Here is a 206,908-nt window from a genome sequence, read left to right as displayed (position 1 = left end):
AAAGCCTTTCTATTTCCCTCTCCAGTATGAGGACTTTTGGAATAGATCCTGATTTTATAACTTCGTAACTTACACTTCCTGCCATGTCAGTTTTAACTGTCTGTGTACACCATCCTCCCCTCCCCTCCCCCACCAACACACACACACACACACATATGTGCCTGATCAGCTGGTGATTGGTCAGTAAGAGCCTTCCTCAGGCTGGACATGGCTTTGATTGTCACAGGATGCTCAAAATGCTTGAAGTAAAATGTGTGAAATTGTTCCCAATCTTGAGGTAATCATACTACGGAACAACAAAAGATAGCTTGATCATGACACTTCCTGACTCTTTGTTATCTTTCTGAATTACTAAAGTGACAGTAGAAAGCTGCAGCTTAATCAGGCCCAGGTCTCAGAAACAAACCAGCAATTAGATGACAGGGAGGAGAATGGGGGGATTTATGTTTTCTCTGTGTTTGCCCTTGCATTCCTACAGTGCACATTCTAGCAATTAATGGCTACATGTGCATTTAATGGAAACATGCTGATAGCCATGGCAGCTTTTTAAGTCTCAGAGCCAATTCATACATTTCAAAGTCCTGTAAATAGACATGATCTTGGAGTTCTAAGGTCAGAACTCAATTCCTGATTTGGATTGGGACTACAGCATGAGATCTTAAGTTTTGTCCTGGAGAACTACTGTTTGGCTCTCCACTCTTTGCCCCGTTGGGGAGATTCAACGTATAGCCCATTAATACATTTAAGTTTTTCCTATGGAGCAATAAGGAAAATAGACTTAAGCCCTCTCTCCCTGCCTGCTGCAGTCCCAATCCAAATCAGGGTTGCACACACTTGGATTTAAGTTCTGAGCATGAACCTTTAAGAGACTGGCTGGTCAAAAGGACCAAGGCAGAATGATATGGGACACAAGAATTGAGTAACATGTGAATTGGCCCTTGGGTCCACATTCAGTTCCTCATCCCATGACTGTAAAATATTTGGCTTGGATCTCATGGTGCCTTTCCTTTAACGGAACATTTCTTTGTGACTTCCTCTGCATCACTGAATCTAACCCTTTTCTCATCTTCAAACATTAGTGTTAAGCTACGAATTATGGGCTATCCTGATAAAATGGGGGCTGCTACATGTGAAACAGCCGTCTGATTAAAGAGTAGAGGTAGGTTTAAGTCCTTTGTAGTGTGGCCCTGTGCATGCTGATTCATAAGTCTCACAGCTCAGTGTGTCTTATTCCTTTGGTAAGTATGCCCAATTTTGTCACAGTAGCTACTTCCCTGGCAATGCAAAAGCCTCTCTCCTACTACAATGTGTATGTTGCAGTTTGGACAGTCATTACCAATATAAAGCCTTATGAACTAAAAAGGCCTTGGCCATGTGTCATGTTAGGATACATTGAATAAACTGGACGTAAATACCAAGGAAATTTAAAAACTTTTATTTTTAAAAAGTCAAGAGCTCCTTGAGGCAATCATGATTGCCCTATGAAATATATAGAACACAGTAAGGAATGCTAATCACACATATTTACACAGTGCCACACAAAATGAAAGTGGTATGATTACACACTGTATGTTACATACATTGAGACAAATTTTCCATCCAATGTAGATAGACTGTTAGTAGACTTTTAAATAGATTTTTTCCACATTGGCATTGTCTTACGAAAACAAGGAAAGGAAGGACAACTTGGGGTACAACTTAATCCACCAAACATATGCAATAAATTAAAATTTTACAGGACAGTCAACCAGCCCCCATGCAAACAGTATGTACAATGTTTTCAAATTCATACTGGGAATCAGACTCTAAATTAGGACTGATGTGTGATAAGAGATTCCCACATACATTTCAGAAATTTGCAGTGTTCTTCCTGAAATAATATAACTTGTTCTAATGTAAGGTTAACTTAAATGTAAACACAACTTATTCTACTTTGCACAGCCCCCATTCTATAGTCACATTTAACACCACACACACACAGTGCTGTAGATTAATCGTAGCTTCCCTTTATAGAACTATCTTATACAATATGTAAATTATGGGTTGGATCAAAAGCTGACAGAAGGTAAAAACTTTCACTGATGTGCCCCTCCTGCTACAGAGTTCCATCCACATCACACCCTGCTCTCTTTCTGGAGGGGAGTTGTCTCTTCACCCTCAGAGACAGTGATTCAGAATTTCAGAGGAAGAAGAGTCATGGGAAATTTCCATTCTGTAAGTGAAGCTCCACTCAAGTTACTCTGAATCCAACCCACAGTATTTAGAATTTGTGCATGTTTTATATCTCCCACTTATAAACATCAATAGCAAAGCAGCAAGAATCTCATAAAAAAGCACCATTGAATTCCATGACTAAGACAAAACACATAAGGCAAAGTTATGTGAATGAAGATTCAAGCATTCAGTAACCACCCATGGAATAATTTTGTTCTGGGAAAATTATATAGCAGTTTCAAGCTTCATTTGTCTTGATTCCATACTAGCTTGAAAATAAGTTCATTTACCTATACACATAAAATGTGTAGATGTAACCAGTATGTTTGCAAACCCCACAGAACTTCAAAGCTGATTCAAAAGCAGTTTAATAAAAATAGAGGGAGATCCTAATACATTCCAGATTAATATTTTTTTATCACGAGACAGGTTTTTTTCTTCAGTTTGATTCCTCAGTTAAGTTGTTTTCAGTGAACTTCTGTCTTGCAAACATTTAAGGGACTGGTTATAGTTGCTTGTTTCATGTTCATACAGTGACAAACATGCATTTACTGCTATATAAGGTATGTAAAAACTAATAGGAACCATGTGGTACCCCTCAAACAACCAGTTTTTTATTTTAGCTTTCTATCATTAGACTTTAAAGTATCAAAATAATCCTTTTTGTTCTTGCTGCAACAGACTAACATGGCTACCCCTCTAGAATAATGTGTGTGATAATATATTACAGTTCTATACAGAGATATCTGGGTGACTTGAATGTATGCAGACTTGATTGAAACAAACTAGTACCTGTACCAGTTGTTCAGATCCATACTGGAGTAGATATATGATGCTTTTAACTTTAAATTTTGGGAAAGTAACACTGATTTTTTTTAAACAAAAAGGTTAATTTACAAACTAGTAAAAGTGGTAAATACAACCATGTATGTACTACTGGCATTATTAGCATTTTTTGCAAATATATTTATGATAAGGGGCAAGTCAAAACACTTGGTTTTGATCCATTCTCGTTTAAATCAAGTGGAATAAATCAGTTTAAGTGCAATTAACTCTGACTTGTCAATTTGACTAAATTGTGTGCATCATATAACCTCTAAATTCTGATCACATCCCTCCAACAGTATTAATATAATGGACTCTTCATTCATCTATGCCTTTAATTAGCACATTATTAAATATAATCTGATATCTTTGTTGTATTTTTAGGATGAAGGAAGTGACCCATTTGCTGCACAGTGTTACACTTGCTAAAGTATGAACAGCAATTTCCAGTGTTTTTGGAAGGGGGGTTGATAGGGATGCATATGCAACCCAGTAGAAGTAAGGATTCCCCCATTGGCCCTCCAATAAGCCTGGGCAAGTCATGTTGTTTAACGTATTTCAAGAAACTGCCAGTGGGGCAAGATTATATTGATTGTTTGAAGATGTTAGGACCTAAAATACTCTTCAAGATTTTATGCTTCTCAACTATCAACAAAACCAGTTTTGACTTTTGCCAGTGTCACTTACAGTCTGTCACTAGACATGGAATCCTTCCAGATTTACAATCTGTAAAGCTGAACGCCTGGTAATTAGTAAAGCTGTAAAGCTGAACACATTGGTAATGGCTACAATGTCACCTTGATTTGTTTTGAGGGTTGTCATCACGCTCTTCAGTGGCTTCTGTCATCCTTTCCCCCCCAATTAAACTGCTAATGTTCTACTCGGTTCCTCATATTTTCCCCTACATTTGGAATTCTCATATCAAAAAAACCTCTAGGCTGAGAAATTGGTATAAAATATATAGGCTTCAAACTGGAATGTTCAGATTTCAAACATGCCAATTTCAAAAAAAGTACAGCCAGTTGTAGCAGTTGTTTGTTTTAATATGGGAACTTGGTCTTTTGTGCACTGTGGGTCTTACATTTTTTCCTGCGTGTTTCTAGAATATGTAGCTTCATTTAATACATGGCCCATTTCTCCCATTTCTGTGCACCCCATACAACAATATATTATATTGATATGGTTCTGATTACATGCTATCCTTGTTCAACATTGTTGGCTTCCATAGTGAATATTGGATAGTTAGATTTGGCAGAGGTTGAGGTGACATCAAAACGATTTCAGTTAGCTGTTTTTTGGCAAACAAGGGTGCAGCCAAGGACAGAAGATGTCAGTTACTCTAAGATTTCAAGTAAATGTAGAGAGAATTCTGATATAATATTTACTATCCATGAGATAACATTTGGAATTATTCTCATGAATGTGTGAATGGAGAAAATTCTTACTGGGATGTGTCATCCTGCAACTTCAAGGCCTTTCTGTGTAACTTCATTTTAACAGGTTTTATCACAGCTCCAGCATAAGCATGGCTAAAATAAATTATGGGTTGTAGTAAAAGTACTTGGTGAATTAGGAAGAAGATGGTAGAAAGTTTTAATTTGTTTTGTTTACAAAGAGACAGCTACCAACAATTAGGCTCCACATTTTGTAATTTTTAATGAATACTTTAAATTTCAGATAGGCCATCCTGCTGTACTACACATGTAAAATAGGAGAAAGTAAAAAAATCCCTATTCTTAACAGTGCATCTGTATTAAGAAATTTAGAGTGCTGCAGCACTTGAGGGGGTCAGTTTCTTAAGAAGTTACTGAGCTAGAGCCAGAATTAGGAATTTTAAAAACTATTAGTACTTTAGAAAAAATTTTCGCAGTGGAAAAGTCTTTTCTAATGTGAAGCATAATTTTTGACAGAGGAGCTGGAAAATCCCAACAGTGATGACTTACAATGCTGTTTAGATTAATAAAGATGGGAAAGCACTTTTTTTAACAGAAGGAAAAACCAAGATGTTCCAAAGCTGCGTCACAAGGTCTGCTAATCAAAACAAGGGAAATCCTTTGAAGGGAAAGGATGTGTAGGATCTGGACTAAATCCAAGGAAAACAAATGAATACCTTTATACTGAACAGGCTTCACAGGAGTCTTGAGAAAAAAAATAACATTCAGTTTGCATGTTAATCCTCAAGTGACAGTGCATAATCCATCACTATGAATAATGGTAGTTTAAGAAGGGTACTTTGACAACAACATCAATCAAGGTCAAACCACATATTTAGGATGAAAATCACAATTAAAAGGACTTATAGGGTACAAACTCCTAATGTAACAATTAGGAATTACCCAGAAAACTTCTAATTGTGACAAAAACATTAGGAAGCAACAATCTTAAAAAAGCAGAAAAGGACTATGGTTAAAACAACAGAAGATACAATTTGAAGTCAGACATTCAGTTTAGTTTCCTCCCTTTTAGAAACTTCTAAATGCTTTACTTTACATGCTTTACTTGCAAAGCATTCTGTTTATGAAAACTCAGTGAAAGGACAGTATAACTTTAATGGCAGTTTAGTTTATATGCCACACTTGACAGTTAAGTGGAGGTTCTGCAGAGTTTTACAGGGCTGAACTAACATTCAAATGTAGCAGGTTTTAAAACAAAGTGCCTGTTGGGTCCACTGTCCTCTGGATTACAGAAAAATAAACAGTTAATTTTTGACACTGTGGAGTTAGGCTGTTTTGTTAACAAGTTACTTAAATTACCGATGTTTACATTGTAAAGATGCACATCCTCATAAGATATTAATTCTGAAAAAGCCTATCAACCTTCCAGATTTGGGGCTTTCCCAGGTGGGCATTTAGATGATTGCCAGGGCTGCCATTGCTGGTTTCCCAGCATGGAGAATAACAAAATGAATGTATTGTTTAGAACAAATATGTTTAATAAAACACTTCATTACAATGTATCTGGGGAAAGGACAATTTGGAGCAAAAAAATTAACATTCCTTTGCCAGCTGCTCTCGTCCTCCACTTTTTCCCCAGGCCTCTTTCTGCCACCACCTCTGGGAATTCCAAATCTGTGTCTGGAACAACAGCCTCAGGGATGGGGAGAAGCAGTATGGGAAGAGGCAAGCATTTCCCCCACCGCAGCACTTCTCTGCTCCAAACTGCCACATCCCTATAATGCTTTAAAGAAAAGACTCACATCATTACGTTTTTTTTTAAGCTGCACTGGCATGCAATATTTAGTTATACCTGAAGTTGCTGGGCAGTTTTGATACTTTGACTAGCAAGTGCACTTTATCTGAGAATGGAGGTTGTTGTAGCATCACAAGCACCTACTGGATGGTGGCTGATGCTACCTGGAGCTTCACTAATTTAGCTGTGCCATTTAAGCTGTACCATTCTAAATACCAACTTAAAAAACCAAGTTCCTTTTTCAAAATTTGCACATTCCCCTGCTTTGACAACCAAAAGCAGATGTCCCCACAATTTAAAATAAGTAATCTTTTCTTCAACTATCTGTGGCGGCAAAGCTCCTCTTTACCCTTCCATTACAGAAGCACTTCCACCAGCAGAGCTCTTCATCTAGAAGTGCTTTAGAAACACAACCCACCAGGAATTTCTCATGTAAGCTTCACTGAAATAAATGGGAAATGCACAACAGGATAGCAGTATGTTGGTTGAATAGGATTCAAGCCAATTAACATAGGCAAATGATGTTATAATTGTCCCCCTAACCAAGATTAAGAAATAAGCAGATGCACTTTCATCTTTAAAAAAACCCTTATACTCCAACACATACACTAGTATAATATTCCATCTGATTACTCCTCATCAGATTTATTGAACTATCGTATACAAGTGGTTCTTTAACATGAAGTTTTATTTTAATACAAATTTCACAGTGATAGCGGTGTTACTGTAGATTTGAGAATATCACCCTGCCATAGCTGGATGTTGGTAGGACAACAACAGTAGTCAACGTCAGAAAAATGCTGACAGGTGAGTTGGTTGATCTGTAGGTAGCTAGGAGGAAGAGAGCACTGAGCTGGAGTGCATTAAAGGGCATGGAAAAAAGAACAAAACCAAAATGGTTGTAAGTTTAAAGCTGGTTGTACTACTCCACTCATTTTGTTTTTTCTATACACGTCATTGCACACCAGAGCCCTTTTCAGGAATTGCCTCTGACTATGTGTATGGTGAGAACGTGCTACACACAATTCTTCTGATACGTGTGATACCATTTTGTCTGAAAGGGGAAATGCACGTACTTCCAGCTATAGTATATGCATACCAGAAGTCGGAACACAATTCTGGTTCACATGCTCCAAAGCTAGAATATATGGATGTTACCACTTTTAGACCAAATGCCATATATTGGAAAGATCATGTGTAGTGCATTCTCCCTGTTCACACAGTCAAAAATAACACTTGAAAAGGGCTTTGGTATGGTCACAATACCCAACACCGCAGGACTACCATTTCTCTTATTCTGCATTTCTGTCAAAATGGTATTCCTTTTAGGCCACAGAGATTTCCCTAAAATGCATGGAAATTTCTTTGATATACAATAGTTTTGACAGATCATCATTCATTCAACACAAGTCAGCCATTTATATATTTTAAGTTCAAAAAATTCAGAAGAGAATATTAACTTAGTTGTAAGGCAAGAACTCTCCAGAAACAGTTAAGCAAGAATACTCGTCAATTCTTGGGCCGACATCAATAATATCCCAAGAAATACCAAAATCCATCACAGATTCTGCTTATTAGATGGTGGTAATTGGGCAATACAAAAAACATAGCTAGTCTTTCCCAAGGTGTTTTGAACTCAGTTTATTATTTGCATATGTTCTATAAAGGGGTGAGAAACTAGTTATTTAAAAGGTGAAATGATGTAATTACCATATATTAGTACATGACTCTCCCAACTAGGACTGTTGTTTCTTATTCTACACCCCTCCTAGAACAGTTGATTAGATTAAGGCAAAAAGATTTACATAAGTAACAAATTTATAACAAATTCAGTTCATTCCATGCAGTGCAACTGATCACCAGCCAGGGAGTGACCTTACATATTCATATTCCAGCCAGAAATTCCTAATCTAGTCGGCACAGTTACACTGCAAAATTAAAGATCTTTGTTTAGAAGTATTTCTTATATTAAAAATAGAAAAGCTCTGGATTTGTAGATTCATCTTGGTATAATCATCTTTTCTATGGCACAGACAATGTGATCCCAGTTTTTGCATAAAATTGCAAGGACAGTCACCGCAGAAAAAGTGCAGATAATATGGAAACGGCTCCTCATCATAGGAGCAATAAACTTTGCTATAGTCGAAACACACACTAGGATGACAGTCATAAAGGCCAAGACTACATTTATACACTTCCCAAGTAGCACTTTGGCATTAACAGTTTCTGACTGCAGGGCTTGCTGTTCTTGTTGATGAATCTCTAGTTTCGAAACACGGGTCTGGCAAGATTCCAAGGCTTCCTATTGACATAAAGGGAGGGGGGGAATAAAGAACAGGATCAAGAATCATCGCTTTTATACACAAAACAGATGTCTATTTTTACATGGTTAGGAGAAATTCTAATGTACAAGAGTCAGTCTCCCTCACTGATAATATTTTTAAAATTAATTCCCAGTAGTTTGATAACTACATTCAAAATTGCAAATATACCAGCAATAATTGTAATTCTTCTAGAATGAGAAAAATGTACAAGAACCAACATTTATGATTTGCATCATGTTCTCTAGTTACTGACTGATAAAAACTTGAATTTGTACAGCATTTTAATGTTCTTCAATATCCTTACATCGTTCATTATCACAGCAGCCATGTGAGAAATATTATATATTTTCCATGGAGAACTGTGTTAGAGAGTCAGTTCATATGTTTACAGGAATAATGTAGTGGTCCCTCCATGAATCCATCTCAAGACACAACTGTTTGGTCAGAACTGGTGGTCAAGATGTGCAAGTTCAGGATGTAGAGATTCTCTAAAGTTGTAGAAGTTATATTTTGGTCCCACTGGAGAATCTCAATAGGAAACATGAAGTATATGTGCTTTTTCCACCTTTGTTTCCAATTTAATTTAATTGGATTTTTATGTTGCTTTTCTCCTCAAAAAGACCCAAAAACATCTTGCAGAAATTTCCAAAATACATAACCAATTTAAGCCATACAATTTAAATATAGGAAACAAACTCACTAGGCCGGCAAATGTGGGTCCCCAGATCCAAAGCTGCTCTTAAATTTAAACCCAGTTCTATTAGCTCCCAAATCCAATGCTCTTCTCCTTGGCTACAGTTATAACTAACAGTCTTTGGAAACAGTAACAAAAGGGATCAATTATTTAAATTTTAAAACTTGATACCTGGACATCTCGTGACCGCTCGTAGGCCTGATATGCTACCTTTTCTTCAATACTAGCTAGCTCTTGTTTCAAGTTGGCTGTTTCATGCTGATGGAGGTCCGTTAGATCGTTCAGCTGGTCTTCTAATCGTTCATACCTTCACAATAGCAAAAGATTTTTATATATATAACTTTGTGAAGACCTTGTGAATATTAAAGAGTATATATTTTATTTGTAAATAGTGTCACCACCTTACTGTATTAGGATAACTAGCTTTTGCCTGAGCTGAGATCCTAAAGGACACCACAATTAGAGATAACCTTTTTTTTGTACATACACTGAACGATATAAACACTTTACAAGTAATTTTGTTATTCATTAACTTTTTTGTATGGAAGCTGCCAGAGGGGCAGCAAGACTGTAATCTCTACATTTGGTTAAGGAAATCAACTTGGACCTTGACAACAAATCTAATTTCTTTCCTTGACTGCACACCAAACTCTGGGAATATGTAAATGCACATGGCTGCTTTACACATTGATGCAATATATGACATGTCTGCCTCTACCAATACAAATGGCAGGGCACTGCATCCTAGACATTGTTACCATTTTATGAGTACATGCAATTTATTTCTGTGAACCTATTTTTTAAAAAGTGTGAAACAGCTCCCAGTATTAGAATTTAGACAAATGCTTGCTGTCCACTGGGACTGACTAACAGTTAGCTATGGAATCATTTTGTCTGAAATCAAGACCCCCGAAGTATTAGCACATCCTCAGACAGTAATCAGAGGAGTACAGGATAACATTCACAACATCAACCTGCACAAAATGGTACACCATGGACGTGTCGCTAGTCTTGACTTCTTCTGGCTCCTTTGCTGCCCTTTCCTGACTACTCCTTGATTCTCTGATTACACATAGGCTCAATTAAGCCTTTGTTGTTTGTGCCCAGAAAAACCCAAACTGAGGCCTGTGAATCCCTGTTAAAAGAATGAGATCAGACACACCAGCTCATCCTTCCCTTTGTTGTATTGTCACTCACCCACATTACCATCAGTCTCACTTACCTGTACAAGGTAATTTCAACAAAATAAAACAAGATACCTGTATCTTTCCTCCTGCAGTGTTTGAGAAATAAAGCCATAGTCTCTTTTGAACTGCACTTTTAAATTCTCTATATCCTCTGCTAATTGGGATTGTGCTTCCTTTATTTGTCCCAGCTCCTCCAAAATCATGGAAAGCTTTCCGTGGCTGATCAGAGCGTTTGTCCCAGCATGACCAAAGGATTGGTTTCCATTACTGTCTGCAGAGCCAGATGTTCCACTTGAGCACTCATCATCACTTGCATATTTTGGCTTGGCCACAATAGTAGCACTGCCACCATATGCCCTAGAATTAGTTTCAGGCCTGAAGTCATCCAAGCTACTCTTTAGGTGAGCAATATTGTCAGCACTACCAAACTTATTCCGGATCAAGTTTGCAAACTCTCTTGATTTGCTGAATACAAACACTGGGGGCGTTAAGGAGACACCTGGAACGCCTGCCTTGCTTTCACTGCTGTGGCCAGTAATACGAGATTTTCCATGAGGATCCTTTAAAGAGTGCTGTATTTCCTTTAGGCTGTCCTTGGAAGTATCCTTGGTACTTTTGGAGGAACCATTTTGTTCAAGGTCCTTGAGCTTTCTGTGATATTGTTCCAGTTTCTTCTGCAGTTGGGCAATGGAGTGGGCAGACTTTTGGTTCTTCTTTTCAAAGACTTGTTTAATTCGCCCCGCTTGCTGCTTGTCTGCACTGTTCACCAGCTTTAAATATTCTGCCACATTCCCATCCCGAGCTGTCTGTTCTATTTTGATCTGTTCTGTGATTTTCAAAATCTTTTGTTTTAAGCTGTCTGCGCTGAGTTTTACTTTTTGAAATTCAAATACACCATCAGGTACATCAAAGTTGAGGTTAGTGTCTGAACCCCCACGCCGAATGTTAAGAGGCAAGCTGAGAGTATTCATGTCATGTCTTTCTACCTATAAAGAAGATGGAAATTCAAAATGGGTGAGAGGTTTCCTTATATACAGAGTTGATTTCCATGAAGTGATTCATAAATAATTCTAAGCAGAATTTAATTTATGACCACAAAGTATGATTAATCTTGTGGTGAATATTCAGCCAATGCAGAAACTGGAGATGGAGGAGTATTCTGCTCATTAAGCTATTGATGGTACAAATGTGCTCAAGTAACAAGAGATGCAACAGATGACTTCACTTGAAATAGTAAATACTAGGTATCAAATGATGGACTATCGCCATAGTCCGTGAACTATGTGTTCAGTCACAAAGTAAAAACTGTGTTAATTTACGCAAAGATATTACATATAAAAACACCATAGGTTTTTTTCTGGTTGTTTGCTAAAAATAATAATAATAAGGATGATAATCTCATTTTCTTAATGATGCTGTAGTGGTTTCAATATATAACTAATTCTGGCTCTCACATAAAGCACAAGTTGTAATTGTTTTTAGAGACCTGATAAACATTACTTCATCCAGCTGGACTCTGCAAAATTGTTCAACATGTTTGCAGTCTTCTGTAAAAATCTCTCGGTTCCTGAGTCAATCATAGATTCCACACCCCCCCCTCTCTTACAAGGTAAATCCAGCTTCCTTCTATTAATGCCTTTAACAGATTTAATAATAATAATATTTGATTTATATACCGCCCTTCAGGACAACTTAATGCCCACTCAGAGCAGTTTACAAAGTATGTCATTATTATCCCTGCAACAAAACACCCTGTGAGATGGGTGGGGCTGAGACAGCTCCAGAGAACTGTGACTAGCCCAAGGTCACCCAGCTGGCTTCAAGCAGAGGAGTGGGGAATCAAAACCGGCTCTCCAGATTAGAGTCCCGTGCTCTTAACCACTACACCAAACTGGCTCTCCAGAATGTCCACCACTGATTGTTTCCACTGTTTTGCCTGAAGCTTGGATAGTGGGGGGCAAAACAGTGGAACCAGACTTTCCCTCTTACATATTACATAGTACTGCTTTTACATTTAAAGCAAAGTTTTTTTCTAAAAACAGACAAAAGCATTTTTAAAAATATTGCAACACTGCTCAGCAGGAGGAAAGGGAAGTTCCCAGCAATATTAGACACCAGCCAATTACTACTGTGCAGCTTCTGCAGTAAACTATAGGAACTGGTTCTCTTGGAGCTCAGTCCTGAAGAGGATTAGGTACATTTGATAACTCAAAAGACAAAAATCAAGAGACGTGCACTTCCCAAGAGCATTTCTACAGCAATTCTTTTTATGAACACAGGCAGTAAACCTGTTTTCCACAAAGCTCTGAGAAACACAAGATTTGTTTGCCATCAGATCTTGGCACAAAAAAAGCAAAGCCTACCATTTCCAAAACTGCTGAAGATATCCAAAGGTTTTCAGACTGGTTGCTGGCAAGTTTAATTATATTTTAATAGCAGCCTGGAAAATGCCTTCAAAACGTAAAATGTCCAAAGTAATATTAGTATTACATGCAAGTTATAACCTGTTAGATACTTTGCACATTGAACTTGATAAGAATTGTCACACTATGTAATAAATGGAGACAAACATTATTAACCCGATACTTGGCTACAGCCATGCAGATTGTTGATAATTGAATATGGTTTGTCTAACCAAGTGGCAATTCACAAAGATACTAAACCTTTCCTTATACAACATTTCAGATTGTGCACAGCACATGCATGCCATAGTCCATGTTATTTTTAAGGACATGCTTACATTCCCTCTGCATGATGCTCATCCCAACAACAAAACCCAATATGGATGGGGACCAACATACCTGAAGGACCACCTATCTGACCACTGCGGTCATTTTCAGAGGCCCTACTTTGGATGCCCCACCTTCCAAAATTAGATGGATGGCAACCAGGAGATGGCATTCTCAGTAGTGGCTCCAAAACCCTGAACTCTCTCCCCAGGGAGATTTGCCTGTCCCTTTCTGTGGCCCTCTTCTGCCAACTGGTGAAGACTTTTTGGCAGTCACTCAATGATCCCTCCTCTCTCCCAAATGTATTTAAACTGTTATTTTTATCATGTGTATTTATTTTAAATTCTGGTTTTAAATAGTTTTTATTATGTATTTATGTGTTGGTTTAAATGGCTTTAAAGACGATATTTAAATTTGTATATTTTAAATTCATTAGCCACCTTGGTGGCCCTGTGAGGGCAGAAAAGTGTGTGTGTGGGGGAAATTGTTAATAAATAATAATAAATACACACAGCTGCCCTGTCAGCTATACAAGTTAGCTCCTAGGAACATGCAGTCAGACTTATATATCCAGGAGACTCAGATAAAACTCAATTAAAACAGTAAAATAGTAAAATAAAAATATACTGAGATAAAAGCCACAGCGCTCCGGATTACGTGTCTGGTCTGGTCGCCATCTTTGATCAATGTCTAATAATAAATACATGGACCATCATCCTCAGCACTCAAGTTACTGTCACTCTTAACTCTCTCACCATAACGGGTTGGAATACAGACAGTGACAGATCATGGTTGTGTGAAACTTCTCTCAAAAGCTTCTACTTTTGAAATTGGGATTGAGAGGCTAAATAGAGCCCCAATGCTGAGTATTTTTTGTTTTAAAAAATAGCTTTGAGGAAGGGGTACTTGAAATGGACCACTGGACATTTACCATGAAGGGTCCTTCTTCTCTGAGAAACAGAGGACATCTTGGGTGATTCGCACCATCCAATCAGGGAGGCAGGAACTCAATTATTTCTTCCTCTTCCTGTTGGTGTGTGGGTCACTCCTTCCTCTCAGTAACTCAACATGAAGAATTTAACTTTAACTTTTAAACTCTGAAATGCAAGAGGAAGAAAGATATCAAAAGGAAGCCTAGAACTTGAGGGAGAAGCAAGGAGAGACCAGCAGACGAAGACCCTGAGAGGACAAGGTGTCCTCCGTTCCTCAGAGGAGAAGGACCCTTCACGGTAAGTGTCCAATGGTCCATTCTCCCTCTGAGGCGGAGGACATCTTGGGTGCTCCCAAAGCAGTCAGTTTCCCTTGGATGGGGAGTGGGCTTCATTCTGGAGCACATGTTGAAGCACTCTTCTCCCAAAGGCGGCATCCACCGAGTCGTATGTATTTAGCCTATAGTGTTTTGCAAATGTTGAGAGTGATTACCATGTGGCAACCTTGCACACTTCTTCAACGAATGCTTGGTTGCTGAACGCCACATTTGTAGCTGCGCTTCTCATAGAGTGCGCCATAATGCCTTCTGGAATCTCTGTTTGATACTCTGTATGCCTCTGTGATGCATGACCTGATACACCATCCTATGGCCACTAAAGACATTTTTCTCCCAACATTAGAAGGGCTGATGTTAATGAAGATGGAATCTGACCTTCTGATGTCCTCTGTCCTATTAGGGTAAGTTTTGAGGGCCCTCCTTACGGCCGGACAGTGCCATTCCTTCTCCTTGGGGTGTCTTGGCGATGGGCAGAAGGAAGGTAGTTTAATCTCTTGACTTCTGTGAAAGATGGAACTTGTCTTTGGGATAAAAGTAGGGCCCATGCGCAGGATCACCTTGTCTTTGTGGAATATGCACAAGTGAGGTTTCAGTGAAAGAACGCTGAATTCCTATATTCTCCTAGCGGAAGTGATAGCAACTAGGAAAATAGCCTTTAATCTCAGCCACTTCAGTGGGATTTTCTTCAGTGGCTCGAACGGTGGTTTGGTCAGAGCTTGGAGAACGATGTTGAGTCTCCAAGTTGGAAATCGATGGACCGTCGGCGGGCTTAGCAAGGTTGCCCCTTTAACAAAGCGCTGAACATGAGGTTGGTTAGACAACTTTTGTCCATCCATAAGTGGCAAGATCGAGTCCAGGGCTGCGATCTGCCTCTTGATAGTGGCCAGCTTTAAGCCTGAGTCCAGGCCGTCTTGTAAGAACGTCAACACCTCACTGAATGATGGGTGTAGAGGGTCTACCTTCTTCCTTCTAGACCACCTGGTGAAGGCCTTCCAAGTGGTGCTATATATTCTTATTGTCGAACCCTTTCTTGAGGCCAGTATAGTACTGACTACTTTTGGTTGGAAGCCTAGGCTAGTTAGGGAGCCCCTCTCAATTTCCAGGCAGTCAGACACAAATCAATCTGGATGAGGGTGCCAGATGGGACTCTTGATGCAGCAGGTCCGGGATTGTCTGAAGTGGTAGAGGAGGCACCTCCTGTAGTGACGAGAACCATGGGCATCTTGGCCACCAAGGAGCTATAACTATGACTTGAGCTCCCTGTTTCTGTATCTTCTGCAGGAGCTTTGGAAGGATGGGTATTGGCGGGAAGGCATACTGTAATCCCTGAGGCCACTGAGAGGTGAGAGCGTCTATGTTCCCTGCGCACGGGTGTTGAAATCTGGACATGAATCACGGCACCTAGTGGTTCAGATGGGATGCGAACAAGTCTGTTATGAGCATTCCAAAATGAGTCATTATTGCCTGATAGGTTTCTCTCTTGAAGGTCCACTCCCCTGGCTGAATAGTTTGTCTGCTCAGCCAATCCGCTTGGATGTTGTCCTGCCCCCTTAAGTGCTCTGCTCGAATTGACTTCAGGTGGGATTCTGCCCAAACCAGGATCTTGTTCGCCTCCTTGAGGAGTGCTGAGGAGCGGGTCTCCCCTTGTCGATTGATGTAAGATTTCGCTGACATATTGTCAGTGCGGATCAGGATGTCTCGGCTTGCAGTCATGTCGGAGAATCTGATTAGGGCTAGCCTGATGGCTCTCAATTCTAGTATGTTGATCAGGAGCCGCAACTCCTCTGGAGACCATTGCCCCTGGGTTGGGATTCCTTCCAAGGATGCTCCTCATCCTGTGAGACTTGCATCCATGAATAACTGGATTACTTGGGGAGTCAGGAAGCTCTTTCCTTCTCTCAGGTTTTGGTCTTTGGTCCACCACAGGAGGCTTTCTTTGACCTTCCAAGGTATGTTTATCGCCATATGCGACTTTGTCATGATGAGAAATTGATAAGGATGTAGTAGCAATATCAGAGCCCGAGAGTGCAGTCATCCCCAATGAATGGCCTCGCAGTTTGCTGTTAATGTGCCCATGAGTTTGGATAGTGTCATCAGGGGTAACAACCTGCTCTGGAGGACTGAGATGATTAGATTCTTGGTCTTCCGTATTTTTTCCTGGGGAAGAAAGAAACCGCACCTTTTCGAGTCGATTATCAAACCCAGGTGTTGGATAGCTTGAGTAGGCTGAAGGGAGCATTTTTCAGGTTTATCAGGAAACCATGATGCTGCAAGAAATGTACTGCTGTCCAGAAGTCCTGTAGCGCGTTTTCTCGGGAGTTGGCTCGGAGGAGGATATTGTCCAGATATGGATGAACATGGACGCCTTTCTCCCTGAGTTAGACTACTGGGTTGATGAGTACCTTGGTGAAGACCCTTGGTGCTGTGTCCAGACTGAATGGCAAGGCACAAAATTGGTAGTGGTTTTGGTTGACATGGAATCGCAAGTAACGGCGATGAGATGCATTGATTGGGATATGAAGGTAAGTTTCCGTCAAGTCTATTGACATCATAAACTCTCCCGGTTGGAGGGCCTGATATTGAATGGAGCGTCTCTATCTGGAATCTTCTTACCCTTAGGAATTTGTTTACGAATTTTAGATCTAATATCGCTCTCCAATCTCCATTCCTCTTTGGAACTGTGAAAAAGATGGAGTAAACTCCTTTGCCTCGTTCCTGGGGAGAGAGAGGTTCTATTGCTTGAATCCTCAGTAGATGGCCGATTGCCTGATGGGGAATATGGTTTCTCTGTGTGTTTTTCCATAGGAGGGATGAGACGAATCTGTCTGGAGGATGGGTTTCAAACTCTATCAAGTAGCCTCTGGAGACAACTTCTAAGGTTCATTCATCTGCTCTACTGGTTCCTGACACGAGTCAGGATTTAGATATTTTGTTCTCAAAGTCCTGTCTGTCCCCTCTGGGTTGGTAAGACCTGTTGGATTTGGTCCCGAAGGGCCCACGCTTGAAGATCTGTTTGGAATTGTTCCAGGACGGACATTTTGCATCCTGTCTTGGCCTAGCCAGGGCAGTAGTTTCGAAAGGACTGTGCCGAACAGGCGTCTGTCAGTTCTGCACAGGGTCCTGGGAAGCGCTTTTTTCTTGTCCTTTGTTTCCACAAGAATCTTGTCTAGGCAGTCCCCGAAGAATTTGTTGCCCTGAAGGAGGTATGCTACAAGGAGGAACTTTGAGCAAATGTCAGCTTGCCAGGCCTGAAGCCAGAGGAGCCTTCTGGCCACCGCAGCCAATGCCAGGGATCATGAAGAAAAAGATATGGTGTCCAAAGTCACGTCTGCGGTGAAGGTGCTTGCCTTGAGAATTCTGTTTGCTCCAGTAAGCGACTATTACCGCTGGGAATTAGTTGCATCAATTTGCGCATCCAAATGACTGATGCCCTTGACACAATGGACGCTGTGGTTGAAGCCTTGATGGTCATTGCCGCCGTCTCATGTGCCCTTCTGAGAAAAATTTCCACTTTTCTATCTAGGCTGTCCTTGACGGAACCTTGACTATCTTCGGATAGAAGTCCTGATGACTGTAGAGCAGCAACTGGTGCGCCTATCCTCAGAACCTGGAATAACTCATATAAGAGGGTAAGGCATATAACTTTTTGGCTGCATTAGAGCACTGTTTGTCGGCAGCAGGCATTTCCCATTCAGCTTTCATTTGTCTTTCAAAATATTCAGGAAATGGGAATACTTTCTCGGCTGTGTTAGCCCTGGGAAAGAATTCACTACACCCTTTGGGCCTAGTCTTGCCTGCTTTAGGGTTCTCATCTCCTCCCCCCACACTCTTTTCCTGCAAGTCCAAAGCTGCTAGAGACTTGGAAAGGAGGTACTGGTAATTCTCCATCTTAAATAGCCCATCAGGCTGTTCTGGAATGGCAACAGCCTCCTCTTCCTCCTCTGACAGGAATTCGCCCTCCTCCCGGTTATCGCTGTCGAAAACCGTTCTCCCCATTGAGACCCCATGATGGCCTGATTACTCAGGGTAACCTTCTGGGTAGCCTTAGTGGCCCAGGAGGCGGGCTTTCTAGGCTTTTCCCTTGAGCTGCCCCGGACAGGGGATGGAGAGGGGGAAGACAGTTCATTGCTGGCCCTGGAAGGTAGCTGGCAAAGTCTTGCAAACTCATCCCTTATAGTCTGCTGGATGAGGGTGAGGAGCTCAGCATAGGGGGAGGGGGAAGTCCCGACATCACTCTGTCACCCCTCTCCATTGCAGCACTCTGCAAGTGCTGGGTTGCACTTGTGGACTCTGAAGTGCCTTCTCCCAGCAGGAGGTTGGCCAGTGCATCTTCCTTGTCCGTTCACGTTTTGGCGTGCTTTCTGCCACTCCTTCCCGCCATTTGAGTTGAGTGCCACAAAGCGCCGCGCTCAGCCTGGAAGCAGAGCTGCACCGATGACTGTGCCTCTGTTGCCTGTTGTCTGGGCTTCTTGGCTGGAATGCACAGCTCCAGAGCCATATCGGTGCTGGGAGCAGGCTCCAGCCACGAAGGCAGGGCTGCACCGGTTAATTGCGAATCGACCGCGGCTGGGACGTTCACAGGGAGGCCAGTTTCCTCTCCGTCTTCCCCCATGAAGCTCACATCAGAATCCATCTCCGATTGGTGGCCAAGCTTGCTCTCGAAGATAGAGTAAGGCAGATAAAAGAGGGGAGATAAGGTAGAAGTAGAAGCAGAAATAGGGTTGAAGAGAAAATGAAAGTGAAAGAAGGATCAGCGAGCACGCTGCAAGCTTCTACTCTCCCTGGAGGCAGGAAAGAACTAAGAGGAGGGGGTGACCCACACACCAACAGGAAGAGGAAGAAATAATTGAGTTCCTGCCTCCCTGATTGGATGGTGGGAATCACCCAAGATGTCCTCTGCCTCAGAGGGAGAAGCAGAGGAGTCGGCAGAAAGACTGTGTATAACCATGTCTGCTCTGCATTTTCTACTCAGTAAATCATGATCCAGGTTGTTTTGACACACACACCCCTTCTGTTTCATTCAGCCTTCAGATAAGTTTCTCCTGCTGTGCTTATTTTAGTGTGACTTCTGATGGAGGTTATGATTTAAGTCAGACCAATATTACCCTGATACTGGGTTTATTATCAATTAATTGGGGGGGGGGGTTGTTGCATATTTTAATTTGATGTAAACTACCTTGAACACTATAGGAAAGCAGAGTATAAATATGGTAATGTCCTATCATGAACAGACTTGCTAAGATCTTGCAAACTGGAGGATGTAGCTTCTTTTATTCAGTCAAGCTATTTCGTTTTGGGCCTTTCTCTTTTCCTACTGCCTTCCACCTTCCCTAGCATTATTGACTTTTCCAAAGAGTCTTGCCTTCACAGGATGTGACCAAAGTACAATAGCCTCAGTTTTGTCATTTTCCTTGTGCAGATTTTTTTTTAATTATTGGATGGTTAACATAACATACATAATGTTATTACATCTTACTTACTGATTATCCCCTATATATATAGTATATGCTCCCCACCCCCTCCCCTCCCCCTTTCCTCTGTTGACTTCCAACAGCACTTCAACCCCCCGTTTCTTGTTACAAATACTATCTCTTAGTTGTCATTTTAAACTTAATGGTAAAGATTTACATTATATCTTATCTTACTTAATAACACTCAAAAGACCATAATTGTCCTTTAACATCCCATCTTTTTTCTAAGAATTTTTTCAATTTCCCCCAATCCTCAAAAAATTCCTTTGGCTCTTGCTCTCTCAGTTTCCTTGTTAATTTGTCCATTTCCATGTGCAGATCTCCGTAACAGTGCTTCATGCTAGATAGTTTGGATGACATTACTAAGAACCTGTTTTCCTTGCCTCCTTCCCAAACTCTTGGATTATCACAGATTGATAGTATCTCCAAAAGAATAGAACATTATCAATGTAGTCAAAAGTAATGTTGGCCACTCACTTCTTCTCAGCATCGGGCAGGCTTTAAGACTTGAGGCAAACAGCTAAATGCTTCAGAAATGATGGAGACATCACTACAGCTAAATTCAGCCTCCACTGAAACAATTCCATTTCAGTGTTATTTAAAGTCAGAAAATGAACAGCTGATAAAAGTTATGAAAAACCTGAAGCTGCACATGAAATATATGACTAAGTAGCATAGGAAGGATCTAGTATCCAGTATGGCACCACTTATGAAATTCAATTTTTAATTCATGTGTATGTGCACACTGACTGTAGTCTAATACCTATTACTGAATATCTGAACAAACCCACTGTAAATGCACAATGACTGATCTGATATTCTACTGTAGGATAGAAGATATTTTCAGAGTCCTGGAAGTTTGAGCTAGAGTAATTAAAATTACAATCCTGACTATACATAGTGACCCGACTGCAAAAGGACAGTGTTCAGATATTCAAGATTTAAGCTCTCTTGCACCCTTTATTTCTGTGCCTTCTAGTATAAAGTGCTCCATTAGGATGGGAGATGGTAAAGTCTTCTGCAGCCACTCGTTTCCTAAAACAGGGCAACTTAATGCAAAATCACATGAATATAAATTGGCACACAATGTTTATGCAAAATCCTGCAAATAATGTTCATCAGGATAAATTGGCTCTCACTCAAACCTCACAATCATGTTTATTTCCTTTAAAAATATTCTAAAAATATATCATAATTGGACCTGAATAGTATTAGAGGTCTCTCTGACATTCCTTTCTCTTGCTCAGAACTAATAGAACCTCCTCCTCTTCTCATAAAAGTAAATTATTCCCTAAACTCTGTGACTTCTCATGACAGTATAAAAACTGTACAAAAGGCAAGTGAGAAAGCAGGTCAAAGTTGAAAAATCATGAAAGTATTAAGTAATCTCATGCAGGAGCTTCACGCTCAGGATGCAAAAGCTGTTATTTTAAGAAGGTGTTTTCTTTTTCCTGAACCACCGAACCAGATTCAATAAAAACTATGGTTAGAGCTTGAGCAGAGTGAATCTATCTTTGCCTTTAACAAGGAAAGACTTTTTAATAAAAAACTTGTTAGACAAATACAGCCGAGATGGAGAAGCACAAGACATCCAAGCATTTGTAAAGGAAATTAAAATCTCATTGGGCTTGTGAAATATCCAGGAAACATCTTGGTTTGTTCCAGCTCTTCATGGACAGCAAGGAGATCCAGCATTTGGGGAAGAAGCCATCTATTACAAAATCACAACTTCAAGCAGGTACACTTTGCTATGGGTATTGACAATGAACATTGTCAATGCTACTTTTATATGACTGAATGATACCAAAGTAAAACACAAAGTGCCTCATAAAGGTGGATCTTCTCCCACCTTCTCCTTCACTCAGCAGACTGATACTGAAAAGCCAATGCTGGAGCTTGAGAGGGGGGACAGCTTCATCAGCAAAAGGGCCACTAGGAATAGCTGCAATGGAGAATAGAACAAAATTACTCCCAATTCCTTCTCCTCCTGATACAGCAAATGCAGCAGAACAGAAGAAAGGCAATTTTATCCAATTGCCCCTCAGTGTAGTTCCTTCAGCCTCGTGGAATTTGCCTATGAAGTCCCACTACCTGAGACTTTTTTCAGTGGCTCCCCTTTTCTTAGTATGTCTAGGGAGTTTTCTCGCTCTCTCAGCACTGCCTTCCAGAATCTGGTGCCAGAAGAAGCTTTTGTTTTTAGCTTTACACACACATGGAGGTACACATGCAAAGAGATGCACTGTATTTATTTTTGTAACACTTTTTCAGTAAAAAGTTAGAAAGCATTTCTGTGTGGAAAGGAAGCAAACATACATGTGGAATGGCATCCAAGTCTTACTACCTGATTTCAGATTATATATATAACATTAGAGCTGTCGTCTCCACCATTTTTGGAATGCACAAATGATTCCATCACACATGGTACTCAAATAAGGGTAATTTCCTTATTAGCAGAAACCTACCCACCCCTTTCCTACCCATTCTTCTGTACAGAGAGGAACACTTCAGTTCAAATGCAAGTTTTGAGTGTAAAAGAGGCTCTAAGGATATACTATTAAACAAAAGGAATAAAACTGCTATACTAATCACCGAAATTATTAAAACCTGCACATGTGAACCATGAGCAAAAGGCCCAGTATTAATTATCAGTGCTCTAACAACCTTAACATTTTTTATTTAGAGTTCTATAATGAAATAATATATTGTTTGTTGTGGACTTAAATTATACAACCATTCTACTTAACCTAGGAAGGCAAAAAAAAATACCGGTCTAATGCAGTAAGGCACAGTTGAAGAAAAGGTAAATGAACTTTACTCCACTGGAATCTTCTGTTGATTTCAATGGGATTGAAGAGAGTATATGGCTGCATTTAGACATCATGCTGCAATCAGGAATAAACACAATAGTACACTCACTCCTTTTGCTTGTGAAGTCAGATGCAAAACTTCCCACTTCTCTGTGGTATCCAAATGCAGCCACCTTGATGAACTGGATTTTTTTTAACTCCCCCAAAATGAATTCTGAACTGCAATTAAATTGAGGTTTAAAATCCCACTGTCTAAACAAACTCCAATTCAGAGAGGTTCCTGCTTTTAGACATCATGGTACATTGAATTTGGAGCAATCTGAGATGTCGTCTATCAAATTCCATGTGCAAAGGAAGAACAGAGGTGGAAGGAGTGAAAGAAATGTGCAGCCATAGCAAGAAGCTATGCTTGTACCAGCTGCAGTTTAACTGTAGCTTGTTGAGGTTTTTTAATGCAGCCTATATATTTTTCCTGGATGTTTTAGTTAAATTCTCAGATAGATATACAAATATTTATGCATGCAAGACTACTTTTATTATTGCCAATTACAGCAGCGTGCATTCATCCAAAGCAGAATGAAAAGTGTGCACACACTATGCATATTGCACATATGTACTCAGGTGATCCACGCAGAATAGCTTATTTACCATGAAGAAGAGAATCAAACCAGGTCACAAAGAACATTTCATCCTAGGCTAATCCTTGCTGTGATGTTGATACAGCTTCTGAGAGCTGCAGAGGAGGAAACAGCACTCACGGTCTGTATTCTAAGTCAACAGTGAGCAAATTAGATTTAAGGATAACAGGCAGCTCCAGATGTGCCATAACAGTTTGGTCAGCACATAGTCTGTTGCTAGTATTCACAGTGCTAGAAATGTAAAAGTCATAATTACATTTTTGTCATGTAGTAGGCTGGGTCTGGATACAAAAAAAGCATTTTTTGGATTACAATACTCATATAAGAGAGCAGATCAGTAAAGCCAGAATGTTACCCAGATCTGGCCTACTACAAGAGACCCAGGGATGGCAACAACAGAACTTACAGCTCACAATTTAAACTGCTCCAATGCATCATCAGTGATCTACAGCCTCTCCTGGATAAAGATGTTTCTCTTTCCCAAGCTTGGGAGAAAGGCTGTTCCTCACTTACAGATAAGCCCGCCCCACCACTTTAAAAAAAAACTGTTTATCAACAACAGTCGACCATCCAACAGAGACACAAACCTTGGAACCGAACCCTGCAGCAGACCTAGATGCCAACTTTGTTCCCATTTACCCTCAGATAATACCATTACAGGATCTAATGGCATCACCTACACCAACTTGGGCTCATCTACTTGCACACCATCCAATTTAATATACACCATCACATGCCAACACTGCCCTTTTACTATCTACATTGGACAAGCGTGGCAGTCCCTAAGAAAGAAAATCAATGAACACAAATTTAACATAAGAAACTGCAATACTCAAAAAACAGTTGGCAAACATTTTAATCTTCATGAACATACTGTTGCAGATCTGAAAGTCACTGTTCTACAGAAAGAACAGCAGGATTTGAGCCTAGTGGCACCTCAGAGACCGCAAGATTTTCAGCATGTAAGCTTTTGAAAGTCAGAGCTCTCTTCTTCAGACACCTTGTTGTCTGAAGAAAGGAGCTCAAACTCTCAAAAGCTTATGCTCTGAAAATCTTGTTGGTCTCTGTGATGCCTCAGGAATCAAATCTGCTGTTCTTCTTCAAGACCAACATGGCAACCCACCGAATCTGTTCTAAAGAAAAGCTTCAAAAGGTATATACGCTATGAAAGGGCTGAATTAGAACTCATAAAAAAAACGAAACACCTGTCACCCTGACTTAAATCGAGACTTGAGATTCCTCACTCATAATCCTAGGACTTTCCTTTTAACAACTCCAACAGACTGTTCCTAACAAGTTGTATCATACTGTAACTCTTTAATGAAAACCCTCATTCTTCAAACTGCCTCTTTGGGTTTGGATCATGCATCTGACGAAGAGAACTTGATTCTCGAAAGCTTATGCTACAATAAAATTGGTTAGTCTTAAAGGTGCTACTGGACTCTTTTTGATTTTGCTACTACAGACTAACACGGCTAACTCCTCTGGATCTTTGGGTTTGTTATTTATCCTACTTTATTGCACTTTTGTTTATCTTCATTGCATGTAAGTGAAGAAACTTTGACCTCTGCAATCATCCATTAAACTACCCAAGTGGTTCAAGTTCCCACACAGGAATTTCACCTGATATATTATACTATTATATTATATACTGCTCAATTCCTTCCTCTTTCCCCTCCCTTTTTGTAATTTTCTGTAAAACTGAGATAATGAGCGAGACAGACAGAGAGATTTTCTACAAGATTCTACTGTAGGAATATTGCTGCTCCCAGTTTAAAGAACAGTATGAAACTGGAAAAAAATTACAATACTTCTCCACAATAGCTCATTCATTTCTATTGTGACTGCTGTGTAGAATATGATTGGCAAATCTTACAGGTCCAAGCTCCAATTTAATATTGTCTGTGACAAGCATGATTTGCAGTACAATCTGTCTCCCCAATGTTTACACTATATTCTTTAAAGAGCATGTAGTCATCACTAACATCAGCATTTATTTAGCCACAGTTTTTTAAATTATGAAACATCAGCAAGAATATCTTTTATAGAAATGTCCAAATATAAAGACCTACAGATTTATTTTACATCTAATTCTTTAGAAGCTCTCAGTTTTCCCTCGATAATTCTAGTGGACATCTAGCTAGATTTTTAAAGGGCTGGGTACAAGACAGCTTACTACCATTGAGCAATACTTTCTCCAAAGCAGTAAGACATACAACCACTTCTGGAAATGATACTCTGCTGTTATTATTTTAGAGGTCTTTTAGGAATATTGCGAAGAGGCAATTTTGAAAGAAACAACATTAGCGTTTGTCCTCCATCTTTATTATTCTAACATTACCCTACTTAATACAAATAGTATCTCCAGGTAGCAATCAAAACGCATTGCTTAACTCAAGAGAGTGCACTGAAATACACAAGTTTATTAAATGGGGGGAAAGTGCACTTTATGGCTACTTCTTCAGCCACCAACAGATGGAGCTGCTGCTTTATTTGTTTCTTATGAGGGAAACAATAAAGGTAAGGAGGCAGCAGAGAGTCCTGGGGTATAAAATGTGGTCTACATTTAATCTCATTCATACTGTAAAAAGGTTATGTCCTTTGTTCCTTTACTGGCAGTCTTGCAATAAAAATCCCTTCTTACTTCCAGATATTGGTGCTCATCAGTGGTAAACCAACAACTGAAGACACAACTCTGACTTCCAAATACAACTGCAGCTTCTCACATTAGAGATTTTATAGTATTCTCTTATGCATCAGAACAATTCTAGATACCTACCAAGATGACTGCTAGACTGCATGCACACAAACTCTATTATCAGCTTTTGTTTCTCTTAAATTTCACACTTTAGTCTGAATAATTTTATGAACACAGACATTGTCCATTTGCATCCACCCATCTACACACCATCAAATACATTTTGGTAGTATACTGGTGATGGTGAATTCCCAGGGATGCAGCCTTAACATTAGATGGCATACTCACTAACTTATGGGGTTGTGAAGTATTTGCCAGGCAAACAGCAGCTGGGTGCATGGGACAAAATTCATCTCATTTTCTTAAAAAGGAAAGTGTCTAACAGTAAAGGACAAAAGACAGGATAATGACTAAATGAACATAATCTTCAGCCTATATCAATCCTGCAAAAATGCTTGTAACTCCTATGATCACAGCCCTATACCTTAAGTATCTTTCCTATAGGTAGCAATGGATTTTATTACTGTCACCATAAATTTATATATTTAAAATATATACATATATATAACATGTACAATGCTTGTTCATTAACAGTTTTTAAAGGGAAAATCTTGTACAACTTTGCAAACTACATAATTTATTGTACTAAACAGAAAACTTGCATGGGCAGATTCGTCAGAGAAAGAGTTTTGTACTAGGCCAGAATGTTTTGTTCATTGTGTGGAACAAGAAGCCTAGTCCAGAGATCCTGGAACCTCAAACCTTATCAACAAAGGTTTGGCAGCTGGCCAATCTGCTAGCCCACCAACCAAGCTTGACTGGAAATGAAATAGTAAGAAAATCTGCAGGACAGTAACCATAATTTGTACCAATGGCTCCAACATTATGAAGAAGGCTGACCACTAGAGATCAGGAGTAGACATGGGCACGACCAGCATAACGAACAGAAAAAATCAACGAACAGCCTAATCTGCTATTCTTGAACAAGGTGTTCATGAGGCCCCATCCTAAATGAACAGGTGGTCGTTAAAAGCCTCATTCGTTGCCTTAGGCAGCCATTCGCAAGCCAGATAGTCTGGCACCTATTTTATCAATCCCCGTGGCAACTGGAGACAGAGAGGGACTGAACTCTGTCTGAACTCCTTCTGGCTTTAACTCTTCAAAGTACTTTCAGCAGAGAGTCCCATTTTTGCCACTGTGAAGAGAAAATGACAGCCAACGGGGAGACCCGTGGATCATGCCTTTCCCGGGGAGCAATCTCTCTGAAACTTGGGGGGTCTTCAGAGGACAGTGAGGACTATGTCCACTGCAAATTTGGTGGGTATTGGACATTGGGAAGGTCAGTTTGTGGGTGTTTAAAGGGCCCGGCCCCTTGCACGTGGCAGGAAAGGGCCCTTTAAACTATCTGCTGGCAGGCGGTAGGGGGGAATCCCCCCCTGCTGCCTGCCAGCTGATAGTTTAAAGGGATCTTTAAAGGGCCAGGTAAGTGGGTTTGAGAGGAGGGGGGCTAAGTGGGGGGGTTGGGGTGAGGGGGTTCTGGCCCCCACGAACAACGAACATGTCCAGGGACAGTTCATGTTCGTCCATGTTCGTTGTTTGTTGTTCGTGGATGGCACTGAACAACGAACAGGTTGTTCAGGGATTTTTTTCTGTTCGTGCCCATGTCTAATCAGGAGTACATGTAGTAATTTTGCCTTTAAAAATAAATTTAACATGGCGATTTTTCTGATAGCTTGACAGTCTTATAGTTGACTGATAATTTGATAGTTGGCTAGGTGCCCACTGAAGTAATTTTTGTGATGCAAATATGTTTTATAGTGACTTACAACATTTTAAGATGTGTTGATTTAAGGCACCTTGGGGTCCCTTTGTAAGAGAAAGGGCAGGGTAAAAGTGGTTAGTAAAATTTAAGTTAATACACACAGCAGAATGAGGTTAAATGATGTAGTAGAATAGGTTGTCCCAGTGTAAACTATGAATCGTTCCTGCTGGTAGAATGAGAACTGCGGATCCGATAAAGCTAGCTATCACCTTTCCATTTTCTATTATACTTTTCTCCTGGCAGGGAGTTTTTTTATATGAGGGGTCATATTAAAATGGCACATCATTCACTGAAGTGGTATAATATACTCCACCATTTTAAAACTTTGCTATCTCATATGCAGACCAGACCTAAATTAGTGGGACAAGTTAGCCATAAGTATTTTTATTTTATTTTGCTTCATTGATCTTACGCCTTTTTTACTGATATTCGAAGTAACATACAAAATTGTATAACAGTGTAATAAAGACCAGCATAATAAACAATGCAACAAAACTGGATTACACGATTAAAGAACAAAAAAAAACCCCACATCATAAAATATCCAGTGAGCAATGCAGTATAGGGGAGAGGGAAAAAACAGTTTAGGATTTTTCATAGACAAAATTAATTCCATATCTCCTTTATTAAAAAGTGTCCCTCTGCACACTTCTGCTTTACCATATCCCTATTCCCTTTGTTAAAAAAACTTGTTATTCCAACATGACTTTTACCATGACTACATCTCTATGGATTAAGATCACTTATACAAGAATTTACACAAACATATAGCTGGTATATATATTTTCAGGATGCTAAATATTATATTATCATCAATATATAAAGTTGTGGAAGACAGGACTCAGTACAAATAGCCAATAACTGGAGGTTCTGCAAAACAGGAAACCCTTACTTTGGAGAAAACTTTAGTTCTTCCCTTCCCCCCAATAAGTGAACAACCAAGCAGACTTTGCAACCAGCAAACCGCTGGAGTTTTTGTTTTGCTCTAAGAACTCAAAATGCTGAACTAAAATTGGTGGTGTTGAGGTGGCAGTTGTCAGGATGAGAATGCAGCAGCTGAGCTGAGCAGGAAGAGAAAGAAAACACAAAGGGGATGGGGAACAGCTGGCACCGGGAGTAAAGAGGAAAGTGGGTTTCCCATTCACTGCAATAGCTTGCAGCTCCAAACTTGTATCCCATATATAAAAACAAATATATAAAAGCAATGATCTACCAGGAAAAAACTTTCTAGCTAATACATTTCTATAATAATGTTAAATCAGTTGATAAAAACAACAAAGGCCTTCAGTGACCCCTTACACACTGCTCCCAATATAAACCTCTCTTCACAGATTCGGGGATACAGGCAGGTAAGGAAGTCACAATTCGTCACTGATATCTCTATTTAACAGGCAGAGAGAGCCCTGGCCCTTTTACAAACACTGGGTCCCTTATTTTCTTGTTCCCAGAGTCATCACCAGACAGTGTAGGCCAGTTCCCTCTATCAACCACCCCTCACCCATCTACTGCACAGGGCTATTGGAGTCAGGGATCTCAGTATTTCTTTCCCTTATATGCTGCCACCATTTAGCCAGAAAGGTTGGTGTATATATGTTGCTTTCTCTGAGACACTAGACATCTAGACAACAAGGTTTAAACTGAGAAAAGAGTTAATTTTTATTTACAACAACAACATAGTGATGAGTCAAACAGAGATTCATTTTTATTAATATTTAGATGTTTCATCCCAGATCATTCTAGCAGTTGATAATTATACAGTATCACTTTTCTGATTTCATCTCTAAATTATGCTGCTTCTTTCACAAGAATCCTCCTCCTCAGACTGATTGCTTTCCCCACTCTAAACTGCTGTTCTTAACTGTTTTCAACTGTCAGTCTTGTTACCAACATTCTGCCACCTCCCATTGGCTGTCTCTGGGAGAGATGGAATTGGACCTGTCCATCACATCTTCCTTTGCTAAACCATCATGTTCTATAACATAACATAAATAAATATATACTATGTTAAGATAAATTACCAATAAACTTGAAGCTGGAGTAATCTTAGGAATTCTACACCAACTGACAGACAATCACAGTAAGAACCAAGTATTCACTTCCTTAATTACTTATATACTTATTTAATGGTATTTAATTATCCAACCATCAGATTCATAGAAGGCCCAGATAATAAGATATACCCAACCATCCATGAAATTCATGATGCAGGATATTCCCACCTCCACCTCCTGCTTCAGCCCACTTAAATTTTGTCCCGGTGTGTGTGTGTGTGTCAATGCACCCTCAGGAACTGCATATGAGGAAAAGCGGGTGACTGTAATAAGTGGCGGGGGGGGGGAGGAAATCAGTGGATAGAAATGGAAATACTGTTCCATTGGAAGAAATGTATGGTTGGATACATTTCAGTATCTTAAATACTCTCATAAACGCTGTGTTGCCATTCATTTTCCATTAAATTAATTAAAAAGTGAAGTCATCTGTTACAAGTTCCAAAAAAATCTGTATGTAATAAATTTTCTTTGATTTTAATATAGAACATTTAATTTAGCAAAGCACTGTAAATGAAAAACTACTTAGGTATGTAATTTAACCACATGACTCAATTTTTTGTTCTAGAAATAAATATCAATTCATCTGGGCTCACATAGTTTTAACACATGTTCTCAAATGTTCTCCTAATCAGTCTTCCAAAACCAAAGAAACTTCCTTGATAACCACCAACCACAACATTAACAATGGGATGATTAATAGTTTACAGCTGGTGGCATGGTGTTCACCTCTAACCCATTCTCTGAGACCAGAAGACTAAAAATAGATGGAAGCCCTTGGAATGCAAATACCCATTTTAAAGAAGTACAGCTTTACATATTTGTAGATTTTACTCAATACTGTCAGCCAGAACAACTTCAGCTGTCACCAACTCACTAGTCTCCCAGGGGAAGGTACCTGTCTTCACTAGAGAAATTCTAATAAGAATTATCTACTTACTCAGGCAGTGCCAAAACCAGACACAGTACCTACCTACCCCTTCCACAGAATGAGACAGCTCCTGAACAGATTAGTAGTTAAAGAAAGTAGTAGTAGTTAAAGAAAACAAATTTAGTAGTAGTAGTTAAAGAAAACAAATTGAGCAAAACGTGGTAATCAAACCTGTAAAAGATTAGACAAAAAGTATGTCAATAGGTTGATTTAAATTTCACTGTCTAGTAACACAAAGGGAATCTGATGAGTATAAATCATAATGTGACAGAAAGAGCAAAAATGAAGAAATTCTGTTAAAACAACAGAACTCAGTATCCAATGACATTGATTGGTTATAAGTTCAAAAGGAAAAAAGCAAATATTTCTTCATATGATGCACAACTAAGGTTATTTCCATCACATCCTATCTGTGAGCACCCCAGAGACAGAAAATTTTGGAGTAGATCAATCTAGAAATGGGATAATTGCATTGTAAAAGCTTGAAACAGCCCACAGATTATCTTCCAAGAAGTTGATGAGTAAAGGGAATGACCACTTCTATGCCATGAATAACTGTTTTAAAAAGATAATCTAACAGTGCAGATTCATTCCTGCATAACAGTCACACCTGTCAAAATTCCCTCTTCAAAACAGGTATTAATATGGGAGAATGCCATATTTTCCCATCTGGCCAGCCAAACTTCTAATAGGATTACTATTTAAGATTGAGACTCCAGATGCTAGCTATATGCCTCCACACTGTTCCTTTCCTGTGCTCTAAAGGACTGGACTCCTTGAGAGTAAGCCAGTTGCTTGGCTGGGCTTAGAAGTGCAGAGCAACAAGGCCTGGAGCTGGACTCTGGAGCACAGAAGACCTGCAAAGCAGTCCTCTCAAGCCACAGCCTAAATAGGCTGAGAGCTCAGCTACAACCTGTGGCAGGTATGGAGGCTGTGGAGGCTATGCTGCACTCTGGCCAGAATCCTGTGAGGACTCATTATTCTCATTACCCTGCTCTGTTTCAGGAAGGTGGCATGCAGACAGCCTGGCACTTTGCCTCTTTTGTGCCACCTCGGCCTGGGCCTTCTGCCGCCAGTGTTCCTGCAGAGTGGCAGGTACATCTCCTGCTTGGTGGAGGCCTAGTAGTTGTCTCAGAGGGCAGTAGTGTGGGCTTACTAGCAAGTTCTGACAGGGGGCTTCTGGTGGCACTGGGCCATGGTCAGCAGGTCCATCTGTGCCATCAAGCCCTCTCCGATCCTGCTGCTTCTCCTGGTTGCCTGGTCCAGAGACTCCTCAGGCCCTGCTTCTGGATTCTCTGAGTCAGAGTCACTGAGCTGGTCAGAGGGAATAATGGCAGTTCTCCTGTGCAGTTCTATTGCATTAACAGAAACCACAGAGGCAAACATGCATTAGCAGTAAACTGCTATTTCTATCAACAAATAAAATTAAACTCAAATCAAAACCATCTGATTTTTTTAAAAACTAAATCAAATTTTACAAGAGAAACAATGAACAATTTAGACAATTAGCTGGTTGACATTTTACAGTCTTTGCATTAATTTCACAGGAAGTGACTAGGAATTCTAAATCTCATATTTAGTTCTCTCAGTGGGCAGATTAAATGTAATGTTCCCCATTAAACCTCAATTTTTTTAAAAAATAGGGCTTCTATGCAATGATCTGAATGACTGATTAGGCCCATTTCCACAAAGCAAGTTAATTGTCCATTCAACTTGTTTTTCACTCTAAAAAATGTTCAAACTACCCTGAATAATGAAGTATGCAAACTTCAAGAATAAACCTATTGCTAGATTTTTCAAAGATCAGAATACTTAATAGAATTGTGAACCAATCCATTTCGTTTTAATGTTACTGGTTAAAAAGATCAGAGCATATTTCGAATTTTTAACTACAGCTAAACACTTACAGCAACAACTGTGAAAAAGTACCTTTTATATTAAACTACAGAATCTGTGACAGAGCAAGGAAGATTCTCTATAAAATTAGTTGATTGTTAAATCCCTGACATCAATGAGGCATCAATTTAGGCAACACCATAGTGGCTAATTCAGTCATGAGACAAATTTATAACAACCAGTCAACAAACTTGCACCAGCGTTTCTGATACTGGCATTTAACCCTAGTATGTAAAGCAGTGCAAGTCAGCAAGTAAGTTTAAGGCACATGCTGCACAACTTCATGAGATACCTAGAAGATTACTAACTAAAGTGGAGGCACAGCCAACTTCCCTTGACATAGCAAACATTATATCCATCTTGCAGTCTTATGTATGCATTAGCTTTCACATGTCCTATTGGTTCTTCAGCCATCTACAATAGCTGGTTATTACTAGCCACAGAAAAGGTCAAACTGAAGCTGCATATTAAGTCAGCCTGCCAATAATAGCTTGGGAGATATAAATATTATTGAGTCACGTGAGTATGAATAAACTGTCTGCTAGCTAATGGAGCTCGTTTTGAGAAGTCAGTAGTTTTTGACACCACAGTACGATCCAGACTTTACAGACTATGCAATGCTAATACCACAACTTACCTGAAACCACATTCCATCTGCTTCCTCCATCCATACCACAGATCAATGATGATGTGCTGCTTCTGACCTAGAGAAGTATGTTTTAGTAAGGAAGTATTAATGAAATACTAGTTATTATGAGCTTCATCACCACGTTCTTGTCTCACTTCTCAGTCTTCAGGTAAATGGTACTTCCTTTTGAACACACATGGGGTGGCTAACTAGCTTTGGCAGATCAACTGTCAGGGATCAACAAGGAGTACCTATTTGGAGCTGGTTAGGTGGTTAGGTTGCAAATCAGCACTCTGCTGGTTCAAATTGCACTACTGCCAAGAACAGCAGTTGGCCTTGAATAAGTCACTCCTCTCAGCTCCAGTTCCCTGGCTATATTGTGGGGATAATAATACCACTAACTTTGTTCACTGCTCTGAGTGGGACACTAATCTGTCTATAAGCACAGTTGTTATTATTAGCAATGCCCACTCATCTGCCAGGAAAGGACCCACTCCCTCCAGGCAGACATGTAGAACTGGATAGGGAAAAGGGGATATGCTTGCCTAAACAGAATTCTTACTCTAGCTCCCACTGGCAGATAACCTGTTCATGGTTTCAGGGAACACGTACTCCAGCAAGGAAATGATGCTTAGCCCCATGCAAGTGCCTCATGACATCCAAGGAAAGCTCATAGGTAACTCCGGCTGAAATGGAGGTGACCTAAAGAGGACTGACAGATGACTGGAAAGATATTTGTGGAAAACTTGTGCTGAATTTCATAGAGCATTCTACAGAACCCATTGGAAGACTTATGAGGCAGCAGTGATTAGCAGCAGAGAAACATTACTTTTCTGAAACCATTGAATCGGCAAAATCAAGTCCATCTCAATTGTTTAAGGTACCTCAACATCTTTTGACCTCTAAATCTGAACCTTCACTGGTTCAAGAACAGAAAATTAGCTCAATTACGATCTGGATGGCACACATAATATAGGTGAGCCAAAAGTAATGCTTAACATATGATCTGGTCCATTTTTTAATCATTTTGACCCAGGAAAAGTTATGGATATTGACAGAATTGTAGCATCTGTGGAGGTCACTACTCGTACTCTGGATCCTTGTCCATCCTGGTTACTAAAATCTTGTGAAGACCACAAAGGAATCCTTGATGTCTATCATAAATCAATCGCTAACTCAAGGAACCTTCCCTCAGCCTCTCCTCTGCCCACTACTTTAAAAAAATCCTTAGATAAAAATGATGTAGCCAGGGCTTTTTTTCTGGGAAGAAGTGGAACTCTCAAGCGGCAAGCCACTTCAGGATTTGGATATTTAAATGCTTTGGTATGCTCCTTAATGACTCAGGAATCTTTACGGAGCACACTGAAGCTCAAAGCAGCACTTTTCTTGCCATTTGCAAACGGCAAGAGAAATGTTGCTTTCAAACATTTTTCAGCTGACAGCAGGGGAATCCCCCTCCTGTCAGCTGAAAAAAGCTGCCAGCTTTGAAAGCTGCAACACTTTTCTTGCAGCAAGAAGTGTTGCTGCTTTCAAATGCCCCTGCTTTTTTCAGCTGAGGGGAGGGGGAGGGGGTCCCTCCTTCCTCTCCTCTCAGCTGAAAAAGCTGCCAGCATTTGAAAGCAGCACTTCTTTTCAACTGAAAAAGCTGCCAGCATTTTAAAAACAGCTATTTTCAGCTGATGGGAGGGGAATCCCCCTATCATCAGCTGAAAAAAAGCTGCCAGCTTTGAAAGCAGCAACACTTGGGCTGAGCGGGGAGGAAACCGGATCAGGGGGGCAAGGCCACCAGACATGTGATTACTTTCAAGAGGTGCTGGAACTCCATTCCACTGCGTTCCCCCTGAAAAAAAGCCCTGGATGTATCCAATTACCACAGTCTCTAATCTGCCCTTTCTGGTTGAGAGAGCAGTAGCTGACCAACTCCAGGCCTGCTTGTACAACTCTGGTGCTTTGGACCCTTTTCAGTGTGGTTTTAGACCAGGCTATGGGTAGGAAATGACTCTGGTGGCTCTAGTGATGAATGTAAACAGAGACCTGAATGTCGACAGAGGCCATGCTTCATTGTTGCTTCTCCTAGATCTATCTGCAGCATTTCACATAGTAGGCCAAGCTATCCTGCAGAGGTATATGGAGGCAGAAGAAGGACTGGTTTAAATAGTTCCTCGTGGGATGAACTCAAAGGGTTACTATTGCAGAACAGCTGTCATTGGTGTGGGAACTACCTTGTGGGGTTCCACAAGGCACAATCTTATCCCTCATGGTATTCAACCTCTATGTAAAGCCTTTAGGAGAATTCATTCATAGCTATGGAACTGAATGCAATCAACATGCAAATGATACCCAGCTCTGTATCTCATTATCCAAATCCTCTGGTGATGTAATAGTCACTAATTCACTGCTTGACAGCTGTTGTCAACTGGCTGAAAGAAAACAAATTGAAATTGAACCCAATCAAAATGGAAGTAATGCTGGTTGGAAAAGTAGAGCTGTTGAAGGGCGTGCTTCCAACCTTTGATGGGGTTCAGTTGACCTGGCTGACTCAGTTAAGAGCCAATGGTTATACTTGATCCAGAATTGCATTGCTGCTAGAGAAGCAAGTAAATGTAGCTGCAAAAAAGGCCTTCACACAAATAAGACTAGCCTGGAAAATGCCCCCTCCCCCACCTTGATAGGTCAATCTAGCCACCTGGATTCATGGCACATTAACATCGAGACTAGACTACTGTAATGCACTCTACACAGGCCTCCCCTCAAAGATGACTCAGAGACCCCACCTGGTGCAGAATGCTACAGTTTGTTTACTTTCAGGAGCTAGGTGGAGCATGCATATCACTCCTATTCTGCAAGCACTCCATTGGCTTCTCATCAGTTACTGGCCTCAATTCAACATCTTGACTATCACATTCAAAGACCTTCATGGCTTCAGCACTTCATATTTGTGTGACCTTCTCTCCTCCTATGTTCAACCACAGCAGCTTCATTCATCTGGACTGGGCTTTCTGCAGACCGCCCTAAATTTGGTTAAAATCAACAGCTGCCCTCACATGTGCTCTCTCTGTGGTGGCCCCCCACCTTATGGAATGGCTCCTCTCCTGACTTTCCACAAACTATACTAGACTGAATTATTCAGGAGGGCTTTCTACCCAGATTAGAGGGCTGTGTCTTAAGAAGTAGCTCAGAGAGATGCTCAGAGATTGGTAGGGACAGGGACTACATCCTACTCTGTTTGGTACTGTCTGCTAATGTAGACATGCACCTACTAAGACTAGGCTAAACATGCCATGTAAATTAGTTATGCTTGGTTTTCAAAGATTTTGTCTCTGTGCTTTGGCGTTATGCTTGTTTTCAAAATGTTTTGCTACCATATCCCATTGCATTTGTTTCTATGAATGCCCTAACTGTTTTTCATTATTGTACTTTGCTCAGTGAATATCCTAGATGTTGATTAAATTGTATTTTCATTTGTACAGTGTAATTCATCTTGGATCTCAGTGAAAAAGGTAGACTGAGGATGAGGATGAGGATGAAAAGAAAGCAGTACATATTGATAGGACTGTATAAACCTGACTTTTATTAGCATTATTAAAGTTAATTGAACTGAATTGTGAAAAATTGTTATCTATAAAATATTTTGCTTTTATAGCGTAACTGTATAATTTTTATATCTAATATCTGGTAACTGTGCATTTTCTATATTATGGTTCAGTGTTTCTGGGTTTTATGCCACAGTAGTATCTTAACATAAATATAACAAAAACATCACTATAAAAGCAACTTGGAACTCAGGGATGAAAAAAAGTTCTACCAATGCGAACAGATGCTGCAATTTTTATTTGAACCAGGGAAAAGAAGCCTTACAGAACCACATTACATTGAAGATTAACACTGAATTAAAGACATTGTTTTTCTTATTTTGCTATTGGGAAAATTAATCACCTCTTTGCACATTTAGGTTACAGTCATAACAATCAATCTCTGGGAAAGAGGCCCTATTTTAATTCAGTGAGACCTACTCCTAAGCTCACATGATTATTCTTAAAAATATTCCTTGCTATGTCACTGTCATGGAGTTTTAAGATAAAGTACATATTACTTCAAGTTCAGGGCCCCGTGGCGCAGAGTGGTAAGCTGCAGTACTGCAGCCCAAGCTCTGCTCACGACCTGAGTTCGATTCTGGCAGAAGCCGGGTTCAGGTAGCTGGCTCGAGGTTGACTCAGCCTTCCATCCTTCTGAGGTCAGTAAAATGAGTACCCAGTTTCCTGGAGGTAAAGTGTAGATGACAGGGGGAAGGCAATGGCAAACCCCTCCGGTAATAAAAAGTCTGCAAAGAAAATGTCACGATGCGACGTCATCCCATGGGTCAGTAACGACTCGTTGTTTGCACAGGGGACTACCTTTACCTTTACTTCAAGTTCAGTAGATGCATTTGTTATTTCTATAGTTTTAAATTTGCAACATACTACCTTGTTCAGGGCTCAACACATTCTCTCATAATCTTCCTCTTCATAGTAAAAATAAATCAAGAAGGCATTTGGCTAGACTTCTAGTACTGAAATATTGTCATTACATTTTCTGTGGCTATTCCATATCTTTTTTAGCTCACTTTTCTCTTCAGAAAGATACCCTGATCCTAAAACGTTTGGCTACAAGAATGCCAAGATTTGATGTTTTGCCATGGCCCACAATATCTAAGTAGCCTAAAACACTTATTTACTGACACCATCTATATCTTCTTTAATATACTAAATTCAAATCCAGTAGAATCTTAAAGACCAACAAAATGTTCCAGACCTGGTGAAGTTTGTGAGCTTTGACTCACAAAACCTCACACCCTGAAAAACTTTGTTAGTCTTTAAGGTGTTTCTGGACTTGAGTTCTGCGCTTCTGCTACCGATTAACCTGAAATATGCTAAGGAATAGTTCACACATACATGTTCATCTCTGGATGAATGCAGAATTAGGCAGCATCTATGTGAAAGACCAAAGGGAGGGAAGTGCCCTGACAACCAGAAAGATGGAAAGGTAAAGTAAGGTGCAGTAGTTATTTAAAAGGCAATACCCAATGCATTTCACCAGCCTTATGATTATCATTATGGTCATATTTATTTAGCATCTAGCTAGGCACACATTAAAGCTCCTTCACACAAGATGTATATAGAGAAGCTGTCTCTGAACACGATTGTGCAAATGAGCCATCACCATAGACGGAACTTAAATCTCACCTTAAACAAAATGTTTTTCAAAACAGTTGCATTCATTTATAGCTGTGACTCATTAAGTATTGAGCAATAAAGAGGTGAGAAATTAGGAAATGTATATAGTCATAGTCTGTCTAGGAAAACTAGCCTGATAATGAACAAAGCAAAAAGGAGAGACTAAGAAAATGCCATTAGGTCATATCAGGGCTGGATCCAAGCTTGTATAGATAAAACAAGCTCATGGAAGGGGATTGTTCCCACTTTACACTAGCAGCCCTCTGTACCCTCCCCGCAAAAGCTACTGCTGAAGACTAGGAGACTTTCAGGACAATATTATACAAGACTGAGAAGAGGAATTTTGGTCAATTTCCCTCTTATTTCTGCACCCTTCTTCATAATGTTACATGGCATATTATTCTGCAGATTCTTCACCTGATCCTCAGTAGTGAGTTTTTCAGGTGCACACTAAGCTTCTTCTCGATTTGCAGGAGCTCTGATCCAACCCACTGCATCACTGCAACGTAATTATTCTTATTTAAATGATTTTAAGATATAGTGCCGATGGCCTAGCATGATCCAGCATCACACAGACCTAGTATTCAGCTGTTGTAATAAGCAGAGATGAGCCTGTGCTTATATGGTGCTTTCTGCCACACTTGATACCTCACATACTGATGGGCTAGGTCTAGCAGTATGATTTTTTTCCAGACTTGCACGAACAGCAGGCTTTTCAAGAGCTTCATGGACAGCATTCTGGTGCAACAGGTGCTCCATTCAGGTATTAACATAAATGGCTACTCTGAAATAAGCCATTGAAAAGTTCTGAGGCATGACCAAGAAATGGTCTACTAACTTCTGAAATGTGTGTAGCCCAAAGTATGACTTTGGATTGGAACAATGCCCCTCTCTCTCCTGGACAAAAGCAACAAGATTTGCCAATAGTCTTTCTTCACATCCCAACAGCAGTACAACATCTGCCTTTAAGCATGAGGTAAGTTTACAATTTGGAAATTTGTTTCCCATCCTCAGAATCCATAAAGAGCCTAAATCCCATTTAACATCAGAAACAATGCCACCCAAGTGGACAGAGTAGCCAAATGTATCAGTGTCACTACTGGGGGAGGGCACTCACTCACAAACACAGCGGTTCTCTAAGCCCTCTTCCTTTACCAGGCTGAATCCGGGTAAGCAGTAAGATGCAGTACAGTCCTCTGCATTATTATTCCATTCTACGTCCACCGATTTAATTGGGCTTAGACTGGAGTAGTTCTGCAGAGGATTGCCCTGTCGGTCCCCCACTGTCTGGACAAGGACGCTATGCTTTACACAACAAAACACGCATAGAAATTTTATTAATACAAGAGGGACATAAAATAATTCCGTGGAGAAACATCAGTACCTCAATGCAGATTTTCTATAAGAAATGCTTTTCAGACAATTTGAGGTTATGCTTTTTTTGTCAGGTCTACAGTTTGCTTTAGCTCTATTCTAAAGAGCCACAATTAAAGTACCTGGTTGTGTGTTCTAGGGGAGGGGGTGTGTGTTTCAGTGCAGAACTGACATCCTTTCCCCACCTTCTGTTAAGCAGAGATGGAGAAACACTTGAAATGCCTTACTTTCCTGCAGACTTCTGTATTGGTAGGGCGATAAATGTTTCTGCCTATTATTCAATTGCTCATAGCAACCAGTTCAAATTATACCATAGATCAGAGTTGTGTGGGAACAGTGTTCATCCCAACAATGCCGGCCGCAGTTTGTTCTACAGCTTGATCATTTGTTCTGACCACACATTTTGTCACAAAGTTACACAAGAACATGCAGGGTTTCAAAACTTGTCTTTCAAGCACATTGCTAGCTCTTTTTGGAACAGCAGGATAGCTGAAATTCTCTTAACTACTGATGTATAGAATAAATGGACTTTCTTATTTAAAAAGAAAAGATAAAATAGAAAAGTTAGGCAGCACGGGGCTGGCCGGCGGCGGCGCTGTGCGCACCGCCACCCTCAGCACCCCCTCCAGCGCCCCCTCCGGCCCCGCAGCACCCGCAGCTCCTGCCTCACGGCCTCAACGGTGGCGCTGGCCCTGGATGGGGTCACAAAGCCCTTTAGCTTCCAGTTATCGCTGCTAAGTAGAGGTGGGCACGGACCGGCATTTTCCCATGGACCGCCGGTCCGGGATTTGTGGGCTTCCACGGACCACGGTCCACGAACTTTTAACGGACCGGGCCCGGTTCGCGAACCGGTCCACGGACCGGTTCGGGTCAGAAAAGGCCTGGTTTTCCCACACTTTTTCACTTCAGGCGACTTTCCCCACCAAAGGTTCTCATGGAACGCTCCTCAATTAGCACTTTTCCAAAGAGACAAACAACAATTGCCCCTCCCCTATTCTGACTGACCCTTACCCGCCCTTGGGGCAAGGAGGGAGACTTGTGCTCCTGTCCAGGAGAGGGGGCTGCACACAAAACCCACCTACATGGGGCTGCATCAACAAGAGATGCCCTTCCTGGGGCATCTCCATGATGGGAAATGAATGGATGGACTTGAGTGAAAGCCAACTCCAAAACAGGAGATCATGCAGCAATTCAAAGGCCCCTTGCTGGAATGGAAGGCACGCGAGGGAGGGAAAGGATGTCTTCCACACCTTGAGGGAAGGAACTCATGCTACCCTGTTCAGAAGGAGCCTCTTAGGGCAGTGGACAATGAGTCCCATTTCAGTGATGTGGTGTGTCAGCTTGCTTGCTTTCAAGCAAGCTGACCTGGGCCACTGTCCTACTTGTCACCGGACTGTGGGGATTGACCCTCAGAGGGGCCCTTGCGCTCACAGGAGCAGGACAGTCGCCGACGAAACCCACTTCACCAAACGTGGCAGTGTTGTCAAAGGAAGGATATGCGGGTTGGGGTTCGAGTGGCTGGCGAGAGGGCGGCCACCATGTGGGAGAGGTGGGTTTCGAAGGCAGCCACCCCCTCCCTGAGGGGGCCCCCTTCACTGGCCCTGATTGGGCTTCGAGTGGCAGGCAAGAGGGGAGCAGGGTGGTATTCCCCACCAGGAAGGAAGGTGTCTGCTGGCAGCGGCTGCTGGGCCTAGCAGGGAGCGGGGGGTCTGGCCGCTCGCCGGCGGCACCCCCCATGTGCCCGGCCGCCGGGCCAAAGGAGAGCGGGGCAGAATGGGCCTGGCAGGCCCGGGGAGGCGGGGCCCAGCCGCCTCCCCTGAGGGGGCGGGGGGTCTGGCCGCTCGCCGGCGGCACCCCCCATGTGCCCGGCCGCCGGGCCAAAGGTGAGCGGGGCGGAATCCCCACAAAGGAAGGGAGGTGGGTGAGGACGGCAGCCGCCGGGCCCGGCAGGCCTGGGGAGGCGGGGCCCAGCCGCCTCCCCTGAGGGGGCGGGGGGTCTGGCCGCTCGCCGGCGGCACCCCCCATGTGCCCGGCCACCGGGCCAAAGGTGAGCGGGGCGGAATCCCCGCAAAGGAAGGGAGGTGGGTGAGGACGGCAGCCGCCGGGCCCGGCAGACCCGGGGAGGCGGGGCCCAGCCGCCTCCCCTGAGGGGGCGGGGGGTCTGGCCGCTTGCCGGCGGCACCCCCCATGTGCCCGGCCGCCGGGCCAAAGGTGAGCGGGGCAGAATCCCCGCAAAGGAAGGGAGGTGGGTGAGGACGGCAGCCGCCGGGCCCGGCAGGCCCGGGGAGGCGGGGCCCAGCCGCCTCCCCTGAGGGGGCGGGGGGTCTGGCCGCTCGCCGGCGGCACCCCCCATGTGCCCGGCCGCCGGGCCAAAGGTGAGCGGGGCGGAATCCCCGCAAAGGAAGGGAGGTGGGTGAGGACGGCAGCCGCCGGGCCCGGCAGACCCGGGGAGGTGGGGCCCAGCCACCTCCCCTGAGGGGGCGGGGGGTCTGGCCGCTCGCCGGCGGCACCCCCCATGTGCCCGGCCGCCGGGCCAAAGGTGAGCGGGGCGGAATCCCCGCAAAGGAAGGGAGGTGGGTGAGGACGGCAGCCGCTGGGCCCGGCAGGCCCGGGGAGGCGGGGCCCAGCCGCCTCCCGAGGGGGCGGGGGGTCTGGCCGCTCGCCGGCGGCACCCCCCATGTGCCCGGCCGCCGGGCCAAAGGTGAGCGGGGCGGAATCCCCGCAAAGGAAGGGAGGTGGGTGAGGACGGCAGCCGCCGGGCCTGGCAGACCCGGGGAGGCGGGGCCCAGCCGCCTCCCCTGAGGGGGCGGGGGGTCTGGCCGCTCGCCGGCGGCACCCCCCATGTGCCCGGCCGCCGGGCCAAAGGTGAGCGGGGCGGAATCCCCGCAAAGGAAGGGAGGTGGGTGAGGACGGCAGCCGCCGGGCCCGGCAGGCCCGGGGAGGCGGGGCCCAGCCACCTCCCCTGAGGGGGCGGGGGGTCTGGCCGCTCGCCGGCGGCACCCCCCCATGTGCCCGGCCACCGGGCCAAAGGTGAGCGGGGCGGAATCCCCGCAAAGGAAGGGAGGTGGGTGAGGACGGCAGCCGCCGGGCCCGGCAGACCCGGGGAGGCGGGGCCCAGCCACCTCCCCTGAGGGGGCGGGGGGTCTGGCCGCTCGCCGGCGGCACCCCCCATGTGCCCGGCCGCCGGGCCAAAGGTGAGCGGGGCGGAATCCCCGCAAAGGAAGGGAGGTGGGTGAGGACGGCAGCCGCCGGGCCCGGCAGACCCGGGGAGGTGGGGCCCAGCCACCTCCCCTGAGGGGGCGGGGGGGTCTGGCCGCTCGCCGGCGGCACCCCCCATGTGCCCGGCCGCCGGGCCAAAGGTGAGCGGGGCGGAATCCCCGCAAAGGAAGGGAGGTGGGTGAGGACGGCAGCCGCCGGGCCCGGCAGGCCCGGGGAGGCGGGGCCCAGCCGCCTCCCGAGGGGGCGGGGGGTCTGGCCGCTCGCCGGCGGCACCCCCCATGTGCCCGGCCGCCGGGCCAAAGGTGAGCGGGGCGGAATCCCCACAAAGGAAGGGAGGTGGGTGAGGACGGCAGCCGCCGGGCCTGGCAGACCCGGGGAGGCGGGGCCCAGCCGCCTCCCCTGAGGGGGCGGGGGGTCTGGCCGCTCGCCGGCGGCACCCCCCATGTGCCCGGCCGCCGGGCCAAAGGTGAGCGGGGCGGAATCCCCGCAAAGGAAGGGAGGTGGGTGAGGACGGCAGCCGCCGGGCCCGGCAGGCCCGGGGAGGCGGGGCCCAGCCACCTCCCCTGAGGGGGCGGGGGGTCTGGCCGCTCGCCGGCGGCACCCCCCCCATGTGCCCGGCCACCGGGCCAAAGGTGAGCGGGGCGGAATCCCCGCAAAGGAAGGGAGGTGGGTGAGGACGGCAGCCGCCGGGCCCGGCAGACCCGGGGAGGCGGGGCCCAGCCGCCTCCCCTGAGGGGGCGGGGGGGTCTGGCCGCTCGCCGGCGGCACCCCCCATGTGCCCGGCCGCCGGGCCAAAGGTGAGCGGGGCGGAATCCCCGCAAAGGAAGGGAGGTGGGTTCGGCCCCTCCCTGCGGGGGCCCCCTTCACTTGCCCCAGTTGGGGTATGAGTGGCCGGCCCAGAGGGGGCGGCCACCACGTCGGAGAGGTGGGTTTCCACGGCGGCTGCCCCTCCCTGCGGGGGCCCCCTTCACTTGCCCCGGTTGGGGTACGAGTGGCCGGCCCAGAGTGCGGCTGCCACGTCGGAGAGGTGGGTTTCGATGGCGGCTGCCCCTCCCTGCAGGGGCCCCCTTCACTGGCCCCGGTTGGGCTTCTAGTGGCCGGTCCAGAGGGCAGCCACCACGTCGGAGAGGTAGGCTGTGACGGCGGCCTCCCGCTCCCTGTGGGGGCCCCATTCACTGGCCCCGGTTGGGCTTCGAGTGGCTGGCCCAGGGGGCGGCCACCACACCGGAGAGGTGTCTTTTGGTGGTGGCCTGGCCTCACCCCTCCTTGCACATGCCCTGCAGTCTGCTGAAACTGGCCTCCGCAATCAGGGGGGCTGCGCTTGCAGGAGCAGGATGGTTGACGATGATACCCACTTCACCGAACGTGGTGCAGTCCACAAAGGCAAATCATGTGCATGCCACCCCCCCTTCCCCACGGTTGGACAGAACCAATGGAACTGCTTCCCCCCAATGGGGGGGGGGGTGACATGCCAGGTACCATGGAAAGCAGTTGAAACCCACTAATGTGGAGGGTGGGAAATCCTGGGCTGCAGTTGCCAGCACAGAACAGCACGAGGGACCCACCTCACAGACTTGGTGGCCGTGACCAAAGCATTCCCCAACTTCCGTTGCCAAGCACTGGAGGGAGGGCCAGAGACAATGAGGGCGTGCCTAGCACAGGGGAATTAGCAGGCAACTTCCTGCAACACATGATTCTCATGGGTAGTGCACCCTTTGAAGGCAGCTTGCCTGGAACCCGCCTCTCCAATGTGGTGTGCCAGTTGGGAAGGTGCCTGCTTGATTGGCGCGGGACCACAGCCTTCATAAAGGTCAACCTCCCGAGAAGTCTGTGTCGCCTCCAGTCAATGGAAAACCCACCTCACCGGCACGGGGAGCAGGAGAAAAGAGGAGATTGAATGGTGACGGAGAGAGCATGAAAAGAAGAGACGGAATAAGATGCTGCCAAAGAGGCTTGCCGAAGACAAAAAATTGGAGAATGTTCTTCAGAAGAAAGTGACAGCTGAGAAAACCCCTCCGCAGGGAGACCCTCTCCCATTAAACTCCAGTTTTATTTTGCCTGGAATAGCCATTTATTTTGGGAAACAAATGGCCCACGGTTGCCACAGCTATCAGGAATCCCACCTCTACAACGTCGTGTCCAGGATGGGAAGGTGCTAGGGTCAACCCCCACCTGCCTTCCCTCACACGTTGGGGGAAGAACAGTTCTAGCGCCCCTCCTTGAAGGACCCTCTCACATCCTCGGGGGAAGGGACAGTCTCACCAACAAAGTGCCTTCCCTTCCACCTGTCATCCAGTCAGCAGCAACACACTTCTACGACGTGACAGCTGCGACAGAATGGAAGAGTGCCCCTGAAAAACACACTTGTAAAGGTTGAGTTGAGGAAAAAAGGGAGGCAATTATCTGGGCCGTCACCAAGAAAAGTCACCACTCCCATGGTGTCTCCTGCACAAGCAAGGGGAAGGACAGCAAGAAGACGCAACCATTTCCCACGACTACAATGTGGTGGCAGCTGCAGCAGAACATCCAGAAAAGGAAGACAGAACCACATGTTGGACATGAGTAATCCCACTTTAACAAGAAGATGCCCCCCCCCCGGTTGAGAGGTAAGTCCACTGTCAGAGTCAGAACCCACCTCTTCAGCGGGCCAGCATCTCTGCAACCCCTCTACAGCTGCTGTTAGTCAGAGATGGCCTACCTACCGCTGGCTGCCTCCCCTTTCTAGGAGCGCTACCTGTTGACAAAGCCCACCTCTTCAATGGGGCAACCGTGATTGGAACCCTCCCTGACGGGAGGGGAGGGCGGTACCGATCCCCGCATGTAGGGTGATTTGGAAGCTGGCCCAACATGTAGATGATGTGGCAGTTGGTGAAAACCTCTCTGAGATGTGTTAGCTTCCACAGGAAGCCTTCCACTTTCCGACCCGTGAGAATTGCTGATAGTGTCCAGGAGGAGGGTTAATTCGCCTGGGGTTCACGCAGCATCCACATTATACAGTCTCTGACAGCTCAAGCCTTCAGGGCCCAGATTGATGCATTTGTCCCCATAGAAAGGCACGTGGTTTAAAGGAGCCATGGAGCGAGTGTGACAGACAGAAGACACCTCGCCAATGTGGTTTCTTGGGTAGGAAGGTGCCTGCATGGTGGGGGCAGGGAAAATACATGTCCTTCCAGAAGCTCAACCTCCCCAGAACACCATGTAGGAACAACAACCCCTCACGCCTATCTTCATCCAACCGAAACACACCTCACTGATGTGGTGGCCACAGGGAAAGTGTGAGTCACCGGTGTCATGCCAAAAACGGCCCTGTCAGAGGAAATAGATCAGGAAGCAGCAAAACAGACTTGCCTAGAAGACTAGGTGGCAGAAATATTCCCTCTGTTAAAGCGGCCTCTCTGCTGGACGAGGGGGCGAAAAGGCAGAAGAAGGAAAGCACAGCCCCGCTCGATGAGAGCATTGCCATCAATGTTGGACAGTGGACCTCAGCCAGAACGCACCTCTCTGACATGGTATGTGTACCGTGGTCCTGAGTCTGCCCAGCCAAAGAACATCCCTCGTGACCAGATGGAGTGGTGACAGGAAAGCTTGCATTTCAGATATCATGTTTCATTGGCACAGCAGCCATCACCCTGACACACAGGGATGTGTGAGGCATGGAACATGGAATGGAGGAGCCTGCCATCCTCAAAGCACCACCAGGACAGTGCTTTCATCGACTGTCCAAACAAATCACCTCCACGACGGAGCAGAAAGGAACAGGGCAGAGGATGGATGAGAAAGTGACAGCCGAATAACCCTTGTCCGATGGGAGTCCACCGGGGAGGCCTTCTCCCATCAAATTCCAGTTTTACTTTGAGAAGCCAAAATGAAAAACCGAGGGGGTGCCACAGGCATCCGGAATCCCACCTCAATGATGTGTTGACCACTATACGAGTATATTTCCCCACAGGGTCTCCGGAAGCGCAAGCCTTCAGACCCCAGACAAGTGCATATTCCTCTGGCCACATGGAAGACCGCCTGCCAAAAAGACCTTCCCCTGCCATGTGGGGACCACCATAGATGGACAGGACTTTGTCATCAGGAGGAGGATACCAGGGACAGGACGTGTTGTCAGGAGGAGGATACCAGGACAGGGCTTGTCGTCAGGAGGAGGATACCAGGGACACAGCTTGTCGTCAGGAGGAGGATACCAGGGACAGGACGTGTTGTCAGGAGGAGGATACCAGGAACAGGACGTGTTGTCAGGAGGAGGATACCAGGGACACAGCTTGTCGTCAGGAGGAGGATACCAGGGACAGGGCTTGTCATCAGGAGGAGGATACCAGGACAGGGCTTGTCAGGAGGAGGATACCAGGGACACGGCTTGTCAGGAGGAGGATATCAGGACAGGACTTTGTCATCAGGAGGAGGATACCAGGGACAGGAAGTGTCGGAGGAGGAGGGGGCAAGTCCCACAGCTACTGTACTGAGTGTCTTCCTTTCCTTAGCCTGGGGTCCCACCTTAGAACAGTGTGGCAGCGGCAGCAGATCCACCTTCCTGCCCTGCCCAAAAGGATTGTTGGGACAAGACATGTCATCATGAGGGGGGGCAGAGGGAGGGGAAAGGTCCCCCAGCAACTGCGTGTCCTCAGCTGAGGCTCCCACTGAGAACCAGTCTGTGACGTTCGCCGGCAGCACCCACCTTCCTGTCTGGCCGGAAAAGGATTTCTGGTACATGACGTGTCATCATGGGGGGGGGAGGGGAAGCTCCCCTACAACCGGCAGGCCAAACTCCATCACATGGTTAAGCCCTGTGTGGGTGGGGGTGGTGGAGGCGGCGAGATTTGCCCCACGGAAGCCTGATCCCACAGCTACCGGGTGTCCTCACCTGAGGCTCCAGCTTCAGAGACAGTCCACGGCTGGCGGCATTACCCACCTTCCTGCCTCGCCAGAAAGGACCAGAGTTGCAGGACACATCCCCACCCAACTGAAAGAGGTCCCGTCCACATTGTCAACCAAATGCCGGCCGCTGTAAAACCAAAGAGAGCAGCACAATATCCAAAAGCACCCAACCGCACCCACCCATCTTCCTGCCTTGCAGCCAGATTCGTCAGTTGCAGCATTACACCATCCCACCCTGCCCTTGTGCTCGCAGGAGCAGGATGGTCGCCGACGAAACCCACTTCACCGAACGTGATGCAGTCAATCAAGGAAGCTCATCATGTGCCTTAGACTGTTAGCGGGGTGTCGTCGGGAGGAGGTGGAGGACCATGAAGTCCCACAGATGCTTAGTGTCCTTAACCGACTGTCCCACAACGTTTTGGCGGTGGCTGCCGACCTCACCCAACTTCCTGCCTCGCCAGAAAGGGGTAGCAGTCGTGCCTTAGACTGTTTCTTCAACATACAAATTCTAATGGAAGTAGTAGAGTTTATAAAGAACAAGAGAAGGTACTTAGAAGGTGCCAGGGACAGGACGTGTCGTCAGGAGGAGGATACCGGGGACAGGACGTGTCGTCAGGAGGAGGATACCGGGGACAGGACGTGTCGTCAGGAGGAGGATACAAGGGACAGGACGTGTTGTCAGGAGGAGGGGGAGAGGGAGCTTCCCCCCCCGTTCCCGACAGGACAAAATGCAGTGTGCTTGTATTTCCACCGAGGGGGGTGGGGGAAGGAGGCCACATTCACCCAGGGGAAACCTGATCCCACACCTACCAGGTGACCACACCTGAAGTTCCGGCTTAGCGTAAACTTGGCGGCAGCGGCCCTCACCCACCTTCCTGCCTCGCCAGAAAGTTTCTTCAACATACAAATTGTAATGGAAGCAGTAGAGTTTATAAAGAACAAGAGGAGGTACTTAGAAGGTGCTAGGGACAGGACGTGTCGTCAGGAGGAGGATACCAGGGACAGGGCTTGTCGTCAGGAGGAGGAGACCAAGAGGTTGCGTATCTCCAATGTTCCCTGGTCCCAGCTGGGCTTGATTGCGCTACCCAACCCGAGAGCATCCCCCACGACCAGGTGCAGCTTATGGGCCAGACAGACAATGCCCTCCAGGGATGCCTCATTCAGGGCCGCCAGCATGTTTCTACCGGCGTCCGTGACCATGTAGCCACGGACAGCAACGCCGGGGGGCAACCAGTCCCTCAGTGAACCCTTCAGCACGGCCCCCCCAAAGCGAGCTGCCGGTCACCAGAGAGTAGGTGTTTCACAGAGGCCAGGAGCAATCTCCCCTTGCACCTCAAAAGCCAGGCTGGAAATGTCCCCCCAAGTCACCCACTGTTGAGGGAGTGAAAAAGGCTTGGAAAGGAGAGAAGCAGACACAGCCCCCCCCAAAGCGAGCTGCCGGTCACCAGAGAGTAGGTGTTTCACAGAGGCCAGGAGCAATCTCCCCTGGCACCTCAAAAGCCAGGCTGGAAATGTCCCCCCAAGTCACCCACTGTTGAGGGAGTGAAAGGCTTGGAAAGGAGAGAAGCAGACACAGCCCCCCCCAAAGCGAGCTGCCGGTCACCAGAGAGTAGGTGTTTCACAGAGGCCAGGAGCAATCTCCCCTTGCACCTCAAAAGCCAGGCTGGAAATGTCCCCCCAAGTCACCCACTGTTGAGGGAGTGAAAGGCTTTGAAAGGAGAGAAGCAGACACAGCCCCCCCCCCCCCAAAGCGAGCTGCCGGTCACCAGAGAGTAGGTGTTTCACAGAGGCCGGTGGCAATCTCCCCTTGCACCTCAAAAGCCAGGCTGGAAATGTCCCCCCAAGTCACCCACTGTTGAGGGAGTGAAAAAGGCTTGGAAAGGAGAGAAGCAGACACAGCCCCCCCCCCCAAAGCGAGCTGCCGGTCACCAGAGAGTAGGTGTTTCACAGAGGCCGGTGGCAATCTCCCCTTGCACCTCAAATGCCAGGCTGGAAATGTCCCCCCAAGTCACCCACTGTTGAGGGAGTGAAAAAGGCTTGGAAAGGAGAGAAGCAGACACAGCCCCCCCCAAAGCGAGCTGCCGGTCACCAGAGAGTAGGTGTTTCACAGAGGCCGGTGGCAATCTCCCCTTGCACCTCAAAAGCCAGGCTGGAAATGTCCCCCCAAGTCACCCACTGTTGAGGGAGTGAAAAAGGCTTGGAAAGGAGAGAAGCAGACACAGCCCCCCCCCCAAAGCGAGCTGCTGGTCACCAGAGAGTAGGTGTTTCACAGAGGCCAGGAGCAATCTCCCCTTGCACCTCAAAAGCCAGGCTGGAAATGTCCCCCCCAAGTCACCCACTGTTGAGGGAGTGAAAAAGGCTTTGAAAGGAGAGAAGCAGACACAGTCCCCCCAAAACGTGCTGCCAGTGCTCCCCAAGAGTAGGTGTTTCACAGAGGCCGGTGGCAATCTCCCCCTGCACCTCAAAAGCCAGGCTGGAAATGTCCCCCCAAGTCACCCACTATTGAGGGAATGAAAGGCTTTGAAAGAAGGGAAGCAGAGAGCCCCCCAAAGCGAGCTGCCGGTCCCCTGAGATTAGGTGTTTCACAGAGCCTAATAGCACTCTCCCTCCACTTCAGCAGCCAAAAAAAAAAGTGGGGGAAAGAAGGCAAGAACTGAAGCAGACAACGCCCAAAGCTGCCTTGCACCCACTGTGGGTCTATGAGTGGGGTGGCGTCACAGCAAAATAGAACCCCCAGCAAACCCAGAAAAAAAGGAAGAGATTTGGGGGGGAGGGGGGATTAAGCCCGAAAAGAACCCAAGGACTCAGAACGCAGAAACAAATCAGCGCGGTAAAAGGATTTTTTTAAAAAGTGCTCTGAATAGAAACGAGGAGAAATGGAGAAAAGAGAAAGCTCTCTTGCAGCTGAAGTCGGAAAGCCCCAAGGCACAAGCGCTCTCTGTCACACACACACACGCACACAAAAATTCCCCACAGCAAGCAGTTGCTGATGCTGAGCATAGAACTAACTCGCGTCCCCGCGCCAGGAGAATGGAGCCGACGCTTTGCGCGCGTTGTCTTTTATGCAGAAAGGGTGGTGATCTCTGTTTGGCTGACACAGCTGCCAATCAAGGTTTCCTGGGCTAGGATTGGTGTGTTCCAAACGGGGAAGGTGTTTCCACCGTTGCCTAGGAAATTGTTTGAGCGGGAATCTTGGCATTAAGGGGCAATGGACACACGGACAGAAAGCCCCAATGTTCGGCACTTTCGTGAGAAAAACACAAGCCCACGGCCCGCGTGTTCGCGAACCACGAACAGGGTAAGTCCGTGGAAAAATTAGGTCCGTAATGCGGTCCGTGCCCATCTCTACTGCTAAGTAAATAAACAATGTGTTTCTGGAGGTAATAGGTTTCTTATAAAAAGCATGCTATAAATAAGAATAATTTTTAAAACGTTTATCTTGTACCAACCCATATGGCAGTCTAATTTAGCTGATCAGTAAATCCTATAAGTTTTTTATGTAACAAGACCATCCATCTGGCTAGAAATAACACGGAAATGACAGTTATCTATCTAATCTCCAATAAGCTTTCCTTTTCTCCCAGCAGCACTACAAACACTCACTGAATAAAGGGAAATTTATTTCCAGGTAAACATGCACAGGACTGCACTGCAAATTCATTCAGTTAAAGCTCCTAGGAGGAGTAATGGAGGAAATTGCAAAGAAGTCTCCTTATTTAAGAATATATTTCCACAAATGCAGATTTTAAAACATCTGTCAAATAAGATAAAGTTTAAAACTGTTCAAAGCTATTACAGGTGACTGACACATCTCTATTTTACCTCCAGACAAAATCTATCATAATTCAACATTTGGGACAGTAATGAAGATTTTTAATACCTGTCCAGGAGGACCCACATTTTAGTTTGAAAGACTGCTATAGTATGGTGGGCTATATTGTGTGTTAGTGGTGCTCAGGGCCGGTGCCACCATTGAGGCGGTGAGGTGGGTGCTGCGGGTGCTGGGATGTCAGAGGGGGCACTGGAGGGGGTGCCGGGGGTGGAGGAGCATACCATGGAGCTGGCGTGCCTAGCCGGCAGTTGCTGCAGCCCCGCACCGCCGCTGCCGCCACACGCTCCCGGCCGGGCACAGCAGCCGTGGGCCAGGCACAGCAGGCGTCCGGGGTAGCATGCGGAGCGCAGGCAGCCTCCGCGCGCCGTCCCAGCCTCCTGCCTGCCAATGGGGCCGGCTTTCCTGTGTGATGACGTCATCACATGGTGACGTCATCATGCAGTCCGGGGTGGCGCGTGCGCATGTAGGGGCAGCCACAGGCACCAGAAACCCTGGTGCCACCCCTGGTGGTGCTGTAGAAAGGTGGCTTGTCACAGTAACATGCTTTACATGGGGCTGTACCTCAAGCCAGTTTGGAAACGATAATTGGTACAAAACAGGTCAACTAGAATCCTTACTAAGACATGCTATGTGATCATTTTAAGCCAGTACTGTGCCATCTACATTGGCTTCTAACTTCTTATTGGGCTCAATACAAGGCACTATTTTTGAACTTTAAAGTTTGGTCTCCAAGTACCTAAAAAAAAGTCTCCATCAGTACTGCCCTACCCAGGACTCGAGAGCAGCTTGAGAACTAGTCTTAATTGAAATTTTGCTGCTGGAACATCAGAGAGGGCTTTTTCTGTGAGCAGTCAACCCTGGCCTCCGCCATGTTTAATACAGCCTTTGATAAAAATCACAGAGCTCCTGAATTAATGCAGCTTGTTCTACATCAGGGAAATTCCAGCCGGCTGAGCAGAGCCTGGCCAAGGCCCCTCCCGGGAGACTGAGTAATCAAGAACAGAATGCAAATGCAAATACTGAGGATAGGGCATGATTAGCTTACTGCCTTCCCACGCTGTGGACGTGCAGCCATGACAAGATTCCCGCTGAGTCACCCCACTTAGCATATTCTGACATCCCCTCCTTCCATGATAGAGTCCTAGCCTGAAATTGAGAACCATCAATCTGCTCTGATAAGTTTCTAATTTCTCTCTGGAAACATGTGATCACAATCTAAATTCATCAATTTAGCTCCGGGGGCGCACATTAGTGCTCTTTGTGAAGCACCAAGAGAAAATATGCATTTCTTTTATCACACCCTGGTAGTATTAATCAAAGGTAATTAAACCTTTGTCGTTCCCAGGAGATGACCTTTCAGGTCTTTGTCCCAATGGCTGAGGGGGCTCCCTAGCCTCAGGACACGTTTTGCCCTATAAGAACCAGGGCTCTTGTCCCATTCAAATTGTGCATGCTTTCCTGGATCCGAGCAGTGTATCCTTAGGGTCACTTTCCCTCAGACACTCCTGGTTGAGAACCCAAGCCATTTGAAACCCTCTTCCTCCATAAACCATTCTGCTCTACTCCCCGGACAGGTAATTATCGCCCTGAAATCCCTCAAACCTATTCTGCTTTCACCACTGCTTTTCTTAGGCATTGTGTGTGTTTGTGAGACATTTCTTGTGTGTATGTGCAGTTTCCTCTTTTAATAAAATTACTCTTTAATTGAAGAACACCAGTTTTGTCAGTCTCCTTGGGGAAGGGACCCCGTAAAAATTGGTGGAGTATCCCAGTTCATTACCCCTCTCATATAGCCTACTCCTTGCCATTAATTCCCTCCTCTTACTTGCAAGGAGTCCCATTCAGGTAACATTTCCACTGCAACTCCCAACTAAGGAATGCCCTTCCCTAGGATCTAAGAAAGACCACACACCTGAGAGCCTTTTGGACTGGTTTAATAACCTACCTGTTCTGGAGGTCCTGCAATTTAGACTGAAGGACTGCTCTGCCATATGTTGGTGATGCTATAGAAAGGTGGCTTGTTTTAAAAGTTCCCGATCTTATATTTTTAAATTGTATTGTGAACATCCTTGGGGACTAGATAAGGTTAAAAGGTGGTCAAAAATCACCAGGGCTTCTAATAATCTTTTCCCTAATATAAAAACTATTAATTGAGTATAGCATATTCCACAAAAAATAAGGCTACTGCTGACAACATACTGTGGGAGTGCCTACCACTGACTGAATACAATTAGAGTTTTATTTGAAAAATAACCCTAAACAGACCAAATCTATCCATGTTTGCTCAAAAGAAGTATACTTAGGCTTACGTTAGACCAAAGTGAACCATAATGCAATCTACCCACTTCCCACCCTGGTGACATGCTGGTGTGCAAATTACATATATGGTTCTCTTTTAGGCATCTTCCATTTTTAAAGTATGTTTGGCTTGATGTTCACTCTATTTTATCAATTGTTTACATCTTATATTGCTTGAGAAAGCAATTTAAAAGGAGGAGCATAAAGATACAATAGCTACAATAATTGTTTCTAGGTACTCATTACAGTTGAGCTGCACATCCAAATGGTAAGAAGTTTTCATGGAAAAGGGGGCTGTTTCCACACATCCTTAATGGGACAGCCTACCAATGGAACTCTGGCGGGTTATCTCACTCATTACACACGTCATCGTTTCCCATGCGTGAGCGAGTCATGATGATCCCGGGTTTTAAGCATTTTTTGTGAGACCTGTTTAGGTTCATGATTATTTTTGATGTAGGTTTTCCACATGATTATTCTGCTCTACCAATGCATGCAGAGGCTTTTTTGCGCTTCAGAAGAGCCATCTCACAAATCTGCAACCCTTCCTCTCACAATTACCCCTCCTTTAAACATCACACATGCATCTGGCTCGCATGTGAAATGGTATAACCCCCCCTTTCTTAAACTTTTTTTAACAGCGCTATTATGATATCTACGTATACAAAAGGAATCATATTGCAATGCTTGCTACATTGGGTCACTCAAAGAACGGAATGCCATTTCTGATTTTATTTTAAATATGGAATCATGCAATTGCACTAATCTATTGTTCACATATTTATTAAACATATTCGTATTTAAAACTTTGAGGGGGAAATCAACGGTACAGAACGGAGTACTACGCATGTGCAGTTTCTACAGAAGCTGAAAGACAGGATAATGGTATAGCACAATCCCGCATGCACTCAAAAAAAAAAATGAAAGTTGGGCAGGAATGCACCAATGTCATTTGTGACGAGGTGCAAATAAAGAACATGTTTACCGTTTTGGGACCTTTTTTCATGACAAACATCCACAAAACATGCATGAGGACAATGCCTTTGAAAGGTGAGTTCTCGAAGCAGATCGGGAAGACATGGCTTTAGGTCAGGGAAACACCCACCCACCCCAAAGTGGAACATGTGGAAGTGGCTGGAGTGCTGCACTAAAGCAAAACGAAAAAAATAAGTCAAATGATGAAAAGGGGAAAGTCTTTAATAATTATATAACCCCTTTACATGTTTCGCACTAGCTTCATCAGGGGGGAATCTTCCAAATTCCTTTTAGTATCATTCCTGTGTATGAACTTTAGCAGAGAACATTTCATAAAATGTTCTCATCATTAGCTGAACAATTTAATGCATCCAGATCAGTTTCCAACTGCTATATATTGGAACAAAGGGCTTACTTATATGGAAACATCCAATATTTAATGTCTATATATGTATCAAGGACAGCAAGTCATTTTATTGATAGTATCAAGGACTCTCCCAAGAAGTTAAAATCACTAAAGCTATTGGACTTTGGTCACACCATGAGAAGAGAAGACCCTTTGGGAAAAAAACTACTGTTAGGAAAAGTTGAAGGCATTAGGAAAAGAAAAAGACCCAAAATGAGATGGCTTGACTCAATAAAGGAAGCCATGTCCTCCAGTTTGCAAGATCTGAGCAAGGCTGTTATTATAGGATGTTTGGAGAATGGAGACTATTAATTCATAAGGTTGCCCTAAACGAGAAGTGACACGTGACATGACACACACATAGGCAAGGGCTTATTCCAAGAAACTTGGAAGACTCATACATCTCTTACAATTTTCCCATTCCATTTCTGTATTTACCAAGCATTGGAGTACTTCTATTCTACCACTCCAATTAGCACAGGTTGAAGCCTTCCGCCAATTTAAGTGGCTCTTCTGATGGAAGAAGGACTGCTTAGGATAGTCTACTTGGAGGCTGGTTGGATCCACTCCACTGTCACGTACGTCATAACATAAACAAGTGAAATTGTACTAGTTTCTTAATGCTAGAGGAAGGCATATGCCCACTCATAAAATAACATGGTATGCCTGAATAGCTTTTTGAAAAGTAACTTCAAACAAATGGCTACTTCAATTATCTGCCCTAGACCTATAATTGATATATTCAATTTATTCAGGTATGGTAAAAGGAAAAGGAACTCTTACCTGAAGAGGCTTAAAATTACTGCAAAAACACTTGAATATCCTGTATAAATTTAGTCACTGAGTATACATGTATCTGTCTAGCCAGCCTATTAGTCATCAGTCACAGCAAAAACATTTGCCTCTAGAAAATGGGATATCGAAGCATTCAGCCTAAAACATCTATAAACTGTCATTTGGACTGCTGACTGTTACAGAAGACATCCTACGTACCTTCATGTTTTGAAGAGATGCAACTCTCCTAATATGTTCATTCACGTGGGATGACAGATAATGGTTAAAACACAAGTAGACTTTTCTTGTTGCATACTTTTTAAAAAAAAATCAAATGTGCCTGCGTAATTATTTTCTCCTTGGAGATACTGACACTATGGATTACTAGCATATTATAATACCACAGGTAATCCCTGGTGTACATCAAACTGGTTTGAGCTTTCCCTTTAAACAACAGCACCTATCCATTAATAGTATCCTCATCTCTTCATGAAGATGATTCAGGTGGCTATTTTAGGGACTGGAAAAGTCTAGAGTTGAAAGCAGAGACCCTTTTACTTGCATTAAATAGTTCTGGGGAAATGTCACTCAAATTCCTGAGCCACTGAATAGTTGGTACATGCACCAAGGACCGAATGTGAAAAGAGGAGGAATAAGATTCTTCCACTACAAGCCTAACCAAAGTCTTCATGTCTTGTTTAGGAATCTGCCTGTGCTCTCAAACTTGTAAAGTAAGAAACTACTCCATGTTCTTCATAAAGGTAGGGCAAAGGAAAGTAGACAAGAAAATAAGAGGTCATGGAAGTATTCAATATTGCACAAATACATGTATTTTAAGCATAAGCATGGCTCAGCTTGAGTAAGAGCATATCTTTTCTCTATTGTGACTGAGCACCTTTAAATACATGCATTCTTCATATTAACTGCAAGATGATTGTCCACATGAGTGCTCTGCCCGCAGCCACTGCACACTTGATCCATTGAGATGGATCAAAGGAGGCTTTCCTCTGAACCAGATCAAAAAAGAAAGCCCTAGATCCCTTCAAGTCATACTCAAAAAATGAGACTCATGTTGAGAAGATATGCCCCTAAACTAGCAGGGCATCCTGTTGTCATTGTGGGAGAACTCCCCATGTGCAAGCAGCCTCTGGAACACTGCCCCAGAACTCACCACATCATGAAGTGGGAAATATACACTAATATTGTTCATTCATGTTTTGGCTGAGTAATAATCAGGGCTTTTTTTCTAGGGAAAGAGGTGGGGGAACTCTCACCCGGGGTAACTCCTGGGAAGAGGTGGTGTGCTTCTCAATACATAAGCGTGTGCGCACACTCCCAGGACAGCATGATGATGTCACTTCCGGGAAGTGATGTCATCACACAGGCGTGGCTACCCCAGGAGCGTGCCAGTGATCATGGGGGGCTTTGATTCGGCCCAGAATGGGCCGCTCCGCCACGGGGGAGCACTCCCCTGCCCGGCAGTGGCCTGAATTGGGCCCAAAATGGCCAAAAGGGGCCCAAAATGGCCAGGATTGGGCTTCTGCCTGGTGGGGGAGTATTCCCCTGCCCAGCAGAGGCCCAGTTTGGGCCGTTTGGGGCCCGATCCTGGCCATTTTGGGCCCTTTTTGGCCATTTTGGTTCAGCCCCAGTCCAGGCTGTTTTGGGCTTCCTTAGGGCCCAAAATGGCCCAGATTGGGGCCAAAACTGCCAGGATCGGGGCTGAAATGGCCAGGATCAGGCAGGTGCCAGATGGGGGAACCCTCCCCCGCCTGGCAGCGGCCCAATCCAGGCTGTTTTGGGCCTGATCCGGGCCCAAAATGGTCAAAATAGGCTGTTTTAAACATACCCACGTTACAATAGTTTCAGGCCCGTTTTGGCCATTTGGGGCCCATTTTGGCCTGAAACAGTCAGGATCAGGCCTGAAAAGTCCAGAATCAGGCTGCTTCCAGGCGGACGAGTGTTCCCCCACCCAGTAGAGGCCCGAACCTGGCCATTTTGGGCCCTAAATGGGCCCAAAATGGCCAAAACAGACCCGAAACTGCCCAGATTAGAATCAAATCAGCCCTGAACGGGCTGCTGCTGGGCAGGGAAACCCTCCTCCGCCTGGCAGCAGCCCGATCTTGGCCATTTTGGGCCTGGATTGGGCTGTTTCGAGCCCAAAATGGCCAGGGCATTTTAAAAATCCCCACATGATGTGGGTATTTTTAGAGGTACTGGATCGCTGTTCTGGGGCGTTCCAGCTCAAAAGAAGCCCTGGTTGTTCCCTAGAAGAAAAACCACTATTCCTAGGAAGTCTGCTTGGAGACAGGGATGATTTGACATGAGCTTTATAAAGCAGTAGCTCTTTCTAAGGCATAAATGTGGATTGTTTGAGAACTATATCCAGGCAACTCGGTTTGTTGTGTTACTATGATGCCTTCTCCATTTTACTACTTTTTTCTGAAAGTGTCAGCTCTCTAATAAACTCAATTCTTATGGACTAAGCATTTGAAGGTTCCTTGCCTCCATCCTTGTACATCTGTTTCTATGAAGGCTGACCTTAAGAGGCTTAGGACAGGAGTCTATATACACCCCATCCATTTCCCTATTCTGATGCATTGGAGGCTCTTTCTGGTTCCTTCTGAAAACTAAAGACATGACATAACTATGACCTTTTTAAGCACAAGTTTAAAATAAAGACTGTCCCAAAGCAGCTTATCTGCCCAGTTTAACCCAATGAATGGCCAGAAGGTCAATTTGCCACTTGGGGGGCAGTAGATCCCTAACTATGGCAGTTTAGTTACTTCAAACAAGGATCTGCACAAAGTAGTTTATTAATGATGCATTAACTATGCTGGTTTACAAACTATGGTTTCACCTTATGTACAAATGCAATATCCTCGCCTATACTGTTTAGTACACGACCATATGACGAATTTAGATATCTAGGCATCATGTTTCAGTCAAATTTATCTTAGTCCAAGCATGTTAAATATCTTAAAACAGAAAAATCATCCTAGCTCTACCGGCTTTAAGGAAGCTTTTCTTTATCCAAGGAGCTTAATATGTGCCAGCACTTTTGAAGGCATACAAGGCTCTTATGATACTGTACGATATGTGTGATACCACACATTATATGGTTCTCAGATCTGGTTCCTGGGCCCAATAGAACAAAGTGATAAACTTCAGCTAACCTTTTTTGGCAAAATACTTGCTTTACCACCAAGTATAGCTTCTGCAGTCATACTACTTGTACTGGGCCTTCCAAAAAATTCAACATTGATTTGGAAAGCCATAGTCAGCTTTAAATACAGACTGCAAAATTCTGAAGACCTCTCAGTTTTTACCAGATCAGCAGCCCATGAGTACTGTTGGTCAAAGTGGAACAGAGAGTGGATATGGAAATAAACAAATTAGGTTCATCAGAATCAAGAAATTTAACTGAAAGGAGACGTTGCTTAAACAGGACTGGGACTCCCTTCAAAAGAATGCTGTGTGAAAATGTTCCCCAGTCCATATGAGAATTAAGTATTCTACCCAGTTTGATCCGCCTCATTTTAATATGCTGGCAGTTCCAAAACTGAGGCGATCATATATGATCGCATCTTGCAATGCGCTGCCAACAGTTCAGATGAAGGGCTGTTTCCTTAAGACACTTTCAGATCAGTGCTTTTGTGACTGTCTTTTGGAAGTGGTTGATTCATTGTCCCATACTTTTTTCTACTATCCAAAACATGCAACAGCCAGAGAGAGTTTTCTTAGGAAATGGCTACTGAAGGTACTCTGCCATTGCTGACTCTTCAAGATTAAGATTATTTCTGAGTAGCCTCTGCAAAAGCTGTATTGTGGATGTGGCAAACTTTTGTTTTACCGTGATTTTTAATTCTTAAATTTTGTTTTTATAGTGTATGACCTATGGGCTGTTAAACTTGAATAAACTTGAACTTGAAACTTGAGCACATGCTCATAATGATAACTCACAGACATAAATTACATATAAAATCTGTCAACAGATACTAACAATTACCAAGAGAAAATGTAAATTACAAATCTGAGATAATGTGCACAAATAGTCACATGGTGTTCCTTCCATTTCAACAGAACACATTGTTTTCAGACATTGCTTCTATAATCAGTTTCTTTAATGACTCAGGTGTTTTCCTAAGACTCTCAGACGAAAATGTGTGGATGATCCAAAAGTGTTGTGTGGAGGTCATGATTACCCCTTGCTGCAGGCTCTGCTTATAGTTTCCTCTGATCTTCTGCACAGAACTTGTGATGTACAAGCATATGTAGCCTCTCTCCACACAATCCATCCCTTTCACGTTGTATAACACAGGCTCTGTGCAAAATATTCATAGAATCATAGGGTTGGAAGGGACCTCTAGGGTCATCTAGTCCAATCCACTGCACAATGCAGGAAATCCACAAGTACACCACCCCCCAAATATGAATGCTTCTCCCCATTGGGGAATTGAACCTCAGTCTCCCGTGTGAAAGGTGGGGATACTTACCACAATACTAATGAGAAGCTGCTACTCAGTGCACAGATATTGGCAACACAGTCAGCAAATAAAATTCCCTCCCCCTTCACTTGATTATTCATTCAGTTTTAGTAATGTGAACTGGAGTGTTGGTGCAGAGATAGCTGAGAGGTTAGACAACACATCAAGATAGGTTGAAAAACAGGAGGCTGTGCCATCAAAGTAAGGCTAGATTTGGCTTGGCAAGCTCTTTGACCAATAAGAATGAAAAACATTTTTGAGAACAAGAGTCAAATCCTGGGACATGTTAAATAAATAAATAAAAGCATGCCTTAGTATGTTCAGAAGATTGTTTTCCTTGTCACTAGGAGTGTGCAAGCCAAAAAATTTCGGCTAAAGCCAAAAGCCGAATCTCTTTTCTTTTTCTGAATCTCTTTCGAATAAGCCGAAAGCCGAAATGGCCAGCCGTTTCGGCTTTCGGCTTTGTTTCGGCTTTCTTTCGGCTTTCGGCTTTTTCAATGGGAAAATGCCTCCGTCTTCCCGGACGTCTGGGGGAGGCATTTTCCCACCGAATCAGCCCCAAATTGGTGGGGACCTTCCTCTAACCCCTCTCTAAACCCCCCCCCCCAAGTTTCAGACCGATTGGACTTTGGGGGGGCCATGTTATGGCCCCCCAAAGCAGGTCCCCCTATCCTCCCATAAGAAAGCGAAGGAGCAGCATATTGTTAGCATGCTGCTGCTCATCTTCTTCATTATTTCCTATGGGGAAAAAATGAAGAAGCAGGCTTCCTTTGCCAGGGGTGGCATTTTGCCCTCAGGGGCCCTTCTCCCACCCTTCCTCCCACCCCCCACCAAGGCACAGCCTGCTCCCACTTGGGGGGGCCATTTCATGGCCTCCCCAAGTAGGTGCTCTGCTCTCATCTCTACCACTGACAGCTGGGGGAGGCTTGTCTTGCCAGGGGTGGCATTTTGCATGCAAAATGCCCCCCAGCCCTCAGGGGCCCTTCTCCCACCCCTCCTCCCACCCCCCACCAAGGCTCAGCCTGCTCCCACTTGGGGGGGGGCATTTCATGGCCTCCCCAAGTAGGTCCTCTCAGCCCCTAAAGTCCACCCCTTACAGCCCCACACAAACCCAATTCCCCCCCCAGCTGCCACACACAGACCCAAATCCCCACATTAGCCCCTCACAGACCCAAATCCACCCCCACCTGCCCCACACCCATAACCCCAGGAACAGGCTGGCAAAGGCCAGCCCTCTCCCTTTGTTCCCTATGCTGGGAACTTCTAAACTCTCTTTCCCTGGGCAATTCTGCACAGCCCAGGGGTGCCACAATGGTGGGCACACTTCTGAGTGCCAGCTGGTCCCTGTGAAAGAGCACCTGAACCACAGACACCCTCCCTCAAATTCCCCCACCACCTACAGAGATGGCTGGCCAGCCAGCCCCATTGTTCCCTATGATGGGAACCAACTGCACAACAAAGAATAAAACACGAACAACACAAAATAAAGTTTTTTAAAAATTATTTTCTCCCTTTCAAAGTACAAGTAGGCAAAGCATTATGACACATTACACCAGCAGTCCCCCACACAGAAAAATTAACACAACTCACTTAACATCAGAGAATCACAAAACACGATTCCTGTCAAAAACACTTTATTTCTTGAACAGCTTTAGGTTACACAGCAGGGGGGCACACCAAAGGGCATGGCAGCAGTATCTTACACAAAAATAACACAACTCACTTAACATCAGAGAATCACAAAAGCACAATTCCTGTCAAAAACACTTTATTTCTTGAACAGCTTTAGGTTACACAGCAGGGGGGGGCGCACCAAAGGGCATGGCAGCAGTATCTTACACAAAAATAACACAACTCACTTAACATCAGAGAATCACCCCAAAATATTGCTGTCAAAAGCACTTTATTTCCTTAACTGCTTTAGGTTACACAGTAGGAAGGCACAACAGGGCATGAAAGCAGTGTACTACATAAAAATAACACAACTCACTTCACATCAGAGAATCACACAAACACAACTGCTGTCAAAAACGGTGAAGTGGGTTGTATTATTTTGTGTAGTACACTTCTATCATGCCCTTTGGTGCGCCCCCCTGCTGTGTATCCTAAAGCTGTTCAAGAAATAAAGTGTTTTTGACAGGAATTGTGCTTTTGTGATTCTCTGATGTTAAGTGAGTTGTGTTATTTTTGTGGGAGAAGGGCCCCAGAGGGTTGGCGGGCATTTTGCATGCAAAATGCCACCCCTGGCAAGACAAGCCTCCCCCAGCTGTCAGTGGTAGAGAAAAGAGCACCTACTTGGGGAGGCCATGAAATGGCCCCCCAAGTGGGAGCAGTCTGAGCCTTGGTGGGGGGTGGGAGGAAGGGTGGGAGAAGGGCCCCAGAGGGTTGGGGGGCATTTTGCATGCAAAATGCCACCCCTGGCAAGACAAGCCTCCCCCAGCTGTCAGTGGTAGAGATGAGAGCAGAGCACCTACTTGGGGAGGCCATGAAATGGCCCCCCCAAGTGGGAGCAGGCTGAGCCTTGGTGGGGGGTGGGAGGAAGGGTGGGAGAAGGGCCCCTGAGGGTAAGGGGGCATTTTGCATGCAAAATGCCACCCCTGGCAAAGGAAGCCTGCTTCTTCATTTTTTCCCCATAGGAAATAATGAAGAAGATGAGCAGCAGCATGCTAACAATATGCTGCTCCTTCGCTTTCTTATGGGAGGATAGGGGGACCTGCTTTGGGGGGCCATAACATGGCTCCCCAAAGTCCAATCGGTCTGAAACTTGGGGGGGGGGGGGGTTTAGAGAGGGGTTAGAGGAAGGTCCCCACCAATTTGGGGCTGATTCGGTGGGAAAATGCCTCCCCCAGACGTCCGGGAAGACGGAGGCATTTTCCCATTGAAAAGCCGAAAGAAAGCCGAAAGAAGCTGAAACGTTTCGGCTTTTTTTCTTTTGTCTAGCCGAAACGTTTCAGCTTTCTCTGAAACGTTTCGGCTAACCCGAAAGAAGCCGAAACACTTTTGTTTCGGCTTTCTTTCGGCATTCAGAAAGCCAAAGCGCACATCCCTACTCGTCACTAACCCTGTCTCCAGGCAGCTATGGATCAGGAACACACCTATTATGGCAAACTATATCTGTTCCAGGTAGGCACACTTTTTAAAACTGAGTTCTTCTCTAACCTGAAATGGAATACAATATATACTAGCCAAATTATGATGACATGAGTTCTTTTACTCTTCACATGTTTTATATAACAGAACTAGTCAATTTCATCTCCAGTGCAACAGAGGAAAAAGTCCCAAGTTTTTCAGCTACACTGCTGCTCCTTCTGAATTTTGCATCATGACCATTATCTTCTACGTTTTCAAGAATATGCTTAGCAACTGTAAAAGCAATGGCATGTTTGTTATCTTATGTCAGAGTATATGATTTTGCTGACAGAAAGGAACAGAGACAGTCACATGAAATATAAGAAACACATACTTTAAAGTACAGTTTAATGAGTCAGCCAGCCAGTTCATATTTAAGTTTAATCACAGCAGAAACTAAATCAATTAAATCCTGCAATGATAAGTTTACCTTATGACTTCTGATTTGTTTTTTACTATATTTAAAGTACAAAGCAAGCCATATACTCATATTAGCTGTTATGATGAAAAGGGGTAGCAAGAAATCCGATTTTCAGTAAATTAAGGCTTTTATTCTAAGCCACATCTACATTACAAAAACAGAACAGTTTAGAACTCTCTTTTGTGCTAAATGCAAAAAACACAGCAGCTCAGAAGTAAAAGGAAGACACAGAAAATAACTATTTGCCATGGTTATTGAAGAAAGGAAAATAAACAATATATTCAAAGGTTGTTGTGGATTTTCCGGGCTGTATAGCGGTGGTCTAGGCGTTGTAGTTCCTGACATTTCGCCAGCAGCTGTGACACTGAGAGATCTCTGTCTTTTGGTGCTACACCTCTGAAGATGCCAGCCACAGCTGCTGGCGAAACGTCAGGAACTACAACGCCAAGACCACGGCTATACAGCCCAGAAAATCCACAACAACCATTGTTCTCCGGCCGTGAAAGCCTTTGACAATACATCAATATATTCAAAGTTCAGCAAATTATACAGTGTGGGAATTTAAGAAAACTATGTACAATTGCCCACAATTTTGTAAAGTCAACTAGATGACCACCCAGGAAAATCATGCTACTGCATGGTTGGATTAGTTAAGTTTCCTGCTAACACTCTAATTCCCAGAAAAGTACCAGGAAAGATGAAACTCTCTAACCTAGCCAAGTCCCAAACTGCTTATGACTTAATGGATAAAACTCTGAGTCTGAATTCTTAATCTGAACAAATGATGGAAATAAATGCTGCAGTGCACACATGTTAGAACGCTTCCTCTGGCCAATATATTTCTTATGTATGCACTGATGTAACAACTGCTGTTCCTACTATGCCCTTCTACAATGAAATTGCATTCTACCTATCTAACACTGTGTTGGATTTTTTACCTTTTGACAGGCCCAATAATTTCAAACAGAAGTAGAATTATACCTTGCAATTTCTACTAATCAGTTAAAGTTATGAAATTCTTTATTTAAAACACATTATACTAAAATGCATGGTTTAAAATTCTAAATGCACCAGAACTGCCTGGAAGCTTTCCTTCAAATTTCCTTGGTATGGATATTGAGACAGAAAAGGCAACAAAAAATGAAACTGGCTATGTACTAATGCCAGAACTGCTTCTCATCTAAACTTTAGTACTGAGTAACAAGTGAGTGTCTGCTCCAAGAAGTGAACCTGACCATTTTTAACACAGAGTCACTGTGCCAGCTGGCATTGCATTTGAACATTCTTCACAGAGACAACAGCAATGACAAATGAGTGAACTAATACTTTTTAGTTGTGTGTTAGGGAAATGCCAAGTTGACAGAAGAACAAGGAACGTCCTTCCCATTTATCTAGAACCGAACCATGAACTCCAACTGAATAGTTAAGAAAAGATACACGCACACATTTGAAAGTGTGACCTATTATGTTTAAACCCAATCCTTCAAATGCACAATAGGCATCAAGCATCTTGCTCCGCAAGGAGGCTATGACAATAATACTGCAAAATTTAGGCAAAACTCAAGCCTAAATGCCTTATGACACTGGTTCATAGATAGGAGTTTTAAAAATTTTCAGTCGATGAAAAGAATTTTCAAAAGCCATGGAGTTCCAAAATTTCATGGAGAACTGAGTCTTCTGCCTACCTATATCTCCCATGCTGAATATGGAAGATTAACTAATGCCTTAAGCGTGGGAAGAGCCCCATCTTCTCTATTTGACTATAGACTAAGTTACACTGAGCACTTTCAGTCTACATGACGATTTAATAGTTGTTTCACCAAAGGCAAGATACAGAAAATAGGCAATACAATAAACAAGAACACTCAAGGACTCCACCCTGAAGGACTCCACCCTGAATAGTTGGTATGACATCAGAAGAATACAATTGTATGTTTCCCAGCAGCTCTTTTTTTGAGCAATATGAAAGCTTTCGTTAAAGTGCAATCCTATACAGAGTAATTCCAGTCTTAGCCCACTGACATCAACAGGCTGACACTTGATTGACTCTGCAAATGATTCTACTGCCTGAGATATGAAGAACAAAGAATGGGGAAAAAATTCACAGGGGACCCCTTCCTCTGAATGGGAAAAACTCAGAAAATGTTGCAGCCAAGCCATTAATATTTATGCTAATTTCAGATCCAAGACAGTAATGTTAGTGACAGTAGTACTGCTACTATGTTTGACTGGATTAGTAGTTAAATGAGTACCCTTTGTGGTATTTGGCAACGCAAAAATATTGCATAACATAAAACATTTTCAAGTATTTGGTGTGGGCAAAATCTGGTAGTATGCTCTTCTCATAACATGGTGGTACAATTCATGCAGCCTCTGGCTTATTTCCCCTTTGCTCAGATTCCTCCATCTTTTGTAAGATGAAACACTTGAATGTTTGATGCTACAGATAAAATTAAAGGAAGAAACTATCACGTGGCATGAGTTTACAAAATATATTTAGATACCTAAATATCTTAGGTTTTGATGAGTCATGGACACCCTGGAATAGGATATCTCAAGATAAGACACTTCTGCCATATCACTGAAAACAAGTTCTCTTTAGAGTGGCCTGGAATTGAAACAGTAATGTCTAACTATTCTCATTGGAGAATTCCAGCAGGAATAACCTGCTGCCTTAAAATTGACATTCAAGGAGACTGACTACAAACAAATAGAAGCAATAAAAGAGGCAAGATAAGAATGCAAAGCAGGAGAAGCAAAAACTAATTTTTATTTAAACTGAGAGAAAAGCCCCAGAATCAGCAGGACTAATTCAGCAGGGTTAGGAGAGAAATGGCAAAGAATGTTGTGAGGATCCTAAACATGAAGACCTGTTTTCTGGAATGTTCCAGAGGACTAAGATCCCCAAATGTGAAGATAAACAACAGCTACACTTCAGCCACAATTCTGATTACCAGAATCAAAACAACCTGGACTTAGTAAACATCCAGCCAACAGCAAACAAGAAAATAATGTTGAGAGTCATAAGGGTAATTTTTGCACTATATAAGTAAATTGCACTATATAGGTAAAAGAGCCCCGTGGCGCAGAGTGGTAAGCTGCAGTACTGCAACCCAAGCTCTGCTCAGACCTGAGTTCGATCCTGGCGGAAGCCAGGTTAAAACAGCCGGCTCAAGGTTGACTCAACCTTCCATCCTTCCAAGATCGGTAAAATGAGTACCCAGTTTCCTGGGGGTAAAGTGTAGATGACTGGGAAAAGCAATGGCAAACCACCCCGTATTAAAAAGTCTGCCAAGAAAACGTGATGCGACATCCCCCCCATGGGTCAGTAATGACTGGGTGCTTGCACAGGGGACATCCTTTACCTATAGATAAATTGACAGATATGTAAACACACACTTAATCCTGTATAAATCACTAAACTACTAAAAAAAAGTAAAGTAAGCATGGGGCATACATGTCTCTGGGTAACCGAAAGAGGATTACTTTACCTTCTTCCAGGCAGACCATCACATCTGAGGCTGATCTGGTTTTCTGCAAAGTGTTGATAAAATCCTTCAACCTTCTACTCTGATTTCCTTTGCAGCTACTCCTGGAACAAGATGTACCCTGACCTAGATAGCCCAGGTGAGCATGATTTCATCAGATCTCAGAACCTGAGCAGGGTCAGCCTTCGTTAGTAATTGGATGGGAGGGCTTCAACAAAAAACAGGGTTGCAATGGCAAATCAACTCTCTTAGTCTCTTGGCAAGAAAACCCCACCAGAGGTCACCATAAGTCAGCTATGACATGGGGGCATTTTCTACCACCAGAACAAGATGTCTGGCTGTGACACATGTGGAGACTTTTTACCCCAATTCAGGATGCTACAGGAGTTGAGGATGAGGCCCCATAATGCTACAGATATAAAATTAACGGAAAAACCTATCACATAGCAAGCAGTGATTCTGCAACAACAGGGGCTTCAGGGCAGTGGGTGGGGCAGCTGGCTGCAAAGCAGTAGGAGATCTCAGTGTTGCCCCACAGCATTGGGCCCAGAGCAGTTGCCCAGGATGCCCTATGGCTAAGCCCACACCCACGCCAACACAAATGATCTTCCCAGTAAGCAACCCAAAATGTTTTAGGCTTCCTTACAGATAAGTAAGGAACCTCCCCCAAAAACCTCCCCAGAAGTTCCGAAATGTTTTTTGTGCCCTTGCAGATAATGAAATAAATTCTATGGATTCATTTATAACATTGAGCAAACAGTCAAGGGAGACAAAAATCAGATTTTAAAAGACTTGCCTAGGTTTGTATCAAGACAGGCATAATATATCTGTTTCTGTCTATTAGCTACAAATACCAGCCTTGCTAGCTAATCCCTAACTGAAGTACAGTATGAATGTACTCTACGACTAAAAATGTCTACTGTCAGTCTAAGAAACCATTAATTATCATAAAAGAATCTTCCAACTGCCTTGTCTTCCCCTCCACAGTCCAACAGACTGTTTTCCACTCCCTCCTCCCATACAGAACTCTGATCATTAAATTAAAAATAAATTACCATAAATCACTTTGCCACATATGTTTTTAGTATGTTTAAAATTATAACTGTAATCTAATAGGTAAATATTGTAACATACGTGTTTGGACTCTGCTTACCTTTGTTGCAATGAGTTGTGGTAATCTTAGAGAGATCTTGACTGGCTGCCCTACGAATCAGTGAACCTTTAGCCTTTCAGTTACAGTATTTTTGAAGGGCTGGCAAAGGGCCCTGAACACCCCTAGTAAATATACAACAGGACTCCAGTGGCACTAAGGTAATAGTAAAAAAAAAACTTCCAGAACACTTCAGGTAGGTTCTGGGAGCCCTTAGTTCTCTGAACTGACAGGAGATCAGTTAATCTACTGTCTTCTCTCTGATTCCAATTATGGGTCTACGAACTGATCCAGAACCATTGTTTCTTTAGGAAACATGTAAGGCAATTTTTAATTTCCCCCTATAATACAGCCCCAGAAAAGTTAGACTGTCAAAAATGCAAGGGCCAAAAGTGGACAGAGCTAAGATTTATTTATTTATTTAGGATTTATTAACTCTTCATTTATATCCCACCTTTCTCCACAATGGGAACCCAAAGGGGCTTACATCATTCTCCTATCCTCCTTTTTTCCTTCACAACAATCCTGTGAGGTAAGTTAGTCTGATAGTTTTTATCGGCTTAAGGTCACCCAGCAAGCTTCCATGGCAGAGTAGGGAATCAGCCTGGGTTGCCCAGACCCTAGTCTGTCACTGTAGCCACTATACCACATTAACTCATGGCTAGCAACCAGAGAGGACGGGATGCTCATCGGCAACACAATGATGTTGCCGGAAACTTATTGATATAATTTCCCATGTGACTGGAAGTGACATCAGTACATCACTGGCAACACGCTAGCAGTCATCCGAAACACCCAGTAAAAGCAACACCTTGTTTAAGCCAGAACATCCAGCCAAACTGAGCTCAGGCTAGTTAGGAATGATTCAGATAAAATAGGATCACACAAAGTATACTATGGTAGTGAGCTTCAGCATGTGCCTACACAAGTAGGCATGTCCCTGATAAAGAACCACCAACATCTGGACAAGGATATACCCGAGAGGCAGCATCAAGGATATAAATCCTCTACAATTTTGTCATGAGATAGCATTAATATTCTTCATGAAAGGATCAGATCAGATATCTTTATTACGGTCATAGACCACACAATAATAGCATCTTCATGAAAGGAAAATATTGTACATGAAGGATATAGTACAAAGAATGCTTAAACCACAGGATCTGAGGGGGAAAGTAGTACCAGGGTAAACTACTTTGAGCTTCAAAGAAAATCAAAATACAAATATCTTAGACAAGAAAACAACAAACAAAACAAAACAAAACAGGGACAACTCAAGAGGCAACTCTAAAGAACAATGAAGAACCTTTTAAGTATACTGGGGTGCCATTTAGTGAAAGCCTCTCATGGAAAGTCCACCTGAACATAACAAAAGCCTCCGTTTCAAAAACCACTGGGGTGATGTTTAAATTTTACACGCTGAAAGGAAGATTTTTAGTTGAGCCGGCTTTGAAACTGTTCCAGTGCAAGGCTATCCTGCAGCTTCTATTCGGTGCAGAGATCTGGGGTTGGAATCTTGGGTTATAAAATTTTGCATGGGGTAAAGAGGGTAGACATAGAGGACATTTTCTCCCTTTCCCATAATACTAGAACTTGAGGGCATCCAATGAAACTGACAGGCATTAGATTCAAGAGAGACGAAAGGAAGGAAATACTGCTTTACGCAATTAAGACGTGGAATTCACTGGCAGAGGAAGCACTGATGACCACAGGCACAGACAGCTTCAAAAGGGGATTAGACAGAGTCATGGAGGATACGTCTATCAGTGATTACTAGCCACGCTGACTAAAGGGAACCTCCACATTCAGAGACAGTAAACCTCTGTACACTGGTGCCAGGAGGCAATATCAGGGGAAGGCCTCAGCCTTCATGCCCTGTTGTTGGCCCTCTGTAGCAACTGGTTGGACACTGTATCAGACAAGATGCTGGACTAAATGAACCTCTGGACTGATCCAGCAGGGCTCTTCTTATGTTCTTATGTTTTTATGAAAAGTGGAGCGGCTTTCAGGGCAGGAACAGAGGAAACACAGCCTTTCTCCTAAGGCTGCCCTGACCTCTACCACTAACATACAGGCTGCATTCTGATGTTACATCAAACCAACAGTTAAGCCTGAATGGAGCTTATCAGGTTTGCACATTCAAATTGTCACTCATCTGTAGTCATGCATCACAAGTACATTTACCTCTCCTTTAAGGATGTGTCAAATAAACCTGATCCTTTGAGACAATACTGTATGTTTGCAAGTTCTTTTGTCTGCAAGTCTGTTTCTCTTAATCTTGAATCCAGGTAAGTTTAGGAGCTTCTATTCCTTCCACACTCCTCCACATTCAGTTCCAAAACACTTCAAAGAACACGTGAGCTGGAGCTTCCAAGCCTGACTAGCATGAAGTTCCCATTGGCTCTGTTTGATAAACTAACAGTACAGTCCTAAAGAGAGATACAGCTTCCTAAGTTCTTCCAAGACAATACCTAGAAGTGCAGAGTGAGTATACAAGATCTCCATATAATGTGAAGTAATTTGATGAAGGGAAAGGAAACCCAATCCTCCATCATAGAAGTCCGCCAATGATAACATGCAATATTATGAACTGAGGCTGTGTCCCAAGAATGCTAGAGCTGGTAGCTATAACCAAGTTACTTTTGCCACTGCTATTGCTCTTAGAGAGACTGGCAGGGAGGACCCAAAGGCAGCTATGGAGGAAGTCAGTGCTGTGGTTGGAGAGCTGGCAGCCCTGGTGGTGGAGGCTATTTCGGACAAGTCAACACCCCCTCAGGAGGAGCAGGCTACTAGCTCAGCCCAGGTGCTACTGGGAAGAGTCTGCCCTGGCATGTGCGTAGGTTCAGATGTGGTGGGTTAGCATTTGATGAGGGCACAGAATTCCCCCTTGGCCTACAGCAGGTGTTAGGTAAGAGGGGTCCAAGACACAGAGGAGGAGCCACCTCTTTTGGAGGTCTTTAAAAACATGGCCCAGAAGAACCTGGAGCTGGATTAAACTGAAGCCAGAGAAGAGGGCAGGGAGTTATGTAACTTCCTAGCTCCAGGTCAGGATGCTACTCCGTAAGTGGGAAAGTATATGATACAGTCTTCAGAGACATTTGTGGGGTGGGCCATGGATAAACACCTACCTCCCAGCATGCTGCACTCACTGGCGCTTACAGAGACTCTTAGCGAAAGCTAGAATTTCTTAAAAAGCAACTTGAAAATTATCTGACAATCAGAAAAGAAGCAAGTCAAAAGTCTGGCCTGTCAAAAAATTATCTTCCAGATCATTCTGGATTCTATTTGCCTACAGTTAAAGAGAGCGTGTGAATCATTAACACAGGATTTGGGGGTCAGGAGGTTTCCCCCCAATGATCATGCTACATTTCTTTTAACTTATGAAATCAAATTGATTTGACTCTATACAAAATTCAGCACTCTCTGTAAATGAGTATCACTTGATTGAAGCCCATATAAATGCTATCTTGACAGTATGCCAACAATTAAAGTCCTAGCAAATGATTATTTATTTTAAGACATTCAATTACGCAAAAACAATCAGAACACACAATGTCATGATTTAATGTGATTGGGGGATCAGAAAAAGAGATTAGAAGTGCAATCCTAAACAGAATTATATCCTTCTAAGTCAACCAAACTCAACAGACATAGAACCATGTAACTCTGCTTAGGTTCACACGAAATGATTTTAAACAGGAAGATTACTTCCTCTTCCTCCACAGATAGATAATCCCAATGCTTCATGCTGTGAATTTCAATTATTTTGAAGCACTAAATATCACATTTTACAAGAAGAAAGAAGAACCATTTTTGCTGGAAGTTGAAACTAGCAAGGACAAATTACAACGTAAATAATTAGAAACAACTTCCTTTGTTTTTACCAGACAAAAATGGCTTCACTCAGAGCTGAGTGGCTGAAACACATCTACAGACTAACTAAAACCTTTGCCCTATTTCTAGTAGTCATATGGAGTAAATGCTGAGCTAGTGTTGCTTGCGCGCACAACCTGTTCTCTTAACATATCAATTTAGTGCAGCCTCAATTACAATCTTTCTACCCATTATATTTTTTCTCATCAGATAGTTCTGCATATGAAAACATGAATGTTCACTATCATATTAAAATGTTTCACATATAAAACCGTGGTCCGATATAACTGCTCATCAAATCTACACACTGGGAAATAAGCATATGTTCATTCTTCATGTATAATGGCATACATTTAATGTTCACATATATTCTCACATTAAAGTAATATATAATTTATTTTTAAAAACACTATATATAAAGCAGCCTTATATAGCTAAAGGAATATAGAAAGCCTATTGTGCAATAAGATAATTTTGAATTTTGTTCCTAATATTACAGAAATCCCTCAGACCCCCACTGTTTATTATTACGTTCTTCTTGGAAGCAAGGTTTCTTATGTACAGGTTTAAGATTTACTTTTTGCTGATGTCACTTATTCCACATATCTTCTCTTTGAAACAATTTACTATGAAACTTTCACATTACCTATCCAATTTGTAAGAGATGAGTCATGGTACACTTGAGATAATCCAAGAGTAAATACCTGGATTGCTTTTAGCTCTTGTTCTACTTACATTTACTTTCTATTTCTGAACTACTCATTTCACCATTCAAGTTGTACTTTTGGTCTTGCACAATCTCAGTTCTGTCAAAGGAACTGAAAGTCAAATTTACTGGCTTTAAAATGGACTGTAAGCAAGTGCAAAATAGACACTGCAAAAGAACTAGGATTCAAACCGTTACCCCTGACACTCTCCTTTCTACTTTTCCCCCAGCATTACATGCCTCCAACATTTTTTCTTTAAAAAGGGCAGCTACGTCATCCAGGAGCCAGACTAACCCTGTCTTCTTTCATAATGTAGGCAGCCAAGATTCCAAACCAGTGATCCTCCACCTATAGGTAAGCAGTACAATTCATTCTACCACTTCAGGTCTGTACAATTTCATCACTTGGGCAGGAGGCCCATAGCAACATCCATCCACTTCAACATACCAAACTGCCCCCTAAACTTCCCAAAAACAAATACCAGAAGAGTGAGGAAGTGCTAACCACTTTTGCTTAGTTTTTGCCACCTCTGTTCAGAGACCAGGTTCAAGTCTACCTGCCTTTCAGCAAAAGCCCCCCTAAAAATTTTCTCCGCTGACTTTGAACAGCTCTTCCAGACCAAGAGCCACAGTGTTTGAAGTCCACCCCGCGCGCTCACGGAGGCGCCAGCTTCCTCTGAACCAGGTGCCGGCACTCCCACCGGCTGTTTCGCGGGCCGGGCGAGTTGAAACCTGACACCTGACACATCACAGAGACACGCGCTGGAGCCCGCTTTGGATGCTAACGTGACAGATGCCTCTGGAAACACCCCGGAGAGAGGAAAGGCGCACTCCCAGAAACCAAACGTTTGCAGCACCCATCGCAGGGGAGTCAGAAAAGGGATCCAGAGTAAAAAAGAATCCCCAAAAACCAGGTGGAAAGTTTTTTGTGACCCTGACTTTCGCCTGGAAACGGGAGCAGCAAGGAGGTGCAGTCCTGGGCGCCGCCAAGAAAAACAGAGAGGGTGAACGTGGAAAGGAAGGGGCGGCAGGGAATTACCCGGGTCTTGAAGCGCCGGTGCCTCTCCGGGTCCGAGTAAGTCCTGTCCACAGCTAGGGCGGTATCGCTGCCCGGCATGATCGCTACTTTATTCTTTGCGCCTCTTGCCACAGAGCGGCCTCGCCGAAGCCCAAGTTGCGCGCCTGCCCAGCTTGCCCCAGAGGCGGCGTTACTTCCACTGGCTGGAAGGAGCTGCCGAGGTTGAAACGGTGCGCGAGGGCAGCAGGCACGCCCACCAGGCGCTTCAAAGCACAACAAACGCCCTTAACCCTTCCGCAGTCTCGCAGCTCCCTTCCTGGAAAGCGCCGCGGAGGAAGCGCGTCCAGACAGGGAAAGGAGGGAGCCTCCGCTGGTGCACCACCTTTCCAGTGACAACTGTCTTGCAAAGCAACCGGGAGAAAGGTGGTTTCCGCGCCACGAAATAACCCTTAGCGCACACTTGCGTTCTCCCTAGTCCCACGCGCACTCCCGAGGGACGCTGCCCGCCCTTTGCGGTCGATTCCTAGGAATCGCCAAGAAAGAGGAGGCTGTGTGGGGCTGAGTATTACCCTCCTGGGTATTCTGGCAAGTGGAAGCGTCTTCGCTAATGCAAGAAGTCCAAGGGAACGACCCAAAACACATGACAGGAAACCCAGCTAACCCTCCACCCAAGACAGCAGCAGGCACGCCATCGGAAACAACCGAAGCATGGCGATAAGCGGATGCCTTCCCTTATCGCTGCCGCCTCACTTCTGAATTTGCGATCATATGTAATGGACAGGGCTGGACTGGCCATTAAGGCAACCGGAGATAAGCGCGCTGGGCCGATGGGGGAGGGATGTCCTCCCCCGCAGCAGCCACCACCCCAGCCGATTCAGCCCGCCTCAACTGGCCGTGCACCAGAGCAGCCTCATCTCACCCCAAACCACCCTAGGGCAGCACCCACCACCCCTCTGAGAGCATGGCCAGGGAGGGAGCACTGGCCCTTTTCCACATTAGTCATCTAAGTTCCTTCCTTAGAACGGTCAGGCATGAAGACCACTAGAGGGGATCCTAGTTGCTAACAGAAGATCTGGTGTAAAATGGAATTATTGGTAAAGTACTTAAGAACAGTGATCACATTGCTGTCAAATTCAACATATATACATAAGTGGAAATTTGCCCAGAAAATCCTAGCATGTCATACTTACTGAGATGACAGCTAATAAACTGAAGCTTTCTGTTCTGGATGGGGATGCAGTCCCCTAAAAGAGTAAGTTCAGAGCTCGGGGGTGCTGCAGTTGGATAAGGAGGTGGTAGCAATGGCCAGGAGTGCCTTTAACCAGCTTTGGTTGGTGAGCCAGCTGTGGTCTTATCTGAGTAAAAAAAAAGAGCTTACCACAATGGTTCTAGATTGGAATATGCAATGCATGTATGTGGGGCTGACCTTGAAGAGTGTCTCAAAGCTACAATTGGTACAGAATGCTGCAGAAAGAATGCTTGATGGTGGGTTGTAGGGGACTTCCAGTTTGCTTCCATGCTCAGTTTAAGGTGCTAGTATTGAGCTTTACAGTCCTATATGGTTTGGAGCCAGCATACCTCAAGGACCACCAATTCCCATGTCTGTACCCAGCTATTACAGTTATCTTCAGAAGCCCTTTTTTAAGTTCTCCAATCATCTGAGGCTAGATGGACGGAAACATGAGAAAAGGCCTTCTCAGTTGTTGCACCACAATTGTGAAATACCCTCCCCAGGTTGATTGAGCTCTCCCTTTCTATCATTCTTTTCTGGCAGTCTGCAAAAACCTTTTTGATTCATATGGCATTTCTTCACTTCCCCCTTCTTATTTAAGTTTGTGAAAAATAATTAAAGACCCAGTAGCCTATCACAAGCATACTGAAGGAAAACATCATTAAAGATAGAAACATTAAGTATATAAATGAGTAAGCCTTGCCAATAAAAGAAAAATAAGCATGGTATGATGTAAGCCCCACTCACTCCTCCACTGAAAGGCAGATTTTCCCTCCAAAACAGTCAAGATTGCTTGCTGTGGTTGGGCAGCCTCTGGTCACTTGTCTCTGGGTATAATCTTAAATTCCTTTTGTCCCACATATATATACTTATGGTTTATATCCCAGCCTAAATATTTGGTAGGGGAGAAGCAAGAGCCCACGTCTTCTTTACATGAAATGGCACTAGAGGCTGAGTAAAGTTCAAAAGGAATATAGTTAGGCAGAGAAAGAAAAGCTGAGGTAAATTTTGATTGTAGAACAGAATACTTAACGAGCATCAGGCACAAGAATCTTAAAGCTTAGTTTCAGTAGTTACAGATCTTAAAAGTGAGAGGTTGGAAGTTTCAGACTTAATTTACTTTAACAAGGTTCCTTCATAGATTTCACTTTACAGCTAGTCTGACTTCAGTACAGCACTCTTTTCCCTTTACACTAGACCTAGGGTCCTCCTCAGAGCCAAAACCCCCTTTTTAGACACTGGGCAGGAATTATTCTGCTCTAAAAGACATAAGCCTAATCACTTGGCTGAAGGAGAGTCTCCTTTCACTACCCACTTCCCCTGCCAACAACACACCCCTAATTCTAACTTGTCTGTGTAAATCAGTGCAAACTTTCCCCCCCCCTCACACAGAGGATTAATAGACTGACCCCTTCAGACTCCAAACTCCAACTCCTCCCAACAATTCTGTCTGCACAGAGAGAGGAGAGCAGCCTGTCAATCATTCTCCCTTCAGGCATTTTTAACCCTTTCCTTTGCACTCTCTGGGTGTTGCACTTAGTAAACCTTTCATTTGCAAGCCCATTTAGTCACACATGGCTTCTGCAAAACTGATCCTGTGCCAGGATCATTCAATAAAACTGATCGGCAGTTGATTCAAAATGAATGAAAGTACTTCTGAAATTAAGCATTGTATAAAGAACTGAGTATCAAATGATAAGACTGTTTTTTAAAAGGATTAGAAAACCATACAAGATTATTTATTTATTTATTTACATCATTTATAGTCTGCCTTTCTCACTGAGACTCAAGGCAGATTACACAGTATGAGGTTAATACAATCAGTATCAAGTACATTTCAGTACAATACCATAAGGTAAACAGATACAGGTTTTTAAAAAATAGCATTAGCAAGGATCCAAGACAGAGTAGAAAAAATACTGGAGCAAAACATCATCAATTCTAGGACTAACATTAGACAACATGGAGTGCTGGTTGTACATAGGAGTACATATTTAAAGCAGCAGATAATATATAAGGCAAAAATAGCGATGAATCTATGATCCCTAACTCGTTAGTAAAGCATCTGAGACCCCATCCCTACAATACAGCCCTCCCATTTGAGTAAAAAGCCTTTTTGAATAGTTCGGTTTTGCATCGTTTATAGAAAGCCAGGAGAGTGGGGGCTCTTCTGACTTCCTCAGGCAGGAGGCAGGTCATTCCACAGGATAGGAGCCACCACAGAGAAAGCCCTTCTACAGGCTGCTGCTGACTTCACCTGTGTGCAGCCTGGGACCTGCAAGATATCCTGTTCAGATGAGCGAAGCTGCCATGGAGGAACATAGGGAGGGAGGCGGTCCAGTAGGTATGCTGGACCAAAGCCGTGAAGAACTTTGTATGTAATAACTAATACCTTGAACTGAGCGTGGTAAATGATGGGTAGCCAGTGGAGCGACTGTAGGATGGGAGTGATGTTCATGCTCCTGCTCACTCCTGATAACAATCGAGCTGCAGCATTTTGCACTAATTGGAGCCTCCTAGTTAACTTAGATTGGAGGCCAATGTATAGAGCATTACAATAGTCAAGCCTTGATGTTACCATAGCATGGATCCAAGTGGCTAGGTCAGCAGTCTCAAGATAAGAAGATATGTCTCTTTAAAAAGAATTATACACCTTCATAAAAGCCACCTAGGACAATGGTCCAATCACCATATTTTTTAAATTGTGAAAACCATCAGGTATTATTCATTAGCTACACATAATCAGACTTGTTCCTTCAAAGTTAAAAAAAAAGATGCTTTCTGGATTTATCCTACAGTGTTATTTTTAGAACACTGAAAATACTGTAATTCATGGGCAAGCAATGCCTAAGGGTGACAAGGTTACATACTTTGTATAAGAAAAACTATTCAGGTAGTCACATATTTTTTGTAGAAGAAACCAAAGACATCTAAATCCCTAATTTCATTTTTTATACAGTAAAAAATAATAATACACAGTAGATTTTCTGCTTTTCTCAAAAATTACTGGACTGTGTGTTTCAATTAGTGTTCATGAAATTGAAAGGTATTGTGCCAGACAGAAATCACACAGGGAAGACTCCCCTCCTGCACCCAATCTTCCTGCTTTTTTCTTTAAAAAGGTACATGAATCTGTATGTGTCCCACAGATATTAATTTAGTCCTTATACAGTTTGAACAGAGAACCATCCAGTGATCATCTGATGTCATCATGGCAGCATACGGCAACATAAGTTGAAAAGCAATTTCAAAAACCTGGGCTGAAGCCTTGTTTCAATACCAAAATCCATGGGGTTCTTAGGAGAACCACAGTTCGGTATTGCAATTTAATGGACTCGAGAAAATCTACTAAATACTGAAAAGGTTCCTAAAATTTCAAGTGGTACAAAAAGATAGTTGGCATCTAATTCCCTGAATTGCCTTTGCAAATTTGTTTATAAAATGTGTATTTGTGCCAGAACAGTAGGGGCAGTCCTAGATATGATCTTAGTTCTCCCCCACCCCCTTTCCTCCATCATGCTGCCTCATTAACCAAGGAGGTGGACTGACCAGACAGTATGCCTTCTATGGTTGCTAAGCAACCTCATCCTGCTTACTGAGGTGAAGGGACACCGGAAGGGCAGTCTACGCAGCTATTTGTTTTATTTTATTTTATTCAGCTTATACCCCATCCTTCCTGCAAGTGAACTTAGGGCGGCTTACAAGAATGTACAATTAAAAGCATCAAAAACCAATTTAACATCTAAAATCCATAAGCCTCTAAACAATACCAGGTTACTGCAAAACTACTATAAAACCACAGGACTGCCATGATAAAGGCCCAGGGTGGTTGCAGGAGGGCATGGTGCTCTGAAAAGGGGACAAGATGCTGGCTCCTAGTCAAAAGCCTGGAGGAACATCTCCATCTTACAGGCCCTGTGGAACTGTAAAAGGTCCCATAGGGTCTGGATCTCAATTGGGAGAGCATTCCATCAGGCTGGGGCCAGGGCAGAAAAGGCCCTGGCCCTAGTTGAAACCAGCTGAATGTCCCTCGGGCTGGGGATCACCAGAAGCTGCTTATCCACAGAGCACAAGGCCCTGCAGGGGATATAATGGGAGAGGCGGTCCCGTAGGTATGCAAGTCCATGAAGGGCTTTAAACACTAGAACAAATACCTTGAACTGGATCTGGAACACAACCAGAAACCAGTGCAGCTGGCACAGCACAGGGTAGATGTGCACCCTAAACAGCATCCCAGTGCCGACACATTCTGAAACAGTTGTAACTTCTAGGTCAAGCCCAAAGGCATCCCAGAGTAGAGTGAGTTACAGTTGTCCAGTCTGGAGATGACTGCTGCATGGATTACCAAGGCCAGGTCCTGGGAAAAGAGATAAGGTGCCAATTGCCTGACCTGCCGAGGATGAAAAAAATGCAGATCTGGCAACAGCTGCAACCTGGGCCTCCACAGAAAGTGCATCATTCAGGAGCACACACAAGTTGATGAAGGCTGTAACCGCACTCCGTTGAGGTTTGGGAACCAGATTCCCAAATCCGTCATCCTACGACCCAGGTACAAAACCTCCAACTTCAGGGTATTCAACTTCAGGTGACTCTGGCACAACCATTCCATCATGGCATCCAGACACCCAGCCAAGGAGTTTGGGGCAGCATCTGACTGGTCATTCATCAACAGGGAAATGCTGGGTGTCATCAGCATACTGGTGACAACCCAGCCCAAAGCTATGAACCACCTGGGCAAGGAGGCGTATGTAGATGTTAAATAACATCAGGGAAAGAATCGCCCTCTGAGGGATGCTGCACACCAAAGAATGGCAAGCGGACATCTGTTCCCCTAGCGCCACCCTCTGACTCCAGTCATGGAGAAAGGAGCTCAGCCATTGCAAGGCTGTCCCACAAATCCCCACAGTGGTGAGGCAGTGAGTCAGAAGATCTGTGTCAACTGTGTCAAATGCAGGAGTAAGGTCCAAAAGTATCAGCAGTGGAGACCCGCCTCGATCCAGATGCCACTGCAGATCATCTGTTAGGGCGACCAGAACCGTCTCCGCACCATGGCTGGGTCGGAAGCTGAACTGGAATGGATCCAGGCTAGAGCAATCATCTAGGAATACCTGTGACTTTTTCGCTACCGTCCTCTTAATTACCTTACAAAATTACCTACAAAAGAGCATCCATTCAACTGAGTTAGACATTTCTGAAGTGTCAGGACTTAACACATCACATTCCTTTACAGAAAAGTAGGTATGACATAGATTTTTATAGGTATCCTCTCTCAGGTGCAAGAGCCAAGGTAGTGCCTTGGTTTACTGAGGTGGCTGATGATGAAAAGGGAGACAACTAAAGCTACAGTGGAGAAAGACTTGGGACGAATCTGATAAGGCATACTCCATGGCAGTGATGGTAGCAAAGAAAGAATATTTCTCTGTCACCATTGCATTTTCATAGTGTAGACCTGCAGAACTTTTCCAGGTAGTCAGGGGCCTATTGGGCTCTGACCAACAAGAGGAGGTGGATTGGTCTGCAGCCCGCTGCAATCATTTTCCTAAGCACTGTGCAGATAAAATCTCATGCATGGCAGGCATTCCAACTTGGACTTTACATTACCAATGACAGAATTGGATGTTCCCAAGGCATTGGTTGGCCCAGTTGTGTGGGATACCTTTCAGCTTGTCCATTCTGAGGCTGTGGACAATTCTTGGAATTTTGAGACCTACCGCATCCTTATACAACCCTTGCTCCTCCTGATTGTTTAAATCTGCTGTGGGGGCTGGTTGACTGGGTCTGGGAGGCAGCAAATGGCTCCCCAAGACACAGTGGTTGCCCCTGCCTTGAAGTGTGCATTAGTGCATCTACTCTTGATTCAGGAGAGCTGAATAATCATCATCCAGTCTTAAATGTACCATTATTGAGCAAGGTGATTGAAAGGGATTCCTCGATGAAGTGGATTGTTTGGATCCATTCCAATCTGGTTTCAGGCCTGCTCAGGGGATTGAAACAGCCTTGGTCACCCTTGTGGATGACCTGTGCCAGAAGATGGACAGAGGGAATGCTACCCTATTAATTCTCCTGGTACTTCTCAACAGCTTTTGAGACTATGGATCATGGTATCCCTTTAGCTCTCTTTTCAGATCTGGGACTGAGAAGCACTGTTCTGTGGTGATTTTGGCCTTACCTCGAAAGTAGGTTTCAGAATGTGATGCTGAGGGACTGCTGCTCCATTGTTTGACCTCAGGCCTACAGAGTCCTGAAAGATGTCATCTCATCCCCCATGCTTTTCATTATCTACGTACAGCTGCTGGGAGAGGTCATCCAGAGCTTTGGGCTGAGTTGACACCAATAATCGGATGACACTCAGCTCTGTCTCATGCTTCCCACAGATCTCAAGGATGCTGTGGAAAATGTCAACACGTACATGGAGGCAATTTCAGAATGGATGAGGGCAACAAACTGAAACTTAATCCCAACAAAACAGAGGTGCTACTGATGGGGGGAAGGTTTGACCCATTAAATAGGATATGTCCTGTTCTGATGGGGTTGCACTCCCTCTAAAGAAGCAAGTTCATAGCTTGGAGGTACTGTTGAACCCAGGGCCTCCTGTTGGATAAACCAGTGGCAGCAGTAAGACAGGGGTGTCTTTTGTCAGCTCTGGCTGGTAAGCCAACTGAGACTCTTCCTGGATGGGAAATATCTTGCCACTGAGGCACATGCCCTCGTAAAATCTAGATTATATTACTGCATTGTGCTCTACATGGGGCTGCCCTTGAAAACTTTCCAGAAGCTATAGTTGATATGAATGCTATGGCCTCAGTGTTGGCTAGAGTACATGGGCTCCCAATTTGCTTCTAGGCTCAACTCAAGGTACTGGTACTGACCTCTAAAACCCTATATGGCTAGAAGCCAGCATACCTTAACAACCTACCCATCCATTCTGGTCACCTCCAGAGGCCCTGCTTCTGGTAGCAACCAGAGAACAGGCCTTCTTAGTCAAGGTACCAAAACTTCTTAACTCCATGGCCCTTCTATTGTTTTCTTCCACCAACAAGTAAAGATATTTGGTTTCATTTGGCATACAACCACAAACTGATTGGACTGCCTTCCTGGTTTGGGTGTCGTGTGGTTATTTTTATTGAATTATTTTATATATTACTTTAAATTCTCTTTTAATGTTAAAACATTTTAATATTTTTATATTTGTCACCCTGGAACCCCTATTTAGGTAGAAAGACAGCATAAAACATTTTACATAAATAAATAATTGTAGCTAAACAAAATGCATTCTGCTATTAATTAATATTTATTTAGCACCAACAAGCTGCTGGCTCACTGTACCAAAGGTGAAAAGGGCATAGTGCCTGCCTAGAAGGTTTCCAGCTAAAAAGTGTGAAGACACCAGGAACTGAAAGTAAATCATGACTAATAGGAGAATCAACAGTGAGTTATTGTGAGACTAGTGTGCTTCAGAAAAGGGTTTTGTTTAAAAAAAACTGAGTCTAGAGCAGAGATTTGGAGGATAAAAGAAAAGCAGCGTGAAGACTTAAGAATGTGAGGAATATAGCAAGAGACAACAGTAAGTCTCAGACACCAACACAAAGATAACTATCAAGAAAGCATAAGGATCATGAAACAGTGCACAAGGAAATATTTATAATTTTTATATCTCACCTTATTTCCTTAAACAGGGTTGAAATGCTTTAAAATTAAGACCTAGAAGCTCATGTAGAATGCATCAAGGAGCCAGCATTAAAGGTGCTAAGAGACATCGCAGTTTATATTTTTCATTCCAGCCTTCCTCCAAGGAATTCAGGATGGCCTATATTATCCTGTCCTCCACAGTACTTATAACAACCCTTGAGAAAGTGACTGAACTAAGACCATCCAGCAAGCTTTGTGGGAGAATTTGAATCTGCTTCTCCTGGTTTTCTGAAACATAGTCAGAAGAGGGCAAGATTGTTTAGCAACAGCATTATGAATGGATTAAGGAAATAAAAAGCAGGAGGAACTCTGATGCAACTTAAATATGAACATATTTCCCTTTTTTTCCTGTAGTGCAATGACAAAGTAGCCAGATTTACTCATAGATATGTTAATACAACCATCTAAACCAGATTCAGGTACTTTGAGGTCGCATTGATAGCAGGAAATTTAGATTTATAAGCAACAGTGAATTTCATTTAACCTTACCAGTTTTCTTGATACATACATGATGGACACACACAGAATTGTAGGTTTTGAAAATATTTGAAGGGCATTTATCCAAATTCACTGTAACAGCCTCTGAACATCACTTGCAAATTAACTTATATAATCTAGGGTATTGTGTACCTCAAGCAGCAAGCGTAACCAAACAAGATGCTCTACACAAATTTGTTTTCAGGCTTCAAACAGCTGCACCCATGAGGTATGCTTTATCAGCGCACCTGCAAATGCCCAAAGGATTTAGTTCCCAGCTTCAAATGTTCCCTTAACTGTATTGTTTACTAATCCTTGTGTGCATATGAAGCATCATAGTCAAAAACTGTACAGCATATGAAATAAGCTATATGGAACCATTGTTAGTATGATAGCCAAAGAAATAAGGCAATTTTTCTAAATTGTGATATAGCTTGCTGCTATATAATTGAGGTGAATACCTAATAGCACATACAAACTTCAGCCTGTCATAAAGGACAGATGAAGAAATAAGCTTTACCAGACACGCTTTGAATGCTTCTCCACAAAGAAACATTTCTTCACAGAGGAAAACTAATGTTCAGAAGGACTAAAATTCTTCTGCCCGGTATCTGGTTTTCTATGGACACAGAATTTTTGTATGGAGAAACACATAAATATGTAAGGATGACATGACAGAGAACTACAACATTATGCATGGCATGGAGAAAGAGGGCAGGAGCAAACTTTTCTCCCTCTCATATTATACCAGGACTTGGGAGACCTCAATAAAATTGCTTTAGGTTTAAGACAGTCAAAGGAAGTACTGTTTCATACAGAGCATGACTTTGGGGAGATGTGATTAATGCCACTGGGTTAGATGGATTTATAAAGAGGTTGGATAGACCTTTGTTGGAAAAGATGTGGACTAATTGGTGGTTATATATACTGCTGATGGGAATGTGACTAACATGTATACATTCTGCCTAGAAGTCAAGAAAATTACTGGTTGTATAATAGCACCAGATTCAGTGATGTTACTAAACAACTTTGATATTGAATTTATTCCAAAGATATGTTTGGAATTAGCATGTTACTGCTGGTTGCGAAATTTTTGATAGTAGTCAGGTGGGAAAAGCCTAGGATCCCCACTCTCAAGCAGTAGTATAAAGAATATGGGAAATGTTGATTTTCATCTCAGCTGAAGAAAGTTGGTAGCCATTATACTCCACAAATTTTCATAGTAGGTAGATCATTTTTCTAAACATTGTACAAAACTCTATAAATGTCACTTGAAAAATAAGTCTATCAATACATCTTATTCTCAACACACCCAAATATGTGGATACTTAAATCCAGAGATTGGAGCCATGAAAAGACAAGACAGATTTTTCTATGAATAACAACAACATAAAGAGGTTTGCAGAAAAGTCTGAAATCTGATATAAAGGGCATTTTAGGGATAACACACACCCCAATCACAGAAGCAGCATCTGTAGCTTAAGAAACTCAGTAGCTTTGTGGTGGCTGTTGGTAGGCATCACAACAGCTTTGGTAAAAGGGGGAGGGCTCCTTCTGGGGCTATTTTGACCTTTTAGGGGAGACTCAGTAGAGCCTGGCCTGGCAGCAACCACTGGCTAACTTGCTGTCATCCAGTCTGCATGATTCACTCAGGCCCAGCAGCTTGCTGCTGTTCAACAGTAGCTATCCCACGGAAGCCAGTGTGATAGAGTGGTTAGAGTGTTAGACTGGAGTCTGGGAGACCAAAATTCAAATCACTATTCTACCATGGGAGCTGACCAGGTGACCTTGGGACAGTGACACACTCTCAGCATAACCTACCTCAAAGGGCTGTTGTGAGGATAAATGGAGGACAAGAAGGAAGAAAGGCAAGTTATAAAATAAATAAAGTACAGCTGAAGATAAGGCAGATAAAAGTAGGTTGGTGGGTTGGAAAGAGAGAATGAAGCAGGGAAAGGAGAGGCTATGGGGGCTTTTAGAGAAAGGATAAATAGTGGGGGAGGGGGAAATGAGAGCCCCTCCCCCACAATTGGGGAGGGAAACTGGAAATTATTCAAAAATAGCTTTTAAAATGGTAGTGGAGAGTGCCCTCAAGTTAGAACTGACTTATGGCAATCCCTGGTGGGGTTTTCATGGCAAGAGACTAACAGAGGTCGTTTTGCTATTGCCTGCCTCTGCAACCCTGGTTTTCGCTGGAAGTCTCCCATCCAATTACTAACCAAGGCCAACCCTGTTTTGCTTCTGAGATCTGATGAGATCAGGCTGCACAAATTTATGGATGATCGGTCTGTTACTGGCTATTAACCATGACAGCTGAAGGCTCAGACACATGTGACTACCAGATGTTGGGAAACAGTCAGGAGGTTACTGCTGTGGTCTGTGGACCCTACATGTAGGCTTTTCTGTGTCATTTGACTGGCCATTTTTGGAAACAGGATGCTGGTGCAGATTTCCCATTGCTCTGACTCTTACGTTCATACCAGCTTCCTATACCATAACGTTTTAGTCTAGTTTGCCATTTAATTTGCTGTGAGAACAGAGCCTTACCCATTGAAGAAAGAAGGGCTCTTTTTCAAAGGCATGTAAAAGTTTTGCTTTTATGTATTTTATAAAAATCAGTATTTACCACGGTAGCCATTGTTTATACCCATAAGATAGCTTTTGGAATTATTTCCATGAAAGTATTAGAAAATGTTACCCTACCATGTCTGCCATACAACTTGCTCAAAGAGGATTTTGTGTGAGCCTGGGTTACTGGATAAATCTAGTACGTAGGATTTTCATTGTGAAGCGTGTGAGGAAGAACTTTCAATTGGAATTGATCACATACATAAAGATTATTTGAAATGAAAAGATTAAAAGAGAGTGCTTACTTAGTTTTTTAAAAATGTGATGTGCTTATGACATATTCTTGTGGGCAAGGGAATATGCTTCAATCATAGGGAAAGGCTAGAGCTTACCCAGGCTATCGAAATGATCAAACCCACATTCTGAAGGACGCAATGTTTTCATTTACTGTATGCCTTTGAAGTCATAGATCTGTTCCCTGTTTATAGATACCACTGCCAAATAATTCTTAGGCAATACAAAGCATACTTCTACAAGTCATGAATTCTGCTATAGATCAACTCAATCTTTGGCTGCCTTTCATATGTGTAACAATTAATAAGTTACAGATGATATTTATGTTATACTTATATATCACCTTTCATCACACACAGCTATAGCCATGAAGCAACAGTTTAGCAGTATAGGCAAAGGTAATACAGAAAAACATACTGATCTGGGTAATAAGAAAATATTAGGGCTGGAAGCTTTAATCAGTTACATTGTATATTACAAGCAACGTGAACATATATATGTAAATTTGTAAAAAAAAACAAAACCCAGTTTGCATACAAAAGGGATAATTTAGCTTTACTGCTTAAACCCAAAGAATCCTCTGCCATGATAAACTGTTGCCACAAGTAATTTTGCTAGGTTTATGTGACTGAGAATCAGAATAATTTGACATATGAGTCAAGTCTCTTTCACTTCCCCAGTTTGAAAATTAACTGAGTTTTGCTTTAAGTTTTGGTCATGATCTGTAAAATGGGGACACATACTTCTCTCCGTTTGCAGCCTATGGTTATGAAGTGTTTGATCATAGCTTAATATTAAATCCATTTTTGTTGTTGACAGAAGAAACAGTTCAGACCTTATCTGTCCAATCTCATAATAGCAAATGTGCAGGAAATCACAAAGAAGAGACTGTCTGTGCTTTCTTCATTTCCCAGTACTTGATTAACTGGAGGCATTGAGGTAACAAAGTAACCATCCAAATGCTATTTGGCCTACCATGTAATAACGATCATCAGCAGAAACCATCGGTGCCAGTTCTAAATCAGTCAGTAAATGAGACACGACTGTGTGACACAGGACATGTTGTCCTTCACAAGAACTCTACCAATGAACACTCCAAGTTTTTGTCATCCTTCCATCCCCTCCAAATGAAATATTCCAACTGCTCAGGCACATGCTGCTGCTTCTTCATAAAGCTTCCATGAAAACACACCAACTGTTTTGATATAATTACAAGCACTTCCTCAGATGGTTAAAATGGCCTAGAATATTGCATAAAAACCAGTTTTTTAATAAAGTGTTACAGATGTGGCCGTTTTGTCTTTTTTTATTGGATCTTTAGTAAACATTGTTCCTCACCTTGAATCCTTGGATATCGGCAGGTGAAAATGCAGTAAATAAAGAAGCAAGTCAGACAGCCTTCTATCTATGTTTGGGTAATTACTTGCAAAACTTTTTTGGTCTCTTGTAATGACTAAGGCAACTACATTTCAAACAAGGTTTTGCACGTTGATCCACAATATATTTGTATAATTGGATTATATTTACTCTCTCTCTCAGATACATATGGAAAGGAATGATTTACAGCCCAGTAAAAGAAGTCCTTCCATCCATATTTCTTGCTCCATGGTGCAGACCAGCCATAGCTTTGGTTCTTATGATTTCTACTGTAGTTGAGTCCTGTCTCAGTGGTGGAACACATGCTTTGCACACAGAAACTCCCAGATACAGACCCTTGCACCCCCTTGTTAAAAGGTATCAGAGACCAAATGTCTCTGCCTGAGACCTGGAAAACCACTGGCAGAGTAGACCATGCTAAGCTCAACCAGTGGCCTGTATTTGCATAAGGCAGCACTATAATGTCTGCACTTAGTTGCTTTATTAACATAGTTATTAGTCAGGGAGTTGCCACTGATTCAATGAATGTAGCTCACTTTGTAAACAGCACACTGAACAGGCTTGTTCTAAGCAGGATGAAATGGTAAGGAAAAAATACATGAAATTGTTCAGAAATCTTGTCTATAAATAATAGTATCTGCAGACATATTTTCTATAAATTGTTACGATATTTTTAAAAACCTAACTGCTACTACCTATACAATATTTTATAACAATTCTTAACAATTATTTGTTATATGTAACAATTTACATAACTGTAGAATTTACAAAACTATTGTACAATCTTACCAATCAATACTCAGATTTAACTTTTTGGACCAGAAATCATAAAAGGGTTTTTCCAATTTTTGAGAAATGTTGGCGTCTTTATTTTTCCTTGCTTTAGCCAGGCAATTTCAGTTACATTAAATAATTTTGCTGTTAACCACACTTTTTGCATCCAAGAGTTAAATATCTAGTATATTTCCAGCTTTTTGCAATCAGCATTTTAACTGCAGTTAGACAATCTAACATTTATGGAACTTGAATAAATTCCAAAATAAACATTCTCATATCTCTTAACAGGCAGTAATTCAACATCCTTCTAATTTCTACTACTGACTTATTCCAATATCCTTCAGTTGGAGGACAAGTCCACATCATATGTTTGCAAGTATTTGAGACATATTTAATTATATTTTATCCAATTAATTTAGATTATATAGAATATGGTCGAATAGTGTTAACTTCTATATAGCAAATGATTCCCAATGTGGAACCCATGTACATCATTGCAAGATATGCCAATGTCTTTACTGGTCTCCCATGCTTGCTTCTTCCCCAAACCAAAAAGCCAATCCTGGCTTTCCTCCATTTTCACCGAGTAAGAGGTGCTTCAGAAGAGCCAAGGAGGCACCCTGTTATGACCTTTACTTTTGGGGGGTAGATTTTTCTTTTAATCTTCCCCTTACACCCTCTGGGTAGTTTGCTGCCACCAGGAATATATTATTCCAAAATGTTTTATTTAAATTTTCCCTTTTGTAACGTGTTTAAGCGTCAGGCTCCTTCGTGGTTCTATGTGGCCCTGAGGATATGAATGGGATATAGCAATGACAGCTACACTGGGCTATAACAAAACAAAATAAATGTTTATTTTTCAAGAAGCGTATTGGTTTCATAAAAGTAGTTCTTAAAGTTACTTCCTATAAACTCATTCACACAGATCCCTTCTAAGGCTTCACACACAGTTAGCCTCCTTCACTAGACTCAATAATTCTCTCACAGAAAACTCCTCAAGCAGCACACAGCTAGCCTCTTTCTCTTATTCACAGAAATATGAAACCTGCTCAGGCAGCACACAGCTGGCCTCTCTTTCCCTGACTGAGTGTCCTTTCACAAACATGCTCAGTTCAGGTTCCACACAGGTTATATTTCTCTCATAAAACACTTCAACATATTCAGGCAGCGCACAGCTAGCCTGCTTTCTTCTGACTGAAAACCTTTCTCTCTCTCTGTCAGTCTAAACTGCATTCACTCCGCCCACACTCTCAGTCATCAACCAATCATATCGCTCACTCATTCCTCCCTTTCACCCCCACTCTTCACCTAGCTCAAACCAAGCATTTAAAGACACATGCACACATTTACTTGGAATCATTACACACCCATTTTGAAATATCTGCCTCCATCACAGCAGGATGCTCGGCTTGGAACTTCCCAACATTTTGTGGAATGTCTCAGTGTTTGGAATTAGAGTTTATGGCAGCCATTTTGTTGTGGTGCCTACTACCTCATTTTAAGGTGCCCACAGTTTCAACAAAATTGGGGACCACTGTTCTATGCAGTGCACATTTGGCAAAAATCTGTAAGCACACAACAGATTGGGGTATCAGGATTGTGACCATCTATCCTGAGCCCACCAATCACTGCTCCAGCCACATCATCCATTAATTTTCTGCAAGGCCTTCAAGATATGTACATGTAGACTCTTCAGTATGTCTGAGATTGTATAATCCTTAACAGAGGCACTTTCCCCTACACACACCAAAGGAGTAGGGGATCAAGATCATGTACATGTATAATTACTCTTCATCTAGAAATTACATCAAATACTTGCAAGTGGAAGATTTTATAAGCTACCCTCCCTAAAAATCCCCCTTTAAAATTAAAGAAACACAATTTGTAATTATGTAATCTGAGCAGATTAATAGGATATTAATGATACATTTAATTTGCTTGTGTAGTAGACCATTTAAAAAGAATAATCAGAAAGGTTAATTTCTGCATGGTCCTCAGTACTTAAATCTCTCAGTCAATGTCCAAAGATGCATTGTGAATGTCTGTTTATATCTCCTGCCACAAAAGCTATGATTGGGTGTTCATTGAATGTATGTCAAGTTCCTTGCCCAAACATTCAATAGACCATTAAATGGAAAACAGTAATTAGCATTTGAGCCTCTCCACATGATGTTTGCCCTGACCTGGATAGCCCACACAAGCCCGAACTAGTCAGATCTTGGAAGCTAAGCAGGATCAGATGTGGTGATGGGAGACTTGCAAAGAAAACGAGGGCTGTAGAAGCGATGGCAAATCACTTTTGTTAGTCTCTTGCCTTGAAAATCCTAGTAGGGGTTGTCATATGTCAGCTATGACTTGAAGGCACTTTCCACCACACATTGTGTTTAAATGACCAGAGGTCATCTTCCATAATGAGCCACTGATTCTCACAGGTACAAAGTCCAAGTCCTATATTTCTATTAGCAAATTAGGGCTAGAGGCTGCTCTATACTGTACTTGCATAAGTATGAACTGCTATAAAGCTACATTTTTGTAACCAAGATGATAATTTGTTTCTTAATTTTCAACAAAATCTATTGATTTCCCATGAGAAGCCTGGTGCTTACAGCATTAATGAATTGCAGAACTGTAGAGAAACCCAGCGGCCTATTTTCTGTTACAGTCTGATAACTGAGAAGTAACTTGCCTATGTACATCAAGTAGAAAATGTTATTAAAAAGCAATGAACAAATCAATTCCATTTTTGTTAATAACAGTATACAACATTGCCACCCCTTCTCTTATGTCTACATGAATAACTTTAAAATAATGTAGTGTTTTAACATGTACTGACATTTGTAATGGAAATATACTGGATTTCTATTTACTACAATGCTTGCTGTCTTTCAAATCAGAACTGGTACATCTAGTACTGGAGTAATTATACTTTAAATCGTCTATACTAAAACATTTCTTTCTTCAACACGCAACAAACCTCAGTATTCTACAGGATTTGATTCAGTCTAATTGTCTTTACAAACTTTAAAAACTTATTTATGAGAAAATTGGTGATTTCCTAAGACCTTTTCTAACATTACAATAGCATGTACCAGGAGACTACTAACTGCAAACGATACAAGTATGTGCTATCCACACATACTCTCAATATGCACGGTAACCATTTTGTATGAACAAAACCAATACATACATTTTATGTACACAGAGCCTTTAAACGCATGAATAAAAATCCTGAATAATCCTATGACCAGTTTGTGCATACTGAGGCTGTACCTGTATAGTAAACACGTGTTGTTCCTGTTCACACAACATGGTGACCATGAATGTCAGGAACAGAATGGATAGCATATGCTCCCATTACACTGGGTTGATGAGTTACTGGTACACATTTATTTTATATCTGAAAAGCCCTATAGTAGTAATTTCCTTCACAATGCATTGTTCAGACTAAAAGCAGGAATCACATAGTTTGCACTTTTTAGAATAAAGAAACACAACATCTTAAAAGTCACTACAATTATATCTACTGAAATAATATGAAATTTCTGCCTCCTGTTTTTATTGTTGTGACAGACAAGACTGACTCCAGCTCTGCCTCTCTGGAAGAAATAACCAATAAGAGCGGGCAGAATGCTGGACCGGTGACAGTTTATTGGAGAGAGGGAGAAGGAGAGGTATTTTGGAGCAGCTGAGAGAAGGCAGTGGAGATATTGCTGACATTTAGAAACTTGTTCTGTTACACTGAAACATTGCCTGGTTAATTCCAGTTTGAAAACATTCACTCCTATGTTACAGCTTGTAAATAAAGTTTATTTTTGTTTTGTTTAACCCTGGCTGGCTTCAAGTCATTGGCTGAAGGAAAATATCACACACAGAGACGTCAAACGCTCTAGTCACATTAAATGTGCCAAGTTTAAGTAAATGGTGGCAGTGTATGTAGGGAAAGTATACTCTAAATTCCCTTTCCCCAATAGCTCTGGGCAGTAGCTGAGTGAGGGGAAATAAATAAAGGGAGTAGGCTGCCTGTCTGGTGGAGCATCTGAGAGAGGAGAGAGGGGCCTTGTGTGTATTTGGGTCAGGGCTTTCTGCCTGATGATAGAGGTGTGGCAAGTGGTAATTGTCTTTTACTGCCTGGGAAGCCCCCACACCTATGAAGGGAAGTTTAGGGTGGGTGGCAGTAGAAAAGGCAGTCGCAAATTGCGATAGTTGATTATTATCTTTCATGTGTTAGGAACACAGAACTGAGAACGACAGCACAGGATCTGGAAGAACTATGTTCAAATCCTCACTATGTCATAAAAAATCACTGAGCATCTGAAATCACTCCACTCTCCAAAATATAAGGACAGATGGACTCACATTCTAGCTGCATCTAAAGAAGTAAGCTGTGACTCATGAAAGCTCATACCCTACCACAAATATTGTTCGTCTTATAGGTGCTACTGGACTCTTGACCTTAGACCAATCATTTTCTCTCTCATTCTAGTCTACCCTCATGGGGTTGTTGCAAGGATAAAATGAGAAAGGATAGAATACAAATGTACAAGGTAGTGTAATAGATTTCTATGTTTCTTCTAGATTTAGGATCCATGGCTCAGCCTGATTTAGAAAAAACTCATCTGGCCTATATCGCTTAATATACTACTTTTACCTGGCCTATGTAATAAATGCATTTCATCACTCTGTAAATAAAGGCTAATATGATTATAGCACATAAAGAAGCTAAAAACCTGCGTGAAACTGAACAAAGCCACCCTACAGTTCAAACGCAGGAGGAAAAGCCATGGAAAAACCTATGTTATCTATTACTTATTTACTGTGTACTTCCCTCACACACAAAGAATGACTGGATTTGGGAAGCTTTGAATCACACTCCAATTCACTGTGATGTCTGGAAAACTTGGAGTTTGTTTCCTCTCTACAAACCATGATTTGAATCCCCAGTTTATAATCCCAATTCACCCAAGTGCCTATATTAGAATATCACAGAGATTAGAGGATGATAGAAGGCTTCTCGAACTCAGACGTTTTCAGTCATGTTCCATGTGTGTGGAGAGAGCAGAAGAAAGAGAGGGAAGCATTTGAGCATGAAAATAAATGTCACCTGTGCCTGTTACAGGCCAACCTCTGTTTGTTATGACATGTGAATGTAGCAAGACCAAGTGACATCGGCTATGATTATTTCTATGTTTTTAATTGTGAGCAAGATAAGGAATTAGGCGAAAGAAAAGGAGATGAGAGGAGTTATATACTATTTATTTATTTTATTTAAAGCATTTAGCTGCCTTTTCTCCACAGGTAGTCAAAGCAGCTTACAAAGTACTATGGTAAAGAGAATTGTGATCTATATAATACCATATCTAGGTCCAAAGAAGTAGATTACAGGAACAGGAAATGTGACCATGTTCCAAATCACATTTAATTTTTTAAGAAATGAAGAATATATAGATCATTGAAATCAGTTACTGTGCTAATTAGTCTGTGGGCCAGACCAAATGTATCAGCTAAGGCAGCAAAATTGCTTTAAGTTTTTCTGAAAGGTGTATGTCTATGTATTATTTTTTGATGTGAGAAATAGTTCGGATTGGTACCTTAAACTTTTTATGACATCATCAAGATAGCCGATGCCAAGTTTTCCTATTTTTTTATCATTTGAGCTATAACTCATCATGAACCAAGTGACCAATTTCAAATTTTAAAGCTAATAATTTCCTCTACAAATAACTAATAGTGCTTCTATCCATTACTGTTTTTGGGATACAAAGCATAAATCCATTCTTTTCTGTATGTTTGTTTATAAGGTTTGAAACAAATGGTGCTTTACCTAATCAAGATAGTTACCTAAGCTATATTAGACAGTGTTCGTTTATTCTTTTGCCTTTCTAAATAATAACATTATCATTTTGATATACCACAATTAGCTATATGAGATCAACATGTTATGTGATTTTTATCCAATGTAACTGAATAATAGGTAACTTTGGGTTACTGCTAAGAAACGCACACACAATCGCCATGTTGTTTGAAAGACACAATATGTGGATTTCCAGCATCAGAGACTAAAAATCCGTGGTATTACTTTTCAGACAAAATGGCCATTGCATGTACTGAGAGTATCACATGCAGCATGGCCTCCCTGTTACATATGGTCCATTGTATCACCTTAAAAGGGGTAAGGTCAGGTAAATATTAGTTACACCTGAACAGCTAAACAATGAGTACAATTTGGTCCCTTTCATTTCATTTTTATTTTATCTTTACATGTTCTAGCTGGCTACTATTTCCCCAGTGTAATGTTCTGCACATTCATGTTAAGAAACGTTTCTGCCATCACTGAAATTAGAAATTAAACAGTACACTGCATTTCTGCAGCCGTGGCTTATTGCTTGTTCACACATGATATTTCTTCAAATTATCCCATTTCAGAGACAGTTAAAAGTGGTTGCATAAGGATAAGAATGTCCAATAATCCAATTCTTCATAGCAAGGAAAAATCTTCCCTACCTAAAACACTTGCCACCTCATAGCTTGTCAAACAAAACATAGCAACCTCATTACCTCTGAAGTGTTTAAAGTAAGACAAATCTACAAATTACTTCAGCAACTAACCATGGTAACAGGTGCACACTACTTCTATGGAGCCAAATATGATCTACATCACCAGAATGTCTTGAAAGAATTCCATTTTCCAAGTCACAATATTTAACTCAAGTTAACGTTAGATAGCCATTGTGGTGTGGTAGTTAAAGTCAGACTAGGGTTTGGGAGGCCCAGATTCAGATCCAAGAAAGCTCATTGGGTGACTTTGTGCCAGTCATACTCTTTCATCCTAACCTACCCCACAGGGTTGTTGGCATGAGAATAAAATGGAGGGGAGAATGATGTTGTAAGATGCTTTTAGTTCCCATTTGGGAGAAAAGCAGGATATAGCTACATAAATAAATGTCTGGAAGAAATATAAAGTGTATATTTAGTTGAGACAGCGTGTGTAGTGGTTAGACTATTGGACAAGAATCTGGGAGATCCAGGTTTGGATCCCTACCCTGCTATAGCAGCTTGCTGGGTGACCTAGTGCCAGTCACACAGTCTCAGCCTAATTTACCTCACAGAGTTGTTATAAGAATAAAATGGAGGAGGGGAGTGTTATGTATTGCTTGAGTAAGAACAAAGGCTCCTGAGGCCTACAAAGCTATTGGTGTTTGGTGCCAGCACGGCCAATCAGAACTGTTGCCTTGTAGTCCAATCGCTGAGCTGCAAAATAGATACTTGTATATAGTTCATGCAAACGAAGGATTCTAGCTGCTTATGTTGTATTGGTTGTTGTTAAGAGTGGGTGTGGTTTCTACAAGTATAAATTGGTTACTGTTGAGCCTGAGTGCTGTCTGCCTGTTTCCAGCTTCCAATAAAGATGTTTACTATAATAAAGAGCTGTTAATCTCAATATATAATAAGGAGGATGCTGTAAGCCACTTTCGGGAGAAAGATGGTGTCTAAATGTAATTGAATAAATGCATGTAGCAGCAAAAAAATTTCTCCATGTAGAGCAACCAGGATGATCAGAGGCATGGAAACCAAGCTCTACAAGAAAAGACTGAGGGACTTGGGGATGTTCAGTTTGGAGAAGAGGAAGTTGAGGGGAGATATTCTTTCTCTCTTTAAGTATTTAAAAGGCTGTCACTTAGAGGAGGGAAGGAAGATGTTCCTATTGAAAACAAGGATAGGACTCGAAACCATGAGTTTAAACTACAGGAGAGAAGGTACCAGCTGGATAGTAGGAACAACTTCTTCACATTTTGAATAATCTAGCAGTGCAATCAGCTGCCTAAGGATGTGGTGGGTATCCCCTCACCGGCAGTCTTCAAGGAGCAGCCGGACAAACACTTGGGAATGCTTTAGGTTGTTCCTTCATTGGACAGGGGGTTGGACTAGATGGTTTGTAAGTTCCCTTCCAACACAATGATTCTATGATTATTACTTTCTCTACCACTATTATTAAAACACTGTGCTTTAAATTACTAGCAATATTAAGCATATTATCTGGTCCTATTCACCTTTTGTGCATGAGAACAATTCTAAACTGGTGTAGTCAGAAGTCAAATTTTATTCGCTGAGAATTATTCCCAAGAAAGTGTTCTTAGGATTAAGAGTATTATGCAGCAATATACTGAGCTGCCTCACTGTGTATACCTGTAAAGATACAACACTTAGGTCACATTGACAATGTTTCACTCCAAATATACTGGCTGAACGCAAAATGGAGGATAGTCTTCTCATTAAATACAACAGCTGGCTCATACCTGCTAAATACATCAGTTAGAAACTGAAAGCCCCCTAAATCAATCACATTGAAGCTAAATATACCAACTGGGTATTCATCTATTTTGCACATAAATGAATTCTAATAGGGGTCAAGGCGTTGTTAATTCTAGCTTATTCATATTACTGTAGATGAAACCATCAAAATGAAACTCCTTCCCTATCAAGCTTTTACCCTTGACCCAAATTTGCATTTCATTTTCAAGAAATCTAGTGTTAACTCATTGGGCTTGAGCCTAGATCTATCCAAATCCACATCTTTATTATCATATGGTGATTAGGATACTTGGGAGCAGGAGCAGATGTGGCATCCCTGCCTTCATTTTACCACAAAATGTTTCAAACAGCATTACTGACATTATTCTGCAATCTCTATATTATATGCAATGTTCACAGATACTTTGAGCATAGGTTAGGATGAAGTCACTGCTCCAAAACAGTCCTTAGCAGAACATTTGTTATTAGTTTATGGGAAGCAGTTTACAGTGCAGGATTTCCTCCCTTTGTATGCACATTCAAAACTGTACAGTGTGTATCTTTATTTTCCACTACGGTTTTCCATTCATTATCTTTGCTATTTTACCTCCTGAACTCACACAGAATCTCAAGTAGTTCATGTTTGCTTGGTACAACGAACTTTTGCCCAGAAGATATTTTGGCACCAGAGAAGAGGGATAAATAATGCTTTCTCAGAGGAAGTTTACACAATCATTTGGGGGGGGGGAAGTCTACAGAACCAGGACACATTTTATAGTCATAGTTCCATTCGGATCAGTTTGGTCTGCTCCAGTTCCTATGAATACCTTCTACCACCTTCAACTGAATTCAACAGCCACGTATCTTTCTGGGAGATAGGCATGTTGCCGTTGTTGTACTGACCTGTTTCTCCAGACTTAAAAAAACTGCAAGGTGCTAAACAAGGCATTCAACAAACAGTATCCAGGTTCTAGACAGCTAAGACTGAGTCACGCAGGATAAGATCTGTGCCACTTCCCCTTGCGAAATCTCAGGAGCAACCAGGGTTTCTTCAAAAAAAAAAAAAAGAGGTCAGAATTCAACTGAATACTTCTAACGGAGAGCCCTGCTGAATGCCTAAGTCCAATAATAGCCACATTAAAACAGGCAGTACTGAGCAGGGGGCCTTCAACAACTGGAAATACAGAGAGCTGTAAATTCAACTTCCTTGATTGAAGAAGACTATGCACCTGTTTAAGAAGAACTCTCAAGTATAGATCATCTTCATCTGGATGGCCATTTGCTTTCCTTCAGATAGGTCCTTAGACTGTCATGAAGCAAAGTCCACGGACCAGCCTTCACAGAGGTTGCTTCAGAATCATAGTCTAAGGCATTTGGAGTCTGGGTCATCCAACACACACACACACACAGGTAATTTCTAGATCAGACTTCTACAGGACACTTTACATGGAACAATCTTTGAAGCTAGTCCAAAAACATCACTCCATCCAGTATGCAGTTACATGATTCTAGCTTATGCTAGGCACTTGGACCACATTATACAATCTGGCAGTGTTTCACTAGTTGCCAATTCATTTATAGGCAGAATTAAGAGTGTTGCCTTTACAGTCAGAGGAACCTTAGAGTGCTTTCTCCCATACCAACTTCCTTGTGTATCACTTTGAGAGACCCTGTTTCTATGGCTGGATACAAGACTGGTATCAGAAATCAGAGAAGTAATGTACCTCTCTGACTTCTGATGCTTAGAAAGACCTTTAGCACAATGCTGTAGCAAGGCTTAGGAGCGGAAAAGCAGGAAGTCCTGACAGAAAAAGGTGAGATAACATCAAGAATCTGATGCTGAAAACACATTCATGTGGTTTCTAATTTAGTTACAGCAAGTCTGGTCAGGTGTCAGCTAATCTCAAAAATATGTACTCTTTATGGTGCATACATTTGTCAATCTGAACAAATAATTGCTGTATAGGGTCAGTCTGGTATTATTCAGTTACAAGTGTCACAGCAAAGCAACCAGAAAGTTAGACATTTTGATTTATAGGTATTGAAATGACTGATGCAATACATTCACATGAAATAGGCCATATAGTCACCACACCTGCTATTCTCTGTCCACAGCAAGGCTGATTCGTCTCTGATTCATACATTACACAATTATGCAGTTAAAGCAGCCAGTAGTTTCAAAGAGAAGTTGGTATCGCTTGACACAGAATTTGCAGGTTTCCCCTTGAAACCTATGTTGGGCCTGTCCAATATAGCCTCACATTATCAAGTGGGATTTTAGCCTTTAAAAGTAAGATGTGAGAGGTAATGGATACTAAAATGGGATGCCAACAGCAAGTATCAGTGTCAACAAATTCTGCTCAGCCCTAATTCCAAAACAACAAGTTACTATTATTAAGGGCTAGTTCATAGCTGGTTGTGGCAGAAACGATTTTAGTTTTACATCGGGAAGTATTTGAAATATTCTGCCACAAGAATACTGCAGAACTTACCATGGCAAGAGAAATCCTGAACCGTTGTATAGATGGTCAGAAACAAGTCATGTGGATACCCATAATTAACCAGGATTAGCAAAGTATTCTGTGTGCATTTGTGTGCCTGCATGTTTGCAGAGTTACTCCAGTCTAAGCCTGTATGGGTGTCAGGCTGCACTTTGGGGGCGTCTGAGCCTGGGGGAGGCGTGCCCTCCAGGTTGGTCCCGTTCTCAGCCGTAGCCCTAAAATGGACCTCAGACTGGAGGAGGAGGGGGTTTACAGCACCCTTGCACCCTCTCTCCTCCGTGGAGTTGCAGGTTGCCCTCCCTCTCCCTAGTGTTGCCAACCATGCCACTCACTCATTCCTCCCCAGCGCTTCTTGTCGGCTGGCCTTTTATAGGGGCTGCCCTGGTTGGTTCGCTGCCCCTCTCCCAGGCTCCAACCCTCTGGTCCTCTCCCCTGTCTGTCCTGTGATCTCCCTTCCTAACCAAGGGCCAAGCACACCTCCTCTCCCTGCCCCCATACCCCTCTTGCCCAATGGGGTTGTGGCTGTCGGGCGGGACTGGCCGGCCACTGCCAGGTCCTGCGCCCTCGAGCAGGTGGCATGAGCTGCACGGGCACCTCCCTTCCTTGTTCCATTTTGAACAGTGTCAGGGCGAGGTCCCTGCAAAATAAGCATTTTGTATCCTGGCAGCTAAAGAATGACAAAATGATAGATCTCACTAAATTTGAACCAATTTTATGGGAAATTTTCTGGTTTTTTAATTGGATAACCAGAAGTCTTATTCAAAAATATGTTATCTGCTGATTGATCAATAATACAGTACATAATAAAAATAGCATGCGATTCTGACCTGAGTTTAGAAAAGTGGAACTTTATATACAAGGTGTTTTGTTTCAAAATGAGAAATCAGTGGCACTTATATCACCACAGAAGTGGCCTAAAATAAGTTTAAATCTGTAAATGTTTTGCTCTGAAAAATGTGGGGTTTTAAAAATCATGTTTGGTGGTGATGCTGTAGGTCAGAAATTTATTGGAAAATGGTCTGAAAGGTAAAATCTGATCCCTATTTTTCTCTTGAATTGCACAGATTTAGTGCAAATCCCATACAGAAAAGTGATATTAAAAAGCATACATGAGTTTGTATTTATTATGTCATTTTAGATATTTATGCCATCTTGTGACTGAATTTATATTCACATTTTAAAATAATATATATTTTTGAAGGGTTTGCATTAGGAGGTCTTTTGTAACAAATGATTTTAAAGTAAAGATCAGGCAGTAACACTGATGAGCACATCCAAGCTACTCAGTTGTAAATTTTACTGTTGTTCTCTTAGCATTTGTACTACATTTTTGATAATGCAAATGTTTGAATGTAGGAATCTTACAAATCAAGATTTCATAAATATTTAACAGACATAGTTTTGAATGTTACAGGCAACCACCTACTCTTTCTACATGGCAAATGATCCCTCAGCTATTCATTAAAAAAAATCTAATTCAAGCCTCAGCTAAGTAAAATGTCCTTTGTCATCTTTCCAGTTACTGAGCTTTTGATATGACTTTGCTCAAATAAGGAGCAGTAATAGTATGAATGGGGCACTCACAGTAATATGTCCAGCCTACAGGTCAGCATCTACTAATGAAATGAGATTTCTGCTTCAGATCAGGTGCCATTTAGATGTTCGTTCATCCACTTATCTCTGAACAGATCTTGTATGACTGGTAATAAGATTTAAATGACTTAACTACGTAGGTGGGCCCTAACCACATGGATCTTTGCCAGAGAACTGGCACCACCCAAGAGAAGGAACGCCACCTCCCACACAATAGAGGGAATGTTTAAGGACAACATGTATGTGGACTATCTTGTAGTCCAATAGGCAAGTCAGAGGTTCCTGCAAGTGACACATACATGTGCATATTTCCCCATATGTCTGAAAACCTGTCTGCAAACGCTCTTTCAGTGAAATTCTAAACTGAGTTAATCCAGATCTGGTGCAAATCCCATTATCCAGAGACAGAGCTGCAGAACTTGCGCCCCCGTCCGCCGGACTTGCCACAGCCCCAGGAGAATGGTGGCAACGATGAGGGAGCCACCCCACACCCCAGCAACCCGGCCAGAAGGCTCTGGCTAAGACCTCCATCTCCAAAATCTCCAGGAATTTCCCAACATGGAGCTGGCAACCCTACTTCTCAGGCAGGTAAAGGCTGGTCACCCACATGCCACCTGTCTAGCCTCTACTATAGCATGCAGAGAGCCCCCCTGACACAATCCTCACAGGGCCCCCCTTTTCTTCTTCCAAAGGCTCCACCAGATAGGTAGTCCATTCCTTGTATTTATCTCCCCCTCATCTAGCTACCACCGAGGGCTATGGGAGAAAAAGGAACTTAGAGGTTACTTTTCCTATATATACATGCTGCTACCGTTTAAACTTGGCCCATTTAATCTGACCAGAGTGTCTGAGGCCTGTTTGTGGGATATTTTCCCTCAGCCAACAATTTCAAGCCAACCAGGGTTAAACAAAATGAAAAAAACCTTTATTTACAAGATAGATGACAGGAGTGAGCAAATTTTAAATTAATAAACAAACTGGAGTTAAACAGAAAATGTTTCGATGTAACAGATTAGCAGCAAGCTATCAGTCTGCTGCCTCCTTTAGCAGCATCTCAAACCCTTCTCCTATAGCCACAGGAGTTAGCCATGTTAGTCTGTAGTTGCAAAATAGTAAAGAGTCCAGTAGCACCTTTAAGACTAACCATCTTTATTGTGGCATAAGCTTTCGAGAACCACAGCTCTCTTCGTCAGATGCATCTGATTTAGTCTTAGACTTAAAGGTGCTACTGGACTCTTTATTATTTTTCTCCTACAACTGCTCCTAAAAGCCTTCTTTCCTTCCAATAGATGCTAACTCTCATTGGCCCAGCATTCCACCCACTCCCATTGGCTGTCACTCAGGAGAAGTGAAGCTGGGGCCTATAATTTCTTGTCAATGTTGGGTCTTTTACACCTTTTGTTATTAATGGTGCTTTATGCATGGCCACTTTACAGCATTTCAGAATCTATTCTGTGTCCCATGTTCTCCCAAGTTCTGCACCTGCAAGAGTGTCATGGAAAGCAGAAACGGGTTTCGTCCATCTTTTCCCCATTTTCCTCCCTGCATACACCCCACAATTTTTTTAAAGCTGCTGCTAGCATGCATTCTGTCCGTAAAGAATCAAATACTCCCGTTCTTCTTCTTCTTCTCTCCTCCCCATCCCGCTTCCTTTCACCAGGAGCTGATTGGTCTTTCTGAGGATAACCACACGCACCCTCCTCAGCTTCCCAAACCCTTTTTCTGCCATTTTTTTGGGTTTAGTAACATTGCAATGTTACAATGCATGCCCAAAAATTTAAAAAATGTAGATTGCAATCCCCCCTGAAAATCCTAAACTACACCGACACTTTCTCTTGCGTCTAAAATGAAAACAAGACACCAAATCGAAGCTGCTTCTGATGGTGCAAAGCGCAGGAGAGCCATGGCTTGTCCACGTCGACTGGAGCGAATGCTCAGAATGACCAGATTGAAGTGACCATGCATAAAACATGAATGTTATGTTAGCCTCTTTCCATGTCTCTGGCATCTTTTCTCCCTCTAATATAGAATTCATTGTATTTTGTAGAGCTCCTATCTATTGGGGGGGGGCGATCACTCCATTCCAATCCTCTATCATAAGATAGATCTGTTAAAGACTCCTTAAGTTTTTTATAAAATCCAGTTTTATCTTCATTTGGGGCATACATTCCCACAACCACAGTCTTAATACCATGTAAAGTAATCTCTCCATGGTCGTCCCTCAGTACCAAACTGGTTTTAAATGTGGTTTAATACATGAGATCATGGAGTCTGTGGCTAAATTTCTTTGCTGTGCATCAAAGAGAAGGATTAAAATACTGGGGTAATGGGTGTGGGTTTTTTCGTATCCTTGCTGACTGTGCATGTCTATGCTGTTATGCCAATAAAGGTATTCAATTCGGGGGGGAAATGTGGTTTAATATACAAAACAACTCCATTCTTTTTTTTTAATATCTGCTGAAATAAATTCTTCACCCAATGCTTTATAACCCATGTATTTTATCTTTTTTTCTAACGTGAGTTTCTTGTAAACAGATAACGTCCTGCTTTAGGTTTTTTAAATAATGTAATACCTTTTCTTCTTTTGAAGGGCATTTGCCCCATTAACATTCCATGTTAAATCTTCATAATCCATACTGAAGTCAAAATTTAAAAATTAAAAAGGAGAAAAAACAAAAATGAAAGAATGACATTTTAAAAATCAATTGATACCTGTGGCACCCAATTCAGCCTCATCCTTGCCCAAATCCTGTTGTTGCTGTAATATTAGTTCTGTTAGACCTTCCACTGGCTTCTTGTCCAGGTCTCTAGATCTTTCTAAGAAATCTCTGGCATTCTGAACTGAATTCAGTCTCAATCTTAGTTTTTTAAATGTAAAGATCAAACCTTCTGGGGTATCCCATTGGAAAGCAATCTTTTGCTGTCTTAATTTTTTCAACCAAAAATGTGTAGTCTTTTCTCTTACAAAGGACTCTGATGGGAATTTCTTTCAAAACAATTATATCTGTATTTTCGATGTTTAATTTTGTATTAAAATGTTGAAGAACCTTCTCCCTCACATTCCTTCTTACAAAGTGCACCAATATATCTCCTGGGACATTTCTTGTTTTGGCAAACCTGGAATGGATTCTATATACTTTATCAGTTTCTGATTCCATATCTTCCTAATCACAATTTAAAAGATTAGCCAAAGCTATAACCACCTTTCTCTCTGATGTCTTCACCAGCCTCCTCTGGAATAGCTCTAAATCTCAAACAAATACTTTTTCTCTCTAAAGCTAGATTATCTAGCTGTCTTTCCATCTCTGTATCAAAAGTGTCCATTTTATTATCTATGACTACTACCATTTTATTATCTAGGGCTACTACCGTTAATTTGGCTTATTTCTCTAGACATTTGCTTCATAGCATTTTCCAATTTTTTAACTGGATCTGTCGTTTCATCTCTTACTTTACAATCCTTTGATCCATTCTTTTTTCAACATATTCCATTTTTTACCACTCCACATCTGTTCCAGATTAGCCCCCTGGTATATAGAGGAGCTGAGACAGAATCCTGCAATTAACAGCAGTCCTTTAGACCGGGGGGGGGGGATTTCATTGATGTATTCGGACAGATGGACCTGCCAATCCTCCACCAGCTCATCTAACGAACCGCCAGGGGGCATCAGATCCTACAGAACATTCTGGAATCCTATTGGATCCATCAGTCTCCGCAGGCGAGCATAAATCAGCTTGCCGCCCATGCAGGGAGGGGGTTGGCATGCTCAGATGAGCCTTCAGTACACCGTGATCTGACCATGGCACTACTTCTATTTCATCCAGATCAACACGAAGCCCCATCCCAAAGATCAAATCCAGCATGTGGCGTGCTTGATGCATGGGAGCTGATACAAATTGGGAAGGTCCCAGTACCGCCATGGAAGACAATAGGTCCATCGCCTGTGAAGAGGTGGGATCATCAGCATGGACATTGAAATCCCCCAGAACCAACAGTCTAGGAAATTCCAAGGTCTACCCCACTACCACCTCCAACAGGCTTGACAGGGTAGCTGCCGGTGAGCTGGGCGGTCAGTACACCAGACAGATCGCCAAACTCTCCTCAGAATTCCACGCTAGGCTCACACAATCAATGTCAGCAATCTTTGGGGCAGGGAGAGGCCTGAAGGAAAAAGAATCTCAAATGAGCACTGCCACCCCTCCCCTCCGACCAGGACTGATGAAGGACCGAGAAACCTTGGGGGGGTCAGCTTGTTCAGGGTGACCGTCTCACCCTCCCCCACCCATGTCTCCATCACGTATACCAGGTCCATATTATTCACTACAATGTAATCATGCAGTGTTCTGGTCTTATTCCTGATGGACCTGGCATTACAGAGTATCAGTGTCGGAGGGGGGATCTCTTTCCTAGCCCCACACCCAGCATGCTGCAGGATGGGATGAAGGTTAGAAGGGCATCAAGCATTTCCATATCTCTGTTGCCTTTGTTTCCATGACCATGTCCCACCACCATACCTTCCTTGTCCCCAGAGGACTGGGATCCCTAGCCCCACACCGGCCTCATCATGCCTGCTTTGCCCCCTCCACCCTTTCCACCCCTTCCACCCTGTCATACAATCATATCAACACCAATAATTGGCGTACCCCCTGCAAATACACAACCCTCAGCTCACAGATAACTCCCCAATCCTCAATTTCCCCTCAGATCCAATAATACAACAGGGACCATATAAACATTCACAGCAGACTGGGTGGCTTGCCAAACAGTCAGCTCCGTACAAACAATTACTATCAAAAACAGAAGGGGAACACAATAAAGGAGAAAACATCGCCAAAATCTACAACACATGGACCAACTCTCACATCCAGTTCCGATCGCATATAGGAGATGGAATTCCTAGGTGGCCCAAGAAAGTTCACAACTAATGGCCATTCCTGCTCTTCAGCCAATCCCACTCAGTTTGCCTCGGCAGCCGAAAGGTGATTGGAAAGTGAATGGCAGGCAGAGGCCGAGGCCCTGACAGGCAGAGCACAGGCAGCTTCAGCAACAGTCCCTGGCAGCAGCTCTGTTCAAAAGCAGCATGTTATACTAGGGAAAACACAAGAAGCTCAGCTCCAGTGAACTCTGTTTTTAAATACAGAATCCTAAGAATCCACTTCACATACCCAGCTTCTTTCCGTGCAGGACTCTTGTGACTATTTACATTTCTATCTAACCAAAGAGTTGCACAACTTATGTCTAATTAGAAAAATTAGGGACCAAAAAGCAGTTTCCTTTATAAACACTAGTCTATTGTCCAATCTCAAAGAAAAAATGTGTTTTTAAAAGCTGTAAATATGGCTGATGGAACAATAATCATTCTAAAACCATAAAAATGCCATTTGCTGTGCTATATTAAATTGATTTTTCAAAATTCCAAATGAAAAAGACTATCACAAACACTGTAAACTAACTTGATAACTTATCTGGAAAAGATACATACATTCTATACCCATTACAACGTAGAGGTCCCATTTCCCTACTAGGGACAGGGAATCCTCTGTTCCCCAGCCTCTCACCTGGCCAACAGGGAGAAAGGTGTGGGAATGGGTTGAAACCACCACCACCACCTCCCGAGTGCGCTCCTGAATGCTTAGGATCACTTCCACATCGCACCATGAATGATGTCATTCCTGGAGGAAGTGCTCTGGAGTGCACATGTGCACAGCACGCGTGCAAGGTAGATTCTCCTGGCAACCCCTCCACACCTTGCTTTGAGTCCTTTGAGCAACCATAATACAACAGAACTGCAGGCTAAAGTTGCCAACGATTGGGTGAAAAAGTGTCCTGCCATTTTAACAGAGGCTTGGTGGGAAATTATTTAGCAGGTGATGTCATTTATCTCCATATCATGAAACCCTTCTGCTGCCCATTTCCACATGCAAGACATTTTGTCCAGGTTGTTGCCAGGCCTATCACTTCTTCAGCACCATTAATTTAAGAAACTGAGAAGAACCATCATGGTGTAGTGATTAGCACGGTGTTTCCCAACTTTTTTTTTCATGGTGAAGTCCCTAAATTAATTTTCAAATGCCGAGGAACCCCTACATATGAAAACATTTACAAGCCAGAAAAAATTGATGGCAATGAGTGCAATTCAATTACTGCTAATTTATTGTCAAGAAAATTTATTTGTAAGGAGCTATCTAAGTCAGCTTATATCACAAGAAAAAAATTAACGATTTTATTGTCTTTTTTGTGTTCTCTAATCTTTTTTTCAAAATATCAAATCAAAATAAAGTTCACTTAAACTTCAAAATACAGTTCACACCCAAAGTAAATTTAAGGTTTACTTTCAGTGTGATATTTGGGCTTGTTTATTTGGAATTTTTCACGGAATTGCAAAATGTTTATTACTTTACTCCATGACTTCTTACAGAATCCTTAATAATGTCCTGTGAATCCCTAGGGTTCTGTGAAAACCTGAGAAACACTAGATTAGCATGTCAGGCTAGGAACTGGGAAACCCATGTCTGAATCCTCAATCTGTCATGGAAGTAGGGTTACCATTCCCCTGCTGGGGGCTAGGGATCCCCAGCCTTCTGCCCCCTGCGCCCACTTACTTGGGTGGTGGGGGGCGCGCGCTCCCCTGAGGCATGCCCCCTGAGCCGCACTGCGCATCCTGAGCCAAGCTGCACCACTCTGTGCTGTGCCCCACGCCACGCTGTGCTGTGTCCCAAGCCATGCTAAGCCATGCACCGTCCGTGGCTCAACTCAGGGCATGCGACACAAGCCAAGCCAAGCCACACGCCCTGAGCTGAGCTGTACTGCTCTCCTCTGCACCCACAATGGACCCATTTTGGAGAGAACGGTGTCCCACAGGGCCCGATCCAGCCCTTGGTTGAGTGCAGGAGCACTCCCGGCCGGCCTTTGACCCCTGCACAATGACGTCACTTCTGGAAGTGATGTCATCGCACAAGCTGGGAGCGTGTGCACACACAGCACACGCATGGAAAAGAAAACCCTCTGAGCAACAAGGTAAGTGCCAGGCTCCCAACCTCCCACCAGGGGAGCAAAGAGCCCTGGCAAACCCCCGGTTTGGGCTCCAGGGGACCTGGCAACCCTACATGGAAGCTTACTGTGTGACCTTGGGCCAGTCACACAAATGCAGCCTAACCTCCCTCACAAGGGTGCTATGATGATAAAACAGAGAAAGGGAGAGCATTGTAGTAATCCACTTTGGGTCTCCAATGGGAAGTGATCTGAAGTTCACTTATATAAAGATACTATTATAGTATAACCTGTTAACAATAAACTGGATGTTAAAAAACAAAACAGGAAGAGGGAAAGTAAAAATAAAAGATCTTTCAATAGTCTTTTTGCCAGTACTTTATGCAGAATACTTTCTATGGACACAGGATATGTTTAGCTCGTATCAGGGGTCACCTTCAGTACACTGGGAATAAGCAGCAAAAATGGAATCTGTCACATTGCAAATATAACAACCAATAGTCGATCAAATGCCTCTCTGATGACAAACAGAATATACACGTCCTTTAAAGGGCTGAGAGCAACAAGTAATACAAGGACATTAAGCCGTAGGCAGGGTACAAGTTTTTTCACTTACATATGGCTGTTTTAAGAAGGTTAAAAAGCACTATAACAGAACTATCATTTCCTGTGCGGTACACAAGCTTCCCCCCTCTTCCAAATCTTACTGAGTTCTAGACAAACAGGTTGCGTTTTTTAAAATACCCAAAATTGCAAAATCTGTTTTGCTCAAGATAACTGCAGCACAAATGGCATGCCATACACAACATCTTCATTACATCACCTTTAGCTTCATAAAACCTGTCTCCAGCCATGTCTTCTTGTAGTTTGCTTTGCTATTGCCTTATTGCCCATAACAAGTTACCTAAATACTGGAGAAACATAGGTGTACCTTACAGAACTCCTTAATTCTAATGAGTAGAAAAGGAAGCACCTGCATAGCATCTGATAAATACATACAGAGATAACATAAATGAAATTATTTTTTCATCCCAGCATGTAGGACAGAACAAATATCACCATTAAGTTACAGTTTTTAATGAATTTCTAGGGAAGACACAGACTAACTAAAATACACTTTAAAATTTCAAAGCAAATATATATACTTACTGATTTTTACTTCAACTCAAAGGTATTTTCTTAAAGTGGCTATAACGTAGTCAGTAAGCTTTCTGAAACCCATTCAAATTGTTCAGACAGAACTGAATTGGTAAAGTGGGTCAGACCAAAACAAGTGCAAGCAAATGCAAAGCATATCTCGATAGGAAAGAATTATTTCCTTTGTATTCATTAGGATGAAAGCAGCTTCTGTCCGTTTTAGACAATGAAACTTTTATAGCAGTAGAGAGATAGTGTGGAAGAAAACAAGGTTATCCCAGAAATAGAACTTGATAGACTGTAAAGTAGCCTACTCTAAAGTAACAGCTATCTTCCTACAGTGTTTCTGCAAGACAGATAAATATGGACCTAGTTTGCAGACACTGAAACTGTTCAAGGTTCATACTTTTAACAACTAGTCTCGAATCTGAAGTCCTAAACACAAATTATGTAAAACACAGACTATTCATAAAGGCTGAATCCAGAACTGCATTCATGTCCCTTGACCTATAATTAGGAGTTAAATCTTCGGAAGAAAGCAAAGATTTATGAGTGGAAGAGGCACTTTCTAACTACCACCCGACACAGCTAACTTTTCCTAAAATGAGATTAAGAGATGCCGTGCTGGCCAACGTTTCAGCAATGCGGCCTGAACAGCTGTCTGAGTTGTATTCTCTCCATGTTTTGTTGCTAGAAAACAAGCACTGGGAATGAAGCCTGCCTAATTCCTGCCCTTACCAACTTGGTTCCCTGTTCCTAATCCTAGATGTATTGTGGCTAACTATGACGAGCCACTTATAGACTTTCTGCACATACACTCTCCTCCTTCACATGTTCCAGAACAGTACAGACTCTTGTGTGATTGCACTTGGCTCTGGTTCCATCATATTTATTTATCTGATTACTAATGACTTTTCTTTAGAAGGGTGTTGGGGGGGGATCTCTTTCTTATGGATTTTAATACAACACTACATAGGCAATAGGTAATGCCCTCCCCTTTTTCTTGTATTCCCATTCTGATAACCAGCACAGCAGATGTTGAAAGTTTCAGGCTGTGCACAGAAAATGTACTCCACATGAAAGAAGGTTCATGATTGAGCAAGGAAGGCCACAGCACTTTCTAAATTATTTCTACCTTCAACCATCTGACTGTACTCTAAAAACAGATGTAGAAAGTTGCAGGCTTTACCTGCACAGATAACTCAGTCCATGTGCACAAAGTCAGGCTGCCAACTACCTCAAGAGAAAAAAAGGCCTGTTCCTTTAATTTAGGGTTGATGGAATGTTATTTACCAGGTGATGCGATTTACCTCCATGCTGTGAAAGCCTGTTTCCACACATTAAGCCTCTAGTAAAGGGACAAGACTTTTTCTCCAGATAGCTGGCAGCTATAATACAAAGTGTATAGTGGTGCAAGGAAGACAGGGGTGCCAGGTTTCCTGTTTTGGAGGCAGATCTCCCACTCAGTACCCCTGGGCCTCCACTGCTGTTCTGTGGAACAGTGGGAGCAAAATGAGGGGTTCTCATTTCTCCCCATCAATATGAACTGTACTGTGTTTCCTTCCAGGTGGAGCTGTATTCAAGAGCTGTCACGAAGAAGCCCACGAAGCCCGACAGACCGTGCCAGCTGAATTCTGCTGTTCCATGTTTACCACATCACCAGCTGCTTCTAGGGATCCCATTCTCCCACACTCCCAGCCCCCTAACAGCTCTCACTTGGCCAACGGTGGGGGGAAGGTGTGGTGTCTGGGGTCAGCACAATGAGGAAGTGCTCCAGACAGCGCTTGAGGTAAGTCCTCCTGGCATGCCCCCCCCAACCCCTCCCCAGTCCCCCTGGTTTTAAGCCCAGGGAACTTGGTAACCCTAGTTGCTTCCTTCCCACCATTCTGTCCTTTAAACCTCAGAATAAATGCACACATAAAATAGAAAATGTAGGAAGAATAAAATAAAACAGTATTTGTAATATATAGGGTTTACAATGGGCTCTCCCATAAACCTCAATGAGATAAAATGAAGATTGTATGACAGGGTGACCATGAACTGAATAGAATATAGCCAGTGTGGTGTAGTGATTAGAGAGTCAGACGACAATCTGGGAGACCTAGGTTTGAAATCTCACTCAATTATGGAAGCTCTCTGGGTGACTTTGGGCCAGTCACATACTCTCAGCCTAACCTATCTCACAAGGCTGTTGTGAGGATAAAATGGCAGAGAGGAGAATCCCCATTGGAGAGAAAGTATGTAAGTAAGTGTGTTTAATATATGTATGTAAATAAAGTATGTAAGTAAATGAATAGATAATTAAGTTATTTTGAGCACAACCATATTAGCTATGCCTTTCAAGAAAACAACATCATCCATTGTTTCAAAAGCTCTGCAGAATTAGACACAGCCGCTTTGGCCAAAAAACTCACATGATTTTTTAAGCATTCTGAAATCTTCTGCTGCTCAAAAACACTTTATGTAGCACATACAGAACATTTCTGGGATTGAAAGTAAGGCTAGCAACAAATACACAGCAATTTTTCAATTCATTTTTAATTAGCACTTTATGTTTTAATGGCAGAAATAAATAGGCTGCAAAAAGAAATAAAAGTTTATGCTGCACCTGGAGTGCCTCCTTGTGTTTGGAAGGCACAATTTTAAAATGGTGTATTCTTCATCTCATTGTTATCACTAATAATGGTCCACATGACTACAACACTTAAATGCCATATAGACTTCCAAGTCATAGAATTTTACCTAATCACACATCTATATTTGAAGCAAAAAGGGGGAATAATACAGATGGGAAAATTAACTAAAATTATATTAAAGAACAAATGCTTTCATAACAGAGGATTTTTAAAAATATCCATGTTTTCTCCTAAGAGAAAAAGATAATTTTTCCTAATAAAAATGCAGTACAGAGAAATATTTATGTGACCTTCAAGAGGAAATGTGAAATTACTGAAGTAGAAGAATTCATCTACAGGATGACATAGTCCCTGTTCTCAGAAGAAGCAGGGACTGCCCCAACTGCTGGAGAAGGAAGGATAATTCAGTCTACGGTGATGCTCCACTGCAGATTTTAAAGAAAAATATTATTTTTACATCATCAAATCTGCAGCAAAGTATCAAACTCACAGAGTCACACTGTTTTTCAGGTTAGACTGTAGAACATCTACAGTAGAGATGGGCACAAAACGAACTACGGAACAAAATTCCGTATGGAACGGCCGGTTTGTAGTCAAAGAACCACGTGTTCCATGGGACCCGCATTTTTCCAAACCAAATGAACTTTTCTTACCGTTCCATTGCCAGTTTGGACGCTTTTGGTGCCAAATACTCCCTTGCCCATGCAACGGTGGCAGTCTTTAGCTTGCCCCCAATCTGAGGCCTCCAGGCTTGATTGGCAGCTGTCCCTGCCAATTAGAGAGCTCCCACTCTGGCCTATCCAGCCAGGAAAGGGGGGGGGTTAGAATCTCCAAGGCAACTGAGGAGATGGGCCTTCAGCAGACATGGTAACACCAATCTCTTCCTTCCAAAACCATGTTAGACAGGTTTTTCTGCCAACCAGAGTGCCCCTGTGTTGTTCAATCTCTTGGCTTTTTCCATAAATAGGGGAAGCAACTTGATTCCTGGTTTCAGTTTCTCTAGAGTGGGAGAGGGAGGAGAGCTTGGTGGCTGGTTGTGGTGTTGGGACTGAGATTGGAACTTGGATCTTTGGCCTGCACTTTTGGCAGTTGGAAAAGGGGCTGAAAAGCCTCTTTTCTTTTCTCTTGTTTTCTTGTTTTTCTTACTGACTGGGGACTGGGGAGGTGTTTGGGAAAATGGTGCTTTTTTCCTTTCTCCCCCCCCCCCCACCATCCTAGTCTTCCCCCCGAACCCCAAACCTCAAACCAGTTCGGAAATTGTGTGAGTTCGTTAAGTTCATGTTCCGTGTTGTGTGGAAATTAATGAACCACGAACCGAGCAGTTCGGTTTTTTCGTTCCATGCCCATCTCCTACAGTATTCCACACTAATCTGTATTCTACTCTATGCTAATTGACAGAAATTTCAGGTAGCTCCACTTTTGGAAATTCTTATTGAATCAATACAGAAAGTGAAACCTATAGTATTTGTATATAAGTATTTGATGTCAGTTAATAAATATGATACACAGAGCCTTAGAAAGGAATGGAATGATGATCTGGAGCATCTAATTTTGCTAAAGCTTTAAGCCATATACCTGTTGCTAGTATGGATCTTAAGTTGTGACTTGTTCAGCAAAAAAATTGTGTTTAGGATATATTGGACACCACAGAGTCTCTTTAGGAAAGGTTTAAGCAGAGTGTCTAATTGCTGGCTGTGTAATTCACAAGATGCATCTCTTAAGCATATGCTTTGCATCTATTTAGCCATTCCACCCTTTGGGGAGAAAGTTATTAGTCAAAAACTCATTTATTTTTGAGAATGTTAATGTACTGTTAAACTACTTGACTGCCTGTTGGACTCTAACTGATGGTCAACAGAAATGGACCCTCCGTGCCCTTACAGTCGCTAAAAGATTTATACTTCAACATTGGACGGCAAAAATCCACCTCCTGTAAATCACTGGACTGAAGACCTTATAAACTTATCAGCCTTTGAATACATTGCATATAGAAGGCAATTGCATATGGACTTATTTTTAGATATTTGGAAATCTTTTATAGGTATCTATGTATAGATTTGCTGATAGTGTTTTTGTAGCCAGCACTGTTTTCCTTTTTCTTTTTTTCTGTTTTGAACCAACAAAATAATTTTTAAATTTTTTGAAAAAAGACATTTCAGGTGGCTGCGTTGATCCAAAGAAAAATCCAAAACCAAAATCCATGTAATACACTTTATTAAGGCCAACAAAAATGACTCATTATAACATGCGAACTTCTAAGGACTACCACATTTCCCTCTGCTCTCCACTTTTCAAGGAAGCCATGTGATCTTTTTGGAGTTAGATGGACATGACATTTAACCAACCACTGAATTTTACATTCACAATGGAGAATGTCATTGTTCTCTGCGTTATTACATCACAGGAGTGACCTCTGGGTAAGTCTCCCGCTAGTTACCAACTTTGTGTGGGCAACCCTAGCTCCTTTGTTTCAGATACTCTGCAAACTATGTAAAACGGAGTTGTTTGGAAGGGCATTTTTATAAAGGTAACAGGGCGATATTATAACAAAATGGTTCAGAAAAGTGCTTTTATAAAGGGAACTGTGTATGTTATATATTATTTATCCTATTTTCACCCCTTTTTTATACTTACATAATACCATTTTCTGCATTAACATATAGGGTCTAATATGCTATGCTTTGTTTCAGACTGTTGTAATCCTAGCCCTCGTACATTGTTTACTAGATGCAGCATCTTATCGACTGAATTGACTTACACTGTGTAATCCACCTTGAATCTCTGTGAGGAGGAGGACTGTAAATAAGATAAATGAATAATTTGAATGGCTAATATAAAAACAAATCCACACACAATGGGAAGAATTTAAAAAATAATCTGGGAGGAGGATCCACCTTTTAAATTACTCTGTACCCTATTTAATATTATTGCCATGCTCACTATAACTACAATAACAGTGTGCTTATATACTGCCCTTCTAGACAGACTGGTGCCTGCTCAGAGCGGTGAACAAAGTCAGTGTCATTATTATCCCCACAATACAGCTGGGGAGCTGGGCTGAGAGCAGCGGCTTACCCAAGCCACCTGCAGAGTTCATGGTGGTAGCAGAAGTTGAACTAGCAGAGTGCTGATTTGCAACCCAGTCACTTTACCATATGCTACAGCAACTGATGCCTTTTGGACAGCATCCCTTAGATCTGTGTCCTGAGAAGCGCAAGCAGAGTCATGCTAGATGAAGCAGAATTTCTCACCTTCTGCCTTACACTGTAACCTTCTGTCTCTCCTAACACTGCATTGTTGCAGGACCCCCAGGAACACAGCAAACTGAGAGTCATCTAGGCTTACCAGCCCACTTCTCAGGGCAGGAGAACCTCCACCCCCACCTGTCATCCACCAGCTTTGCTGGGGGGGGGGGGGAGTGCATGCACGTGCTCCCACAATACCCTGTTGCATCAGCAAATGACTTTATTTTCAGAATGTTGAGGGAGCTGGGGGTCGCATTGAAGCCCAATTCATTAAAAATTGCCTTTCAACAGGTGATTTTTAATGAACTGGGCTTCAGCGCAACCCATAGCTTCCCTGCTGCACCAGAAAATGTTGTCATTTTCCAGCACAATGGGAAAGAGAGAAAGGCAAGTATCCCACTGCCACCCTTTCCCCACCCCCCAGCCCCCTGCACCTCCGCTTTGCCCTCTGGGGGACCCTATAACCCTGGAGTCATCAGTAGGAGGGGATCCGCAAACATCACTCTCCACAAACAGAAGTGTCATTTCGCTAGAAGAACTGACTGTATGGCATTTTTGAATCCAACCCATTTTAGTTGAAAACTAATTTAAACATGAATTGATCTTTTAAAAAAAAACCCTAGGGAAATCTTGTGGTGACAGAGCTAGGCAGATTAAAAGTTGTTAAATGGATCACTAGAAACCACTGTTTTGTTTCATTACCAAAAACATAACAAGCTCTCTTTTTATACGTGGTCACAGTCATGGTAAAATTAACTCTCTTTTTTAAAGTCAAATATAGTTACTTTTATATGTTGATAAGCTAAGTTACTTGCTTATTTTTTTTAAGGGCTCAAACCACACTACTCAATATTGAAGTACATTAGTCAATGAACAATAAATTCGTAATGAGCGATTAGGCACAATTATTATGGCTGTTTTTCTTTCTGCTTACCTGTTCTTTGTCTCAAGGAGGAAGAGCATCGTAATTTGCAGGAAAGAGTACTTAGAAAAGCTCATAACTTAAGAGACTGCAGTAATTAGGAACTTCTAGCACAATTTCCTGTTAAACTTTGATCGAAATATGCTTTATTTATTTTGTTGTTGAAAGGTCATCTGCATTTCAGCTACAGATTAACTACACATTGCCATGTTTTCCTTTCTACGTTTTAGTCATTATGTATACTGTGCCTCATTTGAAACTGAAATGATAATCACCTTTTCTCATTTCTCTGTTTCTCACACATAAATTACCTTTCATTTAAAATACAAAGGTTAGTACGTGCTTTTTACAATAGCCAGATAATTCATGGGATATCTAATATATATCCATTTGGATTTTAGTAAAACTTTAGAGATAACCAGTTCCTTTCAACATCTGACATCCAAAAGTGAGAAGAACCTTCTGATTACATAGAAGAACTGAAACATTTATGCAGAGAAGTTAGCCGTGTTAGTCTGTGGTAGCAAAATCAAAAAGAGTCCAGTAGCACCTTTAAGACTAACCAATTTTATTTTAGCATAAGCTTTCGAGAATCAAGTTCTCTTCGTCAGATGCCTGATACAGAGACTCTGTATCAGTCTCTGTATCAGGCATCTGACGAAGAGAACTTGATTCTCGAAAGCTTATGCTAAAATAAAATTGGTTAGTCTTAAAGGTGCTACTGGACTCTTTTTGATTTTGAAACATTTATGTGGGATTTCTTTCCCCCAAGTTCGTCATCGTCTTTATCAGTACCAGGATGCATTAAAAAATCTATGACTTTAAGAAGTTTCTCTTTTTTAAAAAAAAAACCTAGAACTTAATGCAAACAGCTGATCCCTTAAAACTGAATGTATATGACCCTCTTATGACTGGCTGCTTTTCTCTGTAAAGAAAAACTCGGGTGGAAGAAACCTTACAATAGTTCATGCACCTATATTATGGCTTCATATTGGTGCCATGGACTAGAGTTGTTAGTTCTCTGCTGGAAAACTCCTGGAGATTTTGGGGGTAAAACCTGGGGAGAATGGAGTTTGGGGTGGTAAGGGACCTCAGTAGGGTATATAGAGTTCATCTTTCAAAACAGCCATTTTCTCCTGGGCAACTGATCTCTGTGGTCTGGAGATCAGTTGTATTTCTGGGACATCTCCAGCAAACACCTGGAGGTTGCAACCATGCCATGTACTGACAAATATTCACTAATGTGGATTCCACAGAGATGACCTTTTACTCCTATTTTGTGGTTAGGAATTACTTGATCTGCACATATCAAACAGCATGGACTTTTACCTTCTGTCTCGTAAAGAATAGTTATATGATCAGTAACTACCACCAGCCCTTACTTCTGGCTAAGTTTATTTACTTTTTGTGGGGTCGGACACAGTTGTTATGAAACAGAGGAGAAGCAGACCAACAAAGAAAGTGACATGGTAAAACAACCTTCTAGCATCGACTCCAACAGCACATGTCTACAAAAACCTGTCACAAATGAAGGCAGCAAGAGACACCCTATATGAAGTCATTTGTACTATTTCTAAAATAACCAATGTATTTTATATAATTTTATAAAACAGAAGAATAATACAAATGTTTAAGAAACTTATAATACACCCTCCAAGGTTACATAACGTGTCTGTTCACTTTTAAAATAATCTATTTTAGTTATAGCAATTACACAATTTAGCAAGTGTCTAATAAACAGTTTAATCCACCCATAAATAACAAATAACATTTTTAGAAAATTAAGAATGGAAACTATTGATGACCAAGTTAAATCACCAAGGAAAAAAGGGCAATTCATGTCAACTTGATTTCAGTCAATCTACCCTGACAAGAATACTCCTTTTCATGCATGTGATCTTTCAAAAATTCCCCTTAGATACTATAAATGTAGGGACCACAGGATGTCTTAAAGTGATATGCAGAGAAGTTAGCCGTGTTAGTCTGTGGTAGTAAAATCAAAAAGAGTCCAGTAGCACCTTTAAGACTAACCAATTTTATTTTAGCATAAGCTTTCAAGAATCAAGTTCTCTTTGTCAGATGCCTGATACAGAGACTGTATCAGGCATCTGACGAAGAGAACTTGATTCTCGAAAGCTTATGCTAAAATAAAATTGGTTAGTCTTAAAGGTGCTACTGGACTCTTTTTGATTTTAAAGTGATATGTAAGTTTCTACCCCTTTTAACCATTTTTCTGTACTTGCAATCATGATGGATAAAAGTAGGGCTTTTTTCCCCCAGGGACACTTAAAAGATATATCCCACAAAAACAAGGACAAAGCTCTCCCAACACACAGACAAGCAGTCTCACAAGCAAGCGCACAAAGTCTATTCTTTTTATTTAATTTCCCCCCTGACTTTCAGCACCTCTCAGCAACCCAAATAAGCAAGTACTAGAGATTATGTGGTGCTATTATCAATATATAATTTTGAACCAATCTATGATTGGTATACAGTATCATACAGCCACAAGGACTGTTTGGTAAGCATAACAGTTTGTGTAAATATATTCAATGTTTTTTAAATTTACATCTTTTCAATTACATTAACCATCCCTGCAAGATTTGTGTTTCTCTCAGATTCGAATTATCAATTTAGAGGCCTTCAAGCTTCTTTCTAACTCGTGGTTTTAGTCTTCTGTATGTGGTGGTCCAGACAAAATTTTTGTAAATTTTACTAACTGTACAATCCTTGAAAGAGTTAATTCAGTCTAACCGAAAATAATGGGCTGAGACTAGAATAACTCTTCTTAGGACTGCACTGTAAATAATGTAAAGAAAAATAATACACGCTAATACTATTAAGCTGTTCACAGCAAATTGCAAATCAGATCTCCAAATGACAACTACCATTCTCTCTATTCTACATATGCAATTTTCAAGCACACTGAAATGTCAACCAATTCAGATATAAGTGAAAGTTAACACCAGCAAGAATTGGAAAATTTTAACATTTTAATAAATAATTAAAATCAGAATTTTCAGCTACTTACTCTCAGGTTTATGTAAGTCTGCTGCTCACTTTTTATTCCATCTTCTATCATCCACACTGAATTTGCCATTTAGCTGATCTAAAAAGTATTTAAGGATGTTTTACTTGTTATTGAGGCTGTAGCTTAAAATCAGACTTGTGCTGGCACTACGCCTCTACAAACACACACTTTATAACACAATAGGTAATACCTGTAGAAACTTGCAACACAAACACAGAGCCTGTTCTTATGCAGAGACGTTCATAAATAACATTTCTGGTTGATGGTCAAATAGGCTCGGGTTGCCGCAAGCGGTTGCAGTATCTATTAAATTCATCATGTCTGTCAGTTGACTCAGTCAGCATGTTGCTATGTAATAAAAAGGTGTGGCAAAACATCAGTCCAGCTCTGAATCATGCTGATTAACCTGGATACTTTTTTTCTGCCATTCCCTCATATGCACGCAGCTTCTGTCTATAATACTGTAAAAGTACTGGAAGGGCTCGTTGGAGCAAAATTTTTGCAGGGCATCACAAAGACATTTTGTGCTCTACCAGAGATGTGCTTTCCCACTTTCTAGGAAAAAATGTCACCATACATATTTAAGCCTCGGGGAATTATAATCACTTGGATTCTTCCAAAGCTCCCCACTAGTATTGCCAGGTTATTTGGAATTTATATCAGAAGCTCAGCACTTGTTTTTTGTTCAAACTTTATGCACATAGTAGAAAGTCTAATGCCTCCTGCACCTCTTTCTTCTTGGGTACCACATCCCAAACATGCATTTATCCACATTTTTATCTTTTTGGTCTTCAGCCAGTGTGGGGTAGAAGTTAGTGTGTGTGACTAGGATCTGGGAGACCCAGCTCTGAATCTCCACTCTGCCATGGAAGTTTTCTGGGTGACTTCTCAGCCTAACCAACTTCACAGAGTTGCTGTGAGGATGATGGGGGCAAAGAGGACAATGTAAGCTGCTTTGGGTCCCCAAAGGGGAGAAAGGTAGACATTCAGACCCAAACCTGCTTTTTCCAGCATTTAACCATACCACATCCAGGCATCTATATATCAGCTGTCCTTCATGCTAGTTATAGAATACTCTTTTTGGCCCTCTACCCCTTATTAGTAAATCACTCAGCCTTTTCTACTCCCACTCCAAGCACCACAGTTTGTATTCTGAAAAAAGAAAGAAGACTCTAGCCCACACTCTGCTGTTATATATTGCGAGTCCATCAGAGAGTGGTTACACCATCAAAGCAAAAAGTGGACACAAAAACCTCCCCATTCTCCTACTAACTATCCTGATTTGAGATTTTTCGGCCATACTGTGAACTGCTAAAATGCTGTGCAGGTAAGCATATATAAGTGTGCAAGAATCTCATACACAAGCCCTTTACCTCATAAATGAGAGGCAGAGAGCTTTTAAAAAACATTAGCCTTTTAAAAAGCCATTAAGTTCTGAAAATATTTGATTACCTTAACAAGCCAACAACCTATTAGAACTTTTTTGACTTTGTTCAGTGAAATGGCACAAAATAACCACACATCATCTTACACTGGAATGCCATTGGTAAACAACCCACAGCAGCAAGAAGTTTACCCCTTTGGTTTGGTTCAGAAATTAGCAGCTGCTTCATACAACTGTATACATGCATTGCAAGATGTCAAAAAATAAGACTCCACGATTTACAAAACCAACTTTGCAATAAAAATTCATTTTATAATTTATGAAGATGTTTGCCAGCTATTTCATCTACCCATCCAACTGAAACTCAAACCATCAGCCTTTGGCACCTCTTTGTTCCAAAGGGGGGAGATGGGACAGATAGAAACAGGAAGAACAGCAGCCAGCACCGGCTTGGCTTGGAACTGGGTTGCTGATCATGCCACTGGGCAAATATCCATCACCCATTAGTCCAGGAATGAGACAATTAGGTAGAATGGAACGGATACTAGCCTTCTGTCTATGTGGGGTATAAATAATAAGAGACCCAAACTAGCGAAATAGTGCAGTCTGCATTTTGCCTTTCTTCTACTAATCATTTTTAGCTTGGTCAAGGTAATTATTAACAGAGATGGGCACGAACTGAAATACGAACCAAAGTTCATCACGAACCAGCGGTTTGCAAAGCCCATTTCTGACAAACCACCATGAACTTTACGGCAGTTCGTTTGGTTCGTTTTTTGGTACATCACTGCAGATAGCCTGATGCCAATCAATCAGTTTCCTAGGCAATGGGGGTTGGGCTTTCTGCAGACCTGCTGACCCAGAAGTGACCTTCTGCTGACCCAGAAATGGTAATTTGCTGGCCCGGAAGTGCCATTTTCACGAACCAAAACGAACCATTTTGTGAACTGGGGCAGGTTCATGAAAGTTCGTGGTTCATGAAATGTGACAACCACGAACCACATGTCTCGTTTCTTTTCTGGTGTGCCCCCATTTCTAATTATTAACCTCTTTTGCTATGGACTTCAAATGACAAGGACTACAAAGGAATTTCACACCACCTAACTGGACTACATGAGTAATGGATTTCTATCATAGGTCTACAACACTGATTGAAAGGGCTTGTTCTTTTCATTCCTGTCACAACTGGCACTTGAACATCAGCCATGGGTCATAATTATGGCTTAAGCAGGGGTATTTTCTATGGAAACCCCTCCCTTCCCATGTGGAAACTCGTTATTGTGGGGAGACAGGGCACTGGTTTTGGCTTTCCAATGAGTTCAACAGGACTGTCTTGACTTACATTACTTATTTTCCTGATGTAGCATTTGTGTCGTGGGCCAGGCCGGGCCGGGCCGGGCCGGGCACAGTGAGTGATCACAGTCAGAGCAGAATGCTGACACGTTGCTTCTATGTTCCCTGGTTGTCTGTGGCAGGCTTTAATAGATAGGCTGGGCTTGCAGCCAGCTGCTTGGGAGCTATCCTGTGCTCACTCCTCATAACTCTCAACAAGCAGCTGGCATCTGGCTAGGAGGCATGCACTTTGCCTCCTTGCCTGCAATTCAGTTCTCATCTTCTGTCTGCATCGCTCAAAGGGTGGAGGTGAATCTAGAGGGCTGGGATCGGCTAACTTGGTTTCACCTGCTGGATCAGAGCTAAAGGGCATCGGTCCTGCCTCAGCTGTTGATGGTGCAGGCTGATCAGCAGCTTCTGTTAGCTCCCCTTCCTCTGAGGAGTCCTTAGCTTCCGGCTGTTCAAGGCTGGCTGCATGGGGCTCTTCTTCCCCAGAGGAGTCCTCACTATCGCTCAGCCCTGGCTGACTCACGACAATTTGCTTTTGTCAGGGACAAAATCAAGATTTGAGAACATTTAGGATCCCAAGCCCTGCTCTTCACAAACCCCACTTCCACTCATTTTTAGCCCCTCAATATATCAATTTCATTGTGCATTTATACTGAAATAGAGTCCACAACACCACCATATCATGAAGATATGTCAACATATGGAATTTAGAATCCTAAACCTTTACAGCTGGTTTAACTGGGTCACAGGATTGCACTGTAAATGTGTTAATGTTACCAAAGTGGCTTGATAAGTTTTTAATAAAAGATAAAGAAATTAGTATATGTGATTTCATAAAGTGAGCAGAGAATCTGATGTATATGATAACTACATATTTATTTCTGAATTCCCTAGCACATTTGTAATTTTTCTGTTCCTATTCTGTTTTTCTGTGAATTAAGTGTGTCCAGAGTCTGACACTCAGCCCCAAGACTTACCAGGAAGAGGGGATGGGAGACAGTTGGGGGACAACTACCCAGCCACCCCAACGGACACCCAGGGCCAGCACGGACCAACAATAGAAGGGGGAAAGAGGCACCCCAGCCACAGGAGGGCAGAGCAGCTCTCAAGCCCCAGAGGGTCAGGTGGGGCAGGTGAAAGCCAGCTAGCCCCACCCTCCAGTGGGAGACCAGGGGGCTGGGCAAGGAGAGTGAGGAGGACCGTCAGGAGGGAAATAGACCTGAGAGACAAGGCATAGGGAGCAGGGGCAGCCAGCCAACAAGCCAGCCAGCAACCTTACCAGCAGGGGAGGAAAAGCAGCAGCAAAGACAGCTAAGGACCATGCCCCAGCCTCCAGGCAAGCTAGAGGGGATTAGCCAGGACCAGGAAAAGCTGGGAGCAAAGCCATCCCAGGTGTGGCGACCTGAGGCACTCAGCAGGGAAAGCTTGGCAGCCAGCCAGGAAAGCACAGCAGTGGCTGATCAGGGCACCCAGCAGAGAAAACGCAGGTGTGGCTGCCTGAGACACTGAGAGTGCAGGGGGGGGCGTGGCTGGCAGGTGGAGCTGGGAATAGGGGAAAGGATATAAGGAGAATCCATCCACAGGGCGTGGTGGGTTGTGTAGGAGTGTGGTGGAGAGTGAGCGCGAGCGTGCAACGGAGAAGAGGTAGAGGAAAGAAGGTGAAAGACCAACAACTGGATGGAGACAGTCAGGAAAGGCAGCCGGGACTATGTCAGGTTTAAGGGACCTACAGGTGGACTGAGAGGGTGTGGTATACCCCACCTCCTTCTACAGAGCGGGATCCCGCATATTCCCTGAAGGTCCTTTAAGGCTGAAGTCAGGCATGTCGGCGTCTCACAGGGCGGTGCCTATGGCAGAACCTGACAGTGTGTTTAAATTTAAATATTACTTTTTCTAAATGAATTTTAGTTGTAGACTGAGAGACACTTCTATTGAATAGCCAGGCTTCAATGTGTTTTGGGCTAGGGATGAGACTGAGATATTTCATACTCATCACACAAATTGTGATGGAATCACATATCCACTCTCTAGACTGTTAAAATCAATATTTGAGCACAAGGTGAAAGAGGCAACATACAAGTGGTTGACTCTCCTTCACTCTCCCACCATAATTCAAGCAAAATTAGTTACAAAATACATACATACATACATACATACATACATACATACATACAGGGGGAAAGTTATTAGTTCATTTTCTCTGCCCTCATACTCTGTCCCACCTCAGAAGTGTTTAATCATCTTTCTCTACTGGATGGCCACTTTCAGGGTTCATATATGGGGCATCATATGTACTATTCCACAAGGCTATGGCTTTCCCTAAACCCCTGTGGCCCTGATGTATATGCTGTCAAATATCTACTGAATTTCTAACCTTTTAAGTGGCAAGCATTTGAAATTGATATCACTCTTGCAGGATGAATGCAGTTCTTTATTTAAATGAAAAGCTGCTTGGCTTAAACAATGATGCTGCCAAGAAATCAGAACAAAAATATTTACTAAACTGATTTTTGTATATTTGTTTTTACACTTCAACCCCTTTTCCATAACTAATGAAGTGAGAAACTACTTCAGGATATGAACATATTGCTTACAGTTTCAGGAATACTTGGACAAGTATTTATCATACCAAGCAAAAATGTACTCTGCCTGCTGGTCTTTTTGGTGATTCAATTATAAAACAGAAACCAATAATCAGTGATAAAGTAGATAACATGATACCCTGAAGTTCTATAATGCTTTTCAGATTCTAAGTTCAGTGGTGACAGCTACAAGTGAAATGTTTCTATGGCATTCCATCCCCATTTGCTCCAGCACACTTTTTACTGTCAGTCTTCTATCCATACTAAAACCAGATTTAAACAATGTAGCCTAGTATCAGCTCACTACAGTTTTGCCTTGAGCTGTTGTTTGCAAGTGAATTATCATCAAGGAACATCAAGAAATGTGAATCTTTCCTTTCAAGTTTTTCTAGCAGTATTACTTCTGAAATAAGGCACAGACATTTCTAAGAGCTATGTTCTTAATGGGACTTTTTAATACAGGTAATAGGGCTGTACTGTAATGAAATGGTTCAGAAAGATGCTTTGGTAAAGGGATAGGGACTGGTCTATACTACTGTGTTGTTGTGTGTATGCTCCTACTATGTAATGTCTGCATCATTTAAAGTGTCTGTCCGGCACAGCCGGACTCAGGCCCAGCGCCCGGGCTGCCACCCTCCCACCGGAAGAGTCTGACCCCCACCCCGGGCCCCAACGTAGCTGGCCCCTTACCTGGCAGGAGGAGGGGGAGAAGAGGCGGCAGGCCCACCCGGGAGTCCACCGAGGCGGCAGGGCATGGCCCAGCCGGCCCCAAAGATGCCACTGCTGCCGCCAGCTGCACCAGCGGGCCGACGTAGCCTCCTCGGGAGGCCCACCCACCGCCGCACAGTTGAGCCGTGGGCCTGCGGCGCCGGGGAGGAGGTGGCTGCAGGAGATGGAACACCATGAGGCCCCGCAGACAGCGCCTGTGCCCAGGCAGCGGTGTGTGGCGTCCGGCCAGAGGGTGAGGAACGCCACTGGCCGGGCGAGAGAGGCTACCCCGGGGTGGGAGGCGGCGTTGCCACACCTGGCACTTGGAGGGCAGGCCGGAAGGGGTCAGGAGGGAGGCGGGGAGGGACTGGCGGGGGGAGGGCTCGTAAGGGCTAAGCAAGACAGGGATTGGGGTACAGGGATGAGTGACAGCTCAGGTGAGGGGTCCAGAGAAGCGAGGGAGACACCGGGAGGAGGGAGGTGGAAAGATTGGCTGTGGTGGTGGGGGAAAGGAGATAAAAGAGGCCCTCCCAAGGAAGCCAGGGAGGAAAAGGCTGGAGCGACTGGTGGCAAGGACAGAGAGAGGGAACAGAGACCAGAGACCAGCAGGGGAGGAGGAGGAGCCAGGGTGCCTGCACCCCCTCCCCTACCCACATCTGAGGCCCAGGCAGGGCTCCTTCAGGGAAGGTCGCCACAGGAGAAGGTGGACCCGGTGTAGGGGGTGGGGCAGGGGCTCACAACATGGTGGAGAATGCAAGCACCAGTCCTGCTATGAGCCAGCCCCTCCCGCATATCTCCGCGCCTGCCGGCTGGACCTGCTCTACACCCTGGTTGCGGCCTTCCACATTGCAGCTGGAGCTGGTGCATGATCCGGCAGACACCTCCCTCAGCGCCCCCGCAATGGACCTGACTCAGTTTGGGCAGTAGCTCGCTGAGCACCAAAGTCAGCTAATGCGAGAGGAGGACCAGCAAAACAGAGAAGCGCAAGCCACCCTCACCCAGCAGCAAAAGGAGACGCAGGCGGCGGCCCTTGTGCGAGACCTCTGCCAGGTTATAGACGCTGGGAGGGCCCCGGCCAACCCCGGGTGGTGCCCCCGGGGGGGGAGACCTCCACCCTTCCACTTGTTGAAGCTGGGCCCGGAAGACGATGTGGACACCTATTTGGACGCATTTGAATGCACTGCGGAGGTGGCTCAGTGGGCCCGCGACCAATGGCCCTTCATCGTGGGGCCCTACCTCACCGGCGAGGCCAGCAGCCCTCAAGGCCTTAACCAAGGAAGAAAGCGTGGACTACGACAGGCTGAAGGCCACCATCCTGGACAGGTACGAGATCACGCCGGAGACCTACCGCCAGAAGTTCCGTGGCTTAGTCTACCTAAAGACAGAACGGCCCCGCACACTGGTAGGTACCCTGAAGGACACGGCGTACCGTTGGCTGCAGTCCACTACCCCTGAGGGAAAGCAAGTGGCGGACCTAGTGGTCATGGAACAGTTGCTCCAGGTCATACCGCCCCGGGCGAGGGCTTGGGTGGCCTGCAGCAAGCCTGCTGACTTGAAGGAAGCCACAACCTTATGGGAGAACTTCATGGCGGCAGAACCCAAGGACCCAGCCAGGAGCGAGGTGAAGCCTGGGAAGGCTGCCCCCCCCAACCACTCCGACAGCAGGCGGGGTGGCTGGGCCCGCATGGGGCCAAGGCCCCCGGATCCAGGGCCGCCCGGTCAGGGCAGGGGGACTCTGCCATCCGGTCCCTGAGTCCCAATCCCCGGTTTGGTGCGGCCCCCAGCAAAAGGGGACCATACCGGGCCGAGCAAGGAAGAGCTGGGCAGAGGCCCCTGCTACACCTGCAGGATGTGGGGCCACTGGCAGCAGGACTGTCCGCTCATGGAGTGTGACCTAGGGTGGAACACCACCATGCAGGTCGTCTCCCGACCTCCCCGTCCCCCACTCCTCCTGGTAATGGTCATCATCTCAGGAAGGAGGCTGACAGTGTTGCTGGACAGCTGAAGCTCCATCTCCATGATTCGTTCCCACCTGTTGCCCCGGACCCCCCGGTCATCCGCCAGGTAGTCATTGCGTGCTTCCACCACCATGTGGAAGAACGCCCACTGGTGCGGGTGCCCATGGAGTACTTGGGCCGCACCCAATTGACCAACCTCGCCTGGGTCCAAGCCCTGCCGTACCCGGTGCTCTTGGGGCGAGAAGCCAACCACTTCCAAACTGCCATGTGACAGTGGACCACGAGCCCCCGACCGGCATCACAGGAGGTCCTGCTCGGGGAGATGTCCGACCCGACGGAAGACCCGCAAGATGACTGGACTGGTCATGACACCTGGCACTTGGAGGGCAGGCCGGAAGGGGACAGGAGGGAGGCGGGGAGGGACTGGCAGGGAGAGGGCTCGTAAGGGCTAAGCAAGACAGGGATTGGGACACAGGGGTGAGTGACAGCTCAGGTGAGGGGTCCAGAGAAGCGGGGGAGACACCGGGAGGAGGGAGGTGGAAGGATTGGCTGTGGTGGTGGGGGAAAGGAGATAAAAGAGGCCCTCCCAAGGAAGCCAGGGAGGAAAAGGCTGGAGCGACTGGTGGCAAGGACAGAGAGAGGAAACAGAGACCAGAGACCAGCAGGGGAGGAGGAGGAGCCAGGGTGCCTGCAACCCCCTTCCCTACCCACATCTGAGGCCCAGGAAGGGCCCCTTTAGGGAAGGTTCCCACAGCAGAAGGTGGACCAGGTGCGGGGGGTGGGGCAGGGGCTCACAGTGTCATACTCTGTTTCAGTTCTATTTCAGATTTCTGCCTTTTTCGGATTTCTACAATTCAAACAGCATTGCATTTTTATTGGATGTCCCATTCTGTTCATTATATTGATTTATACTCCATAATCTGCCTTGAGTCTCAGCGAGAAAGGCAGGCTATACACAACCTACTCCTTCCTGTCCATTAAAGACCTCCCAAGTTTCTGGAAGACTGGACCCAGTGTTACCTGGAATGGGTCTCCTTGTGAGTAAGTGGGGGGAATTAGTTGCAAGGAAGACAGAGATGCAAGAGGTGGTAACAACAGGATCTCTGCCAATAATTTACGGGGTCCTATCCCAAAGATGCACATGAAGCCGGTGTTCTTAATTAAAGGAATAGTTTTATTCAGAGACACGCAAACAAGATTGCACACAAACACACAAGAGGCCTAGGAAAAGCAGTGGTGAAGGTGGCATAGATTTGAGGGTGATAATACCTATCCGGAGAGCAGGAAAGTCCATGGAGGGAGAGCTTCAAACGACAGCGTTCTCAGCCAGGAGAGGAAGAGGCTTGGGGCAAACCTCAAGGGAACAGCACTTTGGATCCAATAAGCTTGCTGCATGATTTGAATGGGGAAAGGGTCCCTATTTTATAGGGTAAAATATACCCTGAGGTGGGGTAGCCCACATAGCTGCTGAAACAAAGAGTCCAATGGTCAGTTCCTGGGAGTAACAAAAGGTTTGATTGCCTTAATTGGTAGCTGCCGGAGCATGTGAAAGGGAATGCAAAATTTGTCCTGGCACTGCACAAAGGGGCAATTTGTTAATGAAGTCCACCAGAGCTGAGTTAATGAATTTAGTTGGGGAATGTACCTTCCCAGTAATGAATTATAAATACTTATGAATGCTAGTTGATTTTCTCCTCAATCATGGACAGGAGATCTCATCACAGAAGGAGGGAAAGGAATGTGTTAAGTGGGGCGACTCTGCGAGACCTTTGTTGCGGTGGATTCCTTTAGGGGCTGGAGAGACTGCAAAACTAATCACCACTAGTCTCTCCGCATTTACACGCGGCCTTCCATTCATGCCTGGGTCTCCCGGCGGGACTCAGCAACTGCTATCTGGAATTCCCCTGGCTACCTGGACCAGGGCGGGTCAGCACCGCTGATACTTTTAGATCTTACAGCAGCGTTCAACACGGTCAATCATAATCTTCTGACCCACCGCCTTGCCAATGTGGGGATTTGTGGAATAGCCCTGCAATGGCTGAACTCCTTCCATAGCAAGCGGGGACAGAGGGTGGCACTCGTGGAGCAGATGTCCACTCGCCATTCTTTGGTTTGCGGTGTCCCTCAGGGGGTGATTCTTTTCCTGATGCTATATCTATATGCGCCCCCTCGCCCGGTAAGCCCGCAGCTTTGGGCGGGGTTGTCACCAGTATGCAGATGACACTCAGCTCTATCTGCTGATGGATGGCCAGTCTGATCTCACTCTGGATTCCTTGGCCAAGGGTCTTGAGGCTGTGACAGTATGGTTACATCAGAGTCGCCTGAAATTGAATTGCTTAAGACGGAGGTTCTGTGTCTGGGTCGTGGGGCAATCGAGCTGGGGACCTGGCTCCCAGCCCTCGATGGGGTACAATTGAAACCTTTGCCAACAGTGAGGAGCCTGTGTGTGACCTTGGATGCCACACTTTCAATGGAGGACCAGGTCACGACCGTTGCCAGGTTTGCCTTTTTTCATCTTCGACAGACCAGGGAAGTGGCGCCCTATCTTTCGCCTTGGGACCTGGCCACAGTAATCCATGCAACGGTCACCTCCAGGCTAGACTACTGCAACTCACTTTATGCTGGGCTGCCCTTGGGCCTGACCCGGAAGTTACAGCTGGTCCAGAATGCAGCAGCACGCATTACCGGAACGTCAATCCGAGCGCGCATTCATCCTGTGCTGTGCCAGCTGCACTGGCTCCCAGTGGAGTTCCGGATCCGGTTCAAGGTGTTAACCTTGGTGTTTAAAGCCCTTCACGGACTGGGACCTGCACACCTGCGGGACCACCTCTTCCATTACGTCCCCTGCAGAGTGTTGTGCTCTGCAGACAAGCAACTCCTGGTGGTCCCCGGCCCGAAGGACATCCGTCTGGCCTCAAACAGGGCCAGGGCTTTTTCTGCCCTGGCCCCGGCCTGGTGGAAAGCTCTCCCGCTGGAGATCTGAGCCCTGCGGGACCTGTTACAGTTTCGCAGGGCCTGTAAACCGGAGCTGTTCCACCGGGCCTTCGGCTGAGTGCCAGCGAGTGTCCTCCTTCTTCCATCTAAGACCACCACATCTTCTGGGGCTGCCCTCAACCATGTGCTATGCCCGTATACGGACTCCCAATATTTGTTTAAATAGCCTGCTCCTGGACTATCTTAATGATTTCTAAAAAAATTATTATTGGTTTTATGTTTTTGTGATTTTAATGTATTTTTTAATTTTGTTAGCTGCCCTGAGCCCATCTGTGGGGAGGGCGGGGTATAAATCGAATAAAACAAACAAACAAATAAATTTTACAAACTGCCATTTTAATCCAGGACCTTGTGATTTTATATCACAGGTAGCCATATTAAATGGTTATTAAAGATGGCGGAGGCTGGGCTTACACCAAGGGTGCCTCCTTAGTGCCTCCTTAAGCAAAGGCAACCTCTGGTCAAAAGCCAGTTCCAGTGCAAGTCCCACTCCCAATGCAAGCTGAATCAATGAAGCCCAACAGAATCAAACTACAGCAAAGGAACCAATTGATTGATAAGGATGTATTGTCATTGTTATGGTCTCTGACCACAAATAAATTTATTCATTCAATCAAATAACCCCAGTGTCAAACCAGACAACCCCAAACTGAAGCAAGGGGAGGGTAAGCTAATTGGACAAGCTACAGAGTTTAAAAGGTAGCTGCCAGTGACTTGAAGAGCTCTTTTGGAGCTTGAGTGCGGGTGGAGATGGGATGGGAGGCCCTTGCCTTGCAAAGAAAAGCAGGCAGCAGCAGAGGCAGAGCACCAGCAAGCAAGAGAGCAGTGGTGTGAAGTGGCTCAAAGATTCCACAGCAGGAGAGTGGCATGAGGCTGGTGGGGGCAGCAGGCAGAGAGGCTGGGGGCATGGGGAGCTGAGAGGGTGCAGCTAGCCTGGAGCATGGGGAGCCGTGAGGGCATAGGCTGAGAGAGATGGTCTTGCCTCCGCCGCCCATGCCTAGAAAGAAAGAAAAAAGCCAGCCTGCAACAGTGTTTGCCAGATTAAACTGAATAAACTCTGTTTAATCCAGCCCATTAGTATCCAGCTTCTAAAATCTGATCCAAGATCCTCTGTTTTGAACAGGCAAAGCTGGATTTTGCTGAAAAGGCATAAATCTGGCTAAGGAGCCAGTATATGAATGTCAGATTGCACACTCCTCCTAGCAAGCCCCAGACAACTTGATACCACATGACTTGCGTGATTTCACCTAGACCTGGCTGCTTGCCACTGTTCAACAACAGCCACCATACAAAAGCCAGTGTGGTATAGTGGTTGCAGTTTCAGACCAGGATCTGGGGGCCCAGGTTCAAATTCCCACTCTGCCATGGAAACTCACTGGATGACCTTGAGCCAATTATACATTCTCAGCCTCACTGACATTGCATGGTATTGTGAGGATAAAATGGAGGTGGGGAGAACCGTGTCCACTGTTTGTGTCACCACTGTATGGGAAATAATCAAGTAAATAAATAATAAATATAGCTGAAAATGGGGGCAGAAAAAAGATAGATTGATAGGTGGGTGGGAAGGATTGAAAGAAGCAGGGAGAGGATATGTGGGCTGCTAGGAGGACAGAAAGAAGAAATGGTTTGGGGAGGGAGATATATGGGAAAGTGAACCCCACTGCACGTCTTTGGAAGTTCCCCACCATGCAACTGGGCCCAGGGCTGGCACCATGGAACTCAATCAGAATTTTTCCCAGGTAGGGGGTGCCAGAGGGGGGGAAAGATGAAAAGCTAAAGGCAGAGGCATATAAAGGTAGGTTGGCTAGTGGGTTGGAAGCAATCAGAGAAATAGGAGAGGCTATCGGGCTTTCAATCAGAGAAGGGAAAAACAGAAGGGGAAGGGATGCCCCCACAAGTCCTTGTGGGCTCCCTTCTTATTTAAATAGTTAAATCCTCTCTACTAGGAAGGACTAAAGATTGCAAACTAGGTTGAATATAGTGTCCCAAGTTCTTTTGATCAGGACATTTTCTAATGTTATTATGTAGTGCCACATTTGTCTATAAAATCATATTTGCTTCGTATCAGGGCAAACACTATAATAAAAAATATTAAGCCACCAACAGTATAGATAACCACAAAGTTTCAGGTCACTATAGTCCTGTAGTACTGACAATAACACTATTATTTTATATCCTGCCTCTTCTCAAAGTTAGAATTGTATTATGAGCAATATGGGATCCCAAAATAGAGATGAAATAAAAGGAACACAATGGTAATACTGTAATACATGTACTGACAGGCCGTTGAAATATTGAGTGGGTTAGAACTCAGAACGAAAAGCAGATTTGTAGATGGTACAGTTACAAGATGTACTTGTCAAGATCAAATATGCTGCCACACCATGCCATGTTAGCTAAACCATCTTGATCTAGGTGAAACCATTTGGAGCTTCTTCTGAGAAGCTACTAGAGAAAATTAAGCCTACATCATCCTAAACTTTAGCTTAATAGAGTTTTTGGCTACAGTGTGGGTACTGGACAAATCACAGGAGCCTTTCTATGGAAATTATAGATTCACAAGGCTATTCTCCATAATGTTAGCTGATGTGGGTATGGTTACTAGTTAGCTATTTGATTGTTAGGTTAACAGCCCCAGAATGGCTTGCTGATATTTTACTAACAATGTGTGTGTTCCTGTAAGGAACATGTTTGAATTATTTATTCATCATATCTTGGGGGCAAGTATGCACATGGAGCAACTTGAAGGCATTTTTGGAAGAGAGTGGCTGGCAGAGACAGAGAGCTATGAACTCACTAAAAGTGAAGTACTTTCTCTAGGAATATGATTTGACAATGAACCTACTACCTTACAGGGGTTAGAGCACTGGACTAGGGAAATCAAGGAAACCATAACGCTCAGCCTAACCTACCTCATAGGGTTGTTGTGATGATAAAGTGGGGGGGACCATGTACACTATCTTGATCTCCTAGAAGAAAGAGTGGGATAGAAGTATATAGATATGGAACTATTGTGTTCAAGCATCTGGGATATCTTTCCCAGTCTTGCTTTAAGCTCCCACCCAGGACACCTAGATGGTCATTTAAAACGTTTTAGTGCTACCTCCCCATTCACACACTTCTGTAGGGCAAGACAAATATATTTACTTAAAACAGAAAAAGTTACAATTTGATTAGAAGTAGATAGTAAGATGTTTGGAAAACCACATGAGAAAGCATTCTCACTCGGGAATGATGCTACAAGTCACACTGTTAAAATTCTTGAGATGGTGCTGCTGTTAGCATAGTATGTAGACGGGCAGTACTAGTGCTCATAGTGAACAGGAGAAGAGAAAAAATAGAGGTTGTAGTAGTAGGTCCCAAAGGTTATCTTCAGCAATGCTGAGTTAATTAAGTCCAGTGGTACCTCAAAGACTTCAAAAAATATTCTAGCTTGCATCTATCTAGACTAGGTAAACAGCTGTTAAAAAGTCACTACCAATCAAGAAGAAAAGGCTATTTTCTAGTTTGAGTAATCCAAAATGGGGTCTTCTTTACTCCCTCTTCCATTTGAGATCAGGGTGGGCAGAGTTAGCATGTGCTAATACACTAGCTCAGTTACGACCAGACATGCTACCATTTTAGCTTTATCAATTTCATAGACATTTTAATAGGGGATAACTTAACAACTCTAAGTATGCAAAATCAGGTAACTGCTTTAAACTATCGTTCTCCCTCTGAGATGGAGGACATCTTGGGTGTTTCCCTTCGTCCAGTCAGGGAAACAGGAAGTTCATTTTTCTTCCTCTTTCCTGTTGGTGCTCGGAACACCCCTTCTTCCAGTTCTTTCCTGCCTCCAAGGAGAGCAGTTGTAGCGGCAGAGTACTCTCCCACTCCTCAGGATTTGTAGCTTCTTTTTGCATTCTGATTTCTCACTTTCCCTCTTTCCTCTCCCTCTTACTTCTCCTTTACTTGATCTATCCTGCTTTTCATTGCCTTTGTACTCGTTCTATTCTTCAAAGAGTCCAACGGTGCCATGGAGTCCAGGAACTCTGACGGGAGCTTTATGAACAAAGTGGAGGAAGCTCTACAACAGCCGCAGCCATGATGGTGGAAGCCAATCCCTCCGGTGCCGCCCTGCCTCTAAGGCTGGAATGGGCTCCCTACAACTTTCCAACTACTGAGCCGTGTATCCCAGCCAAAATGGCACAATGACCGCAGCAGAAGCTTGGATCAGCAGCTCACCTCTGCCCAGAGGCTGAGAGCAGCGCTTTGCAGCAGGCCATGGAAAAGGCGGGAAATGGCAGTGGCTCTCGCACCAAGCCCCACATGGCTCTGAAAGACGCACTTACTAATCTCCCACCAGGAGACAGTGCCACAGGCCCCTCCTGCTCAGATCAGAACCTGCAAGCTATGGTAATCGACCTTCCAAGGGCAGGTAATGTACCTGGCGACCTCGGATTTTCTTTCTTGATCAACTTTTTTCTCTCTCCTAAGACATATTTGAGAAAAGAGATATTTAAGTTTTGCCAGCCCTAACCCAGAGCTACTAGAGAATGGGACCTTCTAACCCCTCCCCCTCTCCTCCCTCCCAAGGCCAGAGATGGGCAATGTTGGGCCAAAGGCCAATAGCCTGTGCAGAAGGCAGCACTGGGCGGGGTTAAAAACATGGGGCGCTCCTGGGCAGGAGAGATGTCTTCAGATTGCAAAGACAGAGAAGAGGGCGAGTTCCTCTCACAGGAAGAGGAAGTCACCATACCCGAACAGTTAGACCGATTGTTCAAGGTAGAAGTCTATCAATATCTACTGACTAAAACCCTAGCAGCCTTAAAACAGCAGGAAGGCCCAAAGGGGAGAAGGAGGACCTCAAAACGGGCAAAGCTACGTCCAGACTTGAAGGGTGCACAGATTTTTTACCCCCTGAGCAGACACATCTGAAAAGGTTTTTCCATTCCTTGAGTACCTTGAGAGGCAAATAAGAGCCAAATGGGCCACTCCCGCAGCCGAGCAATGCCCAGACTTAGTCAAAAAATTATATGCCTTACTCTCCTTCACTAATGAGTTCTTACAGGTGCCATGGATCAACGCCTTGGTGGCAGCATCACATTCCTCAGGCCTCTTGTGAGAGTACGGCCACGGTTCCATGAATGACAATATGGATAGAAAGGCAGAAATTGCTCTCCGAAGGGCCCACGAAGACTCAGCTATGGCCATCAAGGCCACCGCCACCACTTCCATTGTGCCCACAGCCTCAGTTGTCTGGGTCGCAAGCTTATCCAGCCGCTCTCAGAAAACCATGGACACCCTCTAGAGGGGGTCAACAGGATCTTTAAGGACAGCACCTTGCAGCAGGTGCTACCTTGAACATCCTAACCTTCTCCTCTAGAGTCATGGCGTCTTAATAGTGGCTAAGATATTGTTGTAGCTGACGGCCTGGCTGGCCAACTTCCATTCCAAATTCATCCTCATGGTCTACCCCTTTCAGGGCGACCTCTTTGGGGAGGCGCTACAGAAGATATTGCTGTAAAGTCAAAGATGGTTAAGAGAAGGGCCAGACGTCCCTCTGCTTCCCAATCCTTCGTTCCCACCACTCCTTGGCCAGACCTCACCAAAAGTCAAGACCCTCCTCTTGGAACTTCCCCAGGCAAACCTTTAAGAGAAGATCTTCAGATCCAGATCAAACAGGCAGCAGCAGGGCCCACAACAAGGGCCAGCAACAAAGCCTCTAAATCCTGATTCACTTCATGGCCTGGGGCGGGGGGCTGCTTCAAGTCTATTGAGTATAGGTCGAGTCAAAGGTGGTAGCCTGGACCTTCAAAGTGGTTTCTAAAGTTTAACTTGAGTTTGAATCTTACCCACCGCATCACTTCCTGAAATCTCCCCTCTGCAAGGACCTCAGAGGAAACTCATCATGTAGAAAGTACTCAAGCATCTTCTAGACATTCAGGCGATAGAACTTTGGGGTTCTTACAGCCCCAAAGAGAAAGGGGGACTGGAGGACAATTATAGACCTGTAATTCATAAATCAATATATTAAGCTGAAACGTTTCTGTTTGGAGACCCTACAATCTATCCCTGAAGCGTTGCAATTGGGTGAGTTCCTCATGTCTATAAACCTCACCAAGGCCTACCCTCACATCCCATCAAACCAGCTCATCAATGTTCCATGGGAACAACTGCCACTTTCAATTTCCATGGGAACAACTGCCACTTTCAATTTAGAGCACTGCCCTTAGGCCTAGCCCAGGGTGTTCTCCAAAGTTCTCACCAACCCAGTCATTTGCCTCAGGGATAAGGGGATCCACATTCACTCCTGTTTGGATGACACCCTAATCTGGGCCAATTCATGGGAGAAGTCCCTCCAGGACACCCGGACAACAATGCACTACCTTCAACTCCACAGCTTTTAGATAAACCTGGACAAATGTTCTATCCAACGGGCACAGAGGCTGTTACACCTGGGGATGATAGTGGATGGCAGAAAATGTTACGTCTTCCTCCCACAAGAAAAGATCCAGAAAGCCAAGGAGCTTATCAAGTCAGTCATATGATCCCAGTCTGTCTCACTCCAAATTCTATCCAGGTTGATAGGAACCTAGTGGCAAGCTGCGAAGCCATCTACTGGGGACATCTTCAGACACGAAAACTGTTATCCTTCTCCTCCCATTTCAGTTGCAGAGAGGAACCAAGGCAAGCACAAACACTTTGGTCCCTTGGAAGGTCACGGAAAATCTCAAATGGTGCGCCAGAGACTGCAACTCCCTACAAGGCAAGAGCTTCCCAGCTTCACAAAGGTCACAGATATTCATAGATGCAAACCTAGTTGGTTGGGGAGCAACTCTGGAGGATCGCCCAGCTCAGGGTCTCTGGCTTGAAGCAGAGACATGTCTCCCAATCAATCTCCTAATAATGAGGGCGATCCGGCTGGCTCTCATACATTTCTCCAGCCAAAAGCTGGCAAGGAAATTCTAAAACGACAACACATCGGCCAAGGCTTATATAAACAAACAGGGGGTCATCAAGTCCTCCAAACTTCACAAGGAGATGACCAAGATGGGCAGAATTTCTCCTGTCTTCCATTCAAACAGAACACGTATAGGGCACGGCCAACACTCAAGCTGACTGGCCGAACAGATGTATAATACAGCCAGGAGAATGGACCCTCAAGAAAGAGGTTTATTCCAGATGATTATGGATCACCTTGAGACTCCAATACTGGACCTATTTGCAACTCATTAGAACCTCCAGGTTCCAAGATTTTGGACCAGGTATTACCACCTCAGGTGGAGGGAATCGATTCCCTCATGGCTCGATGACCAAGGAGTCTGCTCTACACATTCCCTTCCATTCCAGTTATTCCCAAGCTATAAGAGAAGATAGTGGAACAGAGGACAGAGGTGATTCTGATAGCCCCATGATGGTTGAGATGACCATGGCTTTCAACACTCCGGTTGATGTCACCTCGACATGAGGAGAGCCCTCAGGGTGTGTCTGTCCAGGATGGAGTCAATGAAAAAATTGGATTCCCTCTTTATTAAAATGATGCTACCAAATGTGGGAAGAAAAATGTCAGCAACAATGATTGGTAACAACTTCAAAACCTGCACTGTAGAGATATGCAAGGCAAGCAACAAAGAAATCCCAAAGGGAATTACAGCACATTCCATCAGAAGGCAGCAACCAATGCAGCCCTTCAAAACAACACAATGGTGGAGGAAATCCACAAGGCAGCCTCATGGTCATCCATCTCTACCCTCACTAAACACTGTAAGTTAAACCTGTACAACTTGGTGGACGCTGCCTTCCAAAGGAGAGTACTACAGCACATAATCCAGGATTAGGAACACTACCCACCCAAAAAGGAGTAACTGCTTTGGGTGCACCCAAGATGTCCTCTGCCTCAGAGATAGAATGGACCTTTGGTTTCTTCACCTCAAAGGAGAAGGACCCTCTGAGGAAAGGAGGACATCTTGCCCTCCTGCATCCCTCATCCTTCATTCTTTGCCTCTTGTTACCCTTCTTCCACTCCAAGTCTGTTATCTGTTTTCTTCAACAGGTTGTCCTGATACATAAAATAGAGGTAAACTGACTTATACCAGTTAATGAGACACTACTGCTATATGGAGTCACCCAAACTGGAAGAAGGGGTGTTCCAAGCACCAATAGGAAAGAGGAAGAAAAATGAACTTCCTGCCTACCTGACTGGACGAAGGGAAACACCCAAGATTTCCTCCTCTCCTCAAAGAAGGATCCTTCACAGTAAGTGTCCAAAGGACCATTCTCCACCTTGCTGCACTGCCCACTTTCTGCCACTAGATGGCTGAAATATATTTTTCCTAAAGCTTTACAGAACTTCACCTATATTCTATTTGCATATGTGTAAATAAGCCAATATTACAGAAATTCCAGGCTCTATCAACAACGAAAAATGAAACATATGAAGTGCTACTCATAATAATAATAATACTCCATGAAGTTGGGAATACACCAGAATACTGTCCATATGCAAATGGCAGTAGAGAAGAACTTCAGAGAACTGCTGCAACTAGCTTTGAAATAAAATAGGGTTCATTACGGTATACAAGCGCCACCTGTATTCTACGGACAGGTTCACAAAGAGCTTGTGTGTGTTCAGTTATACATGTGCTGAGGACCAGACTTTTGACGCTTGCGCTGTTCCCCATAAAAAATAAGGCTCTTCACGAAATTTGTTTAGAATGAACACAGTCATATTCACAGGCCTTAGTTCATACTAAAGTTATATGCTAATGGAGGTGAGCGTACAAGCGCATGGCCTAATTGCTTCTGAGTTTCACAACATATATAATGCCATCCTTGGCCTGGGGTCATGTGTGAATTAGCCCTATGTGTGCTTCTGAGAGACAGTAATATTCATCAAAATGAATGTGACATTAAGCTAAATGACAGAAGTGGCTTTATTATTACTTATCTAATAATGTTTTAAGAGGACCTCAAGAGGAGAAAGTTTCAGGAAAATATCACACAGTTCTTATTGTTATAGCTATTTCCATTTTCATATAGAAGTGTAGAACTACAATTAAAAGTATTAACGTTCCTACTGAAGATTAATAATTAATAAATGTCAGATTGTTCTATCCATATTCATACACCACCAGAGAGACCTGAAATATTCCTGCTGGCTACACTTGCAGAATGAGACCTTTATTTCAGTACATAAGAGAATTCTTATGCCTAAACAACAGACTGAATTCTTACTGCAGCAAACCGTTACTCAAAGGCACTGAAAACAAAACTGAGGACAGTGAGGATAAAATCGTAAACTACAAGTCACCATCACGTTTAACTAGTCATACTCACCATAAAGGTCTTACAATGTGAAAGCTAGCACATTCTTTACATTGTATGTAGCCATAAGCTTATTTGTATATGTAAATAATTTTCCAACTCTAAAAAGATGGTTAAACCCAGTAAAAAATCATTACATGCCCAATTACAAAACATTTCATTAACCAATGTGTGAACTGGTATTGCAAGAAAGAAAGCAGGTTTCTTGTAAGCAGTGACATTTTTAGAGGAAACCAGCATTCCTTTCTTGTCTAAGAATGATAAATATTCATTTACTGGAAAGATTACTGAAAGGTATCCAAGGCGCATGTACAGAGATTTTATTTTCTTTCCCACTATCTTAACATCTACGCTGGTATCACAAGCAGAGGGGCAAGCAAACTGTATCATACCAAAATGGTTCATTCATTCATTTTTACATTTCTCCTTAAAGAGGCAACCTCCAAAACAGCTGATGTTGCTAAAAGTACAGGGGAAAAAGTGGATAGTCTTAGCATAGCATCTAAAAGACTGGCAATCAGACAAACCTCTCAGAAGAAGAAATATATGCATCTGGGGCACCACCAAGAGGCCCTCTCTCCCATAGAGATCCATCTAACCTCTGATGGTGGAGGTACCCTGAGAAAGGAGGTAGACCTTCATTGATGAATAGGTTCATATAAGACAAAATATTCCTTTAGATAGCCAGGTCTGAGATAACTGTGAGATCACTAAAACTGTATTCTTTGACCTCTACAAAGCAGCAAACACATAATTGGTTGGGTTACGAATCAGCACGCTGCTGGTTCAAATCCCACTACTGCCATGTGCTCAACAGGCGGCCTCAGGTAAACCACTCCTCTCAGCCCAAGCTCCTCAGCTGTGTTCTGTGGATAACAACACTGACTTTGTTCATTGCTCTAAGTGGGACACTAATCTCTTCTAGAAAAGTGGTATATAAGCACAGTTATTATCACTATTATATTTAGCAGAATGAACCTACATTTACATAGGAACAAATCTGTTCCCAGACTTCATTTCTTATTTATATACAGACTACAAAGGTGACAAAGCACGTTCCCTCTTCATTTATAAAATATGGCTAAATGTATTTTCTTGCTTCCCAGGAGAGGCACTTCCAAGTTCAGTAACCTGAACTACTTCCACGATCATTTAAATACAACCAATTTCTGCCCCCCTCCACAGTACATCTATTTTCAAAAACCCTGTAGTATGTGATCACTTGACAGGGTAACAAACAGTTCTGCGCTGGTGATCAATTTTACACAGGCTGTTACAAGGTGATGTCAAATATGTATGCAGTGGCAACCACTTCACTGAGGAAAGCTAAAAATAGAGGATTTATACAGGCGACCACGCGGACTTTGATGCAATGGATTTTAAAATTTATATGGCAATATCCTGTTTGCTGAATTATTTTTTTTACAATCATTAGATGAGTGGTGGTGGAGGACAGCAGCTAGGGGCAGAGGATCCTCTGGTCCCAGAGGGGGACTGGCAACCCCACACATGGCCCAACTGAGTTATATTACCCCCCTCATCCTTTCTGCGTAACTGCTCTGTTCATCAGGCAGTTGTTTCAATAGACAATTAAATCAGTCACAAAACATATAATTAAGTCATAAATAAATGCTGCGTTTTAATAAAATCGTACCCTTCAGTGTTCATCTAAGTACTCTCTAGAGATACTAATAGCTGTCAATCAGTTTGAATCAGCAGTGCCTTTGTGCATTAATAGTTTTACAAAAACCCAGGGTAAACCTGTTTGGCAGGCATTTATCGCTGTTCAACAACAAACCAAACAGGTTAGGTGATAGGCTCACATCTGACCAATGCCTTTAAACAGGAAGTTTGACTGTAGAATACATTTGTGGAGAAATGCGTAGTATCCCTGCTCAGAAACAAATGTGACAAACTATCCTTATTCAAGCCTCACAGAAGCTAAATAAGACTATTTTTTTAAAAAAAATACTGCATTTATACCCTGCCTTTCTCCCCAACGGAGACTCAAATCTGCTCACATCATTCTCCCCTCCTCCATTTTTTCCTCACAACAACCCTATGAGGTAGGTTAGGCTGAGAGTATGTGACTGGCCCAATGCCACCCAGCAAACTTCCATGGCAGAATAGGGAATCAAACCTTGGCCACCTAGATCCTGGTCTGTTCCTCTAGCCACTACATCACACTGTCTCTTACTCGTGTGCTGAACTAAAGTACATTTATGGGAAATAAATACAGCACCAAGCAGTTCATTGTCTATATGAAAGATAAAGGGTAAACATTTTAATACATTACTGCTTTATAAAATCATATTTTAATTTGCCATTTCATTTAGCAGCTCAATGTTGCTTATTGGGAATATTCCATTTATAATCACAACAATCTAGGCTAAGAAATTTGACTAGTGCCTAAGAACTTTCACTCAGTAAACTCCAACACTGAATGGACATTTGAACACATATCTCCACATTCATATCTAACCTGTGACAGAAGTAGGCAATTCCCAAGAGAACACCAGACTATTGTGCTTGGCATCCAGTGCCAGATCTCCACACAAGAAACCTAGGCACTGGCAGCACTGCGAGTGCCAGAGATGTAGGAGAAGGCAACAGGCATGCTAACCACTGCTTCCCAGCCCAGATCAGCACAGCAGGCAGCCATGCCCAAGATGAATCTTTGAAATGCAGGCAGCTACCACTGCAGCCTGACTTGCTCCAAGAGCATCTGATGAAGAACAACCCTCATCTTCCCCACCCCCCTTTTTGTTTATCAGCATACCAATATCTTCACAGGTGGAAGTTGCATTTTTTCCCCCCAGCACTTGGATCAGAAAGGTTGCCTACCCTTGCCTAATGACTCGGTTGAATAGCAACATGAAAGGTTTTTAATGCAGCCACATAAAAATATTATGATACATTGTATACAATCAGTATTTATTTTTTCCCTTTTGCAACTCCTGATTTATTAACCATTATTTTCACTGATAAAGAAAACAGGGCACTCAAAAAAGTAAACAATGTATTAAATGACACACAAAATGTCTTAAAAACACAAATCTGTGAACTAGCACATCTGAAATGGGAGGCCACTGAAAAAGTTTCCCAGGACAATGGTACACTTGCACAGAGTATTACTATACCATCAGCAAGCTGGGTGGCACAAAGATAGTTACATGTGCATAGCCATAGCAAATTTGAGACTACAGACATTATGGGCTCAGTAAATGTTTGGAGCTCCCTTACCTGGACAGCCCAGGTGAGCCTGATCTCATCAGATCTTCTCAGGCTTTGGACCTGGTGTCTTCCATGGCAGCACTGGGACTCTCCCAATTTGTTTCAGCTCCTACGCATCAAGAGGGCTACACGCTGGATTTGATCTTTGCAGCAGGGATTCAGGTGGACCTGAATGCTATTAAAGTGGTACCATGGTCGGACCACCATGTCCTGAGGGCTCCTTTGGGTGTGCCGGCCCCCTCCTGCATGGGCAGTGAGCAGATTTATGCTCGCCTGCGGAGACTTATGGATCCAATTGGCTTCCAGAATGCCCTGCGGGATCTGATGCCCCCTGGCGGTTCGTTGGATGAGCTGATGGGGGACTGGCATGACCGTCTCTCGAAAGCCATCAACGAAATCGCTCCCCGTCACTCCCCTTCAATTGTTCCAGGTAGTTCAGTCCTTGGTTTCCCTATTGCGGGGAGACCGTCAAACTGGAAATTTGGCTATTAGCTGTGAGGCTTTTGGGAGCTTTTTTGCAGATAAAATCCCGTCCCTCCATTGCAATCTGCTGGCCATGATTGATACAGTAAGGGAACTGGAGGCCCCTTGGCCATCTTCCAGCCCATTTTTGGATCACTTCAGCCTGGTCTCCCGAGAGGAGGTGGACAGGATCCTGCGGCTGGTGAGGCCCACTACGTGCTCCCTGGACCCCTGCCCATCGTGGCTGGTGAAAGCCAGTGCCAATGGGTTGGGGGCCCAATTGGAGGTTATTATTAATACATCATTGAGCTCCGGGGGTTTTCCTGGGGTGCTAAAGGAAGCCCTAGTTAGTGAGGCCTCTTTTGAAAAAACCATCTGTGGACCCCACTGACCCCTCCAGTTACCACCCGGTATCAAACCTCCCGTTCTTGGGAAAGGTGATTGAGCGGGCGGTGGTGGATCAGCTACAGGTGTTCCTGGAAGAGACCTCTGTCCTGGACCCATACCAGTCCAGGTTCCATTCAGGTCATAGGTGGAGACAGTGTTGGTTGCCCTCACGAATGATCTCTGTAGGCACCTGGATCGGGGCAGGTCGGCGCTGCCCATCTTGTTAGAACCTTTCAGCAGCGTTCAACACGGTCGACCATGAGTTGTTGGCCCACCGCCTCGTTGATGTGGGGATTCGTGGGATGGCCTTGCAGTGGCTTGTCTCTTTTCTCCACAGTCGAGGACAGAGGGTTGCGCTGGGACAGAGGGTTGCGCTGGGGGGGGAGACTGTCCGCACGCTAACCGTTGGAGTGTGGCGTCCCACAGAGGGTGATACTCTCTCCTCTGTTGTTCAATCTTTATATACGCCCTCTCGCCCAGTTGGTGCGGAGTTTCAGACTGGGTTGTCATCAATATGCAGATGACACCCAGTTGTATCTATTGATAGGTGGCCGACCTGACTCTGCCCATGACACCCTGTTGAGAGCTCTGGAGGCTGTGTCTGGGTGGGTAGAACAGAGCAGGCTGAAGTTGAATCCTGCGAAGACGGAGGTCCTGTACTTGGGCCGTGGACTGTCAGAGGCAGGGATCCCTCTCCCGACCTTTGGGGGGGCACTACTTGTGCCCGTACCATCGGTTAGAAATTTGGGCATGATTCTGGATTCCTCCTTGTCTATGGAGGACCAGATCGTGGCTGTGGCTCGGGTGGCCTTTTTCCACCTTCAGCAGGCCCGGCAACTGGCACCTTACCTCAGCCCAGGACCTAACAACAGTGATCCATGTAATGGTCACCTCCAGGTTAGACTACTGTAACTCGCTCTACGCAGGACTGCCCTTGGGCTTGATCTGGAGACTTCAATGGGTCCAGAATGCTGCTGCGTATGTCCTAACTGGAGCTTCATGTAGGACACACATTACGCCTATCTTGCAGCAGCTTCACTGGCTCCCAGTAGAATTCCAGATCCAGTTCAAGGGCCGATTCCAGATGGCCAGAAATTGCGGTTTTTCTGCGGAAATAATCGCTTACCGGCCACGCGTTCACTTTTGTCTCCATCCGCTTTGTCTTGCAGCGTGCCGTGCCGTCCCGCTTCCGGATGTTCGCACGGCCAACTGAGGTACCCGGGATTGGTTGTTTCCTCCCCGTCACAGTTGACGTCGGGGGCCTTCATTGGTTCGCATTTCAGTTTTTTTAAAAAAAAATTTTTTACGTGTTTTGCGCAAATGCGCAAACGCGCAGGTATGCAAATACGCAGCATCGACTTTTGTGCACTTTTGTGCATTTGTGCGCATTTGCGCAGTTCGATGTGTGCAAACGTGCGACTGTGCAAATGGCGCCCGGTTTTAAAAAAAAAATTAAGGGAATATTGTTGCCGGCCGGCTGGCAAAGGAAGGAGGGAAAGGGGAGGGCCTCTCCGCGGCGACGAAGCGTCCAGAAGTGTGTAAACCCGCAATACGGCGTTCACACCGTCCGCTTCTGGAGCGCAATACAGCGCCATGAACCGGAGGTAAGCAGGGACGGGACATTACGGGTTTTTACGAGTGAGGTTGCTGGAAAAGCGAAAGCACTCGCTTTATTTGTGCCCGTCTGGAATCGGCCACGGTGTTGGTTTTGACCTATAAAGCTCTAAACAGACTGGGACCAGCATACCTAAGGGACCATCTCTCCCTGTATGTGCCCCAGAGAGCACTTTGTTCAACCGGAAAACATCTACTAGTGGTCCCTGGCCCTAGGGAGGCTCGGCTGGCCTCTACCAGGGCCAGGGCCTTTTCAGTCCTGGCCCCAACCTGCTGGAAATCTCTGTTTGAGGACACTCAGGCCCACCAGGATCTTGTGTCATTTAGGCACGCCTGTAAGACAGAGATGTTCCACCAGGCATATGGTGGAGGCTAATTTTAGCCCATCATTGCCAAGCCTTCCATCGGTCTCCCTCTACAAGGGGTATGGAGAGTCCACTGATGCTGGTTGCCCCGAAAGGGGTACAGTATTTTATCTGTTGCTGTTTTTATGATTGATTTTAAGTTGTATTTTAATCAATGTTGTACCTTGCCCTGAGCCCGCTTGCAGGGAGGGCAGGTTAAAAATAAATAAAATAAAAATAAATAAATAAAATAAATCTCAGAAGTTAAGCAGGGTTGGCCTTGGATGCAAGCCCTCCAACGAAGACCTGAGTTGCAGAGGCAGGCAATGGCAAACCACCTCTTTTAGTCTCTTGCCATGAAAGCTCCACCAGGGGTCATCATAAGTCAGCTATGACCTGAAAGCACTCTCCACCACCAATAATGTTCGGGGCAGTTCTGAAGTCTTTAAAAAAAACAGCCACTCAATGTGATTCTCAGCTGAGGAGAATTACAACTAGAGGGACTTTATCTCACATACACTCTCTCTCTCATTCAAAAATCCTCCGGGAGCTTGGGATGGGGGGTAGGGAACGACATAACAAAACGCAGAAAAAAGCAGAGGTGTTCTGCGAGGGAGAGAGAAAAACCAAGTCCCTCCTATTCTTCTTCTCCTGGCAGGGTCCTGTTACATTCCACCCCCTGCCACCACCCTGTCTCTGGGCTCCTAAAGGAAAACCAAGCCAAGTGGATTTTTGAAAGAGAGAATCTCTCCAGTCAAGCAGCCATAAGAAAATCCACTCAGCTCGGTTTTCCTCTAGGAACTTGGAGGGGGAGGGAAAGTACCCCTCCCAGGGAAGCTTGTAGGACCAAACACATGCTCTTCATGTGTAATTCATCTTATGTGTTTCAGCTCTGAAACTCAAGGCAGATTACTCAGCATAAATCAGTATGATCAACAGCTGGTACATTCAATAATAGGGTACGGATAGCAGATATTTAAAAACAAGCATGAAACTGAATACAGAGCTGAAAACAATACCGAAACAAAACACAAGCAATTTAACACGACATATTAAATGATGCAGAAACTACCAGTAGGAGCACACTTTCAGCAACAACAAATACTCAGTAGCAGAGTCTACAGTCCTTATCCCTGTCCCACAGCATCTCTTTGAGCAATTTCCTAACAGCACAGTCCTGTTACGTATTTACAAAAGCACTCCTAAGTAATTTGGTTTTGTATAGTTTGCAGAAAGCCAGGAGAGTAGGAGTTTTCCTGACTGTGAGCCGCGTCCACCTCACTTTGCTGCCCCTCTGCCATCTTGCTGGGTGCTCAAGGAGGGCTTCTCTATGCCTCAGAACTGGGTAGAGGAGGAAGTTGTTTCACCTTGTTCCTCCTTGTACCCACTGGGAAGTGACACACACTGCCTGCCAAATCACCCCAGCCTCTTCCTCTCCTGGCCCAACAGGGAGGCCTCCCTTTTATAGCACTCTTTCCTCTCCCCCTCCCTGGGAGCAGCCAGGCCACCTGACTCCCTCTTGCCCTGCCAGCCATAGAACAGAGGAAGCAACAGGCTGTTTGCCTGTTGCTCATTCCTCTCTGGCTTCTCCTTGCCCTGTGTTGGACTTTGCTATCCTTCCAGTCCCATGGGGCCACCCTCTGTCCCAGCAGTGAGCGTGGCCACATTCTAGCTACCACACTGCAGGCAGAGGGCTGGCATGGCTTCTTGAGGCTGCACAGCTGGGAGTGGTGCTCCACTGGCCACTTGGCCTTTGCTTCCTCCGCTCCTTCTTGTGGAGCTGTTTCTCTGGTCCCTATCACCTCTGTTCCTTCCTAATCATGGCATCAGGCACTACCTCCTTCTCCTCCTAGGCCCTTCCTCCAGCAGCACCCTGTCCTCCTGCCTCGCCATCGCCTGGAGAGGGTAAGTTGACACAGGGAGGCTGTGGCTCCTCTGCGCTCATCAGGCCAACTGGGATGGGGACAGGCAGTCGTGGATTCCCCCTGGGGCAGGGGGAGGCAACAGCCCCTAGTAAAAAAGAATGGAGCTCTGACTCTCAAAAGCTGGTTGTTTAACATACTCATTTCTGAGATACTGACAGAACAATAAGCCTATTAATGAATTCCCAGTCAGAATACTAGTTGTCAGTAATCTTTCACATTGAGAACAGAGGTATAAATTGATAAATAAATCATTAAAAGCTTCATATATTTTAAGGAAGTATTTGATTCCCACCATCTGTTTAGATGTTGAAATGTGACAATGTAACAATCAACATCATTAATGTTTCTCATTACAGTGAGGTGAAGGCTGCACAATTAAAATATCTACTCTGTAACACATCATTCAAACAGTATTTGAACAGCTGTACACTCATACTGCTGCCAGAGTCCTCGGAAACTGCTTTTTCAGCTTTTCTAAACTTTAATAATTTTAATTTGTCATTGAGAGCCAGTTTGATGTAGTGGTTAAGAGCATGAGACTGTAATCTGGAGAACCGGGTTTGATTCCCCACTCCTCCACTTGTAGCCAGCTGGGTGACCTTGGGTGAGTCACAGCTTCTAGGAGCTCTCTCAGCCCCACAGGGTGATTGTTGTTGTGGGGATAATGATAACATACTTTGTAAACCGCTCTGAGTGGATGTTAAGTCATCCTGAAGGGTGGTATATAAATTAAATTTTACTGTTGTTGTTCTAAATAGATCTGATCTGGGCCGTTTCCACACGGCTCCCTGCTGCCCGTAACAACCCGGAATATCACGAAAAAACCGCGGAAGATTGCATTTTCTCGTGCGAGATTTGCATGACGTCACGGGACGTCGCGCAAATCTTGCACAAGAAAACGCGATCTTCCACAGTTTTTTCGCAATATTCCAGGTTGTTAAGAGCAGCGGGGAGCCGTGTGGAAACGGCTATACTGTTTCTTTAGCAAAATGCTTTCAAACTACAGTACTGTCCACTGTTATCTATGTTGGAGAAAGGAACAGTTAACAAAGACAGCCATTTCCTTTACATGAAGAAATTATGGGAAAACATAAGTACTAATACTTCCATGTGATTTTATGGATCTCAAGCAGGTTGAGGATTTATCCTTGAGTGTTACTAACACCCAAACTCTACATATTGTGGATCAATATCCCAATTTCCAACATAATCATATCAAGAAGGTAACAACCAAATGAAGTAGTAAAGAGACCAGTAGAACCCTTAAGACTAACCAACTTTATTGTAGCATAAGCTTTCGAGAACCACAGCCCTCTTCATCAGATGCATCTGATGAAAAGAACTGTGGTTCTCGAAAGCTTATGCTACAATAAAGTTGGTTAGTCTTAAAGGTGCTACCGGACTCTTTGCAACTACAGACCAACACGGCTAACTCCTCTGGATCCATAACAGAACTAAGGGATCCCATGGCTATTTCAATGTGGGGCTTACCTGTTCCAAATGTGCTAGCAGAAGTTAAGGAGAAAAAAATCATGGGACTACCTCTCCTGCTATGTTCCGCTGCTACTGTTCTGCTCATCTGAGCAAAGCATTTTGAAGTTACCACCCTGGAAACTGGTAAAATTAACAATTGCTCACTCATGCACATTCTGTGTGGATTTTGGAACTGCCTGGGCTATTAGTATGGCCCATACACACTTCTAGCATTTTGCAAAATGTGCAGCATAGATATGTTGAGGAGGGCATTCTTGTAGAAGAAGCAAAGGTGTGGTGTAATAGTTCACCTAGGAAATCACTTTTATTAGAGATGAAGAATTTCCCACACTGTTGTCTTGTGGCTTAAACAGATAGGTTTGTATGTATTGTTCTTCCCACACTATTCCTCAATCCCATCTCAACTGCATTATTTTGTCTTATTAGGATCCTTTGCTATTAGATTAAAATATTATCATATTTTGTAATCCAATTACTGATCAATTGAAAGGTTTTTTAAATCATACTTATATTTCATTTTGGATTTCAAAAAGAAGCATGATGATGGTTATGATGATGATGGTAACAGTTACTGATATTTTAAAATACCCTCCAGCGGCACGGTGGAGGAAAACATGCAAGTAAAATTGCAGCCAGTGGAGAAGTACGCAGACAACTCCTGTGTGGAAGCTCCATTGCCAATGCACATACCTCCTCCACATTTGCAGTGATGATGAATGCAAAATGGAGAATCCAGACCTGGGTGGTCTAAACAGAAGATATTTTCTCACTCACACACAGAGACCTTAATAGCTATAAAAGGGTGAGCAACTGATACTATTAAATCTACTTTAGTTTTTTCGAACAACTCCCAGTAAATATCTATGTTGTTAAAGTCCTAGCAACAGTCCTGACAGTGCAACGCTACCACCTTCCCACCCCAAGTGATTTACATGTGCAAGCACTCACGTGTCACATTATTTTTGTGTTACTGTATTTCCTTAGAATGCATAGCATGAGAAGGGTATTTATTTAAGTGGGTCCTTCGTGAAAATGTCCTTCTGTGTAAGAAGCAAAAGAGTTTCCCCTTGAATTTGCATTATGAGGCAGCACAATCATGCTAAAGGACTATCATATGAGCACTAGTGCATTCGAATCTTTTAATGTTAAATCCAGGGCTAGAATTCTGCCAGTTCCTTTTAATCCTACAGGCCTTTAGGTTGCTGAAAGGTCATACAATTGGTGCCTCACCTCCCACCTCCATTAAATGGCTTCCAATCCTTATGTACAGCATTAGAGGAACTGAAACAACCACGTCTTCTCAGCAAAGTAGGTTCTGCTTCAAATGACATCCATCCCAAACCAGAGAAAGTACAGAGCATTTCTGGTTCATGAACAACTCTTCTTTGATTACATGACTGTTTTTATGCTGCTCAAAAGTGTTTCAGCAGCTGTTCTATTATTCAGCAAATAATTCAAACCATTTATCTTCAGCCTAGAAGTTTAACTATATTAAGTGATTACTTAGCAATGAGAAATTGTCATGAACAATTCATGGGGTCTTCAGGCTATTAGGGGTATAGCTTGCATCCACAACAGACTGTGAGGAACCAAGCATACAGATAAGGCGGGGTTTTTGCTCAGTCTTGTTTACTTGGGTATTCTGGGAAAGGAAAAAAAGTTTCATTTGTAAGGAAAATTAAGATTTTCATTCCTTTCTGTCACCAGAAGCTAACCAAGTCTACTTCCACATGGACCTCATACCCTGCCTGGCCTCCCAAATCGCAGTGGTTCTTTTTGGGGCTTCCATACAACACCTTCTGAGTTTTCCTGGCTCTTTCCAACACCAGCTTTAGTAGATCTTACTTTAATGATTGTACTCAAAGTGGGGTCAGAGCAAGTATGAATGGGAAAGTACAGTGTCATAGCCAGCTACCATCTGTAGAAGACTATCGCTACAGCGTTCTAACATTATAGTAACAGTTCTATTGGCAATTTAAAAAACAGAAAGGCCACTGGAGGGACAGCCAGTTTGGTATAGTGGTTAAGAGCACAGGACTCTAATCTTGAGGACTGGGTTTGATTCCCCACTCCTCCACTTGAAGCCAGTTGGGTGACCTTGGGCTAGTCACAGCTCTCTGGAGCTCTCTCAGCCCCATCCACTTCACAGGGTGTTTGTTGTGGGGTAATAGTAACATACTTTGTAAACTGCTCTGAGTGGACTTTAAGTTGTCCTGAAAGGCAGTATATAAATTGAACGTTTTTATTATTATTAAATTTATGTTATTTATAGTCCACCTTTCTCTCTGAAACTCAAGGTGGATTACACAGTGTGGGTCAATATGATCAACAGCTGGGACTTCAATAAACAATACAATAAAGTAAAGATGTGAGGGAAAAGCTTACCCATGTGGAAGATCAACTACTGCTCTGAATGTCTTTGTATTTGCAGCAGCAATGAGAGCAAAAAGCAGGGTTGCTTCATGTGGAAGCAGTCAAAGTTTAAAAGGCCTCCCTTGCAAAGGAGCTCATGCTTAACTTTCACTAGCATACTTTTCACATTGGGACTTTAAATTGTTTTAACACTGTCTCTCTTCCCATGTCTGCGCGACTTTCACACTTGAAAGGTGGTCATGGGATGCAAAATTGAAGATTGGCCGTGTTTTCCCTGATTTTCCCCCTTGCGCAGATACCGCAAGTTTTGTTTTGAAGCCGCGGGGGAGTCACTGCGAACCTTGTCAGTGTGAAAACATATACTCCCGTTTGGCTTCTCTGCTCCCCGCTCTCCTTCATCCCAGGAGCTGATTGTTCCATGAGGAATTGCCCACACCCACCCTTCCTCAGCCACTTTTTCCGCCATTTTTTTTTTGTTTCTGAATAGGACAACAACGTTGCTACATCACAATGTTAATTTGAAATTTTAAATTATCACCTCTCCAATAAGGCGGGACTCACAGTGAGAGTGTTGGACCTTTTTTAAAAAAAAAAATATTTAATGTGTTGGAAGAAGCAACATTGTAGCATTACTGTACTGGGGAATCAAAGGTTTTGTTGAGAATCCCCAAAGTTGCTGCGTGCATTCCACACATCGGATTTCTGCTGTAAGTTTATTATTTCAAGGTGGGGTCGGGGCGTTCATAATTTTAACTAAAATGGCATTTGGTAGAACTGCCGGCTGCATTTGTGCAGAGGTGATTGGCAGGGGGGGGGGATCCTAATGGGCAGATAATGTCACAACGTTGCTACACTTGCGCAAAAATTTTTTAAAAGGTGATATGTGCTGCTAGGCCCATAAAGCCCGATCTTTCCTGCTAAAATTTATAGGCCAATCACTGATTTTTCACGTTAGGTGAGTTTCTTTCCTTCCAATAAAGGATTGATTGGCATGGGGGGTGGATCCTGATGGGCAGACGAGGTCAGATGACGTATCAACGTCACAACGTTGCTACGCATGCGCAAAATTTAAAAAAGAAGAAGAGGTGACGTGTGCTGGAGGCCCATAAAGCCCGAAACTGAATCAAGGCTTCTGAAATGAAAAAAGAGATGCAAAATCGAAGTTGCCCAACAGTGTGAAACGAACAGGTGCGATGCAGACTTCACTGCAATTGGGGCGACTGCTCATCAACAGCAGTTTAAGCCATGAATGTGAAAAGTACATTCATTCCTCACAACACAAGGAACAACACAAGGACTGAGCATCATATGAGCAACGGGAATTTTGGTGCCTCCTGGATGCACACAGAGGGTCACTCTATGCACTACTTCTTTTACAAGTTCTCCATGGAGCCAATCTGTGCTCTGCAGAGACACATGTCAACTTGGGGATTGGTTTCTATTTAAAAAAACCAAGAGTGTAAATGGTCTTGGAAAGCTGTCGCCAGGGGAGGGAGAGCTCATGCCTTTCTCCCAAGCTTCCCCCCACCCCATGTGTGGGGAGAGTTTTCCCCTTTCTGCTGCTGCATGTGCTCACAATACCTACTCATGAAGCAGTAGAAATGGGAAGATGTCTCCCCCTCCATGCTGTTGTTGCATGGAGAAAAAAGTTTGGGAGAAAAGTAAGAGCTTTCCCTACCCCAGCAGCAGCTTTCCAAGCTCATTTGCACACTGTTTTTTTTTAATAAAAGCCAATCCCTGATATGATGTGCATCTGAGTGGAACACGGGTTGGCTCCATGGAAAACTCTTAAAAGAAGTAACGTGTAGAGTGACCCTGACTCTTTTCTGTTCGCAACCAGAGCATGCAGGCAGAAGATACTTTAGCCTCTCCCCACCCTCTGCAGTTTTTGCTTCCTTAAATAGTCCCAAGAAGTGGCGGTAGTATCTCTTGTAAAACTCAGATTTCACAACAAGAGCCAATAGACATTTCCTGGGGCTCTGAGGATGCAAGCAGAGGGAGAGTCTAAAGCCCTCCTCCCACCTGCTGTATTCACAAACAGAAAAGACCTGGTGTGTGTCTGGGAGGCACAGAACTCCCATTGCACATGTGATGCAAAGTCCTCATCTTACTCCCCAGTATGCATGTGGACTTTGTGATGCATAGATGGAGCTTTAGAGAGCTAGAGAGAATGACGTTGTATGTGACTCAAGCAAACAAATTATAGAAGAGCACATTCATAACAGATCTAAGAAATTATGATGTTGCAAAGGTTAGTAGATAGTCTAAAGATGCTATCCTGAGTGTAGTTACATCATTCTAATTCTGCTGAAGTCAAGTTATGTAGAACCCAGTTGAATAAGTTAATATAATTTAAACTTCTATTCTCACTAGAGAAAGCTTTTTAATTAATGGGCAGTCGTAAAAGTTTTAGATTCCTTTAACTGTCATTAAAGGTGGCCATTAAAAACTCAAACCAATTCCAAATCTCTGCTTTCCCATTTGTTTTAATGTGATGAGGCCTTTATTTGAGCTGTTCATTCTGTTCTTTCATTCTCATCAGTACATTGGCAAGCTACATGCTTTCTACTTGTGCCCAAAATTTAAGAGGTGGAAATGAAAGTTCTTCCCAAAAGTTCCCCATTTTCAGCGAGGTTTCTACAATGCTGTGCTCTCTGGATTATTCATGAGTCTCCTGTGAACAAAATGAAACAGAAAATGGCCAGGGCTGCAACATTTGCTCAATTAAACATCTTTTGCTCAAATAAGAAAATAACATTGGTTTAAATCACTTAAAACTAATTCAATCATAATTAATTTAAGACAAGTGACAGTCCTACTAATCATTGTGCGGAAATCAAGGCAACATCCACTTTGGATAACCAAAGCAGTGATAAGGGCAACCTACAGGAGTTACTTGCTTTTTCCCTCCCAGACTGCATCTAGTTGGCATCTGTTGAGTCACCTTGATATAATGGTTAGAATATTAGCCTAAGATTGGAAAGAGAGGCCTAGGTTGTAATCCTCAACCACGATCCTCACTTTGGACCAGTCAATCACTCTGCCTAACCTACCTTATAGGATGGTTGTTGTGGGTTTTCCGGGCTGTATTGCCGTGGTCTGGGCATTTTGGGGGGTTTTGAATCATCTCAACAACATCCACCTGAACATACAATTCACAATGGAGAAAGAAATCGAGGGAAAACTCCCATTTCTGGATACCTTGATCATCTGCAAAGCAAACTTTCAGTTAGGTCACAAGGTCTACAGGAAACCAACTCACAGTGATCGGAAAAGAGGCATAATGAAAACATTAGTGGATCGTGCAAGACGGATATGTGAGCCGCACTTTCTCAGTAAGGAAATTAATTATCTAAACCACGCACTTCAGGCAAATGGATACTCCAGAAATGAAATCTGAAGAGCAATCAAACCCAGGATGAATCAAACAACCAAGGAAAAACAGTCTCCTACAGGAAAAGTGTTTTTGCCATATATCAAAGGAATTACTGATCAGATGGGAAAGCTTATGAAAAAGCATAACCTTCAAGCAGTATTCAGACCCACCCGAAAAATACAACAGATGCTACGATCAGCAAAATACAGTAGAGACCCCCTCACCTCTGCAGGAGTATACCGTATACCCTGCAGCTGTGGACAAGTTTACATCGGGACCACAAAGCGTAGCATCCAGACAAGAATAAAAGAACATGAAAGACACTGCCGACTTGGACAACCTGAAAAATCAGCAGTGGCTGAACATAGCCTAACTCAAACAGGGCACAGTATCTTATTCCAGGACACCAAAATACTGGACAACACTTCCAACTACTTTGTCAGACTGCACAGGGAAGCCATTGAAATTCACAAGCATAAGCAAAACTTCAACAGGAAAGAAGAAACCTTAAGAATGAACAGAGCATGGTTTCCAGTTCTGAAAAACACTAGGCTAACAAAACACTTTATACCTGACAATAGCCCTGCAGAGAAGATTAGCACATCAAGCACCAATCCATATGCAAAAGAACCTCCTCAGGATACAGTGAAGCCTCCCGCCATTAGCATTCCACACCCTGGGAAACTCTTAGAGGATGACTCAGCTCAACCCCACCCCTCCTGAGTAGATACAAATGACCTGCCAACATCTTTTCCACACTGTGACACTGAGAGATCTCTATCTTTTGGTGCTACACCTCTGAAGATGCCAGCCACAGCTGCTGGCGAAACGTCAGGAACTACAATGCCAAGAACACGGCAATACAGCCTGGAAAACCCACAACAACCATCGTTCTCCGGCCGTGAAAGCCTTCGACAATACTACCTTATAGGATCGCAATGAGAATAAAATTTAAGAGGAAGAACCAAACTCTTTGACTGAAGGATATAAATGTGATAGCTATTCCATCAAGCAGGTTCAATTAAAGATGTTTTCTGTGTGCTCTATATGTCTTTCATTAGCTAAACAAAATGGAGGCTTTGGTTTAACTCACCTGTTTAGCATTTAATTTGTCTGTAGAAAGCAAAGTCTTCTGAATATTGAAGAAGAAAAGCAGAGAAGAATTTTAAGCAACAAGTTATGGTACACACACTGAGATCACAATTCTATGTTTCAGATTCAAAACAGCAGATTGAACTCCAGATGATTTTCAAAATTGAGACAATACAAAGTACAGGGTTTCCTTTAAATACTGAGCACTGAAATGCAAGTTGGTATTTATGTTCAGGACAATATTCTACATTTCAATTATGAGGACCACGTGCAATATCTTTCTTGAAGAACTGAGACATCTCAAGCATCTTGATTTCCTTGAGTAAAACATACACCACAATGAAATATCAAAGTTGCAAGTTAAGAAGCTACAGAGAAATATGACATGCAGTTATAATATAATTCTCAGTTTGAAGTTCAAATACCTGCAGGCATGTTAATATGCACATTCAGGTTACAGTTCCATTTCCCAGTTTCCCAGTATACCCCAGTTTCAACCATCTAGCAATTATCAAAATTCAAGTGCACCATAAGCCCTCTCAAACTTTATGCTTTTCTAATTAATTAAACATGAGGACCTATTGCATTACTGCCAAGTCTGACAAATTCTGGGCAATCACAGCTCTAGACTGTTCTCTCAAGTCTTATATCACAAGGACCTGAAACATGTCCAGATTATGTTTGCCAGGAACAATGACCACAAATTGAAGACTGTTAACACAATTCTGAAAGATGGATGAGTAAGGAAGTTTATAAGGAGAGTAAGAGCCACAGCATTAAGGACACAATGGCAACATGTCAAACAAATAATAAAATGCTGCTGTACCATAAGTCTGCTTTTACTCCCAGCTGATCTTATAAGAAGTATCAATACCTGGGTATCAGTAGTAGCAGACCGATGGATAAGAAGCTTATGACTTGGACTACGAAGCACAAGTGCTACCGAGGACATGGGTCCTTCTCACCTCTCCCCCCTGCAATGATTCCCTTCGGACCCCTGCAAACCCAGTGCTGGAAGCCAGGGAAGCTTCACTGACATACTAGCCACCGAGCTCCCAAGTAATCACCCTTTCCAAGCTGTCCAAGGTGCGCTCAGACATGGTGCTGTAGACATCTGGACTGATAGTTCTGGGTGATTTCAACACCCATGCTGAATGTTCCACATCAGGGTTGACCCAGGACTTCATAGCTTCCTTGGCAGCCCTAGGGTTCTCTCAAATAGGGGCAGGCTCATATGAAAAGGGCCACACCTTGGACTTAATCTTTTGCTCTGAACCTCTGAGGCAGGGTCGTCTTTCAGAATTAGAGATTCGCCCTGAATTATAGACTGACCATTACCTGGTGAAGTCAAGGGTGAATATGACCCCAGTATCCACAAATTGTGGGGCCCGGCTAAAATAGCCATAAAAAAAACATGAAAACACATAGATCCTTCTGGATTCCAAAACGTGCTGGGGGATTTTAGAATTCCAAACTCAGGTTCTATTGAGGCTGCAGTGGAAGCATCAAATGTGAAGCTCTTTGAAGCTATTGACAAGATTGCTCCTCACCTACCCTCCCTTGCAGAGGAAACCAGCCCCATGGTTCATTGCAGAGCTGGAGAAAACTCATGCTGAATCTGACAGAACATGCTACAAAGCCCATTGGAAGACTTACACAGCAGTGGTTATAGCAGCAAAGAAATGTTATTTTTCTGCAACCATTCTGTCAGCTAATTCATGTCGATTCCACCTGTTTAAGGTATCTCAGCATCTCTTGACCCCCTAATCTGAATCTTCACTGGTTCAAGAACACAGCGTTAGCCATGACACCCTTGCAAATTTTTTTGCTGATAAAATAGTTTGAATACACTCTTGACTGGATGCTACCTGTAGTATAGGTAAGTCAGAAGCAATACTTAACACACAGTCTGGGGCTTTCTGAATCACTTGTCCCAGTAGCAGTGATGGATATTGACAGAATTCAAGCATCTGTGAAGGCCACTATTTGTGCTCTGAATCCTTGCCAATCCTGGCTACTAAAATCTTGTAAAGACCACATAAAGGAGTCACTGACATCTACCATAATTCAGTCACTAATGACAGTACCTTCCCTCAATATCTCAAAGCGGTGGTCATCTGTCCACTGCTTAAAAAACTATCCTTAGACAAAAATGATGCAACCAATTATCACCCAGTCTCCAATCTGCCTTTTCTGGGCAAAGTGATTGAGAAAGCAGTAGGTGACCAACTCCAGGCCTTCTTGGACAACTCTGGTACTTTAGACCTTTTCAGTCTGGTTTTAGGCCAGGCTTTGGGATGGAGAGAGCTCTGGTGGCTCTAGTTGACGACCTTCACTTGAATGTACACAAAGGCCATGCTTCAATGTTACTCCTCCTGGATCTGTCTGCAGTCTTCAACACAGAAGACCTGCCATCCTGCTGAGGCATTTGGAGGCAGAAGTAGGTATCAGGAGATGTGTCTTGGACTGGTTTAAATCATTCCTCATGGGATGGACTCAAAGAGCTGTTATTGGAGACCAGCTATTCTCAGAGTGAGGATTATCTTTTGAGGTTCCACAAGGCATAATCTTATCCCTCATGTTATTCAAACTGGATGTCATCGATATGCAAATGATACCCAACTCTATTTCTCATTATCCAAATCCCTTCATGATTCCATAGAGATACTAAATTGCTGCTTTACAGCTGTTGTCAGCTGGCCGAAAGCAAACAAATTGAAATTGAACCCAGACAAGACAAAAGTTACGCATGTTGGAAAAGCATTGATCTTGAAGGACATTGTGCTTCCAACCTTTGATGGGGTTCAGTTGATCCTGCCGACTCAATTAAGAGCCTGGGGTTATACTAGACCTAGCACTGCTGCTAGGAAGCAAGTAGATGCAGCTGCAAAAAAGGTCTTCTCACAGACTAGCCTGAAAGAAGGCCTCCTACCTTACCTACAGTGGGGCAAAATCAACAGCTGCCTGCACACATGCTATCTCTGTGGCAGCCCCCACCTTATGGAATGGCCTGCCTGAAGAGGTCAGAAAAGCTCTCACTGTACTAACTTTCCACAGTCTGCAAAACTGAATTATTTAGGAGGACTTTTTACCCAGATTTCAGGACTGTAGCATAAGAAACAGCTCATAAAGAGCCTTAGTAGGGATGAGGACTAAATGCTACGCTACTGAATACTGTCTGCTGACATATATGTGCCTACCACAGAGTTTCCACATTGCTAAACATGCCATGGTTCCACTTTGTTTTAGATAGATTTCATCTCTGTACTTGGCTTGATGCTTGTTTAAAATTCTTCTACTACCATATCCTATCATATCCATTTCTCTGAATGTCCCAGCTGTTGTTCGTTATTATACTTTGCTGAGTCAATGTCCTGAGCCAATAACTGGAAATAGTTAGTCAGTGTGTTCAAATGGTCTCTCACTGACTGTTCAGGCCGCATCACAGTTCTGTACAGCTGCCTCATCAGCAAGATAAGCGACCCGGCAGAACTTGGCACAAAAACAGCTTTCAATGCATCCCATGCCGCTTTTGCGGTCTGCTTCTCAGCTACATGGAGGAGTTGCGAATCTCCAACACTCAATATTATCAGAGCTAAAGCTTTCTGGTCCTTCACCGTGTCCTCAGCTGTTGGGGCTTGAGGGGGTGCTTCAATACAAGACCACAATGACTCACGTGTAAGCAGATGCCGCATCCTGCACGACCAAACAGGATAGTTGGTGTCTGTAAGCTTCTCCACCAGCAAGGATATCGTTGCTTGAGCCATGACGCCGTCGTTATCTGCCACCGGCTGCACACTCGCCTCCTGCTCCACCTCCTCCTCCATCTCCTCGAGGTCAGAGAGAGCTGGACTGCTGCTGGCACCAGACTGTATCTCCTCTGTATCTCCTTCACTCTCAACGGTGTCTCTGGGTGACATTCACAGCTGCTGGCACCAAACTCCACCGGAGCCTCCAGAGCTCAGCACACACGGCTGTAATCCATCAGTCTGCACTCCGCTATGCTGCTAAACACCAGGCTGGGCCCATAACCCTGCCGCAAAGTTTTAATGCGCAGCGTACCTGGTTTACCTGACTAGCAACACTGAGCAGATCAGAGGCAGCAGAGACCACTCCAGTTGAGGTGAACTATTTACAGTTTATTTAGTTATATACATACAGTCCATCAGCCTTTGCCATTCTGAGTGACGAAGTGCTTCACATAGCACTGAAACCTTTACAGGTTCGCAACATACTGTACAGTGAACACCTTTATACAAATACAGATATCACTCACCCAATCAGCATCTAGCTTTGCACACCACACATCTGGCTGACGCAACCTTGCCAGCCTTGCATAATCATGTGACTTAACTGTCAACCTAGATGTGAAAGATCTAACAGGCTTGAATCTTGCCTGAGTTTATTTACATACTCTGACACTCCTCCATGCTGCAGCGGCCTGTTCCGGGCCAATTCAAGCCCTATCCAGGCCAAATTTGGCCTGATACAGGCTGATTTGGGGGACCTGTGGAGCATAGGAACACTCCTGGGGCAGCCACAGCTTGCGTGATGATGTCACTTCCTGGAAGTGATGTCATCATGCAGTTCCAGGAGTGCACACGCATTGTGCACATATAGTTTTTTTTTGAGAAAATTTTTATTGGTGAGTATACTTTTCAAATTCAATACATACATTCCCTCAATATCTAATTAACCCTATCCCCCACCCTTTTCCTCCCCCCTCTCTATAGACTTCCAACAGCTTTCCAACCCTTACCCCCTCTTATTACTTGATAATTCCCTTAGTCTAAGCACATTCTAATTTTTTTTCCAGGTATTCTATCATATATATCAAATATCCTATCAATACAGCATGCTTCTATCAATTATACTATCAAATATTCTATCAGTATAATATACATCTATCAATTATACTGTCAATATAGTATAAATCTTATACCCCTCAATATAGCAGACCAGTATAATATATAACAAAAGTCTTAATTTAAACATATTCTATTTCTTTTAAACATATATTCTATCAAATATACTATTGTCATTATAATATGTATTAACACCCCTACTGTGCACCCTGCCACCAATGTGGCACCGCACACAGCACCATACTGCACATTCATTATATAATATACAATCTGATCTACCAACATAATAGTATATATAGTATGCCCCATCAGTATATTTGTTTAACTATTCCCTTATTCATATACTCTGAGAAAGGTATTACTTATCGTAACCTCCCTATCTTATTCTTTAAAAAATCAGTTCTAAATTTCACCCCTCTTCTGCTATGTTATAATCCAAGCTTAGATTAAAATAGATATAAATTCTTAATGGTAAAGTCACTTCTCTCTTCTGTTTAAAATGTCTTATTTCAAAAGTTCTCAAACTGCCACAGTTCTCCTTTCACATCCCATTTTTTTTCCAAAAATTGTTTCAGTTTCGCCCACTCCGCCAAATACTGTCCCGGATCCAGGTCTTTTAAGTTTTCTTGTCATTTTATCCATCTCTGCCATGTACAGCAAGCATTGTGCACATATAGTAACAGGGGCACCACCTCCTCCCAGGAGTTGCCCTAGGTGAGAGTTCCCCCACCTCTTTTCCCAGAAAAAAGCCCTTGTCAGAAGAATGCTGGGAAGCAATGGGAAATAAATTATGACCATCTTCCATTCACAGTTCATGGGATCCAAGTCCATAGCTGTAAGTAGAAAAAGAAAACACTGCTTTCTCCCTATGGCACCCAAGTGACCCAGAGCAGGATCTTGGGGAGCCAATACACCACAGATATGGGAACCAACTGAAAGGAGAACATATAGCTATGGACACAGCAGCTGAAAAATCAGTGAAATCCTACACAATTCTCTTATAGCAAAGTGGCATCTCATGAAGTAACTTAGCATGAGCCACCATTGTCTCAGTTTCATATACCCAGCCACCTATGCAGACTCCTCTGCTAGAACTTAACTAATATCACATGGCTTCGTTTCCAGGATATCTTACTGCTAACAGAAGACTGAAGCCACCTGGGGTCTGTGCCTCCTGCTGATTACTCATACACATAGATAAGTGAAGAAGACAGGCCCATGGCTCTTCCCTTTTACAATTTCCTCACATCCACTTAGCTAACCCCCTCAGTATCAACACAGGTAAACCATGGTACAGATGTACAATACTTGATAAAACTTAAGCAGACTTCTTAAGGTCTAAATAGGAACTGAGAGAAAAGCTGGGAGAAAAGGCAGAACACACATACATATCTGTTTTAGACCAAGGGTATGCTCTGAAAACAGAAAAATGAAACCAGCCTGGTGAGGCTAAGCATGTCCCTTGAAGCCATGGGGATGGGGTATTCTTCCTTTAACAAAAGCATTTTGGGCTAAAATTAAAATATATATATAACCGTTTATTATATAAACTTATTCTTCTGCCTTAACATAAAATTGTACTAGTAGGCATTTTTATAAAAGTATAGTGGTCATTTCAGACAAAACTATAAATATACAATATTAGAGAGAAAACGCCAATCTGATATACCCCATACTACTGTATTACATGTTTTTGCTCAACAGGTAGGACAAACGATAATCAAAACGAGAAAATGCAAATTTTGTAGTAAACAAAAACTGTTATCTCACAAAATCTCACAGAGTCATAACAGGACTAGCAGTATATTTGGATATCAAGGAGAATTTTATAACGCTGAAAATGATTAATTGTTCAATAGCCTATCATATACATCAGGGCAATTGTGAACAAAATTGGTCACATTTAAACACGAAACTTTAGAAAATACTGTATATGTCTATAGTATATACAGGAATTATAACTTTATACTGTTGAAAGCTGTACATAAAATGTTTATACTATACATTGAGTAAAGCCTTTTCTTAAAAAGAAGTTAACTCATTTCAAAAGAGAAAATCTTTTATAGGATTTTTCAGTATCCCTAAAACACTCAGGAGAAAAAAAAATATGGGGTTCTCCCCACTGTTCTATGGATCCACATCTCCTTCCTTACTGACTTCTTTGCTTACTGGTTACTCTGTTGGAATAAGGAGGAAGCTCAGGATCTTGCTACATGATTGGTTTCTGCACAGGCATGCACTGGTTTTAATGTGCTCCCTGCACACACGTATCAGAACAGCACCACAGGGAGAGAAAAGGCTACTGCTCTGCCCCCAATGCCATTTTCTTACATGAAAACTATGTGCAAGGGGAGTTATTTCACTGATTTTGCAACTCCACATAGAGAATCTCTGCACATGGAAAGTCTGAGCACATGGAGAATCTGTGCACATATATTCTCCAAAGGATGAAATTACTGGCACTGCAGCAAACCCAAATATATTTGCAGAGAGAGAGAGAGAGAGAGAGAGAGAGAGAGAGAGAGAGAGAGAGAGAGAGAGAGAGAGAGAAACCTGTAATTCCATCCAAACAGCAGGGTCCCTATGCCTGCTGAGACACTAAACTAACACTGCCTAATACAAAATGTCACATTTCAGCCTGAGCTCCCTGAATGTATTTATGGAGTGATGCAATTAACTCTGAGAGAATAACTGTGAAAAACAGAACCTCTTCATCGTGTGAGCTGCTATAGCTACCATAGCTTTTCAGTAATTACTGCATCCAACAGAACACAAAGAGTAATAAAGTGGGAGGGAGGAAACATTAATGTATGACACACATGATTTACTTGGCTATACCACTGTGTTTTTGCATGAATAAGAATAAGAAATGTGGAGGGGGCTGCTGGATTGTTTAATTGAAGTATTACAGTCCTGTAATACTTGCTTACATTACACCTTTCATTCAGTGTATAAAAATGTAGCTTCAAAGCAATGCATAAATGGATAAAGAAAAAAAAAATTCTAACAGTTCTCCCTGTGGGAAATAAACCTTCTCCCTTTGGGAAATATAACCCTGAAGCCAATTTCAGAGCCCAGTTCCTGTTTCTGCCACATAGATATTACAGATACATTTGTCTCCACAGAGCAAAGATACAGGAAAGGGAGTTCCATTTACAATGTCTGTGCTTCTGTCACACAAGGCTCATAGAAATTAAAGTTGTTATTGTTTGATGGCTGTTGTGGGTTTTCCGGGCTGTATTGCCGTGGTCTTGGCATTGTAGTTCCTGACGTTTCGCCAGCAGCTGTGGCTGGCATCTTCAGAGGTCTGAAGATGCCAGCCACAGCTGCTGGCGAAACGTCAGGAACTACAATGCCAAGACCACGGCAATACAGCCCGGAAAACCCACAACAGCCATCGTTCTCCGGCCGTGAAAGCCTTCGACAATACATTGTTATTGTTTATTCAGTTGGTATTTTCACCTTCCTCCAAATAAACATAAGGTAGCACACATGTGGTTATCTATCATCAGAACAGCACTTAGCTCTTCAGCAAGTTAGGGTAAAAGAGAATCTGGTCAAGGCTTCATGGCCAAATGAGTATTTGAACTCTGGCCTTACCAGCCCAAGGCAACACTGCCCAGAGTATCCCTCTCAGGTGATGTGGAACTAAAGCTTTGTGGATTTTGGCATCAGAAACCATGGTTAGAATCTTTTAAAATACAATAGTCGTTCTACTGAGTTTGCTAAAGATAGTTATGCAAATTGTAATTTATAGCAGTTATTGACTGTGATGTATAAGAGAAACAACACCACAGTTTGATATTATCAAACACTACAGATAATCCATTCATCTTTAATTTCTGTATGTACTTTTGCCATCTTCTTTATTCTAGTAAATGCTCTTCTTTTCATATGAAATTACATTGCTTTTTCTTATCCAGTTGTCTAGTTTTTCAGGGTTTTTATGTGTTTAGGGTTTTTTTCCCCCAAGATGTAGAAATAATAGAGTTCAGTTGCATATTGCAGGTTTTTAATAACAATTTAAGGCAACAGTATGTATTATACCTGTCACATGACCTGACAAAAAGTTATTGATTAGTCATTTTGCTCAGAGCTTTCTTTGTGGTGGTACTCTCCAATATTTTCTGGGAGGCTCTCCCAAGTCCCGAGAGGGAAACTGGTAGAAATTAGTGCAAACTTATTAATATCAACTAATTTTTTCACAGAAAAGCACTAGTTTTGCTGTATGTTACCACATTATTTTATTTTTCTTATAAAACTATCCAACTAAATTCCACTACCTGTGATACAACCCAGATGTAAAAATATCAGTGCAGTCTTGCTGGATCAGACCAAAAATTCGTCTATTTCCATCCTCTACATTTTCATTATACTTTTCTTCCGCAGATCTCAGATCAGCTTACATGGTTCTTCCCTCTTCTGTTTCAGAGCACACACAATTTCAGTAGACACTAGCAGAGCCAGGTCTCCCACTTTGGCTCTGGACTCCGAGGCTCCCACTGTTGCTCAACAGGACAACAAGATCAAAATGGGAGGAGAAGAGGTATTGTGCCAATGCCCCATGTCATATGGACTCAGGGACCCCCTGTCTCCCTGGGTCTGCCAGCACTGGGTTTGGAACCCTACTAGAAGGAAAAACTATAAATTTTCGAAGTAAACAGACCTACTGTTCCTGATCAGTCTTCCCTTTTTTTCAAGACTACACCAGGGGTTGCCATAAGTCAGCAATGACATGATGTCCATCTTCACCACTACCAAGCTTGTGACTAAACAAGCAAGCCTTAACAGATTTTCTTCAACACAAAAGTTTAAGCACCAGCCTCATTTTTAGTCTTCTGGGTTTTGTATTTTAATGACAACATTTTCTTACTATTACTACCACAAAACCTACTACTATGCACTTTGTAGTTTCTTGTAATTTTACTTAAGCTATCATATGACAACAGCATTCTAGTATATAAATAAATATGGGGGATAATCCCAGTTGTCTTCATAATAAAATTATTGCTGGAAAAACTAGATGCCACGATTTCTTGATACTATGGGACCTGGCACCTGGGATTTGTTGAGCCCAGCTCTAACTCTAGCCTAACTTTCACCCAATTTCTCATAATTCATTATTGCTTTAGAAAGCCAAATTTAAGTGAATCTTGGAGACAGTATAAAATGGAACTGTTTATGAAATGATTTCATCTACCACCAATGAAAGGTATAAAGTTAAGTTTATATTTAAACAAGCAGTGATAATCATTTCATGCACATTTATTTTGGGGTCATGCAACAAATGATAAATAAGCTTCATGCGCTGAGAAATGCCAAATGATTTTACTACAGTAAAATCATTGTTGAAAATGCTAAGATCCACAATGAATTTTCTAGCACCATGGAGACCCGGCCTCTGGGTTTTGCTGAGCCCTATATCAAAGCATTCCAAAACAGTGAATTCCTGCCTTCATATAAAATAGTTTTTCCTTTTGCCCACACGCAACTTTCTGATGATCAATTTCATACTATCCACTCTTCATGCCCTGACCAGGACAGCCCAGTCTAGCCTAGTCTCATCAGATCTCAGAAACAAAGCACTGTCAGTACTAGTGGGAGGCCACAAATGAAGTCTGGGCTTGCTACACAGAGGCAGGCAATGGCAAACCACCTCTGAACACATCTTGCCTTGAAAATGCCACAAGGTAGCCATAAACTTGCTGCAACTTTATAACATCAACAAAAACCTCTCCATAACATTAATAAACCTATTATTTCACTTCATTTTTTTCCTAAACGGAAAAGTCCCAAACACTTCTTTCTTCATTGGAAAGGTTCTCCAATCCCCAAATTATTTTGATTGCATCCTTCCATTTCTTTTTCAGTTATGACATCATTTATTTTTTGATACAGAAGCAACAAGAATTATAGTATTCCAAATGTGGATGCATCACAGTATTTTAGATAAAGGTATTATGATAACGGCAGTTTTACTCCTTTCACAAGAACTCACAACACTGAGCTTACCTTTCCCCTGACACTTAAAGTGACCTATCAGCTATGATCCAAAGATTTGTTGCCTAGGTAGTCACACAGCCAACTCAGACCGCATCAACTCATACATGGATATTTCCTCCAAAATGTACACCACTTTATACTCGTTTACACTGAAACACTTTTTTCATTGTGTTTCCTGTTTACCCAGTCCTTCCTGGGTTCTCATCACCCTGGATTGAGCAGAGTCTCCCAGTTTGCAGATTCATGATGCTCAACTTCACATGTTCATGATTTGATCACATAAGATGGTCTCCAGTCTGTTTTTATTTCCACTGTGCCACTGCTATAATCATTAAATTTTGCAAGAACTTCAGAAACCCTGCCTTCCTGCATTTACAGATTTTGCCATTCATGGTGATCCCAAGAATGGATTCCCGCCCCCCCCCCACACACACAAACACAAACAGCAAGAGTTTAATTTACTTTGTCACCTCCCAAGTCCAGATAAATTATGAATAAGTTAAATAACTATGGTTCTAATACAGATCCCTGGGGAATTATATTGCTTACTTCCCTCCATTCAAAAACTCTCCCACTTACTCCAACCCTGTATTTATTTATTTAACCCATTACCAGTTCAAATATCCAGCCTGTTATCCTGTAATGCTACATTTATGCAACAGCTTTTAGTGAGGACCACCCAAAGCCTTAAGTCCAAGGATACATATTTCTTTAATCATCCTACTGGAATTGTTAACACTCAAAGAAATTAAGAGGTAGGATTCTACCTTGCAGACTGAGTTCTAGCTTTAATAACTTTATTCCTATCAGTTTATTTGGTTCAGAAGTTAGAGTGACAAGGAAGCAATTTAAAACTATGGAACTCCCTCCTCAGGGAGATTCATCTGCCCCACCTCTATCACTGTCTTCCACAAGCAGTGGAATTTTTTGTTTTGTTTCATCTTCCCTAACTGACCCACTTTTCTGTTTAGGTGCATTTTATTGTTATTTTCTATATAGATATTTTAAAGCTAATTTTTTTTTTATTGTTCACCTTGGGGGTCCTAAACTGAATGGAAAGGCAGCATAAAATTCTTTAAAGAAAATTTAGTTTACATCAGAATTTCTGAAATCCAGCCCTTCACAAAAAGTATATGTATTAGAAAACTGCTTAACCCATTGCCACAAATCAAGTGGTCTTGATCTTGATATCATATGGTCACAAAGGCTCCCACCCATCTGTTATTCTGAAAGCTATATAAAACAACAGTTCAGGAATGCTTTTTTATAAGGTAGTAGGGCTATATTTATAACAAAATGGTTCAAGTGAGTGTTTTTATAAAACAAACAGTATTCTGAACTACGTGAGTGTGTATAGTATGCTACTTCCACTGCTTTGTTTTTATACTTAAGTAATACCATTTTCTGCATTGTTTAACATATCATCATGACTAAGACTCTATATGCTTAATCCAAGTCCCATTACATTGCTTATTAGATGTCTCTACTTATTGATTGCATTAACTACCATTGTGTCATCCGCCTCGAATCTCAGTGAGAAAGGAGGGCTATAAATAAAGTAAATAAATATAGTACTGAACCACGACAACTGTATTTAGACCCTACTAAAACTCCAGCATCTTACATCACAAGCAGTGCTGGCTTCCTGCCCCTTACATAATTGTTGTTACTTTTCTGCATGACAGCCTTTCTGAAATCAGGTATCAGTTAGTTGTTATATATGAGAGCAAGGCTTACTGGAGTATTAGAAGTAAAAAAATCTATTTAGATGGGGAACATGTAGACCTGAGAACAGTAAACAGCAGAGACTAAGAGTATTTTTAATTTGAGACAAAGAGAAAGGCACTGAAACAGTATGAATATAAAAAGTCCCCTAGAGGACTCTTCTAGTCAATAAGTACCAGAATGAAATATAACGCAATAAGTGAATCTAGGGGGAGACATGTTTCTGCTGGAATACTCAGCCCAGTCCGATGAGAAAAGGGATGTTGCAAAGTAAGGCATTTTCAGCACAGCTTCTCTGAACAGCATTATGAGGATGTCTGTTAAGCAGAGTTTGACTCTGGGGAAGTCGGACCATTGATATTATGGCCTTTTCAAGCATGGACTGTCATTGCAGTCCCCAAGGGTATGTCCCGAACAAAAAGATCAACTAACTTGCATTTAATCATGTATTAGTCTGTGCATACATGGATTATCCACATATAAAAAAATAAAACTTGTGTTAGTTGTGGAAATAACTATTATCTTTGGTTAGACCCCCCCAAACAAAGAGGAGGCATTTTTGTGTCACTATTACTTGTACAGAAACTTGTAATTGTGGAAGTAGACAGCTGACTCTCTACTCATCTGCTACCTCATCTCAGCAGTTTTTTCTTCACTTCTCTGATAACACTGATTTAAAGTCATTATTTATGGCAAGCATCTGTTTTACACAGAATGAGCAATGACAAGCTGCGTTATCTAATAAAATCTCTTCCTGCCTGAGGTATTACAGAAGCAAAATAATTTATAGCTACACAATAAACAACAGATGTAAGCTGAATTGGCACACACCAACAATTCCTAAAGATAGTTCAAGGCTGTGTCTCTGCTTATTGGTCCAGCAAAGACAAAAGCAAGTTGCCTATATCAAGAGAGCAGTTGTCTATGCCTCTGCTCTGTTTTAGTATAATATGGATTTCAAGCTAGTAAGATTTAAGCTCTAAAATTGTAGCCCATCCTTTTATTTAAAGCTTCAAAAGAACCATAAACAATAACATGTGCTATCAGGTTGACTCACAGACTGCAACTAACATCACTTTAAGTGCATGCATCCATGGCAACTAAATTCTAGATGCTAATAATGAAAAGAGGCTGCAGCTGAAAATGGGAAAGTTGCATCACCCCAAGATTCCAGTCTTCAACACACGTTTGTTGGGAAGCAAATTAATTTGATGTCAGTGGGATTTAGCGCCAACCAAGTACAGGATTGGGTACCTAGGGAAAAGACATCTTTATGCCCCCAGTACAAGGTAACTGAAGATCATTTTAATCTATTCAATTTCAATCAGTGTCCTAGCTCTACAAAACTGGTCAGCTCATTTCAAAATATCTGTATAAGAATTATTATTAGTTGGATCCCTGTGATTTTCTTTCCAGTTGGCAGCAGCATGACATCAGACCTGCAATGTCAACATAACTTTAATTATATATGGATGTAACTATTTCATATAGAATAATGGGATTACATAATGCAAGATTTAAAAAACAACAGTAGGTGCATAAGCACAATGGGCCCACATACTAACTGTTAGGCTAGCATTCATTCTTTGCTAGTTCTTACCATGCACAGTGAACAACTGATTACTTTACTGTAGCAAACACTGTTATTATTATAAATTATAGTGTATAAATTATTAATTTATAAATTAAACAAGGAACGTGCAATAAAAGTGCCTTATGCAGGCACATGCATAGATACATATACATTGCAACAGTTTTGCCCCCAGATAAAACTGCCTGGAGTGATAGTGCTTTACCAATGTGCCTTCAAGACTGTAACAGCAGGGTGAATTACAAGTACCTTCAAGTGACAACTGGTATAGGCCCATGCAGCGTTACTCCTGTCTAAGCCCACTGAAACCAAAGGCTTGGATCCTGAGCCTTCTTTCCTCTTGCAACCATTTGTTCACTGCAGAGCAGGCTCACCATGCTCTAGCACCAGGCACTTTGGGACCATTAAAAGACACTGGTCTTGTGGGAGAGGAAATGCCAAACATCAAAGGAACACACTCCAAAGCGGAGGATGGCCTCCATAACAAAAAAGGGCACTATACAAGCAGAAACAAGGGTTAGGATCCAATGGGCTTATACTAGAGTAACTCTCCACAATTTAGAGTGCAATTCTAAGCAGAGTTACTCCAGTCTAAGCCCATTGATTTAAATGATCTTAGACTGGAGTAACTCTTCTTAGGATTGCACTATTAATGTGCAAGTCTTGCTCTCTGAAACCACATTTCTGAATTCCCACATTATGCTACTCCAATTTTTCCCAAGTCTTGTATTTCTAAAATGACTCTTTTCCACCACTTGCAGTTAATACTCAATTAATGCTCAATACTAACTCCATCATCAAGACTCTTATTGCATTCCTGTGTATCCTACCCCCACTAGCTAGAATTTCTTTCCTTTTTTAGAATTTTCCTTTTTAGAAATGTCCTTTTTAGGTTTTAGAAAAAATCTGCCATGTGCTGGTCCAGACATTTTAGGCTTGGGTTTCTTGTCTTGGGGACACATGCATGCTCTAACTTAGCCACTGAATAGCAGTGCAGTTTACAATTCTGGAATGACAGCATTTGATACATTTTGCATACCTCCCCACTGCTTTCTAACTGGGCTCCAGTGAGAATGACCACAGGTAATTTATAGAAAGATTGGCTGAACAACAGCAGTGCAGTCAGCCACATTGGTCAAATTAAAGTCCTGACAAGAGTAACAAGAAATTAAAGAGTGCAGAAAGCTTTCCTTAGCTTGCAAGTCCACGAGGGAGGGGGGAATCCCACCTAAACATGTAGCGCTTCAAATGGGTGCATGATCATCATCATCATCATAAAGTAGCGTTTGAAGGATACATACAAAATACAAGCTCCCTGGTAGAAGCCAAAAGTGTGTATTAAAAAAGTATTTTCAAAGTATTTCCCATTATGCATTATTTTGAGTGCATTTATGTCATACAATATTGGGCTACACAAATATGATAAACAGCACAGTCCTTAAGATACCCAAACATCACAGAACAGAAATCACTTCCTTTCAGTTCCATAGATGAAAGGAACTCCACAGAACAGTAATTTTCTTCTTTTTTTCCCTACAGAATGTTTATCTGGACATCACTATCATGATCCTTTTTATTAAGAATTCTGATGTTTACAACAAAAAGGACAAGATAAGCATCTGGAAGTTTTTTTTTTTTTTTAAAAAAACACTGTTGTATATTACAAAGGAAACTCATGGGGCTGCAAGTTCAACTTGACAAATTTACAGTATAACTAAGGAAAGAAATTGTTTCCTCCGCTTCTATTAGAGCATATGAAACTAATTCCTCATAATTTTCATGGATAGCTAAGCATATCCATATAGCAACTGTACAGTGCCAGTTCAGCTGGAGAAACACACCAGAGTTATGAGAAAACATCCAAACCAAAAGCAAACAGTTTACCATACTTACTGCATTATTCCTCCCCACAATCATTTCAATCCATCTGACTAATGAAAGGCAAAGCCCCTACAGACAAAGGGGAGTGGATGTATGGAGTATCATATTTGGCCCCCGTAAAAGCAGCCTATGCCAGAACACGGCAAACACGGCATTATGCCATCAGTGCCATAATGGCCAGTTTTTCCACTATCTTAACACTATTTGGCTTTCGCCCAGAGCTAAAGTAGAGCCAGTGCCCGAAGTGTGAGGAAGAGGTCAGGACTCAGGACTCGAAGCGATGGTGCTGAAACCGACTTTTCCTGTTCTGCATTCCCAAACGAAAAGTTTTTTTTTTTAAAGGCAGTTGGGATTATCACAGCCAAATCCTCTCACATCGAAAAGCGGCTTCCAGTGAAGAAGCTGAAAACCGCCCGGCCGAATCCCGAAAGGCAAAGCTTCCCCAGCAAGAAACGTCGCCCGCTCTTAATCTAGGAAAGCAGCGCACTCTGACGGCCGCATCTGTCAGGACACCCAGCAAAGCCGCACCGCCTGGTGCGCGCACGCCACAAACCTGCCGGGCGTGCGGGCATCTCTCGAGGCTCGGAGCCGAGCTGGTCTCAGAGCCCTGCAGCGCGCGGGCCCTTTAAGCGGACCTCGCCGACCCACCCGAGGGTCAATGGAAGCGCGGCCTTTCCAATAGGCACCACCACAGGGGCTTCCCGTCTTGTGTGCTTCCAATCCGGCCTAGCGCGCTCTGCTCCTCCTTGCCAGGAACAAGTTTCCCCCCCCTGCCCCGCGCCAAGCCCTTCTCCCACCCATCCTTTGGGGACAACCGCGCGAAGCTAGTTCCACCCCATCCCTTCCCGGGGCTCAGGCAAGCCAGGCGCGCCCGCACGCAGCTTCCCTGGAGCGCGCCAATTCCAAGTTAGAATCGGGCGCGGGGGGAGACGGCGGCTCGTGGGGATTCCCCTCAGCCGAGCCGGGACCAGCCTTACCTTTCGCAGCATGTTGGGCAAGCAGCGGCTGGGGCTCCTGGCGCCGGCCGGCTGGTCCTCCTCCCGCTCGCTCCTTGGCCATTCACCGGCGCCTTTCTTGCTGGGCGATTTGGCCAGCCCCAGAAGCGCACATTTCATGCCCGACGAGGCAACGGCTGCCAGCCCCGAGCCTTCGCTCGCACATGCGTGTGGCACGCACAGGGTAGACCCCCCGAGAGCCAGGGTGCCGCCGTTTTGCAGCAAACCAACCGCTCCGAGGCTCGCCTAGCGACCAGCCTGACCGGCAGCCAGCCTCGAACCCCAAGAGGGAACGCGGCGGCGACCCGACCTGGCAGCGGCTGGCCTTAGCAAAAGCCCACCGGGGAGGGAGACCTCCTCGCGCTCCCTAGCCGCCGCCCCCTGCCCGCCTGTTCTCAGCGCACGAGCTCCACGCGCGCTCCGAAAGGGAACTTGAGGGGGTGCCCAAGACTGCGAGCGCGCAGAGAGGCGAAGTAAAGCGGCGAGGCGTTGGGGCTGGCTTTTTAGCAAGAGCGGCAGGCGGGGAGGGAGGGGCTTCGCTGGGGGGCACGCCAGCAATAGCCCACCCCCTCCCTGCCACAGCACCGGAATGGGGGCTTTTGCGCTCAGGCCTCTCTAGCGGGTACGGCGTATCAGCGCCCAAGGGCACGTGCAAGGGCCAGTCCTTGGCGATTTCTGCTCAGCGCCCTGGCCCTCTTCACCCCGAGGCTCCTGGTGCAGCCGTTGGCAAAGGCCGTGGGTGAGAAGGCTCACTTGAGCGGAATGCTGCTTACCCCACCCCCCACCCCCAATACCACAAGCTAGGCTCAAAAGCCATTTAACCTTTTGAACAGCATTTCAGCACACCCAGCCTTCTAATTATCCCTTCAGGTATACCAGGATTGAGGATTAAAAACAGGTTCTTGAGGATTGAAGATTAAAAACATCCCCTTTCCTAGTCTTTCTTGGCCTGCCAACAGAGCTCAATTTGAGCCAAGCTCACTAGGTTTTTACCCAGGAACCTGTTTCAATGCCCGGCTTTTCTCTCCAGTGGGGCCCAAAGCATCTTATGACATTAGTCTTCTCTATGTTGCCCACACAACAACACTGTGAAGTAGGTTAGACAGAGAGAGCGAGAGAAAGGCAGGGTATTAAATGAAGTAAGTAAACGTAGCAGTAGCTTCCCTCATGGCAATTCAATTATATTTGTCTCAACATTATCCCTGTTTTCATGCTTATTCTATATTTTTTTCAAGAGCTGGCTTCCAGTGATTTATTTGTTATCAGGGCACAATCATTGCTGGATTCAGAAAAGGAAGAGGCTGTAGAGATCACATTGCATATTTACAATGGCTAATGAAACATATCAAGGAATTTAAGAAGAAAATTAACCTGTGTTTTATAGATTACCACAAAACTTTTGACTGTGTGGATCATGAAAAACTATAGATGGTGTTAAAAGAAATAAGTGTGCCACAGCATTTGATTGTTTTGATGGTCAATCTGTACTCTGGACAAGAGGCTACTGTTAGGACAGAATATGGGGGAACAGAATGGTTTCCAATTGGCAAAGGTATCAAACAAGGATAATAACAACAACATTCGATGTATATACCACCCTTCAGGACAACAATGCCCACTCAGAGCAGTTTACAAAGTATGTTGTTGTTATCCCCACAACAATCACCCTGGCAGGTGGGTGGAGCTGAGAGAGCTCCTAGAAGTTGTGACTGATCCAAGGTCACCCAGCTGGCTTCAGGTGGAGTGGGGAATCAAACCCGGTTCTCTAGATTAGAATCCCGCCACCCTTAACCACTACACCAAACTGCATATTATCTCCCTATGTGTTCAACTTCTATGCAGAGCATATCATAAGGAAAACTGGGTTAGGTTTAGAAGAAAGTGGAATGAAAACTGGTGGAACAATCTGAGATATGCAGATTACACCATGTTACCGCCAGAAAATAGTGAAGACTTGAAACAACTACTGATGAACATTAAAAGAGAAAATGCCAAAACAGGATTACAAAACATCAGGAAGACAAAAGTAATAACTACTGAGGAATTACACAATTTTAAAGTTGACAATGAAGAAATTGAAATTGTTAAAGATTTTCCTTGGCTCAATCATCAACCAAAAGAGAGACTGTTATGGAAGTTGTCAGTTAAGACCAAGATTCTGGTAAGAATGGCTGAACTTTGGTTCAGTGTTGTAATTGCAGGTTCTGGCCTAACCTAAAATGTGCTGGGTAAGCTAATCAACTCCACCTGCAAACCAGTCTCTGAATTTCCAAATGTTTCGACCTTGACAGCTTGTCTCGGAGGAACTATCTGTCCTCTCTAGATGTTCCCGCAGCCGTAATGTTAATTAGGAGCTTGGCCCTGATTGGCTCTTGAATTGCCAGGTGATGCATTGAGTTCTAGAAAAGGTGGTTTCTCAGTATACCTGGTACCCTTCTCTGTTCCTTCCACCTTGGCCTGACTCTATGCCAGACCAACTATGCATGTTGGGGGGCACACACACTCTAACAGATAGGTAAGATGAACAGTTAATAGTTGCCAACCAGATATGCTTAAAAGTAGTAAGCTCTTAAGTTTTTAGATAGGCAGATTTTTAGATAGCAACAGTAAGGCTTCTTTGTTTTATGTCTGTTGCCTGTGTCTGAGTGCTTGATGCTTTGTAACACTCCTTAAAGCTAATAAAATAAACTGAGTCTAGAACCCATGACTTGAATGTGGGTACACCCCAGAACGGACCCAAAGACTGAAAAGCTAAGGCCTTGGGAAGATAAAGCTTTCAGTCTCAAAACTAAAGAGAGAGCGCATCCCACCTGCCTGATTGTTGGAGTGGCTGTGATCAGCACCCAAAATTAGGAGGTTTGGGGGTGACTATCTATGCAGAGACTGCAACCAAGAAATCAGAAGACTGAAACTTGGACAAGCAGCCATGAGGGAACTAGAAAAAAATCCTTAAAGGATAAGAATGTCCCTTAAAATAATCCAAACGATGATATTCCTCATTACTATGTATGGATGTGAAAGCTGAGCAATGAAGAAAGCTGACACAAAGAAAATTGATTCATTGGAAATATGGTGCTGGAGGAGAGCTTTGTGGATAGCATGGATGGCCAAAAAGACAAACGAGGGTTCCATATCAAATCAAGCCTGAATTCTCCCTAGAAACTAAAATGACAAAACTGAGGCTATCATACTTTGGTCACATCATGAAAAGACATGATTCTCTGGAAAAGTCAATAATGCTTGGAAATAATGCTAGGAAAAGTTGAGGACCCAAAAGCAGGAAAAGAGGAAGACCCAAAATGAGATGGCTGGACTCAATAAAAGATGTGAGCAAGTCTGTGAATGATAACATGTTTTTGGAGGTCTTTCTTTCATAAGGTCACTATACATTGGAGGCGACTTGACAGCACATAATACACACACAATCAGTGCAGACTATTGCCCTCCTATTTTCTCTTCCAGCCAGGAAGACTGGTTTGCTGGGGTAAATAATGATCTCAGGACAGTCATTCCTTCTCAGCCTTACCTGTGCTTCCCTTGATTCTGTTCCAACTTTACCTACAATAACCTACTCCCTTGGAAGGCCTTTCTCCCATTACCTGCTCTTTCCCTGTCACTATCACTCAAGAGCCAGTGTGATATAGTGGTTAGAGTGTTGGATTAAGATGTGGGAGGCCAAGATTCATATCCCCACTCTAACACAGAACCTTCTTGGGTGACCTTGAGCCAGTTACAGAATCTCAGCCTCACCAATATGATAGGATTGTTATGAGGAAAAAATAGAAAAGGGGAGAATGTTTTCAGCCACTTTGGTTCCCCACTGGGAGAAAAGCAGGGTATAAAGAAGGCAGCTATACTCTCCTCCACCGCACTAGGTTAAGTGCAAAGAAGTAATCTCATATATTGTCCCCATGCAACTGGCATATACTCATTTGCTCTGAGAGTGTGACACATTTTATAGGCATGCATATGCTAAAAATGACCTGGGACAGCATAGTTATCAAAGATATAAGACTACAACAGTTAATTAAAAGATAAATTTTATCTGGCCCCTTCTGCCCAGCTTGTCACAACTGATGCCTCAACTAGTGCTCATAAACCCATTATAGGTGAGTACCAGCAACCAGCTTTCCATGTGGAAAACTTTCCAAGTATGCTAAAGTGCATGGATGTTATTTTCCATGAATGTTATTGTTTTGCCCATAGTTGCTGACTAGTTCTGTTGCTATGCAGTGAACACAATCATTTTTCTGACTCTTTCATACATTACTGCGGTGTATTGGTACCATTTCATGTTTTCTTGTTGGTTTACAGAAGTGCATGGTTCAGTTTGTTGCCATAATGTTAAAAGGCAATTTACAAAAGATGCCATATATAAAATAATTTACTTGGTTTCAAAATAAATATTTATAATTCTAAAAATAAACATGCTTGTTTATATTATAAGTGTTATCAAATCAATACAAGACTATTCTAACTGGGTCTGCTCAGAAGTTAAGTCTCATTTTATTTACTGAGGCTTACTCCCAGGAAAGCTTTCTTAGGACTATAGCCTGAAAGAACAATACTGAGCAGTCTATTCAGAATCCTAATCGGGTCTATTCAATAGGACTTACGCCCAGAAAAGGATTGCACTGATAAAATCTTGAACACATAGGAAGCTGCCATCCTGGATCACACCACTGGTCCATCGAGGTCAGTATTGTCTACTCTGACTAGAAGCAACTCTCCAGAGTCTCAGAGAGAGGTCTTAGCCCTTTATCCACATTCTCCCCTCTTTAACTGCCTCTTTTGTACCCCCTTCGTGCAGCTGCTTATGCCAGAACTGCAAGATGGTATGATCCTTATTCAAGCCTATGGTTACCGAGTCTGGGCTGGCAAATTCCTGGACATCTGGCACAGCTGGGGAGATAATGTCATACAGTATATATAATGCCATAGAGTCTACCCTCTAAAGCAGCTATTTTCTCCAGGGGACCTGATCACTGTATTCTGGAGGATCTCCAGGCTTCATCTGGAAGTTGGGCTAAGAACTTTGCAGTGGAAAAAGGGCCTTAGGAATAACAGGATATATATGGGTAATCAGAACAACAACAAGAAAGAGAGTTTGAAGCACCCTGAAGACTAATAATGTTATTATGACAAACATTCCTTCACCAGGTCTTCCATGCCCTCTGTTATATGTATATAGCTCTCAGCTGAAGGCAACATTTTGTGTATCTGACAAAAGTATCCCCTGCCTCACTGCACAATGATTCCGTTAGTCTTGAAGATGTTGCACTATTCTGTTATTCTGAAATATGATGCTACACTGTGATAAATGTAAATGAATGCTCTTTATTTGCATAATTGGTGAGGAAAATCCAAAACTACTATTGAGGTGTCATTCAGAAGCCAGGATGCATTTTTATACTTTCTCAGTTCCACAATACAGACCATTACAAATTGCGAGTAGCTAGATGAGACATTTCACATTAGTGTAGCAATTTTCTAGCCCTTTAGTTTTCCTGCAGTCCATCATGTTGCTTTCATTACAGGCACATAACGCTTCTGACCTTTCAAAAAACATTGGGCGACGGGGGAGTGCACAATAAATAGTATCTGCTCATTTATTACAGGGGATTCAGATAATTTTTCTCACGGTATCTCTCCTGTTGGGACTACCATGTTTTTCAAGCGTTTGGATTTAAGTAGCTTGGCTGGAAAACAGTTTTCTTCTCCCTTGTATCTATTGCTATTTATAGTGCTGTATCAAATTTAAGAGCTAAAGGAATTCATTGAACAATAACAGAATACACTAGTGAGGACTGACATTTTGTGAACTTTAAAGAAATTATTTTGTTTCTTTACAGCATAAGCACTCTCTTGAGTGTATCACTCAAACCGGAGCACCCATATTGGCCATTTAAAAAGTAGCAGCTCCCACTGTGCTCCTATTCTTCTGCAGCACTAACCTACCATGTTTTCTAGTTTTAAAACACACACAACAGACTATTGCCCTGTAATTATTCCATCCCCTTAATAGTGTCTTGGGGCAAGTGAAATGATTCATGTGTAATATAGACTATATTAATGTACATTATAAAGTGAAATTCAAGCACACTGAAGTTCAGTGGCAGGGTTAAGCACAGGCTTACTTCTCCTCAGTGAAATTAATGGGAGAAAAAAATGAACTTTTATTAGATGATGCCAGGAGTATTAATTATGTTTTGGTCATCTTGGGAAAACCTATCATGTAGAAAGAGGATAGTATACTTCCCATAACAGACCTTATCTTGGTCATCAAGGAAGATAACATCCATTGGTAGGTTTGCCAACAGGCTTGAACAAAACTGTCCTATTTCTTTAAGTACAGGCTTAATGTATAGAAATGGACAGCTGAAGCTTTTCATGGCATCTCATTAAGCATGTTAAAGGGATCAGTCATTTTTTTTTTTAATTTTGGGAACTTGGCAACTCTACCCCATTGTTGGTAATGCATAGATGTGGACCAGATGGCTTTGCTCTCCCATTCTTTCCCTCCTCTGTCTTTGTCCACTGCCTCATTTTAACCGAAGTGCCTCCTCTAAATGAAGAAATTATTCAAAACTTAGAAAATAAATCAGATCCTTTTGCTACTTACAGCAAAAATTACAATTATGGCAACCTGGAAATATTCCAAAAGTATCATAATTAAAAGGTGGCACAAGAAAATTTGGAAGAGTAAAGTAAAGGTAAAAGTAGTCCCCTGTGCAAGCACTGAAGCATTACTGACCCATGGGGGGACGTCGCATCACGACGTTTTCTTGGCAGACTTTTGTTACAGGGTGGTTTGCTGTTGCCTTCCCCAATCGTACTCATTTTACCAACCTCGGAAGGATGGAAGCCTGAGTCAACCTTGAGCCAGCTACCTGAACCTGGTTTCCGCCGGAATTGAACTCAGGTCGTGAGCAGAGCTTGGGCTGCAGTACTGCAGTTTACCATTCTGCACCACGGGGCAATAAGTATCCTGCTATATAAAAGGCAAGCTGTATTGGTGACAACTCACTTTTTATCCTTGCGCAGACGCATTACCAATGACTCTGGTCTCGAGGCCACTGCAAAGCGCCCGCTTGCTTCTGGGAGGGGGGCCTGCTGAATCAACAGCCTAAGCACTCCTCCCTGTGCCTTCCTTCAGCACCCTGCTGCTCTGGCCTCCAGGCCACTGTGAAGTGCCTCACAGGAGCCTGTTGTATTTTTTCACACAATGGGCGACTAATTGTTGCTAGTACTTTGTAACTTGTCAAATTTCCTAATGGAATGGCTTCTGTGCTTATCATGCAGAGACTCAATCAAACCATTACAGAAGAGCCCTACAACCTAGAGGGTTGTTTAAGTAGTTTTATATCTTGAGTTGGTCATAGTCTAACATGTAAAATGTTATTTGTAGTGAAACTATCTTTTCTTCCCTAACAAATATATTTTGTTTAAGATACTTTATACTACATACAGTATACAGTATACTACATGCAAGGACCCATGAGAGTTGGAGGAAATCCCCCACCCATTTGCTCATCTGGCCACTTGTCAGCAGTGCTGCCATCTCCACCTGCCTGGCTCACATGGGGGCGGTAGTGGCTGCTGTGGTGGCTCCCCTGCCCTCCCACCTTTACCCACCTGGTTCATGTGAAGGAGGGCGCAGCAGCAGCAACTTCCAATCCTCATCACATGCCTACAGTGCTGGTGGCTGGGAGAGCAGCAGCTCCTCCTCTTCCTCCTCCCCAACAGCCTGCTTGGAGTGCTGATGGCTGGAGCTTTCACTCCCCCCTTGGTTAGCCAGCTGAACAGCTGGAACAGCAGTTGCTCTCCTTCCTCCCCTCTGCCTACCTGGCTGGCTGTGGTAGCAGTGGCTCCAGTATCTTCCTCTGTCTGCTTCTGGCCCACATGGATTCCTGTACATTGTGCAAGCACAGAAATGTACGTCCCTTCTCCTTTTTTTTCTGCAATCCTGGCTCCATTCTCGATCCACAAGGGTGCCAGGTTCAGAATTATATATAGAATTCTTATAACTACCAACAATTCAATGTTTTGTTAATTTTAATGCTTATCAGTCACAAAATTAAATATAATTCCCCAGGTGCATTATAAAATATAATTCCTACTTTCTGCTTTTTGGATGAATTAAGGTAATGGCTTGCAATGCCATTCACATGTTTTCATATACCACACCTGAGAGAAAACTGAAAAGCAGCTTGAGAGTCCCATTTGATTCTTTATTTTACCTTCGAACAAGACCCCAATATCAGCAGCATAGCAGCACCACTAATCAGTATCCTATGACTGTTCCTGCAGAGGTCAAATCCTGCTTCAGCAAATGGGGGTCCCAGACTTACCGGGGGCTCCCGTTGCCGCCGGCGGGCGGAGGGGCGGCTGGACGCGGCGGTTGCATTGCTCGCTGGCTCGCCCGGCATGCCCCGGGCGAGCCAGCGACCAATCGGTTCAAACTTCGGGCCAGCCAATCGGGCAGCCCGGAGTTGAGCCGGCGGGGGGCGGGGCAGGCTGCGGAACCCGTAGCCGCAGTCTTCCCCAAGGTCCGGCGGCCAGGTATTTAGCCGGCTGCCGGACACGCCCACGCCCTATTCGTCGCCGGCTGCAGACACAGGAGGACGTCCGGAGCGGCGGCGAAGAGCGGAAGAGACAACGCGGCGGTGAGGCGGCGGAAGCCCGGGCGGAGCGAGGCCGTGCTGGTCGCTGGAGGGGTGTAGCTGAGCCCCTCGAGCTGCGGCTCGGCGCTCACACGGCGAGGCCCCGATCCCGGCGGAAGAGGTGCAGCTGTGCCGCGGTCGGCGGAAGCCAGGAGGCAACCGGCGTGGGAACGACGAGGGGCCTGCAGCTCCGGCCCCGTGCTCAGCCGCTGCCTCTTCTCCCCATACTCGGCGCTGCTCCCCACTGGAGCGGACATCCCCCAGGCTCATGGCTCCAGCAAAGAAGGGGTCTGCGGCGGTCGCGGGCTCTCGCTCACGGGCTGCAGGAGGGGGTAAGCGGACGGCGGGGGCTGGCAAGCCCTCCCGCCGGGGGGGGGAGCAAACCAGTGCGTGGGGCCGGATCAGCGAGGGGACAGCCGGCAAGCGGCAGTCCCTCAACCACTGCCCCTCCCCCTGTGAAGAGAGGGGAGGGGGCAGGCAAGAAAGCAACTCCACATGGCCGCACGCGAGGGGGGTAACGGCTGGGGGCTCTAGAGTGGCCAGCAAAAAGGGGGCAGCCAGAGGGCCCAAGGCCCAGGCATTGGGGCAAGATAACACGGTGGGGAGTACAGGGGAGGCAAGCCCCAGTGCATTGCTGGATATCTCCCGTGCCCTGGAGCGCCTCACGGCTCGGGTGGAAAACCTGGGGAACTCCAGGCCTGGGACGGCTCTGCCTGCCCCGGAGCTTGTTGAGGTCCCCCACCACAAAGCCAGAGAAAAGTCGAAGAGGGGTCCTGCAGCTGCCCGGCGCCGCGAGGCTCATTCCCCCCCCAGCTCTGAGGACAACAGCAGCACGGACCGCCAGAGGTCGTCCAAGCGGAGAAGAACAACTCGCAGGAAGGGGGGACGGCGGCGCCGGAAGGAGGACACAGATAGCGGCTCGTCATCAGGTGAGTCCTCTTCCTCGGAAGATGGGGCGGCGGGGGAGGATTATTGGGAGCTAGCGGCCACGGTCCCAGGTCTCCCCGGCTGGGCCCAGCGGAGGAGGGGCAGGACCCGTGCAGGGGAGGGGGACCCCAGGGAGGTCTGGGGTGCAGAGGAGCCCCCCCCCCAGGTTTCGGCTTTCACAGACAATGAGGACCCCCCTGGGATCCACCTGTCACGTAGGGCGAGGGAGCGTATACTGGACGGCTACTACGTGGACATCCTTTCCCTGCTTCGGCCCGAGGCGGAGGATGGGAGGTGCGCGCCGTCAGCCAAGCGGGATAAGCGGGGGGGGGAAAGGAGGTGGCTGAAAGGACCTTCGCCAACTGGCTTGAGGGTTTTACAGTCTACACATGGGGGTCATTCAACCCGCCTATCCAGAGCGGGGGTGGCACCTGACCAACCACTTGGGGAATGTCCTCCGGGCGAGGGCTCTGGCCGGGGAATCTGCAGCTCTGGATTATGACGAGGCATTCCGGAAACGGGCTTCGCACAACCCCAGGGCGCGCTGGGACTTGATCAGCCAGAAACTCTGGCTCTGGTTGGTGGGCCCACACATGAAGGGCAGGGGCGAGCCCCTTCGGGGAGGGCGGTGGCTGCCACGCAGGGACAAGTCCCGGGGCGTGTGCTGGGAGTATAATCAGGGTAAATGCCAGCGCTCGAAATGCCGCTTCGAGCACAATTGCGACTCTTGTGGGGGGGCCCACTCCCGCCCGTCCTGCCCCCGTGGCGGGGCCTCCCCGCACCCCTTTCGCGGGGGCCGGTCCTCCAATAACTCCCGTAAAGACGGGGGACAGGCCTCCTCCTCCACCCAGCCTGCCAGCGGCAATTAGTCCGACCCACGGGACACTGGGGTTAGCCCGCACCCCGGTTCGTCTCCGCGCACTGCTCCCCTTGCTGGCGCGCTACCCTAACAGGGCCGCGGCCAGGTACCTGCGGGAAGGGTTTGCGTCAGGCTTCCGCATTCCATACACGGGGCCGCGTGTGGCCTCCTCCTCTGGGAATCTTAAGTCTGCCAGGGAGCTGCCTGGGGTGGTGGCGGCCTAAATAGCCAAGGAGGTGGCAGCAGGGCAGGTAGCGGGGCCTTTCACCAGCCCCCCGCTCCCCAACCTACGGGTGTCCCCCCTGGGGGTCGTCCCCAAGAAGGCCCCCGGGGAATTCCGTCTCATACACCACCTGTCATACCCCAAGGGAGCATCAGTCAATGAGGCCATCCCCCCTGAGTTATGTGTGGTGAGGTACGCATCATTCGACCACGCAGTGCACCTGATCAGGGCTTGCGGGCGGGGGGCGCTCATGGCCAAGTGTGATGTGCAGTCAGCCTTTTGGCTGCTGCCAGTCCACCCTGGGGATCACTGCCTGCTGGGTTTCAAGTTCCAGGACCACTGGTACGTGGACAAGTCCATGCCCATGGGGTGCTCCGTTGCCTGTGCGGCCTTCGAGGCCTTCAGCACCTTCATAGAGTGGGCAGCCAAGGACCGCATGGGGTCTCCTTTTATTACTCATTATTTGGATGACTTCCTGATCATGGCTCCGCCCAACAGCGCAGCTTGCGCCACCCAGTTAGGCATCTTCCAGGCCCTGGCCGCGGAACTGGGGGTCCCGCTGGCTCAGGAAAAGACGGAGGGCCCCGCCTCGCGCCTCACTTATTTGGGGATAGAGCTGGACTTGGTGGCTGGGCTGTCCCGGCTCCCTGAGGACAAGCTCAACCGCCTCCATGAGCTCATCACCAGCATTCTGCCCCGAACTAAGTGCACCCTCAGGGAGATGCAGTCCGTCATCGGCCACCTCAATTTTGCGTGCAGGGTAGTCTCCCCGGGGCGAGCCTTTTGCGCCCGGCTCGCCCAGGCCTGCCGCGGCGTCACGGCCCCTCACCACGGGATACGGGTAACCGCGGGCATCAGGGCAGACCTGAAGGTTTGGCTGGAATTCTTGGAAAAATTCAACGGTGTCTCCCTTTGGCAAGACCCCCTGGTCCTGGGGTCTGACCTGCAGGTCCATTCCGACGCGGCCGGCAGCCTGGGGTTTGGGGTATACTTTCAAGGCCGCTGGTGCGCCCAGCGCTGGCCCGAGTCGTGGGTGGGGTCAGATATCCTTCAGGACCTCACCTTCCTGGAGCTGTTCCCCATCCTAGTGGCTGTGTGTCTATGGGGCAGGTTCTTGCGGGACACCAGGGTGACATTCTGGTGCGACAATATGGCAACCGTCAAGGTGATCTGCCGTCAGTCTTCTCGCTCTGAGCAGGTTATGCGTTTGGTCCGCCGTTTTGTGTTATGCTGTCTTGAGTTTAACATCACCTTCTTTGCCCAGCACATAGCAGGGGTGGATAACAGCCTGGCGGACGCGTTATCTCGCTTCCAGATGGAGAGATTCTTCGCCCTGGCACCAGAGGCTCGTCGCGAGTCCGACCCATTCCCGGAGGAGCTGTGGAAGCTTGGCAAGACTCCATAATGCAGGGAGTACTAGGCTCGGTGGCTCCTTCTACCCTCCGAGCCTACACAACAGCGGCTTCCAGATTCCAGTCCTTTGTGGAGGGCTCCAGGGGAGGGGCAGCATGGCCGGCAACCCAGGCCATGGTGCTGCGGTATTTGGCCCACCTGCGCGAGCGGGGCTTGTCCACCAGGACCATGAGGAGGGACTTGGCAGCCATCGCGTTCGTCTCCAAGGCATCCGGTTTCCCAGACCCCTGCGACAACTTCTTAGTTCGTAAGGCGGTTGAGGGGTGGGCCCGGCTGGCCCCCCCTTCTCCGGACCACAGACGCCCCATCACTGTGGCTATCTTGGAGGGGATCCTTCGCCTGGTCCCCGCCCTCTGCTGGTCTCCCTTCGAGGCGCAGCTGTTCCGCGCAGCCTTTTCTTTAGCCTTCTTTGGGGCCCTCCGGGTGGGGGAGCTGGTAGCGGGTTCCCGATTGGACGCGGGGGACCGTGCCCTGCGGCACCGCGATGTCATTTGGTCCCCCTGCCAGGTATCCATCACCGTGCGCCGTTCCAAGACGGATCAGCGGGGGAAGGGGTGCACCATCACCCTCCGATCTTCCAGCAACCAGGCCCTGTGCCCCGTCAGGGCGGTGGGAGCTTACCTGGCAATGCGGCCGCACAGCCACGGGCCATTTCTCCTACACAGGGATCTCTCGCCCCTCACCCGCTACCAGTTCGCCGCTGTCTTGCGCTCCTGCCTGCGGGCCCTAGGCCTCCCTTCCCAGGAGTTTGGGACCCACTCGTTCCGCATCGGGGCCGCCACGGCGGCGCAGGGATGCGGCTTGCCCACCTCGGCCATAAAGGCCATCGGGCGTTGGCGGTCCCGGGCGTTCCGAACCTATATTCGCCCGGCCAGCGGAGCCTGTCATTAACGTGTTGGTTTGCATTTTCTCTCTTACAGGGCGGAGGAGGACTGCGTGGATCTGTGGGCACAGCATCGTGCACTGGGCTGGCAAGTACGCGGAAACATCTGGCTGGGGCAGGAATATGGGTCTGGAAGATCGCATCCATCTTCGCTGGCTGGGAGTTCGCGGTATGCTCTGGGAGGCCCTGGTCCCCATGCTCCTTCAGCAGGCACGTCAGTCAGGCCCCCCGGACATTCTGGTCATCCAGCTGGGAGAGAACGATCTGGGCAAGCGCGAGGGCCCAGAGCTGAAGCGGGCCATGTGCGCGGACTTGGAGTACCTGCGGGGACTCTTCCCACAGACCTTCATCCTTTGGTCGGACTTACTCCAGAGGCTCGTTTGGCGTGGAGCGCGATGCCCCAGGAAGGTGGACACCATCAGGCAGAAGCTGGCGCATTCCATGGGACGATACATAACTGAGGTCGGGGGCGCCCTGATCACCCACTGGGACATCTCCCATCACGTGTCCCCTCTTTTTCGCCAGGACGGGGTCCACCTTTCCAGCTGGGGCAACGACATCTGGCTGCAGGACCTGCGGGCGGCCTGCTGGATTGGCTGCAGCGGTAGGAGTGTTGGCGGGAGCCACTAGTGGCTCTTGTGGCGGTTGGGCATTGGATCGGATCCCATTTTCTGGGGAGCCGGGCCCTCGGGCGCAGGCTCCCCATGGAGGGGATTCCCATAAGGAATCTTGGGAGGGAGTTATGAAGGCACGCTCAGCTCGGGGGCTGCCGGGGCATTCTCCCTCCCAGGTGGCAAGGGGTCACCAAAGGGTGTACACCGGGTGACCCCCTCCTCACAATGCCACTCCTCGGTTCCCCCCCCCTCAGCCGGTGCCTGGGGGGGGCAGGGGGTCATCGGCTGGCAGGCGGGTCAGCCGATGCTGTGTGGGGATCCGATCCACATGCTGCGCCAATACTCCTGTTGCTATTGTTATGTTAATAAAGTTGTGGCCAATTTTTTACCCAGACTTTGAGTGTGTGTCTCTCATTTAACCACGCGTCCCTCCCCGCTCCTCTCCTTTGGCCATAGGCGGCAACAGCAGGATTTGAGTCCAGTGGCACCTTAGAGACCAACAAGATTTTCAGGATATAAGCTTTCGAGAATCAGAGCTGTGTTCTTCAGACGATAGGGCTCTGACTGTATAGTGATCATACCAAAGTGCATAGCAACCCTTCCTGGAGAGAGAGACAGAGCTAAAGACTGCCCAGCCCCTTGATGTCAGACAGCCACTGTCTATGTGCAGAAGGCAGGAGGAAAAGAGTTGTCAGCTTCTTTACTCCCAAGGAGGCTAGTGGTGCAAGCAGCAGGTGCCCTGGAGTTAACACACTCTAGCTCCACTGATGTGGATACAAATCCCCACTTGCAGCTGGGTTTTCCTGTGCCAGGCAGACACATTGGAGGAAACTTAGCCAATTCAGCTAGAGCATTCCCATGCTCCCGTAGTTTACTCAACACAGGCAACCATAATGGACCACCCAAGGCTCCTCTCACCAAGGTTCAGATCTTGGGCAGGAGTGCCAAGTAAGGGGAATGTAGTTACAGGGACAGCAATAAGAGAACACACAACTGCACCCTATCGAAAGCAATCCCATCACCACCACGATAACTCAGTTAGGAAAACTAAGTGTTGGCCCACAGAAAGATATCCTATTCCTTTAATAGATTTAATGTGTGGAAACAGCTACTTGAAGCTTTTCATGGCATAGAGGTAAACAACATCACTTGGTGTGTGCTGCAGATAAGACTAATAAGAGTAAAGCTAGAGAGATGAATTCAAAAGCTGGCAAACTTGGGGAAAGGCACCAATTTGGCAAACTAGAGGCCCGGGTTCAATTTCTAGTGATAGGAACACTGGTCAGAAGGCAAAGTTCACCTTTTGCCCCACAGAAGCAAACTGAGAGCTCAAGGTCGGACTAGAATCTATTCACTCACCCAAGTGGGCACACAGGATGAGGCACACTATAGGGCACTACGCATTTCCCAGCAGCTTTGATACCCACGCAAGCCATATGGAGTAGAACAGGGAAAACTGCAGAGACACGCATGGCACAGTGGGAAGGCACAGGGATAAGTATATTCAAGGCCCACAGTTCAGGTCCTACAGAAAGAGCTCTGAGGCAGTCCAGCTAGATGCCACGCACGGCTGGATTTTTGCCCCATCTATTATCATCATGAGGGATGGGCTGCTGACAGTGACTGGCTTCCCCACATGCCCATCATGTTGCCCAGTGAGCCACCACACATCTCTCCCTCCTGCAGCTCAGGGGCATCATCATCACTGGCCATTCTCATTTTACCCAGTGACCTTTGTGCTCCCTGCGTTTTAAACTGAGCTTTGCACAAGGTGCATTGCAGCAGTGATGTGGGGGAGAGTACAACCTATACCTGTGCGCACCTTAGACTATCTCCTCCTAATGTGAATTGCATTTTATTTTAACATTTATATCACACTTTCCTCAAATTCAAGGCAGCTAAGAAAGTAGCAAAAGCTGCAAGGGCACAAAAACACCATAACTGTCCATCCACAGGATGAAAACAGGGCATAGTTTTAAAAAAAAACCAGCAAGTCGGTTAAAACTGTTTCCCCTCCACCTGGTCTCTGGAATAAAACTGTCTCATGTCTTCCTCAGTACAGCCCATGAAGGTGCCCTCTATACTCACTTTGGTGGACCATTCCTCAAGAATGGACCCACCAAATAAAAGCTCATGGCCCAGCTGTTGCCATGCAGACAATCCTAGGACAACCACTTTGAACAGCATTTTGAAGCTAACAGGTAAACCAGTTGCCTGCAGCATTGAAGTCATATGTTTCCAGACAGGAATCTTGACCACCACATTTTCTACAAGTTGTAGTTTCCAAGGTATCTTCACAGGCAACCTCACATACAGTGTATTACAGTAGTCCAATACTGAGATTATAGTAGTATGGCTCAGTTCCACTAGGTCAGCACAGTCTAAATAAGGGGCAACTTACAAGCCTGAAGTAGTTGAAGGAAGTCTATTGCAGGAGCATCACCTGAGTTCAAGGAGAGCCCAAAGCTTTTAATTGAAGATAGCTGAGGTAAGAATAAGGAAGGGGGCAGGAACCGCAATCATATGGACACAGGAATAAAAGCAAACCACACAGCATCAGAAAAACCAGAACCAACCTAGATTAATGTGGCTGTCAACTCCCTTATTTTGATAAGACTCCTGGCCCTTGGAAGCTGCACTGACAGAGCAAAGTCACAAGTAGAACTGTCCTAATCACTGCATATGCACTAGAAGGATAGCTTCATTGACTAAGCAACTGTTAGAGCAGCTTGGGATGACGCAGGAGCTGGGCTGGAACAAGAAAGTTGGCACATGCTGATCACTGCAGCTGTTGGCCATGCCGCAGACTTGGCAGATGATTGGAGAGGTCCTTCCTGGCTCATCATCCTGTTGGCTGCCTGAACCGAGACTGAAGAGACCCAAGGGTAATGAGTAAGATTCTGGACGGTCAGCAAAGACCAAGAGGCCAATAGAGTGCTGCACGTGGTGCCAGCACTCTAGTGGCTACTAGAGTGCCACTTGAAGGGGGTCACTACATGGTGGGTTGCTTCTATTGAGAGACGTAGCATAATCATTGAGCCAAATTTCACCATCCCTTGAGGGAGTTGCAGTGGAAATGTGTCTGTAACATTTGCTAGGGCTGCTGCATGGGACATTGATCCTGAAAGGTAATAGGCACCATTTGCAGCATTGAGAGAGGGGTAGCTTGTGGTCACTCCAAACTGCAGTTGTGATTCTTCCCTGGACCTGCATGTAGGTGAGGGAACAGCAACATGGTATCTTCTGACAGTGTGGTCCTGCAGTTCCTGCATATCTGCCTGATTCCCTTCCCCCTTCCAATATGACACACTTACTGCCAGCTACTGCTGTGAGGAGTCAGATAGCTGAGGGAATGCTCAGAGTGATACCAGTTGAAATGGTTGCAACAGTCCCAGGTGCGCATTGGGAGCCTTGATCTTGCTTACCTGTGTAGAGTGTGATTTCTCTGTACCTGCAGGTGAGGGAGCAGGATCTATGGTTTGATTATTTGTCATACTTATATCCAAAAAGATGTATCAAGATGGGTATCCATGTTAGTCTGTCTGTAGTAGTGGAAAAGAGCAAGAGTCCAGAGCACCCATTAGACTAATAAAATTAGTGGTAGCACTAATTTTGTTAATCTTATACCACTAATTTTTTTTAGTCTTATAGCTGCTACTGGGCTCTTGCTCTTTTCCACTGTAAAAAAAAAAAGATGTGGTTAACTTGAAATATATTAAGGGTTAACGTATTTTTGGCAGATTAGCTCCAGGGATATAATATGAATAAAAGCTACATATTTTCTTAGCAACAGAATCTTCACCAATATGGATGTTTTAGTTATGCTGTCCTCAGTCACGCTTCATACAGCTTTTAAGTACAGCAATATAAGAGCATGCCACACTCTTCAAACCACTTCCCTTTCTGCAAGCATCAAAGCAGAAATGTTGTCATGGCAACGATGCCTTCTTCTGCTCCAATCAGATCACTCTGTACTACAACACATACAGTCCACTGAGCTATAGGGGGAACTCCCAAAGTGGAAAATAAAAGTGATTAGGGCACTAGAAGACTGACAGCGCAATCCTAAGCAGAGTTACTCCAGTCTAAGCCCACTGATTTCAATGGTCTTAGACTGATTTCAATGGGCTTAGACTGGAGTAATTTAGGCTTGTACTGTAAAAGGACACTATCAATATCTCTGTTAGATTCTAGTTTATCTCATGTGTCTTTGCATATATAAAGTCATGATGTCAAGCTATTCACTTTTGATGAGAACAAACAAAAATAAAACATCTATTGCAAAGTAACAGTCCCTAAAATTATAGCAGTTCATAGGATTTCATTTTTAAACAAGTAATATAATAAAAAATGTAAGATTATTAGATCTGAGAGAAATTCCAGCTTTCAGATTTGGAAAACAGTGCTATATTTAATATCCTACCTTTCTCCTTAATAGCACCCAAAGTTACATTGTTCTCCTGCCCTCCATTTGAAGTGCACAACAACTGTGAGATAGTCCAACTGGCCCAGGGTCCCCCAGGAAGCTGCCTAGGCAGAGTGGGGGGTCCTAGATCCTAGTCTGATGCTTCCAGGAGTAGTATGTGGTTAACCACAGATTCCAAGTCCTTAAAATACAAGTTGAACTTTCATGTCCTGTATTACCAGGTATCAGGATATGTTAAGGATTGCCCTCCCATCCAATATGGACCCCTACCTACACAATCAATATCTCCATTTGCAGTCCTGCTTTGATTCCAATCACCATCAAAGTTTATGCAGATGGTCTCAGAGGCTGCAGCCCTTCTAGCAAATTATGCACATATTCCAGAATCTCCTTTCCTGGTAAACTTGGTTGGCTATGTCAATGGTTGGTTTCTCACATAAAGCTCTGGGGTTTTTTCCAGTGGGTGTTCAAGACAAGATAATAACTAATTTATGCCCCGATTGCATGGGAGAGACCTGAATTTTCCTCTTTCTTTGCAAGTTTTGTGAGGGCTCAAGTTGTTTTGATAATGTGGCATGTTAATGTTTTAGTTTATTTCATTTTTTTAGCCACCCTGGATGTCTGAGAGAAATCCAAGACAGAAACATTTAAATAAGTACAAACTGGCCCTGTTCATCACGAATTTTGGTTCATATTTCGGTTCGTGCCCATCTCTAGTACAGAGATATGGGCATGTCTGGACGGCAGAGAAAAGAACTCTTTTCTCCTAGGACACATCTGTGTTTGGATGCACTTGTAATTAGAAATGCTTAAACAGCATGAATCCCAGCCTTTGATAAGAGCCACACAGACATTTGTCCTATAAGAGATTCCACCCCCACCCCTCTTTTAGTTTCTGGAAAAAAAAGACTGGGAAGAAACAAACATTAAGATGCTTAAGCAAGCTTTAACTTCATGGAATTTGAGATTGCTTTGGGTTTATGAATACAGTTATTTTGTCGTACAGTGACATGAAAGTAATTTATTGCTTGCTTGCCTGTTTTGGTATTATGCAGATTGGAAGCTAGAACACAGTGCGCTTTTTGTACCATTTGCCTTCATTGCTCTCCCTCTCCCTGAACTTTTCCTGTGTTTTTTTAGACCACTGCAAACAATATTGTATGTAAACAAAAACTGATGCAGTTAAGAAGCCACGCTACAGTAAAAACGTAATGCAGAAATGCCCAGTGTGTTATCAGAAAGACTGGGAACAGCCCTAACTATTTTAATGAGGCTTGGGCCATGCTGAACTGCCATAGGGCAGGGTGGCCATAGAAATGTGGCTTGGTGCTGGAGTGGAAAAGGGAGGAGCTGAGCCTGGCAGTCAAAGCCTCCTCCAGGTCCCTCAAGCCTCAGATGTGGAGGAAAGGGGGCTGTGCTTACTTGGAACCTTCTCTTCCTGTTGGGGTGCTCCCTGCTTGTCTCTTCTGGCTCTGTCTTTGTGCCAGCTCTAGGACAGAAGCAGCCCCAACCACCTCCATCTCAGTCTGGGGCTGCAAGGGTTTAAAAAGGGTTTCAATGGTCTCCCCCTTATTGCTTGGGCCAATTGGCCCTTGGAGGCTTCTTCTGTCTCTCTCCAGGTTGGACCCCACCCCCTCATCCCTTCGCAGACAATCAGCTCCCCCTACACAGTCTCCCCACTGGTAAGTTGACTGGGACAGGGCAGGACATCTTGAATTATTTTAGAGCAAACAACTTATTAATTTGTTCTCACTTCAAGCCCTTTTAAATTTGTAATAGGGCTTCATTCATGGCCAAACTAGTTGAGATCCAGAAAATCTGTAATCATGGATCTCCTACAAAAATTGCACAATCAACTTCCATTACAGTCAGGGCATACATTTTGTTTTTACCCAACCTAGGGAAAAAGCAATTATCACAGTGATAAAAAGAAATACACATATGCTTTAAACTGACTCCCAAAAGGGATTTGGAGCACTTTTAAAAACAGATGCCAAAAAGTCACAGCAAAAATAGGTACTGGACAGGCATCACCACAGCTTATTTTTATATAAACTTAAAACAGGTTGTAAGTTATACAGAAGAAAATGTAAAATGGTACCATAACATTGCTAGGGAAGAGAGAAAGGTAGAATACTTTGCTTTACAGTTCTTTTACCAAACTAATTGCCTGAAAGAGAACAAGAAAATTACTGTAACATAGCAACTGTGATGCTAGTAAGCAATAGAGTGGTATCATTAACAACAGTATTGTCCTCCAAGTGTTTTGTAAGAGCAACAAAACAAAATTTGCCTCCAACTGCTAGTTGTAGAAGATCAGAAACCAAATGAATACAGCTTATCTCTCTATATAAAGACAAGTGACCTGCCTGAGTCATCAATGCCCAGCCCAAACTCCTGGACCTAGAAATGTGACATTTGGGGAGAACATTCCTTTCATGATGTAAAGACTCACTAAGAAGGAATGTTAAGAAATTCACCCCCTAAGGAGGTAAAAAGGGATAAAATGTGTTTTTCCATAGGGATATAGCTTCCGTGTGTGGCTGGCAGGCTTCTCTCCCCGACCCCCCAAACTGCCAACTCGGCCACTTTTCTCTGAGGTCATTTGCATATGTGGCCTGATTGGTCATAACCCCAACATTCTAAACAGTATGCAGTTGCTGTTGGGAGTCATTGAATGTGTCCTGAGGTAAAAATACACCTTCCAGTCTTCCCCTCTAGGGTTGCCAATCTCCCTGTGGGGCCTGGCTTTCCTGTGTGGCTGGCAGGCACCTGCCTGCTCGCACCCACTCCCTCCCTGATGGGTCAGTTGTGGAACTCTGTGTTCTGAAGTAAAAATCAGGTAAACGAAACTGCAGACAATTGAAGAAAGACAGTACAAGACTCCTGAATAGGGATTTTATATAAAAGTCAGTATGGCAACTGAATTTTTAAATGTTCATGAGGTGATGGTGCACAACCTTTCTAGGGGCCATTTCAATGTGAACTTCTCACATGAACCTGCCGAAGTGCCCGCCACACCACCCCTCCCTCAGTCCAACTCCACCTCACACCTCTCGCAGCCATTACCTCTTACTGCCACCAAGAAGCCTTCTCATAGACATCCTGCAAGATATACCAATGCTAAAAGGAGGAAGCAACTTAGAGATGTGGAAAAGAAATATACACATCCTACTTCTGTGGTGCACCAAGCAGCAGTGGCCAAGTACCAGCAAGATCACCCCAAGGTGCACAGAGCAGCAGAGTCTCTCTATGAGCAAAGCAATCCTGGAAGACAAGTGGAGAGGCGCTCACTTCCATGGAGGGTCAAGGCTCACTCAGGCATGGCATATGAGCCTTTGCTACCTTCAAGCTGCCTCTTAACCTCATCCTTGCAGAAACACCCCTGTTCAGCATCTCAAAACCAAGCAACATGGCCCAAGTGCTGCGGAACTGTAAGCTCATTGTTTGGGATGAGAGCACCATGGCACACAAGGGGTATTTTGAGGAACTGAGCATTACCTTCAAAGATGTCAGGGGCAATGAGAGAGTGATGGGGGAAGTCACCATGCTGCTGGCTGGAGATGTCTGTCAGACTCTGCCAGTAGTCCCAAGGCGAACTCGAGCTGACGAGGTTACTGTGTGTGTCAAGGCATCATATCTGTGGCTCCTCATCAGGAAACTCTAAGAAAGAACATGAGGGTCCACTAGAGAGATGAAGTGTCCTCTGGGGAATTCTCTGAACTCCTACTAAAAATAGGGGACAGAGAGGATCCTGAGTCCAAGGGAAAGGTGACCATCCCTGCAGGCCTGGGCACAGTAGTGATGACCCTAGCAGACCTAACAGCCACGATATACCCTGATATCGTCACTATCACAGAGAAATCCATGGATGGGCTGTGCAAGCGTGCCATTCTGACCCCCAAGAATGACAAGGCTGCCATCATTAATGAAACAAAACTTAATTCCCTCGAAGGGGCAGAAATGGAGTACAGATCTGTGGACTCAGTGGTGCAAATGGATGATGTGGTCCACTATCCCGTGGAGTTCCTCAACATGCTCAACCCTCCTGGCTTCCCAGACCACAAGCTTCTCCTCAAAGTGGGGGCTGCAGTGATGCTGCTCCAGAACCTCAGCCCACCCAGACTCTGCAATGGCACCAGACTACGAGTAAAAGCCCTCCACAGGAACATCCGCCTCATTGTTCACCAGCAGTGCTCAGGGGGAGTCAGTGTTCATACCACGCATACCATCAGATAACCTCTTCAAGTTCAAGATACTGCAGTTCTGCCTCAAGGTCTGCTTTGCTACGACGATCAACAAGTCCCAGGAGCAGATATTGAAGGTGACAGGAATTGACTTGAGGGAGGACTGCTTCTCAAATGGGCAGTTCTACGTGGCCTGCTGCAGAGTGAGCTTACCCACAGGCTGGTGATCCTAGCACCTGAGGGGAAAACCACCAATGAGGTCTACAAAAAGATCCTTCAGTAGAAAAAAAAGGTTGTATGTATTTTTCACTTTATTTATTGCACTACAATCTTTTCCTTTTAAAATCTCTTCAATAAATGTTACATTTCAAAATTCACTTCAGTTTTTGGCATCAACATACTTCGCTTTATTCAAACACCTTTGTGAAGCTCAGGTACTGTGCTCTTATACTACAAAACCAACTAAAAAAAACCCCACAAACAAAAAAAATGTTACATACCCATAAGTATTATAACTGGATTTAAAGTAGTTAAATGCCGTAGTGAAGCACGGGCATCAAGCTAGTCTATATATATAAAGACTGACTCATCAAAGCCCAGCCTAAACCCCTGGACCTAGAAACATGAAATTTGTGGAGAATATTTTATACATGATGTAAACACCCACTAAGGTGGTATTTTAAGAAATTCATCCCCTAAGGGGGTAAAGAGGGGTAAAATGTGTTTTCCCAAAGGGATACAGTTTCCCTGTGTGGCTGGCAGGCTGCTGCCTGCTTGCGCCACTGCTCACTGCCAGCTCGGCCACTCTTCCCTGATTGGGCCAGCCTTTCAAAGTCATTTGCATAGGCGAGCTGATTGAGGCTCACAACATTCCACCCCTCATTTCCCCCTTGCAGCAGAGACAGCTGGAACACAGAGGTCATTTGTGTATGCGGCCTGATCGGTCCTCACCTTCCATATTCTTAAGAGTAAGCAGTTGCTATTGGGAATCATTGAATATGTCCTGAGGTAAAATGTACCTCTCAGTCTTATAAGTTATAAGCATTATAACTTGATTTAAAGTAGTTAAATACCGTAGCAAAATACAAGTATCAAGCTAGTTCACATATATGGTTCTTAAAGCAAATACAGTTCCTTCCACTTCCCACTTAGGTGGTAGACTCCGCTCTTCCACACACACTCCTCAGCCACCCTTAAGGGGATGTCCAATATGCCATCTATGCAAGCGCAGACAACATTCCTTTATTGAGGGTTTTTTTAAAAAAAAATCCTCCATTTTTCAGGGAGTTTTTTATTGTTCTGCAAACCTGAGAATTACCCCAGGTATACAGAATAATAGCCCTTATCTGAAAATGGCCACATTCTCTGGGTCTATCAATCTATACAGGAGCTATTTCAGCTTTAGAAACAAGATTTAATTAAGTTAATATTTCACTGAAGAAGGTTCTGTGATTATTTCAATTTCACAGCTCCCTGACTAGTATTCTATGGGCATTATGAGACAATTACTCTGGGAAGCAGAGAGGTCTTAACTTCCCACTTGCACTCATGACCTTTGACTGGAGCTCTACCCTGTCTGCAATACTGGGGACCTTCCCCCAGGGTCAAGTTAGTCCAAGTCTCCCTCCTTCCTACCAGAGGCAAACATTGGCTTTTACACAGTTGTTCTAAAGTGAGATTCTGTTGCTGTATCAGCAGCAATCTTTGATTGCTGCTCCGGTACTCATATTTAGAAATCCAGTAAGTATTCTATTAACAGCATGTTAGCTATGTTTTGAAAAAGATTTACATTGGATTGATGATCCCCTGTGCTGTTCCTGAAAGTAGTATCAGACCATAAGATTAAATAGACACACCCTAAAAGATTTCTGGAAGGATAATTGCCATCAGTTTTAATAGCATAGGCCCTGAAGTTTAGGAGCTGTCTCAAACAATAATTCTAGCAGATGTTCTCTCGCACCTCAACATGCAGCCTCAATGAATGTCTTCTTGGCAAGCAAAGGAAGTCAGCCCTCTAAGGAATACCCATTATGATATCTGGAATTGATAATTTCTTTGTTCTCTCTTCAGAAACCCTACATTTATTGTTAATGTTGTTAGGACTGTAAACTTCTGTTTAATTTTCATGGATAAATCCCATTTAACATTGTGGCAAAATGGCCCCACTGACCCACAACTGCTGCTCCATTTGGCCCTCTGATGTCTAAGCACCAGTGGCTGCTTGGGACTGCACCACTTCTGGCCTGCTTGACCTCCAGAAAAGTTCTCTTGCTTTCCAGTACAGCTGTCACCAACTGGTAGTTTTAGGAATTACCCACAAAAAGGACAAGTACTCCCAGCTCCCCTAACACATTGCCATTCTAAGGCCCCGCTTAGAGTCTGAGCATCCCACTACCCAGCAACTGGTTGCCACAGGGATGGCTTCCTGCACTTGTGTGTTCCCAGGGAATTAGCTATTTAACAACTGATTGCAATCCTTCCTTAGTGCCCATTTTGAATAGCATCTTCCCATGGTAGAGGCCTATTGTCTGGTGTCAGCTCCATGGCACCTGGCTCCAAGGCCCGACACTGGTGTCCATGTTGGGAAGCAGGCACTGCCCAGCCACAGACACCACCCCATCCCGTGCATGAAGGTCTCATCCTCAAGCCAAGGCAGAAGCGGCTAGGCCCCCAGAGGGCAGTGATTTGCTGCCTGCCCGGCAAACCTGGGGCGAAGAAGGACCTGGTAGGGTGCAGCAGGGAGGGAAAGGAGCAAGCTCCTAAGGGCAATAGGGACCAGGGTGGAGCACAGAGTTATGGCCACACCTGGCCCAGGTGGTGGGCCTCACCTTGCAGAGACAGGGCAAGGTTGGCACTAGAGGATGGGTATATAAGGAGGGCTCCAGACCCAGGCCAGGGAGGAGAGTGTGTGGAGGTCCAGCCTTGCTCATGGAGCATGATGGCAAGCAGTTCTGATGCTCCATAATGGGTCTGAGGTCTTTAAGAGGGAGTCCTTGATCGATGGCAGTTCATGGGACACAGACTGACCAGGCGGCCCCAAGATGGGAGAGGGGGGCAGAACAGACCCAGGCAGTGACGCTGACACCTTGTGAAGTTGTTTGGTGCTGGGCAGGGTCATGGAGGACCCTGACACATATGCGGTATGGAGAACAGCTACAGCATTCAAAATAGTAAAGTATTTATTGAAAGAAAAATATCCACACATACACTTGGCACAACAATGGACTGAATAATGAATATAAAAGAAAGGTGTAAATATGCAATTTCTCTGTCCATTGCTACATGCCCTAGCTGAAACAAAAGGGCACACTGTGTAGTAATGGGGTAACCATTACTCTGGTTTCTCTTCAGATCGCATACATACCCTAGCTGGTCTTATTCCAAGCCAGGCTCTTCAACTTAGAAGTTACAGTGGTCGAAAAGCTTCTGACTGCCTTGGAGTCTGTATCCAGGCACCCTTTGTCTGCTTCCTGTGACAGTGACAGATGTCAGTTAGAGCTCAGGTGTTAGAACTCCTTCCTCCAGATTTTATTTTCTCTATTTGATTTTTATACCACTTCTCTTCAATTAAGAGCTTGAAGCAGTTCACAAGAATTACAACAATTAAAAATCAATACAAAACATATAATATTAATAATATAATAAAATATAACATAATAATGTAATAAATATAATAATATAATAAAATCACATGAAAACAATAATAACAACATTCAATTTATATATCACCCTTCAGGACAACTTAACGCCCACTCAGAGCAGTTTACGAAGTGTGTTATTATTATCCTCACAGCTGAGAGAGCTACAACAGTGAGGTAAAAATACTTAAAACCACTCTAGTCTTCACCTCAGACTATAAAACCCTGCAGATAACATAAAATTGCAAGTGGAATAAGCCACAATGGACCCTTCTCCTTCTGTGCCAAGGGATTTTATTATCTCTGTGTGTGTCCCCACCCACAATACTCACAAGCTGACCAATTCATTTTCCAGGAAGGCATTTTCAAAGCTTTGGGTACCTGGGTAATACTTGAAACAACTGATGTCCCCATTCCTGCCTGTCTTCTGCCAGGAGAGAGGAAAACCTTTTAAACTGAATGTGGAGGAGCTTGTGTCAAGCCCAAACCCCATAATAAAATGTATTTTCCCACAAGCATTGGTAAGTACGTAATATAAATGGGAATAAAATATGAAGGTGATACAAACCTGTCCCATTGTCTAATCCAGTGACATTTACAAGTTTCATCAATGCACTGCAATGCATCCACACTTGGTAGATTGATTCCACGGTACCAAATAAAACAAAATCCTAAAAGGTATTAGTGTTGGCTGCGCAGAATTCCCAAGTACACCAATAAATGCAACAGCACACAATGAGCAGGAAAATCTTTCTTCCTCCCCCAGCTTCAGACACTAAAATGCAAAGCAGCAGCAAGCTGACATATAAAGGCTCCAACCACATAATCCCATTTTTATACCACTCTAACTGACTAGAACAAGTGGTACTGGATACTTGGACCATGGAGACTCAGACATAAAGATCACTTTATTTTTGGGAGAGCCTTAATCTACATCATAAGTTTGTTAGATAAACCTATATTTACTGCTAAAATATTCTTAATGGAAGTTTAGGATATATGTTTATAAATACATTCATGTATACATGTGGGGAGGGCCGACTATAAATTGAAGAAAATAAAATAATAAAAAATAAATATACCTATCATCATCCAGTGCATTTGATTTCTGGTGAAGAAAAACAATAGCTGGTTTTTTTAGCTCTCCAAACAGAATGAGCTTTACCATGAGGCCAGCATTCATATTTGAATTTGCTCTATATCAGGTCGGACTACTCCATCACATTGTCCACTCACCAGTTCTAGGTCTGTGCAGAGAAAGGATTTTTCCCAACTCATGCTACATGGAACACTTTTAACAACAGATGCTAGGAACTGACCCTGGGACCTTCTTTATCCTCCACTGAACAAACAGCACATTCCTATCTCTAGTGTCAGCTTTGAGCATCATTTAAAAAATGAGGTCCAGTCCAGAGCAATAAGAGGGTAGCTAGTATTGACTTCTTGGTTTTGATACAGAGCATCTGTTGTCAGTACGATTAACCATAAACAGCATATTATTACTTTATTAGTCTTTGAAAACAACTTAACTTTGCACTTCTACAATACAGATACCAACAAAAATATAAGTTCTCTTGAACTTGGTTCAATTAAATCAGAAAGTTTAATCATTTGTACGATCTATCCAGCAACCCCTTCAAACAGAAACAATGTAAATCACCACTACAATTACAGAAGGCAATTCAAACTCGTCAAAATAAGCAGCCCCAGCAATCTCTCGAGCAATGCTACCTGGATACTTCCCCTCCACAATGGCACAAATGTGTCCCAGTTCTACCAGCTACTAGCAACAAAGAGCTGTTTATAACAGGGAGGGGAAGTACCTTTCAGTTTAAGTTCTTCCACTTTCTTTATTTCAAGCATTATATTTTTGATAGGCTCTCAGCAGCACAAGCCACCTGCATCCATTTTTAAAGAAAATTACTCCTATATATTGTCGAAGGCTTTCACGGCCGGAGAACGATGGTTGTTGGGGGTTTTCCGGGCTGTATTGCCGTGGTCTCGGCATTGTAGTTCCTGACATTTCACCAGCAGCTGTGACTGGCATCTTCAGAGGTGTAGCACCGAAAGACAGAGATCTCTCGGTGTCTCTCATGTTTGACACTGAGAGATCCCTGTCTTTCAGTGCTACACCTCTGAAGATGCCAGCCACAGCTGCTGGCAAAACGTCAGGAACTACAATGCCAAGACCACGGCTATACAGCCCGGAAAATCCACAACAACCAAAATTACTCCTGTCCCAGGTGAGTTTCCCAGTTATTCCAACACAATAAAGCACAGTCACATATCAGTGTACAAAGACAATGAATAGCCTTCTCTTCTAGAAAAGTTACTTTGAAAAGCAAGAGATGTACAGAATAATAAGTAATCAATCAGAAGGGAGTACAAAATTGTATGTCACAAAATCCATCAAATCAGTGTGGGGCGGGGGGCGGGCTAGGAGAGGGATAGAAGTCCAGTGCCTGTTTGTGATTTATGAGGGCAGTTGCCCTTTTTTGACACACAAAACAAATTCTGCAGTTGCTTAATGGTGGATGTGGGACAGCACTGAACTGGGATCTTTCATATCTCCATCAATCAGCAAAATAAACTTTAAAAAAAACTATGCTTCTATAAATGTAATACAACAATGATATATTTACCTACCCCATTTTGGAAACGGTATGGTTGTTTTTCAGCATTTTATATAGGCATCCTTATAGCTACCTTTTCCACATCAAATGTGTTTTCATACATAGTTATAAAAAATAGTTGGTAAGTCAAGGGGACAATGTACAATTCTAGAAAGGTGATCCTATTATTTATGGATGTGAAAGAAGGCATAATAGCTATGGTCCAGCTTAGTCTTTTTGATTCTTTGGGCTGGATTTGTACTCCCTTTTGTTAACAGACACGTCAGTTTACTTCATATTTGTTCTTCTTCCCTTATGAAACACTGATGAACCAATGCTACATTTTAAATATCGTAACTTGATAACTAGTGTCATTCACAGCAGCCAGGGTTCAGCAGCCAGGCACTGGGTTCAGCCAGTGAGGAAACACCACAGAACATAACCAAGCAGTATCCATCCACAAGCACAAGGCATTCCTGTACTTCAGTTGGGCAAAGTTGCAACAGTGTCCCTTGCTTCAGTTTGGTTTGGATGGAAGGTCCTGATGTTGGTCCTCTTGCTTCAGTTTGATTCTAGGGGGATTCCATTCCGTTGCTTCAGTTTGGTTCTCTTGGGCTTTCTCTGGGATGAACTCAGCTTGCATTTGGGAGTGTGCCTTGGCCCTGGCAGCCTTGCCTCAGTGTGTTTCTGCACCCCAAAAATTACTGCACCCCAAAAATTACTGGCATTGATTGTGTGGGCCTAGTGTTGGACGCCGAGGAGAGGTTGGCAATATGCGTGGTGTACCGACCGCCTACTGCACCTGCATCTTCCCTGTCTGGTCTCTTGGAGGTGGTGGCCAGCTGGGCCTTGGAATTCCCGAAACTTTTGGTTCTCGGGGATTTCAACGTCCATGCTGACGACGATGCCTCCATGCAGGCCATTGACCTGGTGTCCTCCATGGCGGCCCTAGGACTCTCCCAGTTTGTTTCGGCTCCCACGCATCAAGCAGGTCACACGCTGGATTTGATTTTTGGGGCAGGGATGATGGTGGTCCTGGATGCCTATGATGCAGTGCCATGGTCAGATCACTTTGTTCTGAAGGCTCGTCTGAGCATGCCGCTCCTTTCCCGGGTGGGCGGTGAGCGGATTTACGCTCGCCCGCGGAGGCTTATGGATCCAATTGGTTTCCAGGCGGCTCTGCGGGATCCGATGCCCCCTGGCAGTACGTTAGATGAGCTGGTGGATGATTGGCATGGCCGTCTTTCCGAAGCCATCGACGCTATTGCCCCCTGCCGTCCTCTCCGAGCCCGCAAACGGGTAGCTCCTTGGTTTACCGAGGAGCTTCGCCAGATGAAGCGGTCTCTGAGACGACTAGAGCGAGTGTGGAGGCGGGGGCGCGACGAAGAGGCAAGAACATCTTATAGGACGTTTATGAAAGCCTATGAGGTGGCAGTGAAAGCAGCAAAGAGGGATTTCTTTGCTGCTTCCATTGCATCCGCTAGCTCACGCCCGACTCAATTATTTCAAACAGTTCGGTCCTTGGTCTCCCTCTCTCAGGGAGACCACCAAATTCTTAATTCAACTATTGGCTGCGAGGCTTTTGCGAGCTATTTTGCGGGTAAAATCTTGTCCCTTCGCCGTGGCCTGCCACCCACTGTTGATACAGTAAGGGAACTGGAGACCCCTTGGCCGTCTTCTGGGTCCGTATTAGACCATTTCAGCCTGCTCTCTCAGGACGATGTTGACAGGATCCTGCAGGGGATGAGGCCAACCACCTGTCCTCTGGACCCCTGCCCATCCTGGCTGGTGAAGGCCAGCTCGGAGGGGCTACGGGACCATCTGGAGGCCATTGTTAACATCTCCCTGAGCTCTGGGGTTTTTCCAGGAGTGTTAAAGGAGGCGGTAGTGCGGCCCCTCCTGAAAAAACCATCTTTGGACCCCACTGACCCGTCCAGTTACCGCCCAGTGTCGAACCTCCCGTTCCTGGGCAAGGTGATTCAGCGGGTGGTGGCGGTACAACTGCAGGAATTCCTGAATGATGCTCTAGTCCTGGACCCATTCCAGTCTGGCTTCCGTCCTGGCCATGGGACGGAGACAGCCTTGGTTGCCCTCACAGACGACCTTCGCAGGCATCTGGATCGAGGCGGGTCAGCGCTGCTTGTGTTACTTGATCTCACAGCAGCGTTTGACACGGTTGACTATGATTTGTTGGCCAGCCGCCTTGCCGACGTGGGGATTAGGGGGACAGTCTTACAGTGGCTGGTCTCCTTTCTCCAGGGTCGGGGACAGAGGGTGGCGCTCGGGGGAGATCTATCGGCCCGTCACCCTTTGGTGTGCGGGGTTCCCCAAGGGGCGATACTCTCCCCAATGTTATTTAACATCTATATGCGCCCCCTCGCCCAGTTGGTGCGGAGGTTTGGGCTGGGTTGTCATCAATACGCGGATGACACCCAACTTTTTCTGTTGATGGACGGCCGGCCAGACACGGCCCCAGACAATCTGGCCAGAGCTTTGGAGGCTGTGACGGCATGGTTGAAACAGAGCAGACTGAAATTGAACCCAGTGAAGACGGAGGTCCTGCAGCTGGGACGGGGGCTGCCAGATGTTGGGATCCAGCTCCCTGCCCTGGATGGGACACCACTGGCAACCTTGCCAGTGGTAAAGAGTCTGGGTGTGTTCCTGGATGCCTCCCTATCGATGGAGGCCCAGGTCACAGCGGTTGCCAAGTCTGCATTTTTCCATCTTCGTCAGATCAGGCAACTTGCCCCCTACCTGACGCCCCAGGACCTGGCTACAGTGATCCATGCAACGGTCACCTCCAGGCTAGATTACTGTAACTCACTCTACGCTGGGCTACCCCTGGGCCTGATCCGGAAACTACAACTGGTCCAGAATGCGGCGGCACGGGTCCTGACTGGTATACCTTACCAGTCACACATCACACCTGTCCTGCGCCAGCTGCACTGGCTTCCAGTTGAATTCCGAATCAGGTTCAAAGTGTTGGTTCTTACCTTTAAAGCCCTGAGTGGGTTGGGACCGGCATATCTTCGGGACCGCCTCTCCCTGTACGTTCCCCGGAGATCGCTCCGATCAGCGAATAAATATTTACTTGTGGTCCCCGGCCCTAAGGAAGCCCGCCTCGCTTCAACCAGGGCCAGGGCTTTTTCAGTCCTGGCCCCAGTCTGGTGGAACGCTCTGTCAATGGAAACCCGGGCCCAGCGGGACATATTATTGTTCCGCCGGGCCTGTAAGACAGAGCTGTTCCGCCAGGCGTTTGGTGATTGAAGGGGGCGGTGCCATGTCAGCCTCCCACCTTTGGGGTGGGGAAGGTTCACCCCACCACTGCACCTTGTTAATTTGTTTTATTATTTGTATATTGATTTTAGTTTTTGTTTTTATCAATTTTAACTGTTCACCGCCCAGAGCCCCTGGGATGGGCGGTATATAAATTGAATAAATAAATAAATAAAATAAATAAAGGGAGTCAACTTTGACTATTCCCCCAAAGGAAATAATGGAGTGGCTGGGGCACCTTCTTTGGGTGCCCATAAAATTGGCCCCTGAAGTCCAATCTTCATGAAACTTGTCCTTAGAAGACAGACAGGAGTAGGTTCCCTCCAAATTTGGTGAAGTTTGGTTGGAAAATGATCCCCCAGCCCACCAGATAGCCCCCAGAGTGAAATGAATTCCAGTCGCTGTGGGGAGCCAAGGAAGTTTGTAGCCAGACTCGTAGGTTAGATTTTCGTAGGGCCAACTTCGATGAACTCAGAGGCTTGATGAGAGTCATTCCGTGGGGGAGTGTGCTGGAAGGGAAAGGAGCGAGTGAAGGGTGGGCCATTCTCAAACACGAGCTTTTGCAAGCTCAAGCTCTCACTATCCCAGCAAGATGGAAACATGGTAAGGGCTCCAAGAAACCGATGTGGATGCACAGAGAGCTTCAGAATAAGCTAAGAGAGAAAAAGGAAATGTTCAGGAAATGGAGAGAAGGACAGACTTCTAAAGAGGAGTATATGAGGGTTACTAGGTACTGCAGATCAGCCATCAGCTGGATCTGGCCAGGAGGGCTCGCTACAATAAGAAAAACTTCTACAGATATGTGAGAAGAAAACGCAAGGTAAAAGAGGCAATTGGACCGCTGTTGGGAGTAGATGGAGAAACTCTGATGCAGGACAGAGAAAAAGCAGACAGGCTTAATGACTTTTTTGCCTCTGTTTTCTCCCTGAAGAACTCAGGCACATCTAGAGATAGTAGAAAATGTGGCAGGACACCTGAGTGGCTAATTGACGTTGACAGAGAAGTAGTGGAGAGGCATCTGGCTGCACTGGATGAATACAAATCCCCTGGGCCGGATGGGGTGCACCCAAGAGTGCTGAAAGAACTTTCCAGAGAACTTGCAGAACCCCTGTCCATCATCTTCAAGGCCTCCTGGAGGACTGGGGATGTGCCACAAGATTGGAGAAGAGCGAATGTTATCCCAATCTTTAAGAAAGGGAGGAAGGATGACCCGGGAAACTTCAGGCCGGTCAGTCTGACTTCTGTTGCTGGGAAGATATTAGAAGAGATTTTAAAGGGATCAATCTGTAAGCATCTGAAGGACCACTCAGTGATCCGGGGAAGTCAACATGGTTTTGTTCCTAACAGATCTTGCCAGACCAACCTGGTTTCCTTCTCTGATTGAGTGACCAGCTTACTGGATCGGGGGAACTCTGTTGACGTGATTTATTTGGATTTCAGTAAAGCTTTTGATAAGGTCCCCCATGACATTCTGATGGGCAAACTGGAAGACTGTGGAGTAGACTATAGGACAGTTGGGTGGATAGGGAACTGGTTGGAGGACCGCACTCAAAGAGTGGTCAACGGCGTTTCATCAGATTGGAGGGAGGTGTCCAGTGGGGTGCCGCAGGGCTCGGTTTTGGGCCCGGTACTTTTCAATATTTTTATCAATGATCTGGATGAAGAAGTGGAAGGGCTGCTCATTAAATTTGCTGATGATACCAAATTGGGAGGGGTAGCAAACACCCAAGAAGACAGAATTAAAATTCAACAAGACCTGAATACTCTGGAGAAGTGGGCAGCTGTGAATAGGATGCAATTCAGCAAAGACAAGTGCACAGTATTACATCTGGGCCACAAAAATGAGAAGCACAAATACTGGATGGGGGATACACTTCTGGGCAGTAGTATATGTGAAAGGGATCTTGGGGTAAGAGTGGACTGTAAACTGAATATGAGCAGTCAGTGTGATGCGGTGGCAAAAAAGGCTAATTCAATCCTGGGTTGTATCAAAGGGGCCATAGCATCGAAATCGCAGGAGGTCATAGCCCCTCTCTATACTGCCTTGGTCAGGCCACACCTGGAGTACTGTGTGCAGTTCTGGAGGCCTCACTTCAAAAAGGATGTGGACAAAATCGAGAGGGTGCAGAGGAGAGCGACGAGGATGATCAGGGGTCTGGAGACTGAGCCCTACGAGGAAAGGC

General features: G+C 44.1%; 1 protein-coding gene across 3 annotated transcripts; it reads right to left on the bottom strand.

Moving 5' to 3' along the window:
• Nucleotides 1-1,419: 1,419 nt before the first annotated feature.
• Nucleotides 1,420-116,430, bottom strand: TMCC3 (transmembrane and coiled-coil domain family 3). 3 transcript variants are annotated; one of them, XM_054988387.1, is made up of 5 exons: nucleotides 116,349-116,430; nucleotides 33,378-33,444; nucleotides 10,506-11,419; nucleotides 9,418-9,553; nucleotides 1,420-8,530 (listed from the first exon to the last, which is right to left on the bottom strand). In XM_054988387.1, the coding sequence occupies exons 2-5, from the start codon at nucleotides 33,405-33,407 to the stop codon at nucleotides 8,228-8,230; spliced, it is 1,383 nt and encodes a 460-aa protein (XP_054844362.1). In that variant the 5' UTR covers nucleotides 33,408-33,444; nucleotides 116,349-116,430; the 3' UTR covers nucleotides 1,420-8,227. The 3 variants fall into 3 exon arrangements, with proteins under 3 accessions (XP_054844362.1, XP_054844363.1, XP_054844361.1); XM_054988388.1 differs by lacking the exon at nucleotides 116,349-116,430 and adding an exon at nucleotides 74,631-74,697; XM_054988386.1 differs by lacking the exons at nucleotides 33,378-33,444; nucleotides 116,349-116,430 and adding an exon at nucleotides 74,631-74,793.
• Between the last annotated feature and the right edge of the window lie 90,478 nt (nucleotides 116,431-206,908).

This window comes from Eublepharis macularius, chromosome 9, assembly GCF_028583425.1.
Source record: "Eublepharis macularius isolate TG4126 chromosome 9, MPM_Emac_v1.0, whole genome shotgun sequence".
Classification (NCBI taxonomy): Eukaryota; Metazoa; Chordata; class Lepidosauria; order Squamata; family Eublepharidae; genus Eublepharis; species Eublepharis macularius.
The sequence above is the reverse complement of the archived record's forward strand: the minus strand, read 5'-3'. Positions and strand labels throughout refer to the sequence as shown.

Bases quoted from the DNA above. Each gene is read 5' to 3' on its own strand.
- TMCC3 (XM_054988386.1), bottom strand. From the start codon at position 74,708: ATGCCGGGCAGCGATACCGCCCTAGCTGTGGACAGGACTTACTCGGAC. The intron at 11,420-74,630 runs GTAATTCCCTGC...TCTTCTTTATAG, and splicing joins ACCGGCGCTTCAAGACCCGG to GTAGAAAGACATGACATGAA. The intron at 9,554-10,505 runs GTATCTTGTTTT...GCTATTGTGAAG, and splicing joins CTGCAGGAGGAAAGATACAG to GTATGAACGATTAGAAGACC.